General features: G+C 50.0%; 11 protein-coding genes and 1 long non-coding RNA gene across 26 annotated transcripts; 7 read left to right on the top strand and 5 right to left on the bottom strand.

Moving 5' to 3' along the window:
* Positions 1-12308: 12308 nt before the first annotated feature.
* On the top strand, positions 12309-44231 carry DBF4B (DBF4 zinc finger B). Its single transcript, XM_032871032.1, is given in 14 exon segments — positions 12309-12335; positions 12787-12852; positions 24676-24830; positions 28114-28305; positions 28924-28974; positions 29729-29816; positions 32116-32192; positions 34285-34318; positions 35757-35802; positions 37935-38051; positions 41225-41333; positions 41479-41603; positions 42456-43125; positions 43127-44231. Coding segments are annotated over 14 exon segments (1866 nt in total). The 5' UTR covers positions 12309-12313; the 3' UTR covers positions 43241-44231.
* Positions 44232-50339: 6108 nt separating this feature from the next.
* Positions 50340-67636, top strand: ADAM11 (ADAM metallopeptidase domain 11). The gene is given in 27 exon segments (XM_032871031.1): positions 50340-50493; positions 50971-51146; positions 59230-59306; positions 59501-59567; positions 60537-60622; positions 60720-60792; positions 61190-61259; positions 61328-61395; positions 61759-61833; positions 61913-61984; positions 62160-62326; positions 62832-62916; positions 63021-63111; positions 63243-63294; positions 63793-63892; positions 63973-64044; positions 64155-64247; positions 64680-64760; positions 65288-65338; positions 65450-65513; positions 65739-65838; positions 66075-66194; positions 66286-66454; positions 66552-66635; positions 66637-66667; positions 66755-66845; positions 67488-67636. Coding segments are annotated over 27 exon segments (2334 nt in total). The 5' UTR covers positions 50340-50423; the 3' UTR covers positions 67537-67636.
* A 26211-nt stretch (positions 67637-93847) lies between these two features.
* GJC1 (gap junction protein gamma 1) lies at positions 93848-128259 on the bottom strand. 8 transcript variants are annotated; one of them, XM_032871020.1, is made up of 4 exons: positions 111054-111116; positions 107076-107186; positions 97219-97294; positions 93848-95448 (listed from the first exon to the last, which is right to left on the bottom strand). In XM_032871020.1, exon 4 carries the CDS (start codon positions 95426-95428, stop codon positions 94238-94240), a length of 1191 nt encoding a protein of 396 aa, XP_032726911.1. In that variant the 5' UTR covers positions 95429-95448; positions 97219-97294; positions 107076-107186; positions 111054-111116; the 3' UTR covers positions 93848-94237. The 8 variants fall into 8 exon arrangements, with proteins under 8 accessions (XP_032726911.1, XP_032726913.1, XP_032726912.1 ...); XM_032871022.1 differs by lacking the exons at positions 107076-107186; positions 111054-111116 and adding an exon at positions 128199-128259; XM_032871021.1 differs by lacking the exons at positions 107076-107186; positions 111054-111116 and adding an exon at positions 127638-127832.
* Positions 128260-132551: 4292 nt separating this feature from the next.
* LOC116875502 lies at positions 132552-135952 on the top strand. The gene is made up of 3 exons (XR_004384202.1): positions 132552-132568; positions 132980-133126; positions 135711-135952. It is a non-coding gene; the product is annotated as an uncharacterized LOC116875502 (long non-coding RNA).
* A 387-nt stretch (positions 135953-136339) lies between these two features.
* Positions 136340-139103, top strand: HIGD1B (HIG1 hypoxia inducible domain family member 1B). Of its 3 annotated transcripts, none has more exons than XM_032871017.1 (4): positions 136340-136566; positions 137446-137595; positions 138200-138334; positions 138959-139103. In XM_032871017.1, the coding sequence occupies exons 2-4, from the start codon at positions 137496-137498 to the stop codon at positions 139021-139023; spliced, it is 300 nt and encodes a 99-aa protein (XP_032726908.1). In that variant the 5' UTR covers positions 136340-136566; positions 137446-137495; the 3' UTR covers positions 139024-139103. The 3 variants fall into 3 exon arrangements, with proteins under 3 accessions (XP_032726908.1, XP_032726909.1, XP_032726910.1); XM_032871018.1 differs by lacking the exon at positions 136340-136566 and adding an exon at positions 137238-137327 and having other exon boundaries at positions 137445-137595; XM_032871019.1 differs by lacking the exon at positions 136340-136566 and adding an exon at positions 137319-137357.
* A 474-nt stretch (positions 139104-139577) lies between these two features.
* EFTUD2 (elongation factor Tu GTP binding domain containing 2) lies at positions 139578-181046 on the bottom strand. The gene is made up of 28 exons (XM_032871015.1): positions 180913-181046; positions 177918-178026; positions 170216-170381; positions 168860-168938; positions 167333-167408; positions 166780-166845; positions 165963-165998; positions 163136-163226; positions 162123-162205; positions 159415-159581; positions 156367-156491; positions 152266-152329; positions 151801-151891; positions 149951-150086; positions 148472-148599; positions 147380-147573; positions 146035-146146; positions 145525-145665; positions 144775-144876; positions 143768-143850; positions 142903-142989; positions 142611-142737; positions 142326-142413; positions 141539-141657; positions 141293-141387; positions 140639-140792; positions 140384-140491; positions 139578-140038 (listed from the first exon to the last, which is right to left on the bottom strand). Exons 2-28 carry the CDS (start codon positions 178020-178022, stop codon positions 139943-139945), a joined length of 2919 nt encoding a protein of 972 aa, XP_032726906.1. The 5' UTR covers positions 178023-178026; positions 180913-181046; the 3' UTR covers positions 139578-139942.
* LOC116875465 (60S ribosomal protein L22-like) lies at positions 163800-164180 on the top strand. The gene has a single exon (XM_032871016.1). It carries the CDS (start codon positions 163800-163802, stop codon positions 164178-164180), a length of 381 nt encoding a protein of 126 aa, XP_032726907.1.
* Positions 181047-181230: 184 nt separating the features above from the next.
* CCDC103 (coiled-coil domain containing 103) lies at positions 181231-185022 on the top strand. 4 transcript variants are annotated; one of them, XM_032871066.1, is made up of 4 exons: positions 181231-181297; positions 182344-182495; positions 182914-183046; positions 183946-185022. In XM_032871066.1, the coding sequence occupies exons 2-4, from the start codon at positions 182353-182355 to the stop codon at positions 184396-184398; spliced, it is 729 nt and encodes a 242-aa protein (XP_032726957.1). In that variant the 5' UTR covers positions 181231-181297; positions 182344-182352; the 3' UTR covers positions 184399-185022. The 4 variants fall into 4 exon arrangements, with proteins under 4 accessions (XP_032726957.1, XP_032726955.1, XP_032726954.1 ...); XM_032871064.1 differs by having other exon boundaries at positions 181279-181381; XM_032871063.1 differs by having other exon boundaries at positions 181279-181513.
* A 49-nt stretch (positions 185023-185071) lies between these two features.
* FAM187A (family with sequence similarity 187 member A) lies at positions 185072-186730 on the top strand. The gene has a single exon (XM_032871062.1). The coding sequence runs from the start codon at positions 185411-185413 to the stop codon at positions 186650-186652; it is 1242 nt and encodes a 413-aa protein (XP_032726953.1). The 5' UTR covers positions 185072-185410; the 3' UTR covers positions 186653-186730.
* An 864-nt stretch (positions 186731-187594) lies between these two features.
* Positions 187595-196540, bottom strand: GFAP (glial fibrillary acidic protein). 2 transcript variants are annotated; one of them, XM_032871013.1, is made up of 10 exons: positions 196066-196540; positions 195089-195149; positions 194779-194874; positions 193900-194061; positions 192417-192542; positions 192010-192230; positions 191393-191436; positions 190908-191027; positions 189591-189676; positions 187595-188931 (listed from the first exon to the last, which is right to left on the bottom strand). In XM_032871013.1, the coding sequence occupies exons 1-10, from the start codon at positions 196524-196526 to the stop codon at positions 188890-188892; spliced, it is 1419 nt and encodes a 472-aa protein (XP_032726904.1). In that variant the 5' UTR covers positions 196527-196540; the 3' UTR covers positions 187595-188889. The 2 variants fall into 2 exon arrangements, with proteins under 2 accessions (XP_032726904.1, XP_032726905.1); XM_032871014.1 differs by lacking the exon at positions 190908-191027.
* A 7729-nt stretch (positions 196541-204269) lies between these two features.
* On the bottom strand, positions 204270-223068 carry KIF18B (kinesin family member 18B). Of its 2 annotated transcripts, none has more exons than XM_032871012.1 (16): positions 222957-223068; positions 214641-214967; positions 213628-213785; positions 213243-213347; positions 212954-213064; positions 212651-212848; positions 212317-212493; positions 211653-211727; positions 211409-211509; positions 210739-210928; positions 210268-210395; positions 207227-207426; positions 206491-207022; positions 205442-205531; positions 204854-204957; positions 204270-204651 (listed from the first exon to the last, which is right to left on the bottom strand). In XM_032871012.1, the coding sequence occupies exons 2-16, from the start codon at positions 214957-214959 to the stop codon at positions 204539-204541; spliced, it is 2601 nt and encodes an 866-aa protein (XP_032726903.1). In that variant the 5' UTR covers positions 214960-214967; positions 222957-223068; the 3' UTR covers positions 204270-204538. The 2 variants fall into 2 exon arrangements, with proteins under 2 accessions (XP_032726903.1, XP_032726902.1); XM_032871011.1 differs by having other exon boundaries at positions 210739-210901; positions 222957-223061.
* Positions 223069-230967: 7899 nt separating this feature from the next.
* C1QL1 (complement C1q like 1) lies at positions 230968-237952 on the bottom strand. The gene is made up of 2 exons (XM_032871010.1): positions 237086-237952; positions 230968-231649 (listed from the first exon to the last, which is right to left on the bottom strand). The coding sequence occupies exons 1-2, from the start codon at positions 237680-237682 to the stop codon at positions 231470-231472; spliced, it is 777 nt and encodes a 258-aa protein (XP_032726901.1). The 5' UTR covers positions 237683-237952; the 3' UTR covers positions 230968-231469.
* Between the last annotated feature and the right edge of the window lie 19675 nt (positions 237953-257627).

The following is a 257627-nucleotide window of genomic DNA, read 5'->3' as shown; positions in this document are numbered from 1 at the left end:
GTGGGGCAGATACTAAGTCGCCCTCTCCCAAACGGCTTTCCAGAGGGAACCGGCTGACTGTCCCGGATGCCCACCGTCTCTATCAACGAGCACCACATTCGCGTTTCCAAGCTCCGTCCGTTTCAAAGCTCAAGCTCCAAAGAACCTTCCCAGGTTCCCTGCAGCCTGTGTTAAGACCGCTGCAATGTGCTGCGGTTGCTTCTGTGCATTTAGCAAGTAGTATCGGACATAGTAGGTGCTCAATAAATGATCAGGCAACCTCAAGTCATTTTTCACTCATTCATTCAACACTTAAAACGCCTGTCTATTTCTGAGGAGCCTTCTCTACTCTTTGCCGGGCTCTGTGCCAAGAGCTTTTGATGCATTACTGCTTGTAATCCCCGCAACAACTCTGTGAGGAGATACTTGTATTGTCCTTGTATTAAAGGGAAGGAAACCGAGGCACAAGTCCTACAGCTACAGGAAGCCTAACCAGAGACCTGTGCACAAGCCTCAGCTGACTCTGGGAAACACCTGGTTCCTGGCCAAAATGAATTACCCAAGAAGTTAGGTTGGCTTTTCCTGAACTACAGAGAGGCTGGTAGGTCACTGACCTGACTCTTTCATTCACTAAATATTTGAGTACCTACAGCATGGTGTAGCTCCTAGGCTCTGAAAATACAAAGATAGAAATATCACAGAATCTCTGCCCTCAAAGGGACTTCGTCAGTCTGGTGGGAACAGGCAGTGTTTAATGACAAGATAGTGAGGTAAATGTTTAATGGAGCTTTGTCCAATGGTGGTTGTCCAGTGGGGATTGTCAGTTGACAAGAGTTGGGAGCCATTATGACTCAAGGGTCATAGTTTGAGGTCAGTACAGAGCCCCCCCAACCAGAAAAGTACCATGAAATTTTGTTAGCTTTTAATTTTTATTTTGAAATAATTATGGGCTCATAGGAAATTGCAAAAATAGTCCATCTTTACCCGGTTTCCTCCAATGGGTACTATCTATATAACTATAGTACAGTATTGAAATTGGGAAATCGGTATTGGTACTATGCACAAAGATTTTTTTTTTTTTAAGATTTTATTTATTTGATGGAGAGAGACATAGCGGGAGAGGGAACACAAGCATGGGGAGTGGGAGAGGGAGAACAGACTTTCTGCAGAGCAGGGTTCAATCCCAAGACCCTGGGATCATGACCTGAGCAGAAGGCAGATGCTTAATGACTGAGCCACCCAGGCATTCCGAGGATTTTTTTTTTTTAAAGAGTTATTTATTGGGGCACCTGGGTGGCTCAGTTGTTAAGCGTCTGCCTTCGGCTCACATCATGATCCTCGGGTCCTAGGATTGAGCCCCAAGTTGGGCTCCCTGCTGGGAAGGAAGCCTGTTTCTCCCCCTCCCACTCCCCTTGCTTGTGTTCCTTCTCTCTCTCTCTGTCAAATCAAAAAATAAAATCTTAAAAAAAAAAAAAGTTAAAAAAGAAATCCTCATTGGCTATTTTATTACAAAAGTAATTGCTTGTGGTTAAGAAAAAAAATCATACAACTGGAAAGGTGGCAGAAAGCTTACAGAAAAAAATCAAAATTATTTTTAATCTATAAAAAGATGCCGACCTGTATTTTTAAATATGCAAATTAAACTTGGAATGAGCTACAATGTTTACTTCTCAGATCAAAAAGGCCGATAATAGGGTACCTGGGTAACTTAGTCTGTTATGCATCTGCATTTGACTCAGATCATGATCCTGGAGTCCCAGCATCAAGTCCCACATCAGGCTCCCTGCTCAGTGGGGAATCTTCTCCCTCTGCCCTTCACCCAGTTTGTGCTCTCTCTTGCTTGCTCCCTCTCTCGCTCTCAAATAAAAAATAGTTTTTTTTTTTTTTTAAGAAAAAAAAAAAGCAATATATATATATTTTTAAAGGCACCTGGGAGGTTCAGTCTTTGGGTATCTGGCTTCTACTCAAGTCATGATCCCAACATCCTGGGATCGAGCCCCACATCGGGCTCCCTGCTGCTTCTCCTTCTCCAGGTACCCCCCACTTGTGTTCCCTCTCTCACTGTCTCTCTCTGTCAAATAACTAAATAAAAAAAATCGAAAAAAAAAAAAAAAGGCTGATAATATGCTGTGTTGATCTGTGATTGAGTTGCAGGCACTGGAAAATGTGAGAGCAGGAAGTAGATCAGTACAATCTAATTGGAGGGCAATTTGAAAAGACCCACCATTTCTACTTCTGGGAATTTATTATAATACATACATGTGTGCAGAATGACCTATTTATAAGGCTATTCGTTACAGTGATGCTTATTGTAGTGAAAGGACAGAAATAGTCTCCATTCTGTCAATGGGAGATGGGCTCAAAAAAGTCACAAAAAGGGATGCCTGGGTGGCTCAGTTGGTTAAGCCGCTGTCTTTGGCTCAGGTCATGATCCCAGAGTCCTGGGATCGAGTCTTGCATTGGGCTCCTTGCTCAATGGGGAGCCTGCTCTCTCTGCCTCTACCTGCCACACTGCCTGCTTGTGTTCTCTCTCTCTCTCTCTCTCTGACAAATAAATAAATAAAATTTTTAAAAAGAAAAAAGTCACAAAAAGGAGTACTGGACAGCTGTAAAAATGGAAAAAGCTCTTAACGTACTGACAGGTAGCAAAACTCAAGCTACATTGTTAAAGAAAAAAGTGAGGCTCAGAACAGTATGTAATGTTTGCTACCAATTGTGTTTGAAAAGAACGTGGGGTGGGGGAATATATATATACATTCATGTCTTAGCATGTGCATGAAATATCTCTGGACTCACAGACAAGGAGTAAGAGGATGGTTGACACTGAGGAGGAGAACCCAGGGAGACTAGTGTCAGTACATCTTGTTTTAAAATTATGAGCAGGGCACCTGGCTGCCTCAGTCAGTTAGGCATCCGACTCTTGATTTGGCTCAGGTCATGACCTCGGGGTGTTGGGATTGAACCCTGCATCAGGCTCTGCATTCAGTGGGGAGTCTGTTTCTCTTCCTGCCCCACCCCCGCTCATACTCGCTTGCTCTCTCTCTCTCTCTCTCTCTCAGATAAAATCTTAAATAAAATTATGAGCTATTTATTTATTTACCTTACATTTTTTTTTTTCTTTTCAGAGATAAAACCTACTTGCATACTTTCTCCAATCTCATTTTCTTCCCTTCCTCCCCAGAGGTAACCACTATTTCTGAATTTGGTGTTTATCGCCCTCCGGAATGTTTGAAACATAGTATATAATACAACATGTGTGTGTATTTACCCAAACATATATATGTATCTGTAGACAACATGTCACATTATTTTTGCATGTGGGACTTTTCATCCTGCAGTGTGCTTTTTTTCACATAAAATTGTTTAAAATACCCATGTTGATACCTGTAGCTTTTATCCATTCATTTATTTTTTTTTTAAGATTTTATTTATTCATTTGACAGACAGAGATCACAAGTAGGCAGAGAGACAAACAGAGAGAGGGGAAGCAGGCTCCCCGCTGAGCAGAGAGCCCCATGCGGGGCTCAATCCCAGGACCCTGGGATCATGAACTGAGCTGAAGGGAGAGGCTTTAACCCACTGAGCCACCCAGGCGCCCCTTATCCATTCATTTAAACCACTCTTTGCATATCCCAGCTGATCCATTCCTTTGTTGATAGTCATTTAGATTATTTTCCAGTTTCCCAAATACTGCTTCAATTCACATTCTTTTTTTTTTTTTTTTTTAAGGTCTTATTTATTTGACAGAGAGAGGGCGAGAGAGGGAACACAAGAACCGGGAGTGGGAGAGGAAGAAGCAGGCCCCCACTGAGCAGAGAGCCTGATGTGGGGCTCAATCCCAGGACCTGAGCCAAAGGCAGACGCTTAACTGGCTGAGCCCCCCAGGAGCCTTCAATTCACATTCTTATATATGTCTCTTTATATGCTTGTGGGAAAGTTTCTCTAGGCAGGTAAGCATCAAACATATATATATTTTTTAAGATTTATTTATTTATTTTAGAGAGAGAGTATGAGCGGTGGGGAGGGGTAGAGGGAGAGAGAGAATCTCCAGCCCACTCCCCAGAGTGCAGAGCCTGATGCAGGGCTCAATCTCACGACCGTGAGATCACGACCTGATCTGAAACCATCCTGATAAACAATCCAGCGCTTAATTGACTGTGCCACCCAGGAACCCAGCATCAAACATATTTTTGCCACATACTCTTAGCAGGAAAAATATTTCACTAGGTATGTCTGATGTATGAATGTATTTGTTTATGAATCACTATAACAAATTACTATGTCCATCATAAGGCATATAAAAAGATAACTATAAAAGGGGAGATTAAAAAGTGAATAATGATGGTTAGCATTTTTTAGCAATAAAGTAATTTACAAAAAAAAATAAAAGGTTGGGCGCCTGGGTGGCTCAGTGGGTTGGGCCTCTGCCTTCGGCTCAGGTCATGATCTCATGGTCCTGGGATCAAGTGCCGCATCGGGCTCTCTGCTCTGCAGGGAGCCTGCTTCCTCCTCTCTCTCTCTGCCTGCCTCTCTGCCTACTTGTGATCTCTGTCTGTCAAATAAATAAATAAAATATTTTAAAAAAAAAAGGTTGAAGAGGGGTGCCTAGGTGGCTCAGTCGGTTAAGCATCCAACTCTTGGTTTTGGTTCAGGTCATGATCTCAGGGTTGTGAAATCAAGTCCACGCTGGGCCCTGTGCTCAGTTAGGAGTCTACTTGTCCCTCTCCCTCTGTTCCTTCCCTCACTCATGTTCGCATGCTATAAAATTCAGCTAAAGTGGGGTGCCTGGGTGGCTCAGTGGGTTAAAGCCTCTGCCTTCGGCTCGGGTCATGATCCCAGGGTCCTGGGATCAAGCCCCACATCAGGCTCTCTGCTCAGCGGGGAGCCTGCTTCCCTTCCTCTCTCTCTGCCTGTCTCTCTGCCTACTTGTGATCTCTGTCAAATAAATAAGTAAAATCTTTGAAAAAATAAAAATTAAAAAATACAATTCAGCTAAAGTAACTAGAGGGAAATGTATGACCTTAAATGAATACGCATGCTCTTCAAACATAGCCAGCCAGGTGCCCCTTCCCTTGTATTTCTGCCTTAAATATTTTTTTTCTGCCTTAAATATTTTAAGGTTATGTTGTTTAGGTTCATACAATACTAGGTTACTTAGTTCCTGGTGAATTATCATCAAGCAGTGACACCTATATCCCTAACAATTCTTTACCTCTTAAAATCCATTTTCTCAAGGGCGCCTGGGTGGCTCAGTCATTAGGTGTCTGCCTTTGGCTCAGGTCATGATTCCAGGGTCCTGGGATCGAACCCCGCATCAGGCACTCTGCTTGATGGGAAGCCTGCTTCTTCCTCTCCCACTCCCCCTTGCTTGTGCTCCCTCTCTCACTGTGTCTCTCTCTGTCAAATAAATAAAATCTTCCAAAAAAAGTCAATTTTGTCAGATTTTAATATTGCTGTATTGGTTTTCTTTGACTTTGTTACCCACAGAGCAGTGTTAAGAGCATGGCGTCTAAAGTCAGACTGCCTGGGTTTACATACCAGCACTAACACTTTCTGGCTGTGTGACTGCAAGTAAGTTATAACCTCAGTGTCCCCATGTGCAAAATGAGCTTAGCTAACTACCCACCTCACAGGGGTTTTATGAGGATGAAATTAATTACAATTTTTAGAGCACTTTGACGGGCACTTGGGTGGCTCAGTTGGTTAAGCATCTGCCTTCAGCTCACGTTATGATCCTGGAGTCCCAGGATTGAGCCCCAGCAAGGGCTTTCTGCTCAGCAGGGAGTCTGCTTCTTTCTCTCCCTCTGCTCCTCCCCGATTGTGTTCTCTCTCTTGCTCACTCTCTCTCTCACAAATAAATAAATAAAATCTTTCCCAAAAAAAGCATTCTGAATATCATAAAGAAGCACTACATTGGTATTTATTAAATAAATTAAATATATATATGTATATATGACTGCATCCCTTTTTTTTTTTTAAGATTTTATTTATTTGAGAGAGAGACAATGAGAGAGAGCATGAGGGAGGAGAAGGCCAGAGGGAGAAGCAGACTCCCCATGGAGCAGGGAGCCCAATTCAGGACCCGATTCTGGAACTCTGGGATCATGACCTGAGCTGAAGGCCGTCACCCAACCGACTGAGCCACCCAGACGCCCCTGTGTCATTATTTTTTAAGTATTTCTCTAGTAAACACCATACAGCTGGTAGATACTGCAGTGCTGCAGTAGGTGTTGCATAAATCCTAGCACATATGTGTGAGCATATCTGTAGAGTCACTCTGTAGAGTCGCTCCTAGAAATGAGATTGCTGGTTGGAAAGATACATACATTTGTAATTTTGCTAGATAGTGCCAAATTGCCTTACATAGGAGGCTGTTACAACCCTGATGTAAGGTGATTTGGCACTATGTAGCAAAATTGATCTTTGCCAGTCTGTTAAATGAAAAGCGGCATTTCCGAGTAGATTTCATTTGCATTTCTCTTATTTTAAGTGAGGTTGAGTCTATTTGAATGCTCTTTGTATTTCTTTTTCCATGCGTATTCTCTTACCCATTTTCAACTGGGTTGTTCTTTTCTGTATCTATTTGTACAGGGTTTTGGGTTTTTTTTTTTAGATATTGGGAAATCAGTCCGTGTTCTATAATAGGAGCTCATTTTTTTTTTTTTAATTATTTTAAGCACTTCCCCTCAGGAATGGAGAAAAATGGTAAGAAAGAAAATTTTGAATTACTATCTCAAAACATTTTCTGCCCAGTAGTAAAAGGTACATTTTTCTAGTCACTGATTGTGCTTAACACATGTTGAATATTTAAAACCTCACTTTCTGGTAGATAATATTATCTTCATTTTACAAATGAAAAAAAAAATGAAGATCCGAGAGATTCAGGGATCTGGTCATTTAATAAATATTTAGTAAGCACCCACTGGGGTTCTTTACTTTGGGGATATAGCAGTAAGTGAAAAAGAAAAGGTCCTTCTTATGGGCTTGCATTCTAGCTGGGGAAATACAGACAAATATAGACCAGTACACAAATAAGAAAGTTTCTGATGGTGTAAGTGCTGTGAAGAAAATAAGAAATAGGCGAGCTGGTGTTAGGATGGGTGGTCTCCAAAGTCCTACCTGAAAATATGAGATTTGATCTGATGTCTAAAAGAAGAGAGAAGAGTTGGGAAATGGAGCTGTTGGGATAAAGGCCCTAAAGCAGCAACATGTTGGGCTCATTCAAGATACAGGGAACTGTGGACAGAGGAGCTAACAAGGAAAGCCACTGGATGTTTTTGAAAGGGAGGGGAATTTGATCCATAATGGAGGACCCCAAAGAGCTTTTTTTAATAATTGATGTGTCTATCAGTTATCTGTTGCTGTCTCGCCCCAAAATGTAATGACTTAACCACCAATCACTGATTTTCACTGGATTTCTATGGGTCTGGAATTTGGGAGCGGCTTGCTTGGGCTTTCCTGTCTTGGGATCGCTTGTGAGGTTGCAGTCTTCAGAAAGCTCGGCTAGGGCTGAACTATCTCCTTGCAAGATGGCTCAGTCACGTTAGCGGTTACGTTGTTGCTGACTCTTAGCCGGAAGACTTCATTCCTCTTGGTCTCCATGAGAGCCTCTCCATAGGCATACTCAAACCTTCTCATGTCATGATTGCTGGCTTCCCCCACAGCAGGTGGTCCAAGAAACAGCAACGCATATGCTGAAATGTTTTACGACCCAGACTGAGAAGTGGCGCATTGCTCTTTCCTGAATATTCTGTTGGTTCTTAGCCCTATTTGATGTGGTCGCGATTGCCAGGTGACATACGTCCCTGCAGGCCATCTTGGGAGACTGGCTACCACAACGTTTTAGCGGCTGCAGTTTCAGTGGAAACCTGAGTAAGGTAGAAGGGCCCACAGAGACCCCAGCCCTCCTGCTAGATACAGACACGCCCATCAGGTGACCCACCTCAAACTATCCATAGGCCCTAACCAACCAACGGGCTACTTACAACCAGGCACAGGTACCAAAAAAAGGGAAAATTCCATATGTTCCCATACCTCCTCACTGTCCTTCTTGAAAAACAGCCCCTACCCATTGCCTCGCTGCCAGCCATCTCTCCTTTGTGGCCCTGCCCGCTGCTCCCTTGCGGTGTATTTTGGTAAATTTCTATCTCCTTTGTTGGGCCTTCGGTGGATCCTTTCACTGCCCACGCCACTGGCTTCCATTGGATTGAGTGGCCCCACATTTGGGGAACCCCATCCAATTGAGACGGACACCACAAATGCGGATTTTTTTTAATTTAAATTTATAAAAGTAAATGTATTTTTTATATCTGTGTTATATTTAGAAAATAAAATATGTGATATTACCATATTAGAAATTAAAGCTTAAAAATATTGTTCATAGGGGCACCTGGGTGGCTCTGTCAGTTGGGCATCCAAGTGCTGGTTTCAGTTCAGGCCATGATCTCAGGGTCCTGAGATCAAGCCCCAAATATGGCTCCATTCTCCCAAGGAGTCTGCTTGAAGATTTATCCCTCTTCCCGCCCCTAACCACGTGCACTGATGCACAAGCACAACTGCTTGTACTCTCAAATGAATATTGTTGGAGCACCTGGATGACTCAGTTGTTAAGCCTCTGCCTTCGGCTCAGGTCATGATCTCAGGGTCCTGGGATCGAGCCCCGCATCAGGCTCCCTGCTCAGCGGGAAGCCTGTTTCTCCCTCTCCCACTCCCCCTGCTGTGTTCCCTCTCTCTGTCAAATAGATAGATAAATAAATAAATAAATAGAATCTTTAAAAAACTGTATATTGTTTGTTTAAAAATAAGCCCACTATCTGTTAACATAAATAATGAATTTTTTTAAATTTTTTTATTTTTTTATTTTTTAAGATTTTATTTATTTATTTGACAGACAGAGATCACAAGTAGGCAGAGAGGCAGGCAGAGAGAGAGGAAGAAGCAGGCTCCCTGCTGAGCAGAGAGCCCGATGCGGGGCTCGATCCCAGGACCCTGGGATCATAACCTGAGCCGAAGGCAGAGGCTTTAACCCACTGAGCCACCCAGGCACCCCCATAAATAATGAATTTTTAATGAAAATACATTATCTGGGGTGCCTGGGTGGCTCAGTTAAGCATCTGACTCTTGGTGTCAGTTCCGGTCATGGTCTCAGGGTAGTGGGATCGCGCCCTGAGTCTGGCACCCGGCTCAGCAGGGAATCTCCTCCTCTCAGTCTCCCTCAGCTCCCCCCCCACTCACATGCTCTCTCTCTCTCTCTCTCAAATGAATAAATAAAACTTTTTAAAATATATGTATTTTCCAAGACAAAAACAATCAGAAGAATGACATTGTTTTACATTTCTCCAAATCTTTTTTTTTTCCCCCAAGATTTTATTTATTCGACAGAGAGAGACACAGTGAGAAAGGGAACACCAACAGGGGGAGTGGGAGAAGGAGAAGCAGGGCCCTGGCTGAGCAGGGAGCCCCCTGTGGGGCTCCATCCCAGGCCCCTGGGATCATGACCTCAGCAGAAGGCAGACGCTTAACGCCTGAGCCACCCAGGCACCCCTCCAAATCTTTTTAATAACTGGTTTGACAAAAGAGTGTTGGATTCTTATTTTTGCTTCTGCACACTCCACTAAACTATTCATGAGAGAATGAGAACAAAAAATGGAAAATAATGTCTTTTGTGTTATTATAAAAATAGTTTTGACTTCCTAGAGCCTTTTGAAAGGGATGAGCTATACTTTGGGAACCTTGGACTAGATTATGATGTAAAAAATGATACCCAGATCTCAGTAGCTTAAAATAACAGAAGTTTATTTCTTACTTATGCTATAAATCCATTTGGGGTTGCCTATGGTTCTGTTCTATATCATCTTTTTTTTTTTTTAAGATTTTATTTATTTATTTGACGGACAGAGATCACAAGTAGGCAGAAAGATAGGCAGAGAGGGGTGGGGGAAGCAGGCTCCCTGTTGAGCAGAGAGCCCGATTTGGGGCTCGATCCCAGGAGCTGGGATCATGACCTGAGCTGAAGGCAGAGGCTTTAACCCACTGGGCTACCCAGGAGCCCCAGTTCTATGTCATCTCGACTGAGGAACCCAAGCTGTCAGGTCTTCCTCTAGCTAGGACATTGCTAGTCATTGTAATGGGGGGAAAGAACTTGGTAAATGATCCTGTCTCTTAAAACTTGTGCTTGGAAGTGATGTGAATTTTTTTTCTTTTTACATCAGCCAAAGCAAGTCACATGGTCAAGCTTTAGTTCATCAGGGCTGGTATGTATAAGCTAGTACAGGGAGGGATCCTGCTGGAGGGGATAAAAAGTATATGTGATAATTTGCATATGCGCCATGGTATTTAAGGAATATCATTCCAGTTGTGCATGGAGAATGGATTACTTTGAGGAGATGGAGGAAGGTACTCAAGAGTAAAAGTAGTGTTGGGCCACCTGGCTGTCTCAGTCAGTAGTAGTGCATGCAGCTCTTGATCTCAGGGTCATGAGTTCAAGCCCCACATTAGGGGTAGAGTTTACTTAATTAAAAAATAAATAAATAAATAAGAGGGGTGCCTGGGAGGCTCGGTTGTTAAGTGTCTGCCTTCAGGCTCAGGTCATGATCCCAAGGTCCTGGGAGCAAGCCCCACATCATGGCCTCTGCTCTGCAGGAGGCGTGCTTCTCCCTCTTCCACTCCCCCCACTTGTGCTCTCTCTCTCTCTCAAATAAATAAATAAAATCTTAAAATAAAAAAATAAAAAAAACAAGTGTTAGAAATTGTGTTAGAAATTAACACAGTGCTTTGGGCAAGAAGGTATGGTGGCTCGAACTAAGATGATAGCAGTGGTCTGATTCAAGATGTACTTTGGAGTTTCTAGAATTTGTTTTTGGAGTAGGGGTGGGGATAAGGGCAAATACTGAAATAATGTCTAGGTTTTTGTCTTGAGCAACTGAGTGGATTGTATAACATGTACTGAGATGGAGAATAGGTGGGTTTTTTGAGGGGTGGGTGGGTGAAGCAAATGTTCTGTTTTGAACATATTAAGCCTGAGGTTGTCCATTGGACATCCAAGTAGAAATGTTCAGTAGCCACTTGGGTATATAAGTCTGAAGATCAAGGGAGAGGTCAGAGGTAGAGATAGAAATACTGCAGGCATTAGCATAGAGCCAATTGTAAAGCCATGGAGTTGAAAGAGATCTACCAGGGAGAAAGTGTTAATATGGAAGAGAAGAGGGCTAAGGTCTAAAGCCTTGGTATGCTGCAACATGTATAGGTGGGACAATGCCTTTGGATCCAGCAAAGGAAATTGAGGAATCATTGAGGGAAGGTGAAAACTGGTAGAAATAGAAGCAAAATGAAGACATTGGCTCAAGAAGGTGAGAATAGTCTGTTTCAGTGTTCTAGAAGTCAGACAGGATGAGTATAGCAAAGTGACCTTAGGATTTGGGAACATGGAAGTTATAGCTGACCTGGACAAGTATAGTTTTAGTGGATAGGTGAGGATCAAAGTCTAATTACGTGAGTTGAGAATAAGAAGTGAAGAATGGATGGGGCGCCTGGGTGGCTCAATGGGTTAAGCCTCTGCTTTCGGCTCAGGTCATGAACTCAGGGTCCTGGGATCGAGCCCCGCATCGGGCTCTCTGCTCAGCGGGAGCCTGCTTCCTCCTTTCTCTCTGCCTGTCTCTCTGCCCTACTCGTGATCTCTGTCAAATAAATAAATAAAATATTTTATAATTTTAAAAAAAGTGAAGAATGGAGACACCTCTTTTGAGAATTTTTTTTGGAGGTAGGTAAGTGGAGAAAAGGGAGTGAAACAAAGATGTGAAGATGAAATGAAGTGTTCATGGGTTGTTGTTCTTTTGTTTGTAAATTGTCAATGTTCTGTAAGTTCTAGGCTTGTCTTGTTATTTATTATCTAACTCCCAAGAATTTCCAACCAGCTTAGTGTGAAGAATCACTAAGACTAGGCTACCACTAGTCCCCAGCTTCCCGTCTTTTAAGGCGCAGGGTATCTCCTCCACCCAATGGCAAACCAAGAAATGAAGAGACAGTGGAGAAAGCGGAACTGAAAAGGAAGGGGGAAAGGGAGCCTTTGCCGAGTTAATATTGACCTCGCAGGGCCACCGTAGGGCAGCCCCTCACAGCTATTACGCTATTTTAGGGGGCGGGGCCGACAGGAAATTTAAACCGAAGCCGCGGCCGCTGACGCCTGGAGACTGATAATGTACTCGTGGAGTTACCTTGGGCCCTCGGACGTCTGAAATCGCTCATGGAGCCCGCGAATACAACGAGGAGGCCTTGAGGAAGGAGTACGGAGGCCGAGAAGGAGCCAAGAATTTGAGGGAGCCAGAAAAGGGTACGGATGCCGGGAAGGGGAAGATGGGGTAAGAAGGTAGGCGGAAGGGGTCGTGAGAGTGTAGAGAGGCTCAAGGATGGGGAAGGTGCACAGGAATTGGGGAGCGGATAGGTGCAGAAGCCGAGGAGGGTAGAGGGACGGGAAGAGCCCAGGAGTTGAGGAGGCAGAGGACTCAAGGGGGCGGAGGGACTGAGGGGACAAGAACCCGGAGGGAGGCACGGGAATTGAAACGTACAAAGGGTGGCCAAGAGGCGGTGAGAGTTGAGAGCGCAGTCCTAGAGGGAGCGGTGGGACTGAGGGACCAGAGCCTTGAAGGGGGTGCGGGAGGTGAGATGGGATGTGGATTGGGATGGATTTGAGGCTTGCTGTACCCGGGAGCCGCGCCGGAGATTGTGCGGGAATTGGAAGGCGGGGGGAGGGGATGATAGAAGGTCGAAGGCTAATGAAGGTGGTTCTGCTGCTGTTTTGTCCTTTCTTAGGCGACGGCAAATTCTCTGAGCTGCAGAGTTCTATGGCTGAGAGTAGGCTCCGGGCTCCGGACCTAGGTAAGTAACAGGTCACAACTAGGAATGCGAGGTCGAAGTTGCTACTCCTGCACCAGAGTCTCTTGGGATGAAAAGGTCGAGAAATGTTAGCGCTGTTGGGGTTTTCTAATTACTTAGTGGTTTTGAGTGTGTGTGTATGGTGGGATGTCATTAAATCAGTTAGGAATTCATGTTAAAGGTCAAATAAGAGCTTTCAGTCTGATGATACGAACAAGATTAGCAGATAGGGAGTCAGGGTAGAGTATTTTATTAACCCCACATTCATGGTTATTTTTACCATAAACTTAAACACCGAAATAGATAACGTATTTCAGTACATGCTCACTTCCCTCAATACTCCCCCTCCCACTTCTTTCAATATCTTCTAGTTTTAGTTCTGGATAATTACAGATACAGGCTTTGGTTGTTGCCTTTGAACGTTAATGTATTTTACTAAGTGATCCACTCTTCCTTTGCTGGAGAACTTTTCTCCAAGTGTGTTTTCAAAAGGGGGCTTTATGGGATGAACTTTCTGAGGCTTTTATTCCTGAGAATATCTTGATTTCACCGCTGTGTTAAAATTCTTAAGTCAAAGTTCTTTTCCTTCAACACAGTGAAAAATTACAGTATTTTCTTTCTGCAGAAAGTAGAGCCTTTGATAATTGATGTTGGTCTGATTCTTGTTCCTTTGTAAGTGACCTGCTTTTTTCATGAAAACATTTTAGATGATTCTCTTTATATTTGTTCTTAAAATTCACTGTAATATGACTATGTGTGAATTTTAGAGGGTTTTAAAACAATTTTTATCACAATTTTATGGTTATATCATTTTAAAAGGCCAGGGCTCCATCTCTCTCTCTCTCATAAACACACACACACCACCCCCCCCGCCCCCCCCCCCCGCAGTGGGAGGTGTTCCTCCTGATTGCCACTCCCTAGGGTGCCGTTGTTTACAGCTGTTTTAGCTATTTCTTCTAGTATTTACCTACTTATTTCCAAATAGCATACTCCTACTGCTTTTGTTGTTTTCAACTTAAATTATATCTATTGATTTCCTAGCATGGAAAATATTTTTTGCTCTCTCCCCACTTACCTGCAGTGAATGTGTGCGTGCGTGCGCACACAGACACGCGCGCACATTTCCCTCCTCATCTCTACTCTTCCTAGTGTATATAAAGTCTGTTTTTGTTCATTTGTTTGTTTGAGCCCAACATGGGCCCAAACTCAGGTCCCTGAGACAGACCTGAGCTATGATAACCCACTGAGCCACCCAGCACCCCTATATGTAGTCATTTTTTGACTGGTCACTCATTTATTTGCATTATCATTATTATGGTTATTCACAGATGACCCATGTAGTAAAGTAGGAAATATGCCTCATTTTCTGTGAATGATCACTAATTCATGTCCAGATTTTACCAGAATTACAAACCTTCCCTCAGTGCCTTCAAGCTCATCAAAGAATCCATTGGTTTCTTCTTTGTCTGGAAGACAAACCTTCTGAAACCATTTGTCTTAGTCTTCCAGTCTGTCCCAGCTATGCCTACGCTTGTTGCACTGATTTCATCCTAGAATCTCCCTTCATCATTTTATGGATTTCCCTTTGCTTCTTTCCTGTGTAGGATCCCCTACATTCCAAATTCCTATTTTCTTCTCCCTTATTTATTTCCTCATTTTAGTGGAGTACATTTTCTAACATAGCTTCCTGAGAAAGGGTATATGACAGATAAATTTTTCAAGACCTGCAGGTCTGATAATTCTTCACTATTTTTTTAAAGATTTTATTTATTTGAGAGAGGGAGAGAGAACAGGGGGTAGAGTGCTTGCGCAGGAGGGTCAGAGGGAGAAGGAAAAGCCGGCTCCCCCTTGAGCAGGAAGCCCCATGTGGGGCTCAATCCCAGGACTCTGGGATCATGACCTGAGCTGAAGGCAAACTCTTAATCCACTGAGCTATCCAGGCTCCCTGACAATTTTTTATTCTACCTTACATTTGAATGATAAAGAGTTAAAGAGTTCTGGGTTGGAAATCATTTTTCCCCAGAATTTTGAAGACCTGTTCCACTTTTTTTTAAGTGTACAAATCTTTTTGTTTTGGTTTAATTTTTAATTCCAGTATAATTAACATCTGGTGTTATATTAGTTTCAAATGTACAATATAGTGATTCAACCATGTTCCACTTCTTGTAGCTTCCAGTGTACTATAGCAAAGTCCGATGCTGTAAATATTTCTGCCTTCCACCTGAACACGATAAGGGCCTAGACTGGTCTATCTCTGAACCACCCCTGCCCCCGTCTAGCAACACGGATTGTCTGTCTTTTTTACTTCCAAATTTGTCATTGTTGTTGTTTTATACAGTCAGTGATTGTTTAGATTTATACATATATTTTTGCCAAATTTTTGGCATTTCAGTCCTTCTGGGTCTAGCTTCTTTCATCCCAAAGTACACCTCTGTGAAGTCCTTTAGTAAGAAGTGCTTGTGGATAAGTGGGTTTTCTTTGTTTGAAAAAATGCCTTTGGTTTTCTTTGTTGAAAAAAAGGGTGGCTCAGTCAGTAAAGCATCTGATTCTTGACTACTGATTTTAGCTGAGGTCGTAATCTCAGGGTTGTGGGGTCAAGCCCAGTGTCGGGCTCCATGATGGGTATGGACCCAGCTTAGGATTCTCTCCATCTCCCTCTACCCTTCTCGCCCTCAAGGAAAAAAAAGGAATAATAAAAAAAAGAAAGATGCCTTTATTTTGCCCTCACTCTTGGATAATTGTTCAATCAGATACAAAATTCTAAGTTGACATTTATTTTCTCTCAGTATTTTAAATACTGATTTTATTGAAATAAAGCAGTTAATAATTGAAGTAATTATTTTATAGTCTATATGATTATTCTGTTTGAAGCTCCTGGGGATCCAATTTTGGTGTCTCTTATTTCTGTTGATTCTTACCCACAATGGTTTGTTTCTTTCATGTGTTTTATAATGTTGGAAGGTGAGTTAATGTTTGATGATGCTTTATCTGAGGAAATTCTTGGAAGCTTGAACTAGGCTATGTACCTCTAGAACTGCTTTGCATTTGATTGTTTAGGGTATGCCAAAGACATGAGCTGGGATTATTTTTTACTTTAATTTCTCTGCTTGGTGGTGGTGATCATGGGTTTTTAGACCACATAAGTAATGTGAATTTGAATTCCAGATTCTTGAGAGGCCTGTGGTTATGAGTTCTCAGAGAAGACTTTTGTCATGCAGAGCCCAAGCTAATATAGACAGTATTCCCTCTTTGTCTCTTTTGGTGGATAGATTATTTTCTAATTTACCTTTTCTCCTAGATTCATGCAGGATTTCTCAATTCTATCTCCCTCCTTTAGGCAGGCACAAAACCTTATCTCCTGGGCCCATCTGGCTCATCAATCCCAAACCCTTTTCTTTTAAACCCACAAACTCCCCCAGGGCAGCCAGCATTAGCTTTTACCACTGTGGTTTTCAGTTTTCTCATCATTCAGGGCATTTGTGGAGTCCTTTTATTTATTTATTTTGTGAATTTAGCTGTTAGATGGGATTTGTGTTTATATTTTAGCCAGTATTTTTTTTAGATATTTTGTATTAAGAAGGCTTTTAAATTACCTGGTCTCCCAAATGGCCTGAAATGAAGCCAAAATCTTCTTTCTCCTTAATGTCCTGAAACTTTTTGACAGCGTGCCCTGATGTGGGACTTTTTTCATTCATGGCAAGGGCACTTGGTGGAGACTCTCAGTCTGGAAACTCATTTTCTTTGTTCTGGAAGTTGTTAGCACTATTTCTGAAAGATTCATCCCCTCCATTTTCTTTCTTTTTTTATTTCTGGAACTTTGTATTGTTCAGATATTGGATCTCATGGACCGATTCTTTGGTTTTCCTGTCTTTCTCTCCCACTTTCCATCTGTTTGTCTTTTGTTCTCTTCTATGTAGGATTTCTTCAACTTAACCTCCAATCATTATATTAAATTTATTTCTGTAATAGGTTTCTCAATTCCTAAAAGGTTTTTTTTTTCTCTTTAGTTTCCTTTTTTTTTTTTTTTTTAATTTTATTTATTTATTTGACAGAGATCACAAGTAGGCAGAGAGAGAGAGAGAGGAGGAAGCAGGCTCTCCACCGAGCAGAGAGCCCAACGCGGGACTCGATCCCAGGACCCTGGGACCATGACCCGAGCCAAAGGCAGAGACTTAACCACTGAGCCACCCAGGCGCCCCATGTAGTTTCCTTTTTTTATAGTTGCCTCTGTGCTTATGGAAGGCATTGCATTATTTTATCTCTCTGAGATATTCGTGGGTTTTTTGTTTTTTTGGGGTTTTTTTTCTGTTTTCCTCTGCTTTCCTGTGTTGTCTCTCTTTCCTCTAAGGTCTTTTTTCTCTTTGTTTGGTAGTTAGATTTCTTGTTAAAAGCTTTCATTTTTCTTCTATTTTAGAAGCTTTCTTTAAATATTTGATGATCTTTGATTACCCATTTTTATTTAAAAGTGAGGTGATAAAATGCCAATTGGAAAGGACTGTCGGCGATAGACTTGATTCTAGGTAATCAAGCTGGAACCCGGCAATTTTGGCGGGTGTCTTATAGCTCAGGCTGCTAGAACAAAACAGCATAGACTGAGTAGCTTAAACAACAGACAGTTATTTCTCCTGTTACTGGAGACCGGTAGTCCAAGGTCAAGGCGCCAGTAGATTCAGTTTGTGGTGAGGACTCTTCCTGCCTTGTACATGCCTACCATCTCACAATGTGTTCATATGACCTCTTCTTTATGCCCTCATGGATGGAGAGAGCAAAAGCTCTGGTCTCTCTCCTTATAAGGACACCAGCCTCATGGCAGGGGGCAAGGTTCTACCTTATGATCTCACCTAAAGGGCCACCCCTCCTACCACTATCATACTGGGGGTTATAAGTATGGTGGTCAGCATTCTGGGAGCTCTGTAGGGGAAGAGGTTTACAGGTCTCACTGATATTAAGATATCCTCTTAATCTTCTGTGTTTTCAGTGGGGCTTATCCCTGCTCTCACATGTGCTCCATGTCCTCTAGCCCAGGGAGCTTTCACACTTAGCGCTGTTGACATGTAGGGCCAGGTCATTTTCCTGTGGGGACCTTGTCCTGGAAGATGTGAAGCTGCTTTCCTGGCTTCTGCTGGCTAGAAGCACAACCCCTCCCCATTGTGACCACCAACAATGTTTCCATCAAAATCTCTCCCCAGGGGCACCTGGGTGGCTCAGTGGGTTAAAGCCTCTGCCTTCAACTCAGGTCATGATCGCAGGGTCCTGGGATCGAGCCCCGCATCGGGCTCTCTGCTCAGCAGGGAGCCTGCTTCCTCCTCTCTCTCTGCCTGCCTCTCCACCTACTTGTAATCTCTGGCCATCAAATAAATAAATAAAATCTTAAAAAAAAAAAAAAATCTCTCCCCAGGGAAGAACCATTGCTGGAGTCTTCTGCTGAGGTGAGAGAGGCTTCCTAGTGCCCGGCTAACCATTCCTTTTAAAGACTTTCTGATAGCCTCTTTCTCAGCCCCCGTCTTGCGCTCTAGCCTTCTCTCTCTGGCCCTCCAGGTGTGGGCCTTTCAGCTCCAGCTTCTCGAGGGCTTCAGAAGCCGCTTTCTCTGGCGCCCCTGCCTGCTTTCCACTCACCATCTGCTTTCCAGCTTCCACAGTTCAGGGGCATCTCTCTTGCCTATTGTCATCTTGCCAGTGTCTTTGTCCATTTTTATTCTTTTCTCTCATTTTAGTGGCCTTTGGGGGCGAGAACAGAAGTTCTTACATTCACCCTCCACATGTATTCATAAGCCTGGAGAAGTTATTTCTTAAAATATTTTCCTGTCTCCATTCTTTTTTTCTTTCCCTTTGCAGCCCCTCTGTGGTGTTGCTCGGACTTCTGTTTTTGTCCTTTCTTAATGTCTGGTTGGTCCACTTCTTTATCTCCTCTTGATACCTTCTGGAAGAGTTCCTCCACTTCAGCCGCCAGCTCACACTATGTTACAAGATGTAACCCACCTAGTGAGGGTTTGGGTTTTTTCTTTTTCATTCTTTACTTTAAAATAATTTCAGGGGTGCCTGGGTGGCTCAGTGGGTTAGGCCTCTGGCTTCCGCTCAAGTCATGATCCCATGGCCCTGGGATCGAGCCCCGCATCGGGCTTTCTGCTCAGCGGGGAGCCTGCTTCCTCCTCTCTCTCTGCCTGCCTCTCTGCCTACTTATGATCTCTGTCTGTCAAATAAATTACTAAAATCTTTTTAAAAATTTAAAATAATTTCAGACTAAAAAATAATAATTTCAGACTGGAGTGTCTGGGTGGCTCAGTGGGTTGAGTATCTAACTCTTGGTTTCCACTCAGGTCATGATCTCAGGATCATGAGATCAAGCCCCATGTCAGGCTCCCACTTAGGGGGGGAGACTGCTTGAGATTCACTCCTGCCACAACCCACCACCACCCCACTCATGCTCTCTTACTCAAATAAATAAATATATCTTTAATCGTAATAATTTCAGACTTAAACATTTCAAAAACAGTCAAGGGATGAGGGAAGGTGGGGCAGAGGAAGAGAGAGAATCTTTTTTTTTTTAAGATTTTATTTATTTATTTGACAGAGAGATAGAGCAGGAACACAAGCAGGGGGAGTGGGAGAGGGAGAAGCAGCCACTGCACCGATCAGGAAGCCCAATGTGGGGCTCGATTCCAGGACCCCAGGAGCATGACCTGAGCCAAAGGCAGACGCCTAATGACTGAGCCACCCAGACACCCCAAGAGAGAGAATCTTTTTTTTTTTTTTTTAAGATTTTATTTATTTATTTGACAGACAGAGATCACAAGTAGGCAGAGAGGCAGGCAGAGAGAGAGCGGGAAGCAGGCTCCCCGTCTAGCAGAGAGCCCGATGCAGGGCTCGATCCCAGGACCCTGCGACCATGACCCGAGCCAAAGGCAGAAGCCCAACCCACTGAGCCACCCAGGTGCCCCAAGAGAAAGAATCTTAAACAGGCTCCATTCCCAGCTAGTTTGGGGCTCCGTCTCACAATCCCAAGATCATGACCTGAGTCAAAATCAAGAGAAGGACCCTTAAACTAATTGCACTTCCCACGTGCCCCCCCCCTTTTTAATGTATTTTTTATTTTAAGGAGGCACATGCCCAACATGGGGCTTAAACTCATGACCTTGAGATCAAGAGCTGCGCTCTCACCAACTGAGCCAGCCGGGTGCCCCTCATTGCACATTTATAGTTGGATTATTTATCTTTTTATTATATGAGAGTTTTTTTTAACTATTGTATTTTTCATGTCTTTTATCTCCAATTCTTTACCTGCTGTTCCTGTTTTTTATTTCCAGTATTCTCCCTTTTTTGAGATGATCTGTAATACTCTAATAAAATTCTTTTCTCTGTCCGATCCGTTACCTAGGACAGATAGACATGCTGTACCAGAGAAAACATCTTTTATAGGACTTTTTTTCCTCAGTTGCCTCATATTTTCCTATAAGCCCATGTCCCTGGGAGACAGTTAGCCACTCTGATTGGTAACGTGCTTCTGGGACCTAGATGCAAAAGCCCAGACCCCGTCCTCTGCCACTCCATTGCGTGCAGGGACTGGGGGTGGGACAGTAGAGGACAGCCCCTGGTCCCAGCACGGGCTCAGTCACTCCCTGTTTGCAGCCACAGCCTGTGCCCTCCCAGACACACACAGTGCCTTGTGCTATTCGCCGTCAAGAGCTGTCTCCTTGAGTTGTAATTACGTAACTCACCAAATGCATAGACGGTAGGGAGGGAGGTTCGTTCAGACGCCAGCCAGCTCACGGTCCCCTTGACCTCTTGTTATCTCTTTCTCATACACATGTGCGTACTCACCCTGTGCTAGGCTCCCACACTGCCTTGATGGTACCTGCTGCCTCTGGGGGTACAGGGCTGCTTACTGGCACTGCCCACTGCCAGGCAGTGACAACACAAGTAGAAAGCAGTCCCCAATCTGTCACCCACCTTCACACCCTGGCACCCTTCCGCTCTGAGCTTGCTGTCCGCCCAGCCCCCAGGGCCTGGGTCTGAACATCCATCTCATTCCTCCTCACTTCCGTGCCTTCTCTAGGTTTTATTTCTGTGGAGAAAGTCAGTGGGCCTTATGTGTTTATCATCCTGTTTGGAACTCGAAAGGACTGATTCTGAGAGAGCTTTCTATACAAGTATGGAATTAGAGTGCACACCTGAAACTAATAACAATGTTGTATGTTATTTATACTTCAATTAAAAAATAAAAAAAGAAAAGCAAGCTTTCTGGAGAAGTTAGCATTGGGAGGGATCTAGAATGGCCACAGTTAGAATAATGCCCAGGGCTGACATTCGGCGGGTATCCTCGTTTGGCTAAATCCGATACTTCTGGCCAGTCTCCATTCAGAGTGGTTGGTGCAGGTTAAGTATTTGAATATCCACCCCCCCCCAATACCATTACCTGACACAATTTGCAGTATTTGATTTACTCCGTATGGACTGTCCAAGGGGGATGGGTAGTCATTGTTATCACTATTTCAGAAGATTGGGAGACACTAAGAGAGATTGTGACCTGCCCAGGGTTACACAGCTAGGAAGAAGCAGAGGCAGGGACTCACAAATGCCGAGCTGACTCTCCAGTATTTCCCGCCTCTGTACCTGGCACTTTCAGGAAGAGGAAGGTTTAGGGAACCAGAAGTTAAGTGCCCGGAGGTCAGGCGCCCGCTGAGGATGGCAGAGCAGGCTCTGGTTTTATGGGAACAATACTGATATGTAAGTCAAAATCTCTTCCCCAAATAGTTTCCAGTCTAATGGGGAGCCCAGAGGTTCACCCTGAAGAAGTAAACAAGAATATGAAGCTGAAAATACCACGAGGACAGACAGTAAGTGATATGGAACTCAGAAAAAGAAAAACACCATCTCACCAGGGCAGGCAAAGTTTAACTGAGCAGGTCCAGCTGCGAGTCTGATAGGGCAGTAGCAGCAGTGATGCAAGAATTCGTGGAATCAGGGGCGCCTGGGTGGCTCAGTGGGTTAAACCCTCTGCCTTCGGCTCAGGTCATGATCCCAGGGTCCTGGGATGGAGCCCTGCATCGGACTCTCTGCTCAGCAGGGAGTCTTGCTTCCTCCAATCTCTTTCTCTGCCTGCATCTCTGCTTACTTGTGATCTCTCTCAAATAAATAAAAAAAAAAAGAATTAGTGGAATCAAAGAGTTTTAGAAAACTTAGAGAAATATCTGATCCGGGGGCGCCTGGGTGGCTCAGTCAGGTAAGCGTCTGCCTTCGGCTTGGTCACGATCCCAGAGTCCTAGAATCGAGTCGCACATCAGGCTCCCTGCTCAGCAGGGAATCTGCTTCTCCCTCTCCCTCTCCCTCTCCCCCTACTCATGCTCACTCTCTCTCTCTGTCCAATAAATAATAAATAAAATCTTTAAAAAAAAAATAAAGTAAAATCCAGCAATGTCACTAACTATATCTTGGTATTGGCTGTTCTGGGTCCATTTTTTCAAGTATGTGACAAACTGAGTTTGTTAGTTTCAAATACACTTTTTTATTTCAGGGAAGGTTTCTTCAATTGTAATTTTTAGTATTCTGGGGATTTTTTGTTTTCTTCATTGTGTTTAGGAACTCTTCTTATCTGTATATTAGAACTTCTTTGCCTGTCTTCAGTGTTTGTCACATTCTCTCAAATCCATTTTTATCTGTTTTCTCTCTTAACATTTTATTGTGAAAGTTTTCAGCCCTGCAACAAAGTCAAAAGAATTCCACACAAGCACCTAGACACACCATTTAGTTTTATCGTTGATGTTTTACTGTACTTATTTTATCATCATTGATTTTTATCTATTGTATTTTTTTAAAAGATTTTATTTATTTATGGGGTGCCTGGGTAGCTCAGTGGGTTAAAACCTCTGCCTTTGGCTCAGGTCATGATCTCAGGGTCCTGGGATCGAGCCCCACATCAGGCTCTCTGCTCAGCCCCTCTCTCTCTGCCAGCCTCTCTGCCTCCTTGTGATCTCTGTCTCTGTCAAATAAATAAATAAAATCTTAAAAAAAAAAAAAAGATTTTATTTATTTATTTGACAGACCTAGATCACAAGTAGGCAGAGAGAGAGGGGTAAGCAGGGTCCCCGCTGAACAGAGCGCCAGATGTGGGGCTCAATCCCAGGAACACAGGACCATGACCTGAGCCAAAGGCAGAGGCTTAACCCACTAAGCCACCCAGGTGCCCCTATCTATTGTATTTTTTATACATCTCAAGTAATTTGTAGACAGTAGTACCTTTCCCTCTAAATAGTTCAGCATGCATATCATTGACTAGAATTCCATATTTGTTTATAGTTTTTTCCTTTTAATTTAAAATTTGTATACAGTGAAATGCACAATTCTCAAGATTATATTCGCTGAGGGTTTTGGGGGTTCCTTTTTTTAGCTTCATTGAGATATAATTTACATACTATAAAATACATTTGTTGTAATGTATGCTTTCGGTGATTTTTAGTTAATTTACCAAGTTATGCAGCTAACACACCAGTCTAATTTTAGAATATTTTCATCAACCCGAAAAGAACCTCATGCCCATTTTTAGTCACTCCTTATTCCTCCCACCATCAGCCTTTAAGTGACCGCTGATCTAATTTCTCTCTATATTTCCCTTTTCTGGGCATTTCATATAAATGCAGTCTCATATATATATATATATATTTTTTTTTAAGATTTTATTTATTTATTTGACAGAGAGAGATCACAAGTAGATGGAAAGGCAGGCAGAGAGAGAGAGAGAGAGGGAAGCAGGCTCCCTGCCGAGCAGAGAGCCCGATGGGGGACTCGATCCCAGGACCCCGAGATCATGACCTGAGCCGAAGGCGGCGGCTTAACCCACTGAGCCACCCAGGTGCCATGCAATCATATAATATGTGGTCCTTTGTATCTGGCTTTTCTAATTCAGCATATGTTTGAGGTTCATCCTGGTTGTGGCATGTATCAGTAGTTCAGTCTTTTTTTTTTTTTTTTTTAAGATTTTATTTATTTATTTGACCGGCAGAGGTCACAAGTAGGCAGAGAGGCAGGCAGAGAGGGGGAAGGGAAGCAGGCTCCCTGCCGAGCAGAAAGCCCGATGCAGGGCTCAATCCCAGGACCCTGGGATCATGACCTGAGCCGAAAGCAGAGGCTTTAACCCCCTGAGCCACCCAGGCGCCCCCTAGTTCAGTCTTTTTTATTGCCCAATAAAATTACATTGAGTGGATACACCACATTCCACTTACCATTTTATTTACATGTGAATTATTCCCTATTGGCTAAATGAACCAGGCTGCAATGAACCTTCTTGTATAGGCTTGTTTTTTTGTTTTTTTTTTTTAAGATTTTATTTATTTATTAGAGAGAGAGAGAGTGAGAGAGGGGAGAAGGTTAGAGGGAGAAGCAGACTCCCCATTGGAGCTGGGAGCCGGTTGTGGGACTCGATCCCAGGACTCCAGGATCATGACCTGAGCTGAAGCCAGTCCCTTAACCAACTGAGCCACCCAGGCGCCCTGTATAGGTTTTTATCTGGGCATATGCCTTCATTTCTCCCTGATACAGGCCTAGGAGTGGAATTGCTGGGTCATGTGTTAATGGTTAGCATCTTGAGAAACTGCGTCCCTTTTCTCAAGTGGCTGCACCGTGTTATTATGTTCCCGCCATCCATGTGTGAGGGTCCTGGTGTCTCTGCATCCGAGCTTCACCAGGGCGGGAGCGCTAGTCTCAGGTTCATCTTTCCATGCCCGGGGCCTACCCAGGGCATGCCACACAGAGGCTGTTGGTGAGCATTGCTTTGCTCGCGGGACTCCCTTAGCCCATGCTTCTCACTTTGTTCCTTTTGTCATTCTTTTCTAGGGACTCAGCTGGGAGTTTCCAGTTGTCTGGAAAAATGCCGGAAGAACTCACCAAATGCTGGGAGGCAGCCCTTCTCTGGAAAGTCCTTTTATCTGGATCTGCCTGCTGGCAAAAGTCTCCAGTTTTTGACGGGGGCCATCCAGCAGCTGGGTGGGGTATGTGAGCTGCTCCTGACCTGTGATGTCATGTGCCTTTGTGGGTGGTAGGGCAGGAGCTGGAGAGGAGTTCTGTCTGTGACTTCCAGGTATTTTCAGTGGTATGACTACAGTTTCCAAAGCCACCCTTTTTAAAAATGAAGTTAGAGGGGCGCCTGGGTAGCTCAGTGGGTTAAGCCTCTGCCTTCGGCTCAGGTCATGATCTAAGGGTCCTGGGATCGAGCCCTGCATCAGGCTCTCTGCACAGCGGGAATCCTGTTTCCCCCTCTCTCTGCCTACTTGTGATCTCTGTTGAGTAAAGAAAAATCTTTAAAAAAAAAATGCTTTAAAAAAAAAAAAATGAAGTTAGAGGTGCCTGGTGGCTCAGTTGGTTAAGCGGCTACCTTCAGTTCAGATCATGATCTTAGGGTCCTGGGATCAAGTCCCGCATCAGGCTCCCACTCAAATAAATAAAGTGGTTTTGTTATTTTTTAAATGGCTTTTAGTGTATTCACAGAGATATGCAAGCTGTGTGAATACACAGTCAGACTTAGAACATTTTTCATCACCCCCAAAAGAAAAAAGAAGCCCATAACCATTGTCAGTCACTGCCCATTTCTCCTCAGTACTCCTAATCTGGATAAGCATTCATCTACTTTTTTTTTTTTTTTAAGATTTTATTTATTTATTTGACAGAGATCAGAAGTCGGTAGAGAGGCAGGCAGAGAGAGTGAGGGGAGGAAGCAGGCTCCCCGCTGAGCAGAGATCCTGACGTGGGGCTCGATCCCAGGACCCTGAGACCGTGGCCCAAGCCAAAGGCAGAGGCTCAACCCACTGAGCCACCCAGGCGCCCCATGCATTCATCTACTTCTGTCTCTATTCTTTTTCCCTTTTTTAAATTTTATTTTTATTATTATTTTTTTAGAGTGGGGAGGGAGAGAGGGCAAGGGAGAAAGAGAATCTTAAGCAGACTCTGTGCCCAGTGGAGAGCCCCACATGAGTCTCTATCTCCCAACCCTGAGATCGTGACCTGAGCTAAAATCAAGAGTCAGATACCGAATCAACAGAACCACCCAGGTGTCCCATTCTTTTATTTTTTTTTTTATGCTCATTTTCTGTGTAGCTATGATCATGAATACATTTTTGATTACCAACATTTTGCCCACAACCTTAATGCATTAGCACTTTCCTATCATTATTGTCCCTCATATGCATTATTTGTAATGAGCATATAATATTTTTTGAGCGGGTTATTAGTTTACTTAATCGTTCCCCTGTGGACATTGAGATTATTTCTAAATTTTAGCTCTTTTAAATAACACTGGTTAAAAAAAACTTTGGGTAAAAAGCATTTGCCATGTTTGTGTCCTTTAAAATATTTTTAAGGTGCGTGTGTGTCTTAGTAAGCAACTGGCATGAGTAACTCTTGTGTTTAGAAAATAGGATGATGGTGCTTGGCCCCAAAGAGGCAGGCAGCTGGGGAAATGACTTGAATAAGCTTGGAATGCAGAGAATTGTCAAAGGAACAGAAGCTCAGGGATATGGAAACTCAGCAGTGGGGAATGTACCAAATGATGATTATACACCCGCACCTGGCCCCAAATTACTTTTGAACTTTTAGTCTGTTCTATCATTTAGCCTTTGTTGTGTAAAAAACCACCCCAGAACTGGGGCATAAAACAAGTTATTGAAGCACCTAGGTGGCTCAGTTGGTTGAGTGTCCAACTCTTTTTTTTTTTTTAAGATTCATTTATTTTAGAGAGAGAGCACATGCATGCACGTGAGCCCGGGGAGAGGCTAAAGGCAAGGGAGAGAAGCAGACTCCCAGCTGAGCAGGGAACCCGACATGGGGCTCAATCTCATGATCTCGAGATCATGACCTGAGCCTAAATCAAGAGTTGGACACTGAAATGACTGAACCACCCAGGCGCCCTGAGCATCCAGCTCTCGATTTCAGCTCAGGTCACGATCTCGGGGTTGTGAGATCGAGCCTTGTGTTGTGCTCTGTGCTGGGCATGTGTGGAGCCTGCTTCAGATTCTCTCTCCTTCTCCCTCTCCCTCTGCCCCCGCCCTCTCACCACCTGCTTGTCTGCAAGTGCTCTCTCGCTCGCTCACTCTCTCCAAGACCCTTTCTGGTTTCACATTTTTGCTCCTTTTGGTGGTATGGCCAAGATCACAGGTGCAATGTCAGAATGCCACAGTGCGTCTTCACAGGAAAGCTGTGACCTAACTAAGCTATTCTTTTTCTTTCTTTCTTTTTTTTTTAAGATTTTATTTATTTATTTGACAGAGAGATCACAAGTAGGCAGAAAGGCAGGCAGAGAGGGGGGCTGTAAGCAGGCTCCCCGCTGAGCAGAGAGCCCGATGTGAGGCTTAATCCCAGGACCCTGAGATCATGACCCGAGCCCAAGGCAGAGACTTAACCCATTGAGCCACCCAGGCACACCTTAATTTTTTTTTTTTTAAGATTTTATTTGTGTGGGGGCACCTGGGTAACTCAGTGGGTTAAAGCCTCTGCCTTCGGCTCAGGTCATGATCCCAGGGTCCTGGGATCGAGCCCCACGTCGGGCTCTCTGCTCAGCAGGGAGCCTGCTTCCTCCTCTCTCTCTCTGCCTGCCTCTCTGCCTACTTGTGATCTCTGTCAAATAAATAAATAAAATCTTTAAAAAAAAAAAAAGGATTTTATTTGTGTGAGAGAGATCAGAGAGCCCAATATGGGACTTGATCCCAGGACTCTGGGATCATGACCTGAGCTGAAGGCAGACACTTAACCAACTGAGCCACCCAGGGGCCCTCTTTTTTTTTTTTTTTTTTTAAGATTTTATTTATTTATTTGAGGGGGAATGGCAGAGGGAGAGGGAGAAACAGGCTCCCTGCTGAGCAGGAAGCCCAATGCAGGACTCGATCCCAGGACCCTGGGATCATAACTTGAGTTTACCTGACTGAGCCACCTAGGCACCCCCAACTAAGCTACTCTTAATCTTGTCGAGCCCTGTCAGTGTGCTCTCGCTCTGTGCAGACTCAAACTGGTCAAATAACAAAGCCTGTGGCCTTTTGCTGCTGGGTCAGAAGCAGCAGTTCTGGAGACAAAAACCTGTATTTTCTATATACATATATATATATAGACCCTATTATGTTTCAGGATGACGTCTTCTTGGGGGCTCGGTACAGAACTGCATTTGGTCTATTTAAAGACATTGATTCTGAAACTTCTGGCAGCCAAGATTTCCTTCCCCAGCCTCTCAGAATCGATGATTCTACATCTGCCTTTTGGTTTTCAGCCACCTCTGTGATCTGGTTTCAGGTAATTGAGGGTTTTCTGAGCAAAGAAGTAAGTTACATCGTGTCTAGCCGCAGGGAGGCGAAGACAGAGAGCAGTGGGACAAGCGCCAGAGGCTGCCGCTGCCCCGGCCCCAGCGAGGTCAGAGGACAGACACCGTCCATGGCCCATCCAAAGGGCGGCCACAACAGGCCTTCACAGAAGCCTGCAGACTCGGTGAGAATCTCATTGGGTAGGAAAGGTGTGTTCTCTGAACAAAGGAAGTACACCTCGGTGAGCCCCTGTGGGCAGTCTCCAGCTTTAGTTTCGTCTGGTTTAATTTAATCTCTCATTTGAATTCAGGGACTGAATCTAGCTCTGCATCCAAGAAGCTTACCAACTTGTTATCCCCACGCGGTCCCTTCTGTGATACATTTCACTTTTCATGGGACTTCCATGTCAGAGGTTCAGAAACAATAGGAAGGTCCTCTGTAAACCAGGGAGGACTTGTTGAAATTGACCAGGTTGCTCTGCTGGGGGGTGGAAACTCTCAAAGAGTGGTCTTAGAACATGGGGGATGCTTTGACCTTGGGTCCATTTAGGATATCCTTCTCCACCGGGGTCCAAGCTGTGGCTACATGTGGGTGACCCAGAATTGTAGGTGGCTTTGCCTTTACTCCAGAAAGTTCTTTAGGCTCTCGTTCTGCTGTTCCTCAGCTGTCACTGCTCCCAGCTTTCCGAGAGCCAGGTCCCCAGGACCACCCCCACCCCCGCCGCCGCCCCTGGCGCCTGTGGGGCACATCTGTGCATAGGTGGACTGCAGAGTCTGGCTCATGGCTCTTCTTTTCCTATCAGGTGCCTCTGAGCAGAGGGAAGGAGCTGCTGCAGAAGGCCATCAGAAACCAGGTGAGCCGAGGGAGGTGGGCTGAAGGAGCACGGGGGAGGACGTAGCCTTTCTCCTGAGGGCTTTCCAGAATACTGCCACGAAATGCACAGCTATGAGATGGAGCGTCCTTATTTCCTTCTTACAGATGAGCAGGTAGAACTCAGAGAAGTAAAGCGGTTTGTCCAGAGTCACCCAGGGTGGTGGTAGAGCCTGGGTCTTGACTCCCCCATCCTTCCATCTCCAGAGCTAGCAAGAGCGCCCCGGAGGGACGCTGGGGGACATGTCTGCGCTGCACATAAGCCATGCTGCACATCTCGTATAAGTAGCTGTTTATCCTTTTTGTGAGATCCAGAACCATTGAAGTGAAGTTGTGGGAGGAGGAGTCAGGGTGCTCTTGTGAGGAAGTGGTGTCGAGGAGGTTGCATGGCTGTGTCCAAGGGAGGAGGTGGGCTGTGCTTGGGCAGCAGGGTGGGGACAGCCTGAGGCAGACGCAGCTTCCTGCTTAATGGTGGCAGCTGGCGCTGCTGTTTGTCGGGTCCCTGCTGGGTGCCAAGAGCTTGGCTCACAGAGGCCCTCCTGGCAGACGGACAGATAGCTCTCTGAGAACCCTCCATTCCTTCCTGATCACCAGTGGCGGGGACCAGCCCGTGTGGGGAACAGGGTCTTCAGGAGGCCTGGGGGAGACTCTCCCACACCCTCTCTTCATGGGGCCACCCGGAGCCAGTTAGGCCTTGGGGAGTCCCTTGCTCCTGCCTGACCACGTCGTCTTTCCAGGAGAGCGGCAGCGGAGGAGGCAGCGGGAGCAGCAGCAGTCTCCTGACCAATGCCCGCTCCTGGGGAGTGAGGATCCTGCACGTGGACGGTACCGTTTCTGCACAGGGCTTCCGCGGAGGGGACTTGGTGACTGGCTGACAGCATCTGCTCTTAGAGGGCTGTCCGCCAGTGGAAGCTAGCGGAAAGCCAGATGGACTCACTCACTGTCTTGACGCACAGAGGTGGGGGGCGCGGACCAGCCAGAGTGAGAGCAGGGCGCGGGTGCTGGAAGGCGCCGCTTTGTTTAGCTGCACTGCGCCCCCTCCAGCTGGTGTCATGATCCTACTCCACAGATCCAGAAATCCGGGGCACCTGGGGGCTACGTAAGCTAACTGTCTGCCTTCAGCTCTGGTCATGATCCCAGGGTCCTGAGATCAAGCCCTGCATTGGGCTCCCAGCTCAGTGGAGAGCCTGCTTCCCCGTCTCCATCTGCCTGCTCCCTCTCCTGGTGCTCTCGCGAACTCTGTCTGTCACATAAATAAATGACATCCTTAAAAACAACAACAACAAAAAAATACGGAAATCCTCCTATTCTCCATAACCACTGACCACGCATTACTCTGAGCTAGTCATCAGCTCAGTTGATCCCCATTGCAATCTTTCGCCCATTGTACAGATAAAGAAATTGAGCCTTAACAGATATTAGATAAATTGTCCATAATGTCATCACAAGTGAGGAGTGTAGCCCACATTCCAACCTAGTTCGACCCAACTAAATTTCATGTTCTTTCAGGGCACCTGGCTGGCTCGGTCAGTGGAGCATGCAACTCTTGATCTCAGGGTTATGAGTTCGAGCCCCACACTGGGTGCAGAGATTGCTTAAAAATAAAATCTTTTTTTCCCCCAGATTTTATGTATTTATTTGCCAGAGAAAGAGACAGAGAGCACAAGCAGGGAGAGCAGCAGGCAGAGGGAGAAATCGGCTCCTGGCAGAGCAAGGAGCCTGACATGGGACTCGATCCTAGGACCCCAGGATGGTGACCTGAGCCGAAGGCAGACATTAACTGACTGAGCCACCCAGGCGTCCCTAAAAATAAAATCTATTTTTTTTTTAAATTTTATTTTATTTTATTAAAGATTTTATTTATTTGAGAGAGAGAAAGAACACAAGTGGGGAGAGAGGCAGAGGAAGGGGGACAAACAGACTCCCCAATGCGTGGAGCATGATGCAGGGCTCGATCCCAGGACCCAGAAATCATGACCAGAGCGGAAGGCAGATGCCTAACTGACTGAGCCACCCAGGTGCCCCAAATCTTTTTTATTTTTATTTTTATTATTTTTTAAGATTTTATTTTAGGGAAAAAAAGGTTTTCTTCTAGGAGCGCCTGGGTGGCTCTGTCATTTAAGCGTCTTCTTTCAGCTCAGATCACCATCCCAGGGACTTGGGATCGAGCCCTGCATGGGGTTCCCTGCTCAGTGGGGAGCCTACTTCTCCATCTCCCTCTGCCTCTCTCTGCTTGTGCTCTTTCCTGCTCTCAAATAAGTAAATAAAATCTTTAGAAAAATAAAATAAAAAATAATAAAAGATTTTATTTAAAGTAATCTCTGCACCCAACAAGGGCCTTGAACTCACAACCCCAAGATCAGGAGTCACATGCTCCACTGACCAACCCAGCCAGGTGCCCCAAAAATAAAATCTTAAAAAAAAAATTTTTTTTATGTTCTCTCTTTTATGTAGGGTTGCCTCACACTGTAACCGGTGATTTGCAGGTTGTCATAAATTTACGTTAGAACAGCCGTTCTGAATCAGCCAACAGTGACTAGCCCATGTACCCAGCTCTGCTCTGAGTCTAGGGTTTTCTAATAACACTGTAGGGGGCTGATCCAGATCTAGCCAGAGGCCTGCCAGGGCATTCGAGAATTGTGCTCAGGAAGGTACCAGTCTGGGATGTGGGGGGGGCCCTTTTGTTACTGGAAAATCAGCCATTTCTGACATGATCTAACTTCCTGCCTTCCTGTGTGTTAGGGAAGCTCCTGCTGGGTCTCCCATCTAAGGCTGCATCTGAGTAACGCCCGTAGGTGGTATCCCCCCCCCATCTCGGGCTCAGCTCTTCAGTGGTACCGTAAAGCCCTTGTGAGCCGTAAGGCCGCTCCTCTTCAAGAGCGGTACCCGGTGTGGCAAAATAGCCTGAACCCAGCTTGGGTACTTTCCCAAGGAGAGAGGACCCAGCCCTTTCTTTTATTATCAGCAGGTGCAGAGGTGACACATAGCCAGAAGGTGGCAGGCAAGGCTGGTGTGATCCAGGGGGCCAGGCCGGTGAGAAGCTGAGCCCCCAGCCCCAAGAAGGGGCTGTGCTGGGGAGAGAGGAGTGGGAGCCTTTGGCCACAGCCCTCTGTTTCCTCCACAGAAATGCTGATGCACGTGCAGCAGCTGTCTCTTGATGCTCTGTGTGTGAAGAAACAAGGGCCAAAGAAGAAGCCAGAGGTAGGTTGTCCTGCCGAACTGAAGGGAAATGGATGGTCTGCAGCAGTGAAGTCGGTGACAGCTTTGGTAAATCCCTGACCCACATGAACCCTGTGTTCTTGGCCATTTCAGAAAAAGGAGGAAGAGCGCAGCCTCCATCGGCAGCGTGGCCCTGGTGTCCACAGCCTCTTGTTGCCCTGTCCTCTCCTCCCCGTGCTACCTGCAGATCTCCCATGGTCCACTGAGGCATGCACCGTGGCCTGGGCTGTGGACTGCCCATGGCTAGTCATGGCCTAGATAAAACAGAAGTGCTCAGGGCCTGCTGGCTAGGCTGCCGTTCTGGGGCCAGCTCTTGGCCCAGGAATGAGCCTGCAGATTGCATGGGTGGGGGCGGGGGATGTTGCGGTTTGAAAGAGCTGTCACCTTCCAAATTCCTATTTGGCTTTTCCTTTCTCTGCTAGAGTTAGAACTGTGTGTACCCTACATCAAGAGAGCCCAGGCTGATTTTTAAAGCCACGGTGTCTTCATCCAGCCTGAATCTGAGGAAGGATTAAGCCTTCCAGGTACCACCCAGGGCCTGGCACCCAGGAACAGGACCAGCAGTGGTAGTGAACCCCTCTGTAGCAGAGGGAGCCCTCCACCCCAGTGCCCCTTGCTCCACACCCTCTAGTCTGGGAGTCTTCAGGGTTCTGCTGCTTCTGTGAAATAGATCTGCATTGTTCACCATTCAGAGGGTTGTACGAGGAAAGTCTTTGTCCGCTGCGACTTCTCTTCCCCCCACTGCCAGGCTCCCTCCCCAAGATAAGCAGTGTGAATAGTTTCCCAGGTATCCTCCCAGGATCCATGCTTATGTGAGCAGATAAGTCAAAAGTGCCTCTCTTTTTTGCAAACGTATGGTATTTTTACTTTGCCTTACTCACTTAATAATCTATTGTTTTTAAGATTTTATTTATTTGACAGACAGAGATGACAAGTAGGCAGAGAGGCAGGCAGAGACAGAAGAAGGGAAGCAGGCTCCCTGCCAAGCAGAGAGCCCGACATGGGACTCGATCCCAGGACCCTGGGATCATGACCCGAGCGGAAGGCAGAGGCTTTAACCCACTGAGCCACCAGGCGCCCCTAATAATCTATTTTGTAGATACTTAGGGGTCTTTCAGAGTAAGTTCTGGGTGCAGTTGGCTGATACGCAGGGAGATAGGGAAAGCTTCTTTGGGTCATGGTTGCCCTGGAGTTGTTGCCTGGAGAAGAATCCAGAACCTCCGTGGGCCCAGAGGTAAAGACAGTCCTGGACCCATTAGATCTCTGCCAACCCCCTCCGTGATTTCTTATTTTTTTCTATTTAATTTGTAATAGTATAGTAGCTTTGTTTGACCTTGACCTAAACATGGGTTTGTTTTGTTTTTCTTTTAAAGATCTTATTTATTTATTTGAGAGAGCGCACAAGCAGGGGGAGCAGCAGAGGGAGAAGGAGAAGCAGGCTCCCTGCTGAGCAGGGGGTCTGATGAGGGGCTTGATCCCAGGACTCCAGGATCATAACCTCATGACCTGAGCTGGAGGCAGACGCTTAACCAACTGAGCCACTCAGGCATCCCAGACCCGAACATTGGTTTTCACCCACAGGGTCCAAATACACAGCACGGGGCACAGGAAAGCAAGAGGTGTGTAAGCTGACCTGGAACGGCAGCAGGGCCTGGGAGATGCGAGCTGCCACGTCTGGGCACCTGCCCTGCATCAGGTCTACTGCCTCCTCCCTTTGCATTTGTCTGTACTTCGTGGCCAAGTTGGCGAGGCAGAGGGTTGTCGCTTGCACCCCGGGCGGCACAGCACGGGCCTGCGCCCGGGCCCGGGGGCTCTGCATCTCTTGCCCTTCCTGGTGTCCTGCGTTCCCTCTACAAAATCAGCTGCCACTGAGATGCACTCACAGGGCTCGCCCCCCATCATGTCCCCGGGAAGCCAGAGGGAGCCATTATGTCGGCTCTGCCCTCGCTTAGGGCCCAGCTGACAGCAGGAAGCAAAGTGGGGCAGACAGACTCACAGCGACTCGCCTCACCAGGCCCGCTTCCTCGACCCTCCAGCTCCCTCGCATCCGTAACCTATTTTCCTTTCCATTTAGGGAGCGTGTCCAGCAGAGTCAAGAACGCGGAAAGGTCAGTGTGGTAGCTTTCCTCATCTAACTGCAGTCCCTCCCTCCTAAACGCTTCCCTACGGCTCCCTCTGTGGCAGCATCTGCTTGCTTTTCTGCGGCAGGAAGCGAGCAAGTCCAGGTTGTGTTGTCCTGTCGTGTTTGCAGGGCCTGCGCTTTGGAGGCGAGAGGGCGGGAGAAGGGTATCCGGGAGCAAGCCCAGAGCCACGTGGCCCGAGCGTCTCCTTAGCGCCAGGACCCCGTGCGGCCGCGGCCGGATCCCGGCCCTGCCTGAAGTTCGCCTTCCTCTTCCCTCTGATTCAGGAGCAGTTTGGGGTGGGCAGTGTGACAGCTGCCTACCACGCTCCCAAATGCCAGACTCCCCAAAACTGACAAACAGGCAGATTGACAGGCCGGCTCCCGGCCCCTCTTGGACCGCAGGAGCGTTTCCCCCCCTGGATGTTTCTCCCAGAGCTGCTCTTTAAGTGGCATTTATTCGTGCACAAGTAGGAGCTAAGAAAAGTCACTTGGCACCTCTCATGTTCAAAATTCAAGGAAATCTGTGGGGGAATTGATTTTAATCACTGTCTCAGTTAATTAGAAAGACAAGAAATCGCCCCCAAAAAGTAATTAATGAGAGCTGCTGCCTTGTGAGGAGCAAGGCTGCTTTTGGCTCGGGCGCTGGTGGAGCCTGGAGCGGGTCTGAGGGGGGAGGCGCTGGCCTCCCAAGGAGGGGGAAGGTCTGGGGGCTTCTGGGGCTGCCTGTGCTCCCAGGCTACCCAGCTGCCCTTCTCACAGGGCCTCTGGGGGAAGAAGAAGGGGTTCTTAATACCTAAGAGATTTTGTAAGCTCTGCGAATACCTAGCTCACAGAGGAATCTCTTGGTTAATTGAGCAAATTCGTCTTCCCAGCTGCCTCTTGCCCTGTTGATCCAGGATCCAGATTTTACCTTCGATTTTTTTTTTTTTTTTTTTTTACTGCCCTCCTGCTTTGATCCCTAAACACTTTTTGGCTCTCTTCCTCCCTGCTTTTCCCAAAAAAAAAACCCTGGAGTATCCCACCTGGGAGTGTTCTCAGGCCCCTCGGGATTCTGAGGCAGTAGGAGGGCAGGTTGGGAAGGACCCGAGACTTTTAGCGGAAACGAGCCGGGGCTGCCAGGTTTCTAACCCTGACGGCCTCCAGCATCCCCACACGGCAGGGTCCCCTGTCCTGCTTTGGGGTGGGCGGCCCCCTGCAGCCTCTCCCCACTAGGGGACCTCTTCTCTTTCACCTCGGGTAGAGACCAGAAGAGACAGGGGTGTTGGCTAACCCCAGCCGAATGGAAGGGCACACCTCGGGGTGGCGTGCGCCCCTGTTCTACGTGACTCTTAGACCTTGGCACAGCCTCACCTGTCGGCACATTTCCCGTGCGGGCCCTGCCCCGGAGCCGACAGATGGCTCATGTGTGTGCGTTTCCTTTCCAGTGGCCAAGCTGAAGGCACCATTCCTCAAAATCGAAGATGAGAGCAGGTGAGTGGTGGGGAGCCCCCTTCCCCTCAGCCTCACCAGGCCCACACGGAGGACAGGTCCTCAGGGGCCTTAAGCCGATGTGAGGGTCCTGGAGCCCCTCAGCCCTCCACCTTCGTCTTCCCCAGAAGCCGCTCTCTCCCCCTGTCATGGAGAAGTCTCCCACAGACCAGGAGGAGCCTCTGAAGGTGGCCCTTGCACAGTTGGCCCTCCTCTTGGTCATGAGTCAGAGGTTAGTGACCTGTGTGTGCATTACCTCTTTTGAATGCTCTGCTTTTAGGAGCGCTCATGTCCCGCCCAGGCTCATGGCTCCTCCTCTCCCCCAACCCCGCCAGGGCTCACACTGACGCTCACTGCTGAATCCCTGCTGGCCCCCGGCAGTGCCGGTACCATCGCCTTGGCTGAAGCCGGGGTGCTTGGGCTGGTGTCGCGGTTCCCTTGTCAGACCATCTTGTACTGGAAGCCCTTCTGTTTGGCGATACAGAATCCTCTTCTGACATATAGTATCTCGTGAGGGCCTGGGAAGGACGGGCATGAGGAGAGCCCATCCTTTTCCTAGTGGGGAAACTGAGGTCAGAGAAATTAAGGGACTTAATACAGCCATGTTGCCAATGAAGCTCAGCCCAAGGCCAGAATCTGGGTGTCCTGCCCATCCTGACTGGTGTCCTCCGCACTCTGCCCTATCTGTCCCCCAGTAGGGCCTCTTCTTTCTAGACAGCCGGGACATATGGGGGTAATCTATGGGCTGTTAGTTGCCTTGGTTATCACTGACTCTTCAGTAAGTACCGGCTCAGAAACCTGCAAATCTATGATGACCTCAAAATAAAAAAGTTGGCTTTGGGTTGTTTTGTTTGTATTTAAAGAAAAAGCCCGTGTGAAGCCAGCGGAGACTCCTGGGACCAGAGCTTTCTGGGTCTTTTAGCCTCAGGCAGGGCAGCTAAAAGGCCCAATGCCGGGAGCCTGGTGTGCCTGCCTGTCCTCCAGGCAGACCTGGGTTTCCCTCTTGGCTCCTGGGCACAGGAGAGAATTGGCTTTGGTGGCCCAACCATGAGTGGAGGGAACGGAGAAGGGTGATGAGGTGCTCTCTTCTCCAGTTCCAGTGGGATGGGGGCTGCACGGCCTCTACCCCAGCTCCTTCACTACCAATTAAACACAAGTGTTCATGGCTCGTACACACCGCCAGTGCCCCAGTGTCGCACTGCACGTGGCCGGCACACGTCACTTACGGGGGTTACCATACACAGTTGGGGTGCCTCCAGCAGTGTAGGCAAGAGTGGAGACAAGGTGTCCTCTGCTTCTGTTGGCTTGCTCTCCCAAAGCCCAGTGACCTCCCCACACTCAACTTTGCAGCCTTCTGGGCAGAAACAAAACCTTGAAGAGGAAGAAAGTGGGGAACTGGGGCTGTGAAGGGTACCTCCTTCTCTTTAAGGGCCCAAGAAGACTCCTGATTAATTTACCCCAACACCACAGGACTCTCACTGTGCCTCCCCCCCACCCCCCAGAAACCCATGGCCCATACTGTCCCCTGGAGCACAGGCTATTGCAGCCAGATGTGGCGTGCCTGTCCACTACAGCGGCAGGCTTTGCTCAGACCCACAGATCACTGTGCCTGGCTCTGGAAGTCTCTTGAATGTGAGCAGCTTGAGGCAGAACCATTCAGTGTAGGTGGGACTCCCCAGAACTGTGCTGCTCCTTTCCATTCAGAACCGAGGAGCAGCCCAGAGCAAAGACTCCTCTTCCTGGAATAGGAAAGTCACTGATCTGGTTTTAACATTCCTCGATTTAGGTCTGCCAGGCCAGAGTCCTCAAAGGTGGAAAGTGGGAATTTGGATTAGGAGTCGGGAGACTTGGCTCATTGCCTGGTCTGGACCACTTAGCGGCCGTGAGCCCTTGGGCAGGTCACGGAACATTTTAGGTTTCATTTCCTCTTCTATAAAATGGGCAAACACCACTTGTTCCCCTCTACTCAGACAAGGCAGGGAGGGTAAATGGGCTCGTTGAGTAGCCAGAGTGGGGGAAAAGCCACTTTGTCAGGACTGGGATTCTTCGGGGCAGTGGGGGGGGGGGGGGCAGGCCCTCCCTTCTCCTCTCCCTGCCCCCGACGGTATTCAAAATGGAAGTTCTCTGTGTTTCAGGAAGTTTCGTCCCTTCCACCATCAATTTAAGTCCTTTCCTGAAGTTTCTTTTCTGGGACCCAAAGATGCAAGTCCCTTTGAGGCCGCGACGACCCCGGGCAGCTCGCATCGCACCAGGTGGGTGTTGCTGGTCTGAGTGCCAAGGGCGAGCTGCGGGCCAGGCCCTTCCCCCACCGGGGAGCCTGCTGGTCCTGTTTGGGGAATGGCCATGTGTTCGCTCCTGAGGCAAAGTCTATTCTGGACACTTCACCCAGAGAAGAGAGGTACTAGGCATCTTCATCCGTTTTACTTGGTGTTCTCCATCCCTACGAAGGAAATTGACTTGGGTCCAAAGGGCCATAGGCTGGTTTCTAAAACTCGCATCTACACTCCACCTTCATCAGAGTGCCCTTGGCTTCCATTAAAAATGCAGGTTCTCAGGCTCCACGTGCCACCACATAGTCTCATGATGGAGCCTTCAGAACTGTGCTCTTGTGGGCAGCTGGGCGGCTCCCTGGGTGATCTCTGTGCACATCCGAGTTGGAGGCCTCTCGGGCCTGACGTCAGGAATAACTTGGGGGCAGGGAATCCGGGGACCTGCTGCATTGGGTGGCCCAGAGTGGCTTGTAGGCCTGTGGGTGTTCCTCCTCTGCAGACGGGTGAGAATTGGAAGCTTCCCTGAGCAGAGTGCAGAAGGGATGTGGCCTGGACCATATGCTTCCTTGGACCCCCTTCTAACTGCTGTGTCACAGGGTTAGCTCACAGACCAGGGAACTAGGGCAGGCAGGCTCTCAGCATGCGAGTTCCCAGGGCAAGGGGGGGCCTGTGGGTCCCCCCAGCAGACAGAGACCATGAGCAAGCCGAGGTGACAGCTCGGTGCCCTGTGTACCTTTCCCACAAGGCGCAAGGGATACCCGTAGGCGGTGCTGGGCCTGGGATAGCTGCAGATAGCAGAGGAGCGGAGGTTGTAAAGGAAGGACGGTGAAGCATTGGTGTCTGCGTGGGAGAAGTATAGTGAGAGAGTGGCCCGGGTTGGGGAAGGGGGGAGGAAATCTGAGAGGTAAGGTTTAATTTTTTTCATTTAAAAATTATTATATTTTGGTTCCAAATTCAAGAGTTACAGAGGGTGGTTTTGTTTTGTTTTTTAGATTTTATTTATTTGTCAGCACAAGCAGGGTGAGCCCCAGGCAGAGGGAGAAGCAGGCTTCCCTCTGAGCAGGAAGCCCAATGCAGGTGACCCGAGCTGAAGGCAGACGCTCAACTGACCGAGCCACCCAGGTTTCCCAAGAATCACAAAAGGTTTAAAGTGAAAGGTCTGGGGTGCCTGGGTAGCTCAGTGGTTAAGCTTCTGCCTTCGGCTCAGGGTATGTTCCCGGGGTCCTGGGATCGAGCCCCATATCAGGCTCCCTGCTCAGCGGAAAGCCTGACTTCTCCCTCTCCCACTCCCCCTGCTGTGTTCCCTCTTTCGTTCTCTCTCTCTGTCAAATAAATAAGTAAATCTTTAAAAGTATAAATAAAATAAAGTGAAAGGTCTGGGGGCACCTGGGTGGGTGGCTCAGATGGTTAAGCATCTGCCTTCGGTTCAGGTCATGATCCCAAGGGCCTGGGATCAAGCCCTGCATTGGGCTCCCTGCTCAGCAGGGAGCCTGCCTCTCCCTCTCCCTCTGCCTCTTCTGCTCATGTTCTCTCTCTGTGTCTTGAATAAATAAAATCTTTTTAAAAAACTAAAGTGAAAGGTCTCTATTCCACACCTACTCTCCCGTTTCTAGATTGTGGGTCTGTGTCCAGAGATAATTTGTGTGGGGCGCCTGGGTGGCTCCATTGGTTAAGCAACTGCCATCGGCTCAGGTCATGATCCTGGAGTCCCAGGATTGAGTCCCACATCAGGCTCTTCTCCCGCCGACCTCTCTCCTCTCATGCTCTCTCTCTCATGCTCTCTCTCTCTCTCTCTCAAATAAATAAAATCTTTTAAAAAACAAACCAAAAAAAAACATAATTTGTGTGGACAGAAGTACATTGTGTGTCCTTCACTCCTCTTCTGTAAAGAGTAGCATAACATTGGCTGGGCTAGATCTAGCCTTTTCCACTTAATGTATCCTAGATTAATTTCCCATTAGTCCCTAGAAAGCTTCCTCATTCCCTCTTAGGGCTTCAGGGTTTTCCATCAGACGGTCTCGCTGTACTTTCTGTAGCCGGTCTCTCCTTGATGGATGCTTAGATTATTTCCAGGCTTTTGCTGTTATAAATAATACTACAATGAACAATCTCATTCAGCGTATATTTGCGGACCAAATTCCTAAAAGCAGAGGTGCTGGGTCAAAGGGTTCCTGCATTTATAATGTTGATAAACGCGGCCAAATCGCTTCTCATGGGGGTGATGTCCGTGTGCCCACATGCACCCCGGCCTGCCCCCGTGCCGACCTCCGCCAGCCTGCTGGGTTAAAAACTGTGTCTTGGTGTGATCTGCATCGTCATTTTTTTTTCATTACAGATGAGGTTAAGTACATTCATATGATTTGAACATTTGAATCTCTCTCTGTGTGAACCTTCTTTTTGTCTGTCATCGGTTTTTCTTTCTTTTCTAGTTGCTTTTCTTACTGATTTGTCAGGAGCCCTCCACGTATTAGGGAAATGAGCCCTCTGTCTGTGTTATTCGTTATAAATACCCCCTCCCCTGTCTGTGATTTGTCTTTTGTTTGCATTTCCTGCCATGCATACATTTTTTTTAGATTGCATGTAGTTGAATTACCATCTTTTTTCTGCTTTCTGAATTCTCCATCCTGCTCAGAAAGTCCTTGAAGGGGACTATTTTGGACTTTGTTGAGTTTGCTCAGACAGCCAAGCAGCCGCTAAAAATACGGGCCTGAAATTAAGAAGAGTCCGGTTGGAGGAGGAGACTGGCAGGTCCTGGGCAAATGTGTCAGCTCTGCAGGGGACAAGCCGGCGGGGTAGGGGGCAGTCAGGGGAGTGGAGGGCAGGAACAGCACAGGCCCCTTGCTGCCACTGAGGCCCTGACCCTGTCATCACGTAGTGCAGAGGGATGAGGCTTCAGGGGTGAGCTCGAGCCACGTCTGTCCCAGGAGGCAATGCTGCCGCCGCCTGTCCTCACCTGTGCTTTGCCGTGTTGGGGCAGGGACAGGACGGGGTGCCCGCCGGAAGCGCTCCCCCCCCCTTCCTTGTTGCTTCTCCTGCCACCCCTGGACGAGAGGCCCGAGTGGGGGCAGGCCTGCCCATGCCTGCCGAACTGTTTTGGTCCACCCCTCTGAGGCCCCCAACCATGATCGCTTCCCCCAACCCCGCACTTTCCCCAGAGAACCCAAGGACCGCGAGCAGAGCCCACAGTCAGCCGCCCGCACCCTGCCCAGGAGGAGGAAGGGCTTCTGTGAGTGCTGCCAGGAGGCCTTCGAGGAGCTCCACGCGGTGAGCTCTCCCTGCCCAGCAGCTTTCCTGGGTCTGCTCTGCCAGCACCCTTCCCCCGCCAAGCCCCTGCCTCCCCCGCTCGTCCAGCCCTGCTCATCCCACCCTACTCCTGTCTAATGCCCTGTGCCCATCTCACCCCGGGCAGCATCTCCAGAGCCCCCGGCACCAGGGCTTTGCCTTAGAAGCCCCCCCGTACGCAGAAGTCGATCGGGTCATCGCCCAGCTGTGCCGCAGTTCTGCCGACGCCCCACCGTGGGCCGCCCTCCCCAGGTGAGCGCCCTGTGCTGGCCCTGCCCCTGTCCTCGATCCCCTGCTGCTGCCCACGATGAGGGGTTGGAGCCCTCAGTCTAGTGATACCAGGCTGCGGCGGTTTTCTCTTTTCCACCAGCTTCTGTCCTGGTTCTCTTGGGGATTGGTGGGGGTTGGGAACCCTCCATTTGTGGCTCTGGCTGATGAGGACTGGGCCCCCACCAGCACCAGCAGGGCTGTGCCTGTGGGGGTGGGGAGCGCAGCTGAGCCTTTGCTGCTCCTGGTGTGTCCCTGGGGATGTGCCTCTGTGGCCTTCTAGAAGTATCATGGGGGGCTCCTGGGTCCCTCCCAGATGGGTAAAGAGCCAGATCTCTTTGCCTTTCTAGAAGTTACCCCCCAGCCCAAAAGGATTGCAGGGGGTTTTCTAGAATCCCGGCATCCTTGGAGCCCAGCTTCCCCTGCTGCCCACCAAGGAGCTGGGGCTTCCCCTCGCAGGCCAAGTCTTCAGCTCCCTGGGCTCCACTTGGAGAGCCAGGCCTTGTGCTGCATCTTCCAGCCGCCAAAGGGCACAGCCTCCACTGCAAAGTTATTAAATGGAGCAGCCTCTAACCTGTTCCTCTGGGCAGCACTGACCACAGGCCACAGAGCCAGGAGAGGCGCAGACAGCACTGGCCATGCTGCAAGGGGAGCCCGAGAATGGGCCTTTCGTGGAGCCCCGAAGTGGGCCGCGCTCTTCAGCACACCAAACCCGCGAGGGTAGCCCTGTGCGAGCCGCGCCCCGGCCCAACCCCAGCCCCCACCCAGGAGGATCCCAGCCTACCGCCTGCTCTGGAGTGGAGCCCCGAGGCCCACTGGACATGTCTGTGCCCACAGGCAGCCGGGCTCCCCAACTTCAGATGGTGATCCTCTGTGGCCCGAGACTCTGCCTCCCAGTCAGCCCTCCCGTCCCCAGGCAACGTCTCCCAGGAGGAGAGAGGAAGACGAGCACCAGGCCCCGGGTGCCCTAGAGCCAGATGGAACAGCAAGCAGCGTGAAGCCCCCTACTGAACCCCCTGCTGAAGCTGTGGGGGCTGGCAAGATGCCAGGACCAGTAGCCAGCTGCCAGGAGCTGGGGGGACTGATGGATGTCATTGCAGACCCCCCAGGGACACCAGGGTCCACGAGCCCTGGACACCAGTGCCACCTGACAAGCTCTGGTTCTGCAGAATTCTCGCCCGGCCCGGACATGGCCCCTGGTGGCCGCAAGCGGAAGGTTCAGTTCCCCGGTGGCAATCCCGAAAAGAGGTCAGGGGTGTCCCAGCCACAGGCCTCATTCTTCGTCCTGAGAGCCAGCAGCCCTGGTGGCACCAGGACAAGCAGCAGCAGGCCTCTCCCCTCCCTTCCCCTTCCAGGCCACGAGCACAGGCCTTTGGCCTCCCTCCTCCCCTTGTGCCACCCACAGACCTGCCTCTCCCTCCCAGAGCCCTTCCCCTGGCAGGCCACGGAGAGGCCAGCAGAGTACTGGGCCACACAGCCCCCTTGGCCTGGGGGAGGATGGCCCCCGGGGATCTGAGGAGTCAGAGCGTACAGCCCCCGGCCCTGTCTGTGGCTGGCTAGCCTGTGCCCTGCTGCCCTGTGGCTCTAGGCCAGCTGTCCGCACACCTGCACCCTGCGGCTGACATGCGGGCCCCAGGAGGACCTGTGAGAGCCAGCCTGCCTCTACCCTGCCCTCCACCAGGCCTCGGAGGAGCCGGCTGTGCCTGGTGGCTCCGCCCCGCCCCCCAGCTCCCTGTCTCCCAGCACCGGCAGAGGACTGCTCCCCTAGTTCTCTGGGGCAGCAGCAGCCCCTGGCCCCAGGGCCAGAGCCACACAGAGCGCCTCAGGGCCTCACCGCAAGAGCCAGAAGAGCCCCATGGCCTGGCCTTTGATGTCCAAGTGAGCAGCTTTGGTCACGGCCAAGCTCTGTGGGGTCAACAGAGCCAGTCCACCGCTCGCCAGGTCTGTGGGTGGGGAGGACCAAGGAGTCTGGACGGGGGGCCGCCCTCTGCCTCTCCCTCCAGCCATGTCTCTACAGGGACGGCAGTCATCCAAGCCTGCCGCCCACTCCAGGAAGCAGAGGCAGGGGTGGCATAGGGAGGGACCACAAAGAGGCTGGAGCAGCAGGAGCCCTGGCCTGGCTTCCTGTCCCTCTGCAGGCACTTGCCTCGTGCAGCAAGTTTTGGTGTTCCCCACCCCCACCCCAGTTTCCCTTCCCAGGAGCATGTGGCTCTCCTGCTTTCCGAAATGCCTGTTTGTCCCCTCCCCCAGCCCCCCACGCGCGTGCACACAGAATCTCAGGAACATACGAAGCAGAGGAGGGGCGGCTGCAGCACCTCCAGAGCTCCCTCGCCCCTGCGTTTGGGGGGAGCCCAGGCACTGAATGGACCTTCACCCTGAGCCCCGGAGACGGCCAGACCCCCCCACACATCCAGGGACCCTTCTGCTTTTCCATGGCTGCCCCCCCCATCCCATTTCTGCTATGCCAGGGTCAGCGGTTCACCTGCCAACTTCTGCATCACCCTTTCCCTCCCTCCCCAAGGACCTCCCCCCATTTCTTTCAGCCAAGCCATTAATCTGGAGACAGAGATGGGTTTGCTATCGATTCTCTGGCCACTTTTTTTTTTTTTTTATTGCATTTCGCTCTGTGGTTCTTCTCACCCTTCTCTGCCTCTGTGCGTTTGTTTCTTTAAATGTTGGAGCTACAAGAAGCCTGGTGCTATGCTGTGTCTCATTTTGGAGAAGGAAGGGGGGCCTAGCTGCGGGTGAGGACCTGAGTTGTTACTTTGGAAATAGAGCAACTGTGTGTACAACCCTCCTAGAGGTCATGTTTGGCCTTTTTATGCCATTCCTGTTAAATTCCATAATTAATCTTGGTTCAGGAACTGTAAATAAATTTGTTAATAACAGATAGCAAAGGGACAGGGCTGGAGAGCGGTGTGTTGGGCCCCGATGTGCCCTGCAGTGACCCCGAGCAGGGCTGCGGACCCGGCAGACATGGACGGAGTAAGTGGCCGGCAGGATGGGAGCCCCCCACGAGTGGGACAGCATGTCAGCCGCCACCCTCCCCGCCCAGTGCCAGAGGGCTGTGGGGCGGAGGGGCTGCATCTGTCCCATCTCTGGTCACTGACTTGGTTTGGCCTGCCAAGCGGTCACCTCCAGAGGGCATGCCCACAGCCCACTGCCAAGGAAATTCCTTTGCCCTAATGAGCTTTCCTGCTAGGGGCTCTCTCTCTTGTCCCCCATTGCTTCTCCCACAACACTGCCACTCTGGATGAGAAGTTTCCCCCCACCCCTTTCTCAGACCTCTGGGATGTCCTCCTATGCTGCTCAAAGACCAACACACCCGGTGCCATCACCCTCCTCGCCATCTACCTGGAACCTCACAGGCGGCTGGCCTTCCCCTCCCAACTCAACGGTTGTGACCTTGGATATCACCTCTCAGCCAGGCCAAGGCCCAGGGCTGTCTCTCCTTATCCATGTCTCCATTCCAGCCTCCAAGATATAAATTTAGAGGGGACCCTAGGAGACCTGAGCTCAGACAGAGAGGTGCTGGCCCATATGTTAGACCATAAGTGGCTCCCTGACATGGGGACTATTCGAACCCCCTTCCACTCCTCTGCAGATGACCTTGACTCAGACCACACAGGCACTGCCTCCCCCTTCTCTCCATCCCCTTCCCACATCTGACTCTCAGTGAGGGAGCCATGTCCTCCCTGTCACCCTCCCTGCTTTCCAGTCCACCCGGGCGAGCCTTGTCAAATTCTTTCTCTGATTTGCCATCTCTTCCCTGTGCCCTAATACTCCAACCTGGAAAATACTCGCATTGATTCGGCAGGCTGCCCCCTGTTCCCCAGCTACTTCCTGCGGTCTGCAGCCACTGCCTCCATGTCTGCGCCTGCTCGCCCTTCCAAAGCCACGGAGGCTCTGCCTGAAGTGCTCCACTGGGCTTGCCCCTCCCGAGGTCACGGATAACCTGAGAATTATCAAAGTTGACCACCTCCTCTCCTTTTCCACCTTGAAACCTGGCTCCCTGCTCCGTGTCCCCCACCACCACCAGCCTGGTCCTTCCCTCCCCCAGCCTCGGGCCTCTGTACCAGCCTCATTGAGCACAGGCCTAGATGTCTACCCTGAGTCAGCTCCTGGAGCCCTAACCCGCCCTCCCGCACCCCTGCTTCCCCAACCTGGGATCTTTGTCCTCAGCCCCAGGCGTGCCCTGCTCATTCCTTTTGCAGATGGGACCAGCATTGGTACCTCCACCCTTGGCTTCCTTCTGAATTCTACTCTCCCCCTGCGCTGTGGGGAAAGGCAGGGGATCTCACCACACCCCGGCTCACACTGACTTCTGGCAAGTCCCTCGACTACTCTGGGCCTCAGTTTCTTCATGTTTCAGTGAGGGGCTTGGATGAGATGACTTCAAGGGTCCTTCTTTCCAATAATAAAATACTGATGGCCAACATGTCCCTCGTATCCCTCTGTCCTGCCACTACTACAGACCTACTTACCTAGAAACCCATTCCTCCAGCCAGGACTGCCTCCCCTTCCCACTGCGTCCCACTGTGTCCTACTGTGTCCCTCGCCTCTCCTGGCATTCTCTCCCTCTGTCCCTCAGCCTCTCCCATCAGACTCAGGTCCTGGTCCCTCCCCCTGCTGCCCGGCCTCTCCTTACAGCCTCCCAGCCTCCTCCCTGCTCTCTGCCACCTCCTGGTCCCTTGTCTGGCCACCGCGGGCACTCCAGCGCTAAAGCCACTCTCCGTCACCAACCTGGAACACCCCTTGATGACAGCAGGAACACCTTGCTCTTCAAGATCCAGGTTACATATTCCCGAGAACCCCGCAGTGTGTGCCTGCAGGCTCCACGGGCCCAAGCTCCCATCTGGGGCCTGCCCATAACTGACCTTTGGCAAGGATCCTGGGACACTTTTCTTAGTCTGAAAAATGGAGGTAATGGTAGTTTCTGCCTCACTGGGAAGTTGCAAGATTTAGATCTGTTTGTGAGGTTATAAACACGGTAACACACATAAACACTCAGCAAACTGTTCGTCTGTCCCCCCCCCCACCCCAGAACCCGTACCTGGGAGGCCTCTCCGAGCCCTCCAATAGGGCTTATTTTCACTAATGTCCCACCTTGTGACCCGCAGCCCCATCCCCAGCGTATGTTTTTTGGCTGAAGCTGCTAAGGGGGTCTGTGAGACACCCTGACTACGGGACCCCCACTTTCCAACAGCTGGTTCCCCAGAATCTGAGGAGGATCCGGGGTGAGGGGGAAAGGGACGGGGTGGGGGGGAGTGCCACACCTCCCGCCAGCATGTTGGACCGTTGGGGGCATGAATACAAACCTCCCAAAGGATGGCTGTTCCTGGGACCCCCCCCTCCACGCCTCTAATTCCTCCCTGAGCATCAAGAGATGGAAGGGTTCACAAGGACGACCGAGAGGGGGGAGCACTAGCCTTCCCTTGGGAGAGTTAGCCGGTCAGAGGGGTGGCTCTCTCCCAGTGAAAAGGACAAGATGCCAGGCTGGGATCCGGGAGGGAATAGAAGGCACTTCTGGTTCCGATGCCCTGGGCATTTCTCTGCTCTCCAGCCCTCAACATCATGTCAGCAGGGGGTCTCTCCCTGTGCTGGGTGGAGGGCCCCAAGGGCTCCCCAGCCACAAAACAGTCCCTTGGGTCTAGGACAAGGGCCACAAAGCTGGTTTTCTCCTTGGCACGTCTGGGGCCACAGGGACAGCGCGAGCCCAGGTCCAGTGACTGACCCGTGCCGCAAGCGCTGCTCTGAGAGTACTTGAGGCTGGCCCCTCATTTATCCCCCAGCAGCACTGCCAGGAGAGGCCTTTCCAACTCCCATTTCATAGGGAAGGAAACAGGCTCAGAGCAGCTGGGAGACTGGTTCCAGGTCACACAGCCTTTCACCAGGACTGGGACACCAGCTGGTTGCCTGGAGCCCTCATTTCTGCTGTTCACGGGGCTTCCCCCAGCCCCTCGCCTGGCATGGTCTCTGCTCCAGGCCTCGAAGCCTGGGCATGGGGCCTGGGCAGCCTACACTGGCAGGGATCACGCCCACCATGTCTTCCAGGATGGAGTTTTGGGGCAGAGTTTAGGAGAGGAGCCAGGGGCAGCAGACCCCCCCTCCCTTACCTGCGGCTGCTAGGACTACATCTTGGCCCCGCATCAGTCCAGCGTGGCCCCTGTGTAGGAAAATTTGAGGGAAGAACTGGCTGAAGGCCAGGACTTCAGGGAAGGAAGCCTCAGGCCTCTCGGTGGTAGAGGCTCCTGAGGGATGGCTTTGGGTGGGGACCAAAGCCTCACATTTCCCTCAGCAGGGATGACCCAGAGGGTGGCATCAAGACAGAATAGTGGCCCCCAGCCTCTGATTTCCAGAGTCCTGTCCTCCTGGGACAGAGAAGCAATGGGCAGAAGGGACCAAAAGAGCCCGCCATAGCTGTGGCCCTGGGGTAAGGCTTTTCCCAGGGAGCCCCTGCCTTGAAGAGAGGCTGCCTCGACAGCTCCTGACCTCAGGAGAGGAGGTCGAGGAGAGAAACAAACGAGCTTCTGCTGGAGAGAGACGTGCAGCTTGTAGCAGAACTGACATGGAGGACGAGAGAGAGGAGGTGGGACCTCGGGCTCGGGAGTGGGGCGTGGTCCAAGGAGGGTCAAGATCCCAGCTGGGCCTGCTTGAGGCTGCCCACCCAGGGAGATGAGGGGCTGTGGGCATCACAGGGCCATACAGAGGAGCCACCCCTGGAGCTGGCTCAGGATGTCACCGGAGAGAAGTCTGGGGGACAAGGAAGGACTCCTAGCGGAAACCCAAGGAACCAGAGCCACAGAAATCCTAGCCATGCCCCTTCACCGAGGACCCCCAGGCCACAGACTGGGTATGCCGTGTGTGGTCTTGGTCACGTCGTGAGAGGGGTCCAGACTCCCCCAGGTCCAGTGCCCCCCACTGTGAGATGACAAACCCTGCGTATCCTCTTGGGAGGCACATGGGATTGTGGCCCACTGATGTGGCCCTGGAACTGGCAGGCCAAGATGAACTCGCCCTGGGGGGCCTGGGAAGCAGGTAAGATAGATGGTCTCTCACTGCCAGCTCTTGGACTTCAGGAAGCTACCATGGGCACCTCTTTCTTGGAGCCTCTGTGTCCCCATCTGAAATGAGGAGCGCAATCTCTCCCTCCTGGCTGAGTTTCTAGGGAATATCCCACCATAGGTCCTCATTCCCGGGAGCCCCCTCATGCCTACACCCTGGAAGAGGTTTCCAAGATATCTCCAGAGTGAAGGACCAGTTGGCTCAGCCTTGCTGAACATCTGGGGCTGGAGAGGCAGGTGGTTGCTGGGGGTAGTCACCCCGGTCCCAGCACTGATGTCAGCACCTCCCAGGAAATTGCCTTCTCACCTCTCCTGGGCCCAAAATAGAGCTGGGGGGGGGGGCTGTCACGAGCCAGAGATAGCTCCCCCGTCCCTGGTAGAGTCCCTGAGTCCCTAAGGAAGCAGAGGACCCAGGAAGGGGTTCCCTGCCTCCACTCCCACCCCTCAGCTCAGTGTGGGTTCCAGGATGCTCTGGCCTTGGGCACAAGGTCATGGTGGGACCTCACCAGCCGTGTACATGCCCTACCACTCCCCATCCATCTCAGGTCTCTGGTTCTTGGAATTCCTAGCAGAGATCAGAGAACCCAGCCCCCAGTATGGGGACCCATCTTACTCCGGAGCCCTTGAGCCGAGCTGGGGGGCACAGGGAGAGAGGAAGTTTGGAAGGTCAGGTGGTTTGCACACAGGGCAACCTACTCTGACCAGAGCAGGGAAGCTGGAGGGCTCCAGAGGTTTCTTCTGCTCCTCAAAGATTTAGGAAGGCAAGGGAGGGTCAGGAATGGGGCATGCTAACAACATGTAAATGACCTGGCTAATTGATATATTTAGGGGAGAGAACTGGGGTGCCTGCCCTGTGTGAGGAATTCAGGAGCCCAGAGGCAATAGGCCAGCCCTTGCTGGTGGCTCTGGTGACAGCAATCTCCGCAGCCCTCCTGGAAGCAGGGACATCTTTGGCCTGGAATACAAGCCTGCAGGATGGAAAGGGGTCTGGAGCCAGAGGAGGGAACTGTGGGAGGACTCCGCAGTGATCTGCTCTGCTGTGGGTGGGTGAGAGAGCCCTTTGGTCCCATCCCTGGTCCTCCGATCTTCCCAGCTCCACCAGCCTGCGGTCGACCCGGGCCCTCGCGGCTGGGTCCAGGGAAAGCCGTTCCTGGGTACCGCGCTGGAGGGGCGAACCAGAGAGGGTCAGCCACGCCCCCGCACCTCGACCGCGCGGGTCCCCCAGACGGACCTCACCGGCTCAGAAGCCGGGGTCCCCATGTTCCCTGCCTCCCTTCTGCCGACCCACAGGTACTCCGGGGTCCCCCAGTGAGGGGTGGCCTGGGGGGCGAGGGGCGGGGTCCGCGGGATGGGGACGGACGCGCCCCAACCTGCACCTGCCGAGAGGGCCCCACGAGGAGCCGCGGGCAGGCCGGTCTCCGGGCGGCTCCTCTTTTGTCCTCCCGTCGCGGCGGCCCCGGCCCTGCCCGGCCTGGGGGGGCCCGCGGGGGGCGGGGGCGGGCCCTGGGCTCACGTGCTCGCCGCTCCGCTCTTAACCCGGCCCGCCGCCCCGCCGGGATGGCCGCGGCCGGAGCGCGCTGAGCCGGGCGCCCGCCCCGCCGCCGCCGCCAGCCTCGCCCCCCGCCCGGCCGGCGCCCCCGCCCGCGGCTCCCGCAGCCGCGCCTCCCGCCCGCGCCTCCTCCCGCCCGCGCCGCGCCGCTCGCAGCCGCAGCCCCCGGAGCCGGAGGATTATGAGCGAGCCATGAGGCGGCTGCGGCGCTGGGCGTTCGCGGCGCTGCTGCTGCTGCTGCTGCCGCGGCTCCCCCCGCCCGGTGAGTGCCCCCCGCCCGGCCGCCCCGGCCCCGGCGCCCTCCCTACCCCCGCCCCGGGTTTTGCGGCGCTTTCTGCTGCAGCCACATTTTCCTGCAGTGCTCTGGGTGACAGCAGGTCCGAGCGGGGGGGGGGTGGGGGGTAGGGAGGAGGGAGAGCGCGTGCACCCACCTGTCCCCATCTGGCCCGCCCCACCGCGGCCAGCCCCCTGCCGCCGGCCGGCGGACTCTGCAGGTCTCTGCGGGTTGGGGTGGGGGGGCAGTCGTGACGGGCCGGCAGGAGGGAAGCTCCTGTCCCCTCCCCATCGGGCTCTTCCCTCTGCAGGGGAGCAGGTCCTCCCACCCAGATCACCCCCCTACCCCCCACCCAGGGCTCCAAGGGCCACACCAGCGTGGGGGGGATGAGGTGGACTCACCCCAGTCCCAAGTCTCCTGCCCCTCGGTGGGCATCCGCCTGCAGCTCTGGCCTTGTCTCCCCAGGTCTTGGGACCCGGGGTCCCTTCGGAGCTCTGCGCTGGCGGGTCTCACCCCATTTGGGGCAACCGGGAGCCCCTGAGGTCACAGAGCCCAGCCGTCTGGTGGGAGAGAGCTCCGGGGGAGAGGTCCGAAAGCAGCAGTTGGACACCAGGGTCCGCCAGGAGCCACCAGGGGGCCCGGTGAGTGGGGCTGGGTGGTGAGGCCAGGGGGCTGAAGCAGGCCTGGAACCCAAGGAAGGGCCCCCACAGCCAGGGTTTGCCCCCACTCCCCAAGCTGGCTCCTGCAGCTTCTCCTTCTGTACAATGGGCTACCTACCAGGTGGGTGCTGGAGCCCACTAGTGGGAAGCACCCACCTCACTCCAGGCCCCCCTCCAATCATCATGGGGATCCCCTGCCCTTGTGGACCCTGGAATGAGGACTCAGTCCAGCTTTGGGTCAGCCTTCTACCAGCCCCCACTCCCCTCCTGCCAGAGCAAGTGGTTCTACATCAAATGGGGTTTGGGCAGGGCAGTAGGAGGCAGGGAGAGGCCGCTAAGAGCCCAGGCAAGGATTAAGTAGGGCTCCTGTTTCTCCTCACGGCCGCCCTCCGAGGGCTTTCTTGGAAAAGCTCCATGCTCGCTCCTGCCTCAGTTTCCCTCCGTGCACGGACAGGCTTGTCAATTCTTGCTGTCCTCACTGAGCGTGGAGCCTTGGAAAAAGGTTGGAGGCCCCAAGATCACCCACAAATGCCAACTCCACCAGCCCTGTTCCCCAACACCCCTCGGCCCCCTCCCCCGTCCATTTCAGCTGCCAGGCCCCTCCTGCCTCCCAGAGGAAGGTTAGGAATGAAGGAGATTAATTGCAATTAATAATTAATTAATATCATGTGAATAATAATTACCCAGATGGAATATTCATTCAGTGTGCCTCGGCTCTCCAGGAGCTGGAAGCTGAAAGTTAGCCAGGCCAACCGGGGGCAGCGGATGGCGAGATGGCAAAGGCCTGGCAGGAATAAGAGGTGTAGAGGAGAGACTCCGAGGAGGGGTACAGCCTGGGAAGTTTTGGCAGCTGGGAGTGGTGGGAAGTAAATTGGGCTGGGCAAAGGGAGGAAGGAGGGAAACGGAGGCTAGCATTACCGACATCTGTCAGACTGGCATCTGGCCCTGCCTAATGTACTTGGTTAAAAGCCCTTAGGGGGGGTGGAGGGGTTTGTGAGGGGGGGGTGCAGGGGGATAGGCGGGAAATGGAATGGAGCAGGAAGGCAGCATGCATAATAGATGGACCATCACTCAAGGCAGGGAGGGGGAGGGGGTACTTAATGGTCCTGGGCAGGCAGACCTGGGTGGGGGTGGGGGTGGGTTGCTGTGGGCAGGGGTGAGAGGGAAGGGACTGGAGGCAGCCTTCAATGTCTGCTCAGGCTCCTTGGAGGGGGTGGGAGATGGGCTGCAGGGATGGTCCCAAGACCAGAGATGGGGTGTCCTGGCTGGGTTTGGTCCTTGGTCCAGCTTTCTTTCTTGGGGTCACCCCTCCCCCCAGAACTGTGCACCTGTGTTGGCTAGGAGTTGACCGCCCAGCCTGACTGCTGGGGCCCCTGGCGGGTGCTTCAGGGAAAATCCAGATGGAAGATGGAGCAATGTTGTGGTGGGGTCAGAGGGAGGTGAGGGACGAAGGCAGGGGACAGGTAGAGATGAAGAATGGAGAGCTCCCTCAGCCTAGTCCTTCCTGGATGGAGAGTGGGGGGGTGGTTCCGGGCTATGATAGTGCCTGGGACTGTGTGGGGGGACCAGGATGGGTGGAGCTGGGCTTGATGCGTTGGGTTTGGAGATGATAGGGGAGTCTCTTTGGGTGTCGTTCTGCTGGGTGAGTGGGTGGCATATGTGTGAGTGACCAAGTCTGGATGTGGCCAACAAGGTGTCTGAGGGGGTGAGGGTAGGAGTGGAGGGTTCATGGATCTGTGGGGCAGTGCTCACCTCCAGTGGGGGTCTCTCTAGCCTTGAGCCTTTCCAGGGACCTCCCTGCAGCCTCCCTAGGGGAATCGTAGCCCTGCCTCACCTGAAACTCAGTCTCCCCTGAGGTGAATTTCTCACAACTCCGCAAAGCAGGTCAACTTTTGCCTGCCCATTTTACAGATGAGCAAACTGAGGCTCAGAGAGGTTGAGTAACTTGCTCATAGTCCATCAGATCTCAAGCAGTAGAACGTTTCTCTCCAAGACCAGGTGCTTCCCACCGCACCATTCCGCCTCCAGGGATCTGTTTTGGCACCGGGGCAACACCACCCGCAAGATGGAAGAAGGCCAAGGGGGGCAAAAAGTCATGTCCAGAATCTTTCCCCCTTACTGGAAGGAGACACTACAACCCTCTGCTCCCACCCAGCGTTTCTCCCTGAAGCCCTTCTGGCCTTGGACCGTCGGAGGCTGAGGGTGGAGCCTGAGAGGCCCTGAGCCCCTGTCCCAACCGGAAGTGCCACGCCCTGGCGCCGTTGGGCTCTGTCCAGAATAATTGCATCGGTTTGGGACCTTGGGCCCAGCGAGGTGCTGGGGCAGCGGCAAGATCTCTCTTTGCTGTGGATCAGGTGGCGAGTCTGGGGGAGCACTCTGGCTGGCAGGACTTGGGTGGGGGGACCTCAGGCACTCACCTGCTCTGGCTGGGTCCCGTCACCTGTCTGAGGCCTAGCTTCCTGATCCCTAAAATTGGGATGATGGTAACATTAATCTCGGCCTCATCCACCTCCTGGAGGTGGTGATAGGAAAGGGTTTTGTGTGCTGAGGGCTCCTGGGTTTGGGGTGGAACGGGGGTGTGGAGGGGAGGAAGGCAGCGAGGAAAGAATTAGAAGCGAGAGAAATGACAATTTATTGGGCCCTTACTGGGGCAGACAGTGTTATGCCTTTCCACATATTGAGATATTTAATGATCATCACAGCTGTAGGAGAAGGGGCTGTAATTATTCCCATTTTACATGTGGGGAGATGGGCACAGAGAGGTCAAGTAACAAGGAAGGTGACACAGCACTTAAGTAGCTGAGTCAAGGCTGATGCCCCAGGTTGATACTCTGAGCCCGCCTGCCTCCCGCTCAGGGGTAGAGAGAGTGAGAGGTGTCACGGGGACCCTCTGCTCTCTTCACCACTGCTCTCAACACCTTGCTTTTGTCCAGTTTGGAAGCAGGCTGGGCCTAAGGCCCAGAGAAGTGGAGGAGTTTCTGGAAGTACAGAAACTTGTGGTCACAGGGACCCTAAAGCTGAAGGTTGAGACAGAAGAACAAGCAGGGTCACCATGTGCAGTTGGGCTGGTTGTTCACTGCACAAGGGAGCCCAGGCAAGTGGACTGAATGAAATCTGTGGGCTCACGCAGCTACATGTTTCTGAGGGGACTCTTTTTCTAGTCAACCCAGAGCTGCTGTGTGGGTCATGTCTGCCCCCTAGGGAAACCCAGACTCCTTCAGAACCAAGAAAAGGGCAGGATGTGGGGAAGCAAAAAGGATAGGGGGTGGAGAGGTTCCAGGCTCCAAGCCTAGGAGATAGACTTATCAGAGTCAGACAGAGGAGGGGAGACCCTAGTCACTGGGGTGAGCTCCTATGAAAGCTGTCCAGACCCACATTTACTGGAAATGCTACCCCCGAAGCCCCTGGTGGAGGGTGTGTGTTTCAGTGTTTGTGTTTTCTTGCTGTAGGTGATTGGGGCCAATCCAGCAAGGCTCAGTCCCCAGCCCTCACTAGATGGCAGTCCTCAGCAGGGAGCCACAGGCTCTTGTGCCTGGAGCCCTCATACCCCACTAGGGCCATGGCCATGCTTGGTCTGTGCAGCCAAGGTCACAGCTCTGTCCTGGGATTGGAGGCAGGAGGCGGTTCCCCAGGGGGGCTGGTGGCCGGAAGCCACCCCTGAGACTTGTGCTGGACCCCCCACTTGCTCTGCAGAGGCAAGGGGCATGAACTGAGCCCAGCTGTGAGCCCGGCCATGAGGTTGAGTGATGAGATCATTCACTCAGGAGACTAAGCTTGGGTCTGAAAGGCTTTGTGGGGTGGGGGGAGCAGCCTTGGTGGCTCCTGGTTCTGCTGCCTTCTGAATCCCACGTTCCTAATCCATAAAATGGGGCTAAGAGTCAACTCCATTTTGCCAAGCTGCCTGGAAGATCAGAGGCGATGATGTGTGTTAGGTGTCCTGCCTAGGATCTGGCAAGAACAGATGTTCAACATCTGTGAGGCCTCCCTTCTTCCGGAGTATCGGTGGCTGGGTGCAGGCAGCTGGCACCTGCATGAGGGCGGGTGTCTGAAACAGAAGCCTGGACATTTGGGGGTTACCTTTCGGGCTCCGGGTGGTGCTGGTAGGGGTAGGGACAATGAGACAAGAGTCTTGAGTTCTCCCCAACCAGACTCTGGCCTGCGGGCTTGGCCTCGCCTGATCACCCCCCTCCTGGCTCCATTGCCCAGAGTCTGTCCCCAGAGGGACTTATGACCCTCTAAGGAAGTGACTCTGTCCTCAAAAATGTAGGTCAAATCCCATTATCAGAAATTTGTTCAGCTGCTCTGTCTGGGAGTCCCACTGTCCCGCTGATCAGTTGAGCTCCAGCACATCGTGGAGCACAGCTGCTGTGGGGAGGGGACATCTTCCAGGTGGGGTCCCTGGGTCTCTGGCTCCCCGCCATCTGCCACGACCCAGCCCATGTGGTTCATCTAGTTCCTCAAAGCCCTGTTCAGCTGGAACATTTACACTTCATTCTTCAGCTGTTCTGATTATGATTACTAGTCCTTGTGATAATAATGCGTTAAGAATGGCTTCCATCTAACCCTCATGACAACCCCATTTTACCAGTAGGGAAACTGAGGCTCAGGCCTTCTGATGCTTTTCCATTCAACATGTGTGTTGAGCTCCTGGGCCGGGAAGAAGATGGGCATGTTCTGTGAAAAGTTGAATCGGTGATCAGAGATGTCCAGAACCCTGTGTGTGCTTAAAGGCCTAGGAGTAGAGGGGCCACAGCCCTCTGTGTGTTGCGGGGTGTGGGCTTTGTGGATGAGGAGGAGGAGGGGAAAGCCATGGGAGAAGATGGGGGTTCCAGAGGAGGGATTTGGGGTGACAGCTTAAAGGACAGTGCTTGGACACTCGAATTTACTGGAGCATCTGAGAACCCTGAGGTCCTCAGTCTCCCCCTTCCCAAGACTGTGATTCTGGGAGTATAGGGTAGAGGCCTGGAGTCTGTATTTATGATTCTGGGACTTTAATGGGATTTTTGCCTCCTTCCTTCTGCATCCCGAATCTGGTTGAGCCCAATATGGGGCATAAGCCAATGCCTAGGGGGTGGACAGGCTGTTGACAAGAGAGCCTCGGGCAGGGCAAAGTCACTGAAGCCAGGTGGCCCGGCTGCCAGGGCAGACGCGAACTCCAGCCCGGGGCTAAGATCTGACCCCACACCTCCCCAGCATGGCCCTGGGCCAGTCACCTCCAAGTGTCTCTCCCTGAGCCTTGGCCTCCCATTTGTAAAATGATCACCAGGTGACCTGGGCGGGTTGAGATCCAATGAGCCAGGGCACGTGAGAGCCGGATGGCCGGGGAGCGAGAGGCAAGAGCAGGGCACGGGGTCGAGGCCCGGCCGGCCAGTCACCAGCAGTGCTGAGCTGGGCATGGAGGAGGGTGGGCGGGAGGCAGGGGACAGGAGGGGCTCCCAAGGGAGAAACTGAGGGATAATGGGAGAGGTCAGGGGCAGGTCAGGGGCAGGAGGTGGACCAAGCAAGGAGTGGTTTGGCTCTGCTAGAACTCAGGCCCTCAGGTGAGGGGTGTGGGTGGGGGTTTTAGGAGTCTGATGCCAGGAGGAGCCCCCGCCCCAGCTGCCTGGGGTACAGAGTTCCTGGGGACTGAAGCGGGTTTGCCTGATCTTTCTCTTCCTGCAGACAGGGGTTGCCCCATGTAGCCCTTGCCCAGCCTTCTGAATTCCCTCCCCTTCCTCCCGCACCTTTGGTGGCTCCCCAACCCTTCCTGGGCCTGCCTCCTGTTGCGCCCAGCGCCCAGCGCCCAGACCCCAGCCCCAGCAGCCAGTGCCCTTATCTGGCCTGGATCGGCTTTCGCAGGTGGGGAAGAATGAGGCTGTGGGAGGTGGTGGGGACAGGAAGGACCTTGTGTCTGCTCTTCCAACAGTCTGGGCTTTCCCCAGAGATGGGGGAGGCTGTAGGGGTGAGCTTACTGACTTCCTGAGTGGTGGACATTCTGCTAGCACGAGGGCTGATGCTGCCAGACTTCTCCTGGCCCGGGATGACCCTCACCACCCAAGCCTGCTTCACAGCCTTGTGTCTCTCTGGGCTCATCGTACCATTTTCAGTGGGAAAACCTGAGGCCCAGGGAGGCTGCTAGATCATCTCTGAAGCGGTACAGTTTGAGAGAGTGGGCTCAAGGCAAGGGGCCAGGACGGACTGCTCCTCTGGGGGGCCAGTAGGGGCAGGGATGGGGGCTTATGAGTTGGGGTGGGGGGCAGAAAGAACAAGTGGGTACAGACCTGAGGGAGGGGAGGGCAGAGGTAGACCCGGCGGGGATGGGTGGGGAAGGCAGAGATAGACCAGGCCCAAGAGAGGACAGGAGAGGGAGGGCAGGGACAGTGCAAGCCAAGGGCATGGGGTGGGAAGGGTAAGGGTAGTCCAGGCCCAGGGGCAAGGAGAAAGCAGAGATTGTCCAGGCCAGGGCAGGAAGAGGAAAGCAGTGACTCCTTGTCCTTGATGTTCTGTTTCAAGTCTGATCGACGCTCTGGGGGCTTGGGATAGAGCTTTGAGCTCAGTCAGCCTGGGATGGGCTGAGTCAGTGTCCTTGGAGCTCAGAGGGCTGCCTACCCGAGCTCTGACCCTTCACCTCACCTCAGCCCCCCTCTCCTAGGGCCTCTCATGGACAATGGGCCATTTTCATCTTGCTCCACCTTTGGGGTGAGAAGGCCTTGGAAGCTGATTCTGCAGGCTTGAATCCCAGTTCTACCACTTCTTAGCTGTGTGAGTTTGGGCAAGTTAGTTAGGCTCTGTGTCCTTCTGTCCTCTGTCCTCTGTCTGCCAGAGGAGGGTAGCAGGGACATCTGTCCCCCTGGCTTGTGGTGAAGATCAAATATGATAATACTTGTATTTTGAACAGTGCCTGGCACATAATAGCACTTAGTAAAAATGAGAAATCTAGGTGGTTGATAAGGAAGCCAACTAGCACAGGCTATGAGATTTCGTGACCTTGGGGCTCCCTTCCGTCCTGCAGCCCAGGAAAAAGGCAGCAGACAAAAGCCTCACACCTGCACAGCCCAGTGGTGGGACCCTCACCGGGGCGGTCTGGGTTTCAGTCTTCCGAAATGAATAAGGGTGTGGAGAAGGCTCTAGTCCCTCTCAGGACCTTGATATATTTCCCCGGGTCTTTTGTGATGAGACCTGGAGTGGGGACATGAGAGCCCCCCTTATCCCCTGAGCTCAGACTCTCCTGCCCCTTCTTCTCCTAAGGTCACTGTTTCTCCAGGCACATGAGCTTCAGGCCTGGAGTCCCCACTCCCCGTGGAAGCTGGGTGCCCAGACGGGGTAGGGCAGCCATCTTGCTCAGACCTGGTACGTCGCCATGACAACCTGGAGCCTCCCAGCCCCACTGCAAAGGCCCCTTTGAAAAATTTATCAGGAAAACTTCCGTGTTTAAAAATTAACCATGGGATTGAAATATTAAAGATGAGCTGCTTTGGGCAAGGCAGAGGGCAATGGACTTTGGGGTAGAGGAGCCAAGTTCTTTCCTCCTGACAGGATGGCATCTGCTCCAGCTTCCAATTCTAACCCACACCACCTTGTCTGCAAAGTCTGAGCTTTCTCCATAAATGGAGGCTGGGCCCCGGAGGCAGGAGAGAGGAGCCCAGTTTATAGGGTCCGGGGGTCACCCTGCACCCCATCTCCAGTTTGCCCCTTTTCCATGGTACTTTTGGGGGCTCCCTGAAGTGAGGGCAGAGCTGGCCCTGCCAACAGCAGGGAGGGCCTGACCCGAAGCAGCGGGTGGGCTGAATTGATTTCCATCCCTGCTACTCAGACCGGCCCTGGGGGCCTCCTACACCAGAGAGGGTGGGCTGGCACCTGCCTCCCATGCTGCTCACCATGCCCTGGCTGAGGGTGGGCTGTGCCCTGGGATGCATACACCTGCCCCTGCCCCCAGGAAAGGAACAGGGTCTCAGAGGAAGATGAGCTCTTTCTCGCCAAATCAATGGTTCCCTTAGCTGCTGGGCTGGGCCATCCCCTCCCCAGCGCAACAACTTGTTCTGAGGTTCCCTGGGTTGACTCCCCTCTGCCGCCCTCCCACCCCCAGCCCGTCCACCTGGCCCAAGTGAGTTTCGTCATCCCGGCCTTCAACACAAACTTCACTCTGGACCTGGAGCTGAACCAGTGAGTGTGGCCTTGAGCCTAGAAGGAAGGGCAGCAGGCGGGTGGGCAAGACATGGCCTTGACCTGGCTGGGTGAGGAGATGGGGACAAGGCCGGGTCAAGGGACCTAGATCGGAGCTGCGGTGGAGCCCAAAACTGACCTGGCCCCCAGCACGGACCCCCTCCTTCCTCCTGCCCCACCTCTGTCTGTTTCAGTCACCTCCTCTCCTCGCAATATGTGGAACGTCATTTTAGCCGGGAGGGGACAACCCAGCACAACACCGTGAGTGCCTTTGGAAGGGGCCAGGGGAGGTGGAATGAAGGGACAGGTGATCTGTGGAGATGGGATCCAAGGGATACTCTATACTTGGGTGGGCCCAGCCCCTTGGGACCCTCCATCTCTCCCCATGGAGGCCCCCAGGGTTGGAGTCTGAGCGGCGTGTTGAACAGTGTGGAACCTGAGCTCCCTTCACCCAGTTCCCCACTGCAGCGTGGACTGCCAGCCGGCCTCTCTGCCTGACTCCAAGGCTTTCAAAGACCCTCCTGCTCCCTGTCCAGACTTTTCTCAGAGGTGGCAGTTGGGGAAATGCCCTTCTTACTCAGCACCAAGGCCTTGGGAAGTCCTGGCTGCCTGGGACACGAGGGTCCCAGCCCCAGAGGCCCAGGGGCTTGAGCAAAGATGAATGAGTGTCTATAAATAGCCTCTCCCCCCCCACCCCCACGAGCCAGCTCAGGAACTAGAGCACAAGTAATTCTTCAGGAGCAGGGAGGGGGTGCTTGTCCCCTCTGACCCGAGCGCCCTGGCCCCGAGGACACATGGCACTTACGGTTGCTCAGCCACAGACCGTGTCTGGGGGCAGTCCGCAGAGGCTGTGGTGTCTGTGAACACGCCGTGTGTGCCCTTGTGTGAGTGCTAGGGCTGAGCCCACAGCTCTCATAAACTCGGGGCGCTTGTCGGTGAGTGCTCAGAACAGAGCCCGACCAGAGTGCTAGCTCTTCTTCTCAGAGGAATCGATGAACCCCGCACCAGCACCCCCAAATGCTGAGAACCACTGATGTAGCCCAACTTCCTCATCTTGTAGGGGAGGGAAGGGGGCCCAGAGACTAGGCACCGGCCCAGGTGAAAGAGCAAACTAGGAGTGCATCCAGAGTAGGACCAGGCTCCCGATCCGCGGGGGCACCCTGAGACCCCACACCGACCCTCAGCCCTCCTCCTGTCTTCATGTCTGCTCATGTTTTGCTGATCCCCCAGGGGGCCAGGGACCACTGCTACTACCAGGGGAAGCTCCGAGGGAACCCCCACTCCTTTGCCGCCCTCTCCACCTGCCAGGGGCTGCAGTGAGTATGGGCAGGGAGGGAGCGGGAGGGGGGGAAGGGAAGAGCCTTCCTCCCTGGCCCCGGGATGCATGGTGGGGACCTGTGCCTCTCTCTGCAGTGGGGTCTTCTCTGATGGGAGCTTCACCTACATCGTGGAGCCCCGTGAGATGGCCAGGTCTCAGGAACCCCCCCCAGGTGAGCCCCTCACAGTCCCCAGCTACGCATTTGCGCATCCCCATGGCTTGTCCCAATGGCTGTCGCACCTCCTCCCTTGGTAACCTCAGACTTACTGCCCTCCTCAGTCACCCCAGCTCTGGTTCCCTCCCTCTGTGCCCTCAGCTCCAATGTCCCCTCTGTCCCCCAAGTAACCTCCCATCAGGCTCCAGTGTCCTTTGCCCCTATCTCTCAGGGCGCCCCCAGGTCTTGACCCTGGAATCTGAGCATCTGGGAGATCAGATCCGACATGGGAGCTCTGGCCAGTTCTGGGTCACCCTGGGATGGGGTGGGGGGAAGGGCTGGAGCTGTCCCCCATTTGGGTTCAGTAGCAGACCTGGTCGGCCCCCCCCAAGAATTAATTCCCCCTCATTTCAGGGACCCCTTCCCCACCTCATTTACCGGACCCCTCTCCTCCCAGCCCCTCTCGGATGCAGGGAACCAGGTAAGGGAGGGAAAGTGGGGCTGGGGAGGGGGCCGGGTGTGCCCCCCTCACTTGTCCCCTCCCCCCAGGCTGCCTATTTGCTGCCCCTGCTCATTCTGTTCCTGTGAACCGGCCGAGGCTGAGAAGGAAAAGGCAGGTACGGGGGCCCGCACAGACCTCGGGCTGCAGAGACCCCAGGCTGTGGTCCAGAGCAGAAGGACACCCCATCCATGATGGGGGCAAAGGAGGGCTCAGACCAATGTGGCTGGGGGCCAGGGTACCACACATGAGAGGAAGCCCCCGACCCCATTTCCTAATGCCTGTGTCTACACCCGCCTGAATTACAGACAAACTGAGGCTGCCTGCCCTCTTACCAAGGCTGGGGGTGAGGAGGGGACCCCCACCAGTGGGGGGACTAGCATTATCCCTGACTGGAGTTCAGCACCCCGAGTCTGCCCATGGCTTGGCCCCGATGCTGGGCATGGAGGGGACTGATCCCAAGTGCCCACCCACCGCCCAGGTCCGCCGGGGCCACCCTACTGTGCACAGTGAGACCAAGTATGTGGAGCTGATCGTGGTCAACGATCACCAGCTGGTAAGTTCTCAGCCTAGGGGCAACTCGGGGAGGGGGGCCAGAAGTACCCTGGCCCTGCGCCCACTCTCTTTCCTCCCAGTTTGAGCAGATGCGCCAGTCGGTGGTCCTCACCAGCAACTTTGCCAAGTCCGTTGTGAACCTGGCAGATGTGGTGAGCCACCCCCCTTCCCTTCCCTCCCCTCCCTTGCCAGCGCCCCGCTGCACACGTGCTTGGGGTGAGCTCTGGAGGGCCCTAGCAGCCCCTGATCCCCACTTCCTGGAGAGACAGACTGAGGCCCTCCTCCAGCCCTGTGCCCCCACCCTCCTCCTCTTCCCTCGGGGCCCAGATGTACAAGGAGCAGCTCAATACCCGCATCGTGCTGGTTGCCATGGAAACGTGGGCAGATGGGGACAAGATCCAGGTGCAGGATGACCTCCTGGAGACCCTAGCCCGGCTCATGGTCTATCGGCGGGAGGGCCTCCCTGAGCCCAGTGATGCCACCCATCTCTTCTCGTGAGTCCCCCACGCCACCCGGGTCCCACCAGCCTCTGCTGTTTGCTCGCTCTGTGCCGGGGGCTCCTGCAGGGTCTGGGAACTGGGCTCACCTTGCACCAGCCCCCCAGCCACTTGCCACAGGCTGGGCATCTCCCCCTGTATTTTAGGCTGATGCATCTTTTTCCAGTCCCCACTGATCTTCTTCTGCCTATCATCTCCCCTTTTGTCCCCTCTTCTCCTTTCAAACTGTCCCAGCATCCCTTCCTCAGGGACTCAGTGCTCAGATAGAAGGAAAAAAAAATCTGAGAGACGGTCCTTGTCATTAGAGATGATCTCATAGGAGCCTCTCACGTGGCTCATGGGCAAACAAACCCAAAGAGAGGAAGGGGTTTGCCTCATGAGATGGGCTCCCCTCCCTGAGGGAGGGCTGTAGTGTGGGAGGCTCCGCAGTCTGCCCCTCTCAGCCTAGGGAAGCCACTGTGGGCAGGGCACGGGGTTCTCCTGACAACCCTCTCCCTTCCAGGGGCAGGACTTTCCAGAGTGCCAGTAGTGGGGCTGCCTACGTGGGGGGCATCTGCTCCCTGTCCAGGGGTGGAGGTGTGAACGAGGTGAGAACTGTGGGACATGGCTGGGGTGGGGGTGGGGGCCACAGGGAGATGTGAAGGGCACGAGGGATGCAAACATCTGTGTGCTCCATCTTCCTCACCCCAAGTATGACAACATGGGTGCCATGGCAGTGACCTTGGCCCAGACGCTGGGGCAGAACCTGGGCATGATGTGGAATAAACACCGGAGCTCAGCAGGTATCAAAGGAGACCCCATGCGGCCCCACTACTAGCCCAGACCCACTCCCAGCAACCTTAGAAGTGAAGAGGGTGTCCGTCGGAGGGGGGTAGCCCTCCACCCTCCCTTACATCCATCTGCTCCCTCTCAGGGGACTGCAAATGTCCGGACAACTGGCTGGGCTGCATCATGGAAGACACAGGGTGAGTTTTCTTGGGGACAGTCGAGGGCAGGGTCTTGGGCGAGGGAGAACCATAGGGAGCACTGGGCAGCAGTCTTGGACCCAGTGGCCTCAAGATGCCTAGCTTGTTGGGCCCAGTTTTCTGAGGACCCTGCCCAAGGAGACCCACAGTGTCCATCCCCCCCACCCCCCCCCCGCCCAGCACACAGAAACTGGCAGCCTGTAGTGTGCGCTGTGGCCACTGGGAGCCGCCAGAGCCTCACGTGGAGGCACCTTCTCCCCTCAGCTCTGCAACATCCAACTCTGAGCCGTCCTGAGGTTTCGGGAAGGTGACAGGAGTACCTCCCTTGTCCACTTCCGCTTGATGGGCAGGCAGGAGGCTGATCGTACTGTTGCCGGGCACATAGATCCTCAGCCTCCTCGAGATGGTCACCGAGTCCCCCCGTGCATCCCATCCCCAGTCTTGAGAAGGGGCGAGAGCGGCGGGGCTCAGCAGCTCGGTCCCCTGACTCTTGCCCAGGTTCTACCTGCCTCGCAAGTTTTCGCGCTGCAGCATCGACGAGTACAACCAGTTTCTGCAGGAGGGAGGCGGGAGCTGCCTCTTCAACAAGCCCCTCAAGGTACCAGCCCCAGGGCGGCGATGTGGGAGTGAGGCTTGGGCAAGGTCCCGACCAGACTCCGACACCGCTTCCCCGTCCAGCTCTTGGACCCGCCTGAGTGCGGGAACGGCTTCGTGGAGGCGGGGGAGGAGTGCGACTGTGGCTCGGTGCAGGTGAGAGACGGGTACGGCGCCAGGTGCGGGACCGGGGCGCGCCAGAGAAGGTCTGGGTGAGGAAGGTCAAGGCTTAACCACCTCCCTCCCCTTGTCCCCGCATCCCTCAGGAGTGCAGCCGGGCGGGCGGGAACTGCTGCAAGAAATGCACCCTGACTCACGACGCCATGTGCAGCGACGGACTCTGCTGTCGCCGCTGCAAGGTGAGGGGCACCTACCGCCGGGTTGGGATGGAGGCGGTACCAGGAGGCCTGGCAGCGGACATTCGGATTAGGAGCGGGACTTAGGGAGGAGGAGCCGCTGGAGGCGGGGCACATGTAGGGGCGGGACTTGAGGCGAAGAAAGCGCCAATGGAGAGGGAGAAGGGCGGGGCGTGAGCCACCAAGGGCCTGTTGAAGGCGGGGCTATAAGAAACGGGGCGGGGCACCTACCCGGTGGTGGTGGGAGGGGCGGGACCGTGAGCCGGCCTGGGGGCGGTGCCGTCTGGGCCGGCAGGGGGCGGGGCGAGGAGGAGCCGAGTACCCAGGCCTTAGGAGAGGCGGAGCTCCAGGGGCGAGGCTTCAGGGGCGGGCCTCGGGGAAGGCGGGCGCGGAGTCCGCGGTTCTGGGCTGAGCTGCGAAGCATCCCCTTCCCAGTACGAGCCGCGGGGTGTGTCCTGTCGAGAGGCCGTGAACGAGTGCGACATCGCGGAGACCTGCACCGGGGATTCCAGCCAGGTCCGTCCAGCCCAGCCGCCCTGAGGGTCCCGGGCTAGGCAACCCCGATCCTTATAGGTTTGGCTCCGCGGGGCTATTGTTATCTGCGCCCCTCCGCTCTGCTGCTGGCGTCGCCGCCGCTGGTCAGCCTCGTTTTCCTGGCCTGTGAAACGAGTTCTTCATGCCTCCTGGTTTTGCTCCTAACGTCATTAAATCAGAATAGTCTGGCTGGGGTTCCAAGGGCCTGGCACGGGGTTGGTGTGCGCTCGGGATCAGAGTGTATGATATTATTAGTTAACATCTCTTAAGTCCTCAATACGTGGCATTAAGTTCTCCCAGCCCTGTGAAGTAGTTACAGGAAACAGGGAGATTGGAGAGGCTATGGGACTTGCCAACCTGTGTGGTCTGAGTTCTGAGCCAGACCTCTTGTTCTTGACTTGGAAGAGCTCTCTACTACTATGAGGCCCCTGAGAGGGCATTTGACAACCCTTCATCTTCAACTCTCAGTTCTGGGGCTGCTCTGCTCAGACCAGCCCCTCTGTCCACAGTGTCCCCCTAACTTGCACAAGCTGGACGGTTACTACTGCGATCATGAACAGGTATGACAGGGCCCCTCCCCTTCTGGACCTCTGGCTCAATAACAATCTTTTGACTTCTATCCATTCCGACCACTCAATGTCTCAGTCCCTTGTCTCCTGTTTGTACCTTAGGGCCGCTGCTATGGAGGTCGCTGCAAAACCCGGGATCGGCAGTGCCAAGCCCTTTGGGGCCATGGTGAGTCTTTGGCTAGGGCTATGGGAGAGGAGACACTGGAGGACCCAGAATCAAGAGGCTGGGGAGGGGTAAGTTCTGGTAAATAACCTCTACCAAGTGTGTGGCTCTCAGGATCTCAGTGACCCAGCTGTATTGGGGGTCAGGCCAGAGTGCTGGAGGTGCAGGCCTGAGGTCCTGGGTGGGTTCTGGGGTGAGTGGGTGACACCTGGCATCATCTCCTTACAGCGGCTGCCGATCGCTTCTGCTATGAGAAGCTGAACGTGGAGGGGACAGAGCGTGGGAACTGTGGGCGCAAGGGGTCAGGGTGGATCCAGTGCAATAAACAGTGAGTTGCTAAGGCTCCTGGTTGACCTCCCCAGCTCTGGGACCCAGGAGGGTTTTGTTTTTTGGTTTTTGTTTTCAGAGTTCACAGCAGGTTCTAGGACAAGCCTAGGAGTCCCAGTGGAGAATATGGGAAAATTCAGTTGGTGGGGAGAGGGCAGATTCAAGTTCAGGAGTAGTAGTAGCAGTTGGATTGGAAGTCAGACTTGGGGCTCCACTGTCTTCATACTGCCCCAACAGGGACGTGCTCTGTGGCTTCCTCCTCTGCGTCAACATCTCTGGAGCTCCTCGGCTGGGGGACCTAGGGGGAGACATCAACAGTGTTACCTTCTACCACCAGGGCAAGGAGCTGGACTGCAGGTATGGGCTGAGACCATGCCTGGGGAGGGGCAGCTTGCAGCCATTATGGGGGTGGGCGCAAGGGCTGAAGCTGGCTATGCCGGTTCCTCAGGGGGGGCCACGTACAGCTGGCTGATGGCTCCGACCTGAGTTACGTGGAAGATGGCACAGCCTGCGGGCCCAACATGCTGTGCCTGGATCATCGGTGCCTGCCAGCCTCGGCCTTCAACTTCAGCACCTGCCCTGGCAGCGGGGAACGCAGGATCTGCTCCCACCACGGGGTGGGTGCCTGGAGGCCAGGGGTGGTGGGAGGGGCTCCCGAGAGGGGACAGCCCCCCCCTCTACCGCTCACCTCTACTGGGCCAACCCCACCTCTAGGTCTGCAGCAACGAAGGCAAGTGCATCTGTCAGCCAGACTGGACAGGCAAAGATTGCAGCATTCACAACCCCCTGCCCACGTCCCCCCCCCACAGGGGAGACAGAGAGATACAAGGGTGAGGCTGGAGCCGGCCCGGGTGGGGCTCTGTTTCTTCCCTTCTGCATGCCTGTCCTTGCCAACCGAACCCTACCTTCCTCCCCAGGTCCCAGCGGCACCAACATCATCATCGGCTCCATCGCAGGGGCTGTCCTGGTCGCAGCCATCGTCCTGGGAGGCACGGGCTGGGGATTTAAGTAAGAGACACACGTGCACACACATGCACATGTGCCCCCCCATCCCTTGGTGTTTTGGGGGGTATCAGAATCCCAGACTGTTGGAGCTGAGGGGCCTCCCTGAGAAGTTAGCTAAGCCGGAGCTCACACATCACAGTCCGAGCCAGGCACATGGTCTTGTTTTGCTCACATTTCCAAGACATTTTAAAAAAAAAAAAAAAAAAAAAGCAAACAACCAAAAACACCAAAAGATTTTACATTAACAAATCTTGATTCCCAGCTTCTCTTGCAAAAGGAGAAGACTGGGCCTCAGTGCATCCCAGGACGGTGGAGAGGAGCCGAGCAGGGACTGGTGGGAACAGGGTGTGTCCTCCGTCCCGAGGCCCCACCTGGCCCACAGTGGTCTGTGGGCATCTGGGTCTGGGGCCCTCAAGCTGGTCTAATGCCTTCATGGTACAGAGGAGTGACCTGCCAAGTCAGGACTCAAACCCAGGCATCTCTCCCTAGGCCTGTCATTAGTGAGCCGGTCCTGGGGACCCTGGCCCATATTTGGGGCCAGGAGTCTCATGGGAGCCAGGAAGGCCCTCCCTGAGAGAAGGGCAGGGTCACCGATGGCTCCTTTTCCTTTCTCTCTCTGCCGGTCCTCTCCTTGGCTCCTTGAAGAAACATCCGCCGTGGAAGGTACGACCCGACCCAGCAGGGGGCAGTGTGACGCCGGCCACGTCATCCCTCCCGCTGTCCCTGTCTCCTCCATCTCATTCGTCACCTCACATTCTGTTGATGGGGAGCTGGGGGCTGATTCCCCCCTTCCCTGCTGTGTCACTACAGGGGTGGGAGAGCCCCGCCCCGCTCCGGGAAGAAAGTCCTCAGCCTGCCCGTGCCCCTTCCTCCTGCCCATCCGCCCTCCCAGGCCTTGGTCCATTTCCTCCTGCCCTTCCAATTGCCAGATCACCACTGTCCAGGTGGGCCCTGGAGCTGTGTCCCCCGAAGCCCCGTTCTCCTGGGAGGGGAGCCTACCTCTGCGTCCCATCTGTTTTGTCTTCCATGTCACCGCTGTCTGAATTCCCACCAGATCCCCTCCCTGGCCAGCCTGGGACTTGCTGCCTCTAGGGCCCAGCACTGACCTCCCAGGGCCCCGGCTCAGGGGCTCTCCCTCTGGGCCCTGCCTCACCTCCTCCCCTGATGCCCCCTCTCCATTCCAGGTCCGGAGGGGCCTAAGTGCCACCCCCCTCCCTCCGAGCCTGGCGCCCACCGTCTCCGCCCTGAACCACGAGGCTGCCCCCTGCCCAGCCGTGGAGGGAGGCACCATGCAAATGTCTTCCGGGCCCAAGCCCTTCAACTCCTGGCCCCACAGTGTGGGGCGGGGGGAGGGTGTTGTGGGGGGGCTGTGGCCCTCCCTGCCTTTCACTCCACCAGGGTGGGCCAGGCCTGGGGCATTTCCATCAAGGTCCACCACCCCACCTCATGCGGCTTTGGCCTCTCACACCAACTCTCCCTGTGCGAATGTAGCTTTCATCATCACCGATTGCCACAGCAAGAGGGATGCCCCCCCCCAGTGGGCAGGGCCTGGGACAGCCCCTCCTCAAAACCAGGCAGCTGGGACCAGGGTTTTAGCTCTCTGGGACTTAGGGGGAAGGGGCTGACATCTACATTTTTTTTTTTAACTGAATCTTAACTGATGAATGTAACTTTGGGGGTGCTGGGGCCAGGGAGGTTGTGGGGATATTTTGACATTGTGTGGGAGGGACCGGAGGAACTGAGACATAGCCATCCCCCGGGGCCCTCCCCGGGGATGATCCCACCTGGAATCCTCTCATCGAACACAGCCGTCCCCAAGCCAGGCAAGGGCAGGGCCCGTGCCCCGTGGCCCAGCCCTACTGAGCTTGGAGAGAAGAATGAGTGCTGATTCAAACCAAAGCTGCCTGTTCTGTGCCCAAGGCCTCGGTTATGGGCACAACGACCACACGTCCCAGATTGTCTTCAATTTCAAAATTACCATCCTGCTATCCCTGGCAGGATGCATGTATTTGGGGATCTAGAAAATCTAGTCCTTGATATAAAATAGCACCCCCCCCCTTTCAAGAAGGTTGATTCTGGGGCAGACTCAGGGTTTAGGTGCCCCCCAGCATGGCCTAGGGGTCCCAGGCTGGGCCATCTTCCCAGAGAGGACTCTCCCAAGGTGGAAAGGCCAGGGGTGGCCCAGTGACTGGAGGGTTAGGGGTTTTGCCTGTGATGTACAAGAGGAGGTAAGAAAAAAGGCAGGTTTCCTATCTGATCTTCAGCTTCTAGAAAAGTCCTCAAGGCCCTGTGGAAACCATTCTGCTCCTTACCCCCATTCCAGGGCTGAGTAGTAAGTTTACAGTTGTTCTCCCCCTACCATCCTCTGATCCCCACTGCAGCTGAGCCTGACAGACAGGCTGAGGCCAGGGCGGGAGTCCTCAGACCCGCCCTTGGCCTTCCCCCATGACCCATGGGACAGTGGCGCTTCGGCTCTACTGCTTACAAACCAGCTGGCAAGGGCAAGATGAGGGTCAAGCTACCTTATGGATGAAAGCCACAAATGAGCGGAGCCCCTCTCCCCAGGAATACCCCTTCCAGACTCAGCAGGGGTTTCTGGACACCCCAGGGACTTTGAACTGCCTGTTTCATCCAGTCCCTCTGTTTCTGAGGCCTCTTTGAAGAGGAAATGGTTCCCTGTTTATCTGCACCACCCCTCAGGGCAAACGGGATTGAGACCCATTGACACCCTTTTGGGTGACCGGATGCGGCTACAGTGGAGTCCTCAATACTGAGCTCCAGCTGGCACTGCCCAAGAGAAGGGGGTGGTTGGGGCGCCCCCTGGCCAGTCCGGCTCCGCCAGCCCCACGCTCTGGAGCAGGGGGGCAGGAGAGCAGGAGGGGAAGGACTGGCTTGGGCGCTGCTGCCTCGGTTCTCTAAGGCGTTCTCCGCTGATACACGGGCACACAGCCGGTCGTACCCCTGGCACAAGCATTTGGATCCACATCTCCGCACAAGTGTGAATACCTCTGCACGTGCAGACAGGCCTGTGCGTGCACACGCATGGGGGCAGGCGTGAGGATGTGGAGGGCTCGGGACTTCCTGTGACCAGTCCACCCGGCTCCCAGCTGTCTGCATCCTCCCGCCCCGCCCAGGCAGCGCCCGGGGAGGAGGGGAGGCTGCACTGGCCTGGGCCTGGAAATGGCTCCATACAGCATCCTGTAAATATGTCATCTGGGGCTCGGGGCGGGGAGGCAGGGACAGGGACAGCAATTAAAGATCATGTCCTGGGGCTTCCATGGAGCTCACACCAACGTGCAGTCTCTCCATTCTGTAAATGACGGTGCTGTGACTCGGGACCCTTCCCCATCCTCCCTGGCCCTGGAGGAAACACAATGTCTGCAGCACTGGAGGTAGGAAGGGAGCACCCAGGACCGGGCGCTGGGAGTCTGGGACGAAGTGGTGTACTTTTCCGTTCATGGCCAGGAAATAAGCAACGATGGGTGGAGAGTCAGCCCTTCCGATTCCTCCGCTCTCCCAGCGACGATAGCCGCCTTCCTCTGGCTGGGGCAAAGCAGAAGGGGAGGTGATAGGAAGCATCTTTCTCAAAGCCAGGAGACCCAACTTCCATGTTATGGTTACAGCCAGAGAAGCCCCTCCTCGCCACCCAAGAGATTTCAGAAAGCCGGATAAAACCGCTAGTCTGGTCCCAGGGCACCTGCTCCCCAGCCTGCGGAGAACTTGCTGTTTGTCCTCTCTGCGCCCGGGGCAGCAAGGGACTGAGCTCCGCCAAGGCTCCCAGCCCTTCCCATCTTCCCCTTCAGAGGCTTCGGGCCTGGAGGTATCTGGCTTTGGAAGCCAGGCAGGTTCAGGGGAAAGATAAGGTAAGAGGTGGGGGCAGAGAATGAGAGCCAGGTAAGGGAGAGAGAATGGGAGCAAGAAAAAGCAGCGGTCAAGCGCCTGGAGAGAAAGAGCAGCAGGTAGCTGGGGAACGTAGACCCATTCCCAAAGAGGGGGTCTCCCAGGACCACCCCAGTACACATGCAGAGGAGAGCAGGACTCGGGGCGGCCTGGGTTCCTGGTCTGCTCCCTGTTCTGAGTCCCCCAGGATACCAGGAACATGCACCTCCCGTCTCCACGCACTGGCAGCCCAAGCAGCCCAGCCGGAGCCCTTCTGCAACTCACAGTCGCTGGCTGCCTGCTGTCTAGGCTTGCCCCGTCTGCTCTAGGTGCCGCCTCACCACTCTCCTTCCTCATGCCCACTCTGTCCTCGCTCCTCCCTCTGTCCTGACCTTCAGACTCTGATGGGTCACACAGCTGAGCCTTCAGGGGATGAAAAATGTGGCTTCTGGCAGAGGACGTGGGTGAGGCTTATCACAGGGGACTCGTGAAGGTCAGGGCACAGTCACTCTTGACACCTGCTTCTCAGCCTCAGACCACAGCCCGGAGCCCCAGGAGTTACCTGTGTGAGCGCCCAGAGGAGCGGGAGGCTGCAGAGCAGAGCGGGCACTGGGGGGCAGTGGGAATACCAGGGAGGTGGCCTCAGCCCTCTGCCACGGGGCTGCCCTCTGATGCCAGCACGCCTCTCCCATCGCCGCTCTGCGCAGGGCTAGAATGGAACACAGAATGGAGTGGAACTGGAATGGAACACCAGATACGGTCCAAACAGATCATCTGAAAAAGTACTTGTTTTGGCTTCAGAACATGTCACAGAACATGTCTGGCAGAAAATATTTCCCCAAGAGTGTGGAGTGGAACCAGAAATTCGAAGGTGCTGTGAAGGCCGCTATTGTAAGAATTCCCAGGTTTATGTTTTTGATATAGTCTGCTCCCAGATCCTTTGACAGGATCACCACCCCAGGCTGCCTCTGTCACACTTCCCTAATCCAGCGCTCACCTGTTCAGGATTTCTAGATGGATTGTGGGTCCAGATTTCAGTTCCCATTTCTACGTGTGGGTCTCCTCAGTGCCCTCCTGAGTTGAACGTGGCCACGATGGAAAGCTGGGGTCACAAAGTTCACCCTGCGCCATGCAGGTGCTCCGAGTGTGTTTGCTGAGTTGAAGGAATGATTCTAAATTCATTATGGCTCATCCCAGTGCCTAAACTAGTTTGTCCAAAAGAATAAAGTGCGCGGCCCAAAGAGGCAAGCTACGCGTGCATCTTTAAATTATCTAGTAACCCCATTAAAAAGAGAAACAGGTAAAGTTAGCATTAATACAACATACCAAATTAAATATAACCAAAATATTCTCATTTCAACATGTAATCAACATAAAATGATCACTGAAATATTGCATGGGGTTTTTTTTTGGTTTGTCTTTGGTGCTAAGGTTTAGAAATCAGGAGTGTATTCTGGACTTAGAGCACCTGTCAGTTTAGACTAGCCACATTTCAAGAGCCACATGTGGCCAGCGGCCACCATATTGCACGGCGCAGGTCTAGACCAGAAGTACGAAGTTGCACTGTCTCAATCCAGGAAACTCTGAAAGAAGGGAAGGCCAGGGGAGAGGAAATCAGCGAGGGCAGGAGAGACCAGGATGGGCTGTAGAGGACAGGAGCTCCTTCAAACTCGGAGGTGAGGGGGCAGCTAGGATGACCTGGGCAGGACTAGGCAATTTTAATTTAATCTTAAGTGAGAGAGCTAGATGCGTCCTGCCCCGAAAGGGGCTCTGGCTCCCCGAATGGGCTGCAGATAACGCGCGATTTCTATCCCTTTTCAGAAGGGCAGCGGAAGCCCAGGGGCAGCCCAGGCCTGAGGCTTGGTGCCCAGGAAGCCTCTTCTTGCCAAAACCCTTCGCAGGCGAGGGCTGTCAGGAACGGCTCGAGCTTCACCTTCTGGCCTTTGAAGCTAGAGATTCATTCTCATTTGGTGAGAAGCCACAGACATAGTCAGGGAGTGAGATCTGCACCCCAGCCCTACTCACCCCAGACCCTGACACCTTCTGCGCCTCTGACCCGGGGCCCCAGCAGCTGTGGGGGTGCCCCAGGCCTCCTGGGGTTGAAAGCAAAAGCAGAGAACAGGCTATGTCCCTGCCCTGTGCCTCAGAGACGGCTAGGGTGGCCCCCAAGAGGTCTTTAGATCTTGCAGCCTGGAAGAGGGGGTGCCTTGGCAGCGGGGGCCCTGGGGGGCCAGTCATCACCTGGGCCCTTGGGAGAGAAGCGTCTCCCTGCTCTGGGAGACTGATGAGGCTGGGAAGCAACAGATAACATCGCCCATGCCGCACTCGGCAAGAACCTTCTGCTTGGTCACACGTCGCCCTGCAGGTCCACTGTGAGGGGACAAGGTGCCCCCCCGGTGCTCCAGAATGCTGACAGGCGGCCCCTAATGCCTAACGGCCCTTCGCCCTTGCACACAGCCCTTCACGCGGTCCATCTGACCACCAACTGAGACCGAGCCTGTCCCCGAGGTTCAGTATACGTGTGGGCTCCCAGCCGTCTTCTTGGGCAATGCTTCAGTTGGGCTCTGGAGTGTTCTGTTTTGGTTTTGTTGTTGTTGTTAGAAGATTTCATTTATTTCTCAGAAAGAGAGCGAGCACGAGCACAAGCAGGGGGAGCAGCAGGCAGAGGGAGAAGCAGGCCCCCCACAGAGCAGGGAGCCTGATGCGGGGCTTGATCCCAGGACCCCAGGATCATGACCTAAGCTGAAAGCAGTTGCTTAACCGAATGAGCCACCCAGGAGCCCCTCGTTTTGTTTTTCTACGATTTACTTATGTATTTGAGAGGGAGAGCATGTGAGGGGGCAGGGGAGAGGCAGTGGTAGGGAGAGAGAGAGAATCCCAGACCCCACACTGAGCATGAAGCCCCACGCGGGGCTCGAGCCCACAAACCTGAGACCATGACCTGAGCGGAAATCAAGAGTCGGTTGCTCAAGCGACCGAGACCCCCAGACGTCACACTGGGCTGCAGAGTATTAACCGCTGCTCCCCTCACTCCCACCCTGACCCCTCATGCCCGTTCCTGGCAGTCAGCCAGTCTGAACCCCTGCCCACTTGGCAGCCTGCAGGCTTCCTGACAAGTGTCTGACCGGATGCCAATCTCTGTTCTCCCCAGGAGCCCTCTGCTTCTCCCAGGCGGCTGTAGTGCCCACTTGGGTTTAAAAATAAGCTCACTGTCTGCTCTCTCCAGCCTGACCGCGGGAACGGCTTCCAGGTTGAGCCTCGTCCTGGCTGCCACTGCCCACAAGGTTCCACCATCATTCCACTGCGAGGAATGTGTCCCAGTTTCCGCTGAGCACAGCTCATATGGAGATCGTTCTAGAAAACTCCATCCTTTTCCATCTTTAAAAACAAGACCACCAGGGTGCCTGGGTGGCTCAGTGGTTTAAGCCTCTGCCTTCTGCTCAGGTCATGATCCCAGGGTCCTGGGACAGAGCTGTGGATCATGGTCTCTGCTTAGCGGGGAGCCTGCTTCCTCCTCTTTCTCTCTGCCTGCCTCTCTGCCTACTTGTGTTCTCTGTCTGTCAAACAAATAAATGAAATCTTAAAAAAATAAAAATAAAAATAAAAAATAAAAAAGTAATCAATTTTAAAATCAAAATTAAAATTTTTAAATTTAATTTAAAAAATAAAAAAATAATTAGTTTAATAAAAATTTTAAATTTAATTTAATTAAAACATAAATAGGGGAGCCTGGGTGGTTCAGTGGGTTAAAGCCTCTGCCTTCGGCTCAGGTCATTGTTATGCCCCCCCAAAAATGGGTCCGTGATTAAAGGAGCCAGACTGATATAAAGTGAAGGTCAAGCAAAGCTTTATTTCGCGCCAAGCATCAAGAATCAAACTTGATTCAAACTTGTAAGGGCCTCGCCTCTTACAGAGACTTTTCTCTGTTTCCCAGACTAGCTTTTAAGGGCAAAGGCCATGCGGTTGGGCCTGGCCACGCACAGGTGGCCAATGAGACTGTAACACACAGAGAAAGCTGCTAAATTACAATTTACCCTAGTAGACATTTGAACCAACCTATCACCTTGGTCAGAATTGGTGCCCAAAAGGTACCCAAAGGGCGGGGCCCACACTCCTTGGTAACTAGGGAGACAGTATGAGCCCCCACTGATCGGATGTCTCCACCTGGCCTGACCCACCCTTGTATTTGAGCTTTGTTACCTGGAGCTGGTTTCCGGGACTTGTTTTTAAGTAAATCCCCCGGGGGAAGGAGGGGAGCTGGGACAGTTCAAGGGTTAAACAACTTTATTGTTTTAACCTTGATGGAAGCTTCTAGCTAAATAGGTCCTTACATTCCCCCTTTTTCTTTGGAGATTAGTCAAATCTTTGACTTTTCAGCCAGTTTTATACTCCCCCTTTTAACAGCTGTTATAGACTGTTTTTGTTTTTTGTTTTTTTTGTGGTTTTTTTTTTTTGTTACAGACTGTTTTAATGATTCCAGTGTGATTTACGCAGAAACAGCATTTCTCTCCTAGGGTTATGCAGAGTCCCCCCTCCTTTTTTATTAGAAACAGTATGTCAAGCCCCCCCCCTTTTATTTTGCAATTGCTTATACCTCCTGCCTATATCTTAACAACAGGGGCAACAATGAATTTAATGAACTCATTGTTTTTTGAGTTTTGGTTTTAGTCCACAGTCGGAGGGGTCCATCCGCAGCAGCATCCACCTCTGGGGGGGGGGCATTCTCGTCCTCAGCTTCTTTGACGTGAACCTCGTGAATCCAGGCCCTGATTGCCTCCTACTTTTATTGCCGTGGGCGTGGTCAGGATAACAGTAAATGGTCCCTTCCAGCGAGGCTCCAGGCTTCCCATTTGGTGGCGGTGTATCCAAACCAAATCCCCAGGTTGGTAAGGATGTGGCTTCACCTCCATCTCCGTCCCAGTGTGGGCAGTCCGGATCCGTGCATGGGCTCTTTTAAGACAGACTGTAATGCCTGCAGTGACTGGAGTACAGACTGATCAGTCATTTCTGCTAGGGCAACCTCTTGTAATCGAGGGCAGAGCCGGGGTGGGGGGGGTCTCACAAACATTATTTCAAATGGGGTCACCTTATTTAAGTAGGGTATACATCGCGCCCTGAGGAGGGTGAAGGGATGGAGATCCACCCACCCACCGCCAGTCTCCAGAATTAACTTTGTCAAGGTCTCTTTAAGAGTCCGGTTCATTCTTTCTACTTGCCTGGAGCTGTGGGACCAGTAGGCACAATGTAGTTTCCAATTAGTGCCTACGGCTTTGGCCAATACCTGTGAGACTGAACTCACAAATGCAGGGCTTCTGTCTGACCCGATCACAGGAGGTGACCCAAACCTCTAGTAGCTTTTTGGCTACCACTCCTGCCATCTCATGTTTGGCAGAAAAAGCCTTTACCCAGCCTGAAAAGGTATCGACAAAAACTAACATATACTTGTGCCCATATTTTCCCAGTTTCATCTCTGTAAAATCTATTTCCCAATAAATTCCTGGTTCCTTACCTCTTTCTCTTTTCCCTCTTCCCATTCTAGTTCTTTCCGCATTTACCACCTGACATCGAGTACATCTACTAACCACATCCTAAGCCATACGCCCTAATTTAGAAACCTGGAACTGCTTGCCCATAAGCTCTTTAAGCTTGCGTGTCCCCAGATGAGTGCCCTGATGTATTTGGTTTACTAATTTTCTTCCTAGTCTTCGAGGAAGAATTAACTTTCCTATTCTAGTCTTAGCCCAATCCCTTTCATAGTCTAATTCAGTCCACTTCTGTAAATATACTGGCATCCTTGACCAGGAGGGCCGTGGCAACAATTATATGGAGGAAAGGGGGAACCCAGCCGCTCCTGGATCTAGTTTTTTGCTAAGATAGGCTATTGACCTTTGCCAAGGCCCCAGAGTCTGAGTCAAAACTCCTTCAGTCACCCTGCCTTTTCATCCACATACAAGTGGAAGGGCTTGGTAATGTCTGGGATGGCCAATGCTGGGGCACTCAGTAGGCTGTTTGTAATTCCCGAAATGCTCCTTCTGTCTCAGCAGTCCACTCTACCGTATTGAGTCCTCCCTTAGCCAGTTCGTAGAGAGGTCATGCCATCTCCACGAACCGCGGTATCCACAGCCTGCAGTGGCCCACCGTCCAAAGGAACTCCCTCATGGAGACCAAAGCCTAAGTAAGTGGCGTGGCTCTTACAAAGCTGTGCTTTTATTGCTGACACCCGATACCCTTTTCCTGCAGAGTCTGTAAGAGAGCTTTAGTCCCCCGCAAGCATGACCCATAGTCCTCAGCGGCTATTTCCATTATTCCCACTAACTCAGATTCTTCCTTTCAAATCCTTCAATTTTCTGGAGTTTCCTCCTTATATCTGGGGCTGACTGGCAAAAGCGAGATCGTCTACACCAGTTATCGTGCAACTTCTCTGAAGTTTACCTTAAGCTGTCTAGTTTAGGTAAACATTTAATAACAATCTAATCTAGAATGTAACACCCATAAAGGCATGTTATTAAAACATAATTTTTCTCTCTAAAATAACCCTCATTTCCAGAGATAGCCAAATCAGGACTAATTCATTTGAAAACCAAGCCCAGTTTTAACAAACAAATAATTGGCCTAATTATTTACATAAGCTCAGCAAGAACAGTGAGTGATCGTATAGATCTCTTAGAATCTGCTTTGCTGGAACTTCTTATAAGGAATCTCTAGGTTGAACTTTTAGTAGTCTCTCCGGGCCAGAAGCCAAGCCGCGTACTTGCCATCAGACATGCCTGCAATACTTGTCGACTTGGGCAAATTCCTCTCCCTGAGGTACCCAAAGTATCCTGAGGCTCCCGCTCCTACCAGGGAGTGACATTCTTTACTCACCTGGTGAGGCTGCTGGGAACTCTGTAAGCAAGGTATCAGGCCAACAGTTCCAAAGGGCTTTACGGCTCCAGGTTTCATAAAGTCAACCTTAGTTCCTTTAAGCTGTCTGGTCATATCTGAGTCTTTTCAAATAGGACGTTCCAATCAAAGCCTTGGTAAAATAACCAGTTTCCAATGGTGTCCTGTTACAAGGAGAACAGATTCTTATTGAACTCTTATGCAAATGACTGACTGCCAAGGAAGAAAGAATATTTACTGAGACCTTTTGGTTTCAGAGAGTTCAGATGGAGAAAAAAGTTGAATGCTTTGATTCATTTACAAATGAGTACTTTTACATCTCTTGTTAAGTTACAGATAACTTAAGAAAAAGTTTCTCTACTCTGGAGGAGCAAACATTACAGAAGCAGTCATGTTTAAAATAAGACAAAACATGGGGCGCCTGGGTGGCTCAGTGGGTTGAGCCTCTGCCTTGGGCTCAGGTCAGGATCTCAGGGTCCTCGGATCGAGTCCCACATCGGGCTCTCTGCTCAGCAGGGAGCCTGCTTCCCCCACTCTCTGCCTGCCTCTCTGCGTATTTGTGATCCCCCCACTCTCTCTCTCTGTCAAATAAATAAATTTAAAAAAATAAAAATAAAAAATAAGACAAAATATTAAGAAACACAACATTACAACCTTTCAGTTCACCTAGTTCCATGTTACTAATTCTGGTTTAGTCCGAATGCAGCCCTTATGTCTGTAAATTCTTACCCATTTCAGTTCCCAGGATTTTAACATATCAAAGACCTGCATTTATCTTGAAAGTCTCCCATATGAATTTCCTTTAAGGCGGAATTCATCTTACAAGAGAATTAAAACAATTACAAATGACAAAAACTCAGAATAGATATGGTTAAAAATCAAGTGATGACTCTTATCAAAACATTAAACTCGAGGAAATGTATAGAACCTCTAGAGCAGTTACAGCATTTACCCAAATGTAACCCAAGGTTTATCATTGGTTTAGCAGTACTCGCTGAGTAACTTAGCATATCAAGGAAGAACCTTGAGTCAAAGAGATCTCATTTACAACTCTGGGCCGGCAAAGAGAAAACCATTTACATTTTTTTTTTTTTAACAGATCAATTAACCTAAGAAAACCGTGCTCTTTTAAACAGAAACAAAACCAGTTTTTGTTGTTGTTGTTTTTTCTTTATACCAGTGTCTTTCCTCTCTTTTTTCTAAAATAGTTTTCTGGGTTTCCCTCCCATAGTGAATGATGTCGCAGACAAAGGGAGGGGGATCTTTCAGATGCTGTCCTGCTCGCATCCCTCACGGGAACTTAGGAGCGTCTTAGCTAAGGTCTGTCCATATAAGCCCCGGACCAGGCTACTCTGTGGAGTAGATGACCGTTACGCCATATGACGCCCTGTGAGACTCAGGGTGCAGCCCACTCAGACTCCGTAGCTGAGCGGTGGAGCCATACAGACACATTCACACAGTCAGGCACTCTTCATTCAAACAGGTTGGACACCCCTCTCTGGGTATCCCTGGCTAATGGGAGGCAATCAGTCTCCCCTTCCATTCTTTTTTTTTTTTTAAGATTTTATTTATTTATTTGACAGAGAGAGATCACAAGTAGACACAGAGGCAGGCAGAGAGAGAGAGAGAGAGAGAAGCAGGCTCCCTGCTGAGCAGAGAGCCCGATGCGGGACTCGATCCCAGGACCCTGAGATCATGACCTGAGCCGAAGGCAGCGGCTTAACCCACTGAGCCACCCAGGCGCCCCTCCCCTTCCATTCTTTACGAATGGATCTAGCTCAGACAGTGGACCCGGGGCTGTTTTTCTTTCTTATTCAAACAGGATCAGGCATCTGGTCTTTTCTCTCCTTTTTACATATCTCCTACTTCTCTACATACATAGTTGTTTCCCTTATTTCTGTCAGTCTTAGTTACACTTAGCAGAATTTTGTACTCTTAGAAATACCTTAACCTCTACTGAAGATTAAATATAAACCAATTGTGAACTGTTACAACAGAATTCTTTAGATGGCACGTTGATCAATCAGTTAAGCACAAAACATGTTTACCAACAGATTTCAAAAACATAAACCTAGTTCCAGCAACCAGCACTCTAGCATTTTATCCCATTTGGTTTAAAGTTTCAGGTTAGCAAAGACTTCAAAAGCTACTTTAACAACTACCCATTAAACTTTGAGACAGACAATTAACCATCAGTTTAGTCATCTTTTGCTAATAGATTTCACACAGATTTTAACAGATTTTAACAAATAACATGAGCTTATCTGACCTGAAGTAAAAATTCTCAAGTTTCACATTTACTACTGTTAACTCAAAGGGCATGTTTATCCTAATTAACCCAACAAATTTAACTTAGTTCAAATACTGATTTACGTTCCACCTGGGCCCCCTCCGTTTCGAGTGTTTACCTGAGACCCAGGTGGGAAGATCTGGAGTGGGGGGTGTTGTGTCCAGGGGGCGCTCTTCTTGTTTCCCAACAGTGAAGAACAGAACAAGGTGCCACCAGAAGGCAGAGAAAGGGTTCCCAGTTCTAGGGCTCTCAGCTCCAAGAGAGGAGCCCACACCATGCTTTCCCGCCAGCAAGGGGGAGGGGCTAGGCAGTCTCCGTCGGGCCAGAGAGGGCAAGGAATGTCCTCGAAACAAAGGTAGTTTCGGCAGCTGCTTGGGAATATTCCTTAAAGTCTCTGTCTCGAGTTAGACTACCCCCAGCTGGCTCCAGTTATAGCCATTAAAAGTCAGAGTCCCTTACTCTCTGCTTGCCCCATTCCTTCAACACAGCAAACAGCACAGGAGACAACAAAAAGACAAGACAAAGGCAACCGCAGGCCCAGCAGTTCTTACCCAGAACCTGCCACCGGCGGGGACTTTTTGATCTTCTGGCCGCCCAGGGGGACTCGAACCCCCTGACTGTCTAGAGGGACTCAAACCCCCTGGTGATCTGCCAGTGAAGGGGCGTCCCTGCATCCTCTCCAGCCCTGGGGAGCATGGCCGCGTCCAGCTTCTCCCCGGTGGGCTATACCTGGAGCTCCACCCAGACAGACAGACCGATCTCACAGAGCACCTGGAGATAGGCGGATCCTACAGAGTAAAATCTGTGAGATCTTACCTACAGGCTTTTCCCAGAAATTCTGATGCTGGCTCAGTTCTCATCGTTTAAATCCCGGCAGAGCCCCCATATGTTTACCCCCCCCAAAATGGGTCCATGATTAAAGGAGCGAGACTGATACAAAGCGAAGGTCAAGCAAAGCTTTATTTCGCGCCAAGCATCAAGAATCAAACTGACTGGCCAGGGCCACGCCTCTTGCAGAGAGGGCGACCTTTCTCTGTTTCCCAGACTAGCTTTTAAAGGCAAAGGCCATGCGGTTGGGCCTGGCCATGCACAGGTGGCCGATGAGACTGTAACACACAGAAAAAGCTGCACAGTCATGCTAGGTGACCAATTGAATCACAATTTACCCTTGTAGACATTTGAACCAGCCTATCACCTTGGTCAGAATTGGTGCCCAAAAGGTACCCAAAGGGAGGGGCCCACACTCCTTGGTAACTAGGGAGACAGTATGCGTCCCTCCACTGATCGGATGTCTCCACCTGGCAGGACCCACCCTTGTATTTGAGCTTTGTTACCTGGAGCTGGTTTCCGGGACTTGTTTTTAAGTAAATCCCCTGGGGGAAGGGGAGCAGGGACAGTTCAAGGGTTAAACCTTGATGGAAGCCTCTAGCTAAATAGGTCCTTACAGTCATGATCTCAGGGTCCTGGGATCGAGCCCTGCATTGGGCTCCCTGCTCAGCAGGGAGCCTGCTTCCTCCCTCCTCTCTCTCTGCCTGCCTCTCTGTCTACTTGTGATCTCTGTCTGTCAAATAAATAAATAAATAAATCTTAAAAAATAAAAAAAATTAAGAATAAATAAAAATAAATAAATAAAAACAAGACCACCACGTCAAAAACAACCCGTGGCGACCAGCCCCACGTCTTCAGAGCCACATCTGTTGATAGAACAGCCCCATTTCCTCACCACCCATCCAGTCCTGGAGCAAACAGTGGAGGTTGCCAACTCAGAATCCAGCTCCTTCTCCGCCCTATCATCCGGATCCGGATCCTGGCAACAGCCACCTCTGGGCCTTCCCTCTCCAGTCCTGCCTCGGCACCCCCCACCCAGCTCTGGCTCACCTGTTTGCCCCCTCCTCCCTCTCCAGCTCCTCTCAGGGCCATGCTCACCTCTCAGCTCCAATGTCTTTCGGTTCCTTGACAATCCTTGCCCTTGGAATTTCTCCCAATTGACAGCTTCATCTCTCACTTTACCTGGCTAATTCCTATTCTACCTATCACTCTCAACTTATTTTATTTCTTTTTTAAAGATTTTATTTATTTTTGCAAGAGAGAGTAAGCACGAGCAGCTGGATGGGGGTGAGGGCAGAGGGAGAAACAGAAGTCCCGCTGAGCTGGGATCCCGCTGGGGGGATTCAATTGCTCCCGAGACCCTGGGATCATGACCTGAGCCAAAGGCAGCCGCATAACTAACTGAGCTTCCCAGGCGCCTCCTGGCTCTCAGTTTATGCCATTTGCTCCAGAAGGCCAGCCTGGCTTGGGTGTCCCCCAGGAGAAACATAAAATTGGGCCTGAATATCGGGCTGGTTCACTATTGTTCTTGTTTAGCTGGAGTTTAATCTGGAATTTGAGTGACTTTGGGGTACGGAGGCAAAAAGAGTTTCATTTGAGCCTGTACCCCATGACATGTGCTCACAGTGGAAATTTCGTTTTCTTTCTTTTTTTTAAGATTTTATTCATTTGTCAGAGAGAGAGAGAGAGAGAGCACAAGCAGAGGGAGAAGCAGGCTTCCTACTGAGCAAGGAGCCCGATGAGGGACTAGATCCCAGGACTCAGCCAAAGGCAGATGCCTAACTGACTGAGCCACCCAGGTGTCCCATCACCGTGGAAACTTCTTTCCCAATGGACAACAGAAAGAAGAATTGACTTGCTGCTGTAAAAAAAAAGAATTAGGAATATATTCGCAAATCCACCGCCCTCCCCAACTAGCTTCCCTTGTTAGCCTTTCCAGATGGATCCGTGGAAACCTTATGTTTCCAACACCAGGCACCCCCTGTCTATGAGGCCCCAGCAGAGTGCTCCCCGGGGTCCAGGCACTGGGGCAGCACCTCCCGTAGTCCTCACTTGACATCACTAGCCCCACCTTACCTGGCCTTAGAGGACGCGCCCCCTTGAACTCACTGTTTCTGTAGCACTCGTCTGACACTCTCGCTTTTATGTGAAGGTCCTATTTTCTGCAGCGTTGTGAAGCCCCCCCCACGAGTCTCATTTTCTCCCTGCATCTTCCCCAGGGCCTCTCTACCCAGGATCACCTCGCACAGCCTCGTGGTTGAGGGCAGGGCACCCTGCGCCGTCCCCGTGGCCCAGAAGGCGAGGGACAACAGGTCTGTGGCTCCAACACCGGGGCCAACCACTCCCTTCAAAGGACTTTTATGGGTGCTTCCCCTTTCTGAGTCTCTCATAAATGTCAAAGATTTGGTGTTTATTTGCTAAAATACTTGCCCAGCAAGGAGCTTAGGGAGAAAGAATCAAAGGTGAAGAAAAAGAATTTAGTGACCAGTGTTGTTGCAAAGGGAATGGAGACTGAAATTCTGCTTATTCAGACAGAACTGCAGGATCCGGAGACAAGGGACCGGGACAGTCCTTTAAGTACGTGAAGACCGCGGGGGCAAGTCTTCTCTTCCTCAGGCTCAACATCCTTTGGATTCAAGCGCTCCTCATTGTCTGACCTGTGCTGCCATTGTCTTCTGGGTACCCCCCAACCCGCCCAGAGACAGAGAGAAGCCCAGCGTGCCGTGCCCAGCAGAGCCAGAGCCGTGGGCCAGTCGCCTTCGTGGATGAGGAATCCTATTTCTACCCAATAGTAATGGTGCGCAGATCAGACCACAGCAGCAATGTGCACTCATCCGCCTTCCTCTTACCATGATTTGGCCTAAATCTGAGAAAGTTGTTATTTTTAATTTTTTTAAAATTTTTTATTTTCATTTTCATTTTTTAAAAAATATTTTATTTATTTGACAGACAGAGATCACAAGTAGGCAGAGAGGCAGGCAGAGAGAGGAGGAAGCAGGCTCCCTGCTGAGCAGAGAACCCGATGCGGGGCTGGATCTCAGGACCCAAGCTGAAGGCAGAGGCTTTAACCCTCTGAGCCACCCAGGCACCTCAGGGTGGTAATTTAAATTTTTAAGACATGCGTGTGTATTGGGCACCTGGGGAGCTCAGCTGTGGAAGCTGTGGGCCGTTTTTATTCCCCCCATACTTTTATGTGTTTGAAGGTAAATAAATGCATGTGTGCTTTGAACAAGAGACGCTGCTAAGAATGACTTTTTTAGGTATGGGGCAAGTATTGACATCTTTTGTTTTTTCCTTATTCGTTCCTGAATTTTCCAAGTCTTTTATAAGGAGCATGTGATAATATCCTCATAACCAGAAAAAATGTCATTGAAGTTGAATAACCAACAACGCAAAAAGCCCCAGCAGGCAATGGTATTTGCATTAAAACAACAATAAAAACAAAAACAAACCCTCACAAAAGTCATTGAACTGTACACTAGATGAGGTCACGTTTATTGTCTGCAAATTATGCCCCATAAAGGTTTTTTTTTTTTTTTAATTTTATTTATTTGAGAGAGTGAGAGAGAGCACAAGCAGGGGGAGCTGCAGGCAGAGGGAGAAGCAGGCTCCCCGCTGAGCAGAGCCCGACTCAGGGCTCAATCCCAGGACCCTGGGATCATGACCTGAACCGAAGGCAGACTCTTAACCGACTAAGCCACCCAGGCGCCCCCACTAAAGTTCATTTTAAGAAATTAAAAAAGCTTTAGAGCTCTTACATTTCATTTTAAGCCGTCCATGTTGTAGTGCAGAGCTCATCAACATCCTGGAGAGTAAATTCATGAACACCAGCACTAGCCACTCCTGTGAAATTTCTACGTGCCCCCTTGCAAGACGATTCATTAAAGCTCTCTAACTTTGGTGTCACCATTTCTGGGTTTGGGGTCCTGTAGCCTATTACTAAAGATGACATTTGTAATTCTCTTGAATAAATAGTTTGCTTAATGGGGCGCCTGGCTGGCTCGGTTGGAAGAGCAAGCAACACTTGATCTCTGGGTCATGAGTTTGAGCCCCACACTGGGTGTAGCGATTACTTAAATAAATAAAACTTTTTTTTTTTAAAGATTTTATTTATTTATTTGACAGACAGAGATATCACAAGTAGGCAGAGAGGCAGGCAGAGAGAGAGAGGAGGAAGCAGGCTCCCCGCCGAGCAGAGAGCCCGATGTGGGGCTCGATCCCAGGACCCTGGGATCATGACCTGAGCCAAAGGCAGAGGCTTTAACCCACTGAGCCACCCAGGCGCCCCAATAAATAAAACTTTTAACAACAACAACAAAAACCCACAAATAAATGGTGTGTAAGCAACAAATAATCATGTGTATATTTTTGTATGTGCATAAATACTCCTGCAGTGATTAGCTCTGAGGAATAGTAATAGGAAGAAATGTGAGAGAGACTTTTTGTTTTATATCTTTTAGTACTGATCAAGATGCTTTTATTATTTCGTTTTAGTAAGTTTGTCATTTTTATTTTTAAAGAGAGAGTGTGAGCAGGGGAGGGGCAGAGGGAGATGGAGAGAATTTTTTTGAAAAATTTTAATTTATTTGACAGAGACACAGCAAGAGAGGGAACACAAGCAGACTTGTGAGGGAAGAAGCAGACTTCCCGCTGAGCAGGGAGCCTGATGTGGGGCTCGATCTCAAGACCCTGGGATCATGACTTGAGCCTAAGGCAGACACTTAACAACTGAGCCACCCAAGGGCCCTAGAGGGAGAGGTTCTTAAGCAGGCTCCACACTCAGTGCAGAGCCTGACGTGGGGCTTGATCTTGTAACCCTGAGATCACAACTGGAGCCAAAATCAGGAGTCGGATGCTTAACAGACTGAGCCACTCAGGTGTCCCCCCCCTATTTTTTTTTTTTTTAAAGTAAGCTCTCTGTCCAACGTAGGGCTCAGATTCACAACCCCCAGATCAAAAGTCACATCTCTACTGACTGAAGCAGCCAGATGCCCCAATAAATGAGTTTTTTTAAAAAGCAGGCTGGTTGCTGGCCTGAGTTTGGGTTGATATGGCTATTAAATTGCTGATAAAATCACAGAACCAAAAAATGGTTTGTATTAGAGAAGAATTGCTATAAACAGGGAAGCCCAAAACACACTGTGTACCAGGAGCATGATTTCTTACCTTTCTTCATCGAGTGGCTCAGACTTGGCACAGTGCTTATGCTTGTGGTTTTTCTAATAGTTGACTAAAGCCCCCCCACCCACCTTTTTAAAAGATTTTGTTTATTTGTCAAGAGAGAGTGAGAGTGCACAAGCCAGGGAAACAACAGGTAGAGGGAGAACCAGGCCGGACTCGATCCCAGGACCCAGGGATCGTGATGAGCCAAAGGCAGATGCCTAACCAAACGAGCCACCCAGGTGTCCCAGACTGAAAGCCTTTTCCATCCTCTGTTACCAGCCTCAGAACCCGTGCCTGAGTCCAATCAAGACGGGGTTGCTAGTTTTAGCAAATAACATAGGACACTCAGTAACATTTGAATTTTGGAAAAATGACAAATAATTTTGAACGTATCAGTTTTTACTATATATAAGATACAATATATAAAAACCAATTCGTTGTTGATTTGAACTTCAAATTTAACGAGGCGTCTTGTATTTTATCTGGCAACCCTGAATCAAAGGTAATGGGTTCCTGCCCAGGCCATGTATTTCAGGCCAACCTATGCTGATCCATTCATTCTTCTCGGGTAGTCCCTGGTTGTGCTCGGGCACATCAGATCCCTCCTGACCGCACAAAACCCCCCAGCAACCCCCAGCCCCATGCTGAAAGCTCGGCCCTTTCCTCTCCTATTTCTTCCCAGGATCATGGAGACTACTCAGAAGCGCCAGCTTGAGTGGCCACTCACTGCCTAAGGGCAATGAGTTAAATGAGAGGAAAAGCAGTCCCCACCCCATGCTGTCTCTTCTAGGCCAACGAGTCCCCAAAAGCAGACCGACTGCTGGAATCAAGCAGCATCATCACAAGCTGGTCTATAATCGGGACGGGGCCAAACGCTGCAGACTTTGTCCACGATCATTTTCCCAGCAGAACGTGAAGTAAACAATCCGCGGACAATTTGCACTTACCCTATTTCCAGGGCTTTTGCCTTTAAAAGCATCTCAAGGAGCCCAGATCCTCATGCAGACCATTCTGCAGAGGCTGCGGCCTGTCACTGCGGTCCACAGCACCTGAGTACAGAATCAAACATCCGTCTCTGCCTGTGGGGCACAAGCCACAGCTGCAACGTGCTTTCAGAAAAATGGGCCAGGCCAAAGGGGCTCCCTGTCAGTGCTTTTCAATGTTCCCAGTGCAAAGATAAAATTTCACTTTCACAGGACTACACAAACTAAAAATAAAATTGGAAAAAAAAGCGATCTAGTTCTGTATCATTTTCCCCCATGGTCAGGTCCCATTCAGGTCACTGGCTGTGCAGGGAAATCGGTTATGAACAGTTGCTTGGCTCTGCCTTGCCTGGGGTTTAAGGCTGTCAGCCAGCCGTGCCCTCTGTGATGGCCCCAGAGAGCAGAGCAGACAAGGATACTTGTGGAAGGTTCCGCCGAGGGTAAAGAGGGAATCCGGTCAGCTTTTCCTCCAGGCACTAGCAGTGGGCTTCCTTGGGTTTTCTCTCACAATCCCTGAATCTAGTAGAAAATAGGCCTACCGTGTCAAGGACAGGGCAAGGAAATGCTGTGCCATTTCCTCGGGATTGAGAAGGCAGGAGAAAGCCAACAGACAGCGAATGCCTGTCACCATGTCATCTTCTCTTTTTCTCATTTTCCACTCCTGAGTCACTTCCCATTTCTAATTTCCTCAAAGATGTCATTCAACGTAGGGTGGGGGAACTTCTAAGTAATGACACCAACTCATGACACAGAAGGGGAGAGGATTCTCTTTACGTGCGGCTCGTCATAGCCATAAAGTGGAAGTCGGAGTCCGTATTGCATGAGATTTTAAAACACTTCTGCACCTAGTCCAGGACCGCATGCTTCCCAGCACCCAGCCCCTGCAAGTCCCTTACGGATTCTTCTGCCCATCACTCTACAGTCCTCCACTCCAGGTCATCAGGCGTTGTGGGCTCCTGTGCAATGCCAGGTCTAAACCTTGAAATGAGACCGTTCAAAATAAACCCTCTCCCTTTCACCCTGGCACACACTTGCAGTTTTTGTTTTTTTCCCTAAGATCAGTGGTTCTCAAAACTTAATGTGATTATTACATACAGAAAATTGTTGGGTGATGCACATATTCTGTACCTTCCAGGGGTGGTTACTCAACCGTATGCATTTGCAACTATATACTAAATAGTGAATTTCACCACATGTGAAATTCTACCTTAAAAGATTTTTTTTTAAATGTTCTATTTATTTATTTGACAGACAGAGATCACAAGTAGGCAGGGAGGCAGGCAGAGAGAGGGGGGAAGCAGGCGCCTGGCTGAGCCCAGAGCCTGATGCAGGGCTGGATCCCAGAACCCTGGGATCATGATCTGAGCTGAAGACAGAGGCTCTAACCCACTGAGCCACACAGGCGCCCCTACCTTAAAAGATTTTTAAACCATTGCCTAGAGAACTTAGATCTGATTACGAAGGCCTGAGATGCATCCAAGGAACCTACATTTTTTTTTTTAAGATTTTATTTATTTATTTGACACACAGAGAGAGAAAATACAAGCAGTGGGAATGGGAGAGGGAGAAGCAGGCTTCCCACTGAGCAGGGAGCCCAATGCGGGGCTCAATTCCGGGACCCCAGGATCATGACCTGAGCCGAAGGCAGATGCTTACTGACTGAGCCACCCAGGAGCCCTGGAACCTACATTTTAATAGGCATTCCGGTTTCTTCCACAGGCGGCTCAACGGTCACATTTGGAAAACACGCTCTAGACAGCAAGGTCCCCCGCAGCAAAGATCCACAGACCCAGACCCGCCTGACCCCATGAGGAGGCCCACCAGCAGCTGCTGCCCCTCCAGTAAAAGCTCCAAGGGTGCTAGACTGAGCCACTGTGCAGACCAGGATTCTGTTCTCAGCTCTGCCTCAACCTCCACATTCTTCACGCACCTGGGCAACGTGCTTCCAATTTGAGGTAACTAAAGGAGAGAAAACCCTAAAACTATTGTATATTATGATTCATATAAGCCCTAGAAATAGTTTTAAACTCCATGTAGCAAAGATTTTAATTCTGAGGACACCTTTTCCAGGTATTAGTCTCTGCTCTGATAGCAAATCTGCCAAAGAATCCACTTTCAGAAGGAAGAGAGGGCCTTCCCTGCTTGGACAGCTTTCCCAACAGCTCACAAGTTCATTACCAAATATGGTTGGCTGACCAGTTTACAATCTGTGCTGCTGAGGGTGCGCTCTGGGCATGACCTACCAGCCAGCCTCCTGTGTCTGGGGGAACAGAGGCCACGCTTGCAACAGATGCTACCCTCTCCTGCACTTCCCCGCAGAGGGCAGATTAGCCACACCAAGATTGGGCTGGGTCTGCGGGAAACAGCCCTCCAGAAGGCGCTCCTCCCGGAGTAAAGGCCCTGAGAACCAAAGGGGAGCCTGAGACAGGGTGTGATCCCAGTTTCTATGCTCAGACTTCACCCTTCCCGGATTAGGGTGCCAGAAATAAGCCCGTCCATACAGCCACAGTACTGCCAGGGGTTGTAACTCAGCTGTGAAAAAGGACAGGTTTTGAGCCCAAACATCTACTTGGATATCTTCCTGGTCGTGCATTCCCACTGAGATCAATTTACTGTGCAATGCCAGGTCCACAGGTTTTCGTATCAGGTTTTCTGCACAAACCGTTAAGCTCTCAGGTACTATTTTATACAAAGAATGGGGTAAATACTCAATATGATGCTAACTGGCAGCTGAGTTCTCAAGTTTGGGAAAAGATGCACTGACCACGAATTAATCTTAACTGTATGCGGCATGGACCGGTCTTCCTGAGATGTGGTCACGAGCAGTCTGTCCCCACCACTAAGTTTTACATCCACATACAGAACAAAATTAGCATCGGGTGATTTCTGGCACTAGAATGGTAATTCTTTAGCTGTTCATACAACAGCTAAGCTGCGCATCACATGACCTTAGATTGCTGGTTAAGAGATAAATTTTTCATTTAAATTATCTTAAATAACTGGAGGTCTTAGCTACCTTTTTCATATCCATATGTTAACCACATCTAATACTTAGTGCCTGGGGAAGAGACTTCTCTAAGAGCTTTATTAAAGAAAACACAAGTGAGAGTACAAAAGGAGAGTAAAACTGGGTGGCTCAGTTGTTAATTGTCTGCTTTCAGCTCAGGTCATGATTCCAGGGTCCTGGGATCGAGCCCCACATCGGGCTCCCTGTTCAGTGGGAGGGAAGCCTGTTTCTCCCCCTCCAGCTCCCCCCACCCCCAACTTGTGTTCCTTCTCTCATGGACTCTGTCAAATAAATAAATAAAATCTTAAAAAACAAAACAAAACAAAAAAAAGTGTAAAAAAAACCATTTCCAATCTTGGAAGCATATAGCCAAAGGCCTTTGCTGGCTCAACAAGCCAATCCTGAAATGCAAAATGCTTACTCCTTTTACTTCTGTAGAGGTTTTGCATGGGAATAAGATTTTCTTTTGTTTGTTTGGACTCCTGTATTTTGGAATACTATGGATTGCTTCTTTAAGTTATGACTATTAAGGTGGAATATGCATGACCCAAACTCAACATTATTAAGAACAACACAACTGCATCAGGGACAACAAAATCTTTTAATCTCTCCATGATCTGTGGCCAGAATGAGTGACAAATATGCAATTCAACCTAATGGTTCTAACATTTGATGGTGACTACGAGTTATTACAGATTTAGAGTATAGAGGTGAACTGAAGTTTTATTTCCAAATACTGTATAGGCGCCGGGGCTTTCTTATTTTCAGGTGGTAAGGCCCTTCATGAGAGCACATGATTTTTATAGAGATACAATTAATCTAATATTTGGAATCTTCCCATCAAAATGACCAGTAACTGTGTATCTTTGACTTCAGGTGCTTTTCTTCAGTCAGAAAAGACCCTTTTATAAAAGGTTCTTGAAGTAGGTTCAAATATAACATACTTGCCTTTAACTGAAAGCTGGCTGGCCAAAAATTTATCATAAACTATAGATGTTATTTTTAGAGGTGTACGGTCTCTTAAATGAGACAGAGGAATAAAACATGGACATCTATAAGCTAAAAGGGCAATGCATTGGTATGACTAATGGGAGTTAACACTGAAGTCCATTCTTGGTATAGACTGCTTCAAGCGAGTGTTTCAAACCATCAGTGACGCCTGAGATGGAGGGCACTGAAGGATGTCTTACTACTGTCATGCTCTTCTGTCAACTCTCTTTTCCTTGAAGCTCCAGGTTCAAATGACCCATAGATGATTTTTTAGTATCTTTTACCAGAGGGTCTAACTACTTCATAACATTTTGGAGAAGCAAGCAGCTCCCGAAACTTGGGAAGGGCAAGTAAACTGCTTAATTTCATACCATGGAGAAATGACAGAGTTAAGGTACCAAATGATGACATTTTTTTCTCTTTAAAGACATAGGTGTCCTTCTGAAAGACAGATGGGTAAGAGTTGTTGAGGCCGTGAAACACATTTTAGATGGCAAAGTTTTTATCAAAAGTAATTCTACAGATATTAGTCAAGGAAAATCCCCAGAAGAATGACTTCGAATGAGGTAACACACTTGTGGGTTTAAGTAAGCAAATATAGAAACAGGAAAAATGAAGTCATAAGCGAAGATGAAGCCACAATGAGAACACTAACAATTCTTAGGCAAAAACGTATTCTAATTCTCCCTTTCAGTTTGACTAAGAAAGAAGTCTATTTTATAATCTCTTCTGAATAACAGATTTTAACACAGATGATGAGCAAAAAGACACACCACATCTGAATAACTCTAATACCGTGTTAAGAAATATAAATGTGTTGACTGTCCCCTAGTTCTGATGTGGGAAGACTAAGACCTCAATAATTTAGAAAAGTAAAGGTCACACGACAGAGCAGGTCGATGCGGCAATCCAAAGGAACAGGATTTTGGTAAGAAAAAAAACACTGCTCGCTCACATGCTTTTTATACTAAAAACTGCACGTTCCAGAATAACCAGAACGGCATTTTTAATAGATTCAACATCAACCCAATTAATGGGTTAAGGTAGACACTGGTAGGGCCATCTTCCTAATGGGAGGTCCGTGACATGCCATGAGGGAAAATGGCTTTGGACAACTCCCATGTTCAAAGGCTGAAAGAAATGTACCAGGAAAGCAGTGAGGGTTGGGAACTCCATGTCATAATTAAAGCTCTGGCAAGAAAATAAAAAAATAGGTTTTTAAAGTGTGTGTACATGTGAAGTGACTTAGATGTTGAAGAAATTATCCAGATACAAAATAACATTCTCCTCGGAACAAGCCAAGAAGAAATGCCCAGGGCACTGTGTGCAGGAACTAAGTGGACGCTCCTGGCACCGCACGTCTTTGCCTGGCATTTCTGCTCGGCTCCTTTCCCTCTTGGTCACTCCCGAGTCCCCAACCTTTCTGCTGGCGAAGCCACTCTGTTCTCCTTCAGGCTCTGTGTAGATGGATGCGAGTGTCTGTGTGTTTTCTGTCCTTTGATTAAGAAATCTCCTTGAAGCTCTAGAGATACAAGAATGAACTGATGGCTCTTCATCTTAGGCTAAGCTTTGGTGTTTAGAATTTTGCTTGTTTTCTTAGAATGCTTGCTTGTTTTCCTTCTAAGAAGGAAATTCAATTTTCACTTGAATTTCCTTATAAAACATGTAGTATAAAGGAAACTATGCGTGTTGACTAATCATCCAAAACACATCAGGTCTCCTGTTCTTTGAAAATTCCCTTTCAGTCTCACCTGAGTTTCCTTTCTGCTTAAGACGTTTAGAGATTCTAAGGAACTTCTCTGGGCTAAAATTTATAGATTAAAAAAAAAAAAAAAAAAAGCAAAGCAAAGCAAAATAAGGGTTAACGCATGGCTAGAAGACCATTTTAAATTTTCTACTGAGTAGAACAAAGAAAGAAATGAAAAAGAAATGACCTAAGGGTGCTGCTCCAGGATTCTCCTAAATAATAAAGAACTGATGTTCTAAAACTAAGACATAAAAAGTAATACTTTGGGAATTCCAAAGTCAGAGGTGGCTTCCTTCGTCTTAGGAGAGAGCAAAGCTTTCCAACATAACCCAGGAACGAAAACATCAATAAAATACTACAAATTACGGGTGTTATGTGAACCCTCATGCTAGTCATTAACAAACAGATAGGCCTATAAGGAATAAATACTGAAATTCTCTTTAGGTCTATTTACAGTCAGAATCTCTGTCCTGACTGGTTTCCACACAGTAATCCACACTGGCAGGAGTATAGAAATTTTAAGTTTCACAGTAAACTATAAAAAATTATTGAACACAGATTTAGGCCTTCTGCCATATACAGTGTAAGAAGCTTTGAGTTTTCTTAGCCTACAGGGGAATTTTTGTATTTCTAATGTTAATATGTAAAGAAAATATCCATCACTGGTTTCTTGAGCAACCCAAGAGGCAGGTTTCTGGGTAGAGATTTCAGGCAAATCAGGTCCACAACTGAACTGCAGCATGGTGGGGCTCATTTCTGAGGCTTCGCTGTGCAACAGGACTGTTCGTCACACCTTAGGACAGGGACTCCGCACTGCTACCAGGCTGGGGATACCTCTGTATGCAAGCCTTTTGAAAGAACTTAAATTATATACACACCACCAAGGGAAATGCTGGTAATGCTTGATAACTATAGGAATCTTGCAGGGAATCATTTATACCCTTTGAAAACACAAACAGGTTTTCAAAGATTAGATATAAGTCTGGATACATGAATGAGACTCAAGAACCTCTTAAGTAAAGGAGAAAAGACCTCAACCTCCCGCACTGTAGACTTTCTTTCCAAGACTAAAAACTGATGCTTCCTCCTCTGGCTCCTTACATACCTGAACTCTTCCCAGCAACACAAGAGGCACTTTTATTAGGTGTAGCATCTATGAAAACTTTAAACCCAGGGTTGCATTTGCTGAAAAGTAATAACACTAGCCTAGTAGGCATTACCTTAAGGATTTTTCCCCCTTTAATATAAAAGTATAACTACAGTGGTCCAATATACAAATACAAAAAAAAAATTCTCATACTAAAAAAATGTACCATAATACTGTACATACAAAAACTTTTCAACAAGAATGATTTAAATATATCTGTTCTTTTCCAGATCTGGAAGACATAAATGTAAAGTTCCATAACTCTATTATTGCTGGAATATGTGCCCAGGAACACTGTGTTTTCCCCTTTTCTTCCCCTCGTCCCAGCCCCGCTTTCAGAGTCCCCTGAGCTTGGATCATGAGCCAACAGCATCCCTGAAGATAACCAGAGCCAAATGTTTACTCAATGGAAGTCATTATTCAGTGAGCCGCTGCTTACCATGAACTATGAAAAGCACTAGTCTCAAGCCCCGCCAAGATTAAATCCAGACGGAGGTCTTTCCATCCCCTGATTTGCTACTAGCACTGCTCTTGTTGGACCCAGCTTTGGACCCCGCTTTGGCTTTTTTTCCCCGGGGTCCATGGGGGTTGTTTTGGTGACTGTAGGCCTGGATTGCGAGATCCAAGCGTTCCTGGGCCATTCTGATCTCCCGCTGCAGAGTCTCCAGGTCGGCTGGGAGGTTCTCCTCATGGCTGCCATACTGTTGTTCCTGGGCAATGTTGGCCTTGTTTTGCTTGTAGGCGATCTTAGCGTTGGACAGTTCGGTGTACTGTATCTGATCCGGTTTGACGGCAATGTTATAGCCAGGGGGAGCAGATGGAGTATTCCAAGTGAAAGGGTAATTATAAGCACCCGGATCTTCCAGTTCCCTCCTTTTACTGTTTAGCGAGTCTCGAATTGTCCCAAACCCTAAATGAAGCATTTCCCAAATGTTAAGCAATAGGCAAAGGCCTGTAACACCATACATTATCAGAAGGAAGATGGTCTTTTCGGTGGGTCTAGATATAAAGCAGTCGATTTTATGAGGGCAAGGAAGTCTGCTGCACACATAAAATGGGTGGACTTGGAAGCCATACAGGAAGTACTGCCCTATCAGAAAACCCACCTCAAACACGGTCCTTGCCAGCAACTGCAGCACGTAGATTTTCATAAGTCCATCCTCCCGAATCCGCCGTCGGCCATCATGCTTGGGTTTAGGTTGGTTCTGCTCCTTATTTTCTTTTTCACTCTCCAATTCCATTTCCGGATACATCATGGGATCCTCTTCATGGTCCTCTTCTGTTTCCTCCAGAGCCCGGTGCTGTTTCCAACGCATAGCATAGGGTTTGCTCCGAGACGCCTTCTTGTCTGCTTCGCCGTGCTCCATCTTGGCAATCTTGTGAATGGCATAGCCCAGGTACATCACAGATGGGGTTGCCACCAGGATGATCTGGAACACCCAGAAGCGCACATGGGAGAGGGGCGCAAAGGCATCATAGCAGACATTCTCGCAGCCTGGCTGCTCTGTGTTACATACAAATTTGCTTTGCTCATCATAATAGATAGACTCCCCTCCTACAGCAGTAAGGACAATCCGGAAGACAATCAGTACAGTGAGCCAGATCTTCCCCACAAATGTGGAATGGTTGTGGATCTCCTCTAGCAGGCGTGTCAAGAAGCTCCAGCTCATGGTGACCAAACTGCTTTGCCCTGATAAAAATGGCAAAACCCCAAAGGAAAATGAACAAATTATTAAAATCTGAAACAACTTAATTTTTTGTTGATGATATCTCTAGGAACTACTTTTCTGAATACGTGAAATCTAACCCCAAGGCTCCTGTATGAATGACAGTATGAAGCGTACCTCACGCTCTACTATCTCACATAGGATAATTCACCTCAGTCTGTGAGCACTTGTTTGGGGCTGCAGAACCCTAGGAAGTCTGGTTGGCTTTCCGGTCTTCCCTAGTCCCAAAGATCAAATTGTAGCTACCACCTGAGATATATTTCTCAGACCCAGCATACTGGGTTCTCTATGTATACTATCATGTCATAAGACTTATTTGTGAGATATAAGTAAGAAAAAAGAACAAAATGTAGCTTATTCTGTTCAGTCATGGTGAGATTATCACTAAAAACATTATGTGGAAGGTGCCTGGGTGGCTCAGTTGGTTAAGCAACTGCCTCCAGCTCAGATCACGATCCTGGGGTCCTGGGTTCGAGTCCCGCAACGGGTTCCCTCAGCTCTGCTGGGAGCCTGCTTCTCCTTCTCCCTCTGCCTGCCACAACCCCTGCTTGTGCACTTGTTCTCTCACTCTCTCTCTGTCAAATAAATAAATAAAATCTTAAAAACAAACAAACATAATGCAGACACTTGAGCTGGACTCCATTGTAAAGAGGCACTGTATGAGGAAATTCAAATTTTAAACCTGGTGACAAAATACTAGAAAGAATTAAGGAGATGATACAGCTGCAAATAACTGGCAATGATCAAGAACTAAAACAAAAGAAAGGAACTAGGAAGTCACTCCCTAGCTGGGCTGCACAGCGTAACAGATTCTAGGATTCTCTATGTTGCTGTACTTTGTTTTTGGTAGATGTTAAAAATGTTTCCAAACTGAATTGTGAGGACATTAAATCCAATCAACAGGCAAATCCATTTGAAACAGCATTTTTAAAAAAATTTTAAAAAGACATTTTATTTCTTTATTTGACAGAGAGAGAGAGAGAGAGAGAGATCACAAGTAGGCAGACAGGAAGCCAGAGAGAGGGGGAAGCAGGCTCCCCGCTGAGCAGAGAGCCTGATGCCAGGACCCTGAGATCATGACCTGAGCTGAAAGCAGAGGCTTAACCCACTGAGCCACCCAGGCGCCCCTGAAACTGCGTTTTCAAGGACAGCTTTATTCTGAGAGTCTTAGATCTCTGCCCAGAATCCTACTAAAAATCATCTAAATGAGGTGATGTATATAAAATCCCTAACGCAGGGCGCCTGGTTGGCTTAGTTGGTTGGGCCACTGCCTTTGGCTCAGGTTGTGATCCTGGAGTCCCAGGACTGGGTCCCGCATTGGGTTCCCGACTCTACAGGGAACCTGCTTCTCCCTATGACCTTCTCCCCTCTCATGTTCTCGCACTCTCTCTCAAATAAAAATAAAATCTTGGGGCACCTGGGTGGCTCAGTGGATTGGGCCTCTGCCTTCAGCTCAGGTTGTTATCTCAGGGCCCTTGGATGGAGCCCTACATCCGGCTCTCTGCTCAGTGGGGAACCAGCTCCCCCCACCCCACCGCCACCTCTGCTTGCCTCTTTGCCTTCTTGTGATCTCTGTCAGATAAATAAATAAAATCTTTAAAAATAAATAAATAAAATCTTAAAAAAAAATTAAAATCCCTAACGCAACACCTGACACAAAGCACACTTCTCTCTCCCAGTTTACTTTTGCAGATTATCGGTGATTATTGGCATGACCGAAGTTTATGCTTTACCTGTTATTCGGAACTTCTGTTACCCAGTACTTTCTTAGAGAAATGATGTTTTGCTTACAACTTTTCCAGATTCCCTCTGGAAGGAAAAAAGACAAAAGAAGGTCACAAGCTTCCTCCCATAGAAAATAATGAATCATTAAAGTGCCATTTTCAGAAACGAAGTTTTTGAAATGAAGAAACGAAGTTTTCTATGGCGCGCAGGAATCAATCAGCATGAGGCAGAAACAGGCCTGAATTTCGATACCACTGTTTCTTCCTCCCAATGCATGCTGTAGAAAAAACTATGTTTAAAAGTAACCCAGAGATAATCTTAAGTCGTTGTGGTCTAAGAAAATATGACAGGAAGATGAGTCATTTGTAGAAATCTGAAGCAGATCAACTCTGGCACCTATAGGAAAAAGCCAAAGCAGAAAAATCTCAACAAATTTAAAACAGGTCACAAAAAGCCTTGTGAAAATCTTCACCCTGGATGCTCTGAGCAGCTAATACCTCTCACCGGGATTTAAGCGGCCAACTGGGAGTAAGCTGTTTAGTTAAAACACCCAACAGCTGGCTCTTAGTCACTGGGACATCCGAATCCACATGGGGGGATTTATAAATTCACACAAAGAAACTGCTCACAGAAAGAAAACACCTGCATCTGTATTGTGATTAAAAAAATAAAATAAAATAAAATAAGCCCCGGGGGCGCCTGGCTGGCTTAGGTGGTGAACAACGCAACTCCTGATCTCGGGGTTGTGGGTTCGACCCTGTGCTGGGTATAGAAATTACTTAAAGATAAAATCTCTTTTTTTTTTTTCCAAAGATTTATTTATTTATTTGACAGAGAGAGAGAGAGAGATCACCAGTAGACAGAGAGGCAGGCAGAGAGGAGGAAGCAGGCTCCCTGCTCCTTGGAGAGTCTGCTTCTCCCTCGGACTTTCTCCTCTCTCATGCTCTCTCACTATCTCTCTCTCAAATAAATAAAATCTTTAAAAATAAATAAATAAATAAAATCTTCAACCAACCAACCCAGGATAAAGTATTGTTTATTTAAAAAAAAAAAAGATTTTATTTATTTATTTGACAGATCACAAGTAGGCAGAGAGAGAGGAGGAAGCAGGTTTCATGCTGAGCAGAGAGCCCGATGCGGGGCTCGATCCCAGGACCCTGAGATCACAACCTGAGCCGAAGGCAGAGGATTTAACCCACTGAGCCACCCAGGCCCCTAAAGTATTGTTTATTATCAAGTTCTACCAACTCTGAGTAGCTGTGGCCAAGAGGCATCCATAAGGTGGCAAATTTGTTCACTGGCTATCATTTAATTTAATAAATTTAAAACAATCCATAAGTGCTACATGTTCATGGTAACTTAGAAAAATCTGGGGAGGGGGTTAAGATATAGGGAAAAAACCTAGAACTATTTTTTTTTTAAAGATTTTATTTATCTGACAGAAAGAGAGATCACAAGTAGGCAGAGAGAGAGGGGAAAGCAGGCTCCCCGCTGAGCAGAGAGCCCGATTCGGGCCTTGATCCCAGGACCCTGAGATCATGACTTGAGCCAAAGGCAGAGGTTTAACCCACTGAGCCACCCAGGCGCCTCTAGAGCGATTTTCAAAAGGTCGGTGAAAATAAGAAAAGATAGTAGCCCAGGTACCTACAAAACATGCGAGTATCTCCTTATGTACAGAATCCGAGCTCACGAGCATCTCACCACAGGACTTCAAGTACATTCCCAGCCCTAATGTCTAAATGAGCTCAGCACTTCTCTCACTGAATACACAAGCTATAAAATCACAAAATAGAAACATATATTCTTTAAATGGTGACATAACTCAAGTTTCCAACATGGAACTCCTGTCATGATTCACATCCAAGTTCAGACTGTTCCCAGATACCCCATCTAAAGCATTTCCCCTGAAGCCTGAAATTCTGTTTATTCCAGTGAGTCAAAATCATCAAAGTACTATTGTTAATTAGTTAGAAAATTCATCCTCTACACCTTCTTCCATACCAAAGACAAACAAATATCACTTTTTAAAAAGATTTTTAAAATTTATTTGAGACAGACAGAGAATGAGCAGGAGGGGCAGAGGGAGAGAGCATCTGAAGCAGACTCCATGCTGAGTGTGAAGCCTGACGTGGGGCTTGATCTCATGCGTCTGACATCATGACCTAAGCAGAAACTGAGTGAGCCGCTTAACTGACTGAGCCACCCCAACAATATTCTTTTTAGTAATTATTGCTATGAAAGAATCTCTCAACAGTTCACCATCTCATGTAATAATCTAAGTTCTTTGGGGGAGGAGGAATGGGGTATGTCCCTCAAACCTCATATAAGTTATAAAGCAGTGAAACACACTGGAAGTGAGCACTGCACATTGGTTAAGTTGTGGGGTAGGCCTAGAAAATGGTGAACCCTGCTTTCCCAGGGGCATTTTTAAGTGCCAAAGCACCTCACACCCACAGCTAGAGAATAAGCAATGCTGTGTTTAGTAACTTAATTTCAGCATCTCATAAAAAGGGTCCTGGGAAATTTTCTTTCTAAAATAAACATGGGCTTCCTAAAATCAATGGCAGCCATCACTAGCCTACTAAAGAGCCAACAGATTTGATACTCTTTCCAAATTCCTTTCCTTTCCTTGCAAACATTAAAGAGAATGGCTTAAATATCAGACTACACTACTCCAAGGGTGTATGAGGGGAGCAGCAGGGAGAGGGAGGGAGGTAATGAGAGAGAGAAAATGGAATGAGTAGAAGGGTGGGTTCTGGAATTGACATTTCTAAGCAGAACATGTCATTACCAAGTGTGGTCTCATTGTGTTCTCGCTCTACTACAGTTCCCTCTCTTGTGCCTTTTTTTGCTCTGCTATCAGAAGCCTAAAATTCAGGACATAGTCTTCTCTGACTTCCCTGTTTCAGCAAACAGATATGGATAAGGAATGGGGAGTGAGAGTGTGCAATTTACCTGTGAATGGCTCTCATGAAAAAGTAAGAGTCATTTCCATACTCTCTATCTATGAAGGGAAGTGACAGGGGAGCATGTGACAAGTGGTGGTGAGAGGAGGGGGATGGCAAATACCTAAAAGTTTCTTGCTAAGAAAGTCCCAACTGACTTACACGTACTTTTGAACTTAATAGCTTTTTGAAAAAATATATTCTTTATGCTTTTGTTGAATTTATCTATAGACAAATTCTAAGAAACGGTATTAGGTCACAGGAAATGTAAACCTGCATGGCTCTTGCTTTGTACTGTCATCCAACTTTCTTATTTATTTATTTATGTATTTATTTATTTTTCAAATTAGGCTCCAGGCTGGGTGTGGAGCCCAAAGCGAATCTTGAACTCACAACTCTGAGATCAACATGTGAGCTGAAATGAAGAGTTGGACCCTCATGGGCCCAGGGTCGGGTTCCCTGCTCAGCGGGAAGCCTGCTTGTGCTTTCTCTGTCAAACAAACAAACAAACAAACAAATAAATAAATAAATGAAAAGAGAGTTGGACCCTTAACCTCCAGAGCCACCACTGTCATCCAACTTTCTAAAAAGATCCTAGCAATTTACTAATGCCTGGCAAAGAACGATTACAATTTCACCTCAACCTCATCAGCACCGTTATGCTGCTTCGCACAGATGTCAATCCCATTTAAAAATTATGTCAATTTGTATGTTGTTTTTTAAAGATTTTATTTATTTATTTGTCAGAGAGAAAGGGAGAAAGGCAGGGAGAGGGAGAAGCAGGCTCCCCGCTGAGCAAGGTGACTGATTCGGGGCTCAATCCTAGGGCCCTGGGATCACAAACCGAGTTGAAGGCAGACACTTAACTGATTGTCACCCAGGTGCCCTGAAAATTTTTTTTTTTTTAGATTTTATTTTAAATTGCTAAACCCAAAATGTGGCTCAAACTCACAACCCCAAGATCAAGAGTTGTATGCTCTACTGAGTCAGCCAGGCGCCCCTCAGTTTTTGTTTCTAATGTATCAGGACACGGTTACCCCGTATCTACCCCCCTTCACTGACTATTTCTAGACTTTTGCCCATTTATTTGGAGAATGTATTCTCAACATAGTATAGACATTAACCATCTGACCTTTAATGTAAACTCTTCAGTTTATCGTCTTGCTTCAAATTTTCTTATTTTATATAGTCTCATCGATCAATTTCTTGATTAAATTCAAAGGTGGAAAAATTATTTTTTCTAGGATGAATTTTTAAGTAAAGAATACTGCAATTTGGGCACCTGGGTGGCTCAGTGGCTTAGAGCCTCTGCCTTCAGCTCAGGTCATGATCCTAGGGTCCTGGGATCGGGCCCCGAATCGGGCTCTCTGCTCAGCGGGGAGTCTGCCTTCCCCTCTCTCTGCCTACTTGTGATCTGTCAAAATAAATAAATAAAATATTTTTTATTTTTTATTTTATTTTATTTTTTTAAAGATTTTATTTATTTATTTGACAGACAGAAATCACAAGTAGACAGAGAGGCAGACAAAGAGAGAGAGGAGGAAGCAGGCCTCCCGCTGAGCAGAGAGCCCGACACGGGGCTCGATCCCAGGACTCCGAGATCATGACCCGAGCTGAAGGCAGAGGCTTTAACCCACTGAGCCACCCAGGAGCCCCTAAATAAAATATTTTTTAAAAAAGAACTGAAAACCACTAAATGGTTAATAACTGATGATGAGTGGTGAATACAGTATACATACCAATAAACCTTCACACCACCAATCTACCAAAACTACTTAGCAAAGTTAAGTTCTACACTGCCAAATTCAATGGTCAATTCTTTTTTTTTTTAATAATTTTTTTTTAAGATTTCATCCATCCATTTGACAGAGAGAGATCAGCAGGCAGAGAGAGACGGAGAAGCAGGCTCCCCGCTTGCAGAGCAGAGAGCCCAATGCGGGGCCCGATCCCAGGACCCTGAGATCATGACCCGAGCCGAAGGCAGAGGCCTAACCCACTGAGCCACCCAGGCGCCCCTCAATGGTCAATTCTTACTCAACCCTTTTTTTTTCTTTTAAAGATTTTATTTATTTATTTGACAGACAGAGATCCCAAATAGGCAGAGAGAGGAAGGGAAGCAGGCTCCCCGCCGAGCAGAGAGCCCAATGCGGGGCTCGATCCCCGGACCTAGAGATCATGACCTGAGCGGAAGGCAGAGGCTTTAACCCACTGAGCCACCCAGGCGCCCCTCTCTTATTCAACTTTTTAAGCTATCTTTGATACACCTGATCACTCCTTCCTCTCTGAAATACTCTCCGTGCCCCCACACCTGTGGCTTCCCTGGTATCATGGTCCTCTGGCTATTATTTTTCAATTTCTATTTCACTCTCACTTCTTTGCAAACTTCTAAATACATTTCCTGATCTTTTTTTTTTTAAGATTTTATTTATTTATTTGACAGAGATCACAAGTAGGCAGAGAGGCAGGCAGAGAGGAGGAAGCAGGCTCCCCGCTGAGCAGAGAGCCCGATGTGGGACTTGATCCCAGGACCCTGGGATCATGACCTGAGCCGAAGGCAGAGGCTAAACCCACTGAGTCACCCAGACGCCCCTGTATCCTGTATTTTTCAGTTACTATATCACCAGCATTTTTATTTTTCCAAATGATTGAATTTATTTATTGAACAGGTACTTACTGAGCACCTACTACCCTTTGTCAGGCCATAGGGTTTTTGATACTAGGGATAAAGGAACAAAATTCTGCCCTCAGAGCTTCTATTCTATAAACAATGAAATTATAAAATAAGAAATATATATATTTTTTGGGAGTTAAGTGCTTATAAAGAAAATTAAAGCTGAGTAAAGGGGCTGGTCTGGGGGAGGTTTCTTTTTTTATTACTACTATTTTTTAAAAGTTTGTTTGTTTTGTTTTATTTTGTTTTTTTAAGTAATCTCTATGCCCAGCATGAGCATTGAACTTGACCCCAAAATCAAGAGTAGCGTGTTCTACTGACTGAACCAACCAGCTGCCCCCGGCGGACATTTCATTATGGAGGTGACATCTGAACAGACTTGAATGAGACAGTCCTGCCAACTAGTTATGCAAACAGTGTTCAAAGCAGTGAAAATAGCAAGTTTAGAAGTCGTGAGACGAAAGCCTGGCGTATTAGGTATGATCTGAGGCCAGGATGCAGGTGTTCCTGAGTCAGAATGAGCAGAAGGGAGAACGGAGTTGCAACCAGAAAGTGAGCTGTGGCCGTAGGACAGGGGGTGTTAGACTGTGGCAAAGACTTTTTGTTTTATTCCAAGAGTTTTGAGCAGAAAAGGGAAATGATCTTTTTTTTTTCTAGATTTTATCTATTTATATGACAGACAGAGATCACAAGTAGGCAGAGAGGCAGGCAGAGAGAGGGGGAAGCAGGCTCCCCGCCGAGCAGAGAGCCCCATGTGGAGCTCGATCCCAGGACTCTGAGATCATGACCTGAGCCGAGGGCCAAGGCCCAAATCACTGAACCATCTAGGCGCCCCCTGACTTACTTTTTAAAGCTTTACTCTGGTTGCTTTTTGGAGAATAGATTTGAAAGGGATAAGAGCATAAGCTAGGAGACCAGTTAGAAGACTTTTGCTTTTACTGTAGTCTTTGTTAGAAATGAAGGTGACTTGGATCAGAGTGGTTGTCATGGAGGTGGTAATAGTGGTTGGACTGTGGATATATTTTGAAGATAAAATTAATAAGATTTACTAGTAGCTTGGCCTGAAGTGACAATAGTAGCTTGGCCTGAAGTGACAAAAGGAGTGAGGCTGACTTGAAGGTTTTTGACTAGAGGAACTATGTGAATGGTGGAGCCATTTACTTAGATTTGGGTAACTGAAGACAGAGCAGGTCCTTAGAGGATAGGAAGATTGATTTGGGGTATGTTAAATTTGGTGCCTATTAGACATCCAAGAGAAGATGTCAAGTAGCAGTTGAATTTCCGGTCTAAAGTCCAAGGGAGATGTTGAAGCAAATGTGACATCACTTCCAGCTTGATTTCTGGTTGGAGGAACCCATAAAGAAGACTGAGGAGGGTAGGCTAATAAGATAGAATAAAGATCAGGAAAAAAATCTTAGAAGAGGGGCTCCTGGGTGGCTCAGTTGGCTGAATGACTGCAATGCAGGCACACCAAGTAAAATCTTTTCTAAGATTTTATTTCTAAGCAATCTCTACACCCAATGTGGGGCTCAAATTCACAACCCTGAGATCAAGAACTGCACACTCCACTAACCCAGCCAAATGCCCCTTTGGTAACTCTTTTATAGGTAAAGACCTAATTTCCCTATCACATAAAGAGTTACGAAAAAGAGGGGCGCCTGGGTGGCTCAGTGGGTTAAGGCCTCTGCCTTCGGCTCAGGTCATGGTCCCAGGGTCCTGGGATCGAGCCCCGCATCGGGCTCTCTGCTCAGCGGGGAGCCTGCTTCCTCCTCTCTCTCTCTGCCTGCCACTATGCCTACTTGTGATCTCTGTCAAAAAAATAAAATCTTAAAAAAAAAAAAAAAAAAAAAAGAGTTACGAAAAAGAGAAAACAAAACAAAACAACCCAAACTTACAAACAAAAAACCCCACCCAACAATCCAACAGAAAATAGGCAAGGTACACAAACAGACATTCCATGGCAAAACCCCCTATAAGTTCGCCTTAAAAAAGATGCACAACATGGATGAACCTTGAAAAAATAAAGCTAAGTGAAATAAGTCAAACACAAAAGAGCTAAACTTTATATGATTCCATTTATATGAAATGTAAATCCAGAGACAGAAAGATTAGTGGTTGTCTGGGGCTTTGAAAAATAGAACGTGACTATTAATGGATACAGGGTATCTCTTTGGGATGATGAAAATTTGACAGGGGTGATAGCTACACAACCTTCTGAATACACTAAAAATCACTAACTGTACACCTTAAAAGGATGAAATTTAAGACATGTGAATTATATCTCTAAAATAAAACAAACTACTTTGAGATATAATTTTTCTATCATGTTGATAAAAATAAAACAGTTGGGGAGGCTATGGAGAAATAGATATTCTCATACATCATTGATGGGAGTGGTAGAACTTCTAATGGCAAGTTGGCAAGATCCAACAAAAGTATAAATGCACCTATCCTTTGACCTGTAATCGCACTTTTGGTAATAATCACATTATTTTTATAATGGACTCAAATGTCCACTATCTAGCAATGGTTAAATTCACTATGGTCTATCTACACAAATACGGAAGAATGCTCTCCCTGTATAGAAAGACATCCAAGACATTTAATCCGTGGAAATAGCAAGGTATGTAAGTATATATTTAGGCATGCCTTTTATGTAGAGAGGAAAAAAACCCCAATGTGTTTTTCCTTTTATTTCTGTAAAGACACACAAGGGGGTGATGGGCTGGCTCAGTTGGAAGAGCATGGGACTCTAGATCTCGGAGTTGTATTTTCGAGCTTGGTGTAGAGACTACTTAAATGAATAAACAAACTTAAAAAAAAAAAAAAGCTTACAAGGACATAAAAAAAAAACAACAACAAAAGTACGAGAGTAAGGAGGACACGGTAGAATCAACACTTTTGATTATATATCTTTTTAATTTTTATTTATTTTTTAAATATTTTATTTATTTGAGAGACACACACAGAGACAAAGAGAGCAGTGGAAGGGTAGACAGAGAAGCTGACTCCCCACTGAGCAGGGAGCCCAATGCTGTACTTGATCCCAGGACACTGGAATCATGACTTCAGCTGAAGGCAGATGCTTAACCAACTGAGCCACCCAAGTGCCCTATATATCTTTTTTTTTTTCTTAATTTACTTGAGAGAGAGAGTGCGTGCACAAGCGAGCACAGGTAGGGGCAGAGAAAAAGGGAGAAAATCTCAGATTCCCTGCTGAGGGTGGAACCCAACATGGGGCATCAACTCAGACCCCGAGATCATGACTTGAGCTGAAACCAAGAGTCAGTCTCCAACAGACAGAGCCACCCAGGTGCCCCTATGCATATCCTTTAATATTGTCTTGGGTTTTTTTGAACTAAATGAATATATTAGCTTTTAAAAGAAAATACCTCTAAAGGCATTCTGTGCCCTATAGAATAAAGTCTGCTTGAGATTAAAAAAAAAATTCTTTTGTAACTTTTTAACAAGTTCTTCTTCAAAAACCTGTGTTTTGTGTTCATCTTAATGTGTTTTACTTCAAATTGAAGAAATTCATTATTTGTATTAATTCACACTATGCACTTTCATATATGATTTGTTATGATTTGTTGTTTCCTCTATTAAATCCACTTCCCCTGAGGCACCTGGGTGGCTCAGTCAGTTAAGTGTCCGCCTCCCCACACTGCCTCTCACACTCCCTCTGCTTGTGTTCCCTCTCTTGTTGTGTCTCTCTCTCTCAAATAAATACATACAAATAAATAAATAAAAATAAATAAATAAATAAATTTATATCTCTGCTCATTGACTTTTCCTCAACCTTAAGTATTCTCTACTCCCACCCTGAGATCACGAGTTGCATGCTCTACCAACTAAGCCAGGCAGGCAACCCTCCTCCACTTTAAAATGTCTTTCCACAATTTCTTTTTTTTTTTTTTAAAGATTTTATTTATTTGCTAGAGAGAGAGAGAGAGAGAGCGAGCACAAGTAGGCAGAGAGGTGGGCAGAGGCAGAGGGAGAAGCAGGCTCCCCGCTGAGCAAGGAGCCCGATGCGGGACTTGATCCCAGGACACCGGGATCATGACCTGAGCCAAAGGCAGCTGCTTAACCAACTGAGCCACCCAGGCGTCCCTGTCTTTCCACAATTTCTTACCTGGAAAAATTTCATCCTTTAAGATCTCAAAGGTCAATTCAAGTTTCCTTGACCTCCTCAATCAACCACCCCCCAAAGCCCATAATAATTCTTCATTCCCCCAATACCAGGACTTACTCTATTAAATCAACATTAGTGATACTGGTTTCTTCTGCTGGAATAGGAGTTCCTTGATGTCTTGAAAGTCTATGTTTCTTTAAATTTTCTGGACACTTAGCTCCTAGTATGCTGCCCAGGACACAAAAAGCACTCAATGAATGTGTGCTATATTAAACAGAAGATTTGAATGAATATGTATTAAGTAGAAAATGTAAACCATGTTCACTGATACAATCATATTTCAGGACAGAATACAATGAATAGTATAAAAGTACGAAACGTGAAAATACTTAGAGAAGGAAGTGCCTCGGTGACTCAGTCGGCTAAGTGTCTACCTTTCACTCAGGTCATGATCCCAGGGTCCTGGGATGGAGCCCTGAATCAGGTTCTCTGCTCAGCGGGTAGCCTGCTTCTCCTTCTCCCTCTGACTGCTGCTCCCCATCCTTGTGCTTGTTCAAGTCAAACAAACAAATAAACAAAATCTTAAACAAAAACAAAAAACCCCCCAAAAACCTCAGAGAAGGGAAAGAGACTAATTTTTTTTTAAAGATTTTATTGATTTGACACACAGAGAGAAAAATCACAAGAGGGCAGAGAGGCAGAGTGTGTGTGTGTGTGTGTGTTTACAAGAAAGGGTCAACGTTTTGGCCCACTCTCTCTTCAAAAATTCTAAAGCTTTTGATCTGTATTACCAAATTACCCCTCCAAAAAGCTGGTGCCTACTTATATCTCCACTACTAGAGTATGAGAATGCTGGTTTCCTCACTCCCTCACCAATGATTTCAATATATATATATTTTAAAGATTTTATTTATTTATTTGACAGAGATCACAAGTAGGCAGAGAGGCAGGCAGAGCGAGAAAGAGGAGAGGAGGAAGCAGGCTCTCCGCAGAGCAGAGAGCCCGATGTGGGGCTTGATCCCAGGACCCTGGGATCATGACCTGAGCCGAAGGCAGAGGCTTCTGCCTCTGAGCCACCCAGGTACCCCGATTTCAATATATTTTTTAAGAAACAAAGTTTTAGTTAATAGGAGTTTAAATTGGGGCGCCTGGGTGGTCCTGGGATAGAGTCCACATCAGGCTGACTGCTCGGCAAGGACCTGGCTTCTCCCTCTGCCCTGCCATGACCCCTGTTTGTTCACTTGCAAGCTCTCTCTCTCTCTCTCTGACAAACAAATAAATAAAATCTTAAAACAAACAAACAACCCATAAGATACATCACATCACCCATCAGAATGTATATCACAGAACAAGAAAAGAACAAGTGTTGACAAAGTTGTGGAGAAAGTGAAACCTTTGCTGGGAATCTAAAATGGTGCAGCTGCTACAGAGAAAATAGCATGGTTATAATTTCCTCAAAATATTAAATATACAACTACCGTATGATCCAGCAATTCTCCTTCTGGGTATATACCCAAAGAAACAAAAGCAGGGACTCAAACAGATTCTGTATACTCATGTTCACGGAATTATTCACAAGGGCCAAAAAAGGTAAGAATCAACCCAAGTGTCCACTGCCAGATGAATAAACAAAATAGGACATTTCGTTAATATACAATGGAATGTTCTTCAGCCTTGAAAGGAAGGAAATTCTGACACATGGATGAAGCTTGACAAAATTATGCCAAGTGAAAGTCAGTTACAACAGGACCAATGTTATATGATTCCAGTTACATGAAATAGCTACAATAAGCAAATTCATAGAAACAAAATAAAATGGTGATTGCCAGGAGCTGAGAGGAAAAGGGAAGTATGTTTAATAGGTACAGTTTCTGTTGGTAAGATTCAGAAGTTGGGGAGATGGTTGCATAATGATGTAAATTTACTTAATGCCACAGAACTGTACACTTTAAAAAATGGGTAAAATGATAAATTTTATGTTAAGTATATTTTACTACAATAAAAAAGGATAAAGAAAGTTTTAGACAATGGGGCACCTGAATGGCTCAGTCAGTTAAGCATCTGTCTTCAGCTCAGGTCATGACTCCAGGGTCCTGGGATCCAGCCTAAGTTGGGCTCCCTGCTCAGTGGGGAGCCTTCTTCTTCCTCTCCCTCAAATAAATAAATAAAATCAATAAAAAAAAAAAGTTTTAGACTAAAATTCATTCACGCAATTGGTACTCACCTACCATCAAGAAGCTTGCAATCTAGCAGTTTATAGGAAATTTACACTTTTTAAAAAAACTACAGTTGTATTCAAGAGATATTTAGTATAGTTATATAAATAAAAAAAATTAAAAAAACAAAACAAAACAAACAGTTATATATGCCAAGCAACAAAGGAGTAGAGGAAGCTAACTAGAATCATTTGTTAAAGTTTAAACATTTAGAGTATAGTGACACTACAGGGAAATGCTTTACTTTTCAGTTTATCTGATTCATTTTTTCCACTGCAAGCTCTTTACTATTATGTTGGCCACAAAAAACAACTGTTAATCTAAAAATATCACTTTAATATATATATATCTTTGGAAATGACTCTCTAGTACTCATGTTAAAAAAGCTCCCAAGGGTTCCAGATCAACAATTAAAAAACCCAGTAACTTGTCCCTTGTCAATTTTTAATCTTACTAAACTATTATAACAGGAAATTTAAAATTTTAAAGTAGGTAGTGCTATTCTAAATGTTTTCCAAATCCAACAACGAAGTCCAAATGGGTCAGAGCCAAGCTTTAATCTCCTTCTAATTAAAAAAAAACAAACAATACCTGAAACCCATCATAAGCCAGATTTTAAAATCTTAGTTTCTTTTTAAAATAAAAACAAAGTCCAGGATGAACTAAAATTAATTTTCTAGAATAGTCATTCCTAATGTTGAATTTTATGAAACCAAGATGAAGTAAGCACTGAACTAGGAGCCAAGAGATTTTAACAGGCATTTCAGGAGTATTTCTTTCCATTTTTTCATTTGTAAAATAAGTGGAGAATATCAGATGATTTCTAAGGTCCTGTCTATTAACACTTGATGAAAATCACCTCAGGCAGAATAAAATTCAAAAAAAAAAAAAAAAACCCAACAAATTATGCGGAATTCAGAACTCTAGGGAGCAAGAAAGAGGTGAACTGCAGTGAAATTAACAATGATAAGATGTCAAAGTGTCAAAGAAGGCACTTCCCAAACAAGTCATCCCAGAAAATCTGTGGTTGAATCAAGTTAAAAGATTTCAATACCGACTCACCATGATTCTAAAATATTAACTATCTGGGTATCCTGGGTCACAAGCTGAGCAATACACTAAGAATCGTGCTAGTGACTCACACTCCTGAATGAGACTGCTTTATGTACAGAGACAAGGAATCAATTAAAGGGTTTACAATGAAGTTTTGTTCAACTGGAATGTTTTAAGTGGAAGTTAATTCTGCATGAGCAGTAATAGATGTTTAATAACTAGCTAGTGACAATTTCCAAGCAAAAGCATTATGGCAGTTCACTAGCAAACAGTAATCTATGTATTACAAACATAAAAACAACTTGTTTTCAAAAGAGCTCTTGGCTATGGACAGTATTTGAGAAACACAATATAATTTGTTGTGAGTCGAATTATAAAACCTAGTAGAGAGAATGTAGTTTGAAATCTTGGCTCTATTAACCAACAAGGATACAAAATACATCACTGTGGGCTGAAGTGTCAATTTGTGCTGGCAAAAAGCCACTCTATTTGAATCCAAGAACCTTCAGGAACCAGCTGGAGAAGTATGAGGAACCTGGGAATAATGCATTCATTCACATCCTAAGTGGTACTATCTTCATGTAAAAAAGGACAGTATTGGTACACTTGCCCAAAACAGCTTGAGTTTAGGTCACATCAACTGTCTGAATAATCATCACTCTAGGAGAATGAACACCTCTAAGACAAAACAAAAATGTGTAACATTTCCAGTATGACTAGGTTCACAGCATAAAATATGCAAAAAAAAAAAAAAAATACTATCACCCACTAATGGGGAGGGCAGTCTGGTATAACCTCTCTGGGAGGTACTGTGGTTAATACTTACTGGGAACTTTAAAGTGTTTACATTCTGGGGTGCCTGGCTGGCTCAATCAGAAGAGCATGCGACTCATGCAACTCTTATCTTGGGGTCGTGGGTTCAAGCCCCACGCTGGGTACAGAGACTACTTAAAAAAAAAAAAAATCTTAGAAAAAAGAAGAAAATATTAAGGTGTTTATATCCTTTGATCAGTAACTTCACATCTAGTAATTTATCTAAAATAAATGACCAAAAATAAGACAAATTTTATGCAATTTAGGATATAACCTCGTGACAAAATACTGCACAACTACTATAAATATTGTTTTAGAGTAGAGATCACAAAATTCAAATGTACACAATTATCTAAAGACAAAAAAATAGACTAGTGGTTGCCTAGATCTGAAAGGTATGGGACAGGGGGAAACAGGGAGTGATCCCTAGAAAGTAGGGGGTTTCTTTTTGGACAATGAAAATATTCTAAAATTAAATTGTGCCATGGCTACCCAACCCTGATAATACATTGAAAATTTTGAATTGTACACTTTAAATAGGTTAACTGTACAGGGTATGAATTATATCTCACTCAAGCTATTTAAGGTATTTTTTAAAACATCTAGATACCAGTGAGGAGATGAAAGTAACCAAAATAGAAAAATGGGGCCTGGAAAAAATACCAGCCAAAGTGGGGGCTTACTGCTTATTAGCTACAGCTATGGAGCTACCAGACGGTTATATCCTCTTTTTTTCTTTTCTTTTCTTTTTTTTTTAAATTTATTTATTTGAGGCGCCTGGGTGGCTCAGTCGTTAAGTGCCTGCCTTTGGTTCAGGTCATGATCCCAGAGTCCTGGGACTGAGCCCTGCATCAGAATCCTAGCTCAGCGGGAAGTCTGCTTCTCACCCTTCCACCCACCCTGCTTGTGTTCTCTCTCTCACCATCTCTCTTCTCTGTCAAATAAATAAATAAAATCTTAAAAAAAAAAAAAAAGATTTATTTATTTTTGGGAGGAAGAGAGAGAGCATGTGCGTGCAAGTGCGGGAAAGGGCAGAGGGAGAGACTCTTCAAGTAGACTGCCTGCTCAGCAGGGAGGACGACCTGGGGGGCTTGATCTCACAACCCATGAGATCCTGATCGGAGCCAAAACCAAGAGTCAGACGCTCAACCAGCTGAGCTACCCAGGCACCTCAAGACTTCCATATCTTTTAAAAGTCTTTGACCTGGATGTTTATGTCAAGTCTGATTTTTTACAATTTTTAAAAATTAAATTATTTTAAAGATTTTGTTTGAGAGAAAACACCAGCACAAGCAGGGGAAGGCAGAGAGAGAAGCAGACTCCCCACCGAGCAGGGAGCCTGATGTGGGGCTCGATCTCAGGACCCTGGGATCATAACCTGAGCCGAAAGCAGACCCTTAACTAAGCCATCCAGGGGCCCTGATTTTTTTTGGGTTTTCTTTTGTTTTGTTTTTTAATTTTTGACTGAAGTGGAAAATAACTAGAGAAAGGTGTATAAATGTAAGCACGCAGTTCAGTGAATTGTCACAAACCAAACATACCCCTGTAACCAGCACTAAAATCAAGAACATTACCATCCACCCACAGCCACAATCACACCCAAGGGAAACCACCATCCTTCCTCCAACAGTATATATAAGTTTAGCCCAGGGATAGTTGTTTAAGAGACTGTCCTATGAACTATAGGGTGTTCTGCAGCATTCCTGGTCTCTTCCAGTTGTGGCAACCAAAGATGTCTACACATTGCCAAATCCCCCTTGGGGTACAATATTATACCACATTGAGACCCACTTGTTTACCTGTTCTTGAACTTAATATAAATGGAATCATACAAAATGGGCTTTCTTGTATCAGAATCACAAAGAATATAATCTTTTATGTCTGACTTCTTTTGTTCAGCATCTGTTGAGAGTCACCAATTTTACTAAAGCTAAAGCTCTAGTCTGTTCATTCTATTCTTTACTATATTATTATATAATATATAATATATATATTATTATATTATATTGTGTGAATGTATCAATGTATCCATTCTACTGCTGATGGGCATTTGAGCAGTTTCCAGTTTTGAATATTATGAATAATGCTACTATGAACATTCCATGTATGTCATCTGGTGGACCCGTGTATGAATTCCTGTGGAATACCTAGAAGCAAACTGTCATGTCAGCTTCCACAGGTTAGTACTTTTCCAAAGAGGGTTGTATCAACTTACATTCTCTCTTGTCTCCTTTTCGTTCACGTCAGCAACTAACTATAATATATGTAATTACTATATATTATAAATTATATATTATATATATTTTGCAGGGGAGGGGAGATACAGAGCCCGATCTCAAAACCCTGAGACCATGACCTGAGCCAAAATCCAAAATTGGACACTTAACTGACTGTACCACCCACGTAACCCAACATTTAAATAATATTGAGCCAGATAATCTTATTGGCTGAATAAAGCCTGTCAATTTGTGACCCGTTTAAAAAGAATATTTCATCATGTGGGAAAATGCTCCTATGTAGCAGAGACAAAAACCAACCAAACAAAAACCCTTCAGTAATATGTCTGAATGGAAATACACCAACACTGACAATGGCCTTTGAACAATTTCTATTTGCTTTTCAGTATTTTCTATAACAAACATGTAATAAAGGAGTTGGAAAAGCTCTTTTTTATGCAACAAAAGCCCTGAGGGAAATTTAAAAAGTACGTCAGGGCAAAAATTTCATATTTGCACACATTCCTAAAGACCTAATTAAGTAATGGGTATAGCACAGGAAAGTGTTAACTATCTCATAAAACCTTTGATACAGTTACTACACCCCCCTGCATAAAGGGGTCCAAGACAGAACTTACATAAAATTCCACTCCAGAGTAAAACAGAATCTAGACGGTAATTCGTAATTTGTAAGGATATATCAAAAGATAGCACTATTCTTTTTTTTTAAGTTTTTAAAAAAGTTTATTTATTTAAGCAATCTCTACATCTAACATGAGGCTCAAACTCATGACCCTGAGATCAAGCATCAGGTGCTCTACCAACTGAGCCAGCCAGGCACCCCAGAAGACTAGTATTCTGACATGATGTCATATATCGCAGCTTACTATATCATAGTATTGCTCTTTACATTCCTTTAGAAACACTATACAATCATTAAGGGGTGTCTGGGTGGCTCACTTGGTTGGGTGTCTGACTTCAGCTTGGGTCACAATTTTGGAGTCCTGGGATGGAGCCCCGTATCAGGTTCACTGCTCAGCAGGGAGTCTGCTTCTCCCTCTCCCTCCAACCCTTCCCCCTGCTCATGCTCCCTCTCTCTCTCAAATAAATAAATAAATAGATTTTAAAATGGTCCAGAAGCAACATGGAAAATTAACATATCCAACAGTCCCTTGAAATGTACAGTTGTTGCCATTGCTATCTGCTTATTGAATGTCTGCTGAGTATTTGGAAAGAGTTACCTTATTTGGGGAAATTATTATTAAAATGCCACCAAAAACTTAACCAGTCTCCATTATTTCTTTTTTAAGATTTTATTTATTTAAGAGAACGAGATAGCAAGTAAGCATGCACAGGAGCAGGGAGGGGGCAGAGAGGAAGAAGCAGACTCCCTGCTGAGCTGGGAGTCCAGACTCAGGGCTTGGTCCTAGGACCCTGAGATGGTGACCTGAGCCGAAGACCAACCAAGCCACCCAGGCGCCTCCCAGTCTCTATTATAAGTGAGTTCTAGTAAATCTTTATTTGACATGTGAAAATGTTATAAAAACTCATACTTTCTGTCCTAATCACTCCACTTCATTTTTTTCTCCTTCATATCAAGGATTCTTCTGTTGGGCTAAGAATGTGCCCGTGAGATTCAGTATAAACCCAAGAGATTTCTCCTGAGAGAAAATACTAAATGCTAACATGCTGATTATTTAAAACAAAATCATCTATTACTTTAAGGCTTAGAAGATTAGCTAAACTGGAATCTAGTAAGACCACTATTCTGAGCACAGATTTCATCTCCATTTTCCTACCTCAAAAAACCATGCCAGTATGTATGTAATTTCAAACCACAAAGAAAAAAAAAATAAAAAACAAAAAACCAACAGTTTTCTGTGGCACATAAATAAAATACAGCAGGAAATTTTTTCTTTTTTTTTTAAATAAGCTCTAGGGGCAGCTGGGTGGCTCAGTGGGTTAAGCCTCTGCCTTCAGCTCGTGTCATGATCTCAGGGTCCTGGGATTGAGCCCGGCATCGGGCTCTCTGCTCAGTGGGGAGCCTGCTTCCCCCTCTCTCTGCCTGCCTCTCTGCCTACTTTGTGATCTCTCTGTCAAATAAATAAATAAAATCTTAAAAAAAAAAAAAAAAAAAAGTAAGCTCTATACCCAAAGTGGGGCTTGAACTCACAACCCCAAAATCAAGGGTCGCATGCCTCACTGACTGAGCCAGCCAGGTATCCTGGTAGGAAATAAACTTCTATTAAGAGCATTCTGGGGGCGCCTGGGTGGCTCAGTGGATTAAAGCCTCTGCCTTAGGCTCAGGTCGTGATCTGGGATCGTGCCCCACATTGGACTTTCTGCTCAGAAGGGAGCCTGCTTCTACCTGCCTCTCTGCCTACTTGTAATCTCTCTCTCTGTCAAATAAATAAATAAAATCTTAAAAAAAAAAAAAAGAGCATTCTAGTGGGGTTTTAGTCTGTTAAGCACCTGCCTTCTGGGAGGTCATGATCCCAGGGCCCTGGGATCAAGCCTCATGTGGGGCTCCCTCAGTGGGGAGTCTGCTTCTTTCCCTCCCTCTGCCCTTTCCACAAGCTTGTACTCTCTCTCTCAATTAAGGAAAAAACAAAACAAACAAACAAAAAAAAACATTCTACTATGGGTTCCAAATGCTAAGATGGGAGTGGTGCTGGCTGGTGGAGCCTGGGACTCTTGATCGTGGGATAGTGAGTTCGGGCCCCACACTGGGTGTTGTAGAGCTTTTTAAAAAAATATATATATAAGGTTGATTTAAATTTCTCCCTGAACTAGTAACCATAATGAACTGGTAATCAAAATAAATCTAATCAGTAGAATGCTTTGCAAGGTATGTATATATAATTTCCTTCCCAGGACACATCTCAATCATAAACATATTTTGCCATCCTCTTTTCTGAGTTCAAGTAATAGGATACAATGGCTTCAGATACACAATTCAGTAAAAGAACTGAGATGCTCCCCCAATTCCTAACAATCTTTCCAAACTAAAAAAAAAAAATAACAAAAACAAAAACAAAAAAGAAACCAAAACCTATTCCTAAGTAATTGTGAGAAACGCACATCTGCTTGACCTGCTCAACCTAGAATAAATACAAAGCTTTCACTCTGAATAACAGAACATGAACATTTACTACGGAATTGGAACATTAAGGTCAAAGCAAGCTAGTTGAGTTAGACACACAAACAACAAATTCCCCTTCAGAAAGTATTACACGGGGACGCCTGGGTGGCTCAGTTGGTTAAGCGGCTGCCTTCGGCTCAGGTCATGATCCCAGCGTCCTGGGATCGAGTCCCACATCGGGCTCCTTGCTTGGCGGGGAGCCTGCTTCTCCCTCTGCCTCTGCCTGCCTCTCTGTCTGCCTGTGCTTGCTCACTCTCTCTCCCTCTGTCTCTGGCAAATAAATAAATAAAATCTTAAAAAAAAAAAAAAAAGAAAAGAAAAAAAGAAAGTATTACACGGTTTCTCTCACGAAACATTCTTTATACAAATCTAGATAGGCTAGTAAAGGGGTACCTGGCTGGCTGAGTCAGAAGAGCATGAGGACTCTTGATCTTGAGGTTGTGAGTTGGAGCCCCATGTTGGATGTAGAGGTTACTTAAAAATAAAATCTAGGGCGCCTGGGTGGCTCAGAGGGTTAAACCTCTGCCTTCGGCTCAGGTCATGATCTCAGGGTCCTGGGATTGGGCCCCACACTGGGCTCTCTGCTCAGCGGGGAACCTATTCCCCGCCCTTCTGCCTGCCTCTCTACTTGTGATCTCTCTCTCTGTCAAATAAATAAAAAAATTTTTTTAAAATCTTAAAAAAAAATTTTTTTTAAATGCTTTAAAGACTGAAAACTGGGCGCCTGGGTGGCTCAGTTGGTTAAGCAACTGCCTTCGGCTCGGGTCATGATCCCAAGATCCTGAGGTTGAGCCTTGCATCCAGCTCCCAGCACAGCAGGTAGCCTGCTTCTTCTCCCTCTCCCTCTGCTGCTAACCCCTGCCTGTGCTCTCCTGCTCTTTCTGTCAAATAAATGAATAAAAAAATCTTAAAAAAAAAAAAAAGCTTAAAATATTACATATTCTTGGATACAAAAGCCATCATAAGATATTAGTTTTCCTTAAACTGATCTAAAATGTAATGCAATCTTGATTTTCTAAAAATGCCAATCCGATTTCTTAGGAAGCAGACAAACTGATTCTAAATTTAATGTGAAGGGGTGCCTGGCTGGCTCAGTCAGAAGACCATGTGGCTTTGATCTGGGGGTCGTGCATTTGAGCCCACATAGGGTGTTGAGATTACTAAAACAAACAAACAAACAAAAAAAACCTTAAATAAATCAAAGAATGAGTAAATGAATAAATGAATAATAAATGAATAAACACATTTAACATGAAAAATAAAGTTAAGAATGGTTGGGAACTTTTTCTTTTTTTTGAGATTTAATTTACTTATTTGACAGAGAGAAAGCGAGAGAGGAAACACAAGCAGGGGGAGTGAGAGAGGGAGAAGCAGGCTTCCTGCTGAGCAGGGAGCCTAATGTGGGGCTTGATCCCAGGTCCCTGTGATAATGACCAGAGCCAAAGACAAACGCTTAACAACTGAGCCACCTCGGCGCCCCATTTGGGAACTTTTCTTAAAGAGTAAGAAGGGTATAAAAGCTTCTCTAGATATAGATTATAAAACTAATCATTTTAAAAGGTGGAACTGGCAAAAGGTCAACAGATCAATGGGATGGAACATAACACAAAGTCCAGAAGATCAAAATACATCTGGAACTGTAATGTATGATAAGGTGGCATTTCAAAGCAATGGACAAAACATGGAATATTTAATAAATGGTAATAAACTACCATGGGTATCTCTCTGGAAAAAATTAAATTGGGTCTTTAAATTCCAGATGATGGGCACCTGGGTGGCTCAGTTGTTAAGCGTCTGCTTTGGCTCAGATCATTATTCCAGGGTCCTGGGATAGAGCCCTCCATGGGCTCCCCGATCAATGGGAAGCCTGCTTGTCCTTCTCCCTCTCCCCCTGCTTATGTTCCCTCTCTCGCTTTCTCTCTCTCTGTCAAATAAATAAATTCCAGATGAATCAAGGATTTAAAATTAAAAACAGGGTGCCTGGGTGGCTCAGATGGTTAAGCATCTGCCTTCAGCTCAGGTCATGATCCTGGGGTCCTGGGATGGAAGCCCACAGTGGGCTCCTGGCACAGAGGGGAGTCTGCTTCTCCCTCTCCCCCCCCCCACTCATGCTCTCTCTTTGTATCTCTCTGTCTCAAATGGATAAATAAAATCTTTAAAAAAAAAAAATTAACATGTACTGAGGGCTTACTAATATGCCAAGCACACCTTTAAAGAACTAAAAGTTAAATTAAATTAAAAACAATGGCAGTTAGAAAAAACCATGGACATTATTTTTCCTTGATAATCTGAGTAGAGAAGACTTCTAAAATAATACAAAAACCTAAAGGTCAAATGAAAGAAATGACAAATTCAATTATACACAGTGTAATTTTTGGAAAGCCAAAAATAAATACTGTAAACAACTCAAAAGATATACTGAATGCTTAAAATGATTTGCAGCTCTCAGAATAAAAGGTTTTATTTCTCTAACACATAAAGAACTCTAACATCAATAATAAAAAAGGGTGCCTGGGTGGCTCAGTGGGTTAAGCCTCTGCCTTCGGCTCACGTCATGATCCCAGGGTCCTGGGATTGAGCCCCACACTGGGCTCTCTGCTAAGCAGGGAGCCTGCTTCCCCCTCTCTCTCTGCCTGCTTCTCTGCCTACTTGTGATCTCTCTGTCAAATAAATAAATAAAATCTTTAAAAAATAACAATAATAGGGGCGCCTGGGTGGCTCAGTGGGTTAAGCCGCTGCCTTCAGCTCGGGTCATGATCTCAGGGTCCTGGGATCGAGTCCCATATCGGGCTCTCAGCTCAGCAGGGAGCCTGCTTCCCTCTCCCTCTCTCTCTGCCTACCTCTCTGCCTACTTGTGATCTCTGCCTGTCAAATAAATAAATAAAATCTTAAAAAAAAAATAAAAAAATAACAATAATAATAAAAAAGACCATTCAATAGAAAAATGTGCAATGGATAGAGAGGTCTCAGAAAAAGAAATATATATATATTTTTAAGATTTTATTTATTTGAGAGTGACAGAGATAGTGAGAGAGAGCACAAGGGGGGAGAAGAGAGAGAAGCAGGCTCCCGCTAAGCAGGGAGCCCCTCATGGGGGTCGATCCCAGGACGCTGGGATCATGACCTCAGCCGAAGCAGATGCTTAACTGCCTATGGTGCCCCAGAAATATAAATGGTTTTTAATAATATGAGAAGATACATAACATCACTTGTAATTAAAGACTTACAAATTAAAACTACACCAACATATTACTTTTCATTTATCCAAGTGGAAAAAATTTAAGAACTGACAGCCAATCACTGATAAGGAAGAATACAGAATAGGGTATATGGTGAGGTGAACTGGTTATATGAAGAACACACACCCTTTTTGACCCAGCAATTCCAATTCTGAATGTTCATCTAATAAATATGCTTACAGACATAGAGTATTCACTGTAGCACTGTTGATAATGTGCTGGAAAAAATGTAAAAGTCTATCTGGAAGGGACTGGGTAAACAAATTACAGCACATCTGGTAGTCAAAAAAGTATGAGACACCTCTATCTCTAATGATAGGAAATAAACTAAGATATATTAGCCAACAATGCAGGCTATAGAACAGTGCATACAGTATGCTACCATTTATGTGTATGTGTGGAGAATTAGAGTCCATGGATACCGCTAGAGGAATTCACAAAAAAGGGTAAATAATAATTGCTTCAGCAGAAAGAAAACGAGTGAGAAGAGAATAAAGGAAGACTTACTTTTCACTGCAAATCCTTTTATACCTTTGGGATTTTATAATACCTAATACATTACCTACTCCAAAAAAGCAATTAAAAAAAAGTCTTTCATAAAGATTTTATTCATTTATCTGACAGAGAGAGACACAGTGAGGGAGGGAACACAAGCAGGGCAGCAGCAGAGGGAGAGGGGAAGCAGGCTTCCCGAGGAGCCAAGAGCCCAATGTGGAGCTCAATCCCAGGACCCCGGCACCACAACCCAAGCCAAAGGCAGACGCCTAATGACCAAGACACTCAGGTGCCCCCGCACAAGCAATGTTTAAAAAAGTCTACAGGGGCACCTGGGTGGCTCAATGAAATGGGTTAAAGCCTCTGCCTTTGGCCCAGGTCATGATCCCAGAGTCCTGGGATCGCATCCCGCATAGGGCCCTCTGCTCAGGAAGCGGGGAGCCTGCTTCCTCCTCTCTCTCTCTGCCTGCATCTCTGCCCACTTGTTATCTTTGTCTGTCAAAAAAAAAAAAAAAAAAAAAAGTCTACAAAGTAAAATACAAGTGCGAAACTATCAACATTGGCCATAATGTACAAACTGTCCCAGTTTCTTGGGACATTAATTATACTGAAGCTTGGCCCAGCAAATAGGAAGAAGAAATGAAAATCAGAACTAGGTACAGAATGTCAAAGAAAAAACCCAATCTTCAATTTCTTTATTACATCTGACAGCCTGCCTAAGCCAGCTATGATTATTTTCCTGGAAGGCAAGTGTACCCATTGTGTATATTATACCAGTGGTGACCACTGTATTTCTGGTCTACTAAAACTAATGAAGATTCCTCAGGCCATGGCTATTAGCAAGTTTACATCAATAAATATTTACCAAGGAACTAACACTATATTGGCATATAAGACCAACAGAGCAAAAAACAACATAAAATAATGAGGCTTCTTTTCTTTTCTTTCTTTTTATTTATTTATTTATTTGACAGACAGATCACAAGTAGGCAGAGAGAGAAAGAGGAGGCAGGCTCTCTGCTGAGCAGAGAGCCCGATGTGGGACTCGATCCCAGGACCCTGAGATCACGACCTGAGCCGAAGGCAGAGGCTTCAACCACTGAGCCACCCAGGCGCCCCCTTCTTTTCTTTTTTAATAAAGATTTTATTTATTTACTTACTTGAGAGTGAGTGGGTGAGGGGCAAAGGGAGAGGGAGAGCGAGAAACTCAAGCAGACTCTGCACTGAGCTCAGAGCCTGACGTGAAGCTCAATCTCACGACCTCAGCATGACTATGCTCAACTGACTGCACCACCCAGGTGCCCCAATAACGAGGCTTCTAATTAGAAGAACAAAAGCTTTGTCAGAAGTACTTTGCTACTATCAGCAATTACAAATAATTAATAATTAATTATTAATTACAAATAAGTAATAAGCACTCAAGTAATTGTTGAATACAGATACGAACTACGAGCTAGGTGCTGTGATACTAGGCTGCCCAAGACAGATATTACTCCTGACTTTATGAAATATACAGAACAGACTAATGGTGAAATAGGCATCATACAAATAATTAATCAATATTGTGATAAACCCTATAAAAGAGAAGTGCAGCATGCTATTAACTGAATCTAGGAGGATCAGAAGATTTCTCCACAAAACTGCTATTTAAGCATATTTTGAAGAACTGAGGAGCTGCCTCCCAGGCAGAAGAATTAGCTACTACATGTCCAAAGGCCTTGGGTGAGCCTTGAACCTTTAAGGAATGAGGCAAGTGGGGCAGGGAGGAGGTGGAGGGGGGTATCAGCAAGATCAGCAAGCCAGACCACTCATAATAAGAAGGTAAGTATAAAGACATGATGCTGGGGGCACCTGGGTGGCTCAGTGGGTTAAGCCTCTGCCTTTGGCTCAGGTCATGGTCTCAGGGTCCTGGGATCGAGCCCCACATCGGGCTCTCTGCTCACCAGGGAGCCTGCTTCCTCCTCTCTCTTTCTCTGTCTACTTGTGAACTCTATCAAATAAATAAAATCTTAAAAAAAAAAAAAAAAAAAGACATGATGCTGGAGGACTAAGCAAGGCCAGATCACACCTTGTTAAATGAAGAGGGAAAGTCTTAAATGGAAAACAGAAGTCTTCAGGTAAGTGACTTGGTTAAATTTGTTTTATAAAGACAATTCTAGCTGTTGTGAGAAGAGATGAGGATATACTGCTTAGGGCATATATGTATGTAGTAAAAGTACAAAGAAATGCAAAGGAGTAATAAATTCAATTAGTGGGGCGCCTGGGTGGCTCAGTGGGTTAAAGCCTCTGCCTTCAGCTCAGGTCATGATCCCAGTGTCCTGGGATCGAGCCCCGCATCGGGCTCTCTGCTCATCAGGGAGCCTGCTTCCTCCTCTCTCTCTCTGCCTGCCTCTCTGCCTACTTGTGATCTCTGTCTGTCAAATAAATAAATAAAATCTTAAAAGAAAAGAAAAGAAAAAAAAAAAAAAAAAAGAACCTGCCTTTGGCTCTGGTGGTGATCCCAGGGTCCTGGGATCAAGCCCTGCATCAGGCTCCCTGCTGAGAGGGAGAAGCCTGCTTCTCCCCTCCCACTCCCTCCACTTGTCTTCTCTCTCTCTCTCTGTCAATTAGATAAATAAATAAAATCTTAAAAAGATAAATAAAAATAAATTTAATTAGTAATTACCTCTGGCAAGGAGGTCTACAATGGAGGTTGGGGAAAGGAGGATGCAATCAGGTGGGGAAACACCTGAACTTTACTGGCAATATTTTATTTTCCTAAGCTGCAAGGTGGTTATGTTAAGTATTTATTGTAGTATTATTTATTACTTTTTCTATCTTAAATATCTCATACTACCCCCCCTTTAAAAATAAGAGTGAATGTGGAAAGACCATTTATAATTGACTGTAATAATCCTAGGAAAAGGTGACCTAGACTAGTATGGAGAGACTAAAGGTAGAGAAAAATCACAAGTCTGGCCTCAGTAAGTTGTTGATAGAGCCACTTAATTAAATAGTACAGTGAAGAAGGTCTAGGTCTGGAGCCAAGATCAAGAGGTCAGTCTGCGCATCTTGAGCAAAGTGCCCCTTGAAACTAAGTACAGATGTTGAGTAGGCAGCTGGGATCAGAAAAGAAGTTTGGGAGGCAGACACAAATCTGGGAATATTCAAAATACATAGTGTAACCGAAGCCACAGAATGGATGAAATCAGAGGACTAAGACTTGAGAAAGTCCATCAATTAAATATCTGGTAGAGGGGAACCTGAGTGGCTCAGTCAGTTAAGCGTCTGCCTTTGGCTCAGGTCTTGATCCCAGGCTTCTGGGATCAAGTCCCTCATTGGGCACCCTGCAGGCAGCTGGCTTCTCCCTCTGTCTCTTTCTCTCGTGAATGAATAAAATCTTTAAAAAAAAAAAAATAAATAAATCTGGTAGAAGAGGATGGCAGGCGGCGGCCAAGGGGACTTGAAGGAATAGCCAGAGAGCAAGGCGGTAAAATCAGAAGCCAGGAGATAAAGAGTACTTCAGGAAGAAATATTTGAACAGAAATAAACACCTATTGGGATGCCTGGGTGGCTCAGTTGGTTAAGTGTCTGCCTTCCACTCAGGTCATGATCTCAGAGTCCCGGGATTGAGCCCTATGTCTGGATCCCTGGGAGTCTGCTTCTCCCTCTGCCCCTCCCCACCTTGTGCTCATCACATGCACGCTCTCTCTCTCAAATAAATAAATAAAATAAAATAAATATTTTTTTAAAGATTTTTATTTATTTGTCAGACAGCACAACCAAGGAGCAGCAGGTAGAGCAGCCAGAGGGAGAAGCAGGCTCCCCACTGAGCAAGGAGCCCAATGCAGGACTTGATCCCAGGGTTCTGGGATCATCACTGTGAGCTGAAGGCAGATGCTTAACCAACTGCACCACCCAGGCACCCCAGTAAATAAAATCTTAAAAAATGGAAATAAAAATAAAATAAAATAAACACCTATTCTGAAATGGGCATTTAGGAACTTGAGGTTCAAGAATGAGTCAAATGGAATTCCCTAAAAACAGAAAGTTCAGATCTACCTTATTCTGAACACCCCCCCGCAAATGTTATAACTCAGTTAAGTAACAATAAACTCAGTCAAAACTGATAAATCGTACAAAGATGTAGATGAAAATAATCTTTGTAACTATATAAGACTTGAACATCCAGTTTAGAGATTAAAGGATAATAGGGATGTATGAAGTTTATTCCATTTCTATACAGAAAAAACAAAAATTTACTCCAAAATCCTGTACATTTATTTTGTTTCAAATATTTCAGAGAATTCCCAAATTGCTAAACCTTTCATCATGTTAAACTGCAAGCATTTTGAGAGCAAAAACCACATAGTATTCATCTTCAGCATCTTACAGCATTCTCAAATAACTGAATGGAAAAAAAAAAAACAAAAACAAACAAAAAAACTTCCCTAAATGAATGAACAGCCACTGAGTACTTTCGTCCAAGTTGTGCTGACGCTATAAGCAATACAGATCAAAAATACAAACTTTAACTGAGGGCTCTACTCATTCCACAGAACACTTCTTTTCTCAGAAATAAAACGGATCTGCAAAGGGAAAAACACTTTGGGCAACACATTCCACACACAGGTTTCAACGACAAACTTGAAGGTTGTCAACCCCTACAATGTTTCCAAAATTCAAGAATGTACTACTACAGTATGCCAGACAGTACTGTCTGGTCATTCATTCTAAAGAGCAGCAGAAAATAGCAATGCTCAGACTTAAAAGAATAAGTCCTTATATTTCCACAAAAACTAAGCTCATCAGTTGCAGTAGTTATGTCTGAAAATTGTTGGCACTTAGCTGATATCAACAGTTCTGAACTGTGTTTTAGGTTAATGATATCAAACAAAATCTATATCATATGTATTCTCAAAGAAATGGTCTAAAAAAAAAAGTAATCCCATTCTTTGCCTAAATTTCTTTCAGATATTTTGGATAGAAGCCACACATGTTTCTATGCAACAAGCACCAATTAATAAAAATACATACATTTGCAAGTAAAAAAAAAAGAAAGCACCGATTTGGAAATAAAGTATACTCCCAGTTGCACTAACTATCCAGACTAATGATAATGGGGGAAAAAAAAGGGAACACAGCTCATTTATTTTGAAATGTGAACAAACCTCAAATAAAAAGCCCAGCTTTTTTGGAACTCATCTCTTTGCACTGAATTAGGCATAGAACAAACTATTCATTTATTAAGACTATGATACTCTAGATTTTAATTATGTATTTTGTATTCTAGGATCCCAATTACTGACTTTATAGGAGAGCCTGGAGTTAGGGTGGTGGTGCCGCTAATCAGAGATAGACCCTCTATTCCTTCCCTTTTGCTAATTTACACAAATATAAAATATGAATAAAATTATTAAGGGGAACAGTATTTAAGTAAAATTGTTATGTTGAAGATATGTTAACTTCTTAAATCCTGGGGCGCCTGGGTGGCTCAGTGGGTTAAAGCCTCTGCCTTCGGCTCAGGTCATGGTCCCAGGGTCCTGGGATCTAGCTCTGCATCAGGCTCTCTGCTCAGCGGGGAGCCTGCTTCCTCTCTCTGCCTACTTCTGATCTCTGTCAAATAAATAAATAAAATCTTAAAAACAAAAACAAACCAAACTTCTTAAATCCTTCAGATTGAAGGCTGAAAGTCAATTCTACCTTCATGAACTGAATTCAAAGTCTCTGGGTCCTTTGCTTTTTTTTTTTTTTCTTTGAGAGAACTGTGGTGGCTACCTAGCACAGACAGAAAACCAATTCTGAAGTCACACAACCTAAAAAAGAAGCTAAAAGCGTTGGCTTTTAGAAAGGATGTTTCAAATGCTCTGGAAAACTGCACAACAGTTTAAGACAAGTGGTAGACAGTATCAAACAACTACAGATCAGGACAAATAAAAAAAAGAAAGCTTCCATATGGTTCCTATGTATTCTCTTCAAAATACCCTTTCCTTACAACACTCTGCTCACAAAGATCTGGCGAACACTAAGACCACAGCTTTTTACCTTCTACCCAGAAGGGGCGGTGCATTTCTTCAATTCTGCCATTATACAGCACTTAAAATATCTAAAGCAACTGCAATATACTATGCTAAATTCCAAAAAAATAAATCCAACAAAACTCCTGGAAACGTGGTAACTACAATTCACAATACATTTAATCAGAATCTTTGGAATTAAGTTTATTTTTCTGCATTCTTACTCTGAATAATACCTAAGCCCTCTTTAGGGGGGTAAAGGATTTGATCCCTAAATTACATTATGAATCCCCTTTTCTACAGATACGTGATGTACTCGAGATATGCTGTTCTCCGTTTATCAGAAACCAAAATCCCCTTCATGTGCACAGTTTGATTTTTATAGCGCTTTCCCATATACTCACTTCCAAGTACACACAACACGAACATATAATTATTTTAGACCAATCAGGCGCAAGATAACGCTTATCCAGAACTTATTCTACCTTGATTTACTCGATTCCACCAAGTCCGGTCTTGAGGCTAACAAAATAAAGCGTGAGCACAATGAAATCTGGAGCATCGCAGGTTCTCAATGAACAAACATTCCTTCAAATAATAAATCCGAACCCGCCCGCTTCGCAAAGAAAAAGTAATCCCAATCTTAGAAAACAATCTCAAGGGAAGGAAAACAACCCAAATTGGAAACCACACATGCACGTAAAGCCTTTCAACTCAAAGCTCCAAACGCAGCCACCAACCACACAAGTGGCTACAATCGCAGCTTTAGCGCCTTCTCTTAATTCTGAATCTGCAGATCGAAGGGAAAACAAAACTGTTGTCCAAAGTTTCACGTAGCGGGGGGGGGGGGGGGCCCATTTTAAGTAAAGGAAACATGTAAATCAGGAGACGACCGCGCCATTCACCGCCCCCCCACGCCCCCCCGACTCCCTCCTTCCAGCCCTCGAACTAAATCTTGTCTCAAACACTGACGGGAGGCAGGAGTCCCGGCAGCGGTGTTCGAGGAAGGAGTCAAACGAACCTCACGCCGCCCGGAAAGATGTCAGGGGCCGAGCGTCGGGAGACAAAGACCAGCCCGCAAAGCGCCCCGGCGGCGAGGGGCGGCCCCGGCGCGGCCCTGCGCCCCTAACCGCCCCGACGAGTTGCGAGCGCCGCCGAGCGCCGCCCAAGTGCGCGCTCGGGGTCCTCCCGGCTCTCCGCCCGCCCGGCGCGGCCCCCGCCGCCCGGGCCCATCCCCGGGCCGTTTCCCTCCCAATTTGGGAACCGCGCGCCCAGGGACAAAGAGGGAGGGCGCGCAGGGGGCAGCGGGCGGCCGCTGGTCAGACGCCCCTCCGGGATCGGCGGGAAGTCTCGGCAGCAGCGGGCCCCCCCCTCGCCGCACTCTTCCCGGGACCCCCGTCCCCTGCGTTCCCCCCCGCCCCTCCTCCAGCCTCCCCACAAGTTCTCCAGCGCCCCCCCCGGGCCCCGCCCCTTGCCCGCTCCTCAGTCGGCCCTGCGGCCGCCCCTCACCGGGCGGCGTGTTCCACCGGAGCCGCCTCCTCCGCCGGGCCTCGGCCCGTCCCGCCAGCCGCCGCCTCATGTGCCCCACGTCGCCATCGCCTTCGCCGCCACCCGCGCCTCTCCTCCAACTCTCGCCGCCGCCACCGCCCTCGCTTCAGTCTCCAGCCGAGGCCGAAGCCGCTCCCGCCGCCGCCTCCCGCTCCCGCCGCCGGGACCCACGGGGAGGCGCCTGCGCACTACGCGCCGCGGTGGGGGCGGGGGCGTCCCGCCGCGGCCTGGGAGCAGGGGGCGCGCGGCACGTGGCGCTCGGGTGGGAGGGAGCGCCCCAGAGCGCGCGGGCGGCGGCGCGGGCGTCCCAACTTTCTACGGTCGGGCCCTCGCGCGTTCTCGGGCGGTCCCGGGGGCGCCGAGCGTGTCGGTACCCCCCGCGTGGAGTCTGGACCTGGGTGGGCGCAGACCTGGCCCGCGGGACAATTCATTCCTCTAGCTTGGCTCTCGGGACAGCCGTCCCCCGCGGCCAGTGCCTCACTTTGGGCGGGCTACTAACGGCGCCGTGAGGACACGCCTTACCTGAGCATCCTAAGTCGGTCCTACGAGCCCCAGAGTTGTCTTCTGTGCTCTCCGCCTGGGCCTGGGTCCAGTGTGATACATCAGGTTGCTGACGCCCTGTTCTACGTTCTGCTTCTACTGGCCCTCGTCGGGTTCATCATCCTAGCTCCTTTGAGTCTTGGATTTTAGTGGCGTTCTAGATACTTTCGAGGTCCTGGACTTCTCAGATTAGCAAGACCCTAATAGGCCATTTCCTCTTAACCCCTTGCATCCCAGCAGGATCCCATTCAAAGGACTTTCTGAAGAATTTGTACGCTTGGGAATCTCCAGCTTTAAACGGCCTCGCCTCCAAGGAATCTGGAAACTCCTCAAATGCTTTAAGTCCAGCCAGTCCGTGCATAACAAGGGAAGGCATCCCAAGGAGATGGGCGAGTACTTCACTTTGTATGGAGTTTGACAACTCCTGTAGTCCTGAATTATCTCATCTGACCATCAAGAATAGGCTTCCATTTTACTCTTTTGACTACAGAGGAAATTAAGCTCTAACAAATGAGGTGACTTGCTACAGGTCAAACCCTCCCATCCCCAAAGCCAGGCCGGAACTAACGGCTAGTCCAGAGGGCTGGCCATCTGGCCCACTGACAAGTTTTGTTTGGCCAGTATGATGTTTTCTAAAAGTATGAATTAATTGCCAAAAGTTTAAAATCCAGATTTTTGGCTTCTCTCTAAATAGTGGGGAAAAAAAAATTGTTCCCTTTGAGCCCTCTAGTTTCACTGGCTACTTCTGAGTAGTAGTTTTTATGCAGGACAGGCTCTGTCCCCACTTAGCTGCTTGAATCATTTTCTTTACCTGCTTGGCCTCTATATTTAAGTTCTCCTCTCTCCCCACGGAACTCGCCATGCCCCAGTCATCCCCAACCACCTTCCTTATCACATTCCCTCTCTACAAATGTATTTAAGATGACAAGTGCGAGGACCTTGTAAATATATGGAAGTATGATAAAGAACATGTCAAACTAAACACAGGAGACAACATCACTATGCTGATTAAAATATTCAAACTAATGTCCTGCTAGTGCAACTCTATATTCATACAAATTGCTTTGGAAAATGGCAATATCTACTAAAGACCAAAACTATGTCTACACTATGACTGGAATTCCATGGAAATTCCACAGAAATGTGTACAGATATACAACTACATGTATCAGTGTGTTCATAGCAGCACTATTTGCAATAGCCAAAAAAACTGGAAACCCCCCAAATGTCCAACAACTGTAGAAAGGATAGATGAAATGTTGTAGTCACACAATATTCCCTTATGCAGCAAGGAGAATGAACAATCTACAGTTACAAACAATAGAAATGAATCTCTTGGGGTGCCTGGGTGGCTCAGTGGGTTAAGCCTCCGCCTTCACCTTAGGTCATGGTCTCAGGGTCCTGGGAATCGAGCCTCCGCATCGTGCTCTGTGCTCAGCAGGGAGCCTGCTTACCCTTTCTCTGCCTGCTGCTCTGCCTATTTGTGATCTCTCTCTGTCACATAAATAAATAAAATTAAAAAAAAAAAGATGGGGGTGCTTGGGTGGCTCAGTCGGTTGGGCATCTGCCTTAAGCTCAGGTCGTGGTCCTGGGGTCCTGGGATCGAGCCCCGTGTCGGGCTCCCTGCTTGGAGGGACCTGCTTCTCCCTCTTCCATTCCCACTGCTTGTGTTTCCTCTCTTGTTATCTCTCTCTGTGTCAAATAAATAAAATCTTTAAAAAAAAAAGATAGATGAATCTCACAAAACTCCATGTATATGAAGTTCAAAAACAGGCTAAAGTGTCCTGTGCTGTTAGGCTAATGGATACCTAGGGGTAAGTTTAGTCACGGAGAGCAGGAGGGGGCTTCTGGGGGACTGATCCTGTTCTTTTCTTGATCTAAAGGTTAAATACACGAATGTGTTCATACACATCTGAGCTCTACACTTTTGATAGTGCACTTTTGTGCAGCATATTAAGACTTCAACAAAAACCTTTAAAATGGTGGGGCTCCTCGGTGGCTCAGTTGGTTGGGTGTCCGACTCTTGGCTTCTGCTCAAGTCATGATCTCAGCATTGTGGAATTGAGCCCTGTGTCAGGCTCTGCGCCAGGCAGGGAGCCTGCTTGAGATTCTCTCCCTCTGCCTCTTGTTCCACACCCTCTCTCACTCAGATAAATAAATCTTTTTTTTTTTCTTGAAGATTTTATTTATTTATTTGACAAAGAGACACAGAGAGGGAACACAAACAGGGAAAGTGGGAGAGGGAGAGCAGGCTTCTAGCTGAGCAGGGAGCCGGACGCAGGGCTCCATCCCAGGACCTTGGGATCATGACCTGAGCTGAAAGCAGACACTTTAACGACTGAGCCAGGTGCCCCTCAAATAAATAAATCTTAAAAAAAAAAAAAAAAAAAAAACCTTTGAAGGGTGTCAAAATATTTGATTACATATGTATATATTATATATTAATAGTTTATATTAATGTTCATTAGGTATTATTTTCCTGTTCATGGATGAAACTGCTGAGGAAGGCTCACAATCTTTTAGGATTGACCATTCCTCATGGAGCTTGGGAACAATACACTTTCTATAATTGTTACCTTACTACCAAGCCTGTAGCCCGTCTCTCTTCTGGTAGATGGAAATAATGAGGGGCGTCTGGGTGGCTCAGTCAGTTATGCATCTCCCTTTGGCTCAGGTCACAATCCTAGAGTGCTGGGATGGAGCCCCACATCAGGCTCCCTGCTCAGCTGGAGGGTCTGCTTCTCCCCTTCCCTCTGCCACTAACCCCTGCTCATGCCCTCTCTCTCTCAAATAAATAAGTGAAAAGCCTTAAAAAATGGAAATAATAAGATCCATGGAAGCTAAGTTGTTTTACCTGCGGATAGTTGAAAATAACCCCAGAAATGTAACTCTTCTCTCTTTTATCACCTTCCCAGAAAATGACATCTTTTAATTTAGTTATAGGTGATAAACTGAAGCCAGAAACCCAAGTCAGAGGATCTCTGATCCAGGCGGTCACCAATGATGTAGGAAAGATGTTAGGGATCAAAGCCAACAGCCAAAAAAGAATTCTTAAGACGTCTGGTGCAAAAAGGTGGTTTTATTGGGGCGCCTGGGTGGCTCAGTGGGTTAAGTCTCTGCCTTTGGCTCAGGTCATGATCTCAGGGTCCTGGAATCGAGCCCCGTATTGGGTTCTCTGCTCAGCGGGGAGCCTGCTTTCCTCCCTCTCTCTCTGCCTGCCTCTCTGCCTACTTGTGATCTCTGTCTGTCAAATAAATAAATTAAATCTTAAAAAAAAAAAAAGGTGGTTTTATTAAAGCACCGGGGACTGGACCGTGGGCAGAAAGAGTGGTGCAAGGGTTGTGAGGAGCAATTGATTAAGTACTTGGAGTTGGGGGAGGTAAGGGAAAAGGGAGGTTTTCAGAAGAACTTTCATATGCTAAAGAGGACCTACCAGGTGCTGGAGGCTTTGCCCTTGTCAAGCTAAGGTTGTTTTTCCCTTTAGCAAGGCATTAACATTAAGACAGTTGGGAGCTTCCTGGAGGAAGTTATACTTTGCCTGCCTCAAGTATGGGTCAACGGGCTGCAGGTACAAGAACATTTAATTTTATCTACAGTTCCTTCTGGAAGCTAGGTTATTGATAAGAATGCTTTTTCCCTGTAAGTCACTAAGACAATTGTAAATGGAGGGAAACTCAGTCTTGAAGGAGTGTAACCTCTATAGAGGTTACCTAGGGGACAGGTTCGTCATGGGGAGCCATTTGTTTTTCATTCCCTTAGCTGTAGGGCTGAGGAATGTCACATAGATCCCACCTGGGTGGGGGAGGGGGTCGTCTCGTGTCAGCTTGTGCTGTGTCTTCAGCTTGCCTTCTGCTCCCTCGTCAACCAGGATCTAGAGCAGAACGGCAACCTCTAGAATGTGAGTTCCCTGAAGGGAGGGCCACTGCCTCTCAGCTTCTAGAGCAGAGCACAGCACGTAGTAGGTGCTTAGCAAGTACAAGCAGAGTGAATGAGTGACTGAGAGCTTGACCTGGCTAGCGCAAAAAGACCGGCTACCCGAGGGCAGGAAAAGAGCACCAGCTTCAAACAGGGAAGGGGTCTGGTTTCCAAGCCTTTGGCAGAGAGTGGTGGAGGCGGGTATTGTGAGAACCGCATCACTTTTTATTCACATGGGGCCCAGGCAGGAAAGGATCAAAACCCAGTTTGAGAACTTGAGAGTCACCCTGGGGCTCTGTGGTTTGGGAACTGCAGGGTCAACTTGAAGACTGCAGTGTGTCACTATTTCCATTACACATTTTCCAGGGTCCCCACTTGGCTGATAAACTCAGAGTAGATTGCTGTGTCCTGGGGGATGGGAGCAAAGGCTCAGAGAGGTAGGATTTTCAGAAAGCTGCCTGCTGGCAACGGGAAGCCCTGTGGGTCCCGTTGGGTAGTGAGGAAGCTTCCTGTTAAACCAGGTCTTGATTGCATGTGCTGGCGGCGGGGGGCAAGGATGAGTAGCACACCCTTCTCCCCAGAATCCCCGGCAGTTTCAGTTGACTCGTGGGACACATATTATTTCTCCCTGCCTCCAGGGAAGGTGGGTGAAGCACATTTTTTTTGTTTTCAAAAAAATTTTTGAATGTGTTTATACAAGTAGTGTTAGAAAGAACAATAGGATGACCTCCTTCCCCCATCCCAACTGCCCCCCCTCTCCCCAGTGCTTCCCTGAGCCCAGTTAGCAGTTCCTGTGTACTAAGGCAGAATTTTAAATTACGGTCGATTTACTTGCAAATGAGGGATAGGTGAAGTGTGTGCAGGAGATAGGGGTGGGGAGAAGCATCTGGGAGAGGACCGGTTCTGGTACCACCCACCAGGCGAGGACTTCTGGATGCACCTAGAATGCAGTGTGCTGGCTCAGGAACTACCCTGCGTTGGTGAGAAGTGGTGCGGTAGGTTCCGTCTTTGAATTTCTGGAAGTTCTCTCTGCCCAGCTGTTTGTACTTGTTTACTTATATTTCTACGATGGTGGATGGTGGGAGAAAGTGATGGTGAAATGTACATGAAGTCCCATTATTATTTGCTATGTTAATTTTCCACTGTCAGCTGGTCTATAGTGGTTAATATTATTGGTTGGATAGCTCGGCCATTTACCTGCTGTGCGATCTGGCCGTTACTTAACCTCTCTGAGCCGTGGTTTCCTCATCTGTAAAATGGGAACGAGATCCATCTGTTGGGGGCTGTTGTGAGGATTAAGGAAAATACGTGAAGTGCCTAAATCTTGTAGGCTCCAAAGGCATTAGTCCTCCCAGTGCTCCTCAGAGGAAGCCAGGTAATTTGGGTATTCAAAAGCAACCAACACAAGGATTTTAGCAAAACATTCAAATCTCTGGCACATCCATTCATCATCTGAGACAGGTGTGCTCAAAATTGGTCCTTCATAAGAACTGATCCTACGTCGTCAGCACTACTACAGCCAGAGGCAGCCTTCCAATCACTACCATCCACACCCTCCTTGAAGCTTTTTAAATGTGTGAGTAGTCTCCCCAGAAAGATTGGTGGTAACAAAGGCGCTTTCCTGGCCCCAGGCCTGTGGCTCCTGGGGCTGTCCTTGGACAAATACTGCAAGGTCCTTTGAACTCACTGCCTGCTTTTAGGGGAGGGGATGCCACCCCAGGCATTTTTTCGAGAGGCTGCCTCAGCCTAGCCCTATTATCTGGAAACTTCCACTGTCCCAGCCTGCTCCTGTTCCCCCCCACTCTCGGCACCTCAAGTCCCTGAGACACTACTATATATGGCCTCATGTTTTCTCTCCTGTGATTTCCCCCAGCCCTTCAGCCTGGGTCCTCCCCATTCCAACCCCAATTCAAGCATCTTCTGTTCCTTGTCCAGTTCATTCTTCAGCATCCCCTCACTCACAGCACTCCTTAGCTCGAGGTGAGTTGCTGGCTCTTCTTTCCCTGTCTGGTCCCTCAGCTCCCTTGGGCTATATATAGCACAGCAAATGCCTTAATTCACGCAGCACTTCAAGTCCTAGCCACCTGCCTCTCAACACAATAGGGAGAACAGCCCTGAAGCTTCCAGTTAGGGTAAGGAAGGCCAAGAAAGAAAAGAAGGTTGGGGAGGGACAAGGGTATGCTGAATTGGGACCACCCGGAACGTGGCAACCTTTCCATCTGTTGTTAAGGACTTTCCACTTCTCCCCCAGCCTGCTCCCCCTTTGCTGATGCTTGCTCATTCTGGAGGAATAGGAGCAGGCCGTGTGCAGGGGGATTCTAACAATCATCTTATTTAACTCTTACAATGATCCTATGGGTAGATGCTACCTCCATTTTACAGATGACGGCATAGACTCAAAAGACAGAGTGGCAAAAGACCAAGTATTCAGAGAGTGGTCATTCAAGCAGCTGACTGACCCCATGTCTGCTTGTGGCCTACACTCCAGATCCATTAAGTCTGTCTGCATCACTCAATTAGACCCTTCTAAATGAGAATTTCTATGAGTGTGACATGACCTGGAAGGAAAAAACGTTTACTAAGTAAATTACTAATGTAGAAATGCTTAAAGAGAAATAATTATTGAAGACTTGGCATAGTAACAAAAATGTTATCGTAATTTATCTTAGTTGTTTACTGAAGTGGTACTCTGTAGAAGTCTGTTCTTTGAAGTTTTAGTGTGCTCTCAGAAGTTAAAAGCAATTTTATTTCTTCTGTTTCAAGAGCTTCCCTCCAGTTTACAATCCTTCTCCCATTAGTCCAGAGCAGTGAGATTTGACTTGAGGAACAGTTATTAGTCTGGCTGTTTTTTTCCGTCACTTACTGTGACCTGGAGCAAGACATTTTACCCAAGCCTCAATTTTTCATCCGTGAAATGGGAATAACAGTACCCACCTTAACAGAATTGTGAGGATTAAATAAAATAACCTACTTAAAGGAATGAGCACATTTCTGGCCCTGTAGGTGCTCAGAAAATCATAGTAACCATGTGTATTATTCTTTTCTCAATTCTGGGCTGAGAGGCTCCAGGAGCATCAACAGAAGCCCAGCAAGAAGGGAGAACCTCTCAAAGAAGTTGAACTTCGCTCTCCATAGCTTGGCTTCAAAGAGCATGAAGTTGATCCTGATTCTTGCTCTGTCTCATCCAGGCATTTCCATCCCCCTGCCTCTGGCCCAGACCATCCATCTCTTGAGATTTCAGGCCACCGTTGGGACCGGGAGAGGCGGCCCAGGAGAGTGTGTGTGAATGACTGAGAGGAGAGTTCCCATGGACGCTGGGGATATGTGAAGGCCCTAGGGAGCTGCTGTGACCCCGGGTCTTTTCCTAGAGCAGTGAGTGCTTGGGGAGAGAAAAGAAAGACTTCAGCTGCTGGACAGATATCCAGGGCTGAAAAGCCCCTTTTGGACAGACATGTGGGGCTGAGGATCTAGGGAAGGAGCAAAGGCCTGGGATGGAGTGGGACTCTCCATAGTGTACTTCAATCTTTGTCCACTTGCTTACGAACAAGAAGGTTCTTTCCTCCTCTTCTCTGAATCCAGGGTGCCACAACCGAGCAGCAGTCCTAAGCTTCAGCCTGGATGGAGGGTCTTTGCTTGGTCAGCCTGTGGGAAGCGGACTACAAGTACAGAGCCTGGAGACGGTCAGACCTAGATTCAGATCCTGACATGGCCAAGGGTGCTGTGCACTCTTGGATAAGTCACTGAGCCTCTCAGAAGCTCAGTTCCCCGTCTCTGAACAAACTACTACCTACTGTACAGAACAGTTGGGAGGCCCGAAATGCAAGCACCTCAAACAAAGTAGATGATAATGCAGGTCGTTGTCATCTCTGTCCCGAGAGAGAGCATCTCAGCCCCGTGGGCAGTCCGAGGAGCCCTGGAGACGTGAGGAAGTCCTAGTGGTCATACCCCGGGTGAATCTGCTTGATCTAGAAAGCCTCCTTCGAAGGATCGAGACCACAATTGGGATTTGGGGCGTTTTATTCACATCCCACATTGTTCGTGTTTGAAGCAGTGTAGCTTGCAGGAGAACCAAGGATCTCTATCGTTTCTCGCCTCTGTGCTTCCAGCTCTGTTCTCTGTAGCAAGTCCCCATCTGATCCAGCCCCTTACTGCCATGGGAATTAACAGACTGCATCTAGTTAAGGGCTCCCGCCATCTATCTTTCATTACTTTCCAGTGCTTGGAGCTGCGGCCTGGAACTCAGCAAATGGGGGGTTAAGACTGATGCCCTGGCCTATCTCCTCCCCTCTCCATTCCTGACTTCAAAGTCCCCATTAAAGCTTGCTTCCCTGACCCCACAGTGGCAGCTCCATCATCGGCTCCTGGCCGGTTCAAAACAGCAGATGCTGAGCCCTGGCCGGGCTGTTCGCACTCTACTTTCTAGCCATCTCCTAGGGTAAGCACCAGCATGCTGAGAACCTGTGGGGCCGACGGTCCTCGCTCCTCCAGGAGAGAAGAGGCAACTAGGAATGGAGGCCACCTCCTGCAGGGAGGCGGTCTCATGGTCAGACCTAGAAGGCGCCTCACAGGCAGAAGCCCTAGTCTGTGGACCAGGACTCTGCTACTCGGTCTAGTTTATGATCAGAGCAGATGTTTACTGGGGTTAGCAAGTAGAGCAATAGTGGTCACCTGCCCAGGGAGGGAGGCAGGGTTTCGGCAATGGCAAAGAACTTGGCAAGAGATGGAAATGGGAGCAGTTCAGGGACCAGAATTAGTTCCATTAGTACTAATGTCCAAAATCTATGCTAAATTATTCACAAATCAATGTCCACTCATTTTAGTCTTTGGCTCTGGTGATTCAGTAACCAGTGCTCTAACACTGGGATGACTCTGGCTCCCTGGGGCCAGATCCCATTCTGTAGCTCCCTCAGGAACAACCGTCACAGATTCAAGGCCAGTGGGGGTCCCAAGGCTCAAGGCCTGTTCCTCCCACCCTCATCTGCGGATTTTTCCAGCTGCTTTTCTTGACCCAAGGATCACGTAGGGATACAAATGGAAGTTTGGGGACGGGAGGGGAGAGCAGGGAAAAGAGTGAAGTCAGAATGAGCAGAGGAAGAGGCATACGTTAGAAGGGATGGGAGAAATGGCACTAGTGGTCCAGCCATCTGACACAGGAGACTTGGGACATCTTTTCAAGTTGTGGCTGTGTTGGGGCATCTTTTCAAGTAGTGGCTGTGTTGGGGCATGGTAAGAGAGGGTCTTAGCAGGCAACTCCCTCCTTTCTACCCTAGACTGAGGAGAATCGGAGTTCTTATTATGGGGTTCCTCTTTCCAGGACTGGGCTGAAGCCTCAGAGACCCTGCTGAAAACCCTGGGGCCAGGATCATGTCTGCAAACAAAGGCTGGTGGGCACCACCTGAGGGCGAAGACAGTGTGTCTCAGAAGTTCCTGAGGAAGACCAGGGAGTCTCCGCTGGTGCCTGTCGGTGAGTAGGAAAGTAAGGGAAGAGGGCAAGGAGGGGCCTGCCCTCAGAGAATGGTCTCCTAGTCGTTTCAAATGAAGCAGAGAACTCAAGTGTTCTGCCCACTGAGCACTCAACAGCCAGGAGAGGATTGAACCAGCAGCAAAGGTGCCAAAGAACAAAGGGACATGCCCGACAAGGCAATGAGGGAGTCTGGACGGGTGGAGCTGGTGGCCAACTGAGGGCTTGGGGTGCAGGGAAATGTGGGGCATCAACACAGTGTCAGGAGAGGAAGGAGCAGCTTGGGGTCTCCCAGGCCTTCCTTCCTCAGGGTCTTGAGAGCAGGAAAGCGGCTGTGGGAGCCAACAGTGGTTGGAGAAGGGCCCGGGCAGAGCCAGTGTGGGGAGGGGGTTCAGGGTGGGTGACACTGGAGGGAAGCAGCCACTCTGTAAACACCACGGAGTGGAAAGAACTTAATATTCGGGGAACAGTCCCCCTCTCCCTCCATGAAGTGGCAGGAAAGCTGGGGTTTATTCCAGATGCCCAGGTTGCCTAATGAGGGGGTTGCTCATCAGGGGAGGCATGTGAATGGTGACTGAGGCCCAATGGTCACATTCTCTGCCTACAGGATTAGGAGGCTGCCTGGCAGTGGCAGCCTACCGGATTTATCGGCTGAAGGCCCGTGGTTCCACCAAGATGTCCATACACCTGATTCACACCCGCGTGGCCGCGCAGGCCTGTGCCGTGGGTGCGGTCATGCTAGGTGAGTGGCTGCTGGGGTCTCAGAACAGAGCTGATTAGGCAAAATCTGGCTGTGAGTCCGGACAGTTAAGGGATTATGATTTTAGTCCCTGTTCCCTATACTGGGCTCCACAGCAAGTCTTGGGTGAAGTCCTCAACCCAAGCCATTTCAGGGTTCCCTGTTTTATCTCCCATCCCAGGGCCTATGGGGGTGGCGCTCCGTTGGTTTTGTGACAGTCTGTCCTAGAGATGAGAAATATCACACAGCAGAACATATGCTCAACTTCTCTTCCTCTCTGGGTCAAGAGGCAGACAGCTCCGGACTAGCTGTGTGACAATGGACAAACGCCCTTCTCTGAGCCTCGGTTGCCCTGACAGGGTGATGAGCACCCTGGCTGGCCCACCTCGAAGGCTGCTGTGGGGCGTCGCAGACAGGTGATTTGCGTGAAGTGCTCTGTGAACTGCCCGTGGGTGTTTCCCTAGGCCCTGTGGCCGCGCGCTGGCGGCTGCGGCTGAGACCGAGAGCAGCAAGACAAGCAGGGAAGCCGGACTCTCAGGGGAATGGCTGGAGTCAGACTCCTGGGCGAGCCAGAGGACGGGTACAGGGTTTGGTGTTATGGGACGTTTTCCCTTCTCCCTCCTGTAGGTGCTGTGTACACCATGTACAGAGACTACGTCAAGAGATCAGCACAGGACCCCAGGGAGAAGTAGGACTCCTGTAGGGCCTGGGGCAGCCAGAGCCTCGTCCATCAATCCCTGGTACGTTCCTAATAAAGCAGTTTTGAAGAAAATCAAGTCTCTTCTTCACATGGGGGATAGCAGAGTAAGGGACCGATAGCAGTGTGTGTCTGTGTGTCTGTCTGTGCGTGTGTATGGTTTAGAGAAAGGTGTAGAAGTCAGAGTCCTGGACTGAAGCCCCCAGCCCCAGGGCAAGGGAGATTCTCCAGGGGCAAGAGCCTCTGGTCCCAGAAGCCTGACACCTCCCAAGCCAGCCCAGGTCCTACCCAGAAGGAGGAAAGTAAAGAGACAAGTGTGGGAGGGGGAAGGGCAGAGGTAAGAAAGTGGCCTCCACATTCACGGGAGCACTGAATCGAGAGACCGGCATCCCTCCCACCACGGGCTGCTACCCAGGGCATCCAGGCAGGAAGACTGCAGCTGGGAGAAGAGACATAGGAGACGACATATATTCAGAACCCAAGTGGCAGGACCACACTGTGCTGGAGGGAAGGGGATGGGGGTGAAGATGAAAGGAACAGAGCAAGGCAGAGGTCAGAATGTTCTGTTCACTTAAAAACCATGTCTAAGGTCAAACTTTAAAAAACAGAAAACATTCCATGTAAATCCTGAAGACAGAGCCCCCTGGGGTTAAACACTTAGTCCCCTTCTCCCTCCCGCAGTCCAAGCTCCGCTCCGGTCCCTGGGCATGGAGCCAGGCAGAGGCTGCAGAGGAACTAGGAGGCCAGATACTTCTTCCTTCCTGGGACTCTGGGTCGGAGGGTTTGGGGTGGTTAAAAACGGCCACAGCAGCTCTCCGACGCTGATAATGTGGAGTCCGGGTCCGCCAGGTCCCAGCTTCAAGTGCAGGACACGGCCTGTTGCAGGGTGCAGGGGCCACTGGGAGCCCCAGCACTCACATGGGGTAGTTGAGCACAACATCCTGCTTGGCGAGCTCCAGCAACATGGGGTCATCGAAGAACTTGCTGATGCTTACGTCCTCGCTCAGGCCCTGCAGGAGTGGGGGCGACGCAGGCAAGAGCCCTGTGTGGTGGCCGACAGAGCTGAAGGCCATCTGAGACCCGTGCTGGGGGTGGGGGGGGGGGCGGTGCTGGTGCGGGAGAACTCTGGGCCAGCTATTTCAGGAATCGCCAATGGGACGAAGTGCTCCCCTGCCAGCCGGACTGGGCCCTGGGTCTGGGGGCCCGAGGGCTGTACAGACCACCTCTCCGCACTGTGTACTGAACTGTTCCCACTCTTTGGGAAAAAGGTCCCAAAGGAAGAAATGAAAAGAGATCCAACTCCTGCCAAGGGCCCCGGGGAATGAGGGCTGGCCATGGGCCGGAGGGACTCATACCTTCCTGCGACGGGTTTTGATCATGAATTCCCGGGCCAGGTGAGGAGCAGGTTGTGGCTCCAGGGGGCGGATGACAATGCTCTTGTCCAGAGGATCACCGGGCACAATCTGAAAGGTAAAGCAGTTTCAGGGGGTCTATGACTCTTGTTTAGAATGTTGGAAATCTCACTTGGGGCTTGGAAGGGGAACAGGCCAGAGGGGACTGGCCTTGAACAGGTGGGAGGCCACGCTGGCCAGCCTGCACCATTTTCTCACCTGCCAATGGTGGAAGACAGACAAGGAAAAGGCTTGCCCTTGGGTGTGAGTCCGCAGATCAGTCTCAAAGCCAAAAGAATCAATGGCAGGGATGAAAGCTTTGATGGTGTAGAGAGGGGAGCCTGGGATGGGTGCATCCTGAGTCACATGCCCCCTGCGACAGAAAAAAGAAAGGCTGAGTCCCTTGTCCTACGGAGACCAAAAGCAGAGAAAGAATCTGGCCTCAAACGTATCACAACACAGAGCTCCCATCAAAGAAAGAAAACCACAATCATGCTATAGTGGGCGGAAAAGGCTTGGGGCCCTCAGTGTCCTTTCCTGTGGCCGTCAAAGGGGGCAGTGACCGCTAGGCGAGAGTGGAAACACTGACGAGACAAGGTCCTACAGACATTACCCCCACTGACACATTTCAGTACTTTCCCCAAGGGCTCTCCAAGGAGAGAGGACCCAAGCAGGAATCTCAAAATTTTTATCTGCGGTGAAGCTGGGGATTGCCTTAAATCTTCCCCACTTCCTTCTGAAGAACCAGCTCAGTGGGTTTTTAGGAACAGAGACTGTGCAGGAGGCCCATCTGCTTCCCCACAAGAGCCCGGTAACTTCTTGCTGTGCTCCTGCTCTCTGCACCCTCCTGGACACGCCATCCCGGTGACTTGCCTGCGCCTGGCCAGGACGGTGTACACAGCGGAGACACAATCCGCAGGGGCCTGGACCTCCACAAAGTAGTAAGGCTCCATCAGACGAGGAGTGGCCTGCAATGGTGCAAGAAAGGCTTCCTCAGCTTGGGGAAGGCTGGGGACCAAGGCTCCGGGTAAAGAAAAGACTGGAAGGGCTGTAGTCCTGATGCCCCAAAAGCTTGGACTTTACCTAACGCGCTGCACCAGGTCAGTGCCATCCACTCACCATGAGGAAGGCAGAATAGACAACTCTCCTCGCCGTGGGGATGATTTGGCCCCCGCCCCGGTGCAGGGGCTCTTGGGCAACCACTGCATCCAGGATCTTAAACTTGACATTTCGAATCACTGAAACGGAGATGGGGGAGCTGCTGAGCGAGGAGCAGTTGTGGTACTCGTCAAGGGCCCCAAAGCAGAGCAGCCAGGAGCCTCTAGCAGCGTGGCAGCTGGCTTGAGGCCACACAATCACGCTGCAGATGGGCGTTCTGACAGGGTACCAAGGCCTACAGCAGAGCACAGAAGTCAAGCACACATTCTTCGTGTTTGTTTCAGATCATGCTCAAGAATCGTAAAGCCTTCCTAAAAGTTTATGTGTTCTTCTTGCTGTTTAATTGTTTTGGATAAAGGATTTAACTGTTTTGGATAAATGTTTGTTTTTGGATAAAGAATAAATTCGAGGAATTGCACATTGCTTCCCACTAAATCCAATCCTGGTCTATAAACCACTCTGATCCCACCTCCCACCTGATACCCCTCCTCGAACACATTCCTTCTCAGGACTGGGGAGCAAATGTCAGTCTAGGAATAACTTCATTTCCAGAATGTCCCAAGCAATAGCATTAGGATGGGGAAGGAGGAGGGGAGAGGATGCTGCCCCAGGACGGGGGTTGGCCCTGTGTGTCCTGAGCTGCTTCTCCTGCCAGGGCCCATAGATGAGCCCAACTCACCTCAAATGCCCAGGCACGAGGCCCCTAGAGGGCTGGGGCAGGGGAGGCCGAGGCTCGGGTGGAACTTACGCTCATCACAGAGAGGCCCCTCTCGGGTTCCCCACTGGAAACCTTGAACGATACTGTCCTTCACTGAGCCAAGAAGAGCCTTGTCCACCTGCACAGAACATGAGGGCATGTATGAGCAGTGACCCCGGCAACAACCAGAGTTTAGAGGGAGGAGGAGGTAGGTATACTGGTAAGAAGATTCACCAGAAGCCACAAAACACTTTGGGGAAAAGAATTACACTTTGTAGTTTCTTCCACTCAACAGCAAAGAAACCACTGCAATGGCTCCCATCAGCTCTGCTGTACCTCAGAGGGCAGGGTATCATCCACCAGGATGTTGGGGCCGGTGGCATCAGGGCCAAAAGCCCAGATGGAACGTGCAGCCAGCAGATCCCAATCGTACTTGGTCTGGAAGAATTCTCCGAGTTTCTTCCTGGGGGGGAGGAGGAGACAATGAAGGCATCCAGCAGCTCTGTTGATTCCTGCCTGCTGGGGTCACAGATCCTGCCTTCCTGGAGGACAGTTCGCTTCCTGAGACAGGTGGGCAGGCTGTGGCGCCTCTTCTCCTTTCAGCCTGGGAACCACAGCACGTTCTCACCTGTTCCACGTGATCTGGACCACCTCGTTCTCTATGTCCTCGGCGAGGCCCTTCTCAAGGGGCTCAGCAATCATGGTGATCTTGTTCCTGGTAATAACGGACACGGGTAGCGATAAAGATCAGCAGGACTCGCAGAAGGGGCATCCCTAAGAAAAGGCTGGCAAGGCAGTGACACCAGTAGAAACCAGAGGGCTAGAGTAGAGCAAAAAGGGTTCATCTTCTGTCTTCTTTCATTCAAATCTATCACTCTTTAAAACAGCGAGGTCTTGGGGTGCCTGGCTGGCTCAGTCAGTGCAGCAGGTGGCTCTTGATCTCAGGGGTGTGACTTTGAGCCCCATGCTGGGTGTAGAGATCACTTAAAAATAGAATCTTGAAAAAACCAAAAAACAGTGGAGCTGCTGCTAGGGCAAAATTTTAAGATGATCATATTATACAGAAAGACAAGGCCACTCATTCTTGGGGTACCTCCAGCAAAGAACCCCACAGCATCATGTCTACAGGCCTAAGGGGTGAGAGTGCTGGGGTAAAATTCAAGCATCCTAAGACCCCATCCCAAGGCTTGGGGGTCTCTTTCTCCACAGCGCTTGTGATTAGGGTGGAGAGGTGTGGGGAGAGGAGAGTGTCCCCTGTCCGTCCCAGGGGCACTCGGACCCACCATCTCAGTTTTTTTTTTTTTTTAGATTATTTTTCTATTTATTCGACAGATCACAAGTAGGCAGAGAGGCAGGCAGAGAGAGGAGGAAGCAGGCTCCCTGCTGAGCAGAAAACCTGATGCGGGCTCGATCCCAGGACCCTGAAACCATGACCTGAGCTGAAGGCAGAGGCTTTAACCCACTGAGCCACCCAGGCGCCCCCCGCAGCTCACTTCTTATTGGGTGTTTCAGCAAAGCACTTGAGTGAAGATGTTTCCACTACTGTCTCACAAAATGTGACAACAGGGTCAGCCACCTGGGGAAACAGAATAAATTGTTAGGCAAGGTCTCAATTTGTTGGAAGGACAATCTTGTGCCAAAGGGAATTCTGAGGTCTACTTGGCACCTTATCTGCGACAACACTCCGTTCTCAATCAGCGTCGGCAACAAGCCCCACAGCGGGCGCAAAGTGCATACCGGCACTAAGCAGCCTGAGAAAACCTAGCAGACTGTGGAGTTTGTGCTCCTCAGCCTGGGCATGAGGAACTTGGGCATAAATGATAGTCCCCCAAGGTCTCTTCCAACATTCGTTCAGCCAACCCCCCCACCGCTCACTGAACATCGCGTGGCTCTGTCACTGTGTGCACTAGGGACAGCCTGGCAGGTCCCCGTTCCATTCTCAGCCCCTCCCTGAAGCTCCCGCAGGGCTGGCTACTGGGAACCCAGTGTCTTCTAGAGCACCCGACTTCGGCACATCAGGAGAAGCGCTTGAGACAGGTACATGAGGGCACCCGCCCCCACCACCACAGAGGCTGGGAGAAAACATGTCTACCAAAAAGGTGCACTTGAACTGAGGGGCTACGTCATGACCTGAGAGCAAACTCAGAAGGGCCAGTCCTCACTCCCTGCCACCATCCACTGAGCCCTCACTGCCAAAGATGGGTTGTGTAACTGTTTTTTTAACAGAAGACCAAGAAATCACTTTGGCTTGGGAGCTTTGACTTTAAACGTATGACACTGAGAATAACCCTGCAGAAGGGGGCAAACCAGATCTCAAATACCTTCCCATATAGGGAGCAACAGGTCATGCTCTTCCCAAACACCTCTCTTCCCCTAGCAATCCCCTCTTTACGCGGGCCTTCCAGGCGAATCAAGGGTTTGGCTACTTATAAAATCAGTCTGGAGCCGTGAGTCAAGCTCCTGGCCGGGCAGGCGCTCAAGAAAGGGGACACTAACTTACCTTGATGTCGATCTCTGAGTACATCTTCCGCAAGTCGTGCATCACACAGTCCAGGTAGAGCTCCCCAGTACCCAGAATCACATGCTCCCCGGACTCTTCCACCTGAAATGCAACAGCCCTGGGGGTCACAGCCTGGACCTCTTGTGCCAGCCACAAAAGCTAGCAACAGAAGCAATGCAAAGAGCCCAGGAGGCGGTGCCTGAACCCAGTCTCAGCAAGCCACTGCTCAGCCTCAGTTCTAGCCTCTTCAAGAAGGACCAGTGGGGAGCAGGGGCCTATGGGTTAATCCTCAAGACACTTGGACCATTTAGCATGGTGCTGCTAGGCATAAGGTCACTGACTTATTCCCGTCACAACCGTTTAGGGAACACTCTGCCCTATGTCTAAGGACATAAGCTGACCCTTCAGCCCCAGCCAGCTACTCAGAGAAGTACGCCAGAAGGCTCAGGAATGCAGAAGGATCAAAATGACTCACTTTTCCCTCTATATTTTCTGGAAAAATAAATTCAAAGTGTACTCTCCAGGACATATCTCTTTCCCACACTGTGGGCTATGAACACACACACGTGCATTCTCACTCTCTCCCCAACATGTCCTGCTTTGAGATGACAGCAGCAGATGGGAACATCTGCTCCGGACGCAGGCAGCTGGAGGCAGATCAGACACACCTGGTGGACACGAAGCTGTGGGCAGCACCGACCCGTCGGCTGGGCAGTGGGGCCTGGCAGCTCGCGCACGCCCTGAGCGTACCTTGGTGGTGAGGGATGGATAGCTCTTGTTGACCTTGCGCAGACCGTCCAGCATCTTGGGCAGCTCTGAGGGGTTGACCGGTTCCACAGCAATCTTGATAACAGACGTGGTGTTGAATTTCAGGGGCCGGAAAATCTGAGCCTGAAATTCAAAATACAGAAGAATGAGGGCACCTGGCCTGAGTGGGCACCAGAGGTGCAGAGGTCAGAGAGGAGCAGAACACCCCCACCAGGAGCCATCGTGCTGCTTGGAGTTACTCCTGCGCATTCTGGCAGAACAAAGAGGGAAAGATAAAGGAACTCCCTGTAGTTCCTAGCCTCTGAGCAGAGTACCGGGAGAATCAAGCAGGGTCAGATGTAGAACACTGAGCCTTGCAGAGGCCCAGGACCAGGAAGTAGCCATGACTCGGGTTAGTACCCCGTGAGTTCTGCTGCTGGTTGTTCATGGGCGGTATGGCTCCATGTGATCCTCTAGCTTAAATAAATCCAGCTGCCTTTTCAGAAACTCTACCTCTTCATTGCCTCGAGGTTCAGTTATGGTCGCTGTCTTCACAATCGGTTGATCAACACCTTCGATCAGAACCCAGTTGCCAGCAGGAACACGGTTCACCTCAATGTGGTACCTGGAGCAACAGAGAAGCGAAATAAGGAGGGGTGCCAGGCACTGAGCCAGGAGCAGGGGTGAAGCAGACAGACACATTCCAGCAGGGGAGGGACACAATAAACAACCAATCATAAAACCTCACATATGTATAGGTGACACCTTGACAATGCAGAGGTTAGGGGCGCCACCCCCCCCGCCGAGTTGAAACTCCATGTATATGTCCTGACTCCTCCCAAAACTTAACTACTAACAGCCTACTGTTGGCTATGATAACATAAATAGTCGAGTGACACATATTCTGTGTGTTACATGTATTCTACACTGTATTCTTACAATAAACTAAAGAAAAAAGAAAATACTAAGTTAAGTCCTAAACAAGAGGAAATATGTTTATAGGACTATAGCGTATTTATTGAAAAAAACAAAAAAACAAAAACCCACATTAAAGTGGACCCATGTAGTTCAAACCTGTGTTGTTCAAGGGTCAGGTGGAGTTACCAACAGATTAACACATGAGAGAAAAGCCCGTGGTACTATAAGAGGACTATAGGAAAACCCAGTTCCAGTTGGTACTGGTGGTAAGCAAGGCACTGGCCAAGGGGTACAAGGTAAAGACATGCCAAAAGCATCACAGAAGATACTGTAACTGTCCTGGCTCATCAGTCTTCTACCTTCTTGGGAACGGGAATGGGTGGGCCTGGAGGAGGGGACGGGGGCTGTTGGCAAGGTATGGCAGCAGTGTCAGGAACAGGACTGCCTCCGCTCTGCTTGCTAGCTGAGAAGCCGAACTTAGGAACTCACAAGCAGCCCAGAGGCCCAAGCTAAGTCTGATTCTGCAGATGGGGGAGCTACAAGGGATCCAGCAAAATCTTCTGTCTTAGTCAAAGAATAGTCAGTGGAGGCTGGGAGACCATTTCTTTTGGGAAGAAACATAAAGGTTATGACTTAGGAACACAGAAAAGGAAGAGAGGATTAAGAGTAAAAATAGAAATCCTGCCACCAAAGTTTATACAAGCCATTCAAAACGCAAAGGCAAGGCTCTTGGCATTATCCCAAGAGCAGCTGCCTTTTGGCCCTAGCAACTCTGGGTAGTAAGAACTGGAAGTCAACAGATGTGAGGGAGGGTCAGCTGATCTATTGTAGGGGGCCCTGCAGCTACTGTGCTTCCAAGCAGGACCACTCCCTCCAGCTCCCTGTGGTGGCTCCAGTGACAAGGCCAAGGTGTGCCTCTCTGGGCTCTGGTTGGCGGTACCTGGCCACAGAGATCCAGAGGCGGCCCACGGTGCATATCTGGGAGTCCTCCTCATCCTCCAGGGTGTAGTTCTCCCCCAGCACCTTCACAGGCTGCCCGGCGTGGATGGTGCCGCTCAGCACCCGGCCAAAGGCATGAAACTGAACTCCATCATCTGTGCTGTACATCTTGGTAGTGTGGCACATCAGGGGACCCTGGAGATGGGGACAGAGTGCGGGGTCAACCACACATATTCCCACGGTAAATACCACGGTCTCTATCTCCCTTGATAGCAATGACATGAGGTCCGAGAAAAGACTGCGCAGACCTAGAGGAAGATGCGTCAATCTCCTGGGAAAATTCCAAACCCCGCCCTGACCCCTGCTTAGTTAACAGATGTCACAGGCAGAGCAACAGAACTCTTTTCCTTTTCTTTAGGGAGATGAGGGCAATGGCAAAGAAAAGCAGGTTTAAGATGGCAGACTGGCACTATTCACTTGCAAAATTACAAGTTGCTTGTCCCAAATTCTTTCCGAAGATGTAACTCAGTTCTCAACTGGTTGGGTGTTCATGCCAAGAAACTAGACTGACTTAGGAACGGTTGGGAAAGACTGTTCTATTTTTTTATTTTTAATTTTATTTATTTACTTATTTTTAAAGTAAGCTGTACACTCAGTGTAGATCTTGAACTCATGACCCTGAGATCATTGCTCACACGCTCTACTGACGGAGCCAGTCAGGCACCCTTGGGAAAGATCTTTTTAAAGCCCAAGGCTAAAAAGGTTAGCTCCCATTTGTTGAATCTTTACTCTCTGTCAGACACCGCGCGGAACACAGTATAATACTTTCTCTATCTTATTCAATTCCTGTAACAATCCCATACAAATTATTATCCTCATTTTACAGACCAAGACGCTCTTAGAAAGATTGAATAATGTTCCCAAGCTTATACCACCGTAACACCAGGCTCTGAATCCAGGTCTCTTTGACTTTGCTCACAGGAGAGTGGGTGACAAGCAAGGATGGAAAGAAGGCATTCTTTCTATGACCCAGAAAACAGCTTCCCCACACACGAGGGAACAAACATTAAGAGAAATGGGGGTTTTCCCTTACGTCGGGGTCACAGTCGCTCATGGCCTCGCCGAGATCAGAATCCACGCCACCGGTGTAGGTGTGCTCAATTTTGGGCTTGGCGCCCACCTTTGGAGAAGGGATATGCTGCACACACATGTCCACAAAGCCTGTAGAGGGAGAAGAGCAGGCCATTAGCATATGCTCTCACGGGGGAAGTGGGTGGCGAGTTATGGGTCTACTTGTGATGGCCAGAGAGCTAAAAGCGAGGGGACTGATGTTCAGCTCTGAAACTTATGGCGCCACACTTATGCCAGGGAAGAGCAAGAAGCAGGGCTCAGTGGTTCTGTGGAACCACAGAGAAAAATTTTCAAGTATCTCTACCAATCCACAATCTTACATTGAATATAAACACTTACTGAGCACTTACACTAAGTAAGTACCCCATCTCTTTAAGATCTACTTAGAACAGGGCGCCTGGGTGGCTCAGTTGGTTAAGTGACTGCCTTCAGCTCAGGTCATGATCCTGGAGTCCTGGGATTGAGTCCCACATCGGGCTCCCAGCTCCATGGGGAGTCTGCTTCTCCCTCTGACCTTCTCCTTGCTCATGCTCTCTCTCACTGTCTCTCTCTCTCTCTCAAATGAATAAATAAATAAAATATTTTTAAAAAACTTAAAAAAAAAAAAAGATCTACTTAGAACAATCCCTAAATCGATTCTTTCCTTTTGGGAAACATTGCACACGTTTCTGTTCTATACATGTTCCTGTTTTTCTAACGGCTAATGAGCCATGCCAGAGAGGACCTCCATTAGCACTCTGCGGAAGGCAGATCTGTTTTCAGTGGGTATCTCCTAGGCTGGGCTGATGGCCTGCCCAGAATGAACTACTAGAATTATGCCCTTGGAGGATTCAGACACCTAATTCCCACCCGACTCAGAACCAAGAGACTGCTGAGGGGGCCCTTAGCCATTGCCTTTTCTGCCTCCCTTATTTTACAAATGAGAAATCGAGTCACAGAAGAACTGGGGGGCTGGACCAGGGTCTCACCACATGGAAGGGTCAGGGCCATAACAGGAGCAAGACTCAGGTCTTTTCCTAACCAGGCTGGGGCTTCTTCCACTGAGGCACCTGCCTTCCGTGTCACTCAAATAGAGGAGACAGGAGCTCGGGGGAAAGAAATCCGAGCCGGGTGCTTTCCCACTACTTCATATCCCTCAGGAGTCTACCTTCCTACGGGCAAAAACACTAGAACCTCAGAATCTGCTTCCTCATCTCCTTTATTTGCATGCTCCTCCTGGTAGGGAAATATAATTGCTTCTGTTTCCCAAGAGAGAGTCCTTGGTACCGTCCACTGAAGAGAGCTGGGAGAAAATCTGGGTGCCGGGCATCCTAGCCTGCAGTTTATTTACAAGAGCCTCACACCTCTGAACACCCCTGTGGGACGAGGAAGAGCTCCGCGTGACACCTGTGGCAGAACATGACGATGCGGATGGGAAAGGGGCCCTGAGCTCTTCTGTTACCTGTGAACTCGCCGAAGAATTTTTTGCAGACCAGCCTGAGCAGGGGGCGGATGTTCAGCTTCAGTTCCTCCTTGGTCAGGTGAATGCCAAGCTCGTCCAGAGTCCTGGGGAGGCTGGTGTCCACGTCACCCACCACCTGTGTGGGTACGAGACATGTCAGCTGCAGTGACAGCCCTAGTGTGGTGCCTGCTACCAGGGAAGGCCAGAGGGCAATTTGAAGGGTCACTGCACTAAGTTCTCTTTTATAGGAAGAGCTCTTGGCAAGGACAACCATTAGGTTCCAGGGAAATCTTCGGTACCTACTTTTTAAACCAACCCCGGGTGAAAAGGGTTTGGTCAAATGCCCACACCAGCCAATAAACCTGGACCTCTCAAACGGACCTTCAGTGCTGCCCCCTGGTGTCTGCAAAGCAGCATCTCTTCAAACTCAGGAAATCGCTCACCCTTCCCTATTTTAAAGACTTCTCCAATTGAGAGCATCATTGCACTGGAAGGAACCAAAAAAGGTCACCTAGCAGTCCATCCACTGGTCGGGCAAAGCCAAGCTAAATCATTCTCAACAGACTCAAGGTCTCTACTGAGACAGATTCTATAAATTTCTTTTATTAATCCATTCCAGTCTGACACAAGATACTAAGCGTTTTTCAGCACCAATAAATTTTAATCATGCTATTTTATTTTGTCTTGTTGTTGCTATGTTCTACTTTTTTGTCAGCTGGAATGGCCACACACATTTTGTGTATGTGTATGTGCCCACTGTGCACTGGGCTTATTAAACACTGGAATATTTTATAACTGTCTTGGAAAAAAGGTCTATGAAAATTCCCGTACAATATCACCCTTTTACTTCTTTCTTCTGCCTTTTAGGTAGCACAAATTCACGCAAATGCAATGCTATGCTCTTTTCTATGAAGCATCCCACGGGTTTTTTTGTTTTTTTAAAAGATTTTATTTATTTATTTGACAGAGAGAAAAATCACAAGCAGGCAGAGAGGGGGAGGCAGGCTCCCTGCTGAGTAGAGATCCCGATTCGGGGCTCGATCCCAGGACCCTGGGACCATGACCTGAGCCGAAGGCAGAGGCTTTAACCCACTGAGCCACCCAAGCGCCCTGAATCCCACATGTTTAACTACATCTTTACCACTGTCTGATGGATCCTTTCTTCCTTTTTTCAAGTAAGCTCTATGCCCAACACAGGGCTTGAACTCATGACCCGGAGATCAAGAGTCGCATGCTCTACCCACTGAGCCAGCCAGGGGCCCCATGATGCATCCTTTTCAATTTGACAAACATCACATACATACATACCCACAAAAGTCATTAAAAGCTAGCTCATAAGCCATTCTGTTAATGGATGCAAAATACTTAAATCATTTGAGATGTACCATAATTAATACTTAAATCATTTGAGATGTACCATAATTAATCTGATTCTCATTGGTAAGCACTTAACTTATTTCCAGTTTTTTCCCCCTGGTGTTGTAAATAATGCTTTAACGTATACATTATATACATATGTTAAACCTGGAGGACTTTCTCAACTCAATCTGTAAATCAAATCCCCACAACTGAAATTATTAATTCTCAAGCGTCATAATCCTTTGAATACAATCTTTACACCAATTTCTCCAGAGCCTTTTCCTTCTTCTGTATCTTTCCTCTTCACTCTGAATTCAACAGCATCTAGAGGACTGTAGTGTTCTAGATCGAGAAGACTGGTGATCAACTACCCTCCTACTTAGTGATACAAAACTGAGCCGGTTTATGGGCAAGGGGAAGTGTGAGTTCACTAGCTTTTTCACCTCATGCTTATGAGGCCAGACCTGAACCAGGCGGCCTGACACACTCACCTGAGCGAGGATCTTATAAAGGGGCTCCAAGATAAACTCCACAAAGCTTCTCTGGGAGCTGCTGGTTGGGGCCTTTTTGGTGAACTTTCGTCTAAAGAGGAAAAAACAAGAGTTATGGGTGAGCCAGCAGGGAGAAGGCATGTCACCGATCCTAAGGGCATATCTCCTTAAGTTCTGAATCTGAGCAGGGTCAAAAGGAAGGAGTGTGTATGTGATCATAACATTTCCAAAGAGATTCCTGAGAGGGCATATGGTTCTGACTCGCACGCACCCCTGACTGAGCTCTGAACGTCCTCAAGAGGAATAGCCTCGTTCTGCTAAGAGCTCATGAAGCCAATCTACTTATAGGAGGCAGGAACATGGCTTATAAAAATGTAGGTTTTAATCTTAGGAACTCTTTCTCTGTCCCCACTTCCTGGGAAAATGGATTCTCCCTCTAGAGAGTCATTTCCCCACTCTACTTACGTTTTGGGGTTGAAATAAATGTCACCCCAGAGTCTTTTAGCAAATTCCTGGTAGTTAATGTCACCTGTAAGAGAAGACATACGATTATAACCTGCCTGAGTACTGTTGTTTTTTTTTTTTTTAAAGATTTTATTTATTTATTTATTTGACAGAGAGAGAGAGAGAGAGAGAGAGAGCGCGCGCGCGCACAAGTAGGCAGAGAGGCAGGAAGAAAGAGGGGGAAGCAGGCTCACTGCTGAGCGGAGAGCCCGATGCGGGGCTAGATCCCAGGACCCTGAGATCATGACCTGAGCCGAAGGCAGAGGCTTAACCCACTGAGCCACCCAGGCGCCCCCTGAGTACTGTTTGAAAGTCTGTTTCAGGTGTGTAAGTGGTTTACAGCTGAGGAATTCTAGCATCTTCCTTTCCAAGGTCTCGACATTTCCTTCTACCAGGCAGGCAGACAAGGATAGGACTGGCCCAAAGTCAACAAGACTATGCTCGAGCCAAAACGAGCACCTAGATGGCTCTCCATGTCTAGCAAGCAAAAAACTGAGCTATGGACAAGGGTACGGTTTATACTCTTTCCTGTGAGAAAACAGGCTCAGCTGTTCACCTGTTACACTCTGCAAACACTGTTCCTTCTAGAAGTGGAGCTTAATGGCTCCCTCATTCTTCCTGGAGCTACAGAAACTCTCTGCGGCCAGCGTGGGCAGTCTCCCTGCTGCAGTGCCATGCTGAAGTTCTGACTAGCCCTAAGCTTCTGGAAGGCAGACAGCCAGTCCTCTGGAGAGAAAAACACCAAAGCCGACCTTCATCTCATCTTCTACCAATTAATCTTTTTCGTTTGACTGTAACCCTTAATCCTGGTCAGTCTAAGCCAAGCAATGGGGCCTTTTAAAATTCAAGATCTTCTCAGTCAAGGGCTCCTGTAACACAGTCAGCTGGATCACGGACGTCACCAACTAGCTCCCGAGTATTTCTATCCAGATGTCAAGACTGTTTCCTCTCACTCGAGATGGCATACAGGGAATTCATCATCTTTTCCCTAAAGCTACGTTCCCCTTCAGGCTGTTCTGTCTCTCAGCAGCCCCCCTGGCACTTTAACCAAGTTCAAAATCTGCTTCTTCCGCACTTGGTTGATTACCAAGTTCTCCCCTTCTTTCCCCCATTAGTGGAAGCGCTCTCCTCTGCACCACTGTATCTATTACACACACAGCACAGCACACTCACGCACAGCACACTGACAAGAACCAGGCCTAGCGTGCTGCAGAAGTATAATAAACGCTCACTGAAAGAATAGGAGGACGGCTCTCCAACCCATCTCCTCCTTTTCCATCTCACAGATAACAGGAATCCAGTACTCGCAAGCCTGTATCTGAATATTGGTAGAAGTGTCTAAGTGGGTGTTCCTTCCTGCACCCTCTCCTCTCTCTGGCCCGCTTTCCATCAGCTTTGCCCATGTCAGCCCACCCCAATCTTTATCTTCATTTGTTAATTTTTTAAACACTACGTTGTGGCATTTTCCCCATTTATTTTATATGTAGATCTTTCTTAAGCAGGTTGTGAGGGAGAACTTGGATCTTGGGAAACACATACAGCCCCCAGGATACTACAGGGGCTGGGAAAATGGCCTGGGGACATGAATTTCATGTCTTGTTTGCTTGAGACGGCCTGGGGAAGAAAGCCGCCTCGGGACACAGGCTTCTGTCCTGCCCAGAAGCATTAATCTTACTCGAGGACTTCTGGGATCGGTGTGTGAACAGGTGAGGGAACACGGTGGAGGGAATGTTGTCAAAGCACAGAGTCAGGTTTAAGTCGGCCACCGTGCAGGAAGTCTAGCTCCTGGGAAAGGAGAATTAGTTGAGGTATTGATTTACGCAAGAAATCTTCCCCGCCCTCCTCAGAGCATTCTCTGAATGTTTGGCAAAGAAGGGTCAGGGCCGCAAGCTGGTGCGGGGGAGCCTGGTGAGGGTTCTGCCCCTCAAGGTTAAGTTCAGCCCACAGCCGATGCATGTCCCTCTAGCAAAGGACAGGCTCTGTCTGCAGGTTTAAATGGTTGACTAAACCGAAAGAAGAATATTTTGTGAGGCGTGCGTTCATATTCCACGGCTCGTAAGTAAAGTTTTATAGGAACACGGTGACACTCGTTCACTTACATATTGTCTACGGCTGCTTTTGTGCTCTGTCAGGGAAGTGAAATGGTGGTGACAGAGACCATGTGGCTACAGCACCCCCCATCTTTAATAGCTCCCAACTGTCTAAAGGATAAAGTCAAAATTCTTTTGTCGGGCATTTCAAACCCTCCTCGATGTGGTCCCACCTCTGCCTGCCCACAGTTTTACTTCAACTCTTCTCCTTGGTGAGACAGTCCACCAATATTAAAGCAGGCCATGGATGGGTCCAAACCACCTGCCTCTGGGTCTCCTTGCCCAACACTGCGAGTCTGGGATTTCCAGCTCCCTACTCTATACCTGTCCACCAAACCCCATCTCCTCCTGCCCAAGCTGATGCCATACACTGCTGTTCATCACTCTGTGGGTTTCTGTCTACCTCCTTTTAACTAGGATAGGGCATCAACTGTGGCAGTACAGTGTGATGGGAAAAACCCCCAAGTTGATTTTAGTCCCCAACCCATCAGGTTCTGTAACCCTGGGCACACGCTCCCATATATGAAATGAAAAAGAAGGATTCAGTGATCTCTGATATTCCTTCTAGAGCTAACTTTCTAGAAGTCCATGTGTGGTTTTTCATGATGACGTCAGAGCCCCCAGCTGGCTGCTCTGTAAATGAACAGTGTGTTTGAGGATACTCTCCGGAGGCTTAGGGCCATTTCCACTCAGGAGCTGAACCATTAATACATGATAGTTACAGAAATGGTCTTTGCTTCCCATGCTGATATAAAGAACACTCAGAAACCTATAAACTAGAACCCTCCTCAGAGGGGTTTCATTTATGGTCCATCTATTTCCCCCAGTTCCAAAGAGCCAGCTACAAACAACTAAAATATACTCCTGATGATAAAGCAGTTAAGTTACAACACATCTATCTGTACCCTGGAGCCACAGGCAATTACGGAAAATAATTTTTAGAAATGAATTTTAATAAAACAGGCAAATGCTTATAAGCCACTGCTGAGTGAAAATCTATCTTGCGTTATTATATATTTTATACGTGTTATCTCTCTCTCTCTATAAAACGTGATCTCACTTATGTAGAACCCTACACAGAGAGAGCGCTGACAAACGTCTGCAGCACTTACCATGATGAAGTTAAGGGTAGATTTGCTTTCTGGATTGGACTTTACTGTATTTCTCAGTTTTCTACAGTGAGGACGCGGTAAATATGTACATATTTTAAAGAAGAAAGTTGTATTTGCCCATTTCTTTCATAAGAGCAAGAGAAGGACGACTCAGGAGAGAACAGGAACACTGGAGCTCCAGCGCCTGTCAGCTGCAGTCCCGCTCCCAGAGACTCTCCTCAGCTCTCAAAATGGGGTGATCAAGACCCCCTAATGGGGCAGAGCATTCGACCCTCAGGACACAGTTGTTATCATCAGAATCTGAGGGAACTGGGAGGCCCAGAGGCAGAGAGTGCCAGTCTCTTGAGTTGGGAAGCAGGTCCCAGGGCTCTGGCGTCAAGGCTCCCGGGACCTGTAAAATTATTCGGCCGGGCATCCCAGCGGGCTGCAAATCCAACATGAGCTCTCCAGTAGGCCTACAAAATGTCGATGTGCCTACATACGGTCAGAAAGACAGCGGGAAGCACACTCGTGAGAGATCCCACCTCTGAGGAAGAGGTCTGAAAGGGCTGCGTGGGCACGGATCTCTCCTTCCGGACAGTATCTGTCTCACACAGGGAGAGATTCCTATTCCTAAAACGAGCTCCACCTTCCCCCACTTTTTCCCCAGGCACCTTTATCTTTCTATTCTGTAGGAACCACTTAACCAAAAGAAAGGATCTAGGGGCCAAAGAGAGTGACAATAATGGTTGTGACAATAACAGTTGATAAGCTGCTCCCTCAACAGGGGACGCCGGCATGAAGCCACTTCCGAACTCTTCCGCAGGAAAGGTGCACAGGGCTCCGGGGAAGCTGGGAGGCAGACTGCCAGCGGAGCTTACCGAAGGTGTCAGCATAGATCTTGGCAAAGGAGCCCAGCGTGAAGCAGATGCTGTACTGGGAGCTGGAGAAGCAGACGTTGCCCAGGAGTGGGGAAAGGATCAGGTTCTCATCGGTGGAATACATGCTGAAACAGAGAGAGTCGTGAGTGCAGAGCCAGGCCAAGCAGCAACACCGACACAGCGCAGGGGTCCCACCACTCAGGGTCCCAGCCTCTCTCCAGACCTTGTCCCCGGCACGCGCCGGCATCACACACTCAGCTTTGCCAGCGGCCTGGCCCAAGAAACTGACACGGTGGAGTCGTGCCCTAGCTCCCAGTAAGGAGCTGATTTCCCAGAGCCGGGAACGTCATGCACGATCCTAGAGAAGTTAACCACACCAGACAGACAAGGGGAAACTTGGAGGTCAGAGACAAAGCTCTTGGAAAACAGGAAATCAATCTAATGTGGAAGAGGAGTGTATTTTGGAGAAATCTCAATTTCACAAATACAAACAGACATAAACACTAGAAATGGATAAATAACAGAAGATAAGGGTAACTTTGCTCCCCGCTCTAATTACCCTGTTCTTTATTGTTTTGTTTGGCTTTGTTATACAAATTCACATTAAAATTTTGTCTTAAAAGCCATGCAGAAGCCACAGCAACCCATGTTCACTGACGTTTAAAAGAAAACCAGCTGAACACAGGAATCCAATCCATAATCCTAGCCTTACTGACAGATTGTTTTTTTTTTTAATTTTTTTTTTTTTTTAAGATTTTATTTATTTATTTGCCAGAGAGAGAGAGCGAGCGAGCACAGGCAGACAGAACTGACAGATTGTTTTACGGAATTTCTTTCTTTTCAGATTTTATTTATCTATTTGACAGAGACAGTGAGAGAGAGCACGTGCGCACACGAGCAAGGACACAAGCAGAGGGAGGGGCAGGGTGAGGGAGAGGGAGAAGCAGCCTCTCCAAGGAGTAGGGAGCCTGATGTGGGGCTCAATCCCAGGCCATAACCTGAGCCAAAGGCAGACGTGTAACCAACTGAGTCACCCAGGTGCCGTTTTACAGAACGTCTTATCTCATTTTATTATTATTTTTAAAAAGATTTTATTTATTTATTTGAGAGAGAAAGAGAGAATGAGACAGCATGAGAGGGGAGGGGTCATAGGGAGAAGCAGACTCCCCACTGAGCAGGGAGCCCGATGTGGGACTTAATCCCCGGACTCCAGGATAATGACCCAAGCTGAAAGCTGTTGCTTAACCAACTGAGCCACCCAGGCACCCAAGAATTTAGAGGTGAAAAGTACTGGCTTATAAAGAGCAGTTCCCGGGGCGCCTGGGTGGCTCAGTGGGTTAAACCCTCTGCCTTCGGCTCAGGTCATGATCCCAGGGTCCTGGGATCGAGCCCCGCATCGGGCTCTCTGCTCAGCAGGGAGCCTGCTTCCCTTCCTCTCTCTCTGCCTGCCTCTCTGCCTACTTGTGATCTCTGTCAAATAAATAAATAAAATCTTTTAAAAAATAAATAAATAAAGAGCAGTTCCTTACCTATTCCACCATCTCTCAAATTATGCTCCCCAGAAGCAACTGCTTTCAACTTTTTTTTTATAATTTTTTTTTTTGAAGACTCTATTCATTTATTTGACAGACAGAGATCACAAGTAGACAGAGAGGCAGGCAGAGAGAGAGAGAGAGGGAAGCAAGCTCCCCGCCGAGCAGAGAGCCCGATGCGGGACTCGATCCCAGGACCCCGAGATCATGACCCGAGCCGAAGGCAGCGGCTTAACCCACTGAGCCACCCAGGCGCCCCTATAATTTTTTTTTTTAAGATTTTATTTATTTATTTGGCAGACAGAGATCATAAGCAGGCAGAGAGAGAGGAAGGGAAGCAGGCTCCCTGCTGAGCAGAGAGCCCGATGCAGGGCTTGATCCCAGGACCCTGGGATTATGACATGAGCCGAAGGCAGAGGCTTTAACCCACTGAGCCACCCAGGCGCCCTGCTTTTAACTCTTTTAAAGCTCTCAGACCACTTGCCCCGTATTCCTAAAGAAAATGTTTATGTTGCTGTCAATTTGTTTAGAGGCTGAGATCGGACTTCCTATTCTAGTGATCAGGATTTCCCCATCCCCCACTTTAACAGGGACGCATAAAGATGTCTAACATTTCATTTTGGGGCTCCTGATGTTATGTTAGTCTCCAGTCATTCTTAGCCCTTCTGGGGCCAGGGAGAGGAGATCGCTGTTGAAATTAGGACTACATACTGAGGAGGTTCCTGAAGGTAAATCTGTCTCCAGGCATGGAGATACTATCCCCAGTCCTTAATTGGAGAGGTCTTCCCTCAAAAGGACAGCTTTGTCCGGGGCCCTTTGAGGGGCCTCAAGAAGTCATGCAGTCCATCTGTCAGCCTGCAGATAAGACTGTGGTTAGGATATATTTAACCTATTCTTCCAAGCCACCTTGATACCGCATTCTAAGGTCTCCCAGCCGTCACTCATACTTGTTAATAGAAGCCCGAGATGCATCTTGCTGAAAAGCAACCAGGGCCACAGCAACAAGAGCCAACAGTTCCTTCATTTACTGAGTCTGCGTTAGAAGGTAACAGCAGCTAACAATTCACCGGGCAGGTCCTGTATGCTAAGCAGTGTGCTCAGCGTGTTGCATCAAATATCTATCCAGCTTCTTAAAACATTCCATTAGGCTAACATTATTATATTCCCCTTTCACAGAAGTGGAAGCTGAGGCTCTAGGAGCATAAGTCACTTGCCTAGTAGGTTTACACACTTGGTATAGGGTGAAAGTGAGACCAGCTCTAGGGGCCCAGGTACTGAGCACGATGCAGAAGTGACCATGTGTCTTCAGCCGCACAGCTGGTGAAGGCCCAGGGTCAATGAGGCCAAGGGTGTCGAATCAAACCCCAGAGGAACCTGGAACATGCCCAGAGCCTGGTCCAAAAAGCCTATTAAGCACTCCCAAGAGATCAGCATTGCCTCCCATGGGTGTTCAAGGTTAAGACTGATAAAACACAGAGCTCCCGAGGACAGGAAAGCCATGCCTGGGGTCCTATACCTTATGAGTCCATTGACCTCATCCACGATGTGCCGCAGCTTGTAATAAGCATCGGTGGGAGGCAGCTTCAGCTCCAGAATCAGCCGGTCAATCTTGTTGATGCACACGGTGACCGCCAGCCTCTCCTGCACCGCGTGCTTGATCAGCCGCTCTGTGTTCAGCATCACCTGAGACACACAAGGCCCAGAAGGTGGTAAGAAGAGCAAAATGGGCAGAAAAGTCCAGAGCAAAGCCAAAGAGGGTACTATCAGAAAATATGAAATATGAGGAAAAGGGGACCTGGGGAAATAGATTGTTGGGTGGAAGCAGAGGGTATGTTGGCCAGAGGCTGATTCAGGACCCTGAAGAGGGCATCTGGCAGGACAGACAACCACACGAATGATGCTAGGAGCTGGGTCTCTCAGGCCTGGAGAAGGGGTGGAGCCAGGTCCAGGGAGCACTTGGGGTGCTGGACGGAAGTGCGGGTATTATGATCGACACACTTTCTTTTTTTATTGTTAATCACGTTTCCTGTACATGTGCAAAAATTGTTATGGATGTGTGCGGGGATGCACTGCCTGTGTTCAGTGAAAGGGTCTAGAAGGAATGGACCCCAAAGCAGTGAACACATCCTGACCTTTATTTCTAAATACTAGTCCCCACTATAAGGAGCCAGAACTCCTTAAGAAACAGCTGATTCCTGGATTGGGGCAGAGAAAGCACAAAATGAGTCTAGAACATCTTTTTATGCCTAAGAGAAAGGAAGTACTTGAAAGAAGATGGGACATGTCAAAAAGACACAGAAGCCAACCCGAAGGAGCACTACCTAACTGAATCTGGGATAGGCAGAGTATCAAGATATGGATAAGGGTATCAAGTAAGGATAGCAGTGGAGTATAACCCACCGATGAAATAAAAATCCGTGTATCCATACTGACAATAAGTAAACAAATGAGGGAGAAGGGAAAGTTCTTCCTTAAAACAGAATTACAACCAAAAAATATAGAAGGAATAATAAAAGAAAATCACCTTGTGCAACTACTATGGAAATAAACTAGGAATGATCTATGGAAGATACAACTTCGGGCTGGCTCAGTCGGTGGAGGGTGTGACTCCTGGTCTTGGGGTCATGAGTTTGAGCCCCGTGTTAGGTGCAAAGAGTAAAGAAATGTGGGGCACCTGAGTGGCTCCGTTGGTCAAGCTTCCAATTCTTGGTTTTGTCTTAGGTCGTGATCTGATGAGTCATGGGACTGAGCCTAGCATCTGCCTCTGCACTCAGTGGGGAATTGGCTTGAGATTCACTCCCTCTGCCCCTCCCCAACCTGTATCCACTCTTTCTCTCTCAAATGAATAAATAAATCTTAAGAAAAAAAGTAACATGGACACCTGAGTGGCTCAGTTGGTTAAGTGGCTGCCTTCAGCTCAGGTTACGATCCCAGGGTCCTGGGATCAAGTCCACGTCAGGCTCCCTGCTCAGTGCGGAGCCTGCTTCTCCCTCTCACTCTGCCTGCTGCTCCCCCTGCTTGTGCTCACTTGCTTTCTCTCTTTCTCTCTGGCAAATAAATAAATAAAATCTTAAAAAAAAAAAAAAAAAAGAAAAGAAAAAGAAGAAGAAAAAAGTAACAGATGATAAAACTAGCACGCAGAGTTTGGAAAGGAGAATGTATATACAGACTCAAGAAAAATCCCCACAAATTATTTATTACTAAAGGGAAAATAGTAACATTACACTGGGGAAACCTGGCAAACCCACCTGAACTGAGCGACCAAAGTGAGTATCACCAGTAATGGGATAAAGAGACACCCAGGGCCTCCTGATGTGATGGACTAAGAAGGACACAACTATGTTCATGTAGTATTCCTGCCAAAAATAACCTGAACGTAATCATGAGCGAGCATTCAGCAAACCCAAACGGAGACATTCTATAAAACAAATATAGCTTACCCTCTTCAAAAATGCCATCACAAAGGACCAAGAAAGGTTACTGAACAGTTTCAATTAAGAGACTCAGGGAGATATGGGGACTGAATGCTAGCCGGCATCCTTAATCAGGAAAAAAAAAATTCCATGAAGGACATTACTGGGACAGTAAGATCCAGAGAAAAAGATCTATATAATATATTCTATCAGTGTTAAATTCCCTGATTTTGGTAATTGTATTTTGGTCACGTCAGTGAATGTCCTTGTGTGGGCACATGTACAGAGAAAGAATTACAAAGCAGATGAGAGTGCACTCCTTGTACCGTTTTTGCAACTTTTCAATAAATTTGAAATTATTCCAAAATGAAGTCAATTAGGAAGGGGGGAAAAAAAGCAACTCTGGCTCCCTCTGCTGGCTATCTCATCAGCAACAACATAAACAGGACTAGCCAAATTACCTATCTTTCAATTTAGAAATATACAAGACATCTTGGGCCTTTTAACTCCAGTCTCTCTAGTTTCGAAAAGTGCATTAATATTTAAAATCAATTTACACGAATATACTTGCCTCCTTCTCTTTTAATTACATTTGTCATTTTATTTTGGGTCCTACCATTTTGAGCCTCACTGAGCAGGGAGTAAGGGACTCACACTGAGAACTAATTTTGAACTTCATATGCTGCCTTAATTTCAGAGCAAACGTGAGCCTTAATCCCACAAACTTGTAATCTTCTCTGATTACACTCTGGGCATTGGGTGGGGCAACCCCAACAGGGAGGAGGGGTCATAAGAGTAGAGGCAGACTCACGCCTTCAGCGGCATCAATGAACAGGACAACTCCATCTGAGATGCGCAAGCCAGCCGTGACCTCATCAGAAAAATTCACATGTCCTGTAAGACAAATACCAAGTAAGTCACTACCCGCAGGGTACCAGGATGAGGCACAATTAACGTGTAGGAGGTCTGAGGGAACACTGCAAAGCATGTGAACCCCCAAATATGCCCTTTCCCTTCTCCCCAAGGCTCCCTGCCATGTATAAAGTTCCACCAGTTAGAGTCACATGCTTGGATCAAACTTTCATACAGCAGGTCCCCAAACATCAAAAGAACAAAGTGCTCTGTATGCCCTGGGAGGACATAACAGATCGACATTCCTACACCAGCTTGGTCTCAACAGCAGTCAGCAGAGTTCTGTGGGGGCACAGGACAATTCAGAGGCAGGAGAAAGAGCAAGAAGGGCCTGGTGCACAGGAGACAATTCCTGGCAAGGTGCTGCTGGTGGCAGACAGAGGCTGAGAGGTATCAGGGCACTGGGCGCCTGAGGATGAGAAGGTCAGTTTGTCAAAACTCCAATGTTTTTATTTAAAACTCTGCCCCGAGTTGATTCTTTCCCTAAGATGAAGACAGAGGCAGCCACAGGGCAAGGTATGCTGCTCCTGCGGTGACCTGTATGGGCACTACCAGTTGGTGTGCTGACCCCATGGCCTCCTTCAAAAGACTGGGAGTGCCTGAGGCCAAGGCTATGTCTGACTCACCCTCGTTAGCAAGCGCCTAGCACGGGGCCTGACACGCTGAAACGAGTAAATGAATGAGGCTTAAATATTTTAGAGCAAAGAGAGGAGCGATATAGAAAGCCTGGTGCACAGTCTCTGCTAATTAGCTAGTCAGAAGCAAAGGAGACTGAGGAAAACGGAAATTATTTCAATGGAAGAAGTGAAGGGAACATAAATGCAAAGATAAAATGCTCTGTTCTGTGCTGGAAAGAGTGAAAGCACAAAAAACAAAGAGGGTAAGGTTCTGATAGTAAACGGAATGTTCTACCTGGAGTGTCCATGATATTGAAGAGGTAAGATTTTCCTTTGGTATCTGGCAAGACCACTGTCACGGGAGTGCTTTTGATGCCAACACCTCTCTGAAAGTCACAAAGGCAGAGACGTCAAGACTGTGTCCTAGACAAGAGGGATTCCTTCTGCTCTTGGGGCTTGCCAGCTGCGAGTAAGTTACACTGACCTCTCACCTTGAGTGGCCTCTAACCCCTTGAAGATGAAATATCTTGTTTTAAACATAATTTTTGCGGGGGTTTGGTTCAAATAAAAAAAAAAAGTAAAAATAAAAATGAACAAGCAAGTAAAGCAGGATTAAACCTAACAGAGAACCCAGTGTCCTACAATCTTAACTCCATATACAGTTAACAAAAATAACTGAACCATGAGGGCGCCTGGGTGGCTCAGTTGTTAAGTGTCTGCCTTCAGCTCGGGTTGTGATCCCAGGGTCCTGGAATCGAGCCCCGCATTGGGCTCCCTGATAAGCGGGGAGCCTGTCTCCCACTCCCTCTGGTTGTGTTCCTTCTCTCACTATGTCTCTCTCTGTCAAATAAATAAAGTCTTAAAAAACAACAACAACTGAAGTATCATGTAAGTAAAAAGACATCCTGGGCATTTAAGGATTTAAAAAAACACGTACCCTTTCTGCCCCTGCTACCACCATGGAGCCTGTGAAAAAGCTTGTGGTGGGGGGGGGGTCCCCACCGCCAGCAAAAAAAGCAAGTTCTGAAGTCTACCTTGACTGCACCCATCCTGCAGAAGATGGAATCATGAATGCCTCTAATTTCGAGCAGTTTCTTCAAAAGAGAATGAAAGTGAATGGCAAAGCTGGGAATCTTGGCGGAGACTTGGCTGTAACTATTGAAAGGTGCATGAGCAAGATTACTCTAACTTCTGATGTGTCTTTTTCCAAAAGGTATTTGAAATATCTCACTAAAAAATATGTGAAGAAGAATCTACGGGACTGCGTGCAGTTGCTAACTGCAAAGAGAGTCGCGAACTGTGTTCACTTCCAGATTAACCAGGATGAAGAGCAAGATTAAAACGTATTTATCGGAAATATCTTACATGAATTCTTGATTGAATCTTGGGAATCAAAAAAAAAAAAAAAACCAAAACAAAACAAAAAACCGACTCCCTGCAACACACATACATATATAAAAGCTCTAATAAGGGGGGCTCCTAGCCGGCTCAGTCAGTAAAGCAGGAGACTCTTTACCTTGAGGTTGGGAATTCAAGCCCCACATTGAGTGTAGAGATTACTTTAAAAAAAAGGGGGGGGGAATCTATTAAAAAAAAAAAAAAAAGATAAGGGCGCCTAGATGACTTAGTTGGTTAAATACCCAAGTCTTGATTCAGAGTTGTGAGCTCAAGCACAGAGTGGGGCTCTATGCTGGGGGTGGAGCCTACTTTAAAAAAAAAAAAAGTGTTGCTTTTTAAAAAAGATTTATTTACTTATTTATTTGACAGAGAGAGAGAGAGAGAGATCACAAGTTGGCAGAGAGGCAGGCAGAGAGAGAGGCGGAAGCAGGCTCCCCGATGAACAGAGAGCCTGATGCGGGGCTCAATCCCAGGACCCTGAGATCATGACCTGAGCCGAAGGCAGAGGCTTATTAACCCACTGAGCCCCCCAGGCGCTCCCCCCCAAAAAAAGTTTTAACAAGAAATAAGTGTTTAAAAAAATCTAGCCAAATATATTAAAAAACAATAATAGCTAACATATGTTGATTGCATGTCATAAGCCTGCACTGTTCAAAGCTCTTTTCGTAAACCACAGTTATGAACTTGAGCTCTCCATATGGTGATTTAAGAAAAAGAGACAGCAGTAAATAAAAGAGAGAGGAAAGAGAAGGGTTAGAGAGTAGGGGAAAGATCCAGATGGAAGAGGGACCCACCAGCTGGAGTGGGAAAGACGGCGATGTATGCTCACTGCTTTACACAGCAGAGAAGCACAAAGACAGAGGAACGCACTCTCAAAGAGAAGTTACTCCTAGCAAGAGATCATCATATGGATGGAATCATCGTACAGATTTTTAGAATGATGTTATTTGGGGCGCCTGGGTGGCTCAGTGGGTTAAGCCTCTGCCTTAGGCCAAGGTCATGATCTTAGGGTCCTGGGATTGAGCCCCGCATCGGTCTTTCTGCTCAGTGGGGAGCCTGCTTCCCCCTCTCTCTGCCTGCCTCTCTGCCTACTTGTGATCTCTCTCTGCCAAATAAACAAAATCTTAAAAAAAAAGAAAAAAAAAAAAAGAATGATGTCATTTAAAAAATTCTGTTGTGAGGCGCCTGGGTGGCTCAGTGGGTTAAAGCCTCTGCCTTCAGCTCAGGCCATGATCGCTTCTCGGCCTTTTGGCTAAGATCAAGTGCAGCTCAGGCCATGATCCCAGGGTTCTGGGATTGAGCCCCGCATCGGGCTTTCTGCTTGGCAGGGAGCTTGCTTCCTCCTCTCTCTCTGCCTGCCTCTCTGCCTACTTGTAATCTCTGTCAAAAAAAAAAAAAAAAAAAAAGAAAAAAATTCTGTTGAGTTTCTGTATAACTTACAGCATAAATGTAGACATCATCTCTTAGCACTGCCCTACTAAGCCAAATTAAATCCAGTCAAGGGTAGGAAGGTCCCTCCACCCACACCACCACTTGCCTGCCCAGCCCTCTTTTAAGTACTACATCAGGGGATAACTGGCAGAAGCTGCAAGATAAAGAGGTATAAGGTGGGAATGAGAGAGGGTACAGAGCAAACTGTTAGCAGAAAGGCTCCCCCACATTCCCTGCACAACTCCTGCTGGGTCCAGTGTGGGGAACAGTCGGACTTCCCCAGGCACACTTACCTCCTGCTCTGTGAAGAGGATGTCAGTATAGCACAGCTTAAAAAAAAAAAAAAAAAAAAAAAGTGCTGTTACCACCTGACTCCAGACTCCTCTCCCACACAAACCATCAATCACTTTCCTCCACCAACTCCCAGCTCAAGGCTTTCTGCCTCAGGAGGACAGATGGAAGACAGAAGGGTATTCTACAGAAATTCTAGACAATAAAACCAGTGCCTCTCAGGTGGAAAATGCTCCTGGATGGGTGGTTTTTTTTGGGGGGAGGGGGGGAGTGTCAGGGCGGTCACTGAGGACCAGGTATGGCTGGAGAGCTAAATTTTATCAAATGGACTGAATTCTAAAGTGGTAAAGGGAGACACTTGCGGCCTTTATGGAACCCCCTTGTGTCAGAACACTCCATCTAGCAGACACGGAGCATTTATTGCGCTGAGACCTGTAGCCACCTTCGGCCTCATTCACAGGCATTTAAATTTATCATGGAAACAACAAGGTCCAATTGGATTATATTTATAGAGTGGGCTATTAATACCAAGACAGGAAAGAATAGGCTATAAAAGTCAGGATATATCAGAACAGAGGAAAGATCCCAAGTGCAGAACAGATCATCCAAAAATACTGCAGGTTAATATTCTCTACGCTCCTAAGAAAGTTAAAATTACTTTCTTTAAGGCTATGAATAGAGATTACAATTATAAAGCAGCACTTTGGAAGCATCATTATTTATAATGAAAATGGGAAAGTGGAAGGAAGGGGAAGGAGAGAGACACCCCTGTATATTCTCAATGGTTCATCCTAAACCCTCCACAGATTTTCTACTTACATCTTGGTCATAGCGCTTCCTGATTTCCGGGTGAGTCTGCTCTATTAAGCAATCTACAAAACACGTCTGAAAGGGAGGAGAAGGTTAAGATCTGCCAAACACAAAGGAAAATCTACCCTTCTCTCAGTGCCCAACACACCACATAATTTAGGGATAAGGAGAGGAAGAAGTGAGCAAGGAGGATTATGGGACAGCAAGGGATTAACAGTGAAGCCACAGGATTATTTTCAAATGAAAGATGAAACCTTCCTTGGACAAGCATTCCCCCAGGAAATGAAAACTTATAAAATCAGAGTACGGCTCAATTTCCCCTCTTCTGTCCAGATGTAGACACAAGGCTGGAAGTGGCTTAGAAACAGGCTCCATCTGCTGCTCAGGAAAAGCTAGAATTTCACAGCAGTTTTCACACTAGGCATGGAGCCCCCCCCCCGCCCCCCACGGAGTCAGGAGGTCCAGCATTGTGGCCTCAAACCCCAACCTGTAACTCTGAGGGCTGAAAAAATGAGCAGGAACAAAGAGAAATCCTGTTCCAAGTAGCTCAAAGTTCTCTCACCTTGCCGTGGTGGAGATGGCCACAGAGGGTGACATTTCTGATGAGTTCTGAGTTATCCATCAGATCTGCCAAGAAACTGAAAGGAGACAGGAAATGAGAAAAGGGACTTTGGCAAAAGCTTCCAAATGCAAAGTGGTGCAAAGGTGTTTCATGTATCTTGTCAGGAACAATTTGCAGACCAACTGGAGAATGCTCAGAGGCAGACGTGAATTTCTATATCTACACAGGTCTGGCTTTGGAAACGGAACAGACTTATGTAACACAACCCACGAAATGAGATTTCAAAAGCAAGCAAAAAGAAAAGCAAAAAAAAAAAAAAAAAGACCAGCAGGCACGCACACACGCACATACACAAGCCTGGTTCCTTTCAAAATCCTCAGGTTAGACTTGTTCCATTTATGCCTCTACTCTATAAATGCAAAGGGGACTTAAAATTACTGTGAGTTTCTCTCTCTTTTTTAAAAGATGTAAATAATTTTAGAGATAGAGTGTGGGGAGGGGTGGTGAGGAGCAGAGAGAGAGGGACAAGCAGACTCCTTGCTGAACGCAGAGTCTGATGTGGGGCCTGATCCTGTGACTCTAAGATCACAACCTGAGCCGAAACCAAGAGTGGGATGCTAAGCTCCCCGGGGCCCCTCAGCTTCTTTCAAAATTGCCCTCAGAGCCAGTTAATGAAACTTTTCAGAAAACTCCACCTCATTAATGATGCCGAGGAGTTCTAGCTTGATCAAAACCAGCACTGTCTTTCTTGCTTACTACCCACATTAACTCATGGCAAGTTGCCTTCAAAGGACTTTGGCTCTTTGAAACATCAAGCCCACTTTCAAAGATTTGAGATTTTACAAAATAACCACTGAGAACATAAGGGAATCTGAAGCAAGTTCTAAAGACAACTGAAAAGTCGTTTGGAAAATGGCTGAATGTTGGTAGGTGAGCTAAGCATTCGGAAGGGACCCCACTCTTCTGGACAAATTAGATGTCAGTATGTTTAAAAAAAAAAAAAAAAAGAAAGAAATTTCATTATCTAATAATGAGTCCCAAGCACTTTAATATATGAGGACTTACAAGTGCATTTCATCAATGAAAATATTTTCAGAAAGCCTGCGGCATGAAGTCTAAAGCCCTCTCCGCATGAATCCACCTACCTGCGCCCTTGTCTCCAAAATAAGGAGTTGTTATATTCCCCAAACTAAGCTAAGCGATCCTACCATGTCAAAATAGGTCCTGGTGGCCCCAGCACTGACAATTACAATCCTCAGTTCTGCCTCAAAGGCCAGCCTCTTTTACCCAATTAAAGAGTTGGAAGAGAAAAGGCTGAGATCTGAATGAGAGCCAAGAGAAAAAGTTAAGATGGGCTTAACTTTTCCAGCAACCATGCATGCTCAAGGAAAATTCTGGCAAATTGTAGGAGAGGATCTTGGCTTTTTTCAGTTCACTACCTACTTCAACCACACACCACATCCCACCTCCACAGAAAAATGAACCCACACTATTTGTGCAGAGAGGCAGAGAGACCTGAAAACTTACTCCATTTCATACACCGTGACAGGTAATGTCTGCTCCATCAGAGTGAATTTCTTGGTTTTCACCGGCTTAATAATAGGTTCTAAGGGGAAAAGAGTAGTGATGTGCAGGTTGGCATAAAACAAAAATACACAGCTCCATTCCACTAAACTGAGCTTTCATTTTTTTTTTTTTAATTTATTTACTTATTTGACAGAGAGAGAGAGAGAATACGCAGGGGAAACTGAGGAAGAAGGAAAAAGAGAATCTCAAGCAGATTCCCCGTCGAGCATGGAACCTGACGCAGGGCTTGATCTCACAACCCTGAGGCCATGATCTGAGCCAAAAGCAAGAGTCAGACGCTCAACCAACTAGGACGCCCAGGCGCCCCTAGACTGAGCTTTCATAATGTATATGTGACATTAATTTATGTTATTCTAAGGACTACTCATAGGTTGAAACAAGTTCTGGAAATGCTGTTCGGCACAAGACAGTGAAGGATCTGGAACTGGGGACTGAGAGATTTGGACTTCACTTTGTGGAGGAAGGGAGAGGGACTGGATGGATATAGGCTGAGGTTAATGTCAGTTCAAAACCTCTCCTCCCATTTATAAAATCTAACCACTTCCCAGAAGGTCAATGAGAAGGATAAAAGAAGTAGAAAATCGGCACTATGAGGACTGGTTAAAGGAGTTAGGATTATTTCGATGGAAGAACAGATCACACCAGAGGGAGAACTTAAAAACAGTCTTGAAGTTGGGGCACTTGGGTGGCTCAGTTGGTTAAGTGTCGAACTCTTGATCTCAGCTCAGGTCTTAATATCGGGGTCGTAAGCTCAAGCCCCTTGTTGGGTTCCACCCCAGGCATGGAGCCTACATTAAAAAAACAGGGGATGCCTGGGTGGCTCAGTCAGTGAAGAGTCTGCCTTTGGCTCAGGTCATGATCCCAGAGTGCAGGGATCAAGTCCCACACTGGGCTACCTGCTCAGTGGGAAGCCTGCTTCTCCCTCTGCCTGCCACTCCCCCTGCTTGTGCTCTCTCTTTCTCTGACAAAGAAATAAATAAAATCTTAATAAATAAATAAATAAATACTAAATACAAAACAAAACCCAAAGATCCCAAAACAAAACAAAAATAGTTTTTAAGCACCTAAACAGATATTCAGTAAATAAAAAAGTAACTCCCATTTGCTTTGTAATAAGCTACGAGTTGTACTGAATATTAAAACAGGGTGAAAGGAAGCTCAATCCAGAAGCAGTACCAGAAAATAGTAGAGAGAAACGAATCAGTTCATTCACTGACCTCTCAACACTGCCGACAGCCATGAACTTAAGTTCTGGATTCCCTCTCACCTCTCCCAGCCCGCCACCTCCTGACTCACCGGTGAGAGGCTGGGTGTCTTCCTCCTGAACGATGGTCTCCACTTCGGGGCCGTACACCTCCTCGGCCGTGGGGTAGTACTTCTTGTCCTCGTGCAGCACCACCTCCATCCCCGGGTGGTCCTCGTCATGGTCTCCTACGTCATCCTCGTCGTCATCGTCGTCCATCTAAGAGCAACAGAGGGGACGAGGTCAGGAGAGGTGCACGCCCTCCCTTCTCGGTGACTACGTTGTACGAGTTAAGAGCGATGGCTCCTCAGGTGGGACAGCTTCTCATTTTGAGTTCTGGGCCAAAGAATCAGCAGGGCAGGTCCTGCTCTTGTGTGGTCCTTCACAGTAAGCCATGGCTACTGCCAGCAATCCTGCTCCAAGCCAGCCCCTTCTTTAAATGTGGGTCACCGCTCACAAGTGGATTGGGATTGGAGGAAAAAAATGGCTTATCATAGCATATCCTTTTTTTTTTTCTTAAAGATTCTATTTAGTCCTTTGACATATAGAGAGGGAGAGAGATAGTGAGAGACAGAGCACAAGCAGAGGGAGCTGTAGGCAGAGGGAGAAACTGGCTCACTGCTGAGCTGGGAGCCCAAAGCAGGCCTTGATCACAGGATCCTGAGATCATGACCCACGCTAAACGCAGATGCTCAACCGACTGAGCCACCCGGGCGCCCCGAATGAATTCTCTGTACATATTCCTGCCCCTGTTGAATACCCGCAGTAACGTGGCGTGCACTCACAAGATGGCACATTTCCCCGTGGGAAAGCACAGCTGGAAAGCAGGTCTTTGTAAAGGATTTTAAAACACCTCCTTGTAAGTGAACCATGGTCATAAGCAACACTGAACGAAGCTATGCCCTCTTTTGCCAAAGAGTCCTTTGAATAATTAAAAGTGGCTACTACACCACCTTTTATGTTCTAAAACATCCTGTTTTTTTCATTTATTCAACAAATACTTTTTTTTTTTTTTAAAGATTTTGTTTATTTATTTGACAGCGAGAAAGAGACAGCGAGAGCGGGAAAATGGGCAGGGGGAGTGGGAGAGGGAAAGCAGGCTTCTTGCTGAGCACAGAGCCCGATGTGGGGCTTGATCCCAGGACCCCAGGATCATGACCTGAGCTGAAGGAAGAGGCTTAACGACTGAGCCACCCAGGCCCCCCTCAACAAATACCTTAAAAAAAAAAAAAAAAAGACTTATTTATTTTTAGAGAGCGAGCAAGAGTGAGCAAGCAGGGGGAGGAGCAGAGAGAAGGTGAGGGAGAATCTGAAGCAGATTCCATGTGAAGCCTGACACGGGGCTGGATCTCACAACCCTGAGATCACTTGTGAGATCATGACGTGAGCCAAAACCAAGAGTCAGAGCTTAACGGACTGAGACACCCAGATGCCCCTCAACAAATACTTACCGGGCACTTACTACGTCCCAGGCACTGCTCTGGTATTGATAATACAGCAATGGAAAAAAAAAAAAGGTGATGACATTTGAGTAAAACTCTGAAGAAAGAGAGAAATCTCTACAAATGGCTGAGGAAGAACATTCTAGTTGACTGGAACAACAAATGCAAAGGACCTGGGCCAAGAGGAATAGTAAGGAAGCCAGGATGAGGAGAAGAGCAGAGAAACATGAGAGTCCTTAGCGAACAGAACGCAGGTGATGGATGAGTGCACCGGGAGCGAGTGTACTGAGAGGAGAGGTATGGGGAACAGAGTCCTTGGGGTCTGCTGACACTCAGAGGTCAGGGAGATGAGGAGGCCGCAGAAGCAAAGATGATGAAGGAATGGGCCAGGAAGAAGGAAAACCATGGGGTTCCATGGAACCTGATGGAAGAGGGGATTTTAAGGAGGGAGTGATCAGCCACGTCAGACACTGCGGACAGGTCAAGTAAGATGAGGACAGGGCCTGGGTACAAGGTTACTGGTGACGCTAACAAGAGCAGGTGCTGTGGAACGGGAGAGGCAGAGGACAAAAATGGGATTGAGAGGATGTGGAGACAGTAAGTATCAAAAACTGTTTTGAGTGTGCTGCAGTAGGAAGCAGGGCGATGGGAAGGGGGAGGATATGGGATGAGTTCAGAGAAATACCAACACGCCCGTATGCGGACGGAGATGGTCTAGCAGAGGGAAAATTGACACAGGAGCGGGGGAACTGGTGAGTGTCTGGTGCAGGTGAGGAGGGATGGGACCTAATTTCTGGTAGATAAAAACCTAAACAGATCATCCCTACAAACAGGAGGGAAGACAGATGGCACAGATGTAGGGAGGCGGGTGGAGGTACTGGTGGGAGCCCGTTTTCCTTCACACAAATCCCAGCATGTCAACTGCTTTCTTAAAAAGAACAGAAAACCCTCCAGTGGTGTGTTGACCACCACTACCTCCTCCCGTCCTTATGCTCTTCTTCAATTAACACGGCCTGACATTACAGTAGTTCCTGGCTTAGTCATACATATGCCACTGGTGGGGGCCCCAAAACAGCTATCAAACCAGTTTCTTCCTGCCCCACACTGCTGAATGCATTCTGCAATTGACTGTAGGATTTTATGCAATAATTTCCAACTACCTGTAATTACTTCTAGCTGAGTGTCCTGTCAGTAAGTCGAACGTGACCAGTCTAAAATAAAACTACGTAAGCATCTTTCTTTCATTTCTGTCTGTTAATAACCAGTGTTCTGCTAATTATCCCACCCACCCCAATTCCTCCCCTCCAACTCCAAACCTGTGCAGCCTTCCACTGTGATGAGCTCCTGGCCTCATGACCCTTTCTTCAGTAAAGGAAGGGTCCCAGCATCTTGCTTTGATCATGTCGCCCCTTCCTCTACGTTCTCCAGCCAAGGCCTTCCAGGGTCTGGTCCCTCCTCTTGAGCCATCCCCCAAGGACCAACTGCTTTGGCAATTGGGAGGAGAAATCTTTTCCTCTTAACATACTACCTCTGGGCCCTTGGTCACTGCACGCCTTTCGAGAATGTCCTTCCTTCTCTCCTGTCTCCATTATCAAAATCCTGTGCAACTATTTACTTGTATATACTTCAATAAAAAAATGTTTATAGGGGCACCTGTGTGGCTTAGTCAGTTGGGCTCTGCCTTTGGCTCAGGTCATGATCTCAGCGTCCTGGGATCGAGCCCCACGTTGAGCTCCCCACTAAGCGGCGAGTCTGCTTCGCCCTCTCCCTCTGTGATCTCTCTTGCTTTTGCTCTCCCTCCAATAAACAAAATCTTTTTTTTTTTTTTTTTAAGTTTTTTAAGAACATCCGTGCACCCTGTGTGGACTGGGAGGCTACAGGAACTCCCATTCTGCCGGGAGGAGTATGGACTGGTGCTGGTAAGCTGAGGCACTTAGTAAAAAACGCTTAATTAACTATAAACACATTAAACATGGACACGACCCTGTGATCAGCAACTCTGCTTTTGGGAATATAACTCAAAGACGTTTTCATGTGGTGCAGAAGGGACGTATCTGCAAACATCCATCCACTGCAGTGTTATTTGCCGTGAGGGAAGGCGACAGTGGTGGCAGGTCACCCTGTGCCCATCGCTGAGAGAGTACTGCACACCAGGGATGACCGAGCAGCAGTCAGATGCCAGACCAGACAGACATGCGGCACCAGAGATGGACCTTAAACCGCATCACTTGCCAAGGCTGGGTGGCAAACGTGAGAAGCAGAATGAGGCAGACAAGCTGACCCCTTACACTACTTATATCAACAACGCAATCGTTCACATTTGGTAGCTCATACACACAAAAAGACACACACACACGCTACAACAGTAATTCGTGAGAAGGAAATACAAAGGCATTAATAAGTTAACTACACAAGAGCAGAACCCTGCACTAGTGACAATACCGAGGAGCAGGAACCAGAGTGGGATGAACTCAACACTCGGTACTGAGGTGAAAACGTTCACACAGGGCCCAAGCAGTCCTTTTCCTTTACAGGTATCTTTTTTTACCAGCTTTAGTAAAATAGAATTCACATGCCACACAATTCACCCATATTCAAGGCACAATTCAGTGGTTTTTAGTACATTCCGAACTGTGCAGCCATCACCACAATGTCAGACTGTCACCCTAAAAAGAAATCCTGTACCCTTTGGCCATCACTCCCCAATTCCATGCCCCAAAACGAAGGCAACCACTAATCACTCACTCCACTTCCTCTCCCTATAGATGTCTACTCAGTCTTCAGCTCCACTGGGAATGTCACTCCCTCAAGATACTTTCTCGGTCACATCAGCCGAGAATGATTCCCCCCTTACTAGCTATTACTACAGTAATAGTTAAAATGATCTGAATGGGGCACCTGGCTGGCTCAGCTGGTGGAGCACACAACTCTTGCCTTAGGATTTTGAGTCCCACGTTGGGTGTGGAAATTACTTAAAAATAAAATCTTGGGGCGCCTGGGTGGCTCAGTGGGTTAAGTCTCTGCCTTCCACTCGGTTCATGATCCCAGGGTCCTAGGATTGAGCCCCGCATCAGGCTCTCTGCTCAGCAGGGAGCCTGCTTCCCCCTCTCTCTATGCCTGCCTTTCTGCCTACTTGTGATCTCTCTCTGTCAAATAAATAAATAAAATCTTTAAAAAAAATAAAATCTTAAAAAAAATAATAAAGTAAGATAAAATAATCTAAATGGTACTTGTCCTTCCCTGCTTTATACTTAAATTTTTTTTGTACTTCATCTCCCCTGGTGAGCAGTACGTTCCTGGAGGGCAGAGATAGTGCCTTGGCTCTCAATATCGTGATTCCTTGGATACAGGGATTACAAATGTAAGTGATTGCAAATATCTATCTATCTATCTATTTATTTATTTATTTATTTTTAAAGATTTTATTTATTTATTTGACAGAGAGAGAGATCACAAGCAGGCGGAGAGGCAGGCAGGCAGAGAGAGAGAGAGAGAGAGAGGAGGAAGGAGGCTCCCCGCTGAGCAGAGAGCCCAATGTGGGGATCCATCCCAGGACCCAGGTATCATGACCTGCGCCGAAGACAGAGGCTTTAACCCACTGAGCCACCCAGATGCCCCGATTACAAATATTTAATGAATGAATTTATTTATTTACTTAGCCTGGAATTCAAGTATGTCGAGATCACTTTGAATTTAGAGTTTTTTATCCAGTGTGTTAGCTTATGTCATGTGTGAATTTTTTTTTTTTTTTTAAGATTTTATTTATGGGGCGCCTGGGTGGCTCAGTGGGTTAAAGCCTCTGCCTTCGGCTCAGGTCATGATCCCAGGGTCCTGGGATCGAGCCCCGCGTTGGGCTCTCTGCTCAGCAGAGAGCCTGCTTCTCCCTCTCTCTCTGCCTGCCTCTCTGCCTACTTGTAATCTGTGTCTGTCAAATAAATAAATAAAATCTTAAAAAAAAATATTTATTTATTTGACAGAGATCACAAGTAGGAAGAGAGAGAGAGAGGAGGAAGCAGGATCTCTGTGTGAATTTTATAAACTCCCCTATCTTCACCTAAGCCATTGATAAAAAGGTTGAAAAGAATGGAACCAAGCATGGATGACTGGGGCATGTCACCTCTGGTGGTGATCCATTAATCAACACTCTTTAGGTCTCACAGTTCTATCAGCTGTGACCTCTCCTAACCTTATTATGACCCAACCCATATTCTTTTCAAAGGGACATCGTGAGTTACAGTGATTACCTTAGGAAAAGTGAACTGGAATAAGGACCAAGAAGACTTTCTATCTATTCGAACTGCATGAAAAGTATTCACAAATTGCTTATAAAATGAAAAGTACCTCTTTAAAATATTTTTAAAAAGAAAAACCTGGTGGGGCGCCTGGGTGGCTCAGTGGGTTAAAGCCTCTGCCTTTAGCTCAGGTCATGATCCCAGGTCCTGGGATCGAGCCCCGAATCAGGCTCTCTGTTCAGCAGAGAGTCTGTTTCCTCCCATCTCTCTCTGCCTGCTTCTCTGCCTACTTGTGATCTCTGTCTGTCAAATAAATAAATAAAATCTTTAAAAAAAAAAAAAAAAAGAAAAACCTGGTTTATAAAAAGAATTAAAAACTTTAAATGCCTTGCTCAAATCAATATATATAATATCAACAGCATACCCTTGACCTGTATCTCAATCTAGTAATTATATTGAGAAAATAATTTTTATAAAACTCATATGAGCTTCCTAAGACTTCAACAATCATTTGTTTTAAAATTCCTTCCATCATTTTTACCGTGGGTATACATTACACATACTAGTTGGTAGTTTCTTTCTTTAAGATTTTATTTATCTATTTGACAGAGAGAGACACAGCAAGAGAGGGAACATGAGCAAGGGGAGTGGGAGAGGGAAAAGCAGGCCTCTGGCTAAGCAGGGAGCCCGAAGTGGGGCTTGATCGCAGGACCCTGGGATCATGACCTGAGCTGAAGGCAGATGCTTAACAACTGAGCCACCCAGGCACCCCACTAGTCGGTAGTTTCTGGAAACGTAGTGCCATATCTCCATCTTTGAAAAGTAGAAAAGCTGCCTGATTCACTTGCTAGCACCACAGCCATTCCCCAGTTTACTAAAGATGACCACAATGGCTCTCTCGGCTTACCTCTGCCAGGTCTCCCCCACCAGGCCGACCCAGGAAATAATTCATCTGGGCATGAAGACTCGAACACACCTAAAGCTTCAAGATGCTCTCTTTTTACCTCACCTTCAATGTTCTACTTCCAATGTTTATTCTATTTTTTCTAATTTGAAGGACATTTTCCCTAAATGAGCAGACAGCAGCCAGGACTTTGGTTCTGCCTTCCTGCCGTCCTATTAGTCTCACACCTCACTGATCAGCAGTGGGCCATCTACTTTTTGTCCATCTTGTTCTGAACACTGCTAACCTCTGATGTCTTCTGCAAGCCTCAGACCACTCTGGACTCATCCTCCATAGCTCTCCCGAAGGGAGTCGTGAGAATCTGTACCATCCTTCCCCTCTTTTTTTTTTTTTTTTTTTTTTTAATTAGAGAGAGAGGGAGACAGTGTGAGCATGAGTGGGGAGGGGCAGAGGGAGAAGCAGACTCCCCACCGAGCAGGGAGCTGGATGCAGGTCCATCCCAGGACCCTGGGATCATGACCTGAGCTGAAGGTAAATGGTTAAGCGACTGAGCCACCCAGGGACCCCTGTCTCTTCCCTTTCTATTGTTTTCATTCACCTTTCAAAACCTAAGCTTATGAGGAAGTTGTCAGTGCAGTTGCATTTGGAAAAACGGACTACCTCTTCTAAGTTGGTATTACTCATAACTGTCAAAAAAAAACTTCAGGTAAACGGAAGGAGAGCTATTGCTGTGAACCAGAGCTTGTATTATAAAAACGAGCCTGGGTGGGTTGCTAAGCATCTGCCTTCAGTTCAGGTCATGATCCCAGGGTCCTGGGTGTGATTGAGCCCCACACTGGGCTCCCTGCTCGGAGGGAAGCCTGTTTCACCCTCTCCCATTCTCCATGCTTGTGCTCCTTCTTTTGCTGTGTCTGCCTCTGTCAAATAAACAAAATCTTTAAAATATAAAAAAATAAAAATAAATAAAACCACCCCATGCATGAAACTACCTTATCCCCTTTAGGACCTTCAGTAGCTAAGCTTCGTACGGGCAGAATAAAACCCCAATAAGTCATATATTTAAAAGGTACAATGTGAGAGATGTACACAGGATATTATGGGAGCACAGAGGATACAGTGTCTTTTTAATTTTTTTTTTTAAAAGAGAGAGATGAAAACAGAAATATATTTGTTTTACCTCATCAAGATCTTTGGTCTCTCTGCCCAATTCATCATCATCTTCATCAGAATCAAGCTCTGGCCCAATGTAATTCCCAAACTCATCATACAAGTCGGTATCCATGATGCTAAAATTCAAGGAAAAGAAGCGTTAGATTCCGGCGAGGTAACCAAGGCCTCCACAACACGGCCCCACATTTCTAACCTTATGGCAGACCATATCCCTTCAACACATCTCCTTTCCAGTTAGACCAACCTACTGGCGGCTCCTCCCAAAGCTCTGTACTTTACCGTCCTCATGGTTCTACCTGTTTACATTCTCTTCTCCCACTCTTATATAGTACTAAAAAATTTTTTCACTTAATACCAGAAAGTTGCAAAGTAGCACAAATATTTTTCTTTTTCCTAAATGACTCAAGGATAGTTGCTGACACAGCGCTTCATCACCTCCTAATACTTGAATGCAGGAGTTGGCAAACTATGGCCTGGGGCCAACACGGCCTGCTGCCTGTTTTCACACAGCCCCCAAGCTAGAAATGCCTTTTACATTTTTAAGTAGTTGAAAAATATCAAAAGAATATTTCATGATATGTGCGAATTATATAAAATTCAAATTTCAGCGTCTAAAAAAACAGCTTTATTGGAACACAGCCAGGTTCATTCATTTATAATGTCTGTGGCTGCTTGCACACTGTAACAGCAAAGTTGAGTAGTTGTAACTGAGACCATATGGCCCACAAAGCCTAAAATATTTACTATCTGGCCCTTGGTAGTAGGTTTGCCAACCCCTGCTTTAGTGTGACTCCTACAAACCAGGACATTTTCCCACATAACCACAATATGACAATCAAAATCAGAAAATTAATAGTGACATGTTACTACCACCTAATCCACAGACCTCCATTACTAGAACAAACTTCTTTCTTCTTCTTTTTTTTTTTTTAAAGTAAGTTCTGCATGCCCAGTGTGGAGCCCAACACGAGGCTTGAACTCATGACCTTGATATCAAGACCTGAGCTGAGATCAAGAGTTGGACACTTAACTGGCGGAGCCACCGAGGTGCCCTTAGAACAAAGTGTTCTAATAATGTCCTGCACAGCACAGGTTCCAATCCAGGATCACATGTTTCCATTTAACGGTCATGTGTTTAGTCTCCTGCACTCAGGAACAGCTCCTCAGTCTCTCCTTGGCTTTTACGACCTGACGCTTTTGAAGATTACAGGAGACTGATTTTTGCAAAATGTCCCTCAATTTGGGTATGTCTGTTTCCTCATGATTGGAGTCAGGTTTTACATTTTTGGCAGGGATATCTCAGAAGTAATGCGGTGTTCTTTTCAGTACATCTCCTATCAGGTGGTACATGATTTTAATCTGCCCCATTAGTGGTGATGTTAATTAAATTACTTGATTATGGTAGTATCTGCCAGGCTTTTCCAATATAAAGTTATTTGTTTTCTCTTTGTAATTTTTAAGTATTCTGTGGGTTTTCTCCACTTCAATTACTGAAATTCTATCCAAAGTAAAAATTCAAATGTCACTTCCTTCAAGCTTTTCTAGATCCTCAATTTCTCATTCCCCTACACTGCTATAGCCTTTCATACCTTAATCAGCATTTAATTCTGCCTTAAATGGCAGTTAACTACTAATAACCCTCCCCCAATAACCCTACAGTTTATAACTAATAAACAACAAACCAGAAGTCGTGTAAGGGTTAGGGCTCTGGGGTTGAAAGGCCTAGACTTGAATCCTAACTTTGTCACTTATACAAGGTACTTTCAGGTTAATTACTTCACTTCTCCAAATCTATTTCCTCAACTGGAAAACGGAGCGAGTAATCCCCATTGCATAAAGTTTTCAGGCTTAAACAAAATAGTCTGTGTAAACAACTTATCACAGTTCTCAGCTCAATAAATGTCAACAAGCATTATTTTTTGGCCATTCTTGAATACAGGAACCCTGTGCTCCTTGTGCCTTCCTGCTAATGCCCAACATAGAGCCTTGCATAAGCAGGAACTGGATGTTAATTGAACAGAATATTTAATTTTGAGATAGCTGTATTTATCCAAGTAAAGGACTGGCTCCAGGGCCTTGTAATTAAATGTAAATTATAATGGAAACTTTCATATTAGGGATTCTTTTTATTTCCCAAGAGCTACCACATCTGTGCTCATTTCATTCTTCCAAGATCCATGACGTGCCTGCACACATTTTTATAAAAGGCTGCTTATAGAACAAATCAAGCTCATTTCTGCTCCAGGGCCGCTGCACTTGAAACTCTTTTCTGAAATGCTCTTCCCTTGGATATTTATACCTTGTTCTATCATTTCACTCAGGTCCCTACTAAAACGTCACTTCTGAGAATGTCACCATAAAACAGTCCTCCCATCACACTCTCCAACCCCCCCACTTTAACGGTTTTATTATTACTTTATTGGTAGTAGTACTAGTCCCTCGCTCACATATATCTATTCACGTTACTTTCACTATCATCTCCCCAGCTACAATTTAAGCAAAGGATTTTTTTTTCTCTTAGAACTGTGCTGGCACAAAACGAAACCTCGATAATTTTTTGTTGAATGAGTGAATGGCTCCTACAAGGCACAGAGAAGATAGCTGACTTGCCCACAGTTGCACAAAACTAGTCACCAAACCTCACTGCAGCTTCCCGCTATAACACCGGCTCTCAAACGAATACACAGTAAGGACGGAGGGAGCTTAGTAGAGAAGGGGTGAAGAAGGCACAGATGGAAGAGGGAGTAAGACAACGACCACTGTCCAGGGAAGGGATTTTATGGATGGTCGACAGTGAGGGAACCCTGGAATCGAGATATGTGCTGTGGGTGGTGGTGGGGGGGAGAGTCTTCCATTCCCTTTCCCGCTCCACGTTTCAGTTTACCCATCCGTAACGTGAAAGGCGACAGAAAACCTACAACGTCTTTTCCAGATCTGACATCATTTAATTTCCCATCCTACCCGGAGCAACTTTCTCCCGCCGCTGACCCGCGCCAGCTCACCTGCGGGCCCGCTCAGCCTAAAGCTCCAAGTCCGCCGCCGGAGACCGCGCTTCCGCCACACGCCGCCGCACCGCTGCGCCCGCCGTCAGGAAGGACCCCGCAGACGCTGCCGTCGCGTTTCTGCCCTGAGGACAGCCCTCTGCCTGAGGACCGGCTGGGAGGAATGCCAACCACGGATGCAGACACCGGCGACGTGGGGTCGTGGGCCCTCAAACCAAGGCGTGGGCTGCTCCAAAAAGACCGAGGCCTTAGGAGGCAAGAATCTGGTCAGGCGCTTCGGAGCCACCTTGAAAGGGGGGGGGGGGCCTTCGGGACGATCACGTGGTCAGGCTGTTTGAGCAGTTGCTGAGCAACCACAGCTGCTGGGCGTGGTCTATGCTGAGCTGTGCGGTTCTCGTCTAAGTATTCCTAAAGAAAGCAAGGAAACCTAGGCCTGAGGTCCTGGGGTGAGGTGCTGGGGGGCGGAAGGGTTAGTTGTTCTCTCTCTTCAATCTGGGGAGGGCTCAGAACTGGACAGGATTCGGGACACCTGAGTTCAGTCCCTGGCCTGCCCCGCCCCTTTCTCGGTGTTCGTTCACCCACGCCGGGGTGGAGGGAAAAGGTATGGGGATGGTCGCAGACCTCCTGCTTCCCTGCCCTACGGCTGGCCACAAACTCTAGCTCAGCGCGCCAAAAGTCCGAGGTTCAGGGAGGTCTCACAGGAAGTAAATACCAGAGCCCTCACTAGCACTCATACAGATGATTTCCCTGTAGAACGGATCAATCAGCCTCACATACGCAGAGGGTGCAGAAGTACAGTGGCAGAACTAAAGAGGTTGCTCAAGAACCTACAGACCTGTGAGCCAGACCTGGTCTGGACCGAGGGATTTGGGAACGGAGATCCCTAAACCCCTTCCACTGCCACTTTTGCTTGATTTCTTATTTAGTCATTGCATCTGGTTTGGGTGAAAAGTATCTTTCCCCATTGAAAACACTGAATGATGGGTGAAATGTTATCCCTGGGCTCAGGAGTATACTTCACAATAGTTCTTCTTTTGTGGGAGGTCCTCTGTCACTTGGTATGGAGTGAGCCCATATGGAAGAGTGAAGGGACTGCATACTGAATTCTGAGATCCAAATGTGTCCTCAGCAGAAGCACCAAAATTAAAATACTTCTGGAGGCAGAGAACAAAATTAAGACAGGGCTCCAAACTGAAAGTCAGAACTCTGTATTCTATTTTCAGTGGCAAATCTTAAGCAAGTCCTCACTGTGCGACAAACTCAGCTCCTGTCTGTAAAGTAGAGGACTAGATCGTTTTAACACCCTCCAAGATAAGTAGAAAGTTATCCAGAGCACTTTGGGGTCATTCTGTAGGCTGGCAAAGAGTACAGACGCATCCTCCTCCCCCGATATTGATCTTCCACTGATGTCCATTCCCTTTGCCTTCCTAGAGACAGGCCATGGAAAGGAATGACATCATTGACTTCAAGGCTTTGGAGAAAGAGCTACAGGCTGCACTCACTGCTGATGAGAAATACAAACGGGAGAATGCTGCCAAGTTACGGGCCGTGGAACAGAGGGTGGCTTCCTATGAGGAGTTCAGGTTGGCGTAATGCAATTTTTTTTTTTCAGCTTAATGCAGTTTTTCTCAGACGCTCCTGTTTTTGGTGAACTGTAGTGGATAAGAGCATGTGCTTGGAAGTCAGATAATTTTGGGCTCAGTCCTGGACCTACCTGTGTGGTCTCATGCAAGTTGTTTAACCTCTCTGAGCCTCTATTTCTCATCTGTAGAAGAGAACGATTATTGTTACAGTTGAGTAAATTGTTACATGTAAGATGTTGAGCACAGTGTCTGGCACCATGGGAGGTGCTCAATATGGTCAGCCATTGATGCCATTGCTGTTGCTGTCCTATTGGCTTGCTGGAAGTTTCACCTCTAACATGCAAAGTGCAGCCACCTCACAGCCACACCCACTTCATAGCATGAAGTCTATCCTCCGATCTCTTTCCTTTGCCCACAGGGGGATTGTCCTTGCATCACATCTGAAGCCACTGGAGCGGAAGGACAAGATAGGAGGGAAGAGGACTGTGGCCTGGAACTGTCATGCTACTCAGAGAGAGACCTCTCAGGATGAGGCCACTGAAATCTCCCAGGTAGGGGAGGCCCAGCCTCCTCCGCCCAGTAGGATCCTCCGTCCTAAACCTCCAATCCTGTTTTCTTACAACACATACTTCTTCCTTCTTTCTCATGTTAAACCAACAGAGGCAGGTTTCTGCCTCCCATCTGAGAGAGAAAAGCAACCAGCAGATGGTGAGGGTGAGTTAAACTGGGCCGAACGAGTCAGAAAAATGGGCTAGGCTGGTCTTCTTCACTCAGACTTTGGCTTGCACTCTCGGATCAGATTTAAGGTGCTCTGCCCCCATGTTATATGGTATATAGTGTAATCCTCTGTGTCAGTGTTGGGAGAGAGGTCCAGCCCACCAGACTTTTTAAAAAAGATTTATTTGTTTATTTGACCGACAGAGATCACAAGTAGGCGGGGGGAGGGGGGGCAGGGGCGGGGAGCAGGCTCCCTGCTGAGCAGAGAGCCTGGTGCTGGGCTAGATCCCGGGACCCTGAGATCATGACCTGAGCTGAAAGCAGAGGCTTAACGCACTGAGCCAGCCAGGCGCCCTGCCTGTCAGATTTTTAACACTCACCTTGAATTCCTTTTTCTCTTTCTGAGACTTCCAACCATCCCCTGTGCCCTGCTCAGAGTAAAGCCTGACTTACTCTCACAGAGCAGGACTGTGTTCACGTTCATCAGTGGAAAATCCTGGTGCAACTGAGAGTCTCAAATCGTGGCCTGGGTTCCTTGGGGCCCCCTCCCTCCTTGTCCCTTCCCAGTTCCCTGATCTGGAAAACAGGCCCACAGGGACCACATCCTACCCAGGGCTCAGAGAGCAACACTACAGCTAAGACAAAAACCCACAGGCTCCCCTCACTGTCACTCTCTCACTGCCGCAGAGCAGCTGGAAGAGCTTGGGACTTTCTTTCCTTCTTTGTGATCCAGGAGAAAACACTTTTCCAGCCTGAGACCTCCGCAGAGTTCTACCGTGATTGGCGGCGGCACTTGCAGAGCGGGCCAGAGCGCTATGAGGCCCTGCTGCAGCTCGGAGGTCCAAAGCTGGGTCACCTCTTCCAGACGGACGTGGGGTTTGGACTTCTAGGGGAGCTGCTGGTGGCACTGGCTGATCAGGTGAGGCCAGCCGACCGGTTAGTGGTGCTAGGGATCCTGCACAGCCTGGCGGGCACTGGGCGCTTCGCCCTGAACCTGAGCTTGCTGAGCCCCGCAGAGAGAGAGAGCTGCAGAGGCCTGTTTCAGAAGCTGCAGGCCATGAGTGCTCCCGGGCCCACAGAGGAGGGGCTCAGCCAGAAGGAGCGGGGTCTGGAGGAGCAGGCTGGTGAGCTCCAGGAGGAGGAGAGTCTCCTGCAGGAGCTGCTAGCGCTGTACCAGGTGGATTGACAGGGCCAGTTACCTGCAGAGGCCCCCAGTGACCACTGGAAGAATTTTTTGCTTGTTGTCCTGGGGGCTGCGCAGGACTGTAATGAGTGCCCACCCCGAATTCCCTTCTCAACTTGGAATTTACAGAGGATATGCAGGAATCGAATCTTCCCCACTTCTCCAGCCACCTTGGAGGCTCAGTATTCTGATCTATGTAGAGCAGCACAATGGTCAAGGGCCCAAGAACTTGAATGAGGTTTGCTTCCCACCCTTAGAGTCTGCCAAGCCTCTAGCCTGCAGCCCTGAGAGATGAGTGTGTGCCCAACCAAATGCTGGCTATACCAGTTAAATCCTCTACTTAAAAAGAAAAGAAAATCATTAATCTTCCGTGGTAAACAAATACTGATCTCCATAGCTCTTAACAAGAATACCCCAAATCAATGAATGGACATTAATCAGCAAATAATCAAATGCTACCTCATCAAGGTCCAGTATTTTCCTTGGGGGCTGAATTCCTATGTAGGCTGGGCCTGGGAAAGCCCCAAGCCATCAGCTTGGGTCAGGCCAGCCTCCCAGGCTTCAAATGGCCAGACGTGCAGGCAGGAGAGTCTTCTTCAACTCCTGGATTGCCCAAAGGGAAGACCTTTCCACCAAGCAGTCAGGCAGGGCCTAAATAAAGCATGAAGGCAAGATTTGCCTGTTCTAGCACCTGTGCCCTTGCTCCTCATTCCGGTTTCCCCTGACCCATTCTTGGGTGAGTGCCAGTGTTCTAGAAAGGGGAGAGAGGGCCAGGTTCTAGAATGGTCTTTCCCTCAAGATCGCATCTAGAACACGAGAAGGGCATCTTGTACATCAGCTGGGAATAAACTTGCCTTGCCTTTGGCCGCTTCCCCAGCAGATTCTTACTCCTCTCCTGGCTGCTCAGTCCTTTCTCCTAGAGACTACCCGCTTCTGGCAGGGATTTCTAGAAACCCCGTAGGCCTTGAGTGCCTTGGTTTTGCCCCGCCCCCTCTGACTTTTGCCTCTTGTGGGCATGAACCTCGCCCACACCACTGTGCTCCTGTGGGTGTGGGGGAGCCTCCAGGCCTTCGAAATTGTGGAGCAGGAGAATATTTTCCAGCGGACCCCCTGCCCAGCCTTTCTGATGTTTGACAACGCAGCCTACCTGGCAGACATGAGCTTCGAGCTTCCCTGCCACTGCAAGCCTGAGGAGGTGTCCACCGTGGTCTGGTACTATCAGAAGCACCTGGGCAGCGACCACACCAGAGTGCTCACGGACTTCGATGGGCGGGTGCTGACAGAGGAGTCCCAGGTGAGCGTGGGCAGCGACATGCTGGTTCGCTTCAGCATCCGCATGTTCAGCCTCCTGGTTTTCCGGGCGCAGCCCGAGGACTCGGGCTTGTATTTCTGCGGCACCCGCAAGGGGGACTACTTTTATGCCTACGACGTGGACGTCCAAAGCGGGGAGGACATGGTGGCCACCTTCAAGGACCAGGGCCAGGAGCCGTTCGCAGACGAGCACCACGGGAACCTGCACATCTTCACCACCTTCTGGGAGTGGACCCCGTGCGACCGCTGTGGGGTGCGAGGGGAGCAGTGGCGGATTGGCCTGTGCTACCTGCAGAGCCCGGGTCTGTCCCCGCGCTACCGCAGGACCCTGCCCGACGTGGTGTCCTGTGGCTCACAGGCGGTGCCGGAGAAGCTTCGGGCCCAGGCCAGGGAGCACACGCCCGAGCTCCTGGTGCAGAGCTGCGTGGTGCCCTGCGAGAAAAAGGAAGTTCGTGAGGGCTTGGTGGCCATCCTCAGCTACGTGTCCAAGGTGGGCAGCCGGCCCTGGCTGCCTCAGGTGCCCATCCAGTTCCACCAGCAGAGGCTGGGCCAAGGACTCATTATCTCCTGCCCCGGGGCCCGGCCAGAGCATGCCGTGGCCTGGGACAAGGACCGCCAGTACTTCTACCGCACGCAGTACCTGAGAGGTGTCAACCGGTCCATGCGGGTGTTCATCGACCACGGCAACCACCTCCACATCCGCTTCACCCAGCTCAGTGACCGGGGCATCTACTACTGCTGGCGGCAGGGCGTGAGGGTCGCCGGCTTGCGGCTGGGTGTCACAGCCCGAGGCCAGAACCGGGTCTCATTCTCAGACCCTGAGACTCGCTCCGCCGTGCAGCTCACCCTGATAGGCTACTTGGTCATCACGGCCGTCTTTGTCACCATTCACCTCTGTCGCTGCTGCTGTTACTTATCTCGCTGTTGGCCCAACTACTCTCCCTAGGTCCCCTCCTCTTCCCGGCTTGGAAGACCAGTTGGGCTCAGATGTGTTTGTTAAGTGATCCCGGATGCCTCTGGCTGAGCTGTGCATCAAGGGTGTGTGTGTGTGTGTGTGTGTGTGTGTGTGTGTGTAAATATGTTAGTTACAACCTGCTCCTGGCAGGTGGAGAAGCCCGAGGCAGACGAGAGATGGGGGACGGAGGCCAGTACAGAAGGAGCCAGAATGTGTCTCTTCCAACTTCATGCTCAGAGAAGGAAGAAGTAAAGCTGATATTTATGAAATGGCCTTTTTGATGTTGGAATAGTGTTTGGGGTGCTTTTATTTTCTGCCTTGGAGGATTGCCAAGTGGTTGCTGGTTGAATTGGGGGCAGCAGGGAAAGGAAGAGGGAATGGGGGAGCCTAGAATATGTCCTCGTCTCTGGAATACGGGTTTGGGAGTAAAGGTAAAGACCAGAACAGGGAAAATGGGTGAGAAAAGGGGAAGTCAAAGTCAGGGCTTTCCCCAGAGCTGGGAGGTGAGTGAGAAGAGGGGCCGAGTGGAGGGCACTGGGGTGCCATGTGGAGCAGGGTTGGAGTTGGGATCTGTCCGGTGGCTGCCACTGCAGGGTTTGGGGTCCCAAGACGATCAGCAGTAAGCAAGTTGAGTCTTGTCCAAGGCTACTTCCTGCCCTCTCCCCAGCCCCAGCCTCTCCTGAACAGATCAGTGTCCACTCTGGTGAAGGCCATGGCAATTGTCTTTATTTACCTTAGTGAGTAAAGGCTGCGGTAGTGCCCTGAAGGTTAGCAGCAGTGGATGGCAGGAGGGAGAGAGGGGAAAAGGGCACCAGGACTCGGAAAGAGGGAGGGACTCTCATTTCTCTGGCTTTAGAGGGGCGAGGGGGACCCTGGAGTGGGCCCTTTCAACCTACTTCTGGGCACAGAGAGTCCTGGGCACAGATAGTGCCTGTCCCCCACGGTCTTTCCACCGAAAAGCAGAGCACAAACCAGAGCCTTCACTCTGCTCGTGCCTCCACTTCCCGAATGGTAAAATAGAGTGCTACGTACAATACGAGGGTACATTTTGTATTTGAGTAGGAGGGGAACCACAAGGGCCCTTGGTTAGGGAAAAGCAGCAGGTCATCGTAGGGTGGAGAATGTCACATGTATGGCGGTGGCTTCACCTAGCCGTGTTTGCTGGGGTCTCGAGGCAGCAGCTACGGTGGCTCCGAGGCCTGGATGGAGGGGTTATGCAGCAAGGAAGGGGCCTTTAGAAATGGGACAAAGCGTGTCCTGGGGACAGCAGCCCCTCTGTCCTGTTTTAGCAACGTTAAGAAGATGAGTCACTTCCTTGGCTCCCAAGACCCACAGGCCAGGGGCACCTGATTGCCCATAACCCCCAGCTCTGATGTCCGGCGTCCTCCCAGCTGCTTCCTCCACCATCTCCACATGCCTCCCCTCCAACCTTATGGAAGGAGGACTCCTGGGCTTGACCTCTCTCTGTATCCAACCTAGGGGCCAGGCAGCCCCCATCTACTCCTTCCCAGCACCCCTTCCCTCTCCACTTACACTATAGATCCCCCAAGTGCTGAGAACCACACTCCAACACGCCCGTGGCATGCCCACAGTGTGCCCCCATGTCAGCTCAGTGGGACTGAGACACTTGAATCGACACTCAGGAGGCCCCTTGGGGATCCGGGCAGGACAGGCATTCTGTCTAGGGACTACTCCCAAGTGGTGGGATGTCACTGCCCACTCTCAGACTGTTCAGGGTCAGTCTAGAAGAAGAAACCTCTGGCCAGGGCTATCTTGCCTATGGGGAGTTCCCCTTCCTGTCTCAGAGTCTCTGTTGTCCTCCAGCAGCCCTAGGAAACTCGAAGGCCCACTTCCCAGTTACCCCCAGGGACCTCCGGCTCTGGCAACAGTTGCCATGACAATGGAGATTAGGGATGTGGAGGGCGATTTATGGGGTCCCAGGCCCTCCCCAACTTCTCCCAGTTCTAACCCCAGCTGCTGGCCACGCCCCTCCAGGCTGCACCTTTGGGTTGGGTGCCTCGTTAGCTGGAGTTACTGGGTGTAGGTAGGTGCTGTCTGCAGGTCTAGTACCCACGGAGTCTAGGGCAGCAAGCTGGTTTAGAGGTGGAGGGATGAGGGGAGCAGTCGGGGCGGGTGGGAACTCGGGTCTGGGGAACTCCGCTATCAGAGGAGGCGGCAACAATCCCATCTGCTCAGGCCCACTGTGGGGCCACCAGCTGGGTCCTGCCTCACATCACGTCCTTGTGCTCCTGCTTGGACTCCTTAATGACCTGCAGGGGACAGAAAAACACACAGCACACTAGTCAAGGGCTCACACAGACACCAGGCCCACCTCTGCCAGGTCTTGTGACCTTGGAGAAATCCCCAGACTTCCTGGGTCTTTTTTTTTTTTTTCTATGAGAGTAACCAGGACTCCTTCCTCGAAGCAGCCAGGAAATGAGGTAACACTAGTGAGCCTTTAGCACCCTGCCTAGCACGTGGCGAGCTGATGTAAGTTTGGCTAGGACTGTCGTGGGTGTGACGGGGAGGGCTTATGTCAAATCCCCCCCCTTCTTATTCCTCCTGCTGGTTCCTTTTATCAAGCCAGAAATTGAAAGTTGGGAGTGAAAGCTACTAACGTTAATTTTCTTTCTCTCTCTCCCCAGGCCTGGTGCTGGGGGAGCCTGCGGGCTTTCAGGGAGAAAGTCCGAATCAGGACTCCAGCCGGTGGCCTCCACACCCAGGTTCCCTGGATCCGCCAGTGGAGGGGATAGGGAACTGAATTACATCCAGGGTCCTTCCCCTCTTCCAGAGCCTCCCCGGAAGCTCTTCCGAGTGACTGAGAACCTTCTGTGTGCCAGTTTAGGCTTTCTTCCAAAGCCTGCCCTCAAAAATTCCTGGAGGCAGCCCAGGCTTGCCAGGGCCAGAATTTCACGTCTTCTCCCCTTACCTCTCCGTCCCGCATCTCCACAGTCTTTACCACGATGTTCCTCTTGAGGTGGCCTTCTGACACGGACTTGGTGTCCAGGCTGGTTTCTGCAGGCACGGAGACAGGAGAGGTCTTCTGTTGGCTCCTGAGCCACCAAACATCCTCCCCCCACCCAGATTCCCCATGAAACCCACAGTGATGGGGACTGAAAGTCTATCCAACCAGGCAGAGAGGGCCTAGACCCCCAAATCCCCATGGTGCTAGACAAGACCTGACCGCTCCATCTAGTGCTTTGCCCATTTTCCTGGTCTGGCTGTATTTCCATCCCTCTGCAAGCTCTCATCTGCCCCCTGGCCTTCTGACACCCCAGAGCTGGGCTAAGGAAGGAGCACACGGGCTTTGAAATCAGGCAGGCCAGAGCTCAAGTCTCAGCTCAGCCATAGGCTATAGGAAAGTTAATCTACCTGTCCCAGCCTCGGTTTCCTATCTGCAAAATGGGGATGATGGCGTCTACTTCTCTACGTGGGAGCAAAGTCCGTTCACTCCGATCATAGATGTTCAGTGCCTAGCACGTATTAGTGTCCAATACACGTGGGTCCCTCTCCTGTTCCCCTGTCCCTCCTTCCCTCCTCTCTGCCACTTCTCTGGGCCCTACCGACCCTTTACTGTTTGGCACTTGGCAGTATTCCCTCCTCCTGCTCTGCCTGATTAAACTTCTGATCCTGAACTTGGCCCCTAAGCCATGTATAGCTTCTTCAATTTCTAGAGCAGAAGTAGGGTTTTTTTTTTCCCCCTTTAGATAAGAATCATCTGAAGGCCACATCCAAGTAAGAAGTAATTTAGCTCCCTGGCGCCCCCGAGAGAAAAATGTAACATGTCACACTCACTAATATTTAAAATTAAGAGCAGGGAGCATAAAACTTTATTCACTGCAAGAGCAGCGGTCCAGGGGGAAATAATCCTGTGGGCTGAATCAGCACTGAGCTGAGCCGCGGAGCCTCGGGGACAGAAGAATTGAGCAGAGAACCCAGCCACCAGGCACGGCAAGACCCCAGGGGCCCTCCCAGGGATGGGAAGAGGTGAGGCAGAGGCTGGCACCTGCCCAGAGGCCCCAGAGCATCTCCTTCGAGCACCAGAGGACATACCACTTTGAACAGCCGCCAGCTCGGCTAGTTTAGCCTACATTTACCCTGTGCCACATTCTGGGCTGTGCACTGAGGTCGCTGGGGAAATGACACAAGCTTGGCCCTTTAGGGAAACTTGGGAGGAAGGAGCCCAGGAGGGCGGGGAAAACAAGAAAAGCACCATGTCTGAGAGTCTGAGGGGCAGGCTGCTAACCGAGAGCCGGCGGGGCTCCATTTACAACCTGGTGAGCCTGTATTGGTATAACTTGTATTGTGAGGCTTTTGAGATGTCTTGTGACCTGGTGACTTTCCCCTTCTTTGGTGCTTTTGCCCCCTGTAGTGACAAGCAGTTAAAAAAAAACAAAAACAAAAACAAAAACATAAAACACTCGGATGGGAAGAGCCTGCTGAGGGATCTGCAGACAGGGCAGAGGCTGAGACCTTTGCCCAGTTCTGCTGTAGGAGGGGGTGCAGGGGTAGGGAATGGGGCGCAGGACAAGAGCAGCCACAAGCCCCACCTGGAATGCCCTGGGCTGCTGTGTTCTGGCTGGAAGTTCTGCGGTGAATTATGAAGATCCCAAGGAGACCCCTGGACTGGACCTCTTTGCCCTGGTCCTTAGCCCCAGGCCAGAGTAGCAGCCCACCTGGGGGAGAGGGCAGGAATCCAACCCCTTGCCCACAAGGCCCTGCTCTACTGACCTCGGATCTGCAGGTTGGAGAAGGTCTGCACGGGAATGGTGATGCTGCAAGACAGCGAAGGCAGAAGAGTGACCGCGCTGCCCAGGGACATCCCTGGAGCTAGGCCCTGGTCCGGGGTTAGCATGACAGCCTCAAGGCCCATCTCCTGGCTTTCTCCAGCCACCAACATGCTCCCTGGGGCTGCAGGAGTCTGCAAGGGGCTTGGGTGTTATTCGCTAGGGGGAAAGTCTATTTGAAAGAGTGGAGGCCTGGAGGTTGGCAGGGGGAGGAGGAAGTGGGAGGAAAAGTTCCAAGACCGAAAGAGACGGGTCGGGAAAAGAAGTCCAGTCTTCATTGGGAGGGTGGGGCGTGAGCCTCTTAGTTTGGGGGGTGACCCAAGTCCTCACCCTGTGGCCTCGTCAACATTGCTTGACTCGAATCCATTCATTTCTTGACCATTTATTGGCTACCTACTGTGTGTTAGGCAAGCATCGTGCTGAGCACTGAGATAGGAGGGGGTGGGACACAGGCGAATTATGACAGTCCCTAAAGGGAGAAAGGAGACTCCAGGGAGGGACAGCAGGGAGGACACTGCAGGGCCACGGGGTGGTGGGTGGGGGTGGGGCTTTGCAGCTCACCGGTTCTCCTCGCCCTCCAGCAGCTTCCTGTATGTGGCGATCTCTATGTCCAGGGCCAGCTTGATGTTTAGCAAGTCCTGGTACTCCTGCAGATGGCGGGCCATCTCGTCTTTGAGGCTCTGCCCCTCCTCCTCCAGCCGGGCCAGCGCCTCCTGGTAACTCGCCGCCTCCCGTGCGTGGCGCTCCTCCTGCTCCCGCATCTGCCTCTCCAGGGACTCATTCTGTAGGATGGAGTGGACAGGTGCCTCAGCGCGGGGTCACACTGCCCGTCCTGGCCCATCCCCAGTCTCCCCGCTGCCCCCCCAAGTAAGTTTTCAGAGCCCCCGCCCTCAGTCCCGGTCCCGTCCCTGGCTTGTGGGGTGCACCTGGGTCCCCTCTGCCCCGCTGGTGGCCCTGCTGGTGCTCACCGTGCCCCGCAAGGACTCCAGGTCACAGGTCAGGGCCTGCAGCTGGCGACGGTAGTCGTTGGCCTCGTGCTTGGCCTGGCGGAGCAGCTCGGCGTTGCGGGCAGCGGCATCATTCAGGTCGGCAAACTAGGGGGGAGAGGGTCCTATGCTGAGGGGCGGCTGGGCCCCACATCGCGGGAGCTGTGTGGGCCAGTGGGTCTCTAGGAATTCAGGGAGATGGGCAGGACCCCAGGCTTGGTGTCCAGGTCTCCCCAGGCCTGGGACCCCTGGGCAGAGGGTACAGGAGGGCCCCTGCCACGTCTCTAGCACCTAGCACAGTGCCTGGGTAGGGAATGAAGGACCAAATGATGTTTGCCGCAGAGCCCAGACCCGGAATCCCCTGCACCATCCAGGAGCCTGAACCCTGGCCTCTCTCATGGTGGCCGGGGCGTTCTGGAGAGCAGTACCCTGGGTTCTGATCCTTCTCTCTCCCCAGCTTGCAGTGAAGCTCTCACGGCTCCACCCAGCCTTGACATGCTTGGAGCCATCGCCAGCTTCTGCCACTCACTTTGCCCTGGGCTGGCACCTCTGGGCCTTGCCCTGTGCTTTCTTGCACTCCAAATGCCCCTTCCCTCTTCTTGTTCTTTGGTTGCCAGGCCTGCCTAGCCCCAAGGCCCTCCCTTCTATGATACCCTCCCTGTCCCCCTCATTGCATCTGTATAAACTCTGCCCAGCAATGTTCTCTCTAGACACCGTATTTGGGTGCACATCACGTCCCCCGGGTGGGACAGGTCTCTGGACACCAGCAGTGCTGGCACACAGTAGTTGCTCAGTAACCCGGGACACAGACAGCAGAGGCATCAGGAATGCAGGCTCCCAAGAGCAATGACTGGGGTTAGACATCCGGCTCTACCATTGACGAGCTGTGTGACTTTGGGCAAACTCGTTAACCTCTCTGGACTTCAGTTCTCTCATCTGTCAAAGAACAGTACTTTCTTCAGAGTAAGTAAGTAAGATAATGCACGTAAAGCTCAAGGCCTGGCACGCAACAATGTTGGCTAATAATAACAGTAATAGTAACAACAATAATAATAGTAATAAGAACTACTTATTGGGGGAATGCCTGGTTGGCTCATTCGCTTAAGCATCCAGCTCTTGGTTTCGGCTCAGGTCACAAGCTCAGGATGGTGAGATGGAGCCCTGCCTGGGGCTCCATGCTCAGCGGGAGTCTGAGACTCTTTCTCCCTCTGTCTCCCTCCCCTTTGGCTCCTCCCCCTGCTCACGCTCTCTATCTCTAAAATAAATAAAATCTTTAAAAAACAGAAAAGAAAAGAAATACTTATTGGAAGTAATGGTGCCTGTGTGACCCTGGGCAAGCCACCTCATTTCTCTAGTGACAGTCAGTTACCCGGAGAGGATTCTCTCCCAGCTTCCTCCTCCCTTGCTCCCCAGTTCTCTGGTATGGAGCCAGCAGGACTGCCTACTGGCCCACAGTCAGGGCTACCTTGGACCGGTACCACTCCTCGGCCTCGTGCATGTTGCTGGACGCCATGGCCTCATACTGCGTGCGGATCTCTCGCAGGGCCGCCGTGAGGTCTGGCTTGGCCACATCCAGCTCCACGTGGACCTGCTGCCGGGCCAGCTGCTCCTGGAGCTCCTGTACCTCCTGGCCAGAATGAGAGAAGGGATGGCCAGCTGGGGGCCCAAGCTGCCCCTGGGGTTTCCCCACGGTTTTACGCCCTTGTCTGGCTGCCCCTTGGACACCGACATTGGCTAAGGGAAACGGGGCAGTCCTGGTTAGAGGAAAGGGCATGGCCCAGTCTAGGGGAGCAGAGGGTAGTTTGGGGGCCTCAGTGTCCTCCTCCCAGGTTTGGCCAGGCAGGATCCCTGAAAGTGTGCCTGTGTTCTTGTGAGTGACCGAGTCCCTGTGGTGTGGGTGTGTCTGTGGGTTCCCAGATTCTACCATACCATGGACTCGGAATCCATAATCTGAAGTCAGAGAGCTCAGTGGTGTCTTTTTAAAATGAATGGCTTTCATTTAAATGAAGACAGGTGGCAGTAGGGGTGATATCAGAGAGATGTGTGACCTCAGCAAGTTCTTTAGCCTGTCTGGGCTTCGATGTCCTCCTCTGTTTCACAGAGGTCATACTAGAAGGGTTCCTATCTCACAAGGCTGTAGTGAAATAAAAAATGGGGCAACAAGGTCTATTATAATTCTTAGTAAGTGGGGTGTGTCCGTGTGAATTTCACCAGGGGCTGAGGGTGCTCTCTTGTCTCTAGGTCTGTCTCCTTCAGTCTCTCTCATTTTCTTTCTCTCTCTCTAAGAATTTCTCAGGCTCAGCCTCTCTGTCTCTATCCATTCCAATCTCTGTGTTGGCCTTACCTCCTCATGGATCTTCCTCAAAAACCGGATTTCCTCCTCTAGAGACTCAATCTTCCTCTCCAGATCCAGGCGCGCTAGGGTGGCTTCATCTGCCTCCTGGAGCAGGGAGGGGCAAAGGCTGCTCTGACCCCCGACTCCTCCTCCCCACTCCTTACCCTTGTCTGATCCCTCCTTCTGTGGCTGGGGAGAGCAGCACATTGCTCTGGAGGGCTGGGCTTGGGGGCTGTTTGTGTGAACTGCCATCAACCATTTACCTCCCACCTCCCCTCCCCTCCCCTCCTCTCCCCTCCCTCCGACTCCCCCCCCACACCTGTCGATAGGTGGCCAGGTTGTTCTCAGCATCCAGTCTCAGGTTGGTTTCATCTTGGAGCCTGGAGTAGGGGAACACATCCCTGGGTGAGGCTCTTCTGAGGATCTTGGACCCCTCCCTAATCTCCCTGGAGGATGCTGCCAGAGAGACCCCTCCCCTGCCCCCTGCCCAGAGCCAGTGGAATGGCAGGAGCCCTAGTCCGGAGGGTGAGCAGACAAGGGCCTTTGCTTTAGCTCATTACTAACGTGTTTTATCAAGGCTGGTGCACCTGCTCCTGCTCACACCAGAGCTTTCACCAACACACACTCACTGTTGCATGCACAAACACACTCATCTTCCCACCCTTGAGGGCACACACGCGTGCCCTGCCAGCTCAGCAAAACCTGCCGTCCCTGGGATCTCCTCTGACCTTTGGAAACAGTTTTATTAGAATCCCTGCCTCACAGCTCTTCAGGCCAAAGCGGCTTGACCAGGGTCATGAGCTGGTGACAGGCAGCATCACCTGTGTTCCGAGGCCAGGCCTGCCTGCTCTTTCCCTCTCCTCCTCTCCCCTGGAGCCTCGTGCCCCTGGTGCACAGCAATCTTCCCTTCCCATTCCTCCTCTCTACGGACCCAAAAGGCCATCAGGCCCCCCAGTGAATGAAATGCGAAGACCCTGCCTGTGGGGTCCCTGCTTATAGAGTCCCTGACTCTCCCTGCACAGCTCTCCCCACTGTGGAGATGCTGAGAGTACTCTGGCTCCTTGGCAATCAGACCCCTGAGACTTTGGGCCTCCTCCCTGTCCCCCCCCATTATCTCGGGGAGCAAGGACAGCCCTATCCTCCCAGAGCCGGGGAAACAGTGGAGCCAAGTATCATGGAGGCAAAGTCCCCTGCCCAAGATCATGCAGGTCTGCAGCGGCTCCCGCTGGGGCTGGGCTGGGGTGCGGGGGCATCTCCCCTGTTCATGAGGTCCCTCTCCCCGGGCCCGCTCCTCACTTCTGCCTCAGGGTGCCCAGGTCCTGTGCCAGATTGTCTCTCTCGACCTCGAGCCGGGCGCTGCTGGCTGTGAGCTGGTCCAGCCTCAGCCTTAGCTCTCGCAACTCAGCCTGGTAGACGTCGGCCAGCTTGGTGGGCTCCTTGGCCCGCAGCTGGTTCAGCTCTGCGGCCAGGGCCTTGTTCTGCTGTTCCAGGAAGCGCACCTTCTCGATGTAGCTGGCAAAGCGGTCATTGAGCTCCATCATCTCCGCCCGCTCACTGGCCCGGGTCTCCTTGAAGCCGGTATTGAGAGCCCCGGCCAGGGAGAAGTCCACCCGGGCCGGGAGTGGAAGTGGCATCCTGGCCAGGGAGAGGCGGGTGCCTGGCCCTAGCCGGCGGCCAGAGACCAGGCCTCCCCCTACTACGTCCAAGGAGGAGGCATAGGAGCGGCGAGTGGCCGAGGCGACCCGTCTCCTCTCCATGCTGGCTGGGCTCTGGCCGCTCCTGGGAAGTGAGGGCTTTATGGAGGCGTGGGCTGGCCTGGAGCTGCCCAGGCTGCCCAGGCTGCCCCTGGCAACGCCCACTGGCATAGCCTGAGGGGGAGGGGCTGGGCCACAGCTAGGCCATGGGGAAAGCTCATCTCACCCCACTGAGGTCCCTGTGCCCAGAGGCAGGGCGACCCCAGCCTGGCCACCAACAGAGGTCCTCATGGGCCGTGCCTGGGGCTGGATGCTTGGTCAGCGGCCGCAACCACTGGGCCAGGAGACCCTTTCCCTGGGAAGATGGGCCAAGAAAGGTCTGGATCAGATAAACTCTGAGCTGCTTTCCACCTCTTAGACCCCATCACAGCGCTCCTCCTGCTAAGTGCTGGGAACTTGCAAAGAACAAATGTGTTCCCTCCTCTCAGAAAGTGGCCTGTGCTACAGTTTCCTGCTGAGCCCCATTCCCAGCAGACTGTTGGACTCCTCGGTCCGAACATGGGCGTCCAGCATTCCTGCCTGCTCTCCCTTCCCGGGAGGTCTAGGGCTGTGGGCTGCAACTGGACACCAGCCCTTTGTCTAGAGGGCCAGTTGAGGCCTCTGTCTAGCAGTTGGGGGGTGGTAATGAAGGGAGGAATAGGGAAGCTTTGAGGGGGCCAGAGCGGTGGGTGCTGCACTCCCTGACCTTTTCCCTGGACCACACATAAGCCCCTGCCTCAGTCCCACGGGGCTCCCTCACCCCTTGCCTGGCCGCTCTGCATCCCCGTCTGGAGCCGGCCCTGACAGCCACACAAAAAACACTTACGGATGAGCTGGCTGTCCCTGCTCCCATCTTTGTTCCCGCATCACCCTGTTTCCCCAGCTACCCCTCACCTCCCTTTCACACTGGAGATTTATCTCCTTTGAGTTCCCACGCATCAGGCTGAGAGGATGGAAAGCCCTCTGGGATCAGGTCAGTTTGGGAACCCCGGAGCCACTGGGTCAACACTAGGAGCCCAGGGCCGACATCCTGTAGCCTGACCCTTCAGATCTGTCCTCCCTTGTGTTCTGATCCTACTGGGGGCCAGAGCCTCCCCCAGGCCCCTCACCTCTCTGTGCCCTTGGACTTCTGGGAAGCCCTCCTCTCCCCGGCCCCCCCCCCCCCCCCCCCCCCCGGGCCCTCGGGACCCCCCCCCCCCCCCCCCCCCCCCCCCCCCGCCCATGCCTGGGCCTCTGATCCCTTCTCCTGGACACTTGCTGAATAGAGCCTTGTTTTCCACCACTGGTCAGGGCGCCACACGGAGAGGGCAGCCCCCAGGGGGCTGTGCTGTTTTTAATCCCAAGATGCCAGGCTATTAGGCAGAGTACAGCCCAAGCCCCCAGCTCAAAGAGCTTCTCGGAAGCCTCCGAGGGGGCTGGGGTGCAGTGGGGAGCAGGCTCTGTGCCCACCCCCGGCCATTGTGTCTGTGCCAAGGTGAGTCATTCAGTGGACACAAGAGGAAGGCCCGTGGGGGCGGCCAGCTGGGCACTGCCAGGTCTCCAGCTCTTCAGACAAGGCCTGGCTGCTTGCCCCTCCCCAGCTCCCAGAGCCAGCTCACACCCCTGAGCGCCTACCCCACACTGGGGAGACGCGCTCCATTTGGGCATGTTATGGGCTGCCTGCCGAGGTTTTCCCTGGTGAATCCCAGCACAGAGAGGGAAGGTGAGGGTCTTTAAGTCTTCAGCCACAGCTGACCCTGGACAGTAACAAGGGGAAGGGACCCTTGGGGATGGGGTGTCCCATGACTTTTGATCCTGCTATGAGTGGAGGAGCTGCGAAAGTCATGGGGCATTAAAAGAAGAAAAAGATGGGACAAACCCTCATCCCAAGTATCTCTGTGACTAGGAGTGGCTGTCCATCTAGCTCATTGGGCAAGTCACACTGTGCAGGCTTCTCTCTTTGTTCCAGTGAAATGTAGTTACAGAGAGTGTAAAGCAGTCTTGGGGAAGGGGGGAGATGGAACGAGAGCAGGAAAGGCTTGTCAGTGAGGCTCAGTGACGGGTCCCTGTGTGGTGTGTCCCAGGCTTATTTCAGCAGCGGCAGCTGCAGAGAGAGGCCCCTCCCTGGACCTGTGTCACCCAGGCTTCCTGGCTCCGCCCTCAACCTCCATCTGACCCTAGACCCATTCCCCACACTCAGCCCTTAACTATCCACGGATGTCCACGCGAGAACCAGAGAGGTAGACAGATATGGCCGTGGTTGTTTGCCAAACTTTCATTATTTTGTATGACACATTCGTGGTAGAAAAATCAGAAAATACAGATAAGCAAAATGAAAAATTTAATTAGCCATGATTTCACCACCTGGGGATAAACACGACCAGATTTCCCCCCACATATATAAATTCTTTTTTTTTTTTACAAGTGGGCTCATGCTGTACAAATTATTTTGTAATTTGTTTTTTTCACTCAGCAATATGTTGTGAACATCTTTCCATATCAATAAATATTTATCCACATCATCATTTTAACAGCTGCATGGTTTTCCACTGTATGCATTAATTTACCCAAGCCCTACTGTTAGACACACATTTGTCTGCCCCCCTCCCTCCACTCCTACTCCTACCCCCTGCTGCGCCTCCCTCCCTCCCTCCCTCTCTGGTTCTGTTCTAGATCCCACTACGCTGCACCGTTGCCCCAGGCAGACGCAGCTCCCAGCCTCTGACTACTCCCGTCCTCCTGGTCTGGCTCAGGCTCCTTATGTGGCTTCTCCTCTCCTGGTTCCCTAATCGGAGGGCCTCAACGTCCCAAGCCCCAACCAATCCCTAGACTGACTTCTGCACAGACCACAGAAAGCTGCCCGCCTTGGAGAGAGGATGCCCAGATGTCTCTCGGCGGAACCTTCAGCCAAGCCACGACCCAGTTCAAGCTGAGAGGGAGACCAGATGGTCTCCTGCCTCCACGCCCCTCCCCTGCGTGGGGAGAATCCGCCAGGATGTCCTGCTGCCTCTTGGGACAGATCAGTACCGTAAGGGGCTTCAAAGCACCCGCGAGGGTGGCCTGCGTTTTCTAAATCTAAGGCCAGCCTTAGATTCAAGCCACTAGACTGCTGCCCACTGGCTCCCCTAGGGCCCCCACCCCGTTCCGGTGCCTGGCACAGCATGGTGGTCCTCATGCGAGGGCAGGAGGAAGAGAAGTTGGGAGTCTCGAAGGGGCGGACTCCTTGGCTACTACTGAGTCCACCCCTCCCACACGAGCCCCCTCCCTGAGGAAGGGAACCAGGCCCTGCTGGCCACTAGATGGCAGCGTCCGAGCGGCAGCGGGGTCCTGCAGTGGGGAGGGAGCGGGTCTCAAAGCCGCAAGCCTGCTTTCCAAAACCCAGATTTCTATCACCCAGAAGGATCATCCCTTGTACTCTCTAGCGTTGCTTCTGACTGCTATGACAGCGCCCTCTAGAGGAGAGCGAGGTCATGGCCATTCAGCTGCTCCATGATTTTGGACGACTTAAGGAACTTCTCAGAGTCTCCATTTTCACACCTGTAAAATGGGGACTCACAACACTTACTTCCAAGGTAGAGGGGAGGATAAATTCAGGGAAAGCTGGACACAGAAGTTGCTCGACAAATCACAGCTTGCATTTAACAACACCTACCCGATGCTTTACTTATTTCTGTGTCAGCCACGGGGCCGGCCTGGAGGGACAGGGGCTGGGCCGGTCCCTGGGCACTGCCATGTCTTGTTGGCCCCACTGGGGGTGGACAGGGACACCATATAGGTATCTCCCCAGCACCGTTACTTGGGAGTGTGGACAGGACACAGGTGGCAGCAGCCAAGGGAGAGAGGGTGGGAGGTGGCCCCATTCGCGCCCAGATCACAAGTTGCCCGTGGCTTCGGGTCTGCCAGGGACCACATATGGGTCATCTCTACCTGCCCTGGAGGAGACTGAGAGTAGAGGCTGTCTTCCAGCCTGCTTTCTCACCTCCCTGACTTCCCCTGGGGCTCTGTCCCTCCATCCTTGCCCTTCCCCAGCCATAGACTTGAGGCCCACAGTTCCATCAGTTTGAGAAGTTCTTGATGTGTTATCATGTCCCGTGGGAGGGGGTCTCTCCTGTCCCTCAGCCTGAGCTTCCCCAGGAGAAGGGCCCCATGGATAGGGGCTTCCAGATGTTAGGACCTATGACCTCCCATCAGAATGGAGTCTCCCTAAGGATAGGGTCCATCAGGACACCCTCTCTGCTGTGGGGGCTCCCTGATGTGAGCACCCATGGTTCACTGTCGGATGGAAGCTCCTCGAGGGCAGGGGCTTTCCCCCTCTCAGCCTGGAGAAGGGCTGCCTCAGGCCAGGGTCTGTCCCTTCTCCTATCATCTGTCAGCCTGTGCCGAGCCAGCTCTGCTGGTGAGAAGTACCCAGCTCCTGTGGCTGTTGAAGGGTTCCTAGATGAACCCCCCTCCCAAGACTCCTTCCCTTGCCTCCTTCCTGGCCTCGGTCAGCGCGTTGTTGGAGGTATCAGCTTGCTCACCTTGCACACCAAGGCGGCAGGCTGCTGTGCTGGAGTTAATAAGTGCGGGTCCTTTCTCTCCAATCCCCCTCTTCCCACCCTCCTGGGCGCCCCAGCCTGCCCCCCACTTTCCAGCCTCTAACCCTGAGACCTGCTTTTTAATTGCTTTCCCTGATCTGTTCTGCTCTCTGCTCCCCTCTGTCTCCTTGCCTGACTGCGTCCCTCTGGGAGGGTGAGAAGCGGGGGCCCAGATGTGTCCCTGGTGGGAGGAGAGGGCTGGCGGGCAGCCCGTTATTTCCAATCCAGTGGTCCTCCAAATGGACAGGATGAGCCAGGCAACAGGATGGAAGGGCTGTAGGCGGGCTGAGGGGAACGCTTTGGGAGGGCTGGAAAGCACAGCCATGGTCTCCAGGCCCCTCGGGGTGACTCTGGTCCCTTTCTCCCCCCAACAGCCTCCATCCCAAGCCCTCTGAGATCCCTCTTCACGAAAGAACCATGGGGGTCGGGGGAGACAACCACAAACTAGATTCTGTCTGGAAGCCAGGATCCCCCAAACTTAACTAAAAGCCAGAGGGGCATTCCTGGGAAAACCCAGAGACAGTCAAACAGGGATGTGAGAGGGAGGACTCCTGAGTTAGTAGTTGCCAAAGGCTCCCCATGTGGTGACAGAGTCCCCTGTGGGGGTGGGTGGCAGAGCTGATGGCTGGGGGTGGGAGGACCCAGAAGGGAGAGCCCAGTCCCCCCCACCTTGACAGGTCCCAATACCAAAGGAGGTTTGGGCTTACCCTCAGGTGACAGGGACAGGTGCTCCCCTGACTCCCCGCAGGGAGGGACAGTGTCTTGTTCTCTGTGTCTGCCGCTCCTGGCACTGAGTCTGGTTCTCTGAATTGGGCAGGACTTTGGACTCCAGAGTGGCTCTGCGCAGAGCCCCAAGGTAGGAGAAGGCCAGCGAAGCAGGACGAGGGGTCTGCCGTGTCTGGGGGAGCCACTGATGGCCACGTCTCAGGGATGACTCTCTTTATGTAAGAACAATCCAATCTCAGAGCCTCGTCGCCGCCCACGGAGGTCAGCTGGGAGCTGGCTGTCAGCTCGCTGCCCCCCTGCCCAGCCCCTGCCAGCTCCCTGTGAGGCTGAGACCAGCCAGGCTGCCCCCTGGCCAGCAGGACGCCACGTGGTGAGCACTCTCCACCCGACCTCCTGTGACTGAGGGCAGGAGCCTCATGTCCTTAGCTCCACTGGCAGAGTCTTTGTACATTTAATGGGTCACCCGAGAGCACATTTTCCGCCACGGAGCCACGAATGTTTGCCAAGCCAATGTCCGGGTGCAGAACATCCTTGTCAAGAGTGACCCCTTCCACTGGCAAGCTGGCCCCAGCCTCAGAGAAATCTGCCTCGTGCCATGGACCCCGTCGTGTGAAGCTTGCCCTTCTGGCCCTTGTTACCAGCTGCCTTGTCCTGCGCCCGCTGCCTCGGCGCTTGCAGGGGTGACGGTGACCATCAGATGAGATAATATATGTGAGCGCCCCGGGAAACGGGCAAGTTATTCAATTTGAATCCAACCAGCGCTCGGCGAGGCCTCCCAAGGTCAAGGCACCACGCCAGGCCGCTGGGGGCTACAGATAGGAGGCTGTGGCGGCTTCTGTGGGAATCACGGAGCACCAAGGGGGAAAAAAACTCATTAAGACTAATTGCAGAGGCGGGAACGCCAGGCGCACGGAAAGAAATGATGCCTGCTCGCTTCTAAAGGGAAGCAGTTCAGTATCATGTGAAGAACCAGACCCTGGTCTGAATCCTGGCACGGCTGCTTGCTGTCTAACCCTGGGCGCGTTCTGTGAACCTTCTGGAATCTGTCCTCATTATACCTCTTAGGTCGCAAAGTTTTGTGTGCTGCCTGCAGCCAGGAGGGACCCAGTGCTCCTCTTGTGGGTTCTTCTCTCTCCTCCTCCAAAAATGGAGGCAAAACTGAATGGGGCAGGGCTCACCAGGTAGAGGGGACGGCTGCTTCCCCAGCACAGCGAGGACTCATCTGAAATTAGCAGCGTTATTTACACACGGCTCGCAATGTGCTAAATACCTTGAACATGTTTGTTTTCCCGAGCAAGTTAAACACAGACTCCTATCATCCTGTTTACACTATTCATTCACTCAGCCCGCTGCATCTTCCTAGAGAGACGGAGGTAAACTTGGGTGGAACCTTCACCATCAGAACAGGTGCAGAGGAAAGCCACGAACTGAACCAGGGTGGGAATGGGGCTTCTGGGGCCACGGGGGAAGACTGAACAGGGTTCCTGCGGCCAGGGCTTAGCCTAGGGCCTCGCCGGAGGTCTGGGGCCCCTAAACACTGTCTCTGACAGCAGAACTCTCTGCAACTTATGCCCAACTGCAGATGGATGGAGCAGGCCTGTAGGTGTGACGGCTTCTGCACCTGCTCAGGAGAAGAGGCCCTTAGTGGAAGATGGGGCCGCAGAGTAAAGGGAGGGGCTCACCCCGAGGCCTCAAACTAAGGCCCTGGAGGAGGCAGTAGGGGATGTTTTCTATACTTAGAAGTTTCCTAAAGTCTGGGAGAGTGGGGAGGTGTTGTTATCCCACCCAGGTACACAGAAAGACACAAACACTGATGATGGAGATGGTTTATTAATCATTGTAATAAAAAAATATATCTATATCTACATGTACATATAGAAGTATATATGCAGCAATAAAGGATCAGAAGCTATAAATCGAGTATGAACAGCGCTCATGCCCAGGTAGTAGCATTAAAACTGAGTGTCCCTTTCTTCTTTATCCTTCTTTTTACACGGAGTGTGCATCCTGTTCCCAACAGGGCAAAAACAATAAAGCTGACTTCATTTGGAAATTGAGACACTAGTATCCTCTGCATCATCGCCAGGATGGTGGCCTGGGGCTGGGGCTCCTGCTCCGGGCCGCAGGGATGAGGCTGAGTGTGTCCCCCTCTCACCAACCAGGGAGAGTTGAGCTGGGACCCCCTACCCTGTCCTCATCCCTTCTCCCTTGCACAGTGGCCAGGAGCAGAGCCCTCTGTCAGATGGGAGGGGAGAGTAATTTCCCCCAAAGCCACCTGCTTGCACGGAGAGCACTGTGAACTAGCGGGGTATGATGGCTGCACCTTTTAAATTTATTTTTTTAAAAGATTTTATTTATTTAACAGAAAGAGAGAGAGAGAGCACAAGCAGGGGGAGTGGCAGGCAGAGAAGGAGAGGGAGAAGCTGGCTCCCCGTCAAGTGGGGAGCCTGACGTGGGACTTGATCCCAGGACCCCGGCCTCATGACCTGAGCCAAAGGCAGACGCTTAACCGACTGAGCCACCCAGGCACCTCAGTGGCTGCACCTTCAGAATAGCAACGTGTTAACCCTCAAGATGAATATCCGCCTGCCGAGAAGCTGAGTATAACGAGAGACTGATAAAGAGAGCAGGTAGAATGAATGGGGATGAGTGTTCATAAAGGAAGAGGGTGTTGGCATTCATAGCTCCAAGCCCAGGAAGGCAGGTCAGGGCTCCAGGCACAGGCAGTTCTGGGGACCAGGAGGGGTCGGTGGGTCAGGACACCTTGGCGACACAGCTCCCAGACGACAGGGCTCTCCCAATCCCTGTCAGTTCCTGCTGGTTGCCAGGGCAACGGGGACCGGAGGGGGCCTCCGCGGGCCAGTTGGCTGGGGCAGGCAGGGAGGAAGATGGTGAGGCTCTGTCCCACTGCTCCCCTCCCCCCACCCCTCCTCCACCTCTCTCATCAGGGTCCCTGCGATGCTGGGAAATACCCCAGGCCCTCCTTTCACCTGGGTCTTGGCCCATCCTGTCCCCTCCTACTTCCTGTCTTCATGGGCCCAGACCATCCCTGTCCCCAGTGCCAGTCACCTGGGATTGCGAAGGGCCCAGCTGGCTTCTTCAAGGTGCTGCTGGGGAGGCGGGCGATGCGGCTGCGGCCGCGGGCCACTCCCAGGGAGCGGGAGACTGAGGAACTGGGGAGGGAAGGAAGGAAGGTAGGAAGGTCACAGCCGTGCCTTGGGCTATGGGGTAGGGTTAGGGGGTACCGCTGGACACTAAGTCTTGAGAACGGGGGGAGGCTGAGCACCACAAGGCCAGATTTGAAGGCAGGAGAGGCAGTGGGGAGGGGACTCAGTGGGGTGTGGGAGGGAAGTAGAGGTGGGGGGTGGGGGTCTGTCCCCCAGTTTAACCAGTGAACACGGAATGTCCCCCTCAAGGAGAGGGAGCCTCTAGTCTTTCACTGACAAAGAGAGCTACCTTTCCCTTCTAGTGTAATCCTGTACTCACAAGGACCAAGGGAATCCCCTTCAGTCAGGGAACCTGATGCTGGCCCTGCTCATGAGACCCCTGCTACCGGCTCCGAGGGGTCCAGAGACACAGCCAAGACCCCGTAACTGGCTCAGTGCTTACCACCCTGGGGAAAGTTCTGTCTCTCCCCCTCTGCCGCCCCAGCCTCACCTGGCAGCTCGCCTCTTCTTGCGGGCTGAGGTCCCAGGGAAGGAAGATGTCGGTTTGGGGCCTTTCATGGTGAACAGGGGCACAGGTCCACTGTGGGAGGGAGGAAGGCGAAGGGAGGCAGATCAGGAAGGAACCAGAAAAGGGCACTTCCTCCCTCCAACCCCCAGCTTGGAGGGTGGGGAGGTTGGACAGGATGACCTCTGAGGTTTCTTCCTACTTAGAGGTGGATTCCTCTCCCTGCCTTGCTCGGCCTGGGCTGACAGCTGAGTGACAGGCCTGTTCTGGGAGAACATCCAGATGTCAGTTTCTGGCACGTTCAGGGAACTGGAGTTCAGACAATTTGACCCTTCCACCTGCCTGGCTGTGAGCTTGTTACTGAGAGGTGGCTCAGGCGGTAGGAGGGGCAGGTGGTGCGGTGGGCAGCCTGCTGCCCTTGGCCTCAGAAGTACAAGGTCAGTCTGCTGTTTGTTCTTGGCCTTGGACTTTCCTCAGCTGGTCACTGTTCCCCTAACCCTGGCAGGTGAGTGGAAAGGCAAAGGTGAGAGCTTTATCTTTTCACCAAAAAATGCTGAATAGAGTTTTCTGAGGATCCCCCTTCCCAGGTCCAGATGCTGGGCTAGGGGGTAAAATCCGGGGTGGAAATGGCAGAAATATGCATTTCTCAGCGGGATGTGGAACTAAGACTGGGCCAGAGGGTGTGAGTGATACAGAGGAATAGAGAGGACAAGGTCACCTCCTTATTCTTGCTCCCACTGACCCTCCCCAAGTGTGTGGGGGGGTCCCCGTTAGCCACTCGTGGGCATGCCACAAACTGTCCCAGAGCTGGCAGCTTTGGCGTATGGACAGACAAGGCAGGGCCCCCAAGAGGAGCAGCCCTCCTGGGCCTGGGGACTGACACTGGTCAGACCAAAGGGAGGGAGACAGCAAACCAGGCTCCAAAAACCAGGCCTGCTTCCACCCCTCTCAGCAGCACCTCTGGCCCTTGCTGACCCCTGAGTCCTTGCCTGGAGGCCTGGGGGGGAGGCTGGGAGGGAGCCTGGGAGACCCACCTGGGGATGAAGGGCTGATCCAGCCTGTTCAGCTCCTGGGGGACATCCTCCCAGCCAACGCGTTCCTGGAAACCCAGCTTCGAGGGGGCTTCCTCCGAGAGATCAAAAGTGGCATTGAGGTCCCGAGCAGGCAGGGACAGAGGGGTGGAGCAGTTCTGCACAGCAGAGGGGCCCAGGGGCACCCGGCTTTTGATGACTGTGGCTGAGCAGAGGCGAGGGGAGTGGCAGGACATGGAGGCCTTTCCCCCTTTGGGGGTGGTGGGCCCGAGTGAAGGCTGAGCCTCAGGCAGGGACCCCCTCCTCAGGCAGGGCAAGAAGGACTGGCGCTGGCGCTTGGTTCCCGGCTTTGGGGCTGGGGGGCTGTCTGGCTCCGAGGGCCTTGGTCTCCTCCTCTTCTTCTTCTTCTCTGTGGGCCGCCGGGATACCTGGGCTTGGGTGCGGTCGTGCCCTGGTAGGACCCCGAGGGTGGGCATGAGGCCACTCAGTTGCCTTGCCATGGTCCGGGTCACGGGGCCAGAATAGCCTGGAGAATCTGGGCACAGAGAAGGCGGGTGCTAAGGGGAGATCAGGGACTGGCCAGAAGGAAGGCGAATGGGTAGAATTTGGGGGAGAGACACTGGAGACATGCAGGAGCCCCTAATTCCACAGGTGGGCCGCAAGTCCCGTGTAGCACAACCTGACCCAGCATTGGAGGCCCCAGGTGCCCTGATGGACACAGAGCAGGGGCGAGACTCACCAGACTCAGAACATGGCTCCAGAGGCAGCCCCTGGGCCGGTCTGGGTGTGCCTGAGGCCTTTGCCTCAGGCTCAGCATTTCCCTCTTGCACCAGCTGCTGCAGCGTCTCAAATTCCATGATCATGTCGGGGGTCAGCAGGTTGGCTGCTTGGAGCAGGGAGTACTGCCGCCGCGCCAGGCACAGCACCTTCAAGGCCAACCTGGAAGAGAGGAAAGGGGGTCCCAGCCCTCCTCAGACCTGGCGCCACGGCTCCAGGCGTGGTGAGGAGCCCACGAGGGGCCGGTCCCCCAGCTCCCTCCTACCTGGCCTCACCCCATCTTCCCGGCAGTGGGTCCTGCTCTGCCTGGCCCTTGTTAAAGACCAAGGCTGGCAGAGATGGCCACAAGCAAGGCGGCGGTGGGGCTTCATCCCTAAATATGCCCCCCAACAAAGATAGGGACCTGGGAAGTAGGAAAAGGCACTAAATGGCCTCAGACCAGAAGGTCTGTGTCTCCTCTCAGCTCTGCCACTCACTGCTACCTATGATCTCAAATTAGTTCTTTGACCCAGGGGGCAACAGGAGGCAGCAGCAGGGAGGAGCTAGGCTCAAGTCAGCCTATCAGCTCAAGCCCAGGCTCCAACACTTCCCACTGCATGACCTCGGAAACACTCCTTGACCTCAGCCTCCACATCCTCAAAATGGGGATAACTGATGCACCCACGTCTTAGGGTTATGGGAAGAGGAGAGGAGTTATTAGATACGTAAAGTGTTTAAAGAGTACCTACCACATGTGAAGCACTGTAAGGTTAATGATTTTCTGTAAAATGTAAACATCTACCTTGTGAGGACAAGAGGAGACAGAATGAGATAGGCCGTGTTGGTCTTGGTTCTGAGAGACCCCTCAAAAACGCACACAGTCTGCCCTCGCTACTCAGTGGCTGGGATCCCGGAAGAGCCCGTACGAATCAGTGCCCACTTCACATGCGCTGAGGGGTTATTTAAAGGGAATTATGAGGGTAATGCGATTATTGATGGTATAAATTTAGATTCTAATAAAGCAAATTTCCTTCCTGTGAGGCACACCTGTGATAAAAGAATGAACACAATTATCTCGGTGGGGATTATTCATGGCCAATCATTTATCCTCAGGTAGCAGGACCTGCCTGGACATCTCTGGGCCCCCTCCTCTGCCTTCAGTGTGTGCTCAGGGAATCCAAACTCATTTTACAAAGCAGCCTCCAGGCCTTTCTGAAAGAAGGCAGGATATAAATTAAAAAGGACATAGCAGAAACTCATTCGACGTCTGCCTGAGCCACACATTATAATAAGATTAGACCACTGAGAGAAGGGGGTGTCTAGGGAGAAATGCATTGGCCTGGCTGTCGGGGACTCAAGCCTCTCCCTGTCCCTCCGGCCATGTGGCCCTGGGTGAATGCCTCAGGTCCCGATCTGGCCAGCGGGGAGCAGGTCTTTACCAGAGATTTCCAAATTAGATTTCTAGAAACCCATCAGAGGACCTTGAAAATGGGAGTCACTCTGCTTTATCTGTTCTACATATTAAACTTCAGCATAAGATTCCATTTGAAAAAAGGACTTGGTAGCTAAAAAAATTCTGAAAAAACCATTGAACTGGAAAATCTAAGATCCACTCAAGGCCCTGGTGGTCTAAGATTCTAAAGTCTAAAGCCAAAGAGAAATGATTTTTCATTATCTGGTTGTTAGGGTGTCTCTAAGTATGGAGAAGATCTAGCATGTTCTGCAGCCCCTGATATGTGGGGTCTATCTGTCACATTTTATTAGTATCTATTATTAGCTCTAAGAAGCAGGGAGAATGAAGACCGATCCCCAAATCACAGCTAGGACTGAAGCACCTTTCAGGTACCGCAAAACTAGAGGCAAAGTGGAAATAAGAACCCTGGTGTCTTCTGCCCTCACAGTGAGGTGACATCAGGGCACAGAGACCCTGACTCATCAGTGGGAGCCCCGGGGCCAAGGGACCTCCTGCCAGTGCATCCTTGCCACTCCAGGGCCCTGGGGAGTCAGCACCGCAGACAGATAATGAGCCGCTGATTATTCAGGCTGCGGCATTTTTGCTGAGTCGGGAACAGACACTCCCCAACAAGAAATAAAATTAAACAAGCCCTTCTGTCCGGAAGCTTTAAATATACTGCCTAGCGTGAAGCGTGCTGGGGAGGCAGGAGTGGGGTTGGCAGCAGCAAAGCTAAGTGGCCGGGGATTTATGTTCTAGGGGCCAAGAAAAAACATACTAGCAGGACCTCTCTATTAAAGACAGAAAGAAGGATCCAGAATCCATTTCTCTTTGGCTTTGGGTAGTGGTCTGTATTTACTTCTGAGAAGAAATGGCCATAATCTGTTGGTGAAGACACGTGGTAAGCACCTGGTTCAAGAAGGTGGTCCCTTCCTGAGTTTGTCACCCAACTTCTCTCGGCTGCTTGGTTCCTCCCTGCAGGGGACAGGCAGATCAGCCCCCAGACTGGGAAGCAGAATGCTAGGCCCGGGAGCCCCACACTAACTTGGGGCTAACTTGCCAGCCAAATCCGGGATGGAATTGGGTGTTTTTTCCACCAAATGGACAGAGTGGAAGAAGAGAGAGAATGGGGGCGCCTGGGTGGCTCAGTGGGTTAAAGCCTCTGCCTTCGGCTCAGGTCATGATCCCAGAGTCCTGGGATTGAGACCCGCATTGGGCTCTCTGCTCAGCGGGGAGCCTGCTTCCCTTCCTCTCTCTCTGCCTGCCTCTCTGCCTACTTGTGATCTCCGTCAAATAAATAAATAAAATAAAATAAAATAAAAGAAAAGAAAAGAAAAAAGAAAAGAAAAGAAAAGAAAAAAAAGAGAGAGGATGGTAAGTAGACAGAGTAGGTGAGAATTTCCAGTTCGTTGAAAGCGGATAAGGGACAATGTTGAGGAAAAAAGATGCAACTCTCAACTAGGGCAAAACCAAAACTTTTGCAATGTACTTAATACCAGCTCCCACCCCAGGAAGTCTGGAACCCATCAACTGCCACTCTGAACCCCAGAGGAGAGCAAGAAGACACCTACTGCTTAGGATGGTTTCTGCCCAAGTTCTGTGGGGAGAGGCAGCCCACGTCTGGCTTGGGCTGCAGGGTCAGGCTAGGGGACCTTGGCAGCTGGTGTCCGAGGGTCTGCTCTGGTACCTGGATGGGAACCTAAGGAGGAAGGAAGTCATAGATAGAGGGCCCTGGATGGCCACCCTCCCCTACATAAGCAGATCTTAAAACCTTTCCATCACCTAAGAGTGGGAATGATGACTCTTGGATTGACTGGGTCCTAGTTGAGACTTTCTCTTTCCCAGGCCGCTTCCCCCTCCCTGCTCCCCTTCTGGGGGCATGCCCCTCAATGCAGACACAGAGGAGTTACCCTTCCTGCATAGGATCTGAAAGCCCCCTAATGACAAAGATGCAAGACATCCAGGTAAGGAACCCAGAAATGAAGGGAGTCTATGAGTTGGGGAGGGCCACTGCTTCCCAAATTCCATCCCCTCTGTCCTACCTCCTTCTCCACTGCGTCTTTGTCCTTGTCTTCCTGGGGCAGCTCTGGGTCTGGTGAGTTCCTTTCCACGACCCTCCCCACTTGGGTCTCTGGCCCCAGGCTCTCCTCCTGAAGGACTGCAGACCCTGGGTGGAGCTCTGGAGTGCAGGGCTGGCTGGGAAGGCGGGATGGTGAGGGCTGGCTGGGAAGGCTAGTGGGGAGAGGGAAGGGTTGAGAGGTGGGAAAGCAGGGAGGGGCAGGGTCTCTTGTGGCACGAGGTGGTATAGGGCCCAGCTTGGGTAACAAGAGGGCAGTAGCAAAGGGTAGGAAGCGTCCATGATTTCCTGGTTTAGGAAACAATGCTGCCTCCTCCCTAACTTCACCTTCTTTTAAGGAGTATATGCTGCTTCTGTGGGCTGGGGGTGTCACTTAGTCATCTGATGTGGAGCATTTCTTCTACTTTAATGTTACTTAGAGTTGCTCTTAGGACTATCTAGAAGGCACTGCGTCATATGAGAGCAAGCACTAGAGGCAACAATCAGTGTCTTGTCACCCAGAGTGTCACTGAGAGTGACAATCAGTGTGCTGGGCACGGGCTGGGAACCCCGGACCCCAGGAGGCAGCACAGAAGCTGGAGAAGGGGGGCTTTCCCTGTTGAACCAAAGAGGGCAAGTGTGCCCACAGGACTCACAGTTGCTGGGAAGGGCCCGATTTGGGGGATTTCCGGAGGTCCTGCGGTCTGGCCCCCGCTCTCGCCTCATATACTTGGAGCTTCTCCCTCAGGGCGGCCACCTGCCATCAAAGCAACCAGTCCCTCAGAGCCCCAGGGGAGCACAGAGCTCTGGCTACGCACCATGAGCCCCAGGGCCCAACGCTGGCCCTCCCGCCCCGCCCTGCCCTGCCTCCCCATTGAGCTCCCCAGGCGGGCCCCTCACCTCAGCCTGCAGCTGCTGGCAGACGGTGGCATACTGGCTGATGTGACAGTCCAGGCTGATCACGTTGCTCTTAAGCTGAGATGGGGGCCCAGGGGAGAGGTTCATGTGTTCGTTCAAAGCAGCTTTTGGCAACCGCTTGCAAGAGTCAGGCTCTGAGTGAGGCACTTCCCTCACACTCCCGAGACTCACCCTTCCCTCACCCTCCCCACGGGGGAACCAGACTTCAGAAGGGCAGTGAGTGGCTTGCCTGAGGCCACAGCAAAAGGCAGAAGGATGCCTTTGAACCTGACACCCCTGACTCCGTGACCAGTGACCAGTACGCTCTCACCAGGCCAGGGCAGCTCTCATGGGCCAGCGCTTGGCCACCCTGCTGTCGTCTCCCTCTTGAGATGATTCTGCCTGTTAGCCCACTGCTGGGATAGCTTCCTCTCTTTTTCAAGCCTGGAGACTGTCCTGCCTCTCCCTGACCTGGAGTCTGCCCAAGGATGGGGACTGAGTCGCTTCTATCCCAAAGAATTTCCCTGAAGATGGAGGCTAGGGAAATTTTCCCCTCTGCCTTGGGGAAATGCTTGCTCCAAGTACCAGAAAACGCTGGTGGGTCCTGTCCCTTCCTCCTCCTGCTCCACCCCCCACACCGGGTGGGCCATTTCTGGCCGGCACACACCGCGAGCTTGATCTCCTTGGCGCGGTCGGCATACTTGAGGGTGTTGTAGGTGTCCTCGTAGGTCAGACTGGAGGGGCTGACGGTAGCGATCATCACCGTGTGGCAGTTGCCCCCTATGGAGTCCTTGAGCAGACGGGTCAGCTTGCTGTCCCGGTAGGGCACGTGAGACTTACGGCCCTGGGGCGACAGCAAGAGGGCATGAGCTGAGATGGCTGGACAGGACTGATCCGGGCTGAGACCCAGTGGCCGCTGGCTCAAGGCCGGAGGGAAGGACCCTGGGCTTCAGGCACTCAGTGGCTGTCCCAGGCAGGCCCCCCGGGCTGTGTGGCTTTACCTTGGCATCAGCCAGGGCATTGAGGACATTGATGAGGGCCAGCAGGGACCGGTTGATGTTGGCGCCCTCCCGCAGCCGCTCCCCCTTCGCATGGGTGCTGGACGCCCGCTCCGAACCGGCCAGGTCAATCAGGCTCATCTTGGCCACTCGAAGGGCCTGAGTCAGACCTGGAACCCGGTCCTGCTGCTTCACGAAGATCTGGGGGGGTCGGGGGGGAGAGGGAATGGAGGGCAGACAGCAGGGGTGAGGGCTGCTGGGCACCAGGAGCCCCAGCTTCGGGTTCCAACCCTCAACCCGTCTCACCTGGAAGATGGCATGGGAGCGGGAGGATGTAGCGTTGACGTCAGTTGGGTGCTGCGTGCGGTTGTGGTTGCCCCTGGTCAGCAGCTCCAGCAGCTGCTCCGCGGAGGTGGGCTACAGATGAGATGCCCAGGAAGGGCACTGTGGTCTCCCCAGCCGGGGCTTCTCCCCCAGCTGGAAGAGCTGCTCTCTAGAACCACCCCAGGATCCAGGGCATCCCCAGACTGCCTGGTGAGAGAGAACCCTGGAGAAGCAGCAGGGCTACTCCCGCCACCCGAGCCCCGTCCCACACCTGGTGGAAGGAGAGTCCTGGCACCACCACGCCCTTGTCGGGGTCCTCCCGGATGGCGAGGGGCCCCTTGGGCTCCAGGAGGTCATGGATCTGCTCATTGTACACCTGAGGAGGAAGGAGGCAAGAGAGAGGCCTGTGAGAGAGGGCCCTTCAGGAACCCTCTCCCCAGAGGCCAGGGGCGGGCAGAGGTGCAGGGCTGGGAAAGCCTGGCAGGACGCCAAGCCAGGAGTGGCTCTCTGCAGGACATCGGTACACGGTGAGAGCAGGACAGGCAGGTTTCGCTCCAATGTGGTGTCTCTCAGAGCCTCATCTGTGCCCTCTGGGCTGCTGACTCCCTCCCACACTGTCACTGGGGCCACTCAGGCCTGGGAGGGAACAGCCCTACCTCCTGGTAGCTGATGAGAACCTCAAATCGCTTCTCCTCCTGGTGGGCCTCAAGCCGCCTGTAGAGTTCCATGGTCGTCAGGTACATGATGCCAGGGTCCCCCTCTCTTCCCAGCATGGTGTGTGTCTTCCCAGCCCCGGTGGCCCCATAGGCAAACACTGTGGGGGACAGAGTCGGAGGATGGGAGTGGGGGGGCCTGATCCGCCTTCCCTAGGAGTCCCTCTGTGCATTGCCACCCAGACCGGCGCCCCCTTTCTCCCCAAGCCCCTTCCTGTGCCTTCCTGTGGTCAGTTCCAGGACTCCTACCCACTCGCAACCCCCTGCGTTCACACTGCAGCTTTGCAGTTCCCCGTGCCTGTGGCCTAGCTCCCCTTGGGCCTGTGGATGCCAGGGCAGAGGGGTCTCCACTGTGTGTGGGAGCTTATTCCATTCCCGGGGGGCCCTTCTCCAGGCTGGGCAGCTTCCTCCGCCGAAGGCCTGAGGTTCTATTCCTCATATCGCTTACCTCAGTTTATAATCACACATTTTGGGGGTGATTTGTGATTAGCATCTTTTCCCCTCTCTAGAGCACAAGCCTCAAGAGGACAGGAACCACGTCTGTTTGACCCACTACTAGAGCCTGGGAGGGTGTGTCACACACAGAATGAAAGGCCCAGCACCCTCCTGGGCAAGTGCCCAGCTGAGGATAAGGAGGGTACAGCCACCGGACGCAGGAAGCCCTCAGAAGAAAGCAGGGAGGAGCATCTGGGTGTCTCAGTGGGTTAAGCCTCAGCCTTCGGCTCAGGTCATGATCCCAGGGTTCTGGGATTGAGCCCCGCATCGGGCTCTCTGCTCAGCAGAGAGCTTGCTTCCCCACCTCTCTCTGTCTGCCTCTCTGCCTACATAGGATCTCTGTCTGTCAAATAAATAAATAAAATCTTTAAAAAAAAAAAAAAAAAAGAAAAAAAGAAGGAAGCAGGGAGGCAAGGCTGCTACCAGCTGGGGCTTTCCCTCCTCCGTGCCCCGGCTCTCACCTGAGCAGTTGTAGCCCTGGAGGAAGCTGTCCAGAACGCTGTGGGTGGTGTGCTGGAACACGTCCTGTTGCGTGGCCGCCTCACCAAAGACCCGATCAAAGACAAACGTCAGGTCTTTGCCCTTCTTCTTGGGGCCATCGTGGGTGCTGCCCCACTTGAGGCCAAGGAAGCCCCCGTCAGGCTCCTCAGGGTCAAACACCAGCACCCGCTCATCCACCACCTGAACTACAGGCCGCCGCTGACTCTCCAGCTCTCGAGGGGTGGGGGGCCGGACCCGCACCACGACCCGCACCTTGCTGTCCTCCACTGGCATCACCATGGCAACACCTGGGCAGACACACAACAAAGAGGAGGACTGGTCTGACCCCAGCCCTGATGAGGTATGCCCTTAGACTGACTAGTGTTCGAGGACCTTCTCCCACTCCCTCCCCTGCAGCCAATTTCCATGTGATACCTCAAGAGAATAAGAATATTATTATTAATAAATATCTCTTTGTTATTAATAAAAACCTCTTTGAGGTTTCTTCAGAGGCGTATGACTGGGCTTTTATGTCCCACTAATCTGTCTACTCCTGTGCCAATACCCCCGTTTCTATTCCAGTCCCTTACAGCATGCTGCTTACCTAGTGAGGCAAGAACCATTCCCCTCCCAACCACTACCGTCAGTCTTTCTTTCTTCTAATTTTCTGAACTATTTTCAGGAATTTATTGTTCTACTCCCCCACCTTTTTAAAAAGATTTTATTTATTTATTTGACAGGGAGAGACACATCGAAAGAGGGAACACAAGCAGGGGAAGTGGGAGAGGGAGAAGCAAACCCCCTGCTGAGCAGAGACACCCCCCTCTCCCCCCGCCAATGCGAGGCTCGATCCCAGGATCCTGGGATCATAATCTGAGCCGAAGGCAGAGGCCTTAATCCACTGAGCCACCCAGGCGCCCCTGTAATTGTCTTTCTAAGATAATTCCCAAGTACTTTAATTGTTCTTATGAATGGAACGCCCTTCCCCATTTCTGTACTGATCACTAGTATTGGAGAAACACAATTGATAATTATACATTTGCCTTCTACCCGCCACCCTTAAACTCTCTGATTAGTTCCAATTGTTTTTTTATTAAAGCTTACTGGGTTTTCTGAGTATACAATTATATGTCAGAAAACCTCTCCCCCCCCCCTTTTTTACCTTTTTTTTCTCCATGGTTATACCAACTATTTTTTTTTTTTAAAGATTTTATTTATTTATTTGACAGACAGAGATCACAAGTAGGCAGAGAGGCAGGCAGAGAGAGAGAGGGGGAAGCAGGCTCTCCACTGAGCAGAGAGCCCCATGTGGGGCTCGATCCCAGGACCCTGGGATCATGACCTGAGCTGAAGGCAGAGGCTTTAACCCACTGAGCCACCCAGGCGCCCCAATATACCAACTATTTTCTTATGTATTGCATTTCCTAGAACTTCCAAAACAATATTAAATAATAGTGATGATAAGGGGCGTCCTGTCCTGCTCTTGATCTTCAAGGAACTGTTGCCTAGTGCGTCACTAATTAGAAATTAGTTTTGGACAAATAGTTAATTATCATAATGGGAATTTCCTCCACTCTTATTTGACTTAGACTTGTTATTGGAAATGTCTTGAACTTTATTTAATGATCTCTCAGCACCTCCTGATATGTTTATGTGGGTTTTTTCCTCCTTTATTTTGTTGGTGAGGTAAATTTTTTGATATTACTTTTGGTATCAAACCAACCATGCATTCTTGGGAAAAAATCCTACCCTCACCATACTCGAGTTTTCCATTTTTAAATGGCTAAATGTGTCAACCTTCTCTTTTACAGTTTTTATGTCATATTTAAGAAGACACTCCTTCCCCAGGGTAATTTTCTCATATTTTTGTCTGATACTTTTTCTTTCTTACATTTAGGTCTTTACACAGATGGAATTCATTTTTTTAATGAGGTTTCTAAATATCTTTTCTTTCCAAATGGTAAGTGATTATATCGTTTACTAAAGTGCATTCTTTCTCTACCAGTTTGAAATGGCACATTTAACAGAACTAAATTCTCATATGAACATGAATTTATTTTGGGGCGCTCTGTGCTACTCTGATAAGCTCCTTTCATAGGAACTTGCTGTGGTTCTATATTACACCTCACCTTGTTCTTTTTCTTCACTGTCTTTGGGCATCTTGTCTTGCATATGATTTTAGAATCAGCTTACAGAATTCTATGAAAAAAACTTGCTTAAGATTTTGGGAGTATTTTGCATCTATAAATTATTATGAGGACAACTGACATCTTTACGATATCAAGTCTTCCTATCTAGGAACTTATCTCTTTTCTTTCTTAAAGATTTTATTTATTTATTTATTTGACAGACAGAGATCATGTAGGCAGAGAAGCAGGCACAGAGAGAAGAGGAAACAGGCTCCCTGCTGAGCAGGGAGCCTGATGTGGGGCTTGATCCCAGGACCCTGGGACCATGACCTGAGCCGAAGGCAGAGGCTTTAACCCACTGAGCCACCCAGGTGCCCCATATCTCTTTTCTTTATTTGCTTTATATAAACCATCAGTAAAATTTCATAGCTTTTCTCAAGTGAGTTTTGCCTATTTCTTGATAGGTTTGTTACTGGTTATTGGCTAGTCTTTATTATATCATGAATAGGCCCTTTTCAAAATTGCATTTTCAAGAGCACATGGCTGGCTCAGGGGGTGGAGTGTTCGACTCTTAATCTCAGGGTTGGGGTATGTGGGTGGATTGGTTGGTTAAGCATCTGCCTTTGGCTCAGGTCACGATCCCAGACTCCTGGGATTGAGCCCCATATCAGGCTTCCTGCTCAGTGGGAAGCCTGCTTCTCCCTCTCCCATTCCCCCTGCTTGTGCTCCCTCTCTCACTGTCTCTCTCGCTCTCTGTCAAATAAACAAATAAATCTTTAAAAAAAAAAAAAAAATCTCAGGGCTGTGGGTTTGAGCCCTGCACTGAGTGTAGAGATTACTTAAAAACTAAATCTTTAATGGGACGCCTGGGTTGCTCAGTCAGTCGAGCGTCTGACTCTTGATTTTAGCTCAGCTGCGATCTCAGGGTCGTGAGATTGAGCCCTGTGTCTGGCTCCCTACTTAGCAGGGAGTCTGCTTTGGATTCTCCTCTCCCTCTGCCCCTCTGTTCACTCACACACACTCCCTCTCTCTCTCTCAAAATTAAATAAATCTTTAAAAAAGTCTTTAAAAAAGCGATAAAAATAATAAATAAATAAAATTGTGTTTTCTAATTCATTTTTTTATTTGCCAGAATGTAGGAAAGCAACTGCTTTCTGGATGCAGATCTTGTATTTGGTCACATTACTGATCTCTCTAATAGACTGTCATGGGTTCTCTTAGGTTTTTCAATTAAATGATGATATAGTTTGCAAATAATGACAGATACTTTCTATCTTTAGCCCTTCTATATTTAGTTCCCTACCCTCCACTGCCCATTAGGAATGGGCATTAATTCTTTTTTATAAAGATTTTATTTATTTATTTATTTGACAGACAGAGATCACAAGTAGGCAGAGAGGCACGCAGAGAGAGAGAGGAGGAAGCAGGCTCCCTGCTGAGCAAAGAGCCCCATGCGGGGCTCCATCCCAGGACCCTGAGATCATGACCCGAGGGCAGAGGCTTTAACCCACTGAGCCACCCAGGTGCCCCATGGAATGGGCATTAAATTTTATCAAATGTTTTTTGACAAGGGCTGAGATGATGACAGTGCTTCTCCTTTAATCTTTTTTGTTTTTGTTTTTTGGGTTTTTTGGTAGGACTCTGTGCCCAATGTGGGGCTCAAACTCTCAACCCTGAGATCAAGATTTCCAGCCTCCACTGACTGAGCTGGCCAGGAGCCCCATCCTTTAATCTGTTAATACAGGAAGTGACGTTGGTAAATTTCCTGATGTTGACCTGGTAATAATATAAATAATTATTATCTATAATAATAATTATTATTAAGATAATTATTATCTATTCCCTCTTGTATTTCCCTCACACCTCTCTCCCTGCTATTCTCATTTCTCCATCAAGCCAGCCTACCAAGGGTACAGATGGGATTTCTGGAATGCAGGAGTCATGGTTATCCTGGAAAAGCTCATCCCACCTCTTGGATATATTAAAAGGGTTAAGGAACAGGGGCTGTTTCTGGGGGATATAAATAGATGTTTTCCCAGGAAAGATTGTTTTAGGTCCCACTGTTAGAACCCAGGTCATTCAGCAAAGAAAAGTAAGATTTCTCTCTACTACTCTAGTAAATAACTCATGTTTTCCTTTGGGAATGAGGCAGAATTGAGCTGATTTGAAACTCTTGTCCCCTACCCCCAACACGTCTTCATTCCTTCCTCAAGCAGAACAAGGGAAAGCTATCAACCAATAATCATCGTGTTACATAGCATAGTTCTTTCCTTGTCCCAGCCATCGGACTGTCACAATAAACAGAAAAGCTGAGTGCTCACTGTGGCAGGGGTTGTTTTAAACACCCTATGCATACCATCTCCTTTTCAGCTCCATCACAATCCCACAAGAGAGATACTATTATTAGACTCATTTTTCAACAAGAAAATTGAGACTGAGAAGGGTAAGCAACTTGCCCAAGATCCCAAGGCTAGTAAGTGATGGAGCTTGGTTCCAACCCAGGCAGTCTGATGGCAGAGTCTGCTTATTGCCTTACAATGGTATTATATATTACGCTCTCATGATCACATTGTTGTAATAGTCCTATATGTTTATATAATAATTATAATTCTTTTTATGTAACTAGCATTATGTATTCGGCAAACACTTTCAGATATATGGACTGTACCTAATTTTCAACACCCAGAGAGAGTTCCTGACTCTCATCTTTGCATTCCTGTCCCCCAGGGAGCCCCACTCCTGTACCCAGAGAAGTGAGGGCAGAGGGTGCCTGGCCCCACCGTCTAGGTCTATGCTGTCTGGCTTAATGGCAGTCCTAGCTCCCCGTGGGGAGGGTTTGAGCTGAGGAAGAGCCACAGAGCAGCCCAACATTCTAAGCAGGAAATTAAAAAGGGCACTGGCAACGGAATGTACATAACCTTTACAGTCCTCTCCTCTCCGCCTCCTGAGGGCCAGTGAGGCAGACTGTTTGCCTAATGAGATGTTTTCCTTCTTCCTGAGACTGCGCTGGGGGCACAGGGTGGGGGGGGGCAGTGAGGGTGACACTTGGCAGGGCTGCAGCTGGGACGCCTGGGTCCTGGTGTATGCTCTGCATCTGACTGGTGGGGAGCTCTTTCCACCAGCAATGGCAATGTCGCATCAGCTTCCCCTCTGAGATCCAGAGAGAGAACAGCTAAGGATCTGCTCCCACCCCAGGGGGATGAGGAGATTAATGAGAGAACGTTTGTCAAGTTTGCTTTGATCCCCGTTCGGAAAGAGCATTTCAGCCCAAAGTACAAGGGAGATGATTCTTTAATAAGATCTTCAGGGTTCCGAGCCAGCCACAATCACGTCCTGTTTCTAACCCAGGGCAGCTCATTAAAACCCAGAGGCTAGCTAGTTCACTGCCGAGCTGGGGCTGGGAAGCCAAGATTCAGTTGTTTTTGGGGTAGGCTCCTCTGCCCACTCTCTTAGGGTTAGGGTTGAACAAGCCCCACCTCTCTAGAAGCCCCTGGAGAATTTCTGAGGACTTGAGGAGATCTGCCTGCAGACACTGGGAGCTGGGAAGGTGGAGAAGGCAGCTAGCCTCTGGATGTTCTGTTTTCACAGGGGTTGCTGTAGTCCCCTTCCTCACTCTCTTAAATCTCTCACGCATGTGTTTCTTGTCCTCAAGCTTCAAGAGAGCAGGACCCCCTTCTGATGTAGTCTGTGCACCCCGGATACCTAGACACCAAATTCAGCATGCACTAGATGCTGTATGGTGTTTGTCCTAGGAATGAATGAGCCAGGGAAGAGCAGGGTCTGAATCCCAAAGTTTAAAAACAATTACTATTATAGCTACCATTTGTTGAGCGCGTAATTATGCATCAATCCCTATGCTAGCGGCTTTACAAATGGTGTGATTTAACTTCTGCAACAATCTCAGTCTGTAGTTACTGATACAATTGTTACAGTCCTACTCTACAAGGGAAACTGAGGCTCAGGAAGGCGCTTGTCACAGGGATGGTAAGTAGCAAGGCCAGAACCTGACCTTGTTCTGACGGTAACCAGAGGCATTATTCTGCTTTGTAACCCGGTTTCTGCAATTCCTACCTCCCCTGACTTTAGTACCCACAGGGCAACATCCAAAGACCACTGGTTCTTTCTACCAGGGTCATTCAGAGGAAGGAGTGGTCTTTTTTGGCTTTTTATATGGACAATCATAAGGCCATAACTGATAATTTTGTTTATTTCTTTCTAATTTTATTTGTATTTCTTTCTCTTGTCTTATGGTTCTGGCTAGGACCTCTAGTACAATCTTGAATGGTGGCAACAATAGTGAATAATCGTATCTTTTTACTAATTGTACAAGGTATCTCCTGTTATTTCACTTTCTGCTGGTTTAAGGAAATTTACCTCTATTTGTAGTTTACAAAAAAATTTTTTTAAAGGATTTTATTTATTTATTTATTTATTTATTTATTTGAGAGAGTGAGAGAGTGAGTGAGCACAAGCAGGGAGAACAGTAGAGGGAGAGGGAGAAGCAGGTTCCTTGTTGAGCAGGGGACCCAACGGGGAGCTCCATTCCAGGAGCCTGGAACTATGACCTGAGCTGAAGACCGATGCTTAACTGACTGAGCCACCCAGGTGCCCCTTAAAGATTTCATTTATTTATTTTGAGAGAGAGAGAGAAAGAGCAAGCAGGAGAGAACAGGGGCAGAGAGAGAGAATCTCAAGCTGACTCCATGCAGAGCCTGAGGCAGGGCTCAATCTCATGACTCTGAGATCATGACCTGAACCTAAATCAAGAGCCAGACATTTAACCAACTGAGCCACCAGGCAACCCTAGTTTACCAAATTTTTAAAAATTCATGGATGGGTACTGAATTTTATTGAATTCTATTTCTGTGCCTAATGGGATAGGTTTTCTTCTTTAATCTGTAAATGTGTAAATTGTATTTGATTTTCTAATCTCAAACCATTTTCATATTCCTGGGATAAACCCCACTTGGTCATGATATATTTTTTAATATAAATCGTTGGCTTCTGATTGCTAATATTTTGAGATTTTTACAACTACATTTCTACAATTTATGTATAAATTTCTTTGTCTGATTGTTGATATCACAAAATAGACTGGAAAGGTTTTTTTTTTTTTTTTTTTTAGGGAGAGTGTGTATAAGATTAGAATAATTTCTTGTAATTGCTTATACATTTCTGGTGGAGTTTCATGGGGGGGTGTTGTTTTGTTTAGTTTGATGGGGAGATTTTAAATGAATTCAATTCCTCAATGGTTCCAGGTGTGTTCAAAATTTCCATAACTTCTTGACTTAATTCTGCTGTTTTTTTTTTTTTCTCTAGAAAATTGTCCAAAAGCATGGTCAAAAGGGTGTTCCACTGAAGCCTCTTTTTCTCTTTATTCTCCAAATAACTGAAGTTATGCCCCTATTTTTATTCCTAAGATCATTCTGTTTCTTTTCCTTATATCTTAATCAACATTGCCAGAGGTTTGGCTTTTTTAACTAGTCTTTTCCAAGATACAGCTTTTGGTTAAGTTAATCCTCTCTATCACATAATAAAATGCTATTTCATTAATGTCTTTGAACTCCTTTTAAAAAATTTCCTACACATATATTCTGTTGTTCTGGTCTATCATAAAGGGCCAGAAGTGCCAAAATTAAGAGGGGAGGCATCCTAGGAGCGGTAGCAAAAGGCATAGTTTTCTGTCATACAGTCTTTCCATTCCTTCCTTTATTCAATCAAATTATTTACTGAGCCCCCCCCCCCCCCCCGTAACTAATTTTCGGCAGCTGGCACAGCTCTGCAATCAGTTCTTCCGTAGGGATGTGCGAAGAGGGTCTTAGCTACTCCACACAGGTGTGCAGGAGTCCCAGGTCTCCAGTTCTAGTGAGCGGGAGGATCTTTCACAGATCGGATGCACAGAGGGCAGGACCCGGTGCAGTTGTGCGGACCCAGCCCAGGTGCCGTACAAATGAACAGAGGGACGCTGATCTCCACGCAGATGTGGAAGGAAGAGCCCTGCTCCCCGCACCGCCCCGCCCGTCCTGTTCAGAGGACACCACCCAGAACCTGCTCGGTCTCCACACTGCACCTTTGGGTCTGGCCCAAAAACTGCTTCCGCCCTGAGCGACGGGGTCCACCTGAGCGCTGGAGCCCGCGGGGCAGACTCCGCCGTAGGTCAGAGCTTACCCTTCGTCGGTTCCCCGCCGCTGCTGTCGCCGCTCGCAGCCCGGTCCCTCCGCCGCAGTCCGGAGCCCCAGACCACCCGAAGGCGCTCCCCACACCCTCCTTCCCACCCGCGCAAACCTGGGCTCCGCGCGGCGCGTTCAAATTAGCCGGGTCGGCTCATCCGCGCTTCCCATTGGTCCCCGTCCGGACCGCTGATTGGCTGTTTCCTAAGTAACAAAGTACAAGCTCGGAGGTGGCGGGTGCAGTCAACTGTGCGCCTGCGCACTTGCGCTTCCTGCTTGCTGGTTTTGAGATCGTCTCTGGGCTGGCCTCGCCAAACCCACAGACACCTGTATGGGCTGTGGAACCGGGAAAGCGCGGCCCACTCTGTCGTGCCTGGGACTGGGTTCATCACCAGCTGCAGCAACCAGGTATCGAACTCGTTTTCAAGTCTTTTTCTGTGGACTAAGACGGCGTCTACCGATTCAAGAGGGACTTTTTAGCCGCCGTCCAGGGGCTCTTCTCATTCCGCGACCCTCCCAAGAATGGACTTTGAGAACAACCTTCAGATGGGAAAGCCATCGGAGACAGAGAACGGCAATTCCACCCTTTCGACGGTGTCAGGAATACAATGGACTGATTGTTGAATACGAGGCTTGGCCCCTTAGAGCACCACTGTCTACATCCTTCATAATCGCCTGTTTCTTGGATTCCGGTAGGCCAACCTCATGCTGATCCTCAACACTGGAGGTTGTGGAGGTCAAAGAGAGAGCCCTTCACTGAAATCAGGAAGCTTGGTTTCAGCCACAATTAGTGCCGAGACCTCGGAAGTGTCAGTTTCCTCATCCATAAAATGGTGTGAATATCGTGCCCTTCCTTCTCACTTAACACAGCCTGTATGTGAAAGTCCTCCAAACCCCCAGCATTTGGAAGGGGATAGCTTTGTATGAATCTGATCAGGATGAAACAGGTGGTGGCTGCCAGGAGCTTGCCAGTTTCATTCGCCTGATCTGTCCCCACCCTGGGACAATGAGCAGGTCTGAGGTATGTGAGAGGGTAGGAGGCACAATTCCCTCAAGATAGTGGAGTCACTGTTTAATACCTGGTTGATTTGACCCAGACTCTTCATTCACCTACCTGGACCTCCCTTGCCCGATACACAATGGATTAGCATTGTTGTTTTGGGGGAGAATAAAATGAGAAAACGATGGAAAGGTGCTGTCACTGTAAAGCTACAAAAAACAAAACAAAATAAAACAAAAAAAAAACCAGGGTATTCTTGCCATCTGCACTAACCAAGAGAAATACAACTGTTAAAGAACAGATTCCAGTTTAGGGGTCCCCTCCCCTCTCACAGGGGTAGGCATTTTTTTAAAAAGATTTTATTTATTTATTTGACAGAGAGAGATCACAAGGAGGCAGAGAGGCAGGTGGGGGGTGGGGGAAGCAGGTTCCCTGCTGAGCAGAGAGCCCAATGTGGGGCTGGATCCCGGGATCCTGAGATCATGACCTAAGCCGGAGGCAGAGGTTTAACCCACTGAGCCACCCAGGCACCCCAGGGGTATGCATGCATTTTAACAGAGGTTCAGGGTGTAGTTAAGGGCTTGGGGTCCCCAGGAGCCACCAGGGGAACAAGTTCCTCTTGTGTCCTTGTCAGACAGTTCTTGCCTTGGTCCATTTCTGGTTTGGATAATGAGCTGGAGAAGGTGAGGCGAGGCAGAGGGCAGAGGCTGTCCCGGCTGTGGGCAATGGGAAGGGGACATCTAGCTTGTTGCAAAGATTAGAAATAATGCAAGTGGAGCACACTGCAGACATTCGGTGAAATGGTCATAGGCGTTCTTGTGTTCATTCTTCCAATAAGTATTTATTGGTGGGCCCGGAAAATTGGTGAGTAATCAACGCCACCTCCTACCTTCATGGAGCTTGCCAGTCTATGGGAGAAAATAGACAATTAAGCAAGTACTAAAAACGATGTTCTCTATAATGAGAACAATAGAGGGGGTCGGGGGGAAGTGGCATGCAAGTTGGAGCAAAAGGAGCTGTTCTTTGGATCTCAGAAGTCAAGGGAAAGGGGTTTTGCAGGCAAGAGAGTCAACGGAGTCGGTGATGCTGAGAAGACTTGGTAGGGCGTGCCCAGGCCCACCTTAGGGAATATGAATGGAAAACCCCTGGGCCCTACGCTACAGATGTTGATAAAGGGAGATTAGCCTGGCATTGGCCTAATCCGAATTTTGAGGCCTAGAACCCAGATGTGAGGGTTAGGTGAAGGATTTTTGCCCTCTATGGTGGCAGATGTTTCTGAACTGATATGGCCAATATGCTGTGAAAGGCGACAGGCTCTCTTCTCCTGTGAGGTGTGTGGATATCTTACGCTCTGCAACAGGCAAGACCCCCCCACCTGACATGCTCAGAGGAGGCCGGGGGCGGGGGGCACGTCCTTTCAACTGCACCCTTCTCACTGCCCGTCCTTTGCACACAGGTGTGGCACTCGCTGCTTCAGATATAGAGCGGTTTTAAAAGGTCATTTAACCAAGTCCGAGACCTCGTTCAAGGTCTGGCCTAGCACGGAAGTCAAGCGCAATGAGGATTGAAAAGTGTCCCCTCGGTTTATCAACAAGAAGGTCATCATAGGTGGCCTTCGCAGGAGCAGTTTCAGAGAAGGGCAGCAGCCGGAGAGGGAAGTGAGAAAGGAGTAACTACTCTTTTAAGGCATCTGGCTGTCCAGGGGAGCAGAGGAAGGAAGCAGAGGCTGGAGGGAGATGTGCAGTCAAGGGAGGGTTTTTAAAGAGACACTTAAGTGGGGGCACCTGGGTAGCTCAGTGGGTTAAAGCCTCTGCCTTCGGCTCAGGTCATGATCCCAGGGTCCTGGGATCGAGCCCCACATCGGGCTCTCTGCGCGGCAGGGAGCCTGCTTCCTCCTCTGTCTCTGCCTACCTTTCTGCCTACTTGTGATATCTGTCTGTCAAATGAATAAATAAAATCTTTAAAAAAAAAAAAGGAGACACGTAAATGATGACGGAAGGGGCTAGATACTGAGGGAGCTGCTGAAGAGTAAGGAGAGGTGTGATGATCAGAAGTCCCCAAAAAGGTGGGAGATACAGTGATCAACCACTCCTATTAGCCTAGTTGGGACTGAGGGGTTTACCAGAATATGGGACTTCCGGTTTGAAAACCAGGACTTTCCTGGGCATGCAAGGACAGATTTGGTCATCCTGGTGGGGGAGGAGGGGCTTGGATGCAGAGCACAGGGGCAGGCTGGGACTTGGAAGGGGGGACCGCTCTCCCATGGAGGCAATGGGGGGAGAGGAGAGGCCCAGATGCAGAGAAGTTTGTGGATTTTACAGTAGAAATTGGTGGGAGGTAGGAGATGTGATCACCCTTTGGATAATTAGCTTCAGGCCTGACACATAATAGGTCCTCCGTAAAACTGGCAGAAGGGATTAGAAAATGGATGAGATCGGGGGCAGGTGTCACAGGTTGGGTCCTCTGTGGAGCAGACTCTGAGGCGGGGATCATGGGGCAGGAAGTTTACTGGGGTGTGCTGTTGGAATGAACAGGTGTGGAAGAGAAGGAAGGGAAGAAGAACTGGGCAGAGGGTTTCTTGGAACCCACACAAACAAGGACCTGACCCACTGAAGATGTTCAGTAACGTTGGAACAAGCAGAGCAAGTAGAGAGAGGCAGACCACGGCCTCGAGATATCCCTGTGTTCTCACCCCAAAACAGAGGCCATAGAACAGAAGGCGAGGGCGTGGGGGAGTCCACATGGGACACGGGACAACTCAGGGCACCTATTCTCAACACTAAGCTCCACATCTTGGGTACCCCCAACAGTCCCTTTCCCTAGTGCCCCACATTCGCTTTGGGGTTACCGGGGGAGAACACCTTCATCTTCTTCAACAATCATCATCGCCATCCCAGGCATTGAAGTGCCACAAAAAGATGTTTAAATCACGGGGCTCAGGGGACTTGGGCGGTCACGCTAGTAATGCATTTGCATTTTGCTTTATAACTTAGGAAAACAGGTTCTTAAGGCACTATCTCACAACGACCCTTCAAGTAGATATTTTGACTGGCCCCCGTTATATAGATGAGGAAACTGGGGCTCACAGAGGTCACATGGCTTTTCCTGAAACACCGAGCCTGGCCAAGACTTGAACCCACTTCTTCTGTCTCCACTTGCTGCATGTCTACCGTTTTCTGCTGTCTCTGAACCAAACTGAGCAACCCTGGCTCCCTCTCGGGGTCTCCGTTTTCCCTGCTGTGGAATAAGAAGTTACCCATTTGGTGGTTTTGATTCTCAGTTCTGGTGGATGGGACAAATGGGGAGCATGTTGGAAGCAGGTAGTTCCCCCCTTTTTCCCTCCAGCCCCCAGCTGCCACCTCTCAGGAACCCTGCTCCCCCTCCCAGTTCGCCACATGTGCAGACTCTTCACTTCCACTTTATTATCACCTCATTTGTAGGATTTTAAGGTTTGTTACCTGGAAGGGAGCGAGGAGCTCACACCTCCAGTTCCGCTTTTCAAATATACCTTCATTGCTTGTGAAAATGATCTTATTAACAGCATCTAACCTGCTACAGCTTATGGGGGCACTCAGATAAATAAATGCTGAAGGAACCAGGGCAGGGGAAATAGCACAGCTAGCTGGGGTAGTGCGGCCTCTGGACCCCTGGGATTTTCTCCTGGCCCTTGGGGTCCTGTGAGGGTCTCGAGAACGCAGGTGAGGCCCCGGGAGCCTGGAGCAATCGGCTGTCTTCTCTGGGCCTTTGCCTCCTGCCTCCTCTGGCGTTCAGAGATCCTCCGGGGAAACAGCTCCCATGCCTCCGCAGCTCCCCTGTCTCCTGGATGCTTGTCCGGGATTGATTCTCCGGGCAGCTCCCCCTCCGAGCAGTAAATGGAATATCGGTTACCAGGAGTGAGGCGGGAGGCAATTAACCCCCAGACCTCACCATGGCAGATGTGTTTGTAGCAAGCTGATGTGGCGAGCTGAGTGCACCTGCCTTGCCGTCCTGCAAAGTCATCCAATTAGGACAGTCCCCAGCGGTGGGCTCCTGCTGTCCCCTCTGGTGCCCATGACCCCAGAAAGCAGGGCAGCCCCAGCCCCTAGGGCTAGCAGCTCGCTGGGCACAGGATGGCCTACCGTTCTTTGTGTGGGTGAGCTCCAGGCCCACCTCCATCCTCGCACCCCCTAGCACGGACATTATTCATTAATTAATCACACATCTTTCTAAAGGGGAGGCAGTCTGGGGAGCTTTCTTCCTTCCTCCAGAGTGGGACCGCCATTCTGCCTGGGCAGCCTCCTTTCTACCACCCAGCCAGCCCTGCCCTCCTGGAATGATCTTGTGCCAGAAAGCTCTTGACTGAGAAGGAGGAGAGACACAGGCCCTGCTTTCAGGGAGCCCCCAGTCTGAGGGGAGACACAGCTCCTGCTCTCAGAGACCCCCCTAGCTGGATAAAGAGACAGAGTTTGTCCTTCAGGGAACCCCCAGTCCCAGGGGCTGATTTAGAATGCCCTCGTTTAATAGAAAAAGCAGTATCTACCCTCAGAGCCACTGAGAGGAAAGCCACAATCTCTGCGTCTAGGAACGCCCCCCCCCAATCCTGATCTTAGTGGAGATACACACCTTACCCTCTATTTGCTCAAAGACACTGTCTTTAAGGACCCCCAGTCTGATGGAGGACACAGAGATCTTGCCTTCAGGAAGCTTCCCATTTCTGATGGTGAAGACACAGTCCTTGCCCTCAGGTATCTCAAGTCTGAGGGGAAACAAAACAAAACAGACTTTGCCCTTGGGGATGCCCTGTCTGATGGGGGAGACACTTTCCTAATGGTTCCCCTGTGGCTGGGATGCTGCCTGAGTGACTTTGGGTATTCCAGGTGCCCTGCAAAGGAAAAAAAAAAGCACTTGGCTTCAGTCCAGTCCTAGTTATGCCACACACTTGCTGCATGACCATGGGCAAGTCACAGATTTTCATCAGACTGTGATTTTCTCATCTGCAAAATAGAGATATGAGACCCATCTCTCAAAATGACATGAGGATCTTCTGGTCACCAGAAATCAAAGCAAACAAGCCAGCCAGGCACTCCCTATAGAAATGATTAACACGCTTTTTACTGTAGCAGAGGTCCCAGACCAGTCCTTGTCTCTGGGAAGGGGTGGGGAGCCCTCCCAGGCATGTGGCTGTGTGATTCCAGGCCAATGTGGCCATTAAAGAATCACAGGGGGCTGTGGGTGGCACTGGGGGCAGGGGGAAGCGCCTTCTAATCTAATCACTTTTCCCGAGGAGACTCTCATTCCAGCCAGACCTGCCAGGGGTTTTATTGGGTTTGTGGGGACCCGCGGATTTCAATCTCCAGACCCCACAGGGAAGGAACAAGCATTAAGCTAATTTTATTAAATGGCCACAGCTGGCAGTAGGGGGAAGTAGGGGAGAGAAGGGAGAATAAAGAAAGTCATTCAAGACTGCCAGCCATGACAAGGGTCCATACATGGGGCCTCACTGGGAAGGAGGCCACCCCTCCTTCCTGTCTCTCCAGCTGAGCCGGCTGGGGGAAGGGAGGCCAGATGGGACTTTTCCTCAATATAGAGCCTTGGGACTCTCCAAGAGGCTCACCCCAGGATTGCTGCCCAGCACAGATGCCTGTAAGTACACCAAGCTTCTGTAGGGCGGGGGTGGGAGTGGAAGGGATGGGCCCAGCAGGGACGGAGCTGCCTCAAAGCCATTCTTCCCCAATTCTGCTTTAAGTATCCCAAATCTTTATGAAGTATGGCATCCCGAGGAAGAGCAAGGTCTTTGGTTCAAATACTGACATTGGCCTTTTCCTAGCTCTGTGACCCAGGCAAGTTATTAACCTCTCTGTTTCCCGATCTGAAATGGGTAAGATAACAGTGCCCATGTTATTGGACATGGGAGCATTTCCTGCCAGTCCACACCACCCCACCTACATATCTATGAGATAGTATCCATAAGGTTGTCATGTGGTGCCTGACACAAACTGGGTACTCTCTAAATCTTAGCTCTTCTTCTTCTTTTTTTTTTTTTTAAGATTTATTCATTTGAGTGAGAGGGCACGCATGATGAGGCAGAGTGGGGGAGGGAGAAGCAGGGGGAGGGGGAGAAGAGAATCCCAAGCAGCCTCCATACCCAGGGCTCAATGTGGGGCTCGATCCCAGGACCCCGAGATCATGACCTGAGCTGAAACCAAGAGTCGGGTGCTTAACCGACTACGTCCCCCAGGTGTCCCTGAGTATTAGTTATTATTATTTAGCAATGTCCTAATGGCAACTGTTGTGGGTCCCAGTTATAGGAGGGGAGGTCGGCTGGGGCAGGACAAGGAGAACTCGGTGTGTTGTCTGGAGCTGGGCTTCTGGGATTCGAGTGCAGTCACAGAACTTAGTGACTATGTCACACAAAGCAAGATATTTGACCTCCCTGGAAGAAGAACAAAATCTACTCACCCAGCCTCTCAGGGCTCTTGGGATGGTTGAGCGAGATGCCATTATTGGAAGCGCTGTGAGAGCTTTCAGTGACGTAGAAATAATAAAAGCTGCGTTTATTGGACACAGACATGATACCTCTGGAATCCTCAGTGACGCAAGGTGAGTCTTGTCACTTACATTTTATGAGAAAACTGAGGCCCAGAGGTGAAGCGCCTGGGCCAAAGTCAACCAGTTTTCAGTGCAAAGTGTGTTCCTGTCATTGCTGTCACTAACCCAGAACTGAAAGAGGAGGGACTTGCCCAAGATCACACACAGTGGTACCGGACTGAGAACCGGGGTGTCCCAGTTTAGACCTTGCTGATGGCGCTTTCAAGGACAAACAAATGGAACTTTTTCGCCATGGAAGGTGATGATGGAACTGGGCTGCTTCCCATTTCTGCTGCCCAGGCTGGAGCAGCTCAGATTCTAGCACCTGGCTGCCCCCAGATCCATGGGAAACTTCGTCAGACCCCTTTCCTTTCTGGAAAAGGGCAGGGTTTGTGGTCTCCTTCTGCAACTCCTCCCCAGGGTACAGACCCAAAGCCAGCGGGGTGGAAGTGTTTTTATTAGAGCTTTGGTCAGACGGGGCGCAGCCGGGCTGGGGCTTTAGCAGGCGCTGGGACGCAACCCGGCCCCAACCCACTCCTCTCGCAGGAGGCGCCACCCCGGAGCCGGAGGGCAGCGCATCCGAGCACGGGAAGGGTCCCCGCCGAGACCTGTCCCCAGTCTGGGACCGGCTGGCGAGCAGGGTGGGCCATAAACAGTCCTATAGTACAAATGTACAGCGCGAGCCGGGGCGAGGGCTGCAGACACCGCCTCCCGCGGACCGGGACGGGGCGCGCTCTGGACCCGGGCTCTGCGGCGAGCGGGCAGGAGAGCCTAGCCTTCGGCCGGGGCGGTGGTGAGGGCGGGCCGGGGGGCGTCATAGCCGGGATGGGCGGCCAGCCGGGGCTGGGCAGAGAGGGGCTGGGTGGTCCTCAGCCAGCCGGGAGGGGAGCCCCGGGCAGGGGTGTGGGCGGACGGATACGGGGACGGAGAGGGGCGCGGGGAGCTCAGTCGGAGTAGATGATGAAGCCCGAGAATGTGCTGTATTTGTTGCTGTTGCCGCCGTGCGCTTTGCCTCCGTCCAGCTTGATGAAGACCTCGTCGCCCGCGTCCAGGTGCAGGATCACGCTGTTGCTGGCGTAGTCGTAGTTCTGGTCTGCGTCCTGGGCTATGGCGCTGGCCCGCACCTGCGGGGGGCGGTTAGGGGTGGTGTGTGTGAGAGGGTAGGGGGGAGGAGGGAGAGTAGTAGGGTCGGGGAGGGAGGGGGACTGTCAGAGGTACGGCAGCCACGGGAGGGTGGGGGGCGGCGGATCTTGGAGGCCCTCAAAGCCCCGCCTTCAGCTCTCAGCAGGCTTCTCTCCCATCATCCCCCCCCCACCCCTTTCCAATGCTAACTGTGTTTTGGGACCGGGTTCTAGAGTAGCTCTGGATTTCTAGGGCTGGTGTCATCTGGATCTGAATTAGGAATAGAGGTGGAGTTGGCCTTCTTAACGCCTCTAGGTCTTCCCCTCTGGCCTGCTGAGGCCCTCAACAATGCCTCCAGGATGTCCCAGCCTGGACCGCCCTCCTTGCAAAGAGGAATTCTCTGGAATACCAGCTGACGGAGGCCATCCCTTCTCTCCCTATCATTCCTTCCTCTCTGCTTTAACTGTAGCAATAATGCCTTACTTTTCAGCCATACCCACCTGTGCTTGCATCAGTGGATGGACACAAGGGTGCTCCTTGGCCCCAAAGGCCAGGTGGCTAGACAAACGCCAGGCTGCTACTAAGCAACCACCCTAGCACCAGAACCTAATCTTTCAACTCCTCGTCTGTAGTTCATTCTGGAGTCTTTCACAGTGGAGCAGTGAGAGGGAAGTCCTGGTAATTATTTCCCCTCCCAAGGCTCAGTTTGAGCCTGCATCCTGGTCTCCAAAGAGCTATTGCTACATAGCCCGTGACTATTCCCCCCAGCCCCCTGACAGAGGACTTCTGGCTCCTCTTATCTCTCACCCCAGGGTGGTAGAAAGAAAGTAGGTGGGAAGAAGAGAAATCCAGGTTTTACATCTTTCTGTGACCCTCAGTCTGATCTGATATCCTTGCTGGTCCTTGTTTTGATGGGGGAGGGGAGGGACAGGCAGGACATAGAATAAGAGAGCCCCAGCCTTTGGGTGTGAAGCCTGCTGTCACTCTTGGGGGCTCTGACTATAATAATAAGATATTGAGGGTGGGCGGTGGCTGTGGGCAAATTCCCTCCAGGTATGCCTCTTCCACAACTGAAGTAACCCAAGGTCTGAGCCATAGGATCTGGGGCCTCTCCAGAATAGCCTCGGTGGAGAACGGGAAGAGAGGGGCCATCTCCAAGGTGCAGGCTTGTGTTGGGGGGTTCCCTCAGCCCGGCTCCGCATCAGCCCCTCTCCACCCTGCCCCTTCCACGAAGGTGGCTCTCCCCCAAGGACTGACAGTCTGGCCTGGCCACAGGCAAATAAGGGGAAGGGCCCCATCTCCTTCCTGGGCGGGAGGCAGAATTGCCAGGTCCGCTGGGCCACAGTTGCTGACTCAGCAATACGTCGCAACAGGAGGACTCAATTCATTTGCATGCGGTCTGCCATTTAAAGTCCAGATCCTTCCAGCCCCTTCCCTCCCCTCAGAGAAGGCACTGTTTGGGGGTCACTTAGCTAGGAAAGCTCGCAATTCAGCCAAAGGGAGAGAAAATCAAACAAGGGGAAGGCGCTGTCTGTCTAGAAGTTCAGTTTTTCTGTTTAGAAAATGGATAAGAAGATCCTGCCACACCACTGCAACCTTTATAAAAGCCTTTGGTGGTGAAGAAAAAAATTTTAATCTTGATGGGGCTTTTGTGCTACTAAGCAAGCGCTCAAAGCAAGCAGCCAACTTCTGTATTGTTCCCTGGGCCCTAATCCTCGTAATATTTATTATTACGCATGCATTTCATTATCTTTGCTAATAAATTACTACTAATAACAATTATTTTTATTACCCAGATTAATTTAGCCTTAACTCATTAAAACAATGTGCTTCTTAATAGCCAAATCCATCAGAATAGAGTCATCTGTCATCGGGGTTCTCCTGGTGATGTGACAGGCATCAGAACAGTTACGCTTATATTTATTATTTATTCATCACCATGATTGTTGCTGTGATTATCCTAATTATCCATGGAGGCAGGGAGAATTTATGCCCCTCCATCCTTAGACGGTGGGGGATCCAGGAACAGAACCCAGGGGTCCTGATTCTCTGCCTGCGACTGGAAATGGTGGAGGCATCCAACTCCTCCTGGGGGCCAAGGGGAAATTTGGGGACTGGAGGTTGCCATGGAAGCAGGGAAGCAAGTCTGGGACTTGTCGCGAGGGGGCGCTGTAGAATCACCTCCGCGAGTGCTGCCCGAAGGGAAACTGAGGCAGTGGTCGGACCAGGGCCCTGGCAGGAGGAGGGGGACAACCCAGGAAGCATGCCCCTGCCCCTGGGTCATGCTGGGGTGTCAGAGGTGCAGGAAGGGCTCCCACAGGCGGCCCACCGGGCTAGCAGGGGACACGTGCTCTCATGCATTGACCCGGTCCCTACTGTGCTAGGCACAGGGGTCTGCACCGTGAAAGGTATTCAAGGCTAGAAAAGGACAGCAGGAGCCCCTCTCCCACTGTCGGGCGCCAGGCTTGGCTCCAGTGAGGCCTTTCCATGGGAGTCCTCAACTCATACACTACGCAGCCCCCCCAGGCTCTGCCGTCTGAGCCCTTCCCCATTTGTAATACACACACCTTCCCAAAGCCCCTGCCCTGGATGGTTTGCACCCTGGCAATGGGTGCAAATGGGCCCTGGCCCATTCCCACACAGTCCACTCTCCTAGCCCAGTTTATTAGTTTCCTATCTTCCCTGACCCATCTGAACTGGGGACCCTTGAGGCAGCTGCAGGGAGCTTACCTCACTCAGGTAACCCCCAACCTAGAGCCCCTTCCTGGGGCTCCTCAAATCCTATGTCCTAATGACCAGGGCTTGGTGCCATCAGGCTGTGAAGTGGTGACTCAGGGTCCCCTTAGGGAGAGGGACTGGTGGCAAGGATGAGGGGGGTGGGGGGCCTTGTACCAGGCAGGAAGGTAGTGTCCCCTCCCCCTGTCTTGCCAGGGAACAATTTCAGCTCAGCTTCCTTGAGGAAATTCTGGAAGTTTTTCTGCAGGCGGGGAGCCATAAAGGAAAAGCACAGAGCCCAGAATTGCCTCTGGTCTTGAAGTCAATTGAGGCAGAAGCCCCTCTGTTCTGATCCTGTCCATTGCCCAGGGCCGTCCTTCTTTCTCTGCTCACTTGAATGTCCTCTTCTATCTCTAAGGCGGACTTTTCCTACATTTGATCTTATTTTCTCTCTAGACATGTCTCCTTATCTTGGGGACCGCCCCGGGTTCGACGTCTTTTCCCTTGACCAGGTTGGTCTGAGTTGGGGCAGGGCCCACTGAATCATTTCCTCCAGCTAACACGTTTGGGGAGAGGAGTTGCCAGCTGGGCTCCCAGTCCTCCTCTAACACACTAATTGCTGGGGTGTGTTGTTGTGTGGTTGCCACTATCGCCCCTGCACAGACCGTGAGATCCCGGAGGGCAGGTGGAGCTGCCCCCTGCTACCTAGCTCCGAACCTGGCACCCAGTAGGGTTCAAAATGAATATGGGGGATGACTCGTGAGATTGAATGAGTCTCTTGAGCTATCTGGAAAGACAAGTCAGAAAGGATGTAGGGGAAAGGGGTGTAGGCCCCCTTTTTTGTGTGTGGAGGGGATGGTTTGAGTAACTGTTAAAATGCTGGGTCTGTGAAACTGTTAGTTAAAGCCACCTGCTTTTTCCTACTAGCCTGGGGTCCCATCTCCTGTGAGTACCTCCTTGTGAGGCTATGTGAATGCCTTGCCCCTGCTGACGGGGAAAGGAGAGCCTTTGAGACAGTTTCACCTCCCAGTGACTAAAGCAAGTGCCCCTGTCCAAGCACACTGTCACCTGCGGGGCCACCTCTGGCCTCATCTCTAGGGCCCTGCCGCAACCTTCCCAGGTCGTGCAAGGTCTAGGGCCCACTGGGGGTCTGGTGACCAGCTCCCTCTCCGGGCAAAATGGGCCCTCAGCCCCCTGAAACCTCAGCTCGGGGCCAGCCCAAACTTTCTTTGGGAAAGGAAGACATTCCATTGATGAAGGTGACATTGCTGCATCCCTCATAGGTGATTAATAAGAGGAATCATGGGGCTGTCTGCTGAGTGAGCCCTCACTGGACACTGAGGCCTCCCATTGGGTCAGGAACCAAGGACAAAGAGGAGAGATGCAGGAAGCCTGACAGACACAAGTGGGAGAGAGACACTCAAGGAATAAAGAGGGGTGTGAAGCCCAGGGAAAGAGGCCAGAAACCCCAGAGAGGCAGATAGGACTGGTGGACACAGGAGAGAGCCAGGGACAAGAGAGAGTAGGAAAAGAGGCAGGCAGGAGAATAAGAAGAGGGGGTAGACTTACAGGTGCCTTGTAATCGTTGTGCTGACTCCCATGCCTGTCCTTTCCCCCACCCTCAAGCCAGGCTCTGCCTCAGGGTAATACTGCAGTGGAAAGGGTTCCAACAGGGTCTTGGGTCCCAGGCGTGGGAGATTCCTTCCCAACTCCCACCTCCTAGCTTTACTCCAGACCCTTGCTAGTCTCCTTCCACAGGAATGCTCTGCCTCACCCCCCCACCCCACCCCACCCCCATGAGTGGGGAGTGCCCTAGGCCACCGTGGTCTAGGAGCACTGGAAAGGGAGGGTGTATCAAAAGGGAAGGGAGCTGGGCAAAATTGTCACCCTGGGGCAGGGTTAGGTCCCGGTTGGTCCGGGAGGCGGGGGAGGCAGCAGTTTCTGAGAGCGCCATGCACTACCTCCCCAGTTCCCTGATCTGAGTGCAGGCTTGAGTCTCTGAGATGGGGATAGGGGACGAAGAGGATCCCCAGACACTCCAGGAGTCAGGAGCTGCAGCTGCACGATCCAGGGAGGGGGAGTTTCCACCTCTTTGCCCCGCCTCAGGAGGAAAAACTTTTCCCCCCAGGCTGCTTTCTTGTTCCTGCAGCTCTAACGCAGCGGGCAGCCGCTGGGATGTCCCCGGGTTTTGCAAGGGTGTCAGATTGGCCCAGGGGTCCCTTCTCAGGGCCAGAGGCTGTACTGCAGCTAAGGCTTTGCGCCCCTGGCTCCCTTTGCCTCTGTGCCCAAAACGTCTTGCTTTCTCGGCTTGCGCGCCTAGCGGTGCGCCTGGACGCCCGCGGGCGCCCCAGGCTGCCTTTCCTCAGAGCCCATCTTTGCCCTCCCCTAATCGCCCGCTGGTATCAACCACAGTCCCAGCTCCCAGATAGCGCATCCCAAGGGCCAAGCCCCCAAGCACCTGTCCGCGCCCCTGGGAGCGCTGCGCCCTGGTTATTTGGTTTTATCTCCCGCATTTCCATGCCGCGCGCGGGTGCCCAGCAGCGTCTGCCTTGCAGCCAGTGCCCAGGAGCCGAGGAGTTAGTGCCAACCGGTCCACCATTCCCGCATGTGATGCCTAAGCGGGGCCGCTGTAGGATCTCCACCTGTGCCCGCTGGTACCCATACGTCCCGGGCTCCCTGGGTGCCCTGCCCCCAGGCCAGCCCCATGCCCCCGCCGGGCCCACCTGGCCGTTCTTGCAGAGGTCCGCCCACATACTGGTGCCGTCGCCGCCGCGCATGAGGACGTGGTAGGTGAAAAAGTAGGTGCCGGGAATGTTGCACGTAAACTTGCCGCTGGTCGCGTCGTAGTTGTTGCCTAGGTTGGTGACCACGTCGTCGAACTTGAGCACCTCGTAACCCTCGTGAGGGTTCTTGAGGCCGGCGTAGAAGGCCACGCGTGGCACCGTGGTGTAGGTGGCCGTGCTGATGGCGCCACTGCCTCCTGCACCCGGCAACCCGGGAGGGCCGGTCTTGCCCGGCTCACCCTTCTCCCCAGGTGGCCCCACAGGACCCGGAGGACCTGGGTCCCCAGGGGGCCCGGGGGGGCCCGGCTTGCCTGTGCGGCCCGGCTTCCCCTGGGGGCCCTGCACCAGCGTGGAAGGCGGGGGCGCGCCACTCTGCTCGCTCAGGGCGTCGCCGCCGTCGGGCCGCACGCCGGCGCCGGGGCCCCGCGCGGGGTAGGGGTCGCATACCATGCGGCAGGTGCCCAGCATCTCATAGTGGCCGTCCGGGCCGCCCGAGCTCACCAGCACGGGGATGAGCACCACCAGCACCAGCAGCATCACCACGCCCGCAGCGGCCGCCAGCAGCGTTTTCCGGCCGGCGCGGAGCCTGGGGAGCGCCGGGCCACCCGGCCGCGCCGTCGGGGCAATGGTGCCGGCGGGCGGGGGGCGCGGGCAGGGCGCCCGCGCTCAAGGGCGGTCCGGCGGGGCTGCGGGCATGGGGCCGGGCCCGGAGCGCCGCGCTGCGCTGGATGCGCCGCCGAGCCCAGCCGCCGGCTCCTGCCTCGCGCCTCCCTCCCGCTGCGCGGCCAGACTGAGAGCCGCGGCCGCAGCGTCCTGCCCGGCTCCTCCCGCCTCCTAGCTCTCGGGCCACCGCCCCCTCCGCCCCGCCCCGCCCCACCAGCTTCGTGCTGCTCGGCGCCCGCGAGGGGTGGGGCTGTGGGAGGGGCCGGCACCTAATTGGGCCGCTGGTGGTAGGGCTCTGCCCACCGAGGGGGGCGGGGCCGCGGGAAGAAGGCCGGAGCCGGGAGTGGAGCGGGGAGACTCAGGGAGCTAGAGACTGAGATTCGGAAATGGGGAGGATGTTAGAGTCTGAGAAACTGTAGAGTTTCCTACAGGGAAGGGGAGAGTAGGGACCAAAGACCGAATGGAAGAGAGGGCCACAGGGAGAGCTAGAGAGCGCCGAGGGAGACGGAGAGGGGAGGCCTCGAGTGTTGGTTTTAAAGAAAATCGAGAAAATCGAGAGGAAGGCTCTAGGGGCCACCGCACGCAGTGGGTAGAGGCCGGGGTGGACGGTTCCCCAGTCTGCTGGGGACAAAGAGCAATTGAGGGGCGTATAGAGTGGGGAGCAAAATGGGAAGGAAGACGCTGAGAGGGAAGAAGTGTAGAAGGCAAAAGGAAGATGGGGAGGGGGCCATTCTGCATTCAGTCCTCCCAGACCACCCATTCAGGAGATCTGGGGGTTATGTGCCTGTCGGGGTGCCCGGTGAGATCCCGAGTAACTGACAGCAGCTACCCCTTCCCTTTTCTGGATCCTGGCTGTTCCCTGGCCCCGTCTTCCTCCAGGAGGGGCGGGATCTTCTAGGCATGCCATCTTGCCTCTGCCCCTTCCTCACTGAGCTCCAGGCCAGACAAGGCTGCTTTTTTCCTGGGCGGGGGTGGGTGGGTGGGGTTTCCTCCATTTTCCTCTGATCAATCCGGTTGTCCCTGCTTTTAGACAAGGGAGAAATGAGGGCCCTAAGAAAGTGGGCATCCATCCCACTTCATTTCTTCATTCTGACCAATACAAGCAGTCCCTGGGTGGTAGCTCCCTTTTCCAGTCTCCAAGAGGGGAGACTGGTTTCACCCAGCCCCTCAGCTCCTCCACCACCCTGGCCTCCTCAGCAGCCCCCTGCCTCTTCTCCCCATCAGGTTGCATGAGGCCACCCTCTTCCTCAAGTGCAGTAAAGTGTTTAGCTTGCATAAATGGAAATGTGTCTGCTTCCATCAAAATATTTGTCACATTATTTGAGGCCTTGCTCATGCTGCCCCACTGTTCTCCTTCACCCTCCTTTACCCAGCCCACCAAGGAGGGCTCTGCCTCCAGAGGCCTCTGGCTGCAGCTAAAGGATGACCCTCCAGCCTCTTCCTTTTCTTCCGAGAGGCCCTCCCTCCCACCTCCCACTCTCCCGGTGCTGACTGGTCACAACCATCCTTATGGTTCTCTGGCTTTCTCTACCCTAAGATGAGACTGCTTACCCCACACAGCACTGGGAGGAGGAAAAGGACATGAGGATATCAAATGAAGGGCTATGAGAGAGGACTCTGATGGCAGAGCCCAGTTGGAGGGACCCCCGAGCACCAAGGAGGGAGTTAAATCAATTCAATAAATAGCATTTATTCAGGGCTTAATGTGTGCCAGGCTCTGTATTGAATGCTTTACATACATGATCACACTGGAGCTTCACACCAAGCCCTAGAGGTAAAGCCCATCGTTTTTCTCATTTTACAGATGGAAAGCCGAGGCTCTGGCAAGTGAAGAGATTTTTCCCAAAGTCACACAACTAATAAGTGGTAGAGTCGGGATTCAAACCGGCAGCCCTCCCTTCCAACCCGAGCGCGACTGGGTCTCCAGGTACGTTCAATGCCCAAAGGGAGGAAAGTGTTAAGTCCGGGAGGAGGGGGGCGCTAGGCTGTCTGAGGAGCTAGACCTCCCAGACTCTGAAAGAGTCGTCTTCAGCTGTCAGCCGGCCTCCTGTCCCCCACCTTGGTTTCCCCCGATATGTCTCCTCGTAAAGTGACAAGGCAGGTGACCCGAGGGACAATTGCGGGGCCTTTAGCGTGTGATTTGCACAGTCCCCCTCCCCCCAGGTTCTCACGTACATGGGTCTCTCCGCTGCTGTGCAGCTGGGACTCGGCTGTCACCCACAACCCTCCCAGGACCCGCCGGGAAAGTGCGGCGGACGCCCCAGGCGGAGGACCAGGAGGGAGCGCCCGCACCCCTCCCAACCCCGGGTCTCGCCGAGTCCGTGGGGCGAGCTCCGCGCGGCGAGGCGGCCTGCCCCCCGCCCCCCGAAAGAGCGCCCGCTCCCTGGCGCGGTGTGGCCTCTCTGTCAGCCCAGCCGGATTCTCCCCGCTTCGCTGGAGTGGAAAATAACGGCTTCAAACTTTGCAGAGAGGAGCTTGTGCCAGCACTTTAATTAACAGCCATCTTGGCCTGTGAGCCTGGGCCACCGGCTCCCGTCTCCCCCCACACCCCGCCCCACCTCGGCCCCGCCCAGGCCGCCCCCCCCACGACCCCGGGGGGAGACGAACCCCCACCGCTGTTTAGGGCGCCCCTTTTCCTTGGGGAAGTGAGGACCTGGCCGATTGGGGGACCAGCGATGCCTTGGGGAATGTCCCCCTGCCCCCCCCCCCGCCCGTTTACTGACTGAGGACCCTTCCAGTCCTCCCACTCCACCCACCCCAAATTCGCTAGAGCTTGGTAGTTGAGGATTCTGGAATTAGATATCTGCGTGCCAGTCCCCGCTGGTGATTTTAGGATAGTCTAACCTGCAGCGCCTCAAGTGTCCTCCTCCGGAAAAAGGGTTGTGAGAATTCAATGAAGTATCATGTATTGGAAACACTGGGCTCAGTGTCTGACCCTGGTTAGGCCAGTAAATGGTGGCTAATATAATTATTTCACCCCCAGGCTAAGAAGTCCCTTCCACCACCCTAGGCCTTGGGTCTCCTTCTCCTGACTTCTTCCTACAGGTTGCTGTGCTTGGCACTAGGATAGGAGGACAATGGCCTATGCTTCCAGATTCAGAGACAAGACTAGATGAGTGAAGAAGGATCCCAGGTGTTCTGGCTTTCTGGCCTTTTCCTCAACCACCTGCCAAGGCCAAGGACCCAGTTTACAGAAGGGGGAAGAGATGAGCCCTGATGGAAGGGATGGAGAGCAGCATTATCCCTGGCTGCGATGTTGCCATGCTGGGGGCTGAAGACCCAGCTTTGCTTTCCCTCCCGTGAGGGGAGCCCCCTCACTCCTACAGCCCCTGTTGTTTTTGGGGAGGGTGCTGGGCATGGCCGTGGTGTGTGGAGGGTGCGGTAAATTGAGTAAGATTCTTCATTTCCACATGGCTGACTTTAGGAAACCAGGTGGCTGCTCTGTGGTATTTTGGGGTTCTTTGAATGAATGTGAGTGGGTGTGAATGTGTAAGAGACGGTTTGTGTTAGCGTGTGTCTGAGTTTGTGAGTGATGACGGGGGTGCTGTGCCCTGAATCATCAGGCTGGGAAATTTGCATTCATTTGTCCCCTCCTTGAGAGGGAATGTGGTGTGGTTGGGCTGGTATGCCCCCCAATGAGGAAGACCTAAACCATACCCCTGAGGAACTCGCTCTTTGACAAGTGACTTAGGCAGCAAGCAACGGTAAATGTTATGATAGTTATTAACGTTCTCCCAGCACTTATTAAGGGCAAGATCTTGTTCTAAGCACTTTAAGTGGATTATCTTATTCAAATTTAACAACGTATTATCCTGGACTTAAAACTATTACATGGCTTATATCATTTAATATCAGTAACCCCATGAGGTAGGCAGTGTTATTTTCCCCTTTTTATAGCTGAGAAAAAAATAAGGCTTGAGAGGAGGTTTGCACTAGGCTTTATGAAGCACAGATGAAAAACTCCATGCCCAGAGGACTCCAGGAAGACTTCACAGAGGAGGTGTCACTTCTTTCCGTCTGTCTATGTACCCAGGCATCCAACTTCCATTCATTCTATAAGCTCATATTAACTGACTGTCCACCACATCTCTTCTTATCACAGGACAAAGTGATGAGCGTGCAAAGGCTTCTGACCCTCTGTAGTTTACACTGTATGACAGGAACCTGGACAAGCAACTGCTTGTGTAGCTTGACAAGCTGCCTGGGAACATGTGGGGTGCTGTAGGAGCATGCAGCAAGGTCAGCTAAATTCAGCTGGAGGGAGGCAATCACGGGAAGCTTCCTGGAGGAGGTGACATCGAGTTAAGCCCTGATGAAAGATCGGCAAGTTGAAGAGGGAGGCCACCTGAAGTGGAGTTAAGAGGGAGGGCACGAAGATTATTCCAGGCCTAGGGAACAGCTTGCAGGACATTGTGGGCTGTGACAAGGAGTGTATCATCCATCCTAAGGGCCATTAGAAACTACTGAACGGTGTTGAGTGAGTGGATATAATCAGATTTTTCAGACTAGAAGGATCACTCTGGTTGCTGTGAGGTGGAGGGGTTAAAACTGAGTAAGTATCATGGACAGATGAGGTAGGAGGAAGTTGCAGTGATCTAGGTGACAGCTGATTGTGGCCTGATCTTGATGGGATAGGGGTGGGGTGGGGAGCAGGAATTTCCAGGTTTCTAGAAGGATCTTGAAATTTTATGAAATGAGTGAAGATGGACGAATGTTTTTGCCATCACCTGGGAACAGATGTACATACTGTATTTCGTTTACTCCTCCTTGGAAGGCTAGGGAATAAACACCATCATCTTCGCCTTGGACATGATGGTGTGGCGGCTCAGAGAAGTAACTTGCTTGGGATCACACAACTGGTGAGAGAGAGAGGATTAGAATTCAAGTCTGTTTGACCCCAGGTAGGGGCTCTTTACCACCAGCCCAATAGGCACGTACCTGGTAGGAAAATCAAGCAAAGGCCCTTGAGTGAGAAAGAACGGCTTGGATCAAGGTCCAGTTGTATAAAAGGCATGTTTTTGGTTTTGGGTCGAAGTCACTGGCCTCCGGTCCTGGCTTGGGCAGGATGGAGAGCTAGGAGCAGGAGACAGGCTGGCTCTCTAGGCTGGTAGGCAGTGAACTTGCCCCGTGTGTTTAGGGAAGTCTCATCACGTTTTTAGGGTTTTCATGTCTTTCTCTGCACTGGAGAACTGTCCAGGGCAGCCCCGAGAGGCTGTGATTCTCCTATTAAAGAAAAACTCTCCATTGACATCCATTAAAATATTTAAAATCCCCTTATTACCTTTTAACTCAGACACTTTTCCAGATCCTCCATGAGAAAAGCCTCCATAATTTCAGCCCCCTTTGGAGAGGGAACGTTTGGTCAGAAAGTACAGGAGAATGTAAGTTGTGTTGTGATTTGGGGTGAAGGAACAGGACACACCTCAGTGGGCTGAACCAGCCTGGGATTAGGATTCCTTGGTCTGGCTGGGTCTCAGAGGCTGGTGAGGAACCCTCTTTAGGAGCCCCTCCTCCAGCCCCATATCTGGAGGAGAAGTGAATGGGATTAAGCAGAGCACCCAAGCACCCAAGTCACAGTCAGGTTTTCACATATTCCTTCTCCAGAAAAGTCTGGGCTTTGTGCCTGGGGACTCCAGAGACCTGCTCAGCCCTGGACCTCCTTCTCTCCCCACTTCAGACCAGCAGCTGCCTGCTGCCTGGTCGTAGGTTCCCAACCCAACACCGCGGAGGCAGCTCCGAAAAGCCCCGGCTGTGGGACAGGAGACCTAGTAGGAGGTTCATCTCCCCTCAGCGCAGCCTGCATCTCCCGGCTTCATGTATAAGTAATGAGGTTCTGTAGCCCCAACAGGAACCAATATAATGGCGGGTGCGCAGGGTCAGCCTGAGAGACAGATAGCAGGACGCGGGAGTGACAGGCAGCGCAATTATGCCGAGCCTCTTGCAAAGGCAGCAGGGAGAAGGCCCCTGACTGGCCAGCAGGGTCTGCTTGCTTCTCCCCTCCTCCCACAGGCATTGACTATTCCAGAACCCCCGGCTCCCAGGCCAGGCGGTGGAAGGCAAGGAAGAAGGGAACGACTGGGGAGAGGACAGGGGACCAGGAACTGGGAGTTGGGGAGCAGCTGGTTTTCCTGGGTTCTGGGGAGAAAGCTTCCTCCTCCCCAGATTGACTGGGGAAGGTCTTTTCTTTGGAAGCCCTGTCTCTTCTAGGAAAAAGCTTTCCCATATTCTTACCCCAGGAGACTTAGAACTTAAGGTCTGGAAAGGTCTTAGAGACCTCTCCTTTGACAGACGGGGAAATTGAGGCCCAGAGAGGAGAATTGCCTTGCCCCAGGTCATACCTATCCAAGGCAGAGCCAGATGGGAGCCCCTTGAGCTCTTTTCGGGGCCCCATCATTGGGGGTCGGGAGGCAAGGGGAGGAGGGGCTGATTGCTCACCCCGTACTAGGTGGTCCCCACAGACCCTTTGGGGGCATCGCAGAGGTTGAAGCTCAGAGAGGTCTGAAGTCTGGGTGTGCGGGTTGGGACTGTCTGCAGCACTATCCTTGCAGGGCCCAAATCAACCAGGGGGAGGGGTGGTCCAGTCACTTGTCTGTATTCGGGCGCTCACATTGGAGCGCCTCAGCTCCGTATCTTCAGTGACTGAGACAGGCTCTCTGAGGTGGCAGAGCCCCGAGAGCCACGGAGCAGGGCGGCGGGGGCTTAGTAAATGTTCATTAAACCAAACCCCCGAACAGGGTCAGCTCCAAGACATGCGATCTCACTGTCTCGAAGTTCTTCACAATTTTTGAATGGAGCTCCACATTTTCCTCTTGAGCCTGGGTCCTGTAAAGTACCATCGCTAGTCCCACCCCGAAACAGAGATGTGGTTTATTCTTGGAGGGGCTCCCCTGGCTTTTCCCTGCCTCAGCCTCAGCCCAGGGTGTCCCAAGCAAATGGGAGCACAGAGCTAGGAGAAGTGGGCATGTGAGGGCATCTGACGGTCTCTAGCCTATAACGGCTGACTGTGCATGGCAGGGCCGGGGCGGGTTGGGAGAACCTGTCAGTGTCCCTTTCGTCCATAGCCCTGCACTTTGCTTCTTTGTCTATCTGTATGTCCATCCCGGACCCAGGTGACGGGCGGGGTGTGCAGGGTGTGTGGAGGTGGGTTCCAGGACACAACTGCTGGTCCCAGCTGGAGTTCCCTGTCCCTGGGGGAGACATGGGCCCCTCTGCTGGTGTGCACCCATCCCCTGCTAGGGCAGAAGGGGCTGGCGAGGGGTGGGGTGGGATGGGAAACTTAATTAGCAGCTTGAGCCAGGCAGCAGGCGGTGGGCGCAGTCAGGCTGACTTTTCCCGCTATAGATCTGCTCTCCAGGAGAGGCACTAGCTGACTGGTTTAGGCTCTGGCTGGGCTATTTTAGGAATATTCTTAACTCTTCCCCTGCCGCTGCCATCACCGGACCTCTCTGCCAGCTCCAGACCGTCCTCCTCCTGATCCCTCCTCCCCTGTCCCTGCTTTTCCTCTCTGCAGCTGAGAAGGTCACAGTTTTCTCTGAGGTGAGGCCAGATGTTTTTTGCCAAAGAAAGCTCCCATTTCTGGCCGCCCGAGCTTCCCTTTTTGCCCTGACCTGTGTCTTCTCCCTCTTGCCTTCATTGTGGCTCTAGCCTAAGGAGACTGGCAGATTTTAGCATTTCCCTAGCTCCTTCTCACCCTGTGAAATTACGCTGGTTCAGTTCTCTGGCCATAGGGAACAGCTGGCCTGGGCCCCTGGGAGAAGTTGGGAAACCACAGTTGTGGCCTCTACCCCCTGAGAGACTCCTTCCTGCTTGACTTTAATGTCCCATTAGGGCCAAATTTCCAGTTGGGTGTCCCACACAAGCATCCAGGACCCCACAATGTCATGGGATACCCGCTTCCTACTTTTTTCTCCCACTCCAATGCCTGGCTTCTTAGACAAATCTAGGCCAGGACACAGGCGTTACCTGGGCAAGGCCAAGGGAAGTCCACTGGGGCCCAGGAGAGTCTACCATTAATACATCTGAAATTCTAAAATAAACAAACAAACAAATAAATAAATAAATCTGAAATTCTAGTTAAGATAGAGGAAGAGATCTCAGCTTACTTGGCGCTGGGAATTCCTGTGTCTGTGCTGGGCCTGTGTGAGCTAGGAGACCCCGGTCACCTTGGACTTTGGTACCATCCCCCGGGCACAATGCCTTCTGGGTCTAGGCATTGGAAGTCACTGCCAAGTGCCATTGGGAAAAGTCAATTTGCGGATCCTGGAATATGACTGATGATTCCACAGAAGTGCACAAGGACCTATGTTATGCCTGATACTGCATAGGTCACCGGGAATAGATCGATAATTGATAAGGAATCTTTGCCCGAGAAGGCATACTCTCTTGGGCTGGTTCCTCAGGGTGTCTGACCATCAGCCTGGGCCACGGTGTTGACAGACTGGGACAAGTGAGCCTTCCCCAGGGCTGTCACCTAACATAACCTCCTCCAGGTCCCTCAAGCAGCCCAGCTCCTGAAACCACAGGGCTGACTGGGGTAGAGCGTGAGGTCAGATGGAAATGCTTTACTCCTGAGGGAGGCTACAGAAGGGACTCTTGTGACTGGAATTGCCCGAGCTGCAGGTCCTCAGCCTCCAGTGTAGAAAGATCCAGAAAGATTTATCCAGGCGTCCTGGGGAAGATTTTGAGTTCAGAGAGACTACACACTCTAGGGGCTCAGGGAGAATTCTGTATCTTTTAAAAAATAAGACCCCCTCCCTTTACCCCTAATTGAGAAACATTAATAAGAGGCAGAAGGCTTGGCCATAAAGGAGGCCCCCTCCCCCAACCCAACATCCCCGCCCCCTCTCCTCACCCCAGGTAGGCATGGCGCAGGCGTCCTGAAGCAGAGGCAGCTGAGGAGATTTCTGGCTCCACCATTCCTGAAGAGGACACACTGGGGCACACAGGCTCCCCTTTGGCAAAATGAGGAGCTGAATCCAGGGGTCCTGGTTGCCGGCCCCTCCAGTGCAGCCCTGCCTTTCTGTCCCCCACGTTCCCTCCCTTTCAGCTTCCAGGCTGGAAGACCCAGCTGGTGGAGGATATCTTGCTCCTCAGCAGCTGGGATTTGTAAATATTTATAGGAACAGGGAGCAGATCAGTGGCTGACAGGCCCAAGGAGCGGGCAGGGGCCCTGCCTGGAGCTTAGAAGCTCCATTCCCCCTTCCCCACACCCTGACCTGATTTGAGGGAGCCCAGGATGACAGAGATGGGGGTGATCAAGCTGGGGATGGGGCCGGTGGCCTCCACATTTGGAAACAGAAGCTCAAAGGATGCATTTGTCTCTCCACCACTGGGCTCTGCTTCCATACTGAGAGTTGCCCTCCTCCTTCCAGCCCCAGCCCAGCTCCCGCCTGCTCATGCACCCATTGTCACACTGACTCACCCTCGCACACATCCTTCCAACACTCATGTACATTCATGGTCTCATGGACTCATGTACATACACGCTCACACATGTATACACACACTTTCTAACATCCACACTGATCTCACTCTCACACACACATGCTCACACCTTTGCACACACACACCAACTCACACTCACGATACCCTGGGATTCCCAAGTCCCAGCCACTCCCCACAGGTATTAATCACAGGTCCTGGGAGGGAACCTCTTGCTTCCTGTGTGAGGTGGGCTGTGTGTGTGTGTGTGTGTGTGTGTGTGCATTGGCCCTGAGGTCAGGGGGTGAGGAAGAGGGAGGAGGAGTGGATAGAGGTGTGGCCCAAGAGCCATTCAGAGCTGATACCAGCTTGGAACAGAAGCAAGACAGAGACAAAGGCAAGACACGGAAATGGAGACTGAGCAGGGTCAGGACAGATGGGGCAGGAACTGGAGACAGAGGGCCCCCTGGATGAGAAGCTGTCACATTCTTGCTCCACTAGCCTGTGAGACCAGCCCCACCCCCCAGCTGGAGCCTCTCCCCTCTGGACCTTGTCACTGTGACTTTGCTTTGCTGCTTGGGCAGCTGGGAGTGGTGACAAGCGGAGAAGACAGTGCCCAGGGCGGCACTCTGGCCGGCTTGCCAACTCACCCATCAGCACCCATCTCATCACCCACAGGGTCCCAGATAAGACCAGTGACCTGCCCAGCTGCCCTTACCTCACAGGACCACCCCAGAGGGAGGGAGGCAACTGGACCCTGGTCTCCGAAAGACCTTGCCCAGGCCCCTGTCCACTGAATCTGAGCTTGGGAACCGTGGGATCTCTCAGCTCTGGGGCACCCAGGACCCACCAGACGTGGACAGGACCCTGTGTGTTAGGCAGGGGCTTGCGGAAGGGCTTGGGAAAGAAAGCCACTATGAGGAACCAAACATGTTTTTGGCATAAGCTTTTTATTTCATCTGCTTTTCCATGCACAAGAAGGATGTCCTCATGCCCTGGGCCCCTGGGAGCCGTGTTAAATAATCATCGCTCTCGCCTAGGGTCTGTCTCAGGGTGTTCGTTCTGGGGCATCAATCAGTCAGTGTGTGCTCTGAAGTCTGGGAATGACCATTTCTATAAAATCAGAAAGGCAAACAAATAATAATAATAATAAAAAGCAGGGGAAATTGCGTTGGCTGCTGTTTTCCTGTTTTTCAATTGTCAGTGCAGCCTTCCACCCAGTTTTTGACGTTCTGATTGATTCATGCTTTCACGGGTTCATTCATGTATTTGCTCAACAACCGTGATTCATCCAGGTGCCAGGCTCTGTGCTGCGTCCCAGGAGCCAGTGTGAAAGCCAGACAGGGCTCTTGCCTGCGCGGTATTTAGAGTTGATCGAAGAAGACAACTAATGCACAACAACGCATCATGCCCCCAGGAGGCCAGGGAGCAGTGCCCAGGCGCCCTGCCTGGGGACCCAGATGTCCTGCTCTTCCAGCTGAATGCTTGAAAGTGACGCAGAATCCTTCTCTCATGCCAGGGTCCACATCCCTTCCCCCCACGTCTGCAGGTCTTGCCTCCTGGGCAGACTGACCATCTGAGGATGTTGGACAGAGTGTGAAGGTGAGAACGACTCTCAGCTTGGACACTCACTGGCCAGGTGACCTCAGGCAAATCATTCTTCTCTCCCAGTCGCAGTGTCCTTCTATGTTAAAAGACAGTAACTAGTACCCATCACAGTGGTACCATCAGCATCAAATAAGATTTAAGTATATAAAACACCAAAGATGGTGCCTGGCACACAGTAGGTCCTCAACTTATGCTAGCCCACACACACCCCCGCCCCTTTTCCAGTGTTACACACCACATCTCTCTTCACCGGCAGGGGGGAAGAAGCTTGGGCGGAGGGTGGAGGAGAACTTGGGGGTCCAGGCACTACGAATCTGTGCTTCATGCTGTCCTCCTAGGACATCCAGTTCTGCTCTGAAGGGAGCCTCCTCTTTGAGGAGAAGAGAGTGGAGAAGCCTGGCTTTGCCCCCTGGACTATCTGAACATTCCAGAGGAACAGCCCTTTTCTTCATCCTGTTTCACCTCTCTCTCGCTCTCAAGTTTATAATTTTTTTTTTAGATTTTATTTATTTATTTGACACAGAGAGAGATCCCAAGCAGGCAGAGAGGCAGGCAAAGAGAGAGGGGGAAGCAGGCCCCCTGCTGAGCAGAGAGCCTGATGTGGGGCTCAATCCCAGGACCCTGAGATCATGATCTGAGCCAAAGGCAGAGGCTCAACCCGCTTAGCCACCCAGGTGCCCCTCTGGCTCTCAGTAAAAAAGCATCATTGTGGCTATGTGGTGGTGAGAAGGTGGTGGTGAAGGTGGTGAAGGTGGTGATGGTGGAGGTGATGTGGAGATGTTGGTGGTATTGGTAGCAGTGGAGGTGATGATGGTGAAGGTGGTGTTGATGGTGTTGGAGATAGCAATGATGACAGTGAAGGTGGTGGTAGATGGTGGTAGATGGTGGTAGACAGTGATGATGGTTGGTACTGCTGGTGGTAGATGATGGTGGTGTAGGAGGTCAGCTCAGAATCCTATGCTCAGATTTTGAGAGCTAGGAGAGAGCTCAGTTCTAGCTAATCCACTGAGGGCCTACCATGCGCCAGCCGGGTCCCATGGTACTTGCATCGTTTCCATAGCAATGCAGAGAGATCACAATCTCCTTTTGCAGCTAAGAACACCTCAACCCACCAGGGGTTAGTGAAAAAAGGAAAAAGAGCAGAAAAATTGTGCCTTGGTTGCACATTGTTCACAAACTTCCTCTTCCAGGAAGCCTTCTGGGATTCATCCCACACAGTTTCACTCCCTCTGACTCCTCTGACCATTCCTTCCATTTCAAAACTATCTCTCTGACTCTAATCTTGAGTCATGGTGATGATGATGGTGGTGGTGGTGGAGATGGCAGCGGTGATGGTGGTGCTGTAGGGCCTGTGATAGTAGCTCTTGGATGATAAGAATAAGGTAAGGCCTCCTGGAGGGAGCAGGGAGCTTGGCTGATCACTACCTTCCTCTACCTCTTTTCCTACCTCTTTTCCTACCTCTTTAATAACAGCTACTATTTACTGCATGTCGCCCATAAAACAAGTGTATGCTCAGTACTTTATGTGTAATCATTCATTTAATCTTCCCAATAGCCCAGGCACTAATATTTTAGAGATAAGAGAGCTGAGGCACAGAGTGGTTAAGTAACTTGCCCAAGGTCATGCAGCTAGAAAGTAGCAGAACCAAGACTCAGACTCAGCCACAGTCCCACACCAGCGTCTCCTACATACAAGAGAGCTGGTGGGTAGATGGTGTGTGTGTGTGTGTGTGTGTGTGTGTCTGTTGTGTGTATATGGGACTTTAAGACTCTACCGTCTTGAGGTTTCTATGGCCAAGCAGTGCCATCTGACTATCTTCTGGCCTGCATCTCTCTTGGGAACTCTGGCAAGGGAGGTGGGGATCTTGCATCTGTGGAAGGAGTCTAGGTCCCACCAGTTGGTGGTCACAGAATGGGAGAGCAGAGGACACTCTGCCTGGCCTGCTGTTGGCAGCTCACCCCAGTTTCTGCCTAGGGCTCCCGCCCTCAGGAGCTCCATCCGGCTGGCCTCCCTCCCTCCCAGGATCTCATTATATCCCTAAGAGAAACTGACAGCCTCAATATCTTACTTTGCAAATATAGTTTTATTCCTTCAATAAAGCCGCCTGCGCAGGGGAATGTTTAAGCCCCGCTCTCCCCCGAGAGCCTCATTTGAATTTCTAAAGTCTTTAGTCCTCCAATGGGGCAGCCGGGTAATGAAAACGCAGTCGCTTACAGGGGATTCATTTCCTGTCCGGTCGGATCTCGCCAGCCACTGCCGCCGCCATGGAGGAACTGGACTGACCCATGGAAAAGAGAACCGCTGGCTAGCTGGATGCTGGGGGACAGGGGGCAGAGAGGCCTTGGCAGGGACCCCTCCCCAGGATCTCTAGGCCCAGAGTCCCCTACACAGCATCTCTTAGACCAAAGTGCTCCCTCAGGGACCCCATCCACCAGCCCCAGGGGGTGAGGTCTGTTCCCGGGGCTGGACCCCCTCACTCCAGGACAGCACCTACCCCAGGCCCCCATGGGAGTCTCTAATTAAAGGACCGGCACGCCCCTCGGGGACTCATTAGGCCCGCTGTGCAGAGAACATTTAATCATTGCTCAGAGCATCGATTGGAAAATCAATTTCTTTGTCTCTCCGCACGCGGCGCTGGAGAAGTGGGGGGAGTGCTGACCTCCTTCTGCTGCCATGTAAAGTGCCGCACATTTAATCAGGGAACAGAAATCAATTAGCCACTTACGAGGTTGGCTTTAGTTACCGAGTCGGCAGGCCTGCGCCACGGCTCAGCCGCTGACAGCGGCGGATCTCTATACCCCACCAGGCTGGCTGCTCTGGGCATCCAGAGCTCTGGCTGCTCTCTGGGACCCCTCCCCTTGCTGGACAACTGTCATCCATATAGACCCCCCGAGAACCCAGAAGCAGCCCTGCAAGCCTCTCTAAACTCCCAGTTCATGGCCACAGCCTCCTGGGCTGATCCCTTCCCACTGCCCCAGATCTCAAGCTCCGCTCTGCAAACCCTGGAGGCCACAAGCACATGGAGACTCAGCAGACACCGGTTCAAATCCCAGCTCAGCTCCCTGCTGGCTTCTGGGAGGCTGGGGTTGCTTTTGAACCCCTCTGAGCCTCAGCTTCCTCATGAGCACTTTACTCATGAAACAGAAAGGATGATAGTCCCTGCCTCAGCAGAGGGCAGTGGAAAGCCAAGGAGACCTTCCGTGGTGCCCACCACCCATTCTTCCTTCCTCTCTGTGCGTCCCTGCCCGGCTGTGCATCTCCACTGCCCCCTCATCTCGGACGCTGTCCCCTCCCTCACCCCCATGCCCTCCCCACACCTCTCCGGGGAGGGGGATGGGACATACAAGCTTCACAGCACTGTCTCGAACACCCAGTTAGACACACCCAATTACACAGTGTTGTACATAGTCTGCATGCCCCATTACACACAGTTCCGCAGAGTCTCCCCCACAGTGACAGTCACTGGGCTCCCGTCCCCTCATCCAGGGCACACATCGCCTTCACACATGCACAGCCGCCCCGCTGCTGCTCACACACACGAGCACACCAGCCTGGTGTCACCCATGTGGGCCCGCCAGTTTCACCTGAGGGCCCCCCACCCCACAGGGTGGCACTCCAGTGGCACACCAGCTCACGTGTGCACACGCACGCACATGCACACCCATCCCGTAATAATATTAGACATGCCATTTCTTTTGCATGACAGTTCCAGTGGAGATGCTCAGAGCTGTCACTTGGATGAAAAATAATGCATAATCCTCGTCTTCCTTCCTTCCCTTCCCTTTCTTTCTTCCCTGTTTAATGAGCTCCTAAAAATATTCCTTGCTGTCTCGCCGAGGCTGTGGGCTAAGTGTGAGTCAAGCCTCCCACCCCCTCCCCTGCCCCTCCCGCGGCCCCCTGAGTGGGCTGCAGGATGAAGGGGTCGAAGTCAGTCTCCGTGCTTGACCAAGCCCAGGTCAGGCGGAAGGAAGGCTCTTGCCCAGGTTCTATAGGTCTCTGACTCACCAGCCCCTTCAGCTAGCCCACCTGAGCTGGGACTGAGACACGGGTGGGAACAGGAAGAAAGGCAGAAGTCCCCTTCTGCTACCTGATCACCCTCAGTAATGCCCTCCACCCCGCAACTCCTGACCCATTGCCCACGGATGGCCCCGCCCACCACCCTGCCCACCTGGAACGAGAGGCCAACATGGAACCAAGGTCCGAGCTCCTTGAACACCTGCTTCATTGTCCTCCCAGAACTCAGAGAAGAAAGGAGGAAAGGCCTCCCTGAAACCCCAGCTTCTAGCAGCACGTGAGCCTGGCTCTGCTGGGAAAGTTGCAATTCTCCCGGCTTCCTCCAGTTCATCCTTCAGGCCTCCCAGCAAAGTCACCTCCTCCCGAAAGCCTCCCTGATTCACCCAGCAGGAGATATTTATTCACAGTACAAACTGACACTTTCATAATATTAAATTTACAGAGGAGAAGCAGTCATGCCTTGTGGGAACTTTGTCTATCGTGGGACTCTCTCCATCCTGTGTTTTGTTTCCTTGTGGTGTCACCCCCACCATATCCTAATGCCTTCAGACTGGGAACCCAGCTGGCCTGCTTAGAGAGATGGATGGATGGATGGATGGATGGATGGATGGATGGATGCAGAGATAGAAGGATGGATGGGAAGTGATAGAGAGGAAAGAGTTCAGCATCATGAGGTTAGGAACCTAAATGTTCACCTGGCTACTCTGAGCATTTCTGTGACTTTGGGAGAGTCGAAAGCCCTCTCTGGGTCTCTGTTTCCCTATCTGGAAAGTGGGAGAGCTGGGCCATGCGATGTCCAAGGCCTCTTTTAGCTCCGCAATCCCCATTCTACAACTCTCCATAGCAACAGATGGAGAAGAGCTGTCTGTGGCCTCGGAAGTCCCATCCCACTGTGAGAAGGGGCAGTGCGCTCTGACCCCCCTGGCGGGATCTCGCAGCACAGCTCTGGGCTCTATTTCCCAAAGCTCTGTCTGCCTCCCCCTCTCCCATACCAGTCTCCTCACTCCAGTCTCCTTCATTCCATTTCCATGTCTTCTTTTCGTTCTCTGTCCCTTCTCTTGCTTTTTCTGAGCCTGCGTCCTACCCATTAGTAGCTCAGAGCAAGTGTGCCCCCACCCCCGCCTCCCTTCCTCTGCCTTCCCTCTCCCAGCCCCACCTGCATGAGGAGCCCCCTCCCCACGGGCCTCCCCACATCGTCCCAGCAGCTCCAGTCCCGAAAGGTTAAGCTAATAGCAGCTCCTTTCCCATCAGCTGCTTTTGTTTGCTCTACATAATTGCAGGAGAGGGGGGCCTGGAGGCGGCCCTCCCCATGGTAGGGGTGATAGCGGGTGCACAGGGAGGGGGCTGCGCAGCCTTGTCCCTGGGAAGGGGAGCCCGGTGAAGGTGGCACTTACGGAAATCAGACGGTAGGCTGTGCAGGCGCGATCACGTGGGACAATAATTGGGAAGAAGTCCCAGCCGTGGCCGGCCGAGCTGCCTGGAGAAGAGGAATGGGGTCCACAGAAGAGCCGCCGGAGACAGTTACTACCCTTGGCAGGAGAATTGCAACAACATAAGTAACGTTTACCAGGCAGGTAGCCACATGGCAGGCCCTGTACTGAGCACTTCCTGCCTTTATTGCGTTGTTCTTCCCAATGATTCCGAGAGGCAACTGCTACACTTGGGCCCATTTCCCCCCGCCTTGTGCCCATTTTACAGGAAACTGAGGCTCTAGGAGGTTGAGTCACTGCCTGAGGTCACAAGTCACGGTCTCAAGCAGAGACTGCTCCTAATCACTCCTGCTCAGAGAGGGTCAGCGCTCGCAGGGATCTGGCAGGCCAACCCACTCATGGTCCAGAGGGACACAGGGTAAGTGACTTGTCCAAAGTCCCAAAGCAAGTTGCCAGAATTCGCCTGCGGATTCAGGTGTGAGGCAGAAGGGGTTGCTGCACCTTCTGAGCCGAAATCCCCTTGGGAGACGTCCTGTGGGCGGGGTGCTTGGGTGAGGGGCAAAGAGGTGGACAGGCGGGCCTCCTGAAAGGTGGCATGTGCGCATGTACGGAGGGCGGCCCACGCAGAGAATGTCCCCTCTCTGCCAGGAGGGGGCAGACCCGGCCTCCTGCTGGTTTGAGTATATTCAATAATTCATCAGGGACAGAGAGGAGCCGAGAACAGCAAGCAGAAGGTGGGGTGGAGAGTGTCACAGCAAGTGGTGGTGAATAGAGGCCGGCCCCAGGGAAGTTGGAGACTTGGAGACGGGAAGTCCTTGGGCTTGGTCCTTGGGCTTGGGTCCTCAGCCTGTACCTCTCCCTGTAGACTTGGCACCCCCCTGGTCTCCACGTCCCTGCCTCCAATCCCAGGTCTGGGGCACCGCCTTCTCCTTTAATCAGGACAACCTGCCTCTCTCTCTCTCTCTCTTTTTTTTTTCCCCTCAAAGATTTTATTATTTTTTTTCCTCTTTCTTTTTTTTTTTTTAAAGATTTTATGTATTTATTTGACAGACAGAGATCGCTAGTAGGCAGAGAGGCAGACAGAGAGAGAGAGGAGGAAGCAGGCTCCCTGCTGAGCAGAGAGCCTGATGCGGGGCTCAATCCTAGGACCCTGGGATCATGACCGGAGCTGAAGGCAGAGGCTTTAACCCACTGAGCCTCCCAGGCGCCCCTAAAGATTTTATTTTTATGTAATCTCTACACCCAACGTGGGGCTTAAACTGACAACCTTGAGATCAAGTGTTGCCCACTCCACCGACTGAGCCAGCCAGGTGCCCCGGGACAACCTGCCGCTTGTTTTCCTCTCAGGGGATGAATGCACTCGGAGCAGGCACGGTCTTTTTTTCCCTTTGGACTTGGGGGTTTTTGAGTGGGGTCTTCCAAACTCTGCTGGATACTTTCAGTCCAGGGCACTCCATGCATCTGGAAGTCGGGAAGCTTTCTCTTACAGAGAATGACCTGCTTTTTGGAAAAACTTCTGACAGGTGGTCAAACTCCATCTCTCGTGACTGCCGCATGCAAACCTGGTGCTCCCTGCACATGCGCCCACAAGCCTGCAGCTTGCCCAGAGCTGGAGTGCTGCCCAAGAGCTGTAGCCCACCACCTACCGCCCACCATGGATCCCCCTGCACCCCCATCCGCAGCTCAGGGCACGCCCCCACCTCTCATCAGCACTGCTGGTGGTGATGGGTGGGGGGGCAGCTGTGAAGGGCCAGGTGAGTAGATGGCCTTATTTGTATTCTGGGCGGCCAGGAGGTGCTGTGGTTTTCTCCGGGAGAACTCCATCCTCTCCCCCAGCTCCATCTTTCAAAACTTCTCCAAGCAGCATCAATAATGGGAATCGATTCATCAATGAGTATCCTGGCCTTGAGGCCCACAGCCCTTGTGGAGTTTTGCTGCATCTCTAAGCACTTCAGCTCCCTGCCCTCCCCTTACCTGCCCCCCATCACTTCTAGAGACCTTGACCTGCCTTCGGGTCTGCCATAATCCCAGTCTGCCATAATCCCAGACACTAACCCCCCACCTCAGGCCCAGGATAGCTTTGCTTTGACAAAGGCAGGAATGTAGCCTGGGACTAGAGGAAGCCCTAGGGTAGGGAACCAGGGGCTGAACTCGGTATTGCTTTATCATGCAACATGCAGAGCGGGAAAGTGGGTGCCATGCCACAGCCTCCAAGCACTGACCATTCAATGTCAACCTCTTAACGCTGACTAGCCAAGTGACCATCTCCAGCAGTCCTGACCACCTTTTGACCCAGCCCCAACCTCCCAACACTGGTGGCCCCGCCCAACTAGCTCTTCAATGTCAACCATCCATCACTGACCAGCCACAATGACCATCACTGACTAGCCATACCTAATGGCCCAACATCAGCATGTTAATACATCCTTTCAACACTGGCCACCCATATCAACATCTTTACCCCAACATCCAGTAGCGACCTCAATACGGAGCTCCCCAAATTGACTACCCCAAACTAACCACTCTAATTCAATCTCCACTGGCCATCTGACACTGTATCCAACAAGGACCCTCCCCCCACCACTGACTGTCATCAGTTGCTTTCTGCCGGATCCCACGCTTTACCTACCACTCTTCAGACATCTGCTGGTCACAGCTGGACTGCCCTAACTCTAACTGGGCACATAATCCAAACTTCCTCTGGCTGCTGGGACCTGTCCTGTCAGCCAGTGGTGGACTGTTGGGTCTCTAGTCTTGCCCCTTTTCAGCTGACCAGGCCCTGAGGACTCTTCCCAGCTGGCACTGACCAGCAGCAGAATTTGGTTGGGAGGGTTTTCCTCACTGTCTCGGGGCTGTCCCCAGAAAAGTCTGGCTGCTGCTCGCTGGGTGCCTCCATGACCCCACCCCGCGCACCCCCCAAGCCAGGGTGTTCGTTACTAGGAGTGACAGTCTGTGGAGGGTCATGGTTCTGACCTGGGCTGATCTCACAGGGAAAGCTCCTAGACTGCTCCCCTCCATGCGAGCTCTAGGGGGAAGGTGGCACCGCTCCCTGCCCGCTCCCTTCCTGAAGCCCGGGAAGTGGTGGATGGTGGGGGCTCAGGGTGAAGGAGTTAGGGGTAGGCTCTGAGGAGGGGCGGGGATAAGGTGAACTGGAAGGTGAGGGTCTGTAAGGGCAGTGGACGGATGGCAGGCTGGCCAAGGGGAGGGAGTGAAGAACTGAGGAATGGCGGGCAGAGAAGAGGATGAGAAGTGGGAAGGGGGTGCAGTCTTCGGCATGGCGGGACTGTGCACTGCCCCGGCTGCTCCTGGTCCCTCCTGGTTCCCTGCTTAATGGAAAGCTCCGTGG

The sequence above is a fragment of the Lontra canadensis genome, unplaced genomic scaffold (genome assembly GCF_010015895.1).
Source record: "Lontra canadensis isolate GAN:19392208 unplaced genomic scaffold, GSC_riverotter_1.0 scaffold41, whole genome shotgun sequence".
In the NCBI taxonomy this organism is placed as follows: Eukaryota; Metazoa; Chordata; class Mammalia; order Carnivora; family Mustelidae; genus Lontra; species Lontra canadensis.
The sequence above is the reverse complement of the archived record's forward strand: the minus strand, read 5'-3'. Positions and strand labels throughout refer to the sequence as shown.

What these genes read in the sequence shown, in the direction of transcription:
- C1QL1 (XM_032871010.1), bottom strand. Translation starts at nt 237,682, where the DNA reads ATGCTGCTGGTGCTGGTGGTGCTCATCCCCGTGCTGGTGAGCTCGGGC. An exon ending in ACCTCTGCAAGAACGGCCAG is followed by an intron (nt 231,650 to 237,085) that starts GTGGGCCCGGCG and finishes CGCCCCCCGCAG; the next exon opens with GTGCGGGCCAGCGCCATAGC.
- CCDC103 (XM_032871066.1), top strand. Translation starts at nt 182,353, where the DNA reads ATGGAAAGGAATGACATCATTGACTTCAAGGCTTTGGAGAAAGAGCTA. An exon ending in GCTTCCTATGAGGAGTTCAG is followed by an intron (nt 182,496 to 182,913) that starts GTTGGCGTAATG and finishes CTTTGCCCACAG; the next exon opens with GGGGATTGTCCTTGCATCAC. An exon ending in AGGCCACTGAAATCTCCCAG is followed by an intron (nt 183,047 to 183,945) that starts GTAGGGGAGGCC and finishes TTTGTGATCCAG; the next exon opens with GAGAAAACACTTTTCCAGCC.
- KIF18B (XM_032871012.1), bottom strand. Translation starts at nt 214,959, where the DNA reads ATGGTGATGCCAGTGGAGGACAGCAAGGTGCGGGTCGTGGTGCGGGTC. An exon ending in TTCTCATCAGCTACCAGGAG is followed by an intron (nt 213,348 to 213,627) that starts GTAGGGCTGTTC and finishes CTTCCTCCTCAG; the next exon opens with GTGTACAATGAGCAGATCCA. An exon ending in GCTCCCATGCCATCTTCCAG is followed by an intron (nt 212,849 to 212,953) that starts GTGAGACGGGTT and finishes CGACCCCCCCAG; the next exon opens with ATCTTCGTGAAGCAGCAGGA.
- HIGD1B (XM_032871017.1), top strand. Translation starts at nt 137,496, where the DNA reads ATGTCTGCAAACAAAGGCTGGTGGGCACCACCTGAGGGCGAAGACAGT. An exon ending in GTCTCCGCTGGTGCCTGTCG is followed by an intron (nt 137,596 to 138,199) that starts GTGAGTAGGAAA and finishes CTCTGCCTACAG; the next exon opens with GATTAGGAGGCTGCCTGGCA. An exon ending in CGTGGGTGCGGTCATGCTAG is followed by an intron (nt 138,335 to 138,958) that starts GTGAGTGGCTGC and finishes TCCCTCCTGTAG; the next exon opens with GTGCTGTGTACACCATGTAC.
- LOC116875465 (XM_032871016.1), top strand. Translation starts at nt 163,800, where the DNA reads ATGGAGCCTGTGAAAAAGCTTGTGGTGGGGGGGGGGTCCCCACCGCCA.
- GJC1 (XM_032871022.1), bottom strand. Translation starts at nt 95,428, where the DNA reads ATGAGCTGGAGCTTCTTGACACGCCTGCTAGAGGAGATCCACAACCAT.
- FAM187A (XM_032871062.1), top strand. Translation starts at nt 185,411, where the DNA reads ATGAACCTCGCCCACACCACTGTGCTCCTGTGGGTGTGGGGGAGCCTC.
- GFAP (XM_032871013.1), bottom strand. Translation starts at nt 196,526, where the DNA reads ATGGAGAGGAGACGGGTCGCCTCGGCCACTCGCCGCTCCTATGCCTCC. An exon ending in AGGAGTGGTACCGGTCCAAG is followed by an intron (nt 192,543 to 193,899) that starts GTAGCCCTGACT and finishes TCTCCCCCCTAG; the next exon opens with TTTGCCGACCTGAATGATGC. An exon ending in TGGAGCCCCGCCGGCTCTCG is followed by an intron (nt 189,677 to 190,907) that starts GTTAGCAGCCTG and finishes CCGTGCCTGCAG; the next exon opens with AAACCAGCCTGGACACCAAG.
- EFTUD2 (XM_032871015.1), bottom strand. Translation starts at nt 178,022, where the DNA reads ATGGATACCGACTTGTATGATGAGTTTGGGAATTACATTGGGCCAGAG. An exon ending in ATTTATTTCAACCCCAAAAC is followed by an intron (nt 151,892 to 152,265) that starts GTAAGTAGAGTG and finishes TTTCCTCTTTAG; the next exon opens with ACGAAAGTTCACCAAAAAGG. An exon ending in TCAAAACCCGTCGCAGGAAG is followed by an intron (nt 140,039 to 140,383) that starts GTATGAGTCCCT and finishes CCACTCCTGCAG; the next exon opens with GGCCTGAGCGAGGACGTAAG.